At 35.6% G+C, this 258,061-nt stretch overlaps 2 protein-coding genes across 5 annotated transcripts; one reads left to right on the top strand and one right to left on the bottom strand.

The window, feature by feature from the left end:
• Nucleotides 1-39,182: 39,182 nt before the first annotated feature.
• On the bottom strand, nucleotides 39,183-185,991 carry LOC150102174 (p53 and DNA damage-regulated protein 1-like). 4 transcript variants are annotated; one of them, XM_090399248.1, is made up of 4 exons: nucleotides 185,860-185,991; nucleotides 69,045-69,190; nucleotides 49,414-49,529; nucleotides 39,183-39,521 (listed from the first exon to the last, which is right to left on the bottom strand). In XM_090399248.1, the coding sequence occupies exons 2-4, from the start codon at nucleotides 69,170-69,172 to the stop codon at nucleotides 39,355-39,357; spliced, it is 411 nt and encodes a 136-aa protein (XP_090255374.1). In that variant the 5' UTR covers nucleotides 69,173-69,190; nucleotides 185,860-185,991; the 3' UTR covers nucleotides 39,183-39,354. The 4 variants fall into 4 exon arrangements, with proteins under 4 accessions (XP_090255374.1, XP_090255376.1, XP_090255375.1 ...); XM_090399250.1 differs by lacking the exon at nucleotides 185,860-185,991 and adding an exon at nucleotides 160,725-160,771; XM_090399249.1 differs by lacking the exon at nucleotides 185,860-185,991 and adding an exon at nucleotides 139,973-140,090.
• A 21,950-nt stretch (nucleotides 185,992-207,941) lies between these two features.
• LOC150102175 (uncharacterized) lies at nucleotides 207,942-210,907 on the top strand. Its single transcript, XM_090398914.1, has 2 exons — nucleotides 207,942-208,039; nucleotides 208,420-210,907. The coding sequence occupies exons 1-2, from the start codon at nucleotides 207,986-207,988 to the stop codon at nucleotides 209,521-209,523; spliced, it is 1,158 nt and encodes a 385-aa protein (XP_090255040.1). The 5' UTR covers nucleotides 207,942-207,985; the 3' UTR covers nucleotides 209,524-210,907.
• Nucleotides 210,908-258,061: the final 47,154 nt, after the last annotated feature.

Genomic DNA, 258,061 nt, shown 5'->3' on the forward strand with positions numbered 1-258,061 from the left:
ATAGCTACTGTGTAAATTTGTAAATATAGTTGACATTCATCTTGTCATGTACAGATAAATCAGTAACAATATCCTACTATAAATTTCGTCCAGTTCGCCCTTTCCTGCAACCAACCAGCGTCGATGTTTCTACCCATTAATTGAATATTTATTGTGTGCTAGTATCAATAATAGAATAACGCTAGTAGGGAGGTTTAGAGAGAGAGATTTGACATTTGACCTTAACAACTTGATATTTAGATGATAAAAGTTAACATTCTTAGATGAAATTAGACAGAAGGAGCACATTGGTTACGTCAAAAACAACAGACAAGACATATCAGGCCTGTCATCTCATTTTTCTATAATTAGCCATGTCATTGAGCGAGATAAAAGCTGTTCCCCTTACATAGAAGAAGACTACCACTCCCGAATGTTTAAAGAAGCAGCTACAGTCGCTCGCTCTGTTGATAACCCTAACAGGAACCAGGATTTAATACTCCCAGAGATATGGAAAACCCTAATTAGATCTCTTAACACACAGGAAATGAATTTCAATGCAAACTACAGAACGTTCCTTAGCAACAAGTAGTTAATCATGTACACGCGATACGTGTATCACTCGTTCATTGCTATTTCAGTTTGTAACTATAATCGCTAGAATTTTACAGTTATTCATATTTGTGTAATGTTTTTTTAACCTACGTGCTTGTACCCTGAAGATGCCAACAACTAAAGTTTGGTGAAACTAGTAGGTTTAATAAATATTTATTAGTTAACATTTGATCTATTGTCCAAATAACTACTCTAGTTATGATCAAGAAAATAAACATTCATTATTGTTAGATGAATTTGAAGTAGTAGCAGAAACTTTTACAGGGATTAAATTGCACAGTTTTTTACAGTTGACAGTTGCGCCAAGATATAGGTTATTCATATAAAAAGGGAAAAAAAAACATTTGATCTCCATAGCGTTATTTATTTATTTATTTATTTTTATTTTTAAATAGCTAACCCACTTACTTTTAATAAGTTTGTTGGTTTCCAGTTTTTCATGGATGAGATTATCATAAAATGTGCAAGTTATAAGCGGGAACTGTTATAGCAGTCAGTTATATATATATATATATATATATATATATATATATATATATATATATATATATATATATATATATATATATATATATATATATATATATATATATATATAATATATATATAATACAACAACGTGAATGAAAACACGATAAAAGCATTTAAAAAACGATGGTTATCAGTAAAATTTGCAGAACGATAATGAATTCCATATATTCTGGTTTCAAAAAAAAAAAAAAAAAAAAGAATACTTAGTAGCTCTTGTTTGTTTTTATTTAGATTTTAGTCAATAAATTTTTTTTTTTTAAATTAATAAAAATAAAATAAAATAAAACATTTTATTCTTCCTTCAAGTTTCAAGAAGCTGTTTATTGCAGAGAAAGTCGGGGAGGGGGGACTTTTCTGTTTCTCTATTTATTGGACACCTCCAGTGGGTTTTAAAAGATTCTTTCTGAATTATATAGTAGATACCCCATAACCTACCTAAGGTGCTTATGCTAATATTGCTATATCTATTGCCAGTGGCGCACCCAGAGGGGGGAAAGGGGGCCCTGGTCCCCCAAAGAAAAAGGAATAAAAAAAAAAAAACACTAGAAAATTTTCCAAAAATCGTTTCCTAATTAAAATTATTATTATTTTTTTTATTTATGTTGTGTCGTCTTCTATTTCTATACTACTTATGAATTAGCGATCATTGCAGATGCTCAGCGATAGTAGTCTACTGCAGCGTTTCTCAACCTTTCTAAGGTCAAGGACCAGTAAAATGCTGAAAACAATTCTACGGACCACTAAGTTACACAGGCGTAGCTGGGAGGGGGGGGGGGACGATCTTCCCCGGGCGACACTTTTTTAGCGTTTAAGAAATCTTGCCATACTGTCTATAGAACAGCAACTGAGTGATGAAATAGACTTCGCCAATGTCATCGACGATTTTGCGAACAGAAAAGCAATAAAAATAACATTTTAGAATGTTGGAATTAAAGTTTTACTTCAAAAATAAACATAATGTTTTTAAGTATAGTTTCTGGGAAATTCCCATGCTACTCCTCTTAAACATTATTAATATAATTAACGGCTATTTTAGTCTGTTATTGTTTAGGAGTGTCCCTTATATTTAATACATTGGCTATTAGGGACACTCGTTGAAAGTTTATTTTTCACTTGGTTAGAATATAATAAATTTAGTTTAATCCTTTATCCAAGTGTGAGCAAACAAAGTTTGCGCCTGAAAGTATCTTCAGGACTGGGGTAAGGTAGCAACACCAGGGCGACTCCTTGCAAAGGTGGAGCAAGATACTAACACTCCTATCTCAGTATCTCCCATAATGCAAAACCCATCTCCTTTCGGATATGTCTAATGTTATGCATTAAGGGAAGGGCCACTACCCAGACTGGTTTCGACCTTTATTGAGGTCTCTTCAGTGGGAGCCAGGCCCAAGTGGAGATACCAGGCAGAAGCATTAGCAGGTCATCTCTACCTATAGGAATTGCCAAATGGTGTGCCACCCTTTTATAATAAATTACTCTGAATTTAGAGAAAGATGTTGAAAGTTTATTTTTCACTTGGTTAGAGTATAATAAATTTAGTTTAATCCTTTATCCAAGTGTGAGCAAACAAAGTTTGCGCCTGAAAGTATCTTCAGGACTGGGGTAAGGTAGTGCAACGCCAGGGAGACTCCTTGCAAAGGTGGAGCAAGCTAACATCACTCCTATCTCAGTATCTCCCATAATGCAAAACACATCTCCTTGCAGATATGTATAATGTTATGCATTAAGGGAAGGGCCACTATGCAGACTAGTTTCGACCTTTATTGATGTCTCTTCAGGGGGAGGAGTTGCCCTGGTGTTTCCCTACCTTACCCCAGTCCTGAAGATACTTTCAGGCGCAAACTTTGTTTGCTCACACTTGGATAAAGGATTAAACTAAATTTATTATAAGGGACACTCCTAAACAATAACAGGCTAAAATAGCCGTTAATTATATTAATAGTGTTTTTAATTTATTTCCCTATACGTCATTTTGACTTTTCGTAATTTTTTTAAAAACCTAAGTAGGAATTACCAACATTTCGGAAAAACTGTGCCATTTATAACATAATAAATCTAAAAGCATGTTTTTAATACGGAAACATAATTAAATTGGAAGTAAACGACTAAAAGTGTATCATCATCGAACAAAGTTTTAATTTTTATTAAACAAATAAATAAGATGATATAATTATGTTACTACTTAATTTTAATGGGATGGATGAGCTTCTCAGCCCTTGCAGAGTTGCTGGATATCTGGCTCAATATTGGTCAAATTCAGTCAAAGATCGGCACACACACGAAGACGATTTCTGTATTTTCTTTTTATCTGAAGGAGCGATGAAAATCCTTTCTCATGATGATTTTCAATGCTTCTTCAGATAATTCGGGAAATTCACTTCTCACTGAAGGGGAGATCCAAAATCGAGTCAAACCAAGATCACGGAATTGCATTTTAAGTCCACTGTCACTTGAAAGCTCAATTAACTGTTCTTTTTTCGATAACGAACCCCTCTTTTATTATTGTCATTCTGCTGCTACAAATTTAGCGGCAGAATGACGAATAATAAAAAGGGTGAAGCGAACAACAATACAGTTTTATTGCTTCCGCCTTTGAACATTCTGACGCTATTTGTCGTTTTTTTTAAGTCTCCATTTGATTTCGATAATTTTTACTTGCATATTCAATTTTAATTTGTTTCGATAATTAAAAAATATATATTTAATTAATTAATTTAAGTCTGCCTGCGGACCACCTGTCCCATCGTCCGCGAACCACAGGTTGAGAAACACTGGTCTACTGAACTTGCCCCCCCCCCCCCAAGATTAAATTCTGAGTGCTACTGTCTATTGCTATATATATATAATAGAGAAAAACGTCCTATTTTATGTTCGTTTGATTTAGAAAATAGTACTATCGTTTTGTTTTTAAGTGAATGCATAGGCAAGTATTGATAAAGAGTTCTAAATAACATTGGTAAGGAGTTCTTCATATGTCATCTGAGTCAACCATTTCTTCTGTAGTTGCTAGGGATGTCAATCCAGATTACTTAACATCTTTATCATCTTATGTGTCTATGGTATCACCTCTTGAATCTGATGTCAAGGTAGATTCATTTCACATCTTCTAATGTATCAACTGTTTTGCCTGTATTAATCGACTCGTACAAACACCGAAGTTTTAGTGTAGTATATGATGATACATCTGGTTTGTCTAATGTCCCAAGTTTAAGTGATCATCAAGACTTCCCAGTTAGGTGCCATCAGTCTCATAGGAAACATTCCTTTTTTATACAGCCATGTCCCAATGTAACCGATAGAAGCATGTGGAGTAAACTGTGTTGTGCAAGTTCTCCTGAGACAAAGGAACTGACATTTTTAAATGACTGTAGTATATTTTATGATTTTGATCTGACCAAATTGTATAGTCTATCTTTCAGCATTCCAATATGTTCCAATGTTTTTTATAGAATAGAAAGTATGAGGGGTTTAAGAATGACAAGGTATGAGAATGACAGATTATTAAGTAACGGATTAAGTGGGTGCGTGCATGGAATAAATAGTGCAGAAATACATATACAGAGATTGCTGAGCGATATACAAAAGAATGCGAGAGAAGATCAGGGACAAAAACAAGCATCAGTGGGAGTAAACGATGTCAAGATAAAAAGGAGCAGAAAAGATGTTGTGTTGTATGGGAATTCCATAATTAAGGGTGTGAAGGATGGTAGAGAAATTAAAGCTGTTATCCTGGGTCAAAGATTAAGGATATAACTGAGGCTGTGAAATTGCAGAAAGATAGAGCGAGTGAGATTATTGCAGTTATAGGGAAGAATGATCTAGGTAGCGAAAGATTTTCTATGAGACAGGATTGGAAGGATTTAATGATAACAATGAATACAAAGAGCAAGGGTGGAAAGATCATGAGTGTGCTCTTCTGTTAATTCATCACTATCAAATCTTGGTAGCACACTCATGATCTTTCCACCCTTGCTCTTTGTATTCATTGTTATCATTAAATCCTTCCAATCCTGTCTCATAGAAAATCTTTCGCTACCTAGATCATTCGTCCCTATAACTGCAATAATCTCACTCGCTAGTAATTGGAATGATGTCAAGATTGTGTAAAAGGTTTTGCAAAGAAATGAAACTGAATATTCATTTTATGAATGTCTGGGATGAGTTTGACAAAAGGAAGGAGTATTTTTAAGAGAGAGATGATTGGCACTTAAATGGATTGGGCGCTTGGCATTTAGAACATTTATTGATAATGGATAGAATAAATGGTCAAAAACAGGGAAATGGGATTTGCTAGGGAGGCAAGCGATAAAGTCAGCAGCCGTTAATAGTACTAAAGTCATTGATCGCTGTGAATTTGGGATTAATTGTTCTCAGAAAATTAACAGTATACAGATTGGGCTAATTCAAACACAGGGAGATTATGGGAGGAAGGCAGTATTGCAGTTTATGTAAGGAAAGCCAAAGCTAATTATGAGAGGAAGCTAGCTGATGAATCCAAAAGAATCCCTAAGGAGTTCTTTCGCTATGTGGCAAGTAAAAGAAAGAATAACCACATTACTTTAAAAAGTGTTGGTAGGGAAATTACAGAAGCAAATCAAATAGTTGAGTTGCTTAGCGATCATTTTGCAAAAGCGTACCATCTTGGTTGTGATAGTGCAGTGTCAAATGTGTCATTGGCTGATAAGATTCTAGAGATATACGAAATAGAGCTGCTTAATATATTACAGAACCTCATTGCTAACACTGCCATTGGGTTGTTATATCGGCCCATGTGTTACGAGAATGTGCAAGAGAATCAGTACCTCTTCTAACCAGGCTGTTTAGTTTAATCCTTGGTTTTGGTAAAGTTCCAATAGAGTGGAAAGAGGGAAAAATAATTCCACTGCACAAGGGAGGCTCCAAGACTGAAGTTGCAAATTATAAACCAATCAATATATCTGTAGTGGTGGTTAAGGTTATGGAGAAATTGGTAAAAATTAGAATTCAGGACTGGGTGGACAGCAATATGATACTTAATAAGGGGCAACATGGTTTTGTGAAGGGTAGGTCTTGCCTCAGTAACCTGCTTACTTTCTATAATAAAGTAACAGTAGAGTTGGATAAAGGAAATCTTTACTAAGTTACACTGCTGGACCTTGCAAAGGCATTTGACAAGATTTCACACGGAACTCTGTTGCATAAATTAGAGCAAATGGGTATGGATCCGAATCTGATGATTTGGATTAGAGGATGGCTGGTGGGTAGATATGAAAGAGTGGTTTACGGAGGAGCTGAGTCCAAGAGAATGCAAGTGACTAGTGGTGTACCTCAAGGCTCAGTGCTTGGTCCTCTATTGTTTAATTTGTACATCAATGATATTGGGAATACTTTGAAAGGAAATATACACTTGTTTGCTGATGATGCAAAATTAGGAAGAGCGATTGTCGATTGAGATGATGTAGATATCTTGCAGGATGACTTAAATAAGCTGACGGTATGGACTAAGGTAAATGGCTGTCAGTTTAACGTGGCTAAGTGTAAGGTGATGCACTTCGGGAGGATAAGATCACATGCTCTTTACTATATTAATGGAACTGAACTGCAAGAAGTTGACGAGGCAAGGGACTTGGGAGTTATTGTGAACAGAGAACTTTAGTTTAAAGAGCATATTGCAAAGACTGCAAAATATCACATCAAATTACATGGTTGTTGAAGAACACACTAACAAGCAGGGATAAGGAAATGATTGTTCCACTTTATAAGGCATTAATAAGATCGCATTTGGACTATTGTGCACAGATCTGGTCACCTGGATTTCTTGATGATGAAGAAATGGTGGAGAGGATTCAGAGGCGAGTTACAAAGATTGTTGCAAGTCTGTGGGATGTTCCCTACGAGGATAGATTGAAGATCTGTGGGCTCCAAAAATAAGCTGTTAGACGTAGGAGAAGAGATATGATAGAAGCATATAAATTATTAAAGGGATTTTACAGGATTGATACTGATGACATTTTTAAGACCAGTGCAGGAAGGCAGAGGATGAGGGCCATCCCTGGAGATTATGTAAGAGTGTGGTTAACAGGAATGTTAGGATTAGAATGAATGCGTTGCCAGAGGTGGTTGTGAATTCATTCACAGACGAAGCGTCTGTGAATGAATTTAAGGAGAAGCATGACTATTATTGTATAAATAATGGTTAGTGTGTCAATGTGGGGTCTCCCGCGATGAGTCTTTTGACTCCATGGAGACGCCGTTATAATAATAATAATAATAATAATAATAATAATAATAATAATAATAATAATAATAATAATAATAGTAATCTTATTCATTTATAAATCGAAAGGCTTTGCTATAATCTATGTTTTTTTTTATTTCACTATGCAGCAGGGCTAGCGACACCTGTGAATAATAACAATGATAGAAATAATAATAATTTTTGTTATATTCCTTTTCGTATTTTTTTATCGGTTTAATGGTTAAAGCAATTTAAAATAAAAATCATTTCAACTGCATATTTAAGTCATTTTTTAATGTTTTTCTTTTTAAAAAGTCTGTGAAATTTGCGCACATTTTTCGATTTAAAATAAACGAAGACCGCAACGCTACTTCCGATCAAAAGACGTACAAGATATTTATCGTAAAATACTGAAATAAAATTTCTTCAACACATCTTTTGGCGCTCGCGCGCGTATTCACACACAGATCCAAAGAACTATAATCGGCTAAAACTGCACCGTAAGTATTAGTTCGTATCATTTGACAGGCTGAATGTGTTTATTTATTTATTCTTAAAATCGGCGACTCCTATTCTTCGTTTATATCTTTAATCGAACAACCATCCCACAGATCCCCTTCATCAGGAATTCTTCTCGTGATTGTGACAAGGAGAAAATGATTAAACAGTGGCCGCTGACTTTTTTTTATCTCCAGTCACGTGAAATCGATTATGGAATCACTGGTCGTAGCACTCTGTGTTTCCATAATCTAGAATTCTAGATAATCAGCAAATTCTTTACGTTTTTACTTTTATATTAAGAGATAGTAGGTGTGTTCTGAAAGTGAAGCCTCCATTGTGATGGAAGTGAACTAAAAATAGACAACTGCTTGAAATTTCCACTTTGAGTTTATACATTATTTCTTGACAGACTCCCTTTCCCAATGCATTTCTGAGGGACCCAACTTTCAACTATTAAAAGCTGTCGTGTGTTCGTAACACAATTTTCTCACCACTCCTCTACTTTGGGATGACCATTTTCAAAATGCATATCGTTGAGATGTGTCTTCAATTTAAGAAATAGCCAGATGTGGTTGAGACAAGTTAATAATGCAGCGAGGATGATCCATAATTTCAAAACCAATCCTTACGAAGTCATCGAAGTGAACGGTTTGATGCGCCTCGTATTGTCCTGTTGCAAAAGTAATGGGTGCTCCTCAGCACAAATTACATTAATGATTAATTCTTTTTTTCAGGGTTATTGCGGCCTTCACACATCTTTTCGAAATTGTATCACTTTGCCATACATTCTTGGCGAGTGAACCCTTTTCCTTCCCAAAACACACTCAGTAGGCACTTTGGTGGATGCCTGGGTTTGAACTTTTAAACCGTTGCTGAGACAAGTTGGCCATATACTAGATGCTGAATTTTCATTTGAGGTTCATAATGATGGACCCAACTTTCAGCAGCAGTCATACATGTTAAAGCATAAAGAAGTGCAAAATTCACATGGAGAGAAGATATGAAATGTTTTTTTTTTAAAATTTTAATTATTATTATTATTATTATTATTATTATTATTATTACTTCAACTGGCAAACAATTAACGAAAATGAAAAGGAAATAACTGAAGAGGAATTAGAAATCAGCCTGAAAGAAACAAGAAACGGAAAATCACCTGGAGAAGATAAGCTAGGTTCAGAACTATATAAATACGCAGGAACAAGATTCAAAGGAAGACTCTTATTGTTTTTAAATAAAATTTACTCAACTGGTATTCCCCCAATAGAATGGAAAAAAGCAATTGTGATTCCTATCTTTAAGAAAGGTAATAGAGATGACCCTAAAAACTATAGAGGTATCAGTATACTAAATTCATGTTACAAAATATACAGCAGAATCTTAAATAACAAACTAATGAAATATTCCGAAAACTTTATTCTAGAGGTACAAAATGGATTTAGAAAAGGACGATCGTGTATAGACCCAGCCTTCTGCCTAAAATTAATAATAGAGAAAAGAAGAGAATATAATTTAGAAACACATATTGCATTTATTGACTTTGAAAAAGCATTTGACAAAGTTAAAAGAAACATATTATTTAACACATTAAAAGAAAGACAAATACCAAATAATATCCTAAAAGCTGTCACAAGTATATATGAAAATAATCAAATACAAATAAGATTAAATCATGAACTATCATATACAAAAGAGATAAACCAAGGGGTCCGACAGGGATGTCCTCTCTCAGCAACTCTTTTTAATATCTACTTAAATGAAATAATAATAAAATGGAGTAAAAATTTACATCAAGGAATTAAACTTTCACCTACAGTTAACTTAAACGCTCTCCTCTTTGCAGACGACCAAATAAAAATTACAAATTCTGAAGATAACTTACAGAAAGCCATTTTAGATCTAAATGAGATAGGCAAAGATTATGGTATGATAATATCAACAGAAAAATCAAAAACTATGGCCTTTAAAGGACAAGATCCAGCAAGAACTAAAATAGTAATAGATAACAAGATCTTAGAACAGGTGAATTCATTTAACTACCTAGGATGTATGATCACTTATGAAAATGAAAAAGATATAAACATAAAAATTGCAAAATATTTAAAAATAACAGGAGTAATTAACTCTATATTTAAACCAAACCTAGTTCAAAAACAAACCAGGCTAAAAGCATACAATACATTAGCCCTACCGGTCTTAATTTATGGAAGCGAAATCTGGACAATGAAACAAAAAGACAAACAAAGATTAACAACAGCAGAAATGAAGTTTATGAGAAAAACTGCAAAGTATACCCTATTTGATCACAAAAGAAACGAAGATATTATGAAAGAATTAAACCAAGAACCAGTAATTGAAAAAATTTAAAAATATAAACATAGATGGATGGAACACTTTCAAAGAACGAAAACAGAAAGATTACCAAAACAAGCCTTAAAGTACAAGCCAGTAGGAAAAAGAAAACCAGGACGTCCTCTTAAACAATTCAACGATGACTTCTAAGGCCGGAACAGGCCATACTAGGCCTAAATCCTTGATACGTATGATGATGATGATTATTATTATTATTACTTGATGCCTCCAAGGATTTCAAGGACTCATCGCGGGAGGGCACTGTACTCTGGTACTCCACTATGCACATCTCACCATCTCTCCTTGTACTTGATCCTCCAACTACACAGCTCACCGTCTCCGCCACTCAATTCTTCAACTACACACAATGCCTACCAACATCAGCAATAGTATTTTTGTCTGAAATTTGCTTGTGCTCTCATGATTGATATGCATGTGAAAGTTTTACAGTGGCCACACTATATATAATTCTGAGGGCCTGGTGAGAAGGTCGAATTCTAAATGATTGGTGTAGCTCTCATAGTTTTCATTTATGAAAAAGGAAAACAAAATTGAATGTGGGAATTAAGCAAGAATTTCCCAGTTGGATGATCCAGGAAAAATTTCTACAAGCATGCTCAAGAAGCGGTTAAGAAAATTATGGAAGAAAAAGTTGGAAAACACAAGCTGGGTCTAGGCCAAATAAAGGTGCTCAGGATCAGGCTTTCCTTTAAGATATTTAGTCGAAAAAACGTGAACCGCGCTGTTAGCCTAGTGGCTTTGCGCTTCGCAACCATATGCCTGGGGAAGGAGTGTCCCAGGTTCGATTCCCGTTGTAGACTTGAGGACTTTGAGGATCTTCCTCAGACATAGCCAAGTTAGCCGGTCTTGGGCGCGGTCAGTAGGGTTTTTCCCGCCAGTTTATCTGGCGTTTTTCATCCCGCAAACAGGCAAACCGGCCCCGTGAACATACGCCTCTACAGTCAAAAATATATCCCCCCCCCCAGCGGCAGACCAGGCGACGGGTCGGTTGGGAGTAGTACTAACAAGAAGTCGCATCTAAAAAGTAACACGCGGACCCTGCAAAGGAAGCGGGAATAACGCGTAGAAGAAGAAGTCGAAAAAACGTGAGAATTGAGTAAGTATCTGTACTTAAGTTTTGTAGATCTGAAAAAGAAAGACCAATGTACCAAGAAGATAAGAGCAATTCAGAATGCTACAATGGCATATAGTGTTATATCCAGCACTAGATGGTAGTGCATATTTGAGTCAAAAGTTAAAGCATTTAGAACTGAAAGAAGTACAGGAAGATATGATAGTTTGATATAAAAGAGTGTAACAAATGGCTTTACTCTTATCTATTATCTATACGTATCATATCATGCAGGGAAAGGGTAGCATTAAACTTGATATCACAACTGGAGATATCAAACTTATCTGTTTATTTTATGTGTATGATGTACGCCTAAACAAATCCAGTATACAAATATAATAGAGTGCTCCAGAATTGTTTTTATCTAAACTGAATAACAGTTGTTACACATTTGGCATGAAAATTAATAATAAAAAGACAAAAACTGTGAAAATTATGAGCCAGTTGAATGAATTTATATGGAATAAGAGAAGAATTAGATAAAACGCTAAATTAATTGTATACAAAACAGTGTTCAAATCGCTTTTAACTTATGGTTTGAGAGCTGAGTGAATAAAATACATGATCAAAGATTAAAAATAAAATTAAGTGAGTGAAGATAACGTAAAAACTGTGGTCAGGAAATTATCGATAACGTAAAATTAACCATGCTCAAATATTGTTATAGTACCCAATACATCCTTTACGTTACATATCAGGAAATTGATAATAATGTGAGTGAAGTCTCCTTATAGCGGCTTTAGTGCAGATTTGCTTTCTGGAAATATATCCTACGTAAGCTGGTGGATAAAGCAGTTAGCGTATACACTCCCTCTAATAGATTACAGAGAGGATTGTACACAACTGAAAGGATGTGTGTTTCGTATTATGGAATACTAAGGCAATTGATGTGAAGTCATTAGCCTCTATATACAAGGAACCCAGTGTGAAGTTACTTCACACACAAACTTTGTTTGCTTACATTTGGATAAAGGATGAAACCAAGAATATGATTTCTTGCCTAGTTTAATTTAATCCATCATGGATGTTTGTAATTGTCTTTAGGTAGGAAATGAACATCTTCTACATCTTTCACTAGCATGATACCACCTGCCTGCTTACAAGAGGTCTGAGGTGACGAAGAATTTCGATATTTGTTCTCTGAAACAGCGTTTTTGGATTACCTAAATCCCTTTTGGATTATCCGAGTACTATAATATTATTGGCGTGTCAAACGTAAACGTCTTGCACATGACGGATCTAACAGAACAATTCTGTTCAAATACTCGTCTTTTAATTCACAGGCTATTTTATTTTACTTGCGTTTTAAATAGAAAGTACTGATTTCTTTTAAAATATCAGTCACTTTCACTAACTTCCATATTTTTAAAATCTTAGAAAGATTGTCCAAATTTTAATGTTGGCATGACATTAAATTTCATAAATATGTATAAATCCTATCAATACAGTGATCGCAATATATCAACTATCATGGGAAAATAATAGAAATATTTGAATTATCTCATTCACAGTACCAATCAACTGATTGTATTTAGCAATTCCAGCAATACTTCAATTCTTTAGTGCATTTTTGGTTGACCCTTTAAAAACTGCATGCAGCTACCAACTCGTATTCATCTGTATATTATAACATCTTAAATGGTTTGCCAAAACAAGCATTGGACGATCGTGTGAAGCTATTTCGATGAATTGAATCTCAGAGGGGTATTCGAGAACGGTTCTATAGAAAACCTAATTGATGTTCTGGTGTGGATGAAAATTTTTCCGGTACTACTAGATCCTCCACCATGGGAAGCGATCTGCAACTCCTCGATATTTGATTATATTCGTTGCCAGGACTGAACATCAAAGAATTATCACATATCATAAATTCCGGTGGCCCTCGTACTAAGTGTACAACAGATCTTGAGAACTCTGGCTGGTCGTTGAACTCATTCCACAGAAGAGCAGAGATAAACGATCAGGAACCCTTCAAAGAAAGGTTTAGAAAAAGTCCCTGTGCTCGGCAGATACAATCGAGCTTAGAACGCTCTTTCTTTGGATAGCCTGGTGCTATGAATGCAAACTAATTCAATAGAACTGTTAAGCCTATCTGCACGGTCTTCTATGTCTTTAAATTACTTATGTTTTTATGGTTGGTTTATCTGTTTTGTGGATGGAATATCCAAGAGAACTTCGCCTTATGAGACTGGCTAATTCATACTCACCTTCAGAAGAAAAACCCGTATAACAGTTCGCGTTCTACAAGAAAATGTACTATCATCATCATCATCATCATCAAGAGAGTCAAGAACTCATCGCATATATATATATATACTAGGGGGCTCCTCCTCCTGATGCCTACGGTGCAAACACCCCTGTGTTCCTGACTGGGAGGCCGGTTCTCCTTGAATTCTGATGACTCGAATTTTGAAGACTCAACACTCAGGGTAGCCCCCTGAGTTTCAAAACGTTTCAAAAAACGTGACACAAAAACGTTACAAAAAAAGCTTATCATTTTATATTATAGGGTAGAAATATATGTTAAAGATACCAATACCAAGCTATTTTATATGTATATATAAATATAAACTTGGTTTTAATCCATTTTCCAAGTAAGCAAACAGACAAGTAAGTCAAGTTTGAGCCTGCAAGTAGTGCAAGTCTGGGTGACCCGGAAAGTAGTGCAAGTCTTAGGCAACTCGTGGTAAACGTGGAATAAGCTCTGATCACTATTCTTAGTATTTACCCTTAATGCAAAACACATCTCCTTGAGGATATGTGTGATGCTATGCATTAAAGGTAAAAAAACTTTATATATATATATATAAAGTATTTTACCTTGGGTATAATATACGTTAAATATACCAAGCTATTTTAAATAGGATAGAGTTATTTGTAGTATCACTCATTTTATATTAAATTAAATTTTATACATATATATATATTCATCTGATTTTTTTTTTTTTTTTTGACCGACTGAAACCGAGAAATAGATATCAAGTTAATTTAATGGAGCTCACAACATGTTTCGTCAAAAATGACTTCTTCAGGTGTGGTAACACTTAAAGCAAATTAAAAAACATAAAAAAAAAAACCATAAAAACACTGTGCTATTGTAATAACAGACTTGTGAACTGAAGTTAAGTTTGAATTTTCGTTCTAGTCCGTTCTGTAGTTTTATTGTTGTGCAAATGCGTGCGCATGCGATCACGCGTATGCCAGTACCTAATGGCAGAACTATGCGAGTCAGGTAGACTATAACTGAGATTGCTGTTGATATGAGACGAGTCTAGGGTAATTTCTTTGGACTCAACTATATGCCGTTCCACTTCATCGTGACAAATATAAACGTTCGATGTTGCATCCCAATCTACTTCGTGTTGGCGGCCTTCATCGTTTGTGTTCACTGAAAATAAAACGTGACTTGAGAGTGCCCTTGCTCTGATTCTGTTGTATGAAATGTCTCTCTGATGTTCCTCTAGCCGTAGGAGGATTGACTTCTCAGTCTGGCCATAATATGGCCTCCCACAATCATATATTACCTTGTATACACCGGGGAACCGAAGATGGTTATGAGCCTGTTTTGGGTGGCTTAGAACTGACCTTAGTTTTGGAAGAGTTGAAAAACACGTTTTAATATTAAATTTCTTCAAAGTTTCCGGAAGAGCGAACTTATGAAAGGTGAAGAATATAACCCTTGGGGTTGTTAGGGTGGTTAGGGTGTATTGTTTTGAGGGCGCTGGTATAGTTGCCTCTTAATGTTTTTGGAAGAGTATCCATTATTTAAGAAAGTTCTTTCTAAATATTTTAGTTCATTTTTAAGTCTTCTTCATCGGACAATACTGAGCGAGCACGGCGAGCCAATGTGGAAATGATACCTAACTTTTATGCGGGATGGTGATGTGAGGATGCATGTAGGTATCTATCCGTGTGTGTTGATTTCCTAAAGATTGAGATTTTTAAAGAATCAGACATCTTAGTAAGTTTCATGTCTAAAAATGAAAGGGAACCATTTTATTCAATCCCAATGGTAAATTTTATGTCTTGATGGAGGTTGTTTAAATGATTAAGGAAGATGTGAAGATTCTCTACACCATGTTCTAGGTTTTAATGTTTCTTTAGAGATGGCTTTTTCCTCGAAATTCTCGAAGAAAATGTTGGCCAGTATTGGAGACAGAGGGCTGCCCATAGCTAGTCCTTTGTTCTGTTTGTAAATTTTGTCTTCGAACTTAAAATACCGCGAATTAATACAGTGTGAGAGGAGAGCGAATATCTTTTTAGACATCTTGTTTTTTTAAATACTGATAACATCTTGCGTTGGAACATTTGTGAAAAGAGCCACAACATCAAAGCTAGCCATAATATCGGAATTCTTCAGCTTTATATCTTTAATTTTAGAAGCGAAGTCCGTCGAATTTTTAATATAAGAGGAAGATTTTCCTACTAGACCTTTTAAGGAGGATGCTAGATATTTTCACAAGTTAAATTAAATTGTTATCTATTTCTTGGTTTCAGTCAGTCAAAAAAAAAAAAAAAAGATGAACATATCCAATCACAGAGTCAATGTAACTACTGATTATATATATATATATACAGGGTGTTCGGGATAAATTTGACATATTTATAATTAATTATATTTTTCCGTAAGTTACATGTATTAACACACACTTCTCTTCATTTAAAAGTTTGGACCCTTCTTCATTCATATACAAGATGTCAGAAAGGATGGATAGCTGGAACCCACCTGAATCATGGAAGAGAATAACTTGTATCATGATGATTCGTGCCCGCCATCAAAATAAGGATATTACGACTGCTGCCCAATGCTCCCTGAATACAGTAAAAACAATCAGGCATGAACTAGAGACTTGCAATGGTGACTACGAGGATGTAGCAAGAAGAAAGATCCCTAGCAGACGATCTGATTGCGTTCGTACAGCAGAATTCCTCGCAAATCTGCAGGAACAGGTGTTGAAGAACCCTGGCATTGGAATTCGGGCTTTGTTCGTGGAGTTGCTAACTGTAGTCAAGCCCTGGATAACAAGGGTAGCCAATGGTAGGCCGTATGTATGGCAGCAGGATTCGGCCCCTTGCCACACCTCTGGGAAAAGTCAAAAATGGTTGTCTGAAAATTTCTACGACTTCACCAGTCCAAATGTTTGGCCTCCAAACTCCCCAGACCTTAAAACCATGGATTATTTTGTATGGGGCGCAGTTGAAAAAGACACCAATCGCACTTCCAGTAATACAAAAGCCCAGTTAATGGATAAAATTAAAACAGTTTTTGCGGCCCTTCCCAGGGAGACTGTAGCATCAGCTTGTTCGAGGTTCCGAAGCAGAATTGAAGCTGTGATCGATGCTAATGGTGGTTATTTTGAGTAAATCTTGTTGATAGTATTGTAATTAACTCTGCCTGTAATGTTTTTTTGTCAATTCATTAAATTTAATAGATACAAAGAAGGTTTTCTTTTTCCTTACGAAACTGTCAAATTTATCCCGAACACCCTGTATATAGATATATCACAGACAACTCCCAGTCTGATCCTTTCAAGGAAGTTATTGAATCAGCATTGTGCCCACTTTTGCGATCACAATAACTATGAGACCATTCTTTCTTTCTTCTCTCTTCCATCATCTATGTGGATTATGGAAGAGAGAAGAAAGAAAGAATGGTCTCATATTATGTAAGAAATGCAAACGTTTAGGTTTGCATTCCTTACATAACTTAAAAAATATTTACTTTTTTTGAACAATCTCAAATTGGGAAATCTAGTCAAAAAACACACTCTTCCCTGTATGCCAGAATAATTCTAAATACACTCAATCCTAATTACATATGCATTAAAAAAAAACAGAATTATGTTATATCCAAATCAACCAAAGAAAGGCTGTTTATCCCATAGTACATTTGTATGACAGATAGGCTGGTATAGTTCATTTTCTACGGTCAATTTTCTTCAATGTATGGGACGAAAAATCCTAGTTTCCGGGAAGTTCCCCCACAACAAACCTCACATACGACTGCTTTCAGAGATTGACCAACTCAGGAAGCACAGTCGCAGAAAGGCTTATGAAAAGTTCCTCTATTCGGCGACTAGAATAGAACAATTCTTTGGGTTGCCTAACATAGAGGAGTGCAAACGCCACTTCCACTGAGATGCACAGGCTCACCTTTCAATTTATATTATTATTAAAAATATACATAATCTCCAGGGAGCTCATATATCACTAACACCAGTTGTCACAACTTTTATTACTCATTGACACTAGATGCACTCACCACTTCAAAAGGCAAACTGTTCCACTCACTCACTGCTCTGAGAGAGAAAAATCTCTTATCCATTTCCTAGCCATGTATAAAATTATCCCCTATGTTCTTTCTCAATTTTCCATATAACAAAATTTCATCAGGCAATATCCCATAGCACCCATTCAGAAGTCATCTATCATATCAGTCCTCTTTCTTCAGTATCTTTGTTACTCTTCTTTGCAGCATTTCTAATTTCTGTGGCTTCTTTATCCCTAGAGAAGCCAGGAGACCAAAATCTGCACCAGGTGGTCCTGGTGTGGTCGTATCATGGCCTTGTAAAGACACAAAATGACTTCCATATCCTTACATGTCAATAGTGGTTTCAACATTGCCTTTATCCTCTGAGTTCTATTTTCAACTTATGTGATATGACATTTGAACTTCAATTTTCTATCTCCAATAACTCCTAGTTCTCTAGCCTCATTAGTTACTCTAAGCATAATCCCACCAATATATTATGCTGTTGGATATCGCATCACACCAAAATATGCTTTCTAACATATTAAAAGCCATTATCATTTGCCCACACTTCCAGCCTATTCAAATCACCATGCAAATTACTAGCATCTCTCATTGCCTTGTCTATATTTGCATCATCAACAAACAACTGAAAATCTCCTGTGAGCCCTTGCAATATTATTAATGTAGAGATTAAACAGGAATCGTACAATACTGATCCCTGTGGTATACCACTGTATGTCACGTTCAGATAGCTTACCCTCAACTATCCATTTGTCCAAGTGAGGGGTTTATATTCCTATCACGTCATATACTTTAGTTTATGCAACAGCCTTTCATGTGTATTCAACCACATGCCTTAGTAATTTCAACAGTATCATAGAGTATCCATTCCCTTCAGTATGAGCAATATGTCTGCGTGGTTAGCCTAGTGGCTTTGTGCTTCGCAACCATATGCCTGGGGAAGGAGTGTCCTAGGTTTGATTCCCGTCCGTGACGAGAGGAGCTTAAGGATCTTCCTCAGCCATAGCCAAGTTAGCCGGTCTTGGATGTGGACAGCTGGGTTTTTCATCCCGCAAACAGGCAAATCGGCCCCGTGAACACTCACGGATACAATCAAGAATACCTAAGATGATCCCTGCAGGTATAGATCTGAATTGTCAGCTATGCCAGTCCCAAGCCCGGATAAAAATAGAAGGGATTAAGGTGGTGCCATACCTCCCCATAAAAGGGGCTCACGGCCATTGAATCACCATACGAAATAAATAAATAAAGTATGAGCAGTTTGTTAACATAGGACTGCCATTTAGAAAATTCATGTTGTTGCTTGCCAAGGTGGTGTGTCAACCTATTTCTCTATGCAAGTTCTTTCTAACTTCTCTGAAATCTTCACGTTGGGTATTTTACCTTGGGTATAATAACTCCATTTCCCAAGTAAGCAAACAGACAAGCAAGTCAAGTTTGCGCCTGCAAGTGTTGCAAGTCTAGCTGATCCTGCATGTAGTGCAAGACCAAGGCAACTCATGGTAAAAGTAGAGTAAGCTCTGATCACTAATCTTAATATTTACCCTTAATGTAAAGCACATCTCCTGGAGATGTATGATGCTTGTATTTTTTAACATTTATTATACCCAAGGTAAAATACTTTTTACATTTACATCTCCTCCTGAGATTTTTATTTAATAAGATTAAAACACCTGATGGTAATTTGTTCTGGTAAAATACTTATAAGCTCTGTATTACTAAAATCTTGGTATTTCTAGCCTGGCTCCCACTGATGAAACCTCAATAAAGGTCGAAACCGGTCTGGGTAGTGGCCCCCTTGCCTTTAATACAAAGCATCACACATCTCCTCCAGGAGATGTGCTTTACATTAATGGTAAATATTAAGATTAGTGATCAGAGCTTATTCTACTTTTACCATGAGTTGCCTTGGTCTTGCACTACGTGCAGGATCAGCTAGACTTGCAACACTTGCAGGCGCAAACTTGACTTATTTGTCTGTTTGCTTACTTGGGAAATGGAGTAAAACCAGGTTTAAAATAGCTTGGTATTTTTAACATTTATTATACCCAAGGTAAAATACTTTTTACATTTATATCTCCTCCTGAGATTTTTATTTAATAAGATTAAAACACCTGATGGTAACTTGTTCTGGTAAAATACTTATAAGCTCTGTATTACTAAAATCTTGGTATTTCTAGCCTGGCTCCCACTGATGAAACCTCAATAAAGGTCGAAACAGGTCTGGGTAGTGGCTCCTTGCATTTAATACCAAGCATCATACATCTCCTCCAGCAGATGTGCTTTACATTAAGGGTAAATATTAAGATTAGTGTTCAGAGCTTATTCTACTTTTACCATGAGTTGTCTTGGTCTTGCACTACCTGCAGGATCAGCTAGACTTGCAACACTTGCAGGCGCAAACTTGACTTGTTTGTTTGTTTGCTTACTTGGGAAATGGAGTAAAACCAGGTTTAAAATAGCTTGGTATTTTTAACATATACTGTATATATATATATATGCCGGTTGATTATAAAATAACGTCAAGTGTTCAGAGTCCTCTAGCGAGTAACGTATTGGACGAAACACACCAATATTCGGTAGACGTACACAGTGGAACATGGGGATTCGATTTAATGAAAAAAAAAAAGTACCAAAAGTCGCCAACAGGGGAAATTTTTGCTCTTTTTACCTAGTGAAATGCATTAATTTGCATTATCGCGTTTCTTGTGAGCGATCGTGCAATAAAAGGAAAGCCTGTGAGATTTTTTATCATTCGTAGACGAATCAGCGGAACGATAATGCCAGTGCTTGTCTTCGTGATTTTCGGCGTATGAAAAATTTACGAAAAGGACCGATTAGCGTAACAATCTTACGAAAACTGATTCGGCGATTTGAAACTACTGGAACTCTAGCAGTGCAGGTAGACAGGGGATGCAAACCAATCAATCACCAACAAGTTGAACAAGTTGCAACTGCTATTGTGGAACAGGAGATGACGAATGTGTAGGGTACCAGCAGTGCACGAGCAATATCCCGGCAAACGGATATCGCATACAAAACGGTGTGGAAAATCCCACATCAGATGTTGAAGTTTTACCCCTATAAAATCAGTCATGTTCAAGAATTGCGCCGTGGTGATGCGACCACACGAATCGACTTATCTTTGAGATTCTTAGCGTGCATGGAAGTGGATGATGCACGGCCGTGGCAGATTTTATGGAGTGACGAAGCGCACTTTTATTTGAACGGCGATATTAACACACGCAACTGTCGCATTTGGGCTGCAACTAATCCGCACGTGTGTCTGCAGATGTCTATCCACATGACCAAAGTCACAGTGTGGTGCGGATCTATGGCATCTTTTATCATCGGTCCATACTTTTACGAGGAAAATCGCCAAAATGAACCAGTGACCTGTTCTGTCAGTGCTAACAGATATGCCAATATGCTACAGAACGTTGTGGTTCCACAACTGCAGCATGGAGGATTTCTCGATACGACCATCTTCATGCAGAATGGTGCACCACCCCACATCGGACTTCGGGCACAGCATGTTTTGTGACAACATTTCTCTGACAGAAGAATCATTAGTCGTGCATTTCTTACGCCATGGCCACCGAGATCGCCTGATCTCAATCCTTGTGACTTTTGGCTGTGGAGATTTCTTAAAAGCATTGTGTATCAAGGACATGTACCCGATATTCCAACATTGAAAGATCGAATAACGTTACACGTGAGACTAATCAATTCCGATATGTTGCGAGCCACTGTGGAAAATGTCGTGCACCGTATGCAGTTCCTGGAACATCAGAATGGTGGTCATATTGAACCTCATTTGTAATTAACAATAAACATAATGAAATTGATGTGTGCTGTCTCTCATTTGCCATTTAGTCATTCATTAGTCACACCTACTCAAATTAATTTGGCAGCGCCAAAATTTCCCCTGTTGGCGGCTTTTGTTAGTTGTTTTTTTTCGTTAAATCGAATCCCCATGTTCCACTGTGTATGAAACACACCGAATATTGGTGTGTTTCGTCCAATACATTACTCGCTAGAGGGCTCTGAACACTTAGCGTTATTTTATAACCACCCGGTATGTAGACAATTCTGCTGAACATTCCTTTATCATATCTGCTTATATTGTTATTATGCAACAGCTCACAACCCCGTTCTCATGAATTTGTATCTCTTCATCTAGTGTAATGGTAGCGGTGTGCATCATGTTACATCCGATTGATGTATCTTAATCAAGTGAGTATTCATTATTTAAACAATCTCCTCAGCTTCTGATAGGAGTACCCTCTGTATTCAATAAAGTTATTGTTTAATTCGTTCTTCATTTTACTTGCAACATAATAAAATTGTTTTGGATTTCTTTTCTTTAGCCCTCACAGCCAATTTCTTTTTTGAACTCCAATTTTGCTTTAAGCACAATACTCATAACATTTATGACCTATGCTCTTTCTCTTTCTCTCTCTCTCTCTCTATATATATATACATGTAATAATATAAGTGATGCCATAAGTATTGCTTATCCTCTCTCTCTCTCTCGTTTTATCGCAATTTTCCTCCCGCATCATCATCATCTTACGGATCTCTTGTTTAATGTTTGCACACCCCTTTCACTCCAGTCTAGTTGCCCTTCGAACTCTAGGGATAAGTTTCAGATATCGTTCAATTTAAGTACTTTTCAGATTCCCATGCATTTCTAGCTTTTCCATTCAGTAAATCATACCATAGGACCAAAGATTGTATTCTCCTGCGTTTAGCATCATTTTTAGCTTTGTAGCTAAGCATATTTAACCTGTCCTAATTAGAACATCAAGAGTGTTAACTACTTCCCAGGAAAGTACCACACGACCACCGTCACCACTGGAGGTATCAGAGGTAATGTAGTGACATTCTTAACTGATACCCCTTCAGATGTTATGATCAAAAGTTATAATCTTTGACCTCGAGTTCCTTCTTCTGCATGCTGCTTGAGGAAGCTGTCTTGCGACAATTCCAGAAATTCTCTTTCGTACTTATCAGGAATTTCCCTTTACAATCAGCATTTGGATAATTTAAATCACCCATAAAGATTAATCATTTAGTACCCATCAGGGTACTTTGCGATTCATTTCATCATCCCCACCAGCCGAACCATCAGATCTGTAGCAACATTAATCATACGTTTCATCTTGCAGCCTCTGGTTCACATACCATAAAATCTCATTCACTCAGCGATGGCACTTACCGCAATATGACTGAACGAGCGTCTTTATTAAGCCGCGCTGTGAGGCAGGCTGCTCTATGCTACATTCTGTAGATGGAACTGATGGTCACCAAGTTATGTAATTACATGCCTTGATTCTCACATTTTGTGAAATGTTATTATATAGCAGGGGTGGGCAAGTTCTTCGGTAATAAGAACCACATATAATATATTTTTGAATGTTCAAAAGCCTCAGAAAATATTATTTTAAAATTGTATTTAGAGTCTGTGTAGCTCAGTGGATGTGGCATTTGCACACCATGGGCTTAACCACATGAAAGAAGACTTCTTGGTTTCAATTTCTAGTCGTCAACTAGAAGAAACTTTTCTAAGCCTTTTTTCGACCGGTTCCCAAGTTAGTCGATCTCTGGCATGGGCAAGTGGGTTTTTCTCCCGGAAACTAGGGTTTTTTGTACTGTAAACACAAGAAAATCGACCGTAGAACCCACATTATTTCAGATATTAAATATGAGTGTTAGGGTTAGGGACCACGAGATGGCAGCACTTGCTGAGTCGTCTCTCTTCACTGCGTACCGCTTAATTAGTGATAGCCTTGGGCCAGCTATCTCTGATTGGGTACCTTGAACTGTCCACTCGGTCTCCAAAAGTTAGATAGGGCTAAAAATGGCCTCGCCTACTCCCTATATACGGAATAAAAAGGTGTTAGCTGATTTTTTTTTCTAAATAATAAAAAATACAACTATATAGAGTATATATAGTTGTATTACAACTATAAAATATACAACTATATTTAGAAGTTGAATTGCAGGATAGAGAAAAGAGCACATTTGAGGCCATTTGGTGTGAGATTGTGGCTAGCAGAACTAAATATACAATTGGGTGCTGCTATAGACCAGGTGATGGAAAAGATGGTGGTGACAGTATGCACAAGCAAATAGAAGAAACGGGTGGAAGGAGGGTGATTATTATGGGAGATTTCAACTATGGTCGCATTGATTGGAGTGAGGAGAGGACACACGGGAGGAAGGAACTGGATTTTATGCGGTTATTAAGGGATAACTATCTGCGACAGCATGTAATGGAAAATACTAGGGGTCAGAGAGTGCTTGACCTAATAATTACATCTGAGGATTTGGCTGTAACAAATATGACCACATTGCCACCAATCGGTGAGAGTGATCATAGGGTCTTAACTTGGGAGGTGGCTAAAGGTGTAGAATTTTCAATTAAGACTGGGTACATGTGGAATTATCGGGCTGAAAAGTATGACAAGCTTAGGAGATTGATTGGTTCAGTCCCATGGCATGTACAACTGCAAGGACTAGAAGTTGATAGTGCATGGGAGGTAGTTAAGAAGTGCTTGCATGAAGCAATGGCTGACTGTATACCTAGAGTCCGAATAATAAATCAAGTAGGGGTTAAATGAATGAATAACACCATTAAGCTTGAGTTGCAAAAAAAGAAACAACTATGGAGGGAATTTAAGGAGAAGGGTGACCGGCAGGCACATGAACGGTATAAAGTGCAGGCTAGAAGGGAGACGAGTGTGGTAAGAAAAGCAAAAAAGGATTACGAAAGAACATTGGCCATGCAGGCTAAAGAGAATCCTAAACAGTTTTTTAGATATGTAGCAAGTAAAAGGAAAAATGTACATGGCAGATTGATTTTAAAGAATGCCGATGGTAGGGAGGTAACTGAATCAGTTGAGATAGTTGAGTTACTGAGTGAGCACTTTGCAAAAGTATATCATCCAGGTGGTGACATTGCAGAAACGAATAAACCAGTAGATTATACGGGAATTGTGGTGAATGAAGTGGAGGTGAGTAGTCTATTGCATAACCTCAATGTCAATACATCTGTGGGATTGGATGGTATACCAGCTCGTGTTGTACGAGAAGCAGCGAAAGAATTGTCAGTACCCTTGACCATTTTGTTTAATTTGAGTCTCGGGTCTGGGTTAGTCCCGAGTGGGTGGAAAGAGGGAAAAATAGTTCCACTGCATAAAGGTGGTTCCAAGACTGCTGTTGTAAATTACCGACCGATTAGCATATCAGGAATCATTGTCAAGGTCTTAGAGAAAATAGTCAAGAGGAAAATACAAGATTGGATAGAAGAAAATGGGATATTGTATGGGGGACAACATGGTTTTGTGAAGGGTAGATCATGCCTCAGTAACTTGCTCACGTTTTATAACACAGTGACGGCTGAACTGGATAGGGGTAATGGGTTTACAGTGATACTACTGGACCTTGCCAAGGCCTTTGACAGGATTCCACATGGAATCCTAATCAGTAAATTGCAGCATATGGGAATGGACATAGGGTTGGTGAAATGGATAGGAGGGTGGTTGACGGAGAGATATCAGAGAGTGGTTTACTCGGGAGTAGAGTCCACAAGGCGGCCTGCGACTAGTGGTGTGCCACAAGGGTCTGTTCTTGGACCACTGCTGTTTAATTTGTTCATAAATGATATAGGAAATGATCTGAGAGGAACAGTTCATTTGTTTGCGGATGATGCGAAGTTGGGTAGGGCAATAGTGAATGCAGATGACGTCAAAATTTTGCAGGATGATTTGGATAGATTGGAGGTCTGGGCTAAGGAGAATGGATGTCAGTTTAATGTGGCAAAATGTAAGGTTATTCATTTTGGGGTGAAAAGTTTGGCGGCAGTTTACTGCATTGGTGGAACCCTGCTCCAGGAAATTGATGAGGCACAAGCTTTAGGAGTGTTGGTAGATAAGGAATTGAAATTTAGGGGACACATTGCAAAAGTGACCAAAACAGCTAATCAAATCACTTGGTTGCTGAAGAATACGTTGACAAGCAGAGACAAGCAGGTTATTGTTCCTCTCTATCGAGCCTTGATAAGACCCCATCTAGACTACTGTGCTCAGATTTGGTCACCTAGGTTTCTTCTTGATGGGGAGGAGGTGGAGAGGATCCAGAGGCGAGTGACCAAGATGATAGCAGGTCTGTGGAATGAACCGTATGAGAACAGGTTGAGGATTTGTGGGTTGCAAAAATTGGTTGATAGGCGGAGAAGGGGAGATATGATTGAGACATTCAAATTACTGAAGGGTTTCTATAAAATTAATTCAGAAGATATTTTTGAGAACAGGGCTGGTTGTGGGAGGACTAGGGGACATCCATGGAAACTGGGCAAAAGTGTGGTTAGTAAAGGTGTTAGAGCTGGGTTCTTTACTTTTAGAGTAGTGAATGAGTGGAATGCGCTCCCTGAGTCTGTGGTGGATGCTGTGACAGTGAATGAGTTTAAGGCGAGGTATGATAGATACTGTATGAATGTCAAATAGTTGTGATGAATATGATTTGGGGCCTCCCTCGATGAGTCTAATGACTCCCTGGAGTTGCCCGTAATAATAGTAATAGTAATAATAGTAAGTAGTCCTACTCAACAAAGAAGAATATGTTTAATCTCTACTCTTTGATGGTTTTGATTGATTCTTCATTTGTGCAGTTAATAGTTTAAAATATAGCTGGTAGGATGTCAAAACTGTTCTAAGAAGCTCGGTGAGGTGGTGGCTGTTAGTGAGGATAGCATGATGATTGGACTTGACAAATTTCATTACAGAGAAGAGAGATTCGCAGCAGTAAGTTGTCTCAAAAACAGAGAGTAGTTGGAACCCAGTTTTTTTGAAGATTGGGATACTTGGCTTCTGGCATGTTTCCAAAAGTCAGTTACAGATGAGCTTTTATGGACTAGCTTCAAACCCACATCTTCCTGCAGCTCGATAAGCTCTGTCTCTATTGAAGCAACATCCGCAGTAAAAGGTGCAACAATAGGATATCCATCATTGATGACATCAATCACAAAAGGATTCACAAGAAATTCAAAACATGGCTTTAACTTTTTTAGTTTCTCAAACCTATTTTCAAAATGATTCTAAAGTGTTTCTAAGTTTCCTTTGTATTGTTTCAGTTGTTCGTATTTCCGTTTTATACTCTTCTGTTGCTCAGTCATTTTAAACAAGGGTTTCATAACTTTCACTAAAATCAATCTTAATTATTTATTAATCAGAAAAGTACTTATCTACACTAAAATTCACTAGTTATGTTCCACTATCACCGCAAGCGCTTAACTTGTGTGTACTGCATGATGATGAAGTACTGCATGAAGAGAGTCCAGACAACAGAGGTGATGGCAGTGGTGTAGCTAGAGCTTTTGCCGCCCCTCTCAACACACACCAAAAATACTACAAAAACTCAAAACGACGTATAGGGAAATAAATTAAAACACTATGTTTATTTTTGAAGTAAAACTTTAATTTCAACATTCTAAAATGTTATTTTTCTTGCTTTTCTGTTAGCAAAATCATCGATGGCATTAGCGAAGTCTATTTCATAGTAATGTAGGTAATTCTTAATCAGTTTTATTTAGAAAAACTTCTTTCACCACTAGCAACACTTACAGCAATCGTGAGGAAAATTCGCAGCAGTATTACAATATTTGGAAATGAGTTCTGAGCCTGTATTTTAGAATTAACTGTAAAAGTTTAAAAAGGTTTAAAGTGCCACCCCTCTAGCTACGCCACTGGGTGGTGGGTAATGCAGTGATCATAGTAGCCACTTTTAGAACTAATTTTAGCAGGAGCGACACAGGCCATAAAAAGTCAAAACAAGTTTTACCAACCAAATACGATAATAAAGTCCACATTAACAATTCTTTTGATCGGTACCATTTAAAAGATAAAAATGTAAAGTTTCAAAATATCTGTTTTTTTTTTTACTTATCTTTAAAGCATTTATGAAATAAAGTAGTAAACCTGTGTAGCTCAGTGGAAGTGGCGCTTGTGTCCTCTGTGCTTGGTCGCTCGAAGTCAGACTTAAGATCAAGTCTAGTCGTTGACTGGAGGAACTTTTTCTAAGCCTTTCTTCAACCGATTCCTGAGTTAGTCGATCTCTGGCACAGGCAAGCGGGTTTTTCCTCCTGGAAACTCGAGTTTTTTATCCTGTCAACTCAAGAAAATCGACCGTAGTACACACATTATTACAGACAGTAACATATCTTGTTAGGGTTAGACAGCAAGAGATGGCAGCACTTGTTTGCCAGCCTCTTCATTGGTGGTAGTGATAGACATGGGCAAGCTATCTCTGATTGGCTACCGGTGGAGATTAAACTGCCCACTCAGTCTCTAAAAGCTAGATAGGGTATAAAGGCTTCGCCTGATCCCTATAAGGGAATAAAAGGCGTTAGCTTATTTTTTTATTTTTTATGAAATAAAATATTCTAATACTGGTACATACTATACTACAATAGACCATTAATATAAAAGTTTAGAAAAAATAGCAATGAAAACTAATATTGTCTCAGGAGCTACACAGAGTAACTTTGGGTGCCGCATGCGGCTCTCAAAGCTACTCTATGCAGCTTGCCCACCCATTATATAGTATATATAATCATAGTCCACAAAAGAAATCCATAGCGAAAATAACAAAACTAGTGAAATAGAGCGTTTTTTGGAATATCAGTAATTTCTTTCTATAAGCTGGTATAAATTTGTTTGGCGCGCGAGTCGAAAATCGTGAAATTTTGAATTCTCACTTGTTCGGAAATATTTACTGCATTGACGTTAGGGAGTTGGAGTGTTTTGAGCGAGAGTGATTTTCAACACAGCGGTTCTTTCAGTTACATTTTGTTCAAGGTAAGATTTTATCTCACTGAAATTTTCTCAGGCCCTCTCCTGTTCCCTGCCCAGTGCCAGGCAGTTGTCTTCTGCCTTAACTACCTTACCCATTATGGATCAAATACACATCCTCATATGCTTAGTATCCATCATATATTTCAATGTAATATCAATGGTGTTACAATTTTAATATGCACTTTGCATCCATGATAACTTGGACATATATATACGTCTTGGTTGGTAACATGGTTAAAAAGCGGATTTCCACTGTCGGTCTACACTCGGTGGTAGGAAGGGACAAAGCAGGTCCTGTTCCATGTGAAATTCCTTTCAAACTACAGATTAGGCTTAATCATGAATACCCCATATGATGATCTAAGGAACTCCTTTCAGTTTTCAAACATGTTGGATACCTCCTTAACCCCAAATGGCCTGGTAGGGTAGAGATACACCAGATTACTGAAGTCGAATCAGAGGACTACCAACCCCCTGATCCACTTTCCAGCACTTCTCAAGATAACACCAGGGAGATTATGTTGCTAGCTATCGGACAGACCCTAATGGACTCAGATGACTCTACAGATTATCAGGTGGTCAGTAGAAAAAGCGTAAGGAGTCTCAAGCTACAGAACCTGAAACAACTGTGGAAGCAGAGGCTCAGCCTAAAGATAGGATAGCACAGATGAACACATCTGTGCTGTGTAGTTCTTTCAACGGGCTTCAGGGAACACAGCTGCTCAGCCCAAAGAAAGAATTCCACCAGTGATTCTAGTGATCTAAAGACAAATGGTCAACAGTAGCAGAGGTGATGAAGAACACCAAAATCAAGTTCACCTCCGCTAAAAATTCAGATGAAGGTGCCCGCATTCAACCAGGAGCATCGGACTACTGTCAGCTTACTAAATTTATGGATGAGCTGAAAATTCCATATCACACATTCCAGCTAAAAAGCGAGAAAAACTTAAAGGTAGTAATTAGAGGTCTAGTGGAAACAATGTCAGAGAAGATAGCCGCTGACCTCAAGTCACAAGGATTCTTATTATTATTCAGGCCTCCATGGAGTCAAAAGACTCATCACAGGATTAAAAACTATAAAAGTCTCGCACATGTACCATGCAGACAAACGTTCCATGCCTCTGGTTTTAGTAGAAATTAGTAAAGACCAGAGAGAAATATATGACTTAAAAATTGTTTGCAACCAATTATGACAGGGCCTCTCAGAAGGAAAACATCTGCAGGTCAATGCCATCGCTGCCAGAAATATGGGCATGTGCAGAAGCTTTGTAGGGCAGAGTAGAATTGCATTAAATGTAGAGGCAATCATCCCTCTCATACATGTTCTAAACCACACACTACTCCAACTAAATGCACAAATTACAGTGGGCAGCACCCGGCGAACTACAAAGATTGCTCATCCCATCCACCTAATCTGTCTAAAGCTAGAGAAACAGAAGTCCCATCAACTAAGAAGCATGCTACACCAGAAAACCCTTTGCGAGCTTCTACAAGTAACAGATCGTATGCCTCAGTGGTTTCCTCACACTAAATCAGCAGAAACTATACCAAGCAGTCAAAACTCTGCTGCGATGCTTGCCACCATTTTAGGAAAAATGCTAACAAATATAAGCAAATCAAATCCAAACCAGGCAGACACAAACAGATTTCTTAAAAATACCCAAGTCATATTCTCAATCATTAATGGATAATTCGACCATCACAAAAAAATTCCATACAGGTCGCATTCTGGAATGCTAATGGACTAAACAGTAATCTTCTAGAATTGGAACAGTTTGCTGTGCATTATAGAGTTGACATCCTTTTAATCAACGAGACTGACCTCCGGCCATGTGATAACCCCAAACTAAGATGCTACACACTGCTCAGGAATGATAGGCTCAACGCCAGAGGGGATGGCACAGCTATCATAAAAAAAAAACATGATACAATGAGATCAAGAAAATAACGACCACAAAGCTAGAAGAAACTGGAATTGAGATACACACCAACAATACAGGTAGACTAAAACTATATTCTGTTTACAACCCTCCAAGCAAACCACCACTAGCTGCAGATTTCTCCCAGCTCCTCGATACAAATGAAGCAACGATAATGGCAGGAGACCTGAACGCTAAACATCCAGTGTGGAATAGTAGAAACACCAACAACAATGGCAGGAGCCTACACAAGTTTGCTATGACAAGAAACGTCACCACAGCAGGGCCTGCCGAACCAACACACTACAGACCGCTGGGCAAACCTGATGTGCTGGATATAGCCATCTTCAGGAACACCTCGTACCAATTCCAGTCAAAGGATGTTAACGATCAACTCCGACCAGAACCCAGTTCTACTAAGCCTAGGTGGGGAAACAGAAATTATTCCCAACCAGTCCTGCACAAATTTTAAAAAGCTCAATGCAACTCTCTGCAACATCATAGGCTCTGTCCCAACCATCTCCTCACCCAAAGAAGTAGACAGCAATCAATAAACTGGACAGCACAGTCCAAACTGGCCTTGCAACAGCCTTGACCGTTACCACTCCAGCTCAAGCTAACCTGCTCCCAGAAGAGATTCTAAAGCTTATCCGCAACAAAAACAGGATCAGACGTCGCTACCATGCAACTCTATCGCACCAGGATAAACACGAGTTAAACAGGGTGACAAACCTAGTCCGATATGCAATCAGAGACCATAAGAACTAGCTATGGGAGAGGAAACTATGATCACTAAATGCCAAAGACAAATCATTATGGAAAATGACTAAAGCCCTTCGCAGCGACTGCCCCAACATACACCCAATCCATGGAGAAAAAGGCATAGTCTACCGAGACAATGAGAAAGTAGAAGCCTTTGCAGATGCCCTGGAGCTGCAATTTCAACCAAACTACACTCATGCGGACATGCTTCATCGAAAAAATTCACAGGCAAGTACACTGTGCACTTCATCATCCCACCAGCCGTGACAACGCTAGCTATACTACGCCAAAGGAAATATAACAAATCATCAAGAACCTCAACAGGTCTTGATGATTTGGTTTCCCCAGGTCCTGAGCAGATTTCAAACAAAATTATAAAGGCACTCCCTCACAAAACAAAAACAATAATGCATCTAGTGGCTATCATCAACGCAATGCTAAGACTCTACTTCCCCACTCACTGGAAGCAGGCAGATATAATCCTCATCCTGATAGGTCTGTAATCCTGTTCCCCCAGAATTACAGACCTATCAGCCTCGTCAGGCCTGGGGAAAATAGCAGAAGTAATACTAAAACGCCTACAAAACGAAATGGACAATCTAGACCTAATCCCAAAAGAACAATTTGGTTTTCGAACAGGTCAATGCACAACTCAACAGGTTCACAGACTTATAATAACTACTGGATTTAATTGGAAACAACATATACAGGGTGTTCGGGATAAATTTGACATATTTATAATTAATTATATTTTTCCGTAAGTTACATGTATTAACACACACTTCTCTTCATTTAAAAGTTTGGACCCTTCTTCATTCATATACAAGATGTCAGAAAGGATGGATAGCTGGAACCCACCTGAATCATGGAAGAGAATAACTTGTATCATGATGATTCGTGCCCGCCATCAAAATAAGGATATTACGACTGCTGCCCAATGCTCCCTGAATACAGTAAAAACAATCAGGCATGAACTAGAGACTTGCAATGGTGACTACGAGGATGTAGCAAGAAGAAAGATCCCTAGCAGACGATCTGATTGCGTTCGTACAGCAGAATTCCTCGCAAATCTGCAGGAACAGGTGTTGAAGAACCCTGGCATTGGAATTCGGGCTTTGTTCGTGGAGTTGCTAACTGTAGTCAAGCCCTGGATAACAAGGGTAGCCAATGGTAGGCCGTATGTATGGCATATGGCAGCAGGATTCGGCCCCTTGCCACACCTCTGGGAAAAGTCAAAAATGGTTGTCTGAAAATTTCTACGACTTCACCAGTCCAAATGTTTGGCCTCCAAACTCCCCAGACCTTAACCCCATGGATTATTTTGTATGGGGCGCAGTTGAAAAAGACACCAATCGCACTTCCAGTAATACAAAAGCCCAGTTAATGGATAAAATTAAAACAGTTTTTGCGGCCCTTCCCAGGGACTGTAGCATCAGCTTGTTCGAGGTTCCGAAGCAGAATTGAAGCTGTGATCGATGCTAATGGTGGTTATTTTGAGTAAATCTTGTTGATAGTATTGTAATTAACTCTGCCTGTAATGTTTTTTTGTCAATTCATTAAATTTAATAGATACAAAGAATATTTTCTTTTTCCTTACGAAACTGTCAAATTTATCCCGAACACCCTGTAGGTGCAATCTTGCTGGACATGGCGAAAGCCTTCGATAAAGTGTGGCACAAAGGCTTGATCCACAAACTAATAACAGCAAAATACTCACTAAACCTCATCCAAATCTCCAAATCATACTCTAATCTGAAAGATCAAAAATTTCAAGTGAAACTGCGTAGCCTCAGATCCTCTGCAAGAAGAATCACAGCAGGTGTCCCGAAGGCTCCCTTCTTTCTATCGCCACTAATCTTCAATATTTACATCTCAGACGTACCAAACACTCCATCAACCATCATATCTTTTTATGCAGATGACATGGTGATACTAGCCAGATCACTCAGGCCACACCTAGCCACACGACTACAAAATGCAGCAAGAAATCTTGAAAAATGATTTCAAAAATTGAGAATAGACGTCAATGAAGATAAGAGCACAGCCATACTCTTTACAAGAAAGAAAACAAACCACCACGGAGCAGTCACAATGTTCAATACTAATATTCCACGGCAAAAAGAAGTAAAATACCTGGGAATCAAATTAGATAACCGACTCAACTACTCCCACATCTCTCATGCTTGCAACAAAGCTAACTCAGCAATAGCTCAACTGTACCCTCTACTCAACCGAAGAAGCAAAATCAGTCCAGAAAACATCTTAGAATACACATACAAAGCAATCGTCAGACCCACATTAACTTATGGTTCACCAGCGTGGAGCCACACCTTCCCTAGCAACATCAAAAGATTACAAATAATCCAAAATAAATGCCTCCGAATGATCTTCGATGCCCCATGGCTGGTAAGGAACACCATCCTCCACCAAGACGGAAACCTGCCAGATATACCTACGTTTCTCTTCCAGATAGTAGCCAAGTACTTTGCTCAGGCATCACTCCATCCCAACTAACTCATTCGTGAATCATCAGATTATGATGAAAATGACAGATGGGAACACAAACGCCCAAAGGGGGCTCTGATCACAGATTGAAATAATTCTACAGCCCTAATTAGGGCGATCCAGGCACTCAAAAATTTCTTTCATTAAATAATTAAAATGTATCGTTTACGGGATAAAAATCCAAGGAATTGATGTCCATCTTGCCATAGAAGTTAACAGAAATCCATAGCATGGATGTTGGTAAAAGGCAGGCATACACACACTGCCTTTCAGTTTCAGCAACAGGTGGAACATTTTTAATAGAATTAAAAACAGTCAAATTCAAAGTATGTGCAATAATTTGAATTTGACTGTCTTTGCTTTTCTAACTAATTACCAGCCTTCTGACAAGAAAAGTGTGTTCACTTGGATTTCCTTCAACTTATTTTTGTTTAATGATGTAGCAGCAGTAAGTTACCCAAATTTGTTACAATGTCATTTTGATATATTCTACTATTGAGCCTATGAAGTTTTTGAAGTCAGTAAATGGATTATTGGATTTAGCTTTGTAATAAGCTAAATTAAAAAGCATTTCATGTGTTCAAATATTTCAGAATTTACTTTTCTTTGGAAAGCAGATAGAGGTATGTTATATTACTGGCATGATTTCTGGCAGTCTATGTCACTGCCTTTTTTTGTGTGTGTGTGAAAATTGAATGCCATATGAAACATAAATGTCTCCACTTTAAAATGGTCTCAAAAATCTTGTAATCGAGAGTTTTTAATCAGTAACCGGCAGGATATTTTTTATGCATTACAAAATGCAACTTCTGTCTTGGTGGTACCCTCACTTGAATTCCTTGAGCCATTTGTCTTGGTAGCATGTCTTAATTACTTTTACTTGATGACACAACAAAACTATTTTCTCCAGTTTTTTTAATACTTTCTAGTCAATTATGTTCACCTTCTGTTTTGTGCTGTTTCACAAAACTAGGAAGTGTAATTTACATTTTCTTTTATTTGTTGTTCCATAATGAAGGGTGAATTTAAGGAAAGAGAATAAAGTTTACAAAAACCACAGAAAATGTTCAACACTAACAATCTTTTCATATAATATATTCTATCTTATCTATGACTTGTCTTTTCAAGAAATTAATGAGCCTTTTATCATGTAAAATGTTCAAGTATAAAATTACACTAGGCTAATTCACATTGTGATTGTAAAAACAAGTTTATTCCAATACTACATTACAATTGCCTAATTAAGGGTTAGAGAGGCTGTCAGGAAAATAAGAATATAAATTTGTCTTAATTTGTATTGAAAAAGGCAGTGAAAAAGGAAAATCGGTCTTTGTAAATTATTATTCTTATAATATAGAAATAGTGGATATTAAAGATCCAACATTATTTCAAAGTCAAATGTCAGTAGAAACTATGAAAGTTTTGTAATTTGACCACAGAGCTTATGACAATATAATCCTCAACAGAGTTGCCTTAGCTTGCACAACTTAAAAGAACATGAATGCTGTATAAGCGACCATATTAATTATTTTTTTGTTTAATGTTATCTCTGATTTTTTTAACAATGGTGATGATGTGGAATTTATGCAAAATAAAATGATAATTAAAGATGCTCAGAAATTATATTCTTGTTCAATCCTTTATCCTACTGTAAGCAAACAAAGTTTACATGTAAAGTATCTTCACAACTAGGCTACTTGCATATAAAAGGGCTAATGACTTCACATTAATTGCCTTAGTATTCCATAATGCAAAACATCCTTTTGAGTTTCATAGACCTATCACAATCTAGGTCACTCACATCTGGATTCTCTCTCTCTCACATTTCCTAAACTTCCCAGAAAACTAAGCAACTGTGCACAATAATCTAGATGTGGTCTTATTAAACTCTTATAAGAAGAATAGCCTCTCAATCCCTGCTTGTCATTATGTTCTTCGTTATCTGGGTAATACGATAAGCTACTTTGTCCACCTTTCCTCTAAATTTCGAATCCATGTCCAAAATCACCCCAAATCCCATAGACCTATTAATTTCCTGCAGTCCTGTTCCATCAACATAATGTAATACAGAGAATGCAATCATTTTATCCCAAATGCATGAACTTTTGCCACATTAAACTGACAGCAATTATATTTTATCCATACTGCCATGCCTATGTAAGTCATACTGTAGGATCTTTATCATCTTCATTGATCATCACTCTTCCTAGTTTTTCATCACTGGCAAACAACAGGATATTTCTTCTTAAATCATTTCCTACATTACTGAAATACAAATGAAATAACAGAAGTCCAAGTACGGAGCACTGGAGTATACCAATGGTCACTTGCTTTCTAGATTCAACCCCCCCCCATTATTCTACCCTCTGATATCTGTCCACTCACCCATTTTATCCATATTACCAGCTTCATATCCATCACCCATTTGTTCCAATTTATGTAACAGGGTTGTGTGGCATCCTATTGAATGCTTTCAAAAAGTCTAGCAATATCACTATATAGCCATTTCCTTTATTGTTACTTTATTACAAAAGAAAAAAAAAAAAGAAAAAAAAGAGCAATTACTCACCCTGCCAATTACCAAGGCAAAACCTAAACTTCATAAACCATGTTGTCTCTCAGAGTATCATATTTCTGTTCACTTATTTGTGAATAGAAATATGATACCAATTTCTTCAATTTCTCCTTTTACCAATTTCTCAAATTCCTTAGCCACCATTTCTGAGATACTGACTGATTTATATTTTCTACTTATGTCTTGAGGCCTTCTTCATGCAATGGAACTATTTTGTCCTCATTTCCTCCAATGTCACCTTCTCAGAGCTGTGACTTATACTAAACAGCTTGGTGAGAGAAGCCAACAATTCTTTTGCACATTCTCATAATAAGTGAGCTGATATACCATATAATCTCATAGCAATATTTGCATTAAATGTTCTGCAATATTGTAAGCACTTCCATTTCATATACTCTATTCTCATATCAGTTAATGTTGCATCTACAATTATAATATCTTTGCCTGGATGATACACCCTTACTAAATGATCACTCAGTAATTCAACTTTTTCGTTTGCATCTGTTAACTCCCTATCATTAGTACTTGCTAAAGTTATCCTTTCAAAATCATTCTTCCTCTTAATTGCCATACAGTGAAAGATTTTCAAATTTCTTTGTCCTACTCAGCTAGCTTCCTCAGTTATTTTGGTTTCCTTACTATACTGGTCACCTTTCTTGCTTGTACTCTATACTGCTCATGAACTTGCAGATCACATTTCTTTTTTATATATATCTGCTATAATTCTTCATTTTTCTGCATCTTTTGTTTAGTGGTACTACTCATATATGGTTTATAACCTACACCTGATTTATCCTCATGACTCTGGGTATACAGTCTGATACTGCTTTCTTCAAACATCCTTTGACTATTCGTGGTCTGGTTGGCTGAGTGGTTAGCGTATCCACTCCCCCACCCAAAAGGCTGTGGGTTCAAATCCTGCTGTGGGCATGGATGTTCGTGATTGTCTGTGAAGATACTAGTGTTGGTGGTCAGCAGCAGATGGCACTGATATAGATGATAAAGGTAGTTGCAGCTGATGGAGAGTTGTACAGTAGGTACCCTCCCTCGATGAGCCTTTGGACTCCCTGGAGGTGTTATGCAATAATAATAATTTCCTATGCACTGCTGAAAGCTAGCTCCTCAGTTTGTCATAATCCGCTGCTTTGTAAAATACATATATACTCCTTTCTTAATTGAAAATTCCAAGTGGCATTGATCATGCAACCAAGTAATCAAGAGTTAAGTCATTCATGCCTATTATTACATAAGCTTCACAAATGTTACTGGTTTGCAAAACCAGTGACATTTGTATGTTTGGACAAGTTGTCAAGAATAAAGAAGTAATTTATATTTTTTTGAACAACTGGAGGCTGTAGTCAATAGAGAAAACTGTGTTGGGAGGGTCGTTTCCAGAGCACAGCAATGGAAGGTGCAAAACAGGAGGATGAGAACATAGTTCAGTATGTCATCATCATCAAATTCCTGACATGACCCTCAAGGGGTGTACAGGATATGATAGTACTACATGAAAAATTACATCATCACTAATTTCCTATCTACAATTTTCCTCCAAATCAATCTGTTACCTGTCAAGACTCCAACATCATCAGATCTTATATTTTTATCTTCTAAGGCACTTTTTACAATATCAATCTATATCTTGGTCCTCTGGGTCTTTTTCCTGCCAGCCTGGCAGAGAACACTTGTTTTGCTGATCTTTCCTCTCCCATTCTGTTTAAGTGATCATACCACTTGAGATTAGCTCTGCTAACGCATTCCTGGATGCTGACAATGTCAAGCTTTTTCCTACTATTCTTGTTTTTAATATGATATTGCCATATGATATCATATGATATATGATATTTTAATATGATATAGTGTTAGGAGTGGTATAGGTGAGAAGTAATATCCTGAGTGGAAGAGGATTCTATACTTCTGAAGGTAGATCAAACTGTAGATGTGCTTATACCATGAGAGTCATTATCAATGTCGAGTAAAAAGTGAAGTATGATCTTTCTTGCATAGACATGACTGTGCTTTTGGTATCACTGAACTGATGAGCTTGCTCTTACCTCAATGAAAACTGGCAAGGAGATCAGTATTTAAGTCACTGACTATGAAAGACCTTGTAGCTTGGGATGTATGAGCACTGCAAGTTTCACGGTATGAAAAGAATAGTGTACTATCATTGGAGAAACTATGGATATGATCTGAGATTAGTGATTAAAAGTCATTTATGAATAGGAAAACGCACATAAGAATTAATTACAGAGCCCTGAAATAGTCCAGTATTGGTAAACCATTCACCATATCACAGTGAATAACCAGAGAGAAAATTGCAAAGGCTAAATCACTATTTGTCAAATGAATGATTTTTTTTTAAAAAGGAGTTTGAGTGATGATGGGAGTCTTAAGAAGCTTGAATAAATATTTAGTCCAGAGAAGGTAGATTGCGTATTAGATAATTATCAGTCTTATGTATTTTGGGCATACCACACAATCCAGAAGTGACAGGATGTCTTAAGTTGTTTTTTTAAGATATCTTCTGAGATATTGGTAAAACAACTAGCTAAGTACAGTAGATTGTTGCTCTAATTTAAAGAAACATTTGTCTGCAGGAAGTTATGATACCCGTATATAAGTCTGTGGTTGGAAAAATCTTGGATTATGGCTCTCAGCTTTGGTGGCAGATTTTCGATGAATACTAAAATAAATGAAGGTAATTGGAGGACGTTCAGTAAGCACACTGAATGTTATGAGTTTCCATCTTACAAATACGAAATTAACCTCAAAAACATTTAATTTTAGTTACATGGCCGTCAAGGTCCAAATATGAATCTGAGTAATTCGTAGAATTCATGCCATTGTCACCATTGGTGGACTTAAGTCTCCTGGTTAAAGGCTGGTAATAATAAGTGTAATGAATGATTTCATATTGTTAAAGTAAGCATCATCACTTTCGTGATATTTTAAATAGATTTCATTGAAATTTATTTATACACAAACTGAAAACATAATAAATACATCCAGCACTGCATAAATTCCTTATAACATAAAATGTGTTTATATAACATATTTGATATATAAAAATGGTTCTTTTGTGACATATAAAAATGGTTTTAACTTTTCATGTATATCCTTTCAAAACAATCAACTAGACTGGCATGAGCATACTTTCAAATGCTTTAAATTCTTCTCTTGTCAGGGAATCAATAGAAAAACCATGTGGTTCAGGTTTGCCTTCCATTTGATATAATTTAGATACTTTAGGTTTTAAGTTCTTGCGCAGATTCTTGATTTCATCATCAAGTTTTTTCTGATCTACATAAATATAAAATATATCTACAAACACTCCAATATTAAATACAACATATCCAATAATATGCAAGGCTAGACAAAGACATTTGACAAAAGGCAATAACTTATATATATTTCAATCTTCCTAAAGATGTCTCAAATAAGGCATCAGAAAATCAACATTTTTGGCCAGAAAAAAGACATTCTAAGTTTAATTCCAGTCCCTGACTAGAGGAACTTTTTTCTAACCCTTTTTTCAACTGGTTCCGAAGTTACTCAATGGCTGTATCAGTCATTGAGTAACTTCGGAACCAGTTGAAGAAAGGGTTAGAAAAAAAGTTCCTCTAGTCAGGGACTGGAATTAAACTTAGAATGTCTTTTTTCTGGCCAAAAATGTTGATTTTCTGATTTTCACCCAGAAAGTCAGTTTTTTTTTGACAAAAGGCAATAACTTATATATATTATAATGCAGTATATCATTGCTTGACTATAGAACCCACATTAGTTCACGTAATGATATACTGCATTAGGGACCATAAGATATCAGCGCTTATTGCTGTATTCTCTCATAGATGCCATTTAAAATTAGTGATAGTCATGGGCCAGCTATCTCCAAATAGCTAATGGTGGAGCCTCTTCAAATTAGATAGAGCTAAATGACTTCGTCTACTCCCTAATGGGAGTAAAGACAATTCATTTTTTTTTTGGGTGGGGGAATACTTTTCAAAGATGGAATTTTTTTTCATTTTTAAATTTCGGCATTACTTCAACCTTAGTATCACCTCTGGGTCTACCTCCCACTGATGAGACCTCAATAAAGGTCGAAACCAGTCTGGGTAGTGACCCTTCCCATAATGCATAGCATTATACATACCCACAAGGATATGTGCTTTGTATTATGGGATACTAAGGCAAGTGATGTGAAGTCATCAGCTTCTATATACGAGTTGTCCCAGTCCTGAAAATACTTCAGGCGAAAACTTTGTTTACTAACACTTGGATAAAGGATTAAACCAAGTATATAATTTCTTGATATCTTTAATTTATAGTATAACCAAATGGAATTTAATTTATAGTATAACCAATTTTTAAACTGCAAGAATCATCAATTCTTGCAGTGTAAAAATTCTTAAAGATTTTTAATTGTTTTTAGTAAATATGAAACTAAAATGTCCCTTCCTTAGGTATCGAGAGAGGCATGAGATAATTAACAGTGTTATATAAAACATTATGTTAATTGAATTTATATACTTGACTCTCACTACAAACACCATTGTAACAAACTTCCTTACTATAACCAAGTACTGAAAAGTCCAAACAAAATCCTATTAGGAAAATACTATTTTAAAGGCAATTCGTTATACCATTACAAACTATTTCCGTGATGCCTATGAGTTTTCTACACTGAGAGTCAAGTATGGGTAGTAGGACATTACTGACAGCATTCTCTGTGGTAGTTATTCATAAATGCTATATAATTAATATAATTAATAATTAATTATAATTAATAGAAATTTAAGTGGATGCTTAAGTTAAAATACCAGAGAAAATGCAAGTCAAAATCTGAAACCATAATTCTCAAGGTATCAACATTATCTACATCAGAAGAAATAGAAAAGAATCTGAACTAGCTGGAAATTCAAAAATATCATATTGACATGATATTTTTGAATAAAATATTATATTGACATAATTGGTGTCTCAAAGCTGAATAACTGAGAGGAGACCTCCACATAGCCTTTAAAAGAATGCAGAGAACCGACCAGGGCTTCTGACCTAATGTCCATTCCTCACCTTCTCGTGGTGCACCCTGTTGGGTATCTACCTGGATAATGAACAAATGAGGATGGGCTGGCAATTTGGGATTTAGCCGACCAAATTGTCTTCTAATTGGCTTAAGCCAAAATACAAAATGATGATACAACATGACAAAATTTCTTGCCGGCTGGGACATCGACCGGTTAAACAAGGCCCCTGTTGTTTTTGCCAGGGAACCAGGGCGAACAGCGAAAAGTCAGCTATTGAAACAAATCTAAAAACACACCCCAGCTCAACATCACAAAGTTAAAGATCGGTACTATCAACTTAAGAAGCCTGAATGGCCAAGAAATGGAGCTAGCTAAGGAATTAGATAAGTACCAGATCGACATAATAGGGGTGACTGAAACAAAAAAGACAAAAACTGGCGAGATCTTTCTGAGCAATAAATACAAAATGTTATATTCAAGCAATGACAATCAAGGGAAAGAAGGAGTAGCCATAGTATTCAACACAAAATATGAGGCTAATTTTTTTGAATGGCAGGCAGTCTCAAGTAGAGTGATGTGGGCAAATATCAGAATGGGGAACTGGACAATGAGACTTATTTGTGCCGATGGTCCCACAGAAGATTCTACTAAGATAGAAGTGGAGGAATTTTTTGAGGCTTTAGAGAAAGCAACTGACACAATGATAAAGGAAAAGTTGGTCCTTGTTGGGGATCTAAATAGCAGAGTAGGATATGATTGTCGGACATACAAAAATATTTTGGGAAAATTTGGAGAAAAGAGCAAAGCTAATAATAATGGCAAATACCTGTTGGATTTCTGCTCAGGACATGGACTGGTTATTACTAACACCATGTTCCAACATAAAAATGTGCAAAAATTCACATGGAGAGAAGAGGCAAGGAATAAGAAAAGTCTCATTGACTATGTTATTGTTGATAGTGATGTTTTCTCCCTGGTGCAGGACACCAGAGTGTACAGAGGATTTGAAATTGGAAGCGATCACTATTTAGTCTTGAGCAGGATAAAATTGAATTTCATATTGAAAAGAATAACATGTAAGAAAGTTTTAAAGCGAATAAAAGTTGAGCAGCTCTCAGATGTGAACTGTAGACTAAAATACAAAGATTATTGAAGAAAAAATGAAAGAGTTTGAGAACAGGGACCAAACATTGGAGATTCTGTGGCAAGCCTTGAAGAAAACCCTGATTGATTCAGTCAGAGAGGCATGTGGTGAGGTTGTCTGCAAGGATAGAAAAATCAGAACTCCATGGTGGACACAGGAAGTTAAAGAGGCAGTGAAGGAAAAGAAGAAATCATATCAAAAATTCCTGGTAAATAAGTCAGCTTTTGCTCTTAGAGAATACAGAGACAAATGTAAGAAAGCGAAACACTGTGTAAAACTAGCTAAACAAAAGTCATGGGAGGACTTTGGCAAGAACATAGAAAATAAATATCAAGAAGGTGGTAAGATATTCTGGAGTTTGTTGAAGAAGCTTAGAAATGGAGGAAAGAGTGCTGTAAAGGGAGTTAGAGATGACAAAGGTGATATGAAAACAGGAGAAAAAAGATATCTTGAAGTATGGAGTAATTACTTTGAAAAACTGCTAAATGAAACAAGCAGTGATGACAGCACAGTGATAAAAAACACTGACCAGACATGCAGTTATCAATACATATCCATACTTGAAGTAGAAAAAGCCATCAAAGGCTTGAAATGTGGAAAGGCTGCAGGAGTAGATGATGTTCGACCAGAAATGCTGAAGTATGGTGGTATAAAAGTCTTACAGTGGCTGCACTGCATAGTTCAGAAAGCCTGGACAAAGGGACGAATTCCCAATGATTGGAGTAGAGCTCTAATAGTACCCATATATAAAAAAGGGAAATAAAACTGAATGTGAGAATTACAGAGGTATTTCCCTACTGAGTGTTCCTGACAAGATTTATGCAAGTATACTTGAGAAACGGTTGAGAAGAATTGTGGAAGAAAAGCTTGGTGAAGAACAAGCTGGATTCAGGCCAAATAAAGGCTGTCAGGATCAGATCTTCACTTTACGACAAATAGTTGAGAAAGCATGGGAATATAACAAAGATCTGTATTTAAGTTTTGTCGATCTGGAAAAGGCATATGACAAGGTGCCAAGAGAGAAGCTATTCAATACACTACAGTTATATGGTGTCAATGGGGAATTATATCAAGCAATACTTAGTCTTTATTTGAGTTGTAAGTCAGCAGTTAGAATTGAAGGAAGTACAGGAAGATGGTTTAATGTTAAATCTGGTGTGAGACAAGGATGTACATTATCCCCTCTGTTATTCATTATCTATATGGATCACATTATGAAGGAATGTGGTATTAAACCTGATATCAAAATTGGAGATGTTAATGTCAGCTCTTTGTGCTTTTTGCAGATGATGTTATACTGCTAAATAAATCCGCTACAAGTCTGCAAGATTCCCTGACTAAATTGAATAACTGTTGTAATAGGTATGGTATGAAGGTCAGCAATAAAAAGACAAAGACAATGAAAATAGGCAGAAGCATTAAAAATGTCAACTGCATTTTGAATAAGAGAGAAATTAGTCGGAACACTAAATTAGCTGTATACAAGACAGTGTTCAAACCAGTTTTAACTTATGAATCTGAGAGCTGGGTCAGAAGTAAAACACTTGACCAAAGACTAAAGACTGCAGATATGAGAGTCCTGAGAAAGATTAGAGGCGTGAACAGATGGCATCAATGGCAATATCATATTTAAAACGAGGATATTAGGAAAGAACTTGACATTGTCAGCATCCAGGAATACGTTTGCAGAGATAATCTCAGGTGGTATGGTCACTTAAACAGAATGGGCGAGGAAAGATTAGCAAAACAAGTGTTCTCTGCCAGGTTGGCAGGAAAAACAACCAAGATATATGTGGATTGATACAGTACAAAGTGCCTCAGACGATAGAAATATAAGATCTGATAATGTTGATGTCTTGACAAGTAACAGACTGATTTGGAGGAAAATTGTAGATAGGAAGTTAGTAATGATGTAAGTCCTTCATGTAGTACTATCATATCCTGTATCACCCCTTGAGGGTACATGTCAGGAATTTGATGATGATGAAAGACTAAGTAGTTTATTAGACACACATATTCACAAGATTTTTTTTTTTTTCACTGTAAATATTATGACCAGAAACTAACTGGTCATCATCAGTGTATTAGCATAATCACAAGGTGAATAAAGTAGAATAAAGAATGTTAAATTCTATTTGCAGACCTGAGCCAAGTGTCAGAACACCATCTGCAAGATGGTTATAAAATAAAATAAGATTACAATAAAAAAATAAACTTAGAGATGAAAAAAAAAAGTGGCAGGGATGCACTATTGCTTGCCATTTATGAGGATGAGGCTCTCATAAATCTTGGAGAGGCAGTCATTTGAGCAGTGTACAGGAGCTTTAAATAACTGCTCAAACCTAAACCTGCACCAAAGTAAACGGCAAATATTAGGCCAGAGGATATTATGATCAGCATCTACTCCATTATGATCAGGGCCAGATTTTTCAGGTTTATTGTTGTTGATATAAGATTTGTTTCAAGTGTTCTTGTAATTGTTTTTCAATAGAAAGTCCTGTTTGTCCAAAGCATGAGAGGAGCAGTTTACCCCTTATGGATTGTAATCAAGAGGAGACTTTTTTTGTACAGAAAGGCTTAGATCTGTTTATTATCCATAATAGAGCTTAACAGTATACCTAACACCAAGAGGGAAAAATATGTTTATTAAACTCATTAATATTTTGCTGGTTTTCTACCCAGAATTATCATAGCACAATGAAACTGTGAAGGCACACAGCACTACACCAAGTAACTGGAGAAAAAAAATTAAATTGTAACTGGCAACAAATGTAAGGACATTTGTTGCCAGTTACAATTTAATGTCCTTACATTTGTTGCCAGTTACAAAATGGCATCCTCTATGGGTCAGATAACTAAAAAGTTAATTCAGAGAAGTAGGCTATTAGGTGATAGTCTCCCAGATCTTTGATAAATTAATGCAGCCAATACTTGTTGAGGTTGGGAGAGTGCTTCTTAGCTAATGCTGATTCTGTGAACAGCCTCTACACCTGTAACGACTTCTATGTAACAAAAATGTTTTTCTCCATCTGATCCTATGCAAAGGAGTATCCAGAGCATGGTCTGCCAATCCTGTTTTGCCATACAGATGATCTCAGATCTAATTTTTATGTCCTTCAAATTGTATTATTATTATTACCCAAGACCCCATGGATTCAAAGAGTCATCTGGGAGGTCCTTTTATCATACACACAGCTCATCAGTTTAACAATAGTACTCCAGGTGAGGTCCTATCAAGGCCTTGCAGAGATGAAAAATAACTTTCTTATCCATACATGCCAGTGTTTGTTTCAACATCGCAATTATTCTCTGAGTTGTATTTGCAATTTTTGTATACACTGAGAGAATACAGTTTTCTCTATATTCTCTCAGTGTATCTACCAGCTGATTTACTAATATTAAACTGTGAATGAAATTGTTTTGTATATATATATATTTTTTTTTTTCATTCACATTTAACATAATATACCATATACCAAGCAAGACTTGTGTAAATATTATTTAATGTAAACAACTTATTTTATAATTTAATATTCATATAACTACCTTAATTTTGTCTAATATTTAATTATTTAATCAAAGATATATGTATTAATAATGAAAAGACTGTATTAAATATTATTAAGCTATTTTAATTATTACTATGTTAATATTATAAGAACTTGTATTTGATAATTTAACTGCGCATTAATTGAAATGTTAATATTCTCTATTTATTCCTATTTGTAGAAATTTAATGTTATGTAATAGCTCAATTTTATTATGTTTTGTTTTGTTGTCATGGAGACAACAAAACAAAACATAATTAAGCAAGCGAGCGCGAGTTTTGGAACACCACGTGAGGAGACGGTTTATTGAAAAGAGTTTTAGAAAGAAATCACGAGAATAATTTAGGCGGGAAGGATGGATATAAAAAGGGAAGAACGCTGAAAATATGGGGAGAGATAGATTAGAGAGAAAAAGGAGAAGATTGGCATTAGGTCGGAATCGGAGCATTTGGCATTCGAGAATCACAGTGTGATAATAGCGAGTCGGCAAGTCACTCAAGCAGCTAATAAAGTCTACTAGTCGAGAGGCGTTTAGCTAATAAATTGTAGAATAATAATTATAGCTACGGAAGACAGCTGAGTGACTATTAAATAGACTAGCGATATTTGAGTTGAGATTCAATTTCAGGGCCGACCTTTCAAGGACATACAGAACCTTGAAGCAAAGCACAGAGTTATTAGCGAATAGTAGAGGCTGTAAAGTTGAAGTTTACTGTTAGCTGTGCTTAGAAATATATTGCCTAAAGAATTAAATGAATGCAGGAAGAATGAACAGCTGTGCATATAAAACCTCAAGTTAAGGAATTATTGTGTATTGCCTTAATTCATAAGTGATCAGTAGTATTTCATGCAAGAACGTTTGTTTATGTGTATAGTGACCGACGATTAATTCAGTTATTGCTTAGAAGATTTATTTAATGAGTGCCATATACTGTTTAAAGTGTTTACAGTTATAAAAAGTGTTTACGTATAAGTAGATGAAGAAAAAAGATTATCGGTAAGATTATTCCAACCATTAATATTTCTATGCAGAGAAGTGTGTGAGTTTCATCCTAGAATTTCCTTATATTAACAGTAACTATTGATGAGAATTAACTGAAGTGTAAAATTAAAAGTGTTTGTTTGTGAAGAGGTGTGTTACTGCAAATTTTATTGTATTTGGAACTTAAGGAACTGTGAGAAGACTGTATTAGAGATAACAGATTTACCATTGTCTGAGTTTGTATGACAGTATTATCAGAAAGGCTGAAGTGTTTATAATAATTTAATTAGTGATTTGATCTTAAGTGTAAAATTTGTGATTTTAAAATTAAATGTTTGTTTTTGTTAATCAAAAGTTGTATTTTGCCTGAATCTCTTTTACTGCACCATTCATAAAATATTCGAACCAAAGCGGGTAAATTAAGTAAATTAAATATACTCGGCCAGTATATATAATAGCAACATATAAAGGAAGGGTAGTTGAGAGTTGGTTTATCTTCAATTCTTGAACTAATTCAGATATAAAGTGCGCAGTCTTTAAATATAAATTTTCTTTATATTTGAATTAGAAATCAACTAACAACTTATCAATTAGTTAAGAACATCATAATAGTAATCATGTCGGATCCAAAGTATAGATTAAGACGAAGTAGGATCCAACACTAAGAACTCTCAAAATGATTTTTTTTCCAGAACTGTTCATTTTCTTGAGTACACCATGAAGTTAGGAATTTTCTATCTTTACAAATAACTTTACTACATATCTTCCTGTATGAATCAATATTCTCTTCAGAGTTTGCCACTGAAACTCTAAGGTTGGATTTTGTTTTCACTCATTTCTTCTTGAAAAATATATGGATGGTTGCGTCTACAATTCACTCGTGATAACTTTCTTAAACTTTTTTTTATGTGATATTCATCTTTATCCCGCTCGAAACTAAACAGCGATCCTTCCTATTTCAAATCCACTGTACTCTCTTGTATCCTGAACCAGTGTGAAACTGTATGAATGATTATGAACAGTCAAAATTTTTTTTTCTCTCTCTCCTTTTTTTTTCTTTTTCTCCATGTGAATTTGTGCACAGTTATTTTGGAACATGGTATTAGTAATGACTAGTCCATGTTATAAACAGAAATCCAGCCAGTACTCACCATTATTATTAATGTTGAACTTTTCTCTGAAATTTCTTCAAACATTATATGTTGTCTACGATTCATTTCCTACTCTGCTATTTACATCTACAACAGGATCCTTCCTGTCAGCAACTTGTCTAACGACTTGAAAAAATTTTCCACTTCTTTAGAACCATCTCAGGACCATAAGCATAAATAAGTTCCATTTTCTAATTTCTCATTTTGAAATTTGCCCACATCACTCTACCTAAAAGTGCCTGTCAATTAACAAGTTTATCTTCATGTTTAGTGTTCAATACATTCAATGAACAAAACACTAGAGATAGGGTTGATGGGAAGTTGACATCCCTTGTGCAGAGTAAAACGTACACAGAGATCTTGAAGTTATGGTGGATAGTAAGTTAAAGTTCAAAGGTCACATAACAAAAATTGTGATATTGAAACAAACACTGGCATGTAAGGATAAAGTTATTTTGCCTCTCTACAAGGCCTTGATAGGACCACACCTGGAGTACTATGCACCGATTTGATCTGCTTGGTTTCAAAGGGATAAATAAACTGTGAAAATGCTGCAAAGAAGAGTCACAAAGATGATACAGGGTTGACACTGGGGAGTTCTTTCGCTTGGTTGAACAGTGGGAAGGAGTCATGACAAGAGGCCATCCCTGGAAGTTACGAAAGGAAACTGTGAGAAAGAGGGTGAGGAATGGTTTCTTTGCATGGAGGGTGGTTGAACCATGGAATGCATTGCCTGATGGAGTGGTAAGAGCGAGAATGGTCAATGCATTTAAGGAGTGGTATGATAGACTTTGTGTTTCCTAGGAGGGACCTCCTTCAATGAGTCTTGATAGACTTGTGTTTCTTAGAAAGGACTTCTCACGATGAGTCTTTTGACTCCATGGAGGCCTGAATAATAATAATATCTTTTTATGTAGCATGTACATTACAAGAAAAGATTGCGAGTATGTAGATTTCTTCTGTCTACAGACATGGGTAGACAGAAGAAAGAGAGGTGATATGATAGAAGTCTACAAACTTTGGAGATGGCATTATAAGATATTGGTTGATTAAATTTTTCATTATAAAGAAGGCATTGAGAGGACAAGGGAGAATCTGTGGAAGTTAAGTTTGTATGCAGTTAAGAAAGAGGTAAGAGCTAGATTTTTCTCTCATAGAGCCATGAGTAAAGAACAGTTTGTCTGTTTAAGTAGTGAGTACATCTAATGTGAATGAGTTTAAGAAAAGGTATGAAAGCAGGTGTAGGTGATGTATGACATCACTTCATGGGTTGACTCCCTGGAGATCTAATAATAATAACTTCATATCTACATAAATAAAGTAATCATCATTTTTAAAATTACCTTGTTCTATCATATCTTTAACTTTTGTTCTTGGCATCTTTATGAACATATTACCAATACACACCCAGTCTTTTTTCCCTTTAACTGTTCCTTTGTCTGCCTCACGAGATATTACCCTGCAAGTGAAATGGTGCGAAATATTTTTTTTCTATTAAAAAAAATTAAAATGACAAATCTCCCATTAATTACAAAACTGATTTAAACTTAACTGAGTTTACTTTCTTTCACAATGAATTAAATAAAAGTCTACAAATTGTTGCTAACTGAATATCCAATAGCTTAATCAGGATTAGAGCAAAAAACTTACAAAAAATTAAGAGAAATTAAGTTAAATGATATAAATGGTTATATCATGAATGATTCTTATAAATAGTTAATATAGAAGATAAAGATCAATGCATTATGCACTTTTATAATAATCAATCTTTGCAGCTTCTTTAGTAATGACAATACACTCTGGTGGATGGAACAAAAGGCAAGTTGGAATCTCATCTAGAATCTAAATCTTTGTCAGGTCTTTTCAACTGAAGTTAAACTTAAAAAGTCTGAAACCATATTTCCAATCAAATATTTCATCTTAACAAAGTAAGATTATGCTGTCTGGATGAATGAATATTCTTGAAAGTGAGTCTGAAATTATGCAACTTTTGGCTTTAAGAATGTCAATAAACACCATGTTTAGAGTGATCAGATCCACATACTGAAAAATTATTTTTTTTTAATCCAATAAAATATCTAGACTTTTATTAGACAATGTATTTTAGCATTGGAGTCTAAAGGACTAAATCACAATTTGTTGATGACATTGTTCTTAACTCTGCAGAGGAAGTCCAACAAATGATCAATAAACTGAATGCAGAAAGTAAAAAGAAAGAATTAAATATAAACAAACAAAACAAAAATAATGTATAATAAATACATCAAAAAGCCAATACATATAGAACACCAGGAAATTGTTATAACTTCCTATTATTTATCTAGGACAGTGGTATCCGACCTTTTTCCACTTGTGTACCCCTTTTAAACCCATTTCTATAAATTGTACCCCTTGTTTTTAAATACTGACATTTATTGTTCCATAACTAACATTTTGCATTTTGTTTACTTTACTTGTTTTTCCGCCATTACTGATTAGCGTGTACCCCTGAATGGCCCAGCACGTATTCCTGGGGGTACACTTACCACCAGTTGGGAACCAATGATCTAGGGCAAAAGATCAGAGCAGAGTCGAAGGGATGTGAGGAAGAAATTATATGTAAAATTCAACTTGGTTTGGTAGCCTTTGAAAAACACCATGAAGCATTCAAAAGAGACATCCCAATCTACCTTAAAAGAAAAATATTCACCAGTTGTATACTTCCAGTCATGACATATGGAAGTGAAATGTAGACTTTGACTAAAAAATTGACTAACAAGTTGAGGACCGCCGAGAGGAAAATAGAAAGCTCACTGCTTGGTATTACCACTCAAGGTAGAAAGGACAATACTTGGGTTAGAGCTCAGACCAGGATGTGATATAGTGTAACAGTCATTAAAAGATCCAAATGGCATTGGGCAGGTCATACCGCAAGAAGTATGATCCAAAAATGGACAAAGTTGATATCTGAATGGTATTCCAGATGAATGGAAATAGCTACAGGAAAACCAAAGAGAAGGTGGAAGGATGAGATTAAAGAGATGCTGGAACTCAGTGGCACAGAACAGCTCATAATGAAGGACTTTGAGGGAGTCCATCCAGCAGCAGACAGAAAATGGTGACAATGAAGACAATATCATATGGCAAATGTGATGGCATGACACTGAATCGCAGTGATGATAGTGGTCTGGAAAACAGTACAGTAAAAACCTCAGGAGAAGCAGAGTGAAGAATACAGAAACAAAACAATATACAAAGATGAAAAAGGTCACTACTATAAATAGGTGGTCTCACCACCACAAACAGGTGCCCAACATGAAGGAGGGAGTTTGAGAAGATGAAGAATTGTAGAAGGGATCTGGAAAAGAGTGACTAAGGTAGCATTAGATCTCTGGAATATTCAGTATGTCATCTTTATATAGCATACCCACATTCCAGAGATGGCATTTCTATAGATGGTATTAATACCACCCATAGAGGCTAATGGATGGGAGGAGGGGGATAAGCAAACATGATGATACATTTAAGTTGGTGGCATAAATGTACCAGATTACCAGTGACACCAAGCTGAAGTAAGGAAATATGACTTCTGCATTCAACCTTGGTATCACTTCTGGGTATGGCTCCCACTGATGAGACCTCAATAAAGGCCAAAACTGGTCTGGGTAGTGGCCCTTCCCATAATGCATAGCATTATACATGTCTATAAGGATATGTGCTTTGCATTATGGGATACTAAGGCAAATGATGTGAAGTCATCAGCTTCTATATACAAGATGCCATTCCTGAAATTACTCAGGCACAAATTTTGTTTGCTTATACTTGGATAAAAGATTAAACCAAGAATATAATTTCTTAGTATTTTTTATTTGTAGTATAAAAAAGTGGAAAAACTTCCAACATCTGGTCATTCAGAATCATTCTTCTCCTTCTCATTTCACCACTATCATATCTGGACAATAAATTAACCACTTTCCTAATGACAATATTATCCTTCACCTCCTACAACAACTTCTTAAAATCCCTTTCCACATTCTTTGTCTCACTATCCAAGTTGTTTGTGCCCACCACCTCTGCCACTAATTCTAATGTGTGTTCCTTCCTTCTATGCAAAGCATCTGATATCATTTTATTGTACCACCTGTAAAACATGTCTTATGCACCTTATTTTTTACCACAACTTTAATGATTGAGTTACCATATAAAGAAACCGACCATCTTCAGATACTTGCTTCTTTGAAACTCTGAGTTGGGTTCGAGGTTATATCGTAGTGTGTAGCGTTCGTGCAAGCTCCTGAAAAGATAAGTATTATTTTCAGTTATCGTTGATAAAATTACTTAATATTGCATAATTTTGTTTGCCTTGCATATTTTAGTGCATCTGTTTGTGTGTTTTTGGTGTGTTATAACTCATAATTTGATAAAATACATTGCAAATAAGTATGGCTCCAGTACGAAGGAAAATGGCAGCTAGTAATGATGGTTCACCATCTTTATCAAAGAACGGTAGTATAAAAGAGATGAGTCAGTGTACTAGCTGCGAAATGTATGCTTTGCGGAGTGCGGTTAGATGATAATAAAGGAGTGAATGTGTGTAGAAAATGTAGGGAGAATGAGGAATTGAAGTGTATTTCAGATCGTGAGTGTGATATTTTTGTCAAACTTCAGAATGAAGAAAATAGGGATAAGACAAGAAACGGCAAGGTTGTACATGAGAATTGTGAGAGTGTGAATGTAGAAAGTGTGAATGATAGTATTAATGGTTTGACAGAGAATAAAAAAGATGAGATAGGTGAATTGAGTGAGATCGCGTTGTTGAATGGTGCGATACAAAGGGCAAAACAGCAGCTAGAGCGCATGAACAAAAGTCGACTAAATGAACCAGCCAATAATAAAAAGTATGACAAGAAAAATAGATGTATGAATGTGAATATGAACAAAATGAAGGATAGAGTGCTGTATGGAGACTCGTTAGTACGAGGTGTGTTAGTAGAGGAATTGACAAAATCGTACCAACCTGGTGCGACTATAAAGGATGTAAGTGAGTCTATTAGAGAGCAAAAGGAAAGGGTGAAAGAAATGATTGTTGTGGCAGGTACGAATGATTTGAAAGGAGATAAAATGGAAATGATAGAAGACCTGAATGAATTGTTTGAGGTAACAAAAGAAAAGAGTGAGAGAGTTAGAATGATTAGTCTTTTGCCACAGTATGACAGTGAAATGTTTAAAAGGAGGGCCATAACCCATGCATCATACATATGCATGGGTTATGTATGATGAGTGGTGTGGAATTTGTGGACGTGTGGAGTGAGTTCGATGGACGAAAGGATCTATATAAGATGGATGGCTTGCATTTGAATGGTTACGTTGTAAGAAGACTTGAGAAAGTGTTGCTGAATGTAGTGGATGTGCAAATTCAGGGAAACTAGATTTGTTAAGGGGGGGGGGGTTGATATACAGTCCTTAGGGAGGCAGTTGAAGGTAAGAATGAATATAATATGCCAGAGCAAATAAGGATAACAAATCAGAGTGGGATAGTTAATATAAGGCATCAAGGTAGGGTTAGGGCTAACGGGGGTCTTAAATTCATGTACACTAATGCTAGGAGTATTAGGAACAAGAAGGAAGAGTTTTTGGCCATGGTTAGCACTTCCAGACCACAGGTTATTGGTATTAGTGAAACATGGCTGACTGTAGATAATATAGCTAGTGAGATTGAATGTGATGGGTATAGTGTGTTCAGGAATGACAGGGAGAATAAAATGGGGGGAGGAGTATCGTTGATGATAGCTGATGAGCTAAAGACAATCTTAAACACTTTTTTAGATATGTAGCAAGTAAAAGGAAAAATGTACATGGCAGAATGATTTTAAAGAATGCCGATGGTAGGGAGGTAACTGAATCAGTTGATATAGTTGAGTTACTGAGTGAGCACTTTGCAAGAATATATCATCCAGGTGGTGACATTGCAGAAACAAATAAACCAGTAGATTATACGGGAAGTGTGGTGAATGAAGTGGAGGTGAGTAGTCTATTGCATAACCTCAATGTCAATACATCTGTGGGATTGGATGGTATACCAGCTCATGCTGTACGAGAAGCAGCTAAAGAATTGTCAGTACCCTTGACCATTTTGTTTAATTTGAGTCTCGGGTCTGGGTTAGTCCCGAGGGGGTGGAAAGAGGGGAAAATAGTTCCACTGCATAAAGGTGGTTCCAAGACTGTTGTTGTAAATTACCGAACGATTAGCATATCAGGAATCATTGTCAAGGTCTTAGAGAAATTAGTCAAGAAAAAGAATACAGGATTGGATAGATGAAAATGAGATATTGTATGGGGGACAACATGGTTTTGTGAAGGGTAGACCATGCCTCAGTAACTTGCTCACGTTTTATAACACAGTGACGGCTGAACTGGATAGGGGTAATGGGTTTACAGTGATATTACTGGACCTTGCCAAGGCCTTTGATAGGATACCACATGGAACCCTAATCAGTAAACTGGAGCAGATGGGGATAGATATATGGTTGGTAAGATGGATAGGAGGGTGGTTGAAGGAGAGATACCAGAGAGTGGTTTATTCAGGAGTGGAGTCTAAAAGACGGCTTGTGACTAGTGGAGTGCCGCAGGGCTCTGTTCTTGGACCACTGCTTTTCAATTTGTTCATCAATGATATAGGAAAGCATTTGAGAGGAAGTGTTCACTTGTTTGCTGATGATGCAAAGTTGGGTAAAGCAATTGTGAGTGCACAGGATGTCAAAATTTTACAGGATGATTTGGATAGTTTGGAGGACTGGGCTAGGAAAAATGGATGTCAATTTAATGTGGCAAAGTGTAAGGTTATGCACTTTGAGGTGAAAAGAATAGAGCAGCAGTATATCGCATTGGTGGAACCGTACTCCAGGAGATTGATGAGACCAGGGATATGGGAGTGTTGGTGGATAGCGAATTGAAGTTTAGGGGCACATTGCAAAAGTGACTAAAACAGCTCACCAAATCACTTGGTTTCTGAAAAATACTTTAACATGCAGAGACAAACAAGTTATTGTTCCTCTGTATCGAGCTTTGATAAGACCCCATCTGGACTACTGTGCCCAGTTATGGGCACCAGGGTTTCTTCGTGATGGGGAGGAAGTGGAGAGGGTCCAGAGACGAGTGACCAAGATGATAGTAGGTCTGTGGAATGAACCTTATGAGAATAGGTTGAAAATTTGTGGGTTGCAGAAATTGGACGATAGGCGAAGGAGGGGTGATATGATTGAGACATTCAAATTATTGAAGGGTTTCTATAAGATTGATCCAGAAGATATTTTTGAAAAGCGTAAGAGCTAGGTTTTTTACTTGAAGAGTGGTGAATGAGTGGAATAAGCTTCCAGAGTCTGTTATGGGTGCTATGACCATGAATGAGTTCAAGGCAAGGTATGATAGATACTGTGTGAATGTCCAATAGTTGTTCTTGACATGATGTTAAGGCCTCCCTCGATGAGTCTGTCGACTCCTTGGAGTTGCCCGGAACAACAATAATAATAATAATAATTGCTTCTTTTTATTAACCTCCTTGGCATTTACATCAGTCATTCTCTTCTTTAAATGTTTCAATTTCCTCCTCCATGCATTTAACCTGATTCTTCATTAACTCTTGACTAAGCTCTTCCACATCACTTCTATTATTACCGTCACAAGCACTTCCATTCATCTTCTGATTATTCCTGGTAACAGCATTCTCATTTTTGGAATGTCCTAACATTTCATCACACTTCTCACATACTATAATATGTTTCTTTTTATCATTCAATCTAACACTGCATAAATCTTTAACATTTTCAGAACACACATAAAACAATTGTTGCATCATATCTACTGCAAAAAGTCCACGGGAAAAATCAATCACCGAGTTGAGACCTTCCTCATTCCTGACATATTTCTTTACTGCAACTGCAGCCATTTTTGTAATGTTGAATTACTTTGAAATATTGCTAAATGAAACAAGCAGTGTCAGCACAGTGGCAGAAAACACACAACAGGCATTGCAATCAGGAATACACATCAATACTTGAAGTAGAAAAGCCATCATAAACCTGAAATGTGGAAAGGAAGCTGAAATAGATGGCTGCACTGAATAATTCAGAAGACCTGGTCAAGGGTCGAATTCTGGGTGATCAGAGTATAGATCTAATAGTACCCATCTATAAAAAGGGAAACAAAACTGAATGTGGGAATTACAGAGGTATTTCCCTACTTAGTGTTGTGGTAAGATCAATGCAAGTATACTTGAGAAATGGCTAAGAAAAACTGTGGAAGGGAGGTGTGGTGAACAACAAGCTAGATTCAGACCAAACAGACGTTATCAGGATGAATTTTCACTTTAAGACAAATAGCTGAGAAATCTTACGAATATAGCAAGGATTTGTATATAAGTTTCGTAGATCTGGAAGAGGCATACGGAAGATGCCAAGAGGAATGCTCTTCAGAATGCTAGAGTTATATAATGCAATATTTAGTCTTTATTTGAGTTGTAAGTTAGCAGTTAGAATTGAATGAGATACAGAAAGATGATCTGATGTTAAATCAGGTGTGTGACAACGGTGCACATTATCTCCATTGTTATTTATTATCTATATGGATCACATTATGAAAGAAAATGGTATTGAATCTAATATCAAAGCCAATGCTAATCTTAAATATTTACTTTATGCAGATGATGTTATACTCTTAAATAAATCCAGTACAAGTTTGCAGGATTCCCTGACCAAATTGAATAACTGTTGTAATAAATTTGGTATGAAAATCAGCAATAAAAAGACAAAGACAATGAAAATGGGAAGAAATGAAATAACGTCTTATCTTGAATGGAACACCCCTATAGAACAAGCAAAACATTCAAGTTATTTAGGCACAATTTTTACTGATGATGTCATATTAAATATGGAAATAGATGACAGAATTAGTAACGATGGTATGGTGGTAGGTCAGCTGAATAAATTGATATGGAATAAGAAAGAAATTCATCAAAACACTAAATTAACTGTATACAAGATGGTGTTCAAACCAATTTTAACTTATGGATTTGAGAGCCAAGTTAACAATAAAACATTTGATCAGACTGGAGACCACTGATATGAGAGTTCTGAGAAAGATTAGTGGAGTGAACGGAGCTAATCTCAGGTGGTATGGTCACTTAAACAGAATGGTGGAAAGATTACCAAAACAAGTTCTTTGCCGGGTTTTGGCAAGGAAAAAGACCCAGAGGAAGATCAAGATGTAGGTGGATTGACACAGTAAATAGTGCCTTAGAAGATAAATGTAAAGTCTGTAATGTTGGAACCTTGACAGATAACAGATTAAGTTAGTAACAGTGTAACTTTTTTCATGTAGTACTATCAATTATATGCCAGCCTGATTGGTCGAGTGGTTAGCATATCTGCTCTCCAGCCAAAAGGCTGAGGGCTTGAACCCCGCCGTGGGCATGGATGTTTGTGAGTGTCTGTGAAAATGCTAATGGCAGTGGTGTAGATGATGATGGTAGTTGAGGTTTGCTGTAATTGATGGACTAAGTGGCAGAGACAGAGAGTTGTCGAGGGAGGACATCCACTCCACAAAGATATCCTTGATGTATGGAGTAATTACTTTAAAAAATTGCTAAATGAAACAATCAGTGACAGCACAGTGGTAAAAACCACTGACCAGGCACGTCAGGAATATATATCCATAATTGAAGTAGAAAAAGCCATCGAAAGCCTGAAATGTGGAAAGGCAACTGGAGTAGATGATATTCGACCAGAAATGCTCAAGTATGGAGGTATACAAAAATCTTGCAGTGGCTGCACTGCATAGTTCAGAAGGCCTGGACAGAGGGACGAATTCCAAATGATTGGAGTAGAGCTCTCATAGTACCAATCAGGCCCGGCCAGTGGCGTGTGTGAAGTGTGCAATATACAAATATACACAAGCGTTGCAGAAGAAAAGGCACCTAAAAGATGTCAAAAAATATGAGATACGAGTTTAAATGAACAACGAATGGTACAGAATGGTACATATAATTATGAATACACGTCGTCTTCCATTCGGACCCCTTCAGATCTTCCTGGAAACGAACAAATAAATTCTGAATTTGTATCCTGGACCCGATTATATCACTGTAATTTTTGATTAAAATTTACAATTAAAATAGTTCTTTATTTTTCGATGTATCATAAATCAACTTATGATTAATTGTTGAGTTCCGTGTAAGGGCCGTATCCTAATTTTAATAGGATCGGATGCATGTGGTCCAGCCCTAAAAGTCAGCTTACTACTGATAACTCATTCTTCTCGACATTCAAGCCTGTTATATTAGCAGGCTGTTAGGGCGGCTTCAGTGACACAAAATAATCGGTGAACTCTCGAGTCCAATGCAAAACATTCTTGTAAAATTCTCTTATCTATTTTCATTGAATCTTCATGAGAGAACTAAGTAGGTTAGTATTCTGTAACATTTCCAACATGTTAGATTGAACAACTGTAGGTATAAAAGAAATATTGTTTTGTAAAAAAGACATAAAGGTAAGATATTTCATTTGCTTTAGAAGAAATGTACCTATGTAACTAGGTTAAAAAAGATTTGTAGAAATATGGGGTGAAGTGGAATTCCTGGGTTTTTTGAAATTTTCAAATATGAGTTAAAGGTCCAACCCTTAGGGTTGATGTTTTCATTAGAAGAATTTAAAAATTTTAAATATTATGAATTAATAGAAAATATAGGATAAATATTAGTGAGAACCTCCCAGAACTTTGCCAAAGCAATATTTCAAGGGACTTATCTTCCTTATGGAACTTCAAAAATAGTGCTTGGGTAAAGCTCTGGGAAGTTTTCACATTGTTTAATATTTAATAAACAATAAAGATTTTAATAAAACACCAATATAACATCTAGTACCAATCAATATTTTTCGTTTTTAAATTTTTAAAAGACAGTAATTTGATCTTCATTTTCAAATTTATGTTATTTTAATAAAAATATTTTTTGCATTTTTCATAATTTAATCAGTCTCTAATTTTTGTACCCATTTTTAAATTTTCCAAAAAACCCAGGAAATCCACTTCACCCGAAATATGGATCGAAAGAGAAAATTGTCTGGTTGGAAGAATAAACAAAATCGAGAAAAGAGGTTGAAGAATCAAAGCACGCTGCATAGTTTTCTGCAAGATGGGCGAGACAAGGATAATTCTGTTCACACTATCGAACCAATTGACACAAGTGAGCTTAAGCATGATGGTGGAATTGTAACCGTTGTGAGGCCTGGAGCTGACACTTGTGTTAAGATTGAATCATATACTGGTACAAGTGCAACTAAACAGGATGACGAGAACTCAAACGATGTAGTGTTTGAAATGTTCAAATAGTGATGTAGAAACGAGTGCTCTGGAGATGACTAGCTATTCTGATCTTGAAAACATAGTGGATTGGCCAGAAAACTTACAGAATTTTCAAATTGAAAAGATAGTACTGAAAGGGCAAATTTTTCGACATTTTGTTCACAACAGCAATTACTTCAATGAAGGAACGTTTTGGTTTATTTAGTAGCATTTTGGAACTCTTTGAATTTTTGTACAGCATTACAGAATATGATAACATGGAAGACCAACAATTGGAAGAAAAATGTTGTTCATTAGAAAAAGCATTAAGTGACAAAGAAAACAAGGACATTGAAACAGAAGAACTGCAAATAGAGCTGAAATTATTATGTAGAAAAATTGAAGAAAATAGTACACCAGAAATGGTTTTGAAGTGGATTTATAACAACAACCTTGAAGAACGCTTTGCAAATTCACTGATTGCATTGAGAATACTATTGACTTTGCCCGTTTCAATTGCTAAGGGAAAGAGAACATTTTCTAAATTACAATTAATAAAGAGCTACCTGCGATCAAGCATGAGTCAAGAAAAACTAAATGGTTTGGCACTAATTTCAATAGAAAATAATATTGCTCAGTCTATCAACATTGATGTACTGTGACAGGATTTCGCTAAAATGAAAGCCCGATGAGTCCCTTTTAGCAAAATTAATGTAAAGAATATTTGAATAAATCTCTTAACTTTATATTACTTTATAAATTATATTATATTATTTTGAAAATTTATATAACTTGAAAAAATTTGTATAAGCAGGACTAATCCATAGGTAACATTCTACTGTAAAGTAGTTTTCATTTGTTTTTCATTTCCTGTTCGTTTTATTCACACTTTATTCAAAAAAAAAACTTTTTTGGAAACGTACTGAACATTAATTGCCCACACAAGAAAAATACTATACACCAGTCCTGGTACCAATATATATTATATTATTATTATTATCTGAGACCTCCAGGGAGTCAAGGACTCATCGAGGGAGGCTGTAAATTACCCAACCCAGCTATCATACCTTCCCTTAAATTCATTTACACTAGATGGACTCATTACCCATACAGGAAAATTATTCCACTCAATCACTGCTCTCTGGTAGAAAAACCTAGCTCTTAACCCTTTCTTGAGTGAGAACAACCTTAACTTCCATGGATTCCCCCGTGTCTCTCCCCACCTTCGATATATATATTAACGATTAAACTTAAACGATTCAACGATGACTTCTAAGGCTGGAACAGGCCATGTTAGGCCTAAATCCTTGATACGCATTATGATGAATAAAACTAAATGTGAGAATTATAGATGTATTTCCCTACTCGAGTGTTCCTGGTAAGATTTATACAAGTATACTTGAGAAACGGTTGAGAAGGATTGTGGAAGGGAAGCTTGGTGAAGAATAAGCTGGATTCAGGCCAAATAGAGGCTATCAAGATCAGATTTTCACTTCACGACAAATAGTTGAGAAATTGTGGGAATACAATGATACGTTACGTATCATTATATTCCCACATATAAAGTTACGATAAAGTTACGTATAAAGTTATGAAAGGAAACTGTGAGCAAGAGGGTGAGGAGTGGTTTCTTTGCATGGAGGGTGGTTGAGCCGTGGAATGCATTGCCTGATAGAGTGGTGAGGGCGAGAACGGTCAATGAGTTTAAGGAGTGGTATGATAGACTTTGCGTTTCTTAGGGGAACCTCCCCTCGATGAGTCTTGACAGACTTTATGTTCTTAGGAAGGACCTCCCACGATGAGTCTTTTGACTCCATGGAGGCCTGAATAATAATAATAATAATAATAATAATAACAAAGATCTGTATTTAAGTTTTGTAGACCTGCAAAAGGCATATGACAAGGTGACCTGGATAAGAAGCCAGACTCATATCACTGACATCATTCTTCCCCACAAGCGACTAAAATGGAAATGGGCTGGACATCTAACCAGAAGTAAAGAACTATAGACCAATTAGTATTCTCTCTAATCTGTATAAAATTCTCACAAAAGTAATAACAAACAGGTTAATCCCTCTTCTAGACTCAAATCAACCTGCAGAACAAGCAGGATTCCATAAAGGCTTTAACACAATTGATCATAGTCATGCAGTAAAACAAATAATAGAAAAAGCATAAGAAAACATATTGCCTCTCTGTTTAGCCTTTATTGATTATGAAAAAGCATTTGATTCCATCAAAACTAATGCAATAATCAAAGTATACTCCAGAATCAGGGAGTTCCTGGAGAATATGTGGACCTCCTCCATGAAATATACCACACAACAATGGCAACAATCCAACTTCACACGAGTAGTAATAAAAATATCAATTGAAAAAGGTGTCTGACAAGCAGACTTTATCACCCAAAATCTTTACAGCAGTCCTTCAAGAAATATTTAATAATATAAACTAGGCAAACCTTGGTTTAAAAATTAAATATAAACAGAGAAAAAATTAAAAGCATGTTTAATCATTTTCTAACACCAAAAAACATAATTAATAGAAAACAATTTCTTGCAAAGAGTCTCTTCATATAGATAAGAGGGTGGTCTGAAACGTTATTGGCCTAACAATGAAAAAACAAATTTATAATTTCAAAATTATTTTTATTTTTCAACATAATCTCCCTTAAGACTAATACATTTATTCCAGTGATGCTCCAGTACCATTATCCTGCCCTGTAGTGGTTCTCAGTAATATCTGCAAAATACCCCTTACAGCTGCAATCACTTCTTGATTCGAAGAAACACGCTGGCCAGCGAGGAAGAGTTTTAATTTTGGAAAGAGACAGAAATTAGAGGGAGCCAAATCTGAGGAATAGGGTGGATGTTCCAATAATTCATAGTGCAGATCCTTTAATTTTCCCATTACCAAAACACCTTTGTGGGCAAGTGCATTATCCTGATGAAAGATGATTTTTTTTTTCTTTTGCAAACCGGGTCTTTTCTCACGAACTTTTTCGTTTAGTCTGGTTAAAAGATCGGAATAATATTCCCCAGTTATTATTTTACCCTTTTCAAGATAATTAATAAACAAAATGCCTTTAGCATCTGAAAACACCGATGCCATGACCCTTACTGCTGATGGAACCGACTTTGTCTTCTTTGGCACTGAACAACAGGCTTCTGTCCGCTGCTTTGACAGCTGTTTGGATTCTGGTGTGTAATGGTGAATACAAATCTCATCATAGTAATCAATTGATGCACAAAATCAGTTTCATTCTTGTTAAAATGCTCCAAGCACTGTTCAGAGATTTTCATGCGAGTGCATTTTTGATCTGCTGTGAGCAAGTGCAGCTATCATCTTGAGCAAAGCTTTTTCATTTGCAATTCTTCATGCAAAATATATCCTACACATTCCTTTTGAAATGCCTACACTCTCAGTAATTTCACGCACTTTGACTTGCCAGCCATCCAATACCATATCGTGCACTTGATCAATGATTTCTGGTGTTGTTACACTTTTTGGACGTTCTTCACGTGGATTATCTTCAAGGCTGGTATGGCCACGGTTAAACTCGGTAGCCCATTTCTTACTTGTCGAAAATGAAGGAGAAGAGTGCCAATAAACTTTTATGAACTTCGAATGAATTTGTTTTGCCGTTAAATCTTCTTTTACAAAGAATTTTATAACCACACGATACTCAATTTTATCCATTTCAAGGGATACAGACAACACTTTTGCTTCAGACAGCTGTATAAAACAAACGACTTGATAAAATGACTTACAATTTCACATGGATGCATATGACAGATGTACCAACTTAGAAAAAAAGTGTGTGGATAGTGTTGCCATCTATGGTCGAGGCCAAGATCTTTTCAGATCACCCTCGTATTTAGGTCATCTCATTGAGCTAAACTGTGGACTCCAAAAGGAAATAAATAGAAGAGTTCAACTTGACTGGAATGCATTCAGAAAACAGAAAAGCATTTTTTAAAACAATGATGTCCCACTCTGTTTAAAAAGGAAGACAATTAACAAGTGTATACTTCCAGTCATTACATATTTTTGTGAAACTTGGTCTCTAACAAAAGCACTGACAAAATAAACTAACAACAACTCAAAGAAAAATGGAGAGGCTGATACTAGGCATCACATTAAAAGATAAGAAGCAAAATACATGGATAAGAAGCCAGACTCATATCACTGACATCATTCTTCACCACAAGTGACTAAATGGAAATGGGCTGGACATCTATCCAGAAGAGAAGATGAGTGATGGACCACCATACTAACGAATTGGATTCCAAAAGAAGGGAAACGAGGCTGAGGATGTCCTAAAAGAAGGTGGAATGATGAATTGTCAAATTTTGTTGGGAAAAATTGGTCAACCATTGGCAAGAACAGAGAAAAGTGGAAGGAACTGGAGGAGGCCTTTGTCCAGCAGTAGACAGAAAATGGCTGAAAAGAAGAAGACCTACAAAAGACATATGACAAGGTGCTAAGAGAAAAGCTATTCAAAACACTACACTTATGTGGTGTCAATGGGGCATTATATCAAGCAATACTTAGTCCTTATTTGAGTTTTAAGTCAGCAGTTAGAATTGAAGGAAGTACAGGAAAATGATTTGATATTAAATATGATGTCAGATCCCTTCTGATCAGTGATTTTCAAATGGTGTGCCACAAGAGGTCTTCAGGTGTACCACGAGATTTATGAAAACAAATTAATTGAAAGAAATAATGTCGTAATTTGCGCATTTATTTATTAGTGTCTGGTCTTCCCTTTTCTTGTGTGTGTAAATCAATCAAAATTATGCCTATTTTTTTGCCAGATCATCAAAAAAATTAAAAGAATATATTTTTAGTGTGCTGCAGAATTTTAATAATTAGTCTAGGTGTGCCATATTATGGAAAAGGTTGAAAATCACTGATCTATATGGATCACATTATGAAGGAAAGCGGTATTAAACCTGATCTCAAAATTGGAGGTGTTAATCTCAACTCTTTACTTTATGCATATGATGTTATACTTTTAAATAAATCCAAGTACAAGTTTGCAGGATTCCCTGACCAAATTGAATTACTGTTGTGATAAATTTGGTATGAAAATCAGCAATAACAAGACAAAGAAAATGAAAGTAGGTAGAAACATTGAAAATATCAACTGCATTGTGAATGGAGAACCTATAGAACAAGAAAAACAATTCAGCTACTTAGGCGCGATTTTTGTGAAGGTTGTAAATTAAATATGGAAAGAGACAACAGAATCAACAAAACCAGTATGGTAGGAAGTCAACTAAATAAATTTATATTGAATAAGAGAGAAATTAGTCAAAACACTAAATTAGCTATATACAAGACAGTGTTCAAGCCAATTTTAACATATCGATCTGAGAGCTGGATTAGAAATAAAACACTGGACCATAAAACTAGAGACCACAGATATGAGAGTCCTGAGAAAGATTAGGTGTGTGAACAGATGGCATCAATGGAACTTAAATATCAGCTTATCATGTGGCACCCTGTCAAATGCCTTTGCAAAATCAAAAAAAAGCAGTATATGCCTTTCCCTCATCAACAGCTCTTGTCACTTTATTATAATCATATTACTAAAGCATGAGCGCCCCTTAACAAATTCATGTTGATTCTCACAGATAACATCACCCTCATCTGCCCAACGCTGTATATAGCCCCTCACTAATTTCTCCAAGACCTTAACGAATACTGATGACAAACAAATTGGCCTATAATTAGACACTTCCAATCTGCTACCGCCCTTGTGCAACAGTACTATCTTACCTTTCTTCCATTCCTTGAGTACTTTTCCCGCAGCCAGACTTTTATTGAAGAGCCAGGTCAATGGACCTGTCAGTTCTTTAGCACATTCTCTCAAAACCATCTAGTCCCACAGCTTTACTGACATCCAGAGTACACAGTATTTGGAACACACTCTCCTCTTGCACCTCTAAACCTGCCTTATCCCTCTAGTATTAAAATTTACTTCTTCAGGATGAAATACTCCAATAAAGTGTTCATTGAACAACCCACTAGGTCCTCTGCATCAGTCACTCTATTCCCAATTTTATACTGCAATGTCATTCTTCCACAATCATTTCTCCTCCTACTGGCCACATAGCTAAAAAATTCCCTAGTATTTTCTTTGGATCTTAGTGCCAATCTCTTCTCATATTCCAGTTTTGCCTTCCTCACTATACCAGTCACTCTCCTGGTCTGCATCTTATATCTTTGTGCATCTGCCCTCCATCCCTTATATCTCTTCCATAATCTCTTTTCAACTGCAGTTCCTGTTTGATATTGTTTGTCATCCACTTTACACCAAATTGTGTCTGCTTCTTCACTCGTGGAATACAGCTTACTATTGCTGCTAACAAATATTCCTTTACAATTTCCCAAGCACTAATGATATCCTGGCCTTCCAAATTCTGTCCTACATGGAACTGACCCTAGTTGATATCTAAGACTATTATAATCACCTGCCTTATAATTCCACATATTTTCCCTTTTCTTTGATACTCCTGCATGTCTATTCATCTTCCACGTCAAAACCATATGGTCACTCTCTCCAACTGGTGGGAGAGATGTCATCTCACTTATCAGCTCTTCTGATGCTATGACCAAATCAAAAACTCTTGAACCTCTTGTTCCCTCTATTACATCTATTCATGTCTATTCATCTTCCACGTCAAAACCATATGGTCACTCTCTCCAACTGGTGGGAGAGATGTCATCTCACTTATCAGCTCTTCTGATGCTATGACCAAATCAAAAACTCTTGAACCTCTTGTTCCCTCTATTACATGTTGTCAAAGACTTTTGTCCCTCAAGAATTCTAGAAATTCCATTCCCTTATTATTCCTCTTCCCAACTTAGACTGCTGTAGTTAAAATCTCCCATAACAATGATTCTTCTTGCACTTGCCAAACTCAACTGCCTAAACATCTCCTGCTCCCCACCCTCTGTGCTCCTTAGTTTGTAACAACATCCCATTAAATATCCTGTCTTAGCCACTTCCTCACACCATACACTTTCAAAACCATTAGTGTTACTGCCTTCCAAAGCCTCTGCTCTTAGAGGAATAAGTCATCAATTATCATAAGCAGTACTCCACCACCACATTTTCCTTTCCTATCCTGCCGAAAAATGCTGTACTCTGCTACTTCTATTCCTGTTATTATATCATCTTCCATCAATCACATCTCAAAGATCCCAATAATCTTTGGCCAGGTTGATGCAATCAATGCCACCAATTCATCTCCTTTATTCCAGATACTCCTGGCATTAGTATAAAGCAGAAAAATGTCACTGCTTCTATACCTATCATTATCCCCTCCAGACTCCACTGGGCTCAGTGTTACCTGATTTCGTCCTCCAAACACCCATTCCCACAAGAGGCCGCCCTGGGAATTCTAGTTTCCCTGATTGACGCACCGACTTGTTCAGAAAACAGCAATCTCTCCAGATGCCAATGTCCTTCCTCATTCAAATGCAAGGGGTCTCTCGCATACAGCTCTTCGATCCTCAAATGGCGTCCAAGCATCCACATATTCCAATCCTCTCTTCTGACACAATCTGGCTATAATGCTATTCATTATTACTGCTCTTCTGCTCAGCACGTCATTATTATACCTGGGTAACACACACACAAACTGTCTTTCGTCTCTGCGTTTTCATTTGTACAGCTTCAAGCATGAATCTCAGATCTCTCACCACCCGATTTACACTGCCTCTCAAGTCATTTGTGCCTACCATCACAATCATTTCATTCATCCATCATTTCACCCCTCTTAACTGCCATAGCCACACTTTCTATTGTCCCTCCAGGCAAATACTCCTCTGGCATCCTATCTTGCACACCACGGATCATCGAGTCTCCACACATCACACCTCTTACCACTCTGTTCCTTGATTGCTCACCTGCATTCAAGGAACAGAGTGGTAATCTAATCTATCTATCACTCTAACCCTTTCTCTCTGTGTTTCCCTACTTACCTGCTCTACTGGTATCACTCTATCCCTGGTTCCAGCACTCCCTCGCATGCTTCTCATTTCCTCTCTCTGACTGTTTCTGTTCTCCACTCTGCTATCATTCCCATAACTCTCTCTCTCATTGTCTCTCTTCTACTGTCTATTCTCTCCTCTTCTATCATTCACATACCTCTCTCTCATACCCTCTCCCCTGCTGTTTCTATTCTCCCCTCTTCTATCATTCCCATAACTCTCTCCTCCACTCCTACTCTGATTCGCCTTGCATTCATCTCTTCCATTCTCTAAATCTCATCTTTCATACTTCTCATCTCGTTCACGATACATTCCACCTCCTCTTTCAGCTCCTCTCTCTCTCTCTCTGCAAGTTAGTCACTCTTACTTGCCATTCATTCTCCAAATCAAGACCATCTCCAAAAACTTCACAGGCATTAAAGCCTTCCACACTCCTGACTCTTATTTTTTCATTCATATTTCGCTCGTCATTCTCTCCTATCACACTACTCGTCTCCCAACATTCATTTCCCATCCCTGACACAACTAGGTCGTTATCGAAATATCTAATTCATTTAATTCCTCCCATTGCCTACATTTTGCACATATATATGCACTCCCCCTTCTCTCACCTGCCACATATCCAACTCCCGGGACGCATGCATGTTTCGCAAGATAAAGTCCTTAAATGATGGAAGATTTGGTGACACCCCATTCTATTTTACAATATGTATTTCAACCAAGTCAATGAATCATCATACATACATACATGTGTGTATATATATATATATAAAAGCTAAATATATACACATATATAAATACAAATGCTATATTGAACTATACTAAATAGCAAAAAACTTATCTTCGTATATATGCGTTCGACTCTGATCTCGCCTTCTCAGTAACTCAAAACTAACACAATATATAACATATAACAACGAAACTCCAAAAGGCACCACTAAAGAACACTTGTGTTACTGAAAAAAAAACATTTGTGACATTATTTCAAGACTAGTTTTCAATTAATTTTTTCAAACTGATTTCTTATTTCTCTCATCTGACTGAGATCAACCCTTACATCTCAATTTTCTAAACACTCCTAACCGTATCAACCATTGTATATCTTGGTCATCCTCTTGATTTTTTTTCTGCCATTTTTACTTCAAATGCTTGTTTTGCTAATTTTTCATCTTCTGTTTTGATGCAGAAAAAGTGCTATAACTAAACCACTGATTCTAATTGTTTATTTTTCTCTAATGGTCCTTTATAATGAACAAATGCCATCAAAATAAGTTTCAAAGGCAAAATTATGTCTGTATATATTTTTGGCCTGGAAATGAAAAGGAAGTTGGAGTGAGAGGAATCCAAAATGTATAAAATAAAATAACAAATATTTAAGAGTGCTGCTATTTAGAATAAATTCAAAATAATTCATGTAAAGATAGTGTAATATGTTCAAACCCATTCTAAACAGATCTTGCTATTTTTATCACTTATGCAAGTCACTCTCAGCAGTAATTCGTATTAGACAAGCAAGTACAAGATACTGTTTAAAACCAGGTTTGTAACATTTTTTCTCAATAATCATTTGCAGTTGATGATCGCAATAAATCAACAATCTGAAACATAGAGACATCTTTTTTTTGGGGGGGGGGGGGTAACTGTAAGTAATTATTACCTTAAAGCTTCCCTATTTTGGTTTTGCTTTCTGTCTACATCTACTATTTGTGCTTTGTCTGCAAGAATCTCCTGAGCTACCTCCTCCACTTCTGTCAAATATTGCATGGCATGGCTCCACTCATCCATATTTAAGTTTTGTTAAATCTAGAGAATAAAACAAAGAACTGAATTCTAATGAGTACCATTCTTCCTGTGTGCAAAAGAAAGAAAGGAAACAGCATGGAATATCATAAACTCTGATCTTAAAGTATGATGCAAGTTTTTTAAATAAAAGCTACTGTTACAAAACAAATGCAAAGCTATATAATTTCCAATGCTTGTACTGTCAGCACTAGGTGAACAATATAAACAACAAACAGAACCTAACTTCGTATACTAAAGTACATGGTCACAGTTAAATGAAAGGACAGATATATTGCAATATTCACTTTATCTATATATATATTCCTGATCTTTCATATAATATTTAAAAATCTATCATTGGGTTTATCCACCAAATAGTATCCACAACATTTGCTTTGTTGTAGTAATGATCTAACACAAATTGCCTAATGATATCTAACCTAGATACTGGAAGACTGGATAATCTTCACCACACTCACAACATGATTTTTTTTTTTTTTTTTAAACTGGCTCTCCTTCCAAATATTGTATATAAATATCAGGCTTCTTTTAGTAGCACAGACATTCACTTCGCCCATTTCCTTTTCTATGAAACATTCTTCAATCAGTCATTAAACTTAGCGAGCCAACTCCCATTCCTCTACCTGTTTTTTTTTTAATAGCATTCTTACAGATTTTCCCAAGGAGAGATCTCCAGCTGTTCATGAAACAACAGTCCCACAGACTTGTTTATACATGATACTAGTGTGAAATAAGCTTCACACCTCTTGTGTACATGGGACTGAAGGGGAAGGAAGAGGAAGAAACATTTTCAAGCTTCCAATGTAAAAACAGTAAACATTTGCCTATCATTAAATCCACTCTAGCATGCAAGTATATTACATAAACTTTCATTCATAGCATTGTCATCAGTCAACTTATCCCTGTTTTATTGATTCCTGCAACTTGCTAAAGATTATCTCTATTCTAAATATCAGGCAATGTCAAGGATACAATAGGACTACTAAAGTCACAAATCAAGTCATGGATTTAAATTCTACTGTTGAATGGATGGTTGCAGATGTCATACAGTGATGGTAGATGATTTTTTTAATAATAATATTATTATTAATTAACATAACCTCCATGGAGTCAGAGACTCATTGTGGAAGGTACACACTATTGCACGTGCTCATCCAACCGTGTTTTAAAATGATTCAATGTGAATATATTCACAATACACCCATGCAATACATTCTGCTCATGAATCACTCTCCATTGCAAAGAACCTACTCCTCACTCCTCTGCTCACACCCTCCTTATACAGTTTCCAGCAATGTCCTCTTCTTCGTCTTCTCCCATTTTATGAAAAATCTCTTCCATGTCAATCTGATAATAACCCTTGACTAGCTTATATGTCTCAATCACATCCCTTCCCCAGGGGTGTAGTCCTAAAAGAAATAGTGCCAGGGCTCTACCTTGGAAACAAATATCCAGAGCACAAAGTGCATTATTATTATTATTATTGCAACGGCCATGTGGCAGAGAGATAGCCTTGTTTTCTGAAACGAAAATGACAAGAGCGGCAAGCTGCTATTTTTTGACTGAAAGCTGAAAATGCATTATAAGTATCATTATTATAATTCTTATATTTTATTATAATAAATTAAAAAATTTTGATAGTTTCAAAAAAGTACCAGGGCATCACCCTGGCCCAACTACACCCCTGCCCTTCCCCTCTTCAGGAGGCTTTGCAATTTACATTCTCTCAATCTGTTTCTCGTACCTCACATTCCAAAGACCACTGACAACCTTTGTGAATCTTTTTTGGACCCTTTCCAACATATCCTCCTCACCTTGAAAACACAGCGACCAGATCTGTGCACAATAATCCATATGAGGCCTGATCATGGCCTTATACAATGGCATGGCATCATAACCTCTATTTCTGAATGTCAGGTTCCTCCACATCATTGCAATTATCTGATGTCTTCGCAACTTGGGTAACGTGGCCCTTGAATTTCGGGTTCTTGTCCACCACAACTCCCAGATCTCTCATTTCCTCTACCTCCTTTAAAGTTTCCCCACCAAGTGTATACTATGCATCCCATCGTTGCTTACCAAGTTTCAAATCTTACATTTTGCAACACTGAAGTAATAGTTGAACTTACCTGCCCATTCATGCAATCTATTCAAGTACTTCTGCAAGGCCATAACATCTGCTTGACACTGCACTGCTCTACCCAATTTTGACAACTGCAAACAGCTGCATATAACTAGTTAAACCCAACCCAATATCATTATTAATATACAAATTGAAAAACAATGGTCACAAAACTGACCATTACAGTATCACCAGTGACCTTCCTGTTATGGGATACCACACCCCATATACTACTTTCTGATACCTATCTGAGAGCTAGTCACTGATCCAACTCAGAAGTCTGTTATCCAATCCCATCCGTTTCAATTCATTTAATAGTTTGTCATGTGGGAACCTATCAAAAGCTTTTGCAAAATCCAAGTACACTACTATATATGCATCTCCCCTGTACAAGGTATTTGTCACCTTGTTATAGTACATAAGTTAGTAAAACATGACCCCCCCCCTTAACCTATGCAGCTGATAACCACAAAGAATTTTGCTGTTTTCAATTCAATTCTGTATCCTACTTCTTTCCAATTTCTCTAGCACCTTCACCACAATTCCAGATATACAGATTGGCCTATAATTTGAAGCCAGAGAATTATCAACACCTTAATGCAGTGGAATAATTTTACCTCCTTTCCACTCCCTTGGAACCTGTGCTGTTGTAAGACTTTTATTAAACAAGCTCAATGATACTGCCAATTCTCTGGAATATAACCTTAAGATATGAGGTGATATGTCATCAAATCCTATTGTCTTATTAACATCAAGGTTATTTATTTCCTCAAATATCTCATGCTCACTCACAATTCAGCTATCCTCTCCTAGGTTCTCTATGCTTAAGTTGCTCATGATTCCACTCTGATGCAGATAAAATACCCTTATAAATTGATCACTGAATACCTCAACAATTACTTCTGCAGCAGTTACCATTCTACCATTTTCATCCATTAACATCATCTCACCATGATTATTCTTCCTTCTATTTGTCACATATCTGAAAAACTTTCTAGGATTTTTCTTCACCTGATTTGCCAATTTGTGCTCATAGTGCACTTCTGTGTTCCTTACTAACTGAGTCACTCTCCTGACTTGTTCTTTATACTCTTCATGAAACTGATTACTACCGTTATTCATCTTGTACTGCCTCCAAAGCACCTTCTTCCAGATTTCATGCTTAAGCCCCTCATTCATCCATTTTACACCTACCTTATTTAGCCTTTTGGCTTTCGGAATGCATTCACACATTGATGCTATTATGTATTTCTTTGTCAGTTGCCAAGTAGCATTTATTTCTTGATGCTATTATGTATTTCTTTGTCAGTTCCCAAGTAGCATTTATTTCCTTACAGCTCAACTCCTCATTCCATGCTATATCTCCAAGCAGTGCTTGTCATAATCACCAGCCTTAGAATTCCACATATATCCTTTCCTCACAGATGCTAGCCACAACCCAAGTGATTACTTCATGATCACTCTCACTAACTGGAGGAAAGTGTGAAACCCCACTCACAATTACATCCTCTGATAATATGATCAGATCTAAAACTCTTGATCCTTGCATGTCCTCCTTTACATGCTGCATGAGATGGTTATCGCTCAAGAATGCTATTTCTTCATCCCAATCTATACTGCCATAATAATTATCCTTCCTTTGTTCACTAATCCAAGTTGTTATACATTTCTTCATCATTCACCCCCCTCCACATTCCCTAGCCTATAGCAACATCCACTAAATATGTCTTCCTGTCAACTTACACATTACACTACACTGCCTCATAACCAGTGACACTATTTCTCTCTTTCATGTCTACCTTATGTAGACTTAATTCCCTTGCTATTATCAGCAGCACACATCCTCCCTTCTTGCCCTTTCTCTCCATGCAAAAAACACTGTATCCTTCCATTACTATTCCTGTTACGATATCGTCTTCATTTAACCATGTTTTACTTATTCTAATGATTTTGGGGTGAATAAACTCAATCACTGAAACCATTTCAACCCCCCTTATTTCTGAATACCTCTGGCATTCATAAAACAAACACAACGGTTCATATTTCGGTCTATAACCAGTCCTATCCAAGCCACTGGTTGGTCGTGGAGTGACTTAACACCCAAACTTTGTTTGTTTACACTTGGATAAAAGATTAAAACAAGAATATAATTTCTTGATATCTTTAATTTATAGTATAATCAAGTGGAAAAACTTTCAACATCTATCTGTAATCCAGAGTATTTAGGTAATAAGGTGTGACACCTTTTGCTACTTGTACATGGAAATATGACTTCTGCATTACTTCAATCTTGGTATCATTTCTGTGTCTGGCTCCCACTGATCAGACCTCAATAAAGGTCAGTAAGGATATGTGCTTTGCATTATGGGATATTAAGGCAAGCAATGTGAAGTCATTAGCCTCTCTCTCTATATATATATGAGTTGTCCAGTCGTGAAGTTACTTCACATGCAAACTTCGTATGCTTACACTTGGATAAAGGATTAAACTAAGAATATAATTTTTTGGTATCTTTAATTTATAGAAGCATTCTTATTGTTTAATAAGACCACCATCCTAATTACTAGAGGTCTGAAGAAAAAGCATTTGGTTGCTAAAACAGAATTTTCAAATTTCTAACCTTTTGCCTACCCATGGTACTACAGTTCAAGTTTACAACATTCTATAATGAAATTATCAGATAAAATTACACACACATACATTAAAATTCCTGTGTCCATTGTTCCAACCATATTCCCAGATGCAGTCTGTTTCGTTTGGTCTCTGAATAAGTCCCATATACAGCAATCCCTCGATTACTGTGCCTAATACGTTCTTTAAAACTGGCGCATTAATCGAAAACACACTAATCGAATATAATAACCTATGCGAAGATGTATAATTCGTTCCTCAGATTTTTTTTTTGACCCTTAATTTTTTTTTTATAAAAGAATTAGGGTATGTCTCAGGGCATAGTTAAAGGAAAACCATTAAGCTGAAAGAAAATAAAACATATTCAGAAAATAAATTTATTATTCTGCTTCTTAACACAGAATTGAGCTAACGTAGTTTGGCAGATTCTGCAAAATTTTACTGGTTCTCTGTTCACCAGGATACGTTTCTAAGCATTGCTGCTTAAAAACTTCGATTGGGCTTGTCAGTGATTAAATTTTCTTCATATTATTCAGGATCTTCCCCTGTGTATCTAAATTTAGCAGGTCGGAATCACTCAACTTCTCAGAATGAGATTTAATTAACTTAGATTCATTTGAAAAGCCTCTAAAATCATTTGCACAATGTCGAAGAATGTGCTTCCAAACGGCTCGCATATCACTAGCAGTAATTTCATTCGACTTTGCGACATTATAACCAAGCTGAGATTTCTCTGATTTGGCTAGAAAAGTCTTATTATTATTATTACTATGGGCAATTCCAAGGAGTTCATAGACTCATCGAGGGAGGCCCTAACATCATGTCAAGAACAACTATTCGACATTCATACAGTATCTATCATACTTTGCCTTGAACTCATTTACAGTTATGGCACCCACAACAGACTCTGGCAGCTTATTCCACTCATTCACCACTCTCCAAGTAAAAAACCTAGTTCTAACACCCTTGCTAACCACACTCTTGCCCAGCTTCCATGTATAGCCCCTAGTCCTCCCACCACCAGTCCTATTCTCAAAAATATCTTCTGAATTAATCTTATAGAAACCTTTCAGTAATTTGAATGTCTCAATCATATCACCCCTTTTCCACCTATCAACCAATTTCTGCAACCCACAAATCTTCAACCTGTTCTCATAAGGTTCATTCCACAGACCTGCTATCATCTTGGTCACTCGTCTCTGGATCCTCCCCATCAAGAAGAAACCCTAGCATCCCATATCTGGGCACATTAGTCTAGATGGGGTCTTAACAAGGCTTGATACAGAGGAACAATAACCTGTTTGTCTCTGCTTGTTAAAGTATTTTTCAGCAACCAAGTGATTTGATGAGCTGATTTAGCCACTTTTGCGATGTGCCCCCTAAACTTCAACTCCCTATCCACCAACACTCCCAAATCCCTGGCATCTTCAATCTCCTGGAGTACAGTTCCACCGATGTGATATACTGCTGCTAATCTTTTCACCCCAAAATGCATAACATTACATTTTGCCACATTAAATTGACATCCATTCTCCTTAGCCCAGTCCTCCAAACTATCCAAATCATCCTGCAAAATTTTGACATCCTGTGCACTCACTATTGCTCTACCCAACTTTGCATCATCTGCAAACAAATGAACAGTTCCTCTCAGATCCTTTCCTATATCGTTAATGAACAAATTGAACAGTAGTGGTCCAAGAACAGAACTGTGCGGCACATCGCTAGTCACAGGTCGTCTTTTGGACTTTACTCCTGAATAAACCACTTTCTGATATCTCTTCTTCAACCACTCTCCTATCCATCTCACCAACCCTATATCCATCCCCATATGCTGCAGTTTACTGATTAGAATTCCATGTGGTATCCTATCAAAGGCCTTAGCAAGATCCAGTAGAATCACTGTAAACCCATTAACCTTATCTAGCTCAGCTGTCACTGTGTTAAAAAACGTGAGCAAGTTACTGAGGCATGATCTATCCTTCACAAAACCATGCTGTCCCCCATACAGTATCCCATTTTCATCTATCCAATCCTGTATTTTCCTATTGACTATTTTCTCCAAGACCTTGACAATGATTCCTCATATGCTGATCGGTCGGTAATTTACAACAGCAGTCTTGGAACCTCCTTTATGCAGTGGAACTATTTTCCCCTCTTTCCACCCCATTGGGACTAACCCAGACACGAGACTCAAATTAAACAAAATGGTCAAGGGTACTGACAATTCTTTAGCTGCTATATGACACGAGCTGGTATACCATCCAATTCCACAGATGCATCGACATTGAGGTTTTGTAAAACTATTCACCTCCACTTCATTCACCACAATTCCCATATAAGCTGTTGGTTCTTTCATTCCTGCAATGTCATCACCTGGATGATATACTCTTGCAAAGTGCTCGCTCAGTAATTCCACTATATCAACTGATTTGGTTACCTCCCTACCATCGGCATTCTTCTGCAGTATACATGTTTTCTTTTACTTGCAATATATTGAAAAAATTGTTTGGGATTCTCTTTAGCCTGCATGGCTAATGTTCTTTCATAATCTGCTTTTGCTTTTCTTACCACACTCGTTACCCTTCTGACCTATGCTTTATACCATTCATGTGCCTGCCGGTCACCTTTCTTCTTAAATTCCCTCCACAGTTGTTTCTTTTTTTGCAGTTCAAGCTGAATGGTGTTATTCATCCATTTAACCCCTACCTGATTTATTATTTGGACTCTAGGTATACAGTCAGCCATTGCCTCCTGCAAACACTTCTTTACCACCTCCCATGCACTATCAACATCCAGCCCTTGCAGTTTTACATGCCATAGCACTGAGCCAATCAAACTCCTAAGCTTGTCATACTTACCAGCCCGACAATTCCACATGTACACTGTCTTAAATGCAAATTCCACACCTTTAGCCACCACCTCCCAAGTCAAGATCCTATGATCACTCTCACCAATTGGTGGCAACATGGTCATATTCGTTACAGCCAAATTCTCAGATGCAATTACTCGGTCAAGCACTCTCTGACCCCTAGTATTTTCCATTACATGCTGTTGCAGATAGTTATCCCTTAATAACCACATAAAATTCAATTCCTTCCTCCCATGTGTCCTCTCCTCCTTCCAATCCTGGTCTACAATTTTCCAGTATTGATTATTTCTGAAAAATTATAACAAAATTTGCACAATGTTTTTAGAAATTAAAATCATTGCTTTTGAAATAAATTAATATCGATAATAACATATCAATAAAAATAGTGTTTTCATATGGAATATACAGTAACTTTTTATGCATGAATGAATGGTGGTAGTCACTGATAGACATGCTATCAGTGTTCATTAAGCTCCATCCATATTCATTCAAAATAAATGTAAGTCAGAAGCCATACCAAGTTTTGCCAAAACAAATTCTGCATCAGTTAAAGTGAAATCATTCCTTTATGCAAATAATAGATAAACATGATGAGGAAAATATTTTGGACATGGAAAGGACAGTGTTTGGCTAAAACAGATTCAACAAAACAATTGTCCATTCAATGCAAATAGAAAGAAATACTTTCCTACAATTATCATTTTTCCATATTCATCGTTTTCATTTTTCTTCCCCTCCAAAAACAGTATATTGGTTTTGCTGTGTGTGTATACACCACTACAGTGCTAACTAATATATATGTATGCTGTGGTGAACTTGTTCTAACCAGATCTGGTTATAAATTTGTTTAGGTTAAATTTTAGAATTAGTTTACTTTGTATACTATAGGTCCACTAATTGTACAATTCAGTGTTATAAGCAATATGGCATATCACCATCTAAAAGGAGAAAAATGTCATTTACATGTTTAGGAATAAACATGGGGAAAGTAAGGCAAGATGAAACATGAAAGAGAGGTCACTTTAAAAGAGAAAGACTATTCTGGAATCTTCTTGTTGGAAGTTTTTCCACTTGGTTATACTATAAATTAAAGATGCCAAGAAATTACATACTTGGTTTAATCCTTTATCCAAACGTAAGCAAACAAAGTTTGCACCTGAAGTATTTTCAGGACTGGGGCAACTCGTATATACAAGCTAATGACTTCACATCACTTGCCTTGGTATCCCATAATGCAAAGCACATATCCTTGCAGATATGTATAATGCTATGCATTATGGGAAGGGTCACTATCCAGACCAGTTTCGACCTTTATTGAGGTCTTTTCAGTGGGGGCTAGACCCAGAGGTGATACCAAGTTTGAAGTAATGCAGAAGCCATATTTTCCTATATGAGTAACCAAAAGGTGTCACACCTTATTATTAAAATACTCTGGATTACAGATAGTTGTTGGAAGTTTTTCCACTTGGTTATACTATAAATTAAAGATACCAAGAAATTTCTTGATAATCTTCACGGGATATATTTGTGAATGAGGTATCAATAATGCCACCTGTTGGTGAATGTGATCATAAGGTATTGGTTTGGAAGTAGCGAAAGAGGAAAAAGTTATCAAGAAGCTCAGTTAGCATCAATACATTGGGTTGATGAAATCAAGTGAAATCAAGCAAGCAGTAAGTGTTACAAAAAAAGTTGTTATGGAAGAAGTACAAGGTAGTTTGCAATGAACAGACACATGAATATAAATTGCAGGCCAGAAAAGTGACAAGCATGGTTAAAAAACACAAAGTAGAATGGGTAAAAGTAGAAAGAGGAGAATGGCCAGTAAAGGTCAAAGCTAATCCAAGGGAATATTTTCAATATGTGGCAAGCAAGAGAAAAAATAATTATGGTAGGATGATGCTGGTGGATAGTTTTGGTAGCAGAGTAACCATAGTAAATGATATAGTGGAATTATTTAGTGAACCTTTCATCAGTGTATATTATTGTGGTGTGAATGATGTTGTGCAACATGTAGAAGAGAGGCAAGAATTAGGAGAATTAAAGGTGAAAGAAACAGATATATCAAGTGTTGCCTGAGTTAGATGTTAATAAGGCTATGGGAATGGATGACATATCACCACATATTTTTAAAGAATGTGCAAAAGAGTTAGCCATGCTCTTTGCCTGGTTATTTAATGAAAATCTTGTAGTGGGGAAGGTTCCTAAGGAGTGAAAAGAAGGCAAAATAATACCTCTCCATAAGCATGGTTCGAGAACAGACATTTCCAATTATAGACCAGTGTGTATATCTGCAGTTGAGTTCAAAATGTTGGAAAATTGGTTAAAAATAGAATACAGGATTGGGTTGATGAACATAAGATTTTCTATGATGGTCAGCAAGGGTATGTGAAGGGCAAGTCTTGCTTCATCAATCAGCTTACATTTTATGATAAGGTGACAAATGTGTTGGATAAGGGTGAATCATATACAGATATGATATTCTTGGACTTTGCAAAAGCATTTGATAGATCACCACATAAGCTGGTGTATATGCTGCAGAAGAGGATAAGATAGCAGATTGGTTAGACGGATTGAAGAGTGGCTTTCTGAAAGACAGCAGGTTGTATACGATCGAGCAGTCTCAGAAAAGGAAGGTAACAGTGGCATGCCTCACAGTTCTGTTCTTGGGCCTCTAATGTTTAACTTGTTTGTTAAATGATATTTCATGTGGATTGACTAGGGATCTTCAAATGTTTCACGATGATGCAGAGTTAGAATTATCAGCAGTGGTGCTGATGTTAATTATGTTAATTCTCTACAGGCAGATTCGAACATATTTTTAGCTTGGATAATTGAGTGGAGTCAGATGTTGTTTATTTTTTAATGGTATATATTAGAACACAGAAAAATAAGTAAATAATTAATTTATTGTTGATATTTCACTGGTGTTATAATCAGCATCTTCAGAGCACAAAAACACAGTTTGTCACAATACGCAAGACCCAAAAAAGTATTTTAGAGGCAGAGTAAGATATAAATATGATGTGCTCATTCAAGGAAAGATGGACAATAAATGTTAGTCAAGGAAAAGAGAGAGAGAGATCTGATCTTATTTTATGATTTCTGTAGTCTCTTACAGAATTTGTAAAGTTTTGTAGTGAGATTACAAAAATTCACTATAGCACACTATGCACTATAACAAACTATTCCTATGGTTAGTGTGTTATAGTAAATTTTTGTTAAAATTGCATTTTGTCTACGAGGCCCTGCCTCCAACAATAGCCAACAACATACGTTTAGATGTGGCCAACATCCTAATCAAGTCTAAACCTCCCAAAAATAATATCCCACATAAGGAAATCATTGCTGTAAAAGAGCTACAGAATAATAGCCAGATTATCATAACAAAAGCAGACAAAGGGAATGCAACCGTGGTGATGGACACAACAGAATATGAAAACAAAATGCACACACTGTTACAAGATCAGTCAACATACAAAATTATAGATAGCAATCCTACCAACACACAAAAGAATAAGGCACGTAAATTATTGAAAAGTCACTTCCTGGCCCCCAAAGACACAGTAAACAAACTCAAGCCCTTCCACGTTAAAACACCTAGGATTTATGGAGCACCAAAAATTCACAAACAAGAGATGTGGCCAACATCCTAATCAAGTCTAAACCTCCCAAAAATAATATCCCACATAAGGAAATCATTGCTGTAAAAGAGCTACAGAATAATAGCCAGATTATCATAACAAAAGCAGACAACGGGAATGCAACCGTGGTGATGGACACAACAGAATATGAAAACAAAATGCACACACTGTTACAAGATCAGTCAACATACAAAATTATAGATTGCAATCCTACCAACACACAAAAGAATAAGGCACGTAAATTATTGAAAAGTCACTTCCTGGCCCCCAAAGACACAGTAAACAAACTCAAGCCCTTCCACGTTAAAACACCTAGGATTTATGGAGCACCAAAAATTCACAAACAAGGTACACCCTTACACCCAATTGTGGACAGTATAAATAGTCCCACATACAAACTGGCTAGACATTTAGCTAAGCTACTAGCCACTCTCACAAACAATTCTCCCTCCTTTGTCAAAAATTCAGCCCACCTAAAAAGCATCTTAAAACACCATACCCTAAAAAGCTCAGACTTAATGGTAAGCTTTAATATCACCTCACTTTTCACAAATGTACCACTAATAGAAACCCTCAATCTACTGAAGTCACACTTCCCCCCGATATATTTGAACTATTCAAATTCACAATACATGCAGGATATTTCACATGGAAAGGGAAAATATACAAACAAATTGATGGGACAGCCATGGGCTCCCCCCTTCCCCCCCCAGCCAACTTTTACATAGAACACCTGGAAAAACTAGCAATCAATACAGCCACTTTCAAACCAACACTTTGGCTTCGGTATGTTGACGATGTGCTTGCTATTTGGCCACATGGCCCAGAGACATTGAAAACATTCTTAGCGCATTTAAATAGCCAACATCCAAAAATCCCCTTTACAACGGAACTGGAAGCTAATAACTGTCTGCTCTTCCTGGATACATATCACACGTCTTCCAGATGGTTCCTTATCATTTTCAGTTTTTAGAAAACCCACACATACAGGGAGATATTTACACAAACAATCACACCATCACCCTTCTCAACAATATGGCATTTTAAAAACACTAACCCACAGAGCGAGAGCAATCTGTTCGAATGACAATACTCTTGCTGCTGAACTGGCTTACTTACGCCACACCTTCTTGGCCAATGGCTATAATCCCCATAAGATAAACAAAATACTAAATGCTCCTAAGAAACCCTTCTCACTATCCACCACAGAGAACTACAATAAAACAGTCACCATCCCATACATTAAAGGCATATCCGAAAAGATTTCAAGAATTCTTAATAAACATGAACTACGCACCACATTCAGACCGTGGAGCAAATTAGCAACCCTTATCCGCTCACCCAAGAACAGCATTCCCCCTTTATCACATCCAGGAGTCTACGAAGTACACTGCTCATGTAATCAAGCCTACTACGGTCAAACAGGAAGAACTGTGAACATCCACATCAACGAACACAAAAGATACATCCGGCATTATCACTATGGCAAGTCGGGCCTAGCAGACCATACTCTGGATACCCCTGCGCACAGGATCAACTGGAAGAACACAAAAGTACTGCACAGAAGCTCTTACAGTCAGAGAGATTGTTCTTAGAGGCAACAGAAGCCCTGAAACACACTCCAAATCTCAACAAATATGGCTGTATAAATTTGCCTAAAATCTGGGAGACAGTCATCTTAAAAAAAAACTAGTACTGGTTTTTTTCTCTGTTTGGGACTCTAGTCTTATGTGATATCTGCAATTTTTTTTTTTTTTTCAGATAGAAGGCACCAAAATCAGGACTCTAGTCTTTGTGTTGCTGCTACAATTTTGTTTAACTAGTCCGTTGATTACACCATGTTGTTAGTCTCGCGTATTGTGACAAACTGTGTTTCTGTGCTCTGAAGATGCTGGTTATAACACCAGCGAAATATCAGCAATAAGTTAATAAATTAATCATTTACTTATTTTTCTATGTTCTAATATATACCGTTAAAAAATAAACAACATGTAAGACGAGCATGTAAGTCTGTCCACACGAGTGGAGTCAGAGTTTTAATATTAATAAATGCAAGGTGATACTTTGGGATATAAGACTACATACTATATTGGTAGAGCTGTATTTCAGGAAGCAGATGAGATTCATGATGTTGGAATGATGGTGAACAGTGGACTGAATTCCAAGGGCATATCACGCATTGCAAAGACTGCAATTGCTATGATAAAAAGTACATTGACGTGTAGGGATAAGGAAGTGGTGGTGCCTCTATATAAGGCATTAGTCAGACCACATATGGACTATTGTGCTCAGATTTGGTCACCTAGTTTTCATTGTGATGTGGAAACACTAGAGAGGATCAAAAGATGAATAACCAAAGTGATATCAAGACTGGAGTATTGGTTATGAAGAGTGTTTGAGAGAATGTGGATTACAGAGGTTGGTGGATAGGAGGAAATAGGATAGAGACCTTCAAGTTAGTTAAGGGATTCTATTTTTATTAGATTAATAGAGAAGAAATTATAAAAAGAGTGGATGTTAAGAAGGGAAGAACGAGAGGACATCCCTAGAAGTTGTATATAAAGATGTGAAGAAGGGTGTGAGGCATAATTTTTTACATGGAGAGTTGTGAGTGCAGGTAGTGTAAATAACTTCAAAGCTCATTATGATGGACATGTTGCTCGTTGAATAGGCCTCCCACAATGAGTCTGTTGATTCCATGGAGGTTACAAAATAATTTTTTTTCTTTTTTTTTTTTTGACAATGTTTATTATCATACAGGGTATTTACACACACACACACACACACACATATATATAATGAGACATTTTCTGTTAAGTACAACATACAAAGTACTTAATTCTTTATAAATATACATTTTTTTTAAACTACCTAAATATTTATTCATTGCATTTACACATGGATTGGCACAAATGTGCATACAATTCACTATACAATGCATCAATACAAAACACAGTTCAATAGTAATAATGGAATAATTTTATATTAATATACATAATTTTTCTGCATTTTGTGTTTTTCTTTCAATATTTTTGTATGCATTCTGTATTTAATACAGATATTTCTAATAATTTTTGTTTTATTTCTCTACAAAAATTCAGTATGCAAATTACTGAGTACATTTTCTGATATACTTGTTTATTTGGGTGGCATTTCTGCATTCTTCCTCGAAGCTTCTGCAGAGCTAATAGATAATAACAGAGATAATAGATGGCGATGTTTCTGGTTTTGTTTCAGTATCCGTCGTGAGACAGGTGTAGATTTAACTGTTTATATGTATGTACATGGAAACTTATATGCTTTTTTCCAATTAACGTGTAGAGGTGAGTACGCGTGCACACAGACTACCACTGCATGAGTGCAGTTTCACTTTTTTGAAAGTTGGATTTGGATAAAGCATGTTTGTATCCTTGTATGTGTGTGTATAATTTCCCTCTAATTTTCAGTCTCGCTATATCTATATATATAGCACCTGTTTAGGCCCTTTGTAGCTCCCTAGGTTTCTGTTGTAGAATGGCAGTTTGTTGATCATGTTAGGTATGCATAAGCTTCGGCTAGCTTTTCCACAGTGATCATTCCACTTATATGTTACGTAGGTTGGACTGAAGTAATGTTTTAGCATGACTGTGTAGTGGCATAAGTGTTTCACCTTAAATATTTTGTGTTCTGTCCTTACTGCCTGTATTAATGTGGGCTGATCTCTGTGTTTCCAGATTATCAGTTTTACCATTTTATTTTGCAACAATTGTAATCTGTTAAGTTTGTAGTCTACACAGAATGAGTAAGATGTACTCGTAATTGTGTATCTTAAAATCTTTTCACATAATGCTTTATAGATTAGTATTTTTGTGTGTTTTGGAGCAATTTCTTTTAATTGATATGGTTTGCTTGCAATTGTCCTGAGTTTGTTGAATAGATAATTTGTATGGCTATTACAACTTTGATCAACATGGAAGTCCGAGATAACGTCTTCACCTTTGTGATGGTTGTGATTTTAGGATCAGTGCTTTGTGCACAGGAGGATGGATGTCGGATAGTGAGATATTTTGCTTCTATGGGTAGGGTGGTCAGAGGGTTTTTGAATATCATTAGCTTTGTTTTTTTTATGGGTTTATAAATATGCCATTTTCAGTTAGCAAGTTAGTGATCAGACTGATGTCATGTTACATAATTGTGTAAGCTATGTTTGCATTGTTGTGAATGGATGCTATGGCCATGTCATAGTATCATGTCGTGCCATGCGTATTGGAAGATATTACTTTTTAAAGAAAGATAGCTAATATCATATATGGATAATATCAGAATGGGAGAAAGAACATCTCCTTGTGGTACTCCACAGGTTACCAGTGGCTCTGTGCTGATCTATATACATGTGATGTGCTTCCTGTATTTCATGTATGCTTTGAACCACTGGAGAAGATGACCTCCGATTCCAATATGTGTTAGTTTGTTCAACAAAGTTTTATGTAGCAGTGTGTCAAATGCTTTTGTTAGATCAATAAAACAACTAATACTACTATTCTATTATTATCTAATGGAGCATTTATTAGGTCTGAAAGGAGCGTTGGTGTTCTTTTATTTTTTTGAAAACTATATTGTTTTGGGATGATTTTGTTATGTCTTCTTTCTTCTTTGTCTTGTCTTTGAGTGTGGCGTCACTTTCTTGTTAATTTTCTATCTTAAATCCTTGTCATACCACCTAAGTCTGAAATCTCTAACCTATCTCTCTGTGACCGCTTCTCCATTCGGCACTCTGACAAAATTTATTTATTTTAGCTGCGCCAGCCAGAGTCCTAGTACAGAAGAGTTCTTGTACAAAGAGACCTTCCCAGAGTTTAAGTATTACCTAATCTTATTAAAGTATTAAGTGCCTATAGAAACTTCAACATTGCAGTCATGGCCTAAACTTTCTTTAATTCCCCCTTATTCACAGGTTCGAACTTTAGCGAGTGGTAATTTCAATCTCCTGCTCAGACAAACTCAGACTTACATAGAAAAAAACATGTTTATTAATTATCAAAATTTCACACAATAAACTTTTACATATCAAGGTATGTCATATCAGAATTCTAATTCATTAGCTGAGCTATAAGGAACACATTAATTATCAAAACACTCTAATTTTGCATCTCTAGATTAAGTAAGCACATATTTATCATGGAACAGTAATTCAGAATTCTAAGTGAAACTTGCTAACAAAGGTCAATTCACATTCAACTAAGTGTTGCATACTCTCAGGCTTTCAGACTACTAGTCCAATATGATTAGATTAACGTGTTACTGAGCACAAAAGTCACTTAAAAGTTCTCTTTCTTCTCAATCAGAAATCTGTTCTTCTCTCTTTGCCCCAATACTAATTGTTACAAGAATAAGGAATTTACTGTACTTTACCAGTGTCCTGAGAGGATATCGTGCTTCTTTTCGTCCGTCCTTTGTAGTCAGAGTCTTTCTGTTTATCGAGTCGCGTCCACGTGGAGGTTATGCTGATCAAAGCAAATCGCCATTCCTTGCACTTTGCCGTATGAACGCTCATCTACTGGATCGATATCGTCATCTCGTCTGTCCTTTTTGGGGAACTTATTCCGCTGTTTAGCATCGGTAAATTTTTACCGATGGCCCTAGTTGGTGTCTGCCGTCAGCTCACGTATAGCATGCCCGACTCATTCAGCTAGCAACCGGGAAGGAGATTACTTCCCGTGCTGTCGATCAGTCAGCACTCTGCTTGTCCACACGAGAAAACAGGAACAGAAAAATGGGGGAGTTCAAACCCGAGTGAACTCGCTTTTTATTCTTCTTTTTAGCACCCTCTTTTCATAATGGAGGATCTCTCACTGTGCTCTCCTATTCGCCCCTACGCGAGTTCAGCTCGCCTTCCACGAACGCTTCCGCTGCATCGTTACGTCATCGTAGGCAGCTAGCTAGCAACCTTTGAACCTTTGTTTGCACTTAGATTTACATTCTTACATAGTATAATTTAGACATCAATAATTTTAACAATATAATTCTATTTTGACATACAATTTTCTCCTCAACTTTACTTCTTTCTAAGGTAATTGTAACAGGTTTTCTTTTATATTTTTCTTACTTAACTAATAGTGCAAATATTTATAGCTCAGAATTGTGTTTTTTGTTAAATCTTGAATGAATGACTTTTGTTGAAAGAGTCCCCATTCAAGATCTAACAAAGGCCCCTCCTTCCTCTAAAAAATTTTTTCTTACTCTTCCCTCATTTCTCTGGGTCTGAACCTTCCATTTTATCCATCTAAAATTCAAATTTCTTTTGGGCCAGGATGCATTCCTTGAGTTTTCATAGATCACTTGACATATGCAAGCCAAGTTGCCCTGCTCATCCTGCCTTCCTAGAGATTGACAAATGTCACTTGTTGTCCTGCTGTGAGCTTTGTTACCATCGCTGATGTGGTTGCTTCCCACTGTCCCTGTTTGCATGGCACTCTGTCTCTCACTTGTGATCTCATTATCTTCTGATACTTTGACTTTATCATTACCTTCAGCAACAGGATTCTCCCCCTCCTTTGGTAGGACAGTCTCATTTGATTTTTGCTGAGAGCAAACCTCGTGTTTCTCCTCTTTCCTTTTCAACTCGGCATTCTTTATGCACCGATGCTTGTTGTTCAGAGGGACGTCTCTCCTTCCTTAGTCTCGATAGTTTTGGTTTGTCACAGCGATATTCCTTCTCCCATGGAAACGAATTTCTTCTGTAGAGTAGTCGCACGAGAAACCATATTGTTTCAGGAAATCCTCCCCCAGAATCAACCCAATTTGAGAGAGCGAGTTCTTGGGTAGGACCAAGAAGTTATGCCATGCATATAAGCCAAACTCTGGCAGTCCCACTCTCAGTCTTATTAATTTAGTGACATGAGTTGTGGAAGGGAATATTCCTAAAAGTCGGATGGGTTTTTTCAGCCTTTTCTTCCATTAACACAGGGCTCCAGTTCCTTGAGACACCTCTCAGATATAATGGAAGTTTGGGAACTGGTGTCAATGAGTGCCTTTAAATCCCTTCTGCAGATTCTTGCATTTACTGTCATTCCAGGGAAGTGATGCTTGCCCTGTTTTCCCCCTTTTTCAAATGGTCTAGCACACGTGCGACATTATTTCTGATTAATACCTTCCTCTTGAGTTTCTAGTTGTAATAAAACAGTCTCGGGCAAGGTGTCCCAATTTGTTACAATTGTAACATCTAGGAACTTCTCTGCAAAAAGCCCTTTTATCATCTCCATTCAAGGACAAAGGAGAGCTCGTCTGACACTTGGCAGACAGTTCTATCACTTTCTGCATTAGGGAATCCATTCTCTCCAGCACTGGTTGTTGTAATCTTTCAACCTCTCTATGAATTATACTAGTTATTTTATCTTCTGGAAAAGAAAGAGTCTCCTGATCCTTGGGAGGACCTAACGTCAACTGACTCATGACCGAGTCAAGCCGCTCTATAACTGGTTGTTGCAGCCTTTCCACCTCCTTCCTGACTAGGGAGTGAACTTCACTAAAAGGCCAGGCATCAACCGTAACACTACTAACTGACTCAGTTTTGTTTCCTTCATTACCTCTCTGCACTTTTTGTTTTTCCTTCCTTTCCAATCCCTGTTTTATAGGATTGGGATCCCCACCAGCATCTCTACTTTCTTTGATCACATTAACTGGTCCTACTGCAGCTGCAGGACAAATATCCCCAGGCAGCTGTTCTCTTTCCTTTACTGCTTCGTAACAACTCTTCAAAGAATTTACCCCTTTCCCAAAAGCTGTTTCCCTCAGTTCCTGCCTTAAGCCAATTCTGAAGTGTTGAAAAACAGCCCAATCAAAGTGATGTTTTTCCTCGTCGGCCACATTCATAGTACTAGCAAGGGTAAGCAACCTGTTATGAAAATCAGAGACGCTTTCCTTCTCTTTTTGTACCATCCTTTGACAGTTTCCAGAGGTTAGGTCCTACGTTCTTCGCCTTAGAAAATTGGGAAATTAGGATTTCCTTAAACCTCTGGTAGTCCAAAGTTTCTTTTAGGATTGGCGAAGAGTAAAAGAAGCTTTTCGCTCTTCCAACTAACTTGCTGCGGAGCAGGATAAGTAGCTGGAAGTCACTCCATCGCCCAATCTTTCTAAGCTCTTCTATATATTCAAAGAACGATCTCACATCATCTGGGTCTTCTCCAGAGAACTGAGGAAAAATCTGTTGAGGGTTTATTGTCCTAAAGAATTCCGAATCAGAAGCTGAATTGTTTGACTGGGAGCTCGAAGGAAGAGACATACCTGTACTATTAGTTTACACTGTCTTACAAGTTCAATTTTCAAAGTTCCCTTCCAAAATTTCCTGATTGCTGTGCATGAGACTAAAGATCATCTCACTGTGATAGGTCAATTTGTTAAAAAAAATTTTTTTTTCGGGACCTAATCACATCCTGCCGGCTGCTGCACCATTGTTATGTCTTCTTCTTTTTTCTTTGTCTTGTCTTTGCGTGTGGTGTCACTTTCTTGATAATTTTCTATCTTAAATCCTTGTCGTACCAACTAAGTCTGAAATCTCTAACCTATCTCTCTGGGGCCGCTTATCCATTCAGAACTCTGACAAAATTTATTTATTTTAGCTGCGCCAGCCAGAGTCCTAGTACAGAAGAGTTCTTGTACAAAGAAACCTTCCCAGAGTTTAAGTATTACCTAATCTTATTAAAGTATTAAGTGCCTATAGAAACTTCAATATTGTAGTCATGGCCTAAACTTTCTTTAATTCCCCCTTATTCACAGGTTCGAACTTTAGCGAGTGGTAATTTCAATCTCATGTTCAGACAAACTCAGACTTACATAGAAAAAAACATGTTTATTAATTATCAAAATTTCACACAATAAACTTTTACATATCAAGGTATGTCATATCAGAATTCTAATTCATTAGCTGAGCTATAAGGAACACATTAATTATCAAAACACTCTAATTTTGCATCTCTAGATTAAGTAAGCACATATTTATCATGAAACAGTAATTCAGAATTCTAAGTGAAACTTGCTAACAAAGGTCAATTCACATTCAACTAAGTGTTGCATACTCTCAGGCTTTCAGACTACTAGTCCAATATGATTAGATTAACGCATTACTGAGCACAAAAGTCACTTAAAAGTTTTCTTTCTTCTCAATCAGAAATCTGTTCTTCTCTCTTTGCCCCAATGCTAATTGTTACAAGAATAAGGAATTTACTGTACTTTACCAGTGTCCTGAGAGGATATCGTGCTTCTTTTCGTCCGTCCTTTGTAGTCAGATGTCTTTCTGCTTTATCGAGTCGCGTCCACGTGGAGGTTATGCTGATCGACACAAATCGCCATTCCTTGCACTTTGCCGTATAAACGCTCGTCTACTGGATCGATATAGTCATCTCGGCCGTCCTTTTTGGGGAACTTATTCCGCTGTTTCACATCGGTAAAATTTTACCGATGGCCCTAGTTGGTGTCTGCTGTCAGCTCACGTATAGCATGCCCGACTCATTCAGCTAGCAACTGGGAAGGAGATTACTTCCTGCGCTGTCGATCAGTCAGCACTCTGCTTGTCCACACGAGAAAACAGGAACAGAAAAACGGGGGGGTTCAAACCCGAGTGAACTCGCTTTTTATTCTTCTTTTTAGCACCCTCTTTTCGTAATGGAGGATCTCTCACTGTGCTCTCCTATTCGCCCCTACGCAATTGCATCACTCTGCTCCTTGAGGAGCGCTCATTTCGCCGAACGCGAGTTCAGCTAGCCTTCCACGAACGCTTCCGTTGCATCATTACGTCATCGTAGGCAGCTAGCTAGCAACCTTTGAACCTTTGTTTGCACTTAGATTTACATTCTTACACAGTATAATTTAGACATCAATAATTTTAACGATATAATTCTGTTTTGACAGACATTTTCTCAACTTTACTTCTTTCTAAGGTAATTGTAACAGGTTTTCTTTTATATTGTTCTTACTTAACTAATAGTACAAATATTTCTAGCTCAGAATTGTGTTTCTTGTTAAATCTTGAATGAATGACTTTTTGTTGAAAGAGTCCCCATTCAAGATCTAACAATTTGGATTTTTTTTTTACGTATGTGGAGAGTTTGTGATACAAAATGAGCTCCATGATTTGGTTGATTACAGTCAATGTGTCGATGGGTCTGTAATTACTCGTTTCTTTTTCCATGTTTATGTATGGAAGTGATTAATGCATCTTTAGTGTTTCAGGTATGTGCCCCATTTCGAAGATTTTAATTAACGGTTTTAGTATAACTGGACATAAGGTTAGTCGAGTGTTTTTTGATATCTTTTGTTCTGATTCAGTCTATTCTTGGTCCTTTCTTAGGGTTAATTTGATGAATTGCAAGTGCCAATTCTTTTGTTACTGTGGGGAACCACATTGACTGGGTAGCTCATGGATCTAGTGGAGAATATTTCTTTGTGAGAGGCAAGAATGTTTCCTGCAGTTTTTTGACAGTGTTCACAAAGTGTTGAAAAGTTGTTTGCTAACTGTTTGAGGAATTTGGTCTCACAAGCGAAGGTGTGTTTTGTTTCTGAGGCAGTGGTTTTGTGCGTATTGTCCAGCATTTCATTGATCAAGTGCCAGGTTTCCTTTATGTCTTTCTGAGCTGCTGTTAATTTCTTTCTGTAATGGTTTCTTTTTGCAGTTCTAATGTCTGTTGTTATTTGCATCCAATCTGTTTTTCTGATTTCATCATTTACTATAGTTTCATTTATGATGCTATTATACTGTTTTGTAGTCTCAATGAGTTTTAAGGCTTCTGGTTCAGTATGCAACTGTAGTGCAGTGACATAATGGTCTGCCAGTTTACATGTTATGACGTCTGCTGTATAGTTGTTTGAAGTGGCCTGTATATTTATGTCCTCAATACGGGATGAGCTGATTGTATTGTTGACTATCCCTTCTTGTGTATACAACTGTATGGATGGGGTTATGTTTTATGCTGATAGGAGGTAAAGGTATTGTGCTGCGTTATGTTCATAATGTTTATATTTACGTCACCTATTATTATCAGGTATTCTGAGGCACCTTTTTAGGTGGTAGAAAGCAGGGCCGGCTGGTGGCATGTGCGAAGTGTGCAATATACACAGCTGCCGCAGAAGAAAGGCACCTAAAAGATGTAAAAAAATATGAGATAAGAGTTTAAACGAACAACAAATGGTACACAATGGTACATATAATTATGAATGTACGTCGTCTTCTGTTCGAGCCCCTTCAGATCTTCCTGGAAACGAATAAATAAATTCTAAAATTGCATCCTGGACCCAATTATATCACTGTAATTTTTGATTAAATTTACGAAAATATACCTAAAATAGTTTTTATTTTTTGATGTATCATAAATCAACTTATCATTAATTGTTGAGTTCCGTGTAAAAAAAAAATTGTATGAGCAGGACTAATCCATAGGTAACATTATACTGTAAAGCGGTTTTCATTTGTTTTTCATTTCCTGTTCGTTTTATTCACACTTGATTAAAAAAAACTTTTTTTGGAAAGGCACCGAACATTAATCGCACACACAAGAAAAAGACTAGGCGCCGGCGCTGGTAGAAAGCCATCTATTTAATTCATCTAGAAATTGTCATGCTTAGATTGGGTGGCCTGTATATTGTATTTAATATCAAGGAATTCTCGTTTGATATTTTTAACTTCAATGTAAACATTTTCCATATATTCTTATAGTTTATTTCTATTACTTATGTTTGCTAAATGTTATTATACCACCACCTCATTTAGTTTGTCTGCACTGTTTGTGTTGTTGAAAGTTCGGCATCAGTGCCTCTTCATTTGTTGTGGATACTTCTGTTAGTACTAAAATATCTATGTTGTCTATATCTTCCTTCAGATAAGCTTGCAGGCTCCACCAGCAGGGCCAGTCTGAGAGTATTTGATGCCCCTAGGCAAAGATAATTTAGGTGCCCATATATATTGTCTCTCTATATATATTTTGTCATACTCACACAAACACACGTACACCTACATATGTGGATATTTATAAAAATAATAAAGAAAGAAATAGAGAAAGGCGAAAATAATGTAGGATCATCAGCGAGCACCAGGACAGCTTGACTTATTTCAGTTTTTTATTATTAATCAAGGTTTTACTAATTTTTTTCGAAGGTTGTAATTTTTCCACGAACTATGTAGCAAAATCTGGTGCCCCAAAGTCTTAGCGCTCCTAGGCAATTGCCTAGGTTTGCCTAATGATAAAACCGGCCCTGTCTACCAGTATTTTTGAATGCTCCTGATGTTGATATGAAGAATAGATAGTGCTTTTTTTGGAGGGGTTAGTCACTTGTTTCCATTCTGCTATTGAGTTTAGAATGTGACAACTGTCATGTTCCAGGGAGATTAGATCTGCTTGGTGGTCTGCACTCATGTAGGTTGGTATGTTGTTCCCTTCTTTAAGACTCAACAGTGTTCCTGTTAATGTGACAGCCTGTTGAGATCTTCTACATATTTTATTTGGATTTGCATCTTGTGTCTTTTTAAGGAATATTTTGCCGTCTCTTATCCATATAAACTAGTAGTTTTTTTTTCTGTTTTTACTTTCCTTGTATGGTAGGATAGCTCATGATAATACAATAATACGGTGTTAAATACTTGAACAGGTAGATTGGAGTATTGTCATGAGTTCCATTCAAATCCTTGGCCAATTATTTATTTATTTAATCCTGCTAGCTTTTATAAGGTTAACTTTGGTTGGGCTGTTAGTGAGTCACACTATGACAGCAGGGAGGTCAAATAATAATAATAATAAACATCATTTTATAAATTAGTTTTGTTTGGTGTTGTAATACCTATTAAAATAAATTATGAATGAAGAATAATAACTGTCATGTTTGGAATTACAGCCAACGTAACTAAGACTATTGGGGTGTTGTTCCTCTGCAGGATGAAAAACTTAATAATAATCCTCATCATGCTTTTCAAGGATTTAGGCCTAGAGTGCCCTGTTCTGGCTTCATAAGTCATCGTAGAATGTCTTTAGAGGACATGCAGGTTTTCTTTTTCCTAATGGTTTGTAATTTAAAACTTGGTTTGGTAATCTTTCTGTTTTCATTCTTTCAGCATGTTCCATCCATTTATGTTTTTATATATATATATATTTATTTTATTTTTATTTTTTTCTATTACTGATTCCTGGTTTAAGTCTTTCATTTCTTTCAGTAATAGTAACACCATTTTAAACAGAAAATTAAAATGACATGCATTTAGTTAAAATAATTTTAAGTGATTATTTTTAGTTATTTTTGTCCCAATTCTTTAAGTTTCTATCATTAAGCATTTATTATTTTTTTATAAAATCAACTGCACATATAATAATAATAAGTTGTGTGTATGTGGTCTTCAGAGACTAATGTCCACTGATATATTGCAATGCAGATATGCAGAAGTAAACAGTGATGACAGCATATGAGCATACTACTAAGTCTGGAACATTCTAAAAGAAAGTATTCAGAAATTTCAGAGGTTTCTACTCATTCAGTTTGAAGTAGTTAATCACTCAGGAAAGACATTTTATCAAATAACATTTTATTTATAAAATATCAAAAAGTTACATATCTACATTAAAAAACAAGAAAATAAATAAATGAAGTATTCAGTAAAATTAAGAAAATGCCAATATTTTATATATATATATATAATATATATATTCATTTTAATATAAACTGACTAAAAATCCGAGAATTATAACAAATTGAGATTTATTTGAAAATGCAACATGTTTCATCGGGATTGACTTCATCAGGCGTTAAGAACATAGAAAGCTATTAAAAGACACTGAAAAAAAAAATATATATACATATATATATATATATATATATAGCCATTTATTTGGAACAAATATTGAAGAACTGAAACAAATCGAGAATATAATCCAAATTTGCTTCATTTATTTGGGCCACCTTGCCACGTTATCAGAAGTTGCTGTAAATGGCACCCGTGTAGAGAGTGACAGCAACACTCTCTTGCATAGAGTGTTGCTGTCAGTCAGCGCTGGGATAGAGTAGAGAGGATGTGCATTTTGACAGTGTAACAATTTACTTTCAGCAACTGCTATGTAGCGTACTTTTGATTAAAACAAATGTGTTAATTTTTTTAGTAAAAAGTGTAACAAACAGTGTAGCAATTAAATTTTTTTTTATAAGATCCCTGTCAAGATGCCATGCCAAGGAAAGATCTAACATTAGCAGATAAAATTGCCTTGTGTGAGAAAATAAAAAGCCAACCATCTAACACCAGTCATCATCAGCTGGCAGAGGTAACCAGTGTTCCAAAATCTACAAATTGCAAAAAGAATGGGCATCGTGCATTGGACAACAGGGAAAATCCCAAAAATGGGATGAGAAGGAGAGTATCCAGATGTTGAGAAGGCTCTCAAATCAATGGTTCTCTATTGTAACTGGATGAGTCGTGCATGTTAATAGTCAAATGTTAAAAACCAAATCGGAAGAGAGCTAGAAAGCTGGGCCATGTGAGGTTTAATGAAACATGATTGGTTATCACAATGGAAACCAGACATCAAATAAAATTTAATACGGCACACTGTGAGAAGGACATTGCTAATACTGCAAGGGCTGAATTCAGGAGCAATTCAGGTGGTTTAGTGGAAATCAACTAAACCACCTGAATTGCTGCAGAAGTTTAGTTCTGGTGAAATCTATGATGCTGACAAAATAGGTCTGTTTTACCATGCCACACTGGACAGTTCCCTGAGCTATAAACTTGCAGCACTGTCAAGTTCAAAAAAAAAAAAAAAAAAAGCAATGGATCGCGTTACCATGTTGTGCTGCTGTAATGTATCGGGAAGTGACAAATGGAATCTGTGGGTTATTGGAAAAAGTGCCAAGCCTCGATGCTTTAAAGGGAGCTTAGAATGGACAGTTTGCCAGGTTGACTTCTGTTATTTTTCAGGAATGGCTAATAAGTTCGGATGCAGAATTGCAATGAAATTCAAGAAAAATTCTTCTGCTTCTGGACAACTGTGCAGCACACCATCAATTAGATTATTTGAAAACCATTCAACTTGAATTTTTTTCCTGCTAATACCATGTCCCTAGTACAGCCTCTGGACATGGGAATCAAAAAATTTGAAAATATTGTAACACAGAAGATTGGTACACAACATCCTTGAAACAATTGAAGAAAATCTACTAACGTCGTCTTCAACAGCCAAAGAAACCACACGAGGGTTACCATTTTACAGGCAGTACAATTTGTTGCAGATAGTTGTCGAGAAATAAGAGCAAAACAATTCAAAACTGCTCTGCTCATTGTGGCTTTAAGAATTCAGACCAGGAAATTCCAGATATGACTGATAATGAAAATGAAATCACTTTGGAACTGCAACAGATAAGAAACTACAAAGAGCTTTCATGAATTGACAATAGCCTTCAATGTTACAATGAAAATGAAGATTGTGAGGATGCAACTGTTGAATAAATTGCAACAAAACACCTAAATACTCTGGAAGACAAGGAAAGTAGTGAGGACGACAGACCTGAACATGAGCAAGTGATTAACCAGAAAAATTGTTGAATTATGACACTACTTTATGCAAGAAGGCAATCCTTTATCTGAATTAGATACTTGCGATTTTGTTTGGATGCAGTCTAGAAAGGGAACAGGTCAGAGTACACTTGATAAATTTTTCCAAAATAATTGTTATGGAAAATATGCTTCTTTGATAGATATCCACGTATAATTAAGGTATACTGACTGAAAGTGTTTATTTTTAAACATTTAACATTTTGTGATATTTTAGATTTTTCCATAAAATTTTGCATAATTGGGGCAGCCACTTAATTGGGACAAAGTGCTCTAGTCCCAAAATCCACTGTATGTATTTATTTACTTATATGAGAAAATGAAGAACAAAGGACAGACATCAAGCAGAAGCAACAACATACAACTAGGTAAGTCCCTTTGTGATCCTAGGATTACTGACAACTTAGATTCATTCAAACTCATGGTTAAAGACGTGCTTATAACTCACATGGAACAAATGAACAAAAAAAAAATTCCAGGAATACGAACATTACATAAAGTATAATAATGGCAGTATAGAAGTGCTTGGAACTGTGCAAGACAAAAACGAAAGTAACCATGGTAACAGAAGGCAAAAATGAAAAATTCCAGAAAGAGGTAAACACTCAAGTGCCAAATTGAGCATATACTACAAAAAATAACTTCAAATATGGGGAATACCAAAAGAAAAGACAAGATCTAAGCTCCATAGTCCAACTGATTGGCACCACCATCGGCATTCCGGTCCTAACCACAGGCATCACCTCTGTTAATCGAGGACCACAAAAAAAAAAAGCAAGACCACCACCAATCATTGTTCGTTTTACCCACAAAAATCTAACTATCTGCATTCTAGCAGCAAGCAAGAAAACACCTTCCAACTCTAATCTATATATCTGAACATGGGACCCTATACTTTAAAAATTTTCTATACCAGGCAAGGAAAACCAAAACAGGGAAAAAAAGTATTTGTGGACCAAGGATTCACATACATTTACAGACAGATGAAACACTTGAGTTTATATAATTTCAAAAGAATCCAACCTAATATTTCTAAAAACTATAGCATGAAGATCTCAAATCTGGGAGACCATATCCAGTCACAAAATATAAATATCAAGGTCTTTGACTCTTTTAAGAAGTGGAAGACAACACTTCCACAAATACTGACTTCATGATCATACACATAAACATAAGAAGTTACAGTGATAACTACACCTTGACACACATAGTCATACTAATCCTGGCAGAAGCTTATGCATACAACATTAATAACTACCAGTCCTGCACCCTATGAAGACCAAACAAAAGAGAAAGTGGCATCATGGATTTATTAAAGAAAAATACAGCGTGATTGGAAAAACAAACTCCTTTCGAACATGCGGAAACACTAATTTTGGAAATCACGAATAATGACAAACACAGTCTCAAATACATGATAAACATAATATACAGACCTCCTCACCCAGATAATCCAGCATGGCTAAGTGGCATTGAATCTCGTAAAACATATCAGCTCATCCTATTAACAAATACTCTTGACCATGATTCAACCACTAACACATACCTTAATATACTAAGTCAGTACAACATAAACCCTAGCATAAACTCCCCAACAAGAGAAGAAATACTCAACAATCTAATAACACAATCATGCATTGACCATATCAACATATGGGCTCCCATCAATTATATACCTCATTAGCAGGTCTGCCAAGAAAGGGTGAGTAAGTAAGATTCTTCGGGTCTGTAACTTCTAAGGGCCAAATTAGGTACTGTTAAATTGTGAATGAAGATATTTGAGAATTATAATACTTCATTCACGTTTAACATAATTTGCCATGACTCAAGCAACACTTGTAAATATTATTTGATGTTAATCACTTGCTTATAAATTATTATTCATATAGTTACTTTAAGTTTATTATTGTTTAATTATATAATTTTGGGATTTATATTAGTACTGAAAAGACTCAGTATTAAAGTGTCATTCAATTTATTTGTTCCTGTATAAATATTATAAGAAGCTGTGCATATGCATTATAAGAATTTGTATTTATCATATTTAAATGTATTTTATGTGAACTATGGATTATTACCTTATTTGTTATTTCTGAAAGAAAATGTATATATGTAGAATTCTGCTGATATGATTTTATGTAATTCTTTTGATTGAATTTAATTGGCTAGTAAAGGAGAAACAGAGTTGTTTTGAGTTAGCGCATGCTTAGAACATGAACAGCTAGGATATGGAGAGAAACCTGTAGATATAAGCTGGACTGGCTAGAACTGGATTTTGGCGGGAAGAATAAATGCAGTTAATTGGAAAACAAAAGTAAACAAAAAATGAGAATGAAAAAATGGCGGCTCGCGTGTAGGTGAAATATTTGCTACCGATGCTGGTAGATCAATTTGATCTACGGGATATTTATATATAGAGGTAAGCATTCTTCATTTTGTGAAATATTTGCTACCTATGCTGGTAGATCGATTTGATCTACGGGATATTTACATTGGGCTCTAGGACCCATTTCTCAAACTTTATTCTAATAGAGTTGTTGCCTTCTATCAGACATGACAAAACCTCTCAATGAAAGCATATTCGAAGAAGTTTACAGAGAATTCCTAAGATTAGGAAAACTATTGAGCGACAACTGGCCAGGGAAAGTAAAGCTGTTAGATACATTCCCCCCCCCTACAGCAGTTACAGAAGATAGGATGGATGATTTTAATGAAGGAAGTATGTTGACTGAACCAGAATTAAGTCATTCCACAAATATAGAGGATGCTGCATCTCTGGATAATACTCCACAGTTTTTGGAAACTGACACAGAATTCCAAACAGTCAAAAAGAAAAGGAAAATCTCCTCTACTGCAGATACACCCAAAACAGCGGAGATAAACCAGATAATGTAATTAAAGAAAGGGTACCCCCAGTCATCCTAAGGGCCAAGGAGCACTGGACTTCCGTTGCATCCACACTGAAATCTTCAGATATCACCTTCATTAAAGCCACAAACACAGAAGAAGGGATTCACATACAACCTAAAACATCATCAGACTACAGAAAAATGACCAAACTTCTAGACAACAACAATTTGCCATACCACACTTTTGCACTCAACAGTGAGAAAAATTTAAAAGTAGTGTTAAGGGGAGTAACTGAAACATTGCAAATAGAAGACCTCCAACTTAAGAGATTTAGCCCAATTAATGTATGCCGAATGCAGAGAGCTGATAAAACACCCTATCCCCTAATTCTGGTTGAAATAAGTAAAGACCAAAAACATATATACAATCTCCAAACCATCTGTGATCTAGTCATAAAAGTTGAGGCATTGAAACATAAATCAACTACAACCCAGTGCCATAGATGCCAGAAGATTGGGCATGCACAACGATGCTGCAAGGCTGAATTTCGTTGCATGAAATGTGGTGGCAAACATGCATCAAATGAATGCCATAAATCTCGTACACTTCCAGCAAAGTGTGCAAACTGCAGAGGACCACACCCTGCAAACTATAGGGGCTGTATAGCATTTCCCCAAAACCAAAAGATAGAACTAAAATTCAGTAAACTTCTTCAAGAACAGGCGTCCTCCCATCAAACCATAGTCTCCACAACAGATGGAAGATTGTATGCTGAAGTTACAAGATCAACCTTCCTAAAAGACCCAAAACCAAAGCAGTAACAGCAAAGCAACAAACCTATTCTACTGAACATAACAAGCCACTTAGGTGAAATGCTTGCTGAACTCCAACAAACCAACCCAACTCAAGAAGCCAAGGATATCATCTTAAGGCATACACAATCACTCTTTATGGAAATTCTTAATGGATAAGTCTAAAAGAAAACCGAAATCGTTACAAATTGTTTCATGGAGCGCAAATGGTTTATCTATCAAATTACAGGAGGTGCAGCAGGAGTTTGCAGCAGAAACCCAAGCAGACATCATCCTCATAAATGAAACACATCTTCGTCCAAGTGACAAAATCAGAATCAACGGTTATAGCACTTACCGTACAGACAGATGCTTTGCTAGAGGTGGAGGCACTGCCATCTTTGTGAAAATAAACATAAAACATAATTCAATAGCAGAACCCCAAACAGAACACATGGAAACTACAGGAATAGAAATACATATGGAAAACACAAGCAGCATTACGATATATGCAGCCTACAACCCCCCAAATAAAAAACTCCTTGAATCTGACTTAGACGTGATACTAAATACAGGAAGAGCAGTGATTATAGCTGGAGATTTTAATGCCAAACATTCAGTCTGGAACAGCAGAAACTCAAATATTAACGGAAGAATACTCAACTCTTACTTCAAGAAATATAACAGTAATAGGACCCACTGAACCCACATATTATGGAGCTACCGGACGTCCTGATGTACTAGATATAGCTATATTAAAATTAAAAAACATAACGCACAGCTATCAGATACAAGCAATCAACGACTTAAGTTCTGATCATAACTCCATCATATTACAACTAGGCACCATACAAGATTTAACAGAAAACACCACCACATTTATAAATTGGAAACAACTTCCCTCAGCCTTCCAGGAAAACCTTGGTCCAATACCGCATATAACATCTGCCGAAAATGTAGAAAAAGCAGTGAAGACTTGAAAAACAACTGCTGACAGCTATAACACAGGTAACAAATATAACCAAATGTACACCATCAAATAAACTTCCAGAGGATATAAAACGTCTTATCCAAGAGAAAAACAGATTAAGAAGACAATATCAGAGAACAATGGACCCAGCGGATAAACAAGCAGTGAACAGAGCAACAAACCAGTTCGATATGCCCTAAAGGACCACCGTAACCAACTCTGGAATAACAAAATTCTCCAATTAAACACAGAGGATCAATCAATATGGAAAATGATGAAATCACTCCGTTCAAAGCGTTTTACATTTCCTCCAATCCAAGGTGAATCTAATGTTGTCTACAACAACAAGGAAAAAGCTGAAGCATTTGCTGACAGTTTAGAAAAACAATGCAGCTCCAATTATATCAATACAGATATAAATTTCATAAGTAAAATTCACACCCAAGTGCGTAAAATAACTCAAAATGCCTCAATCCAATCCAATAACAAATCCGTGTCACCAACAGAAGTATATGAGATTTTAAGAAAACTAAATAACAAAAAGGCTCCGGGTCCAGATGGAATAACAAACAAGGTACTCAAGTTACTTCCCCGCAAAGGGGTTATGCATCTAGTAGCCATCATCCGGCTAAATTATTTCCCACAGCAACGGAAAATTGCCCACGTTTTCCTAATTCCCAAACCTGGAAAAAATACACAGTTTCCTGAAAATTACAGACCAATCAGCCTTCTTTCATGCATAGGTAAGATAGCTGAACATGCTATTCTCACACGGGTTCAAGAGGCAACAGATATCAACCATATAATTCAAGATGAACAATTCGGCTTTAGGAAATATCACTCCACAACGCTACAAATTTACAGAGTTATCGAACATATAACCCAAGGGTATGAATGACACCAACACTCTGGCGCAGTTTTCCTGGACATCACTCAGGCATTTGATAGAGTGTGGCATCATGGACTAATTTTTAAACTACACAAAGTTGGTATTCCATTGCCACTAGTTCTACTTATCAAATCATATCTAAATAACAGAAAATTTAAAATAAAACTCAACGGTATCAGATCCACAGAGAGGAGAATCACGGCCGGAGTCCTTCAAGGCTCTCTGCTATCTCCCCTACTCTTCTCCATATACATGACAGATCTCCCCAATCATTATAGCCAGATCCCTCCATCCACACTTGGCCACAATCAAGCTGCAGAGAGCAGCCAATGAATTGGAGGATTGGTACACCAAGTGGCGTATCGCAATTAATCCAAACAAAAGCTCCACAGTACTTTTCACCAGACGTAAAGTAGAACCGAATACAAGCATACAAATGTTTGGTAAAATCATCCCTTGGCGCAATTCTACCAAATATCTGGGAATTCATCTTGATAGACGTCTAAACTTCAAGTCACATATGGATAGTGTTGCCACTAAGGCAAGTAAGACTATAGCACAGCTATATCCACTTTTGAATAGGAACAGCTTCCTAAGCATAAGCAACAAAATCCTCCTTTTTAAATCGGTAATCAGACCGCAACTAACTTACGCCTCTCCAACCTGGGGTCACACAACTAAAAGCAACATCAACAGACTTCAGATAATACAGAATAAATGCCTAAGAATGGCATTTAATGCCCCATGGTTCATCAGAAACATCCAGTTACATCAAGAAGCCAATCTTCCAGATATTAAGACCTACATGACAAGCATTGCGGAGAAATTCTTCACAATCACGGATAATCACCCAAATCAGCTAGTTCGACAGGCAGCTGACAAGCCCTCAGATCGTTTCAAACATAAAAAAACCGAAATCCTCCATCGCAAGAGAAAGCTGATACAGCCTCAATGCTCACAATGAGCGGATAAATTACCCACAATAATCTCATCACCCACAATCTAAAATCCAGATGAAGGGATAAAGAGTCAAGGACTCAGTCCATCAACCAATTAAGTTCAAAGTTCAAAAGTAAACAGGGGGGAAAGCTTGGGGACAGCGAAGAGACTGGTTGTGTGTAACGTAAGGCGAGCGCTGAGATATCTGGAAAAATCGACAAGGAAAGGACTGGGAATAAAAAAGGCATTAAAAACTACCTCTATGGAATTCTGATATTACGATAGATTCCTAATGATTAGAGGAAGAATACTGCAGAGCTGAAGTCAATACAGAGTGGAAAATAAGGAATTAGTACATAATGTAAATCTAATGTGTCAAGACTTGCAAGGTGTTGTGTCCTGAATAAGCATTAAAAAGGTTTATATTAAAATATTCAGGTCACAACTTTCAATTCTACTCAGGCAGAGAACATGGAACGTTGGCAGTAGAAAAAATAAGTTGTTTGTGAATACAAGTCAAGATAAAGTTTAAGGAATTGTATAAAATTGTATAAAGAGTTTAAATATAATCTGTATTAAGTGTGGGCCTGATAATAGAAATCCATATAAGCTGGCAAAATCCATTTTGAAAGGACCAGCCTCTTGCACTGAAATAGTAAAACCTGTGAGTCAGGGTTCAAGGGTCACTGTTACCGTCCTGCATTATGAAAGTATTAAAAAGGGAAACCTAAGCGTCTTCCAGGAATAGGAGGCAGACACACGTGCGAAAAAAAAAAGGGAGCTAATGAGATTGACGTGGACACACGTGACTGAGTTGGCGCGTATTGCAAATATCGAGATTTACCGAGAGGAGAAAATTAGACAAAAAGGCCTTGCATGAAGACTCGAGATCTTTTTTCTTCCTGGATTCCTGATCTCTCGGAGTGGTCCTGCTCGTCGTAGGAGGGAAGTTCCTGGTCATTCACGGAAGGCACTTAGTTCGTCCGTCGTAGCGTTCGTATTGGGCCAAGCTATGTCCGTGTTCTAGGATAGCTGTGATGTTGTCGTACAACAGAGGGACTAAATTGAGCCGTCCATTCAAGGCGACGTTACCGCGCCACCTCCCATGCTTCCCACGGAGACTCTACTCGCACAGATCTACGGAAGATATCCTCCAAAGCAACTACATTTGAAGGCCTTGATGATTAGACAAGGCGGGAACAAGTTAATTCAAGGACAGAAATGGTAATGTAGACCTTTGAAATACTAATTCCAGTTATAAGAAGAGAGTGAGTTTCCTGTGTGAATGTTTAAATTGGACTGAACTTAAAGAACTGTAAGAGTAGCCTACAACTAGATACATGTCTGAAACGGTGTAAAGAATTGTTTGCCCACGAGGCCGAATAGATACAAGATTATGTTAACTAAAAGTGTAATTGTGCTGATGTGTTCACTGATGGCCACGTGTATCCGAATGGCTTAATGATAATCTATGAATTTTACTTTATGATTGTATTTAAGGTTATTAAGATTTAATATGTGTGATAAGTACAAGTTAATTAGAGCTTTTGATCTGAGTTGAGCGCAACCATATTATCCTGTTTGAAATGTATTATAGTGTATCACCTTAAAGCTCATTAAATTGTTTCATTCATGTACTTGCCTGATCTGCCTATGTTATATGAATTCAAAACTACCGCTCATAAAAATAACAACGAACCAAGTGTTATCCATGAGTACTAATGCAGTAAGTAAGCTGCGACTGTAAGAAAGAAAAGGACAAGCAGGGGGGAAATAAATTTATGCTTGATCAAATAATCATTAACTCTCTAAAGGGGTCACCCTGAACAAGAATCCTTTCTACCCAGGTATTAGCTGGCGCAGTATAAATATATATGTGTTAATACTTATAGGGTGAACTTCTTCAGATTGTTGTGTGATAAATTGATGTTTAGTACATAGAGAGGCCAATAGGACTGCAAAGCACTGAAGGAAAGAATATTTGAGTGTAGAGTTTAAATTATAAGGGATAAATAAGTAAAATTAAGGTACAGTGTTAGACGAGTTTTGAATTTAAGAAAGATAGAATACTGGATTAGTTAAGAAAGGGTAGATAAAAGGTAAACAACTAATTAAGTAAAGAAATAGCAAACAAGATAAGAAAAGGGCAATAACATAAATGGCGCAGTCGAGAGGATAGTAAAGATAAAAAACGAGAGAAAACGTCATAACAAAAGCTCTGTGTTTAATATTTCAGTTAACATAGTGAAGATTTTTTTGAATTGTGTTTCCTCACAGTAATTAGTTAACAGGAATTTTAAAGATGTGCCTAAGTGTATTCAATGTGCTGAAGCTGTAACCCAGTAAGACTTATCCTTTTTACATCTAGTGTGAAGCAAGTGAAAGTTAGCTCTGCCTAATATATCTTAACCCTAGCTGTGGCAGTTAACTATAAATAGTCGAAAGAAAGAAGCATTAAAGTATTTTCCCCTTGAATTTGATAACTGCCTTGTAATTCAATTAGGTGTTTATAGACTAGAAGTGAATTAGAGAAGCCAACTATAAAAATATTTATTGAGAATTCTGGAACTTTGAACTGTGAGATCTATTTTTTTATAAATCGACAGAATATAGAGAACTGAATGTTTGATACCTAGTGCATTATATCTATTCTGAGCACTAGAACTAAATCGATGAGTAGATGATATGAACTGTCTCATAGAATAGAGACAAGTTGTGATAGAAATACTTATCTCTTGAATAATAAGATCTAAGACTTTTGGCTTTAATCTTAAAACCTAACTGAATAGCTACCTGTATCTCAGAGATATTTTGGATTTGTTCAATTCCATTATCTTGTTTAGAAAGTTATACTTAGATGTACATGTTATATAACCCTGCATTAAATGTTTTGTTTTACTGAATTCAATTTGATGTTTGTCTGATTTTCTTTCATTGCACCACTCACAAAAATTTATCGGACCTTGCGGAAGCTTTAAAAGATAATATTAACCTCGGCCTGTAGAAAAGTGAGATTGCAAACGTTAGACGATGATTGATTCCTCTACAATATATAGACTAATCTGAATATAAGGTGGCGCAGGATAATGTAAATTTCTTTATATTCGGATCAGTATCAAATCAACATCTAACAAATAAAAAAAAACAGAATATCAAGAAATAAGAATAAGTTCAATTAACCAACATAAATGGATCAGTCAACAAAATAGGACAACACAACAGTACTAATATAATCTTTTAATATAGTATTGCTCACAGAAAACATTTGACTATTCTTAAAACAACTGACAATTTACCAAGGGAATTCAAAATATATAATTTTAAATACCTGGCAACATTTATGTAATTGTTTATTTTTAATGTGCTAAGGATCACACTAAATAGAATCCTTGGTTACCTGGCGAAATGCTTTCCCTACTTTCCCTGTTGCAATGAGTGCCTGGAGTTGTTCACAGTAAGGGCATATTTAGACTTTGGTCAGTGTATAGTCTGCTCATTTATAAGAGATTATCGATGTAAACAAATACATGAACAATGCACAATCATTAGACGAAGTTTATTATGTAAATGTCATTTTACTGCTAATTCTATTTCAGTATATTCTACTTTTTTTTATTTATTTTTCAGAAATTAAATTTTCCAGACTGTGGTACCATCACAAATCAGAAGCAACAAAACTGAAAGAAAAATTAGGGAAAGAACAAGAAAGAAAATAAGAATCAACTCTTGAGAACCTAAGATTTATAAAGAGTATAAGTACAACTACAGGATATGTACAATGTTTCTTCATCATCAAATTCCTGACATGTACCCTCAAGGGGTGTACAGGATAGTATGATAGTACATGAAAAGCTAACATCATTACTAACTTCCTTCCAACAATTTTCCTTCAAATCAATCTCTTATCTGCCAAGAGTCTAACATTATCAGATCTTATATTTCTGTCTTCTGAGGCACTCTTTACTGTATCAATCCACCTATATCTTGGTCTTCCTCTGGGTCTTTTTTCCTGCCAACCTTGCAGAGAACACTTGCTTTGCTATCCTTTCCTCTCCCTGGTGTTTAAGTGACAATATCACCTGAGATTAGCTTTGCTAACACATTCTTGGATGATAACAATGTCAAGTTGTTCTTTCCTAATATCCTCGTTTTTTTAATATGATATTGCTACGGATGTCATCTGTTCACACCCCTAAATGTTCTCAGGACTCTCAATATCTATAGTCTCTAGTCTTTGATCAATATTTTATTTCCAACCCAGCTCTTAGATTCATAAGTTAAAATTGGTTTGAACACCGTCTTTATACAGCTAATTTAGTGTTTTGACTAATTTCTCTCTTATTCCATATAAATTTATTCAGTTGACTTCCTACCATACCAGCTTTACTAATTCTGTTGTCTGTGTTCATATTTAATTGACCATCTTCACTAAAAATGTCCAAATTTGGACATTTTTTTGGCAAAATCACAACTTACTTCTACCAAAATTCAATTATAATGGATAGCACAAAAACACAGATGTTAATTATACAGAATCCAAGAATCATGTGCTCTGCAACCACAATTGCTATGCTACAGTGCTGCATTAAGCATAAAAATAGCTGCATATCCTGAAATCACACTTGTAACACATGCAAAATACCTTGGCCTTTACATTAGGGTTCGTATACGTCCCATATTTTACGGCATTGTCCCTTATTACGAGTTTGTGTTCTGGCGTCCTGATAAAACTCTTCGAGATGCAGAATTGTCCTGTAATTTGTGGATTTGTGTTTAACATTCCCATTCTTAAACATGAAAGATGTAATTGCCAAGAAATCGATATTAGTTATCGATCATAAAATTGTCTTATCAACTGACAATACTGACATGTTGCGAGAATAGTGTAACTAGCGGACGTTGTAATAACTAAGCACGGCTTATTTGATATAATACAGATTTGTTATGAAACGAAATTAGTTTTATTATTTTATATGCCTTTAAAATGCTGAAGAGAAAGTGTGTTCTCACAGAAAAGCTACGGACTGAATACCCTTTTATTATACCATGTAATTATGATGGCAAAGTCGATGAGAAAGTGAAATGTGCACAATATAATGCAACATTCGGTCTACAACACAGCGGTCGGTCAGACATCAAGCAGCACATCACTACGAAGAGACATAAATTAGCAGAAAATGCAAGTGTAAGTAGTAAAGTGTCAGATTATTTTTCTAGAAAAACAATCGGTGAAATGGTAAGAAATTCTGTAGCTGATGAAGCTAGATTTGCATATCATGTGTGCATGCACAACCAGAGTTTCAGTTCGATGGACTGCACGTCAAAAATATTCCAGAAACTATATGACAAAAAGTTCACTTGCGGTCAAAAGAAGACTCGGGCTACAATTGTGAGTGAATTAGCACCTTATGCAATGGCTGTTTTCAGAAATGAACTTGAGAAAGCTAATTATGTGTCAATAATGATAGACAGTTCTAATCACAGTGCTTTGAAAATAGTTCCAGTTCTAGTTCGATACTTCATACCAAAAGAAGCCATCAAAACTATAGTTCTAGAGTTTTTAGATTTACCGTGTGAAACTGCAGACCAACTTACAGAATATGTATGGCAACTAGTGACAAAGTGGAATATTGAAAAGAAAGTTGCCTTGTCAGCAGATAATACTAATACAAATTTTGGTGGAAGTTCCAGAAGAGGAAAGAACAATGTTTTTCATAAATTGAAATCAAAATTGAATTGTACATTGTTCATTCCATATCATAAATAATGCTATACAATGTGCAGCTTACCCATGGACCTTCAAGCTGTCATTGAAATATTATATCAGCATTTTTATATCTATACTGTAAGAGTGCATACACTCAAAGGTTTTTGTGACTTTTTAAATACTGAGTACAAGACAGTGTTAGGGCACTCAAAAATGTGATGGTTATCTCTGTACCCTGCTCTCAAAAGGATGAATGAGATGTACGAAATTCTCAAATCATGTTCTTTCACTTGATAAACCACCATTGCCTCTAAAAAATTTCTTTAGTAATCCAGTTTCAGAGCTAATAGCCACATTTCTAGAATGCAGATCTGAAATGTTTCATGCAACAATTTGTGCAATTGAAGGTGAGAAAGTCACTCTTGCTGAAGCAAAATCCATTATTGAAAGCCTCTTAGAGAAAATTAGAGAATGGTCAGCAGACAATTTTTAAATTGAAATGCTAATTCTCTTCAACCAAATTCAATATCTGAAAGTGCCATAACAATATTCACTATATATTTCCTAGCTTTAACATGTTTACGAATTATAACACTTTCTGTTGCTTTTTATTGTTGCTCTGCATTTGAGCTGGGAGGACAGACTCCCCCACATCTAGTTTTTAGTGTTTGCTAGTGCAGCATATGGATTTGCTTGCGGCTAAATAGCATAGTTTTTGGGGGGAGGGACATGCGGTTCATTAGTTAGTGCCATTTTTATCCCAGCTGTCTCTAATTGCACTATTTGTGATAGTGCAATTAGAGACAGCTGGGATAAATGACTAAGGTACATAAGGTACAAATTAGAGACAATTTGTACCTTATTCAGTGATACAATAAAACAACCTGCTTTTACTTGTGTCTGCAGACGTATTGGCTAGTATGGAGGGCGCGTGGTTTGCCACGGGAAGCGAGTCACTACTGCCATGAGGTGAACGTGATTAAACTTTTTTTTTCTGTGCAAGGTTTATGCAAAACTTTTCAATTTCTTTTTTTCGCAAAGTAAAATCAGGAGTGTGAGTTATACACAAGGACCAGTTATATTCCAGTAAATATGGTAAGTTCTTTTTAAAGTTATGTGAAATGTATTCTCAATATTCAGGATTATGAAGTGTTGTCTGCACGTGATTAGATCTCAACTACATTAATTTCAACTCAGTTAATGGTGATAGATAAGGGTGAAACTGATGTACTGAAGTAAACAAACGTAAAAAATAAACACATTCCTTGAGTATTTCTAAAATTTTGTAATATTGTAAAAAGTATGTATATATTTAATTTTTTTGTTAATTCATGGGATAAAAATATTTAATATTATTTACTTATTTAACAGGCAAAGCCTAACCCATAATGTCCATGCCAAGAAAGTATCCCTCTGGGTGTCAAAAAAGGAAATCAGCAGAAAAGCAAAATCTCAAAAAGTCACAAGTAGATTTGTTTTCATGGCTACAAAATAAATCTGACAACAAAATTGTTACGACTTCAGCAGTTGCGATTCAAACTTCAACTGAAGAAAACTCCAAACAAGCTACACAACTTTTCAACGAAAATGTAGAAACTGTGGGATTCGTCGAAAAAGACACGTCTGATTATACAAACATTTTGGATACAGCAAATAACAATGAAAACAATAATAAGATGGTGATCAAGTGAATATAAATGATCCAGGTTTATGGCCAAATATTATAACTGATAAATTTAGATTATTTTGTGTTAAAACCGGACCTAAACAACATCAAGACGCATTCGTTAAGAATGTTGAAGGTAGATCATTTTCTACATCGTACTATTTAAAAAAAATGCCAAATGGTGAAACTCAGCTTCGCAGCTGGTTAGTTTACTCAAAAGCTCAAAACTCAGTATTTTGCTTTTGTTGTGTATTATTTTCCAAAAGAAGAGGAAAAGATCAATCAACGCGATTTATATATGGTTTTAATAAATGGAGAAAACTGTCATCTGTAATTCAAGATCATGAGCTTTCTGTTGGTCACTTTAATTCTTTTATTGCTTGGCAAGAATTATTAAAAAGGATTAATTTACGTTTGACTGTTGACAGAGCAAATCAAATTAATATAAATAAAGAAACGGAACGTCTAAAATTACTATTCCAAAGAATTGTAGATGTAATTCTATTTTTAGCAAGTAATAATATGTCATTTCGAGGATCCCATGAAACAATAGGAACGCCGAATAATGGAAATTTTTTTAAGTTTAATAGAATTATTAAGTAAATATGATCCTTTGCTAATGGATCATGTAAACAGAATTAAAACTACGAAAAAAAGAATTCTGCATCATATGGCGCATAGATTTCAAGAGGAAATTATTGCTGCATTAGGTAATGAAGTCCTTAATAAAATTAAAGACGATATAAAAGCAGCCATATATTACAGTATCCAAATGGATTGTACTCCTGATATTTCTCACAAGGAACAAACTTCATTAATTATTAGATATGTAAATTTTGTAGACAAAAAATTAATTATAAATGAGTCATTTATAGGATTTATTGAAGTACAGTGGTATCTCGCTAATCCGAACCCTCTAGTAATCCGAACTGTGGTTTGAAAGAAAAAAAAGTTTCATTTATTACGTATTATTATTTTGTGGAAGATGTAGCATTGGACGTCTGCTTTTTGCAGATGACCTAGTTCTGCTTAGCTCTTCCACAGATGACCTCCAGCGGACCCTGGATAGGTTTGTAGCTGTTTGTGCAGACGCCGGAATGAAGATCAGTGTGGCCAAAACTGAAACATTTGTGGTCTCAAGACAACCATCCCAGTGCACTCTAAATGTAAGTGGAGTCCCAATGAGGCAGGTGGAGAAGTTTAAATACCTTGGGTCCATATTCACAAATGATGGAAAATGGGACATAGAGCTAGATACTCGAATTGGCTTAGCAAGCTCAATATTGCAGGAGCTTAGCTGTTCGGTAGTACTGAAGCGGGAGTTAAGCCAGAAGGCAAAGTTGGCTGTCTTCAATACAGTCTATGTCCCCATCCTCACCTATGGTCATGAGAGTTGGGTAATGACCGAAAGAATGCGGACACGAATCCAAGCGGCTGAAATGAGGTTCCTTCGAGGGGTTGCGGGCTGACAAGACTCGACAGAGTCAGAAGCTCTGCAATTTGGGAAACCCTCAATATTCAACCGCTGCTTCTCCGTGTTGAGAGATCACAGTTACGCTGGAACGGGCACCTGGTCAGAATGCCACAAGAGAGGCTCCGTCAGCAGGCCAGAGGATGGGAAGCCACGTGGAAGGCCAAGGACTCGCTGGATAGATTATATCCAAAACCTTGGGTGGACATGTTTGGGAATCCCACCAGAACACCTGAGCTTGGTGGCAGAGGATCGTGACCATTGGAAGTTCCTCTTGCAGCTGTTGCCCCCACAACCCAATTAGGAAAGGTAGGCCTTGAAGATGTATGTATGTATGTATTATTTTGTGTACTATTATTTTTTATTTAATAACTATTTTAACTATTATTATTACATATTATTATAAATGTAATTTCCTGCCATTATGACGTTACCACATCAATAAAAAATATAAATTTGAAGGACGTAGCATTCTCAGTTGCTGTTGCTTGGGAAGCTGTCAAACAAGCAGTTCGAACGTCATGGAAAAAACTGCGGCCTTCTAGAATTTACGAAGATAACTACGGTGATACACAAAAAGAGGAAATTCAAAACATGCATAATTTGATTAAAAATATAAATCCAGATGTTGAAATTTCACAAACAAATATTAAGGAATGGATCACAGGTAGAACCGAAAGTGAATTTGAAATCAAATCAGATTCTGAAATTATAAATATGACGCTACAGAACGAATTAGAAGACGATGATGACGATAAAGAACTCGAACAAAAAAAAAGTAAAACATGAAGAGGCAGTTGACAGTTTTAATATGTGTATAGAATGGGCTAAGCTGAATGATATGCCATTCCACAAAATTTTATTGCTAATGCAGTTCCGAGTAGAAGCATTGGAAAAACGTTTAGCTTTCAAGAATCAAAAGAAAATCAGCAGTGACTTTTTTTACAAAGAAAAAAAAAAAACTTTTTGTGTTATTTTGTGAAACTTTTTTGTGTGTTGTGTACAAGAAAGTGATATTTTTTTTTACGCAAATTAAGTTATGTACTGAACTATGCAATTTTATTAAATCAGAATCCTCAACAATACAGGTACATACACACTAAATTTTTTTACTAAAATAAACTTGTGTACTGTATTATTTTTTAAGTTTTACATTACAGTACAGTAGTTTTTTTTTCCCTATCAGTTACTTCATTTTTCTACAGAATTAAATTGATGTACCATTAGAATCTGATTATTTTTGTCTTAATCGCTAGGTATTGTTGTCTCTTAGAGGAAAATTCGCTAATCCGAACAAGTAGGTTTTTTATTAGTTCAGATTAGTGAGATACCACTGTAACTGATATGACTGGTGAAGGACTGGCAAATTCGCTTTTAAAAAGAATAGGTGAGCTTGATTTAGATATTATGAATTGTAGAGGGCAAGCATATGATAACAGTAGCAATATGAAGGGAACATATAAAGGCATACAATCTAGAATAATTAGTTTAAACCCTCATGCAATTTATGTACCTTGCTTATCACATTCTTTTAATTTGATAATTTGTGATGCTGCTTCCAGTAGTATATATTGTAAAAAAAATTTTCGGAATATTGCAACGTTTATACTGCATATTTTCTGCATCTACAAAAAAAGGTGGGAAATTATACAAAAGTATTTAAATATTACGCTTAAACCATTATGTGATACTCGAAGGGAAGCCATAGTAGACGCAGTCAAAGCAGTGTATACACAGTTTGAACAAACTTATAATGCCTTAAAAGAATTTATTGGTGCAATTAACGATAACACAGCAGTATCTGAAGCTAAAAGTCTACTAGATTCATTACAAGAAATGCCATTTATTTTAAGCTTATCAGTGTGGTTTACAATATTGTCAAAAATTAATAGTATCAGCAAACTATTTCAAGCAAAAACAATTGTTCTTGACTCTGCTTTTAATTTAGTGAACAAAATTAAAAATGAAATCCAAAATTTAAGATCAAAATATAACACATTTTTATATGACGCAAAAATGATAGCACGAAACTTGAATATTTCCGAAGACTTCCCTGAAAAAAGAATTTGAAAAAGAAAAAGATTATTTTCCGAACTAGTAGAAGATGAAGTTTTACTAAACCCGGTAGAGGAATTTAGATGTCACTTTTTCAACGTTGTGATTGATACTGTTATTTTACAAATAGATGAGAGATTTAAAAATATACCCGATGTTATTTCTTAAAAATATACCCAATGTTAATCACTGATATAAAAACATTAAAAAAAAAATGAACTAGAAAACCGCTCAAGGGATTTTGTAAAATATTATAGTAAAGATGTAAATGAAGATTTAATCCAGGAAATTGATTTGTTACGAGAATTGATCTTGGACCAAAAAAATGTAAATAGCACGCAAGACATATTGCAATATATATTAAATAATAGTTATAATGAACTATTTCCAAATGTGCTAACTGTACTGAAAATTTTCTTTACGTTACTAGTTCCTATAGCAAGTGCAAGCGTTCTTTTAGCAAATTAAAATTGATAAAGAATTATCTTTGGTCAAGTATGTGTGAAGAACGATTAAATGCACTTGCTATATTAAGCATTGAAAAGGAAATTGCCAAAAAATGGATTTTTTTGGAAATGATTAATGACAAAGAAAAAAAAATCGCATATTTAAATAAATACATATTAAGCAATATACATGTTAGTAAAACTAGGCCCCTAAATAGTAAACCTATTTATTTTTTTATGTGCTTAGATTAATTTTTTTTATTACTTTAAACAATAATTAATTGTAAATAGTTTTTGTGCGCTAGTTGATGAGCCAGGTTACTTTTGTTTGTGTTAAATATTTATTTATTTTAATTATTTAATACTTTTGTGTTCAGTAAACGTTATGTTAACCTGTTATATTTCAAATGTGTTTTTTTTTTTTTTGTTTTCCTGTGCCAAAATCATTTGCAGGTAAGAGGTTTTACAATACATTTATTTCGAATCCTTTAATTTTTACCTTTGAAAAATATTTTAGGGCTCCAAAAGGTTTCTTGCACCCGGGCCCCTTTATAGAGAAGGCCAGCCCTGACTGGATGGTATTTCACCACAGTTTTGAGAGAATGTGCTAAAGAACTGACAGCTCCGTTAACCTGGCTTTCCAATGAAAGTCTGGTTATGCGAAAGGAATGGAAGGAATGTAAGATAGTGCCATTGCATAAGGGCGGTAGCAGACTGGAAGTATCTAATTATATGCCAGTTTGTGTGTCATCAGTAGTTGTTAAGATCTTGGAGAAATTAATGAGGGACCATTGGGCAGATAAGGAGTAATGTTATTTGTGAGAGTCAACATGAATTTCTTAAGGGGCACTCTTGCTTTAGTAATATGATTGCCTTTTATAATAAAGTGACAAGAGCAGTAGATGAGGGAAAGGCATATACTGCCATTTTTTTGGATTTTGCAAAAGCATTTGACAGGGTGCCACATGATAAGCTGATATTTAAGTTACAGCACATGAGTTTAAATGTCGGGTTAGTCAACTGGATTCAGGATAGATAAGTACGACAGGTATCTGACAGTTGTGTATGGTGGGGCAATATCAAGGAAGCAGAAGGTTACAAGTGGGGTTCCACATGGCTCAGTACTAGGGTCTGTATTGTTCAACCTTTATATCGATGACATTGTGAACGGATTGTAAGGGAACATTCATTTGTTTGCAGATGATGTGAAGCTGAGAAGGGTTTTCAATAATAGTGCAGATATGGCAGCCCTGCAAGAGGATTTGAATAAACTAGACAGATGGGCAAATGAATGAGGGTTGTTGGTTTAATGCAGCAAAATGTAAGGTCTTGAGGTTTGGGACAGATCAATGGGACACTTCATACTCTATTGGAGTCGTTGTACTGGAGGAACTAGGGGAGACAAGAGATCTGGAGTTGATGATTGATAGAAACCTGAAAATCAGGGGACATATTGCAAAGGTGGTGAAGGTATCAAAGAGGATTGCTGCAATACTGAGAAGAATGCTGATCCAGAGATAAAAGAGTTATCATTCCATTATGTAAGACCCTGATCAGACCACATTTAGCCTACTGTTCTCAAATTTGGTCCCCAGGATTTGAAGGGGATAAATTAACTGTGGAAAGGGTACAGAAGTGGATAACAAAGATGGTTTCAGGACTGTACAATGTTAGTTATGAGAATAGGCTGAGGGAATGTGGACTGCAGAGTTTAGTAGATAGAAGAAGAGGTAATATAATTGAGACTTTTAAAATGTTGAGAGGTAGTTACAGGGTTGACACTGTGGAGTTCTTTCGCTTGGTGGAGCAGGATAGTGGGAAGGAGCAATGACAAGTGGCCATCCCTGGAAGTTGTAAAAAGAAGCTGAAACCAACATTAGGACCAATAACGAGCAATGACTGGTGAAATTTTGAATCTGATTGCTAAAAGAAGAGAAATGAAACTAAAAATCAAAAGAAAAAAAGGAATACCTACAGTTTAATTAAAAAGGAAATAATTTAAAATGTAAAAACAAAAAGAATACCTTGAAGAAAAAGCCAAACAATGTGAGGAAGCCAATAAAAAAACATGATTTAAAGACTATTTTCAGAACAATAGAGGCAATATCTAAAACGTATGAAATATCTAAAACAATCGCACTAATAGATCAAAATGCTTTAAAGGCTCAACTTTAGTGAGTACAGGAGCAGCAAACCCAAGGTACCTGATGCTGGACTGTGCCTTACTTCATGTAATATACATCTGTATATTATCTGTAGACTGGTCTCTACTCTTCTTCTTTTCTTTGTTCCTCTTGCTCCTACACCCAGTGCTATTAGAGAAATTGAGGGCTATGGGTGAATTTTTCCTATTATACTATTTTCTTTCATCCTATGCAGTGAGAGTCTGCTCTCCCTCCCAGAAGCAGGTTCAGAGGACTTAAAGTTGCAAAATTACCTGCAAAATTATCAAAATTACCCTGCAAAAGGTTGGTAGCTTATCCAGGGGAAATTTCCAATTACTCACAAAGAGCAATTTGTAATTTATAATTTCATAATTGTAAATTGCAAAAAAAAATTGGAAATGACCCGGCTAATGAATAGGGACTTCTCTTTGAAAAATTAAAAATAGCTACTTACAATGTCCATGGAATCACACACAAAATTGATGAGCTAAACAGAGAACTAAAAAATAGAAACACTGATATAGCAGCAATAACTGAGACAAAAAAGGGATCCAAAATTCTGGAAGATTATGTCATGATCTTCTCTGGAGTTCCAGAAGACAAATGGGCTTTGTCTGGGGTTTCAATCTCAATTAATAAAAAATTGAAAAACAAAATTTCAGATTATAATTGGATATCAGACAGAATAATCAAAGTTAGAATGAAAATTATGAATCAAACATTTGATATTTTTGGAATTTATGCACCAGTAGTTGGAAAAGAGGAAGAGACAGAAGTATTTTATGGAAAACTTCAGGAATGTATTAATGAAATAAATAAAAATGAAGTGACAATCTTCACTACTCAAGAAGCTCAGCCGAAGCCCCTTTATACCAAAGAAATCTTCACCTGTCGACTCAAATCATATAGCTGCTCGCATTGTTTCGCTTTCTAGAACCCCTATAGACAAAGAACATACTAGAGAGGTAAAACATCAATTAAAGGCTATGAAGGCTGTAGTTCAAAAGAACAACCTACAATTCACCTTGCTTTTTTTTTTTTTGAGGAAATATCTTTGGCGCTTCAAAACATCAAAACAAGGAAGGCTCCTGGATTTGATAATATTCATAATGAATTCCTGATACATTGTGGACCTTATACTAGATTGTGGTTGGCCAAATTCTTTAGCGACATACTTGAAAGTGGTTGCATCCCAAGGGAATTTAAAAGGACAAAAATCATTGCTGCGCCAAAACCTGGTAAACCAGCAGACAGAAGTGAAAGCTATCGCCCCATAGCCCTTTTAAGTGCAACCTAAAAACTGCTGGAAAGACTGATTCTGAATAGGATCAGTGGGAAAATTCTGGAATGTGTTCCAATAGAACAAGTGGGGTTTTAGAAGAGATTGTAGCTGCACAGATCAGGTCCTTAGCTTAACAACTTACATTGAAGCAGGGTTTCAAAGATGCCTTGAAGACTACTGTAGTCTTTGTTGACTTGACAGCAGCCTACGATACTGTCTGGAGGGAGGGACTCGTATACAAATTCCTTAAGATCATCCCATGTAAAATGCTGGGGCACCTCATAAACAAATTATTATGTGATCGATATTTCAGAGTGGTAAATGGTGGAAGTATCAGTAAACAGAGAGTGCTTAAAAATGAGCTACCACAGGGCTCGGTGCTAGTACCACTGCTTTCAGTCTTTACATCGCACACATCCCTGAAACAGTTAGTAGAAAGTTTGCTTATGCAGATGATTTAGCTTTGGTAATCAGTGATAAATCTATAGAAAGAACTGAAGAAATATTGATAAATGATATGTCGGCCTTATGGCAGTTCTATAAAAAATGGAGATTAACACCAAATCCTGGTAAAACTGAATGTTCCTGTTTTCACCTTAATAACAGACTTGCAAATCAAAAACCAGTGATATATGTTGATGGGATATTTTAATCCAACACATAAATACTTGGGGATAGACTCTGTCATATAAACAACATATGATTAATATCGCTGCTAAAGTACGTACTAGATAGTTCTGAAGTTGTGCAGTACTACATGGGGCTCAAGTGCCACAACTCTATGGTGCACCGCTTTGGGACTGGTCTACAGTGCAGCTGAGTATGGTGCCCCTGTCTGGCTTAATAGCCACCACATCAACAAATTAGATGTTCAACTTAATCTCACTATGCGCTTAATAACAGGCTGTATTAGAAGCACACCATTACAATGGCTCCCCATTCTGAGCCATATTTCTCCTCTAGAATTGTGATGACAGGAAACTCTGCTTCATGAATATAAAAGAATCTCAACTAAAATCTCCCAATACATGAGTTTATTCCAGATTCTTTATCTGATAGCTTAAAATCTAGAAGACCTACCATTAAAACCACCTGTAATCTTCTCAGTCAGAATGCCAGCTTGATGAATAAGTGGGATGAACTGTAGACTCGAGCAGTATCACCTGAAGTTCGTAGCTACATAAATATTCTTCAAAAACCATCTGGATTTGACTTGCCCAAGAATATATGGAAGACTGCTAACAGGATCCATACAGGTCATGGTGTATGCGGAGACTTACTATCAAAATGGGGAAAGACACTGAATCCCCACTGCCCTTGTGCAGCCAAGACCCAAACCATTCGTCATATAGTTCAGGAATGTGAGTTAACAGTATATCCAGGTGAACTAAAGGACATTTTGACCTATCCCCAGAGGCTATCAATTAGATTAAAAATATAAATGAAAAAATATGACTAAATTTTTTGCTTACTGCTCGTCATATATTTAATACCTATATTTTATCTGCTTGTTTATGTTTTACTTCTTATTTATAATTTTATATATTGTATCTTATCTATATTCATATGTATTTTATTTCCTTATAACCATGTATATATGCCATATGATAAATAACCATCTTGATGGGAGATTTCAATGCTAGAGTGGGAAATAACCCAATAACAGGATGCATTGGATCAGAGGGAGAACCAGTAATCAATAACAATGGAATTTTATTAAGAGGCTTCTGCATATTTAACAATCTAAAAATCAGCAATACTTTCTTTGGGCATAAAAACATACACAAGTACACATGGGAGCAAGAGAAACTAAATCAATAATAGATTACATTATTATTAAAAACAAACTAAAGAATAATATCAAGGATACAGGGTTTTTAGAGGGAGCAAAATTGATAGTGATCACATGTTAGTTTAAAGCAGATTTGAATTCATAAAAAGAACCACATACTTAAAAAGAAAAAAAAGATAACCAACATTTAATAAACAGTTTAAAATTCACCTCCTAGAACAGGAGTGTTAGAAACTTATATAAAAGCAGAATAAGAGAAAATAAAACCAACCACAAACAATACTGAAACCGACTGGAATAATATAAAGGAAACCATGCTAAAAGCAGCAGAAGAAAGTTTAGGCTACAAATCAAGGAAAAACAAAAAAATCTAAGAACTTGGAATGATCACTTAAAGGAATTAATCGAAAGGAAAAAACAGGCTTTTAAAATATGTCTGCAGAATAAAAACACTGCCAACTATAGATAGGAAACTATGGGCTGAAGCCAGAAAGCTTTCCAGAAGTATATGCAGAGAAGATTGGAGTAAGTATGTCAAATCACTAGAGCAGGATATCACTGGACTACAAAGAGCAGATTTTAAAATTTTCAGGCAACTCCAAACAAAGAAAATGACCAATTAAGAAATAATCTAATTTCTAAAGGATTGGATAGAACACTATAAAATATTGTGGAATGAAATAGAAAACAATGATAAAAACTCACAGAACTGAAGAACAGGAAAGTACAGAAGAAATAGTAATGGCAGAATTAGAAAAAGAATTTTTAAAAAAATCAATATCTGGAAAATATCAAAAGATTCCAAAAGAATGGGAAACTGGAATAGTAATAAATATTCACAAAAAAAGTCCAAAGGACAAATGTGGAAATTACAGAGGCATTACTCTCTTAATAACAGCATCTAAACTATATGCAAATATCTTAAAAGAACAGACTAATTAAATATACAGAAAATTATTTAAAAGAAGAACAGTGTGGTTTTAGAAGAGGGAGAGGATGCACAGATGCCTCTTTCACAACACAACAGATTATAGGGGGAAAAAAATTAACCTGCCCACCTTCCTTCTATTTATTGACTATGAAAAAGCCTATGACAACCTGAACAGAAATGTACTCAGGAAAATATTACAAGATGATAAAATACTTTCCACAATTAATTAAAGCAATTAAGTCTATACAGAGAAACAAAAATTTGCATCAAATTTTTGATGCAAATTTTGATTCTGATGGAACATTATCAGAATGTAAAGAAAATTTAACCTGCCCACCTTCCTTATTATTCCCCTTTATAAAGCGTTGATACCTCCACATTTGGATTACTGTGCTCAGGTCTGGTCACCTGGATTCCTTGGAGATGAGGAGGCTGTGGAGAGGGTTCAGAGAAGAGTGACTAAGTTGGTAAGTGATGTAAAAAATGCTCCCTACATTGATAGATTGAGAGCTTGTGGATTACAGAGGTTGGTTGATAGGCGGAGAAGAGGGAATATGATAGAAACATTTAAATTATTAAAAGGTTTTTATAAGATTGATGCAGGGGAAATGTTTCAGCTGTGTGATAGTGATGGAAGAACAAGAGGTCATCCCTGGAAATTAAAGAAGAGTGTGGTTAACAAAGGTGTGAGAACAAGGTTTTTTGCCTGGAGGGTGGTGAATGAGTGGAATTCATTGCCTGACTTAATTGTGAGCTCTTCATCTATAAATGAATTCAAGAAGAGAGATGACAGATATTGTTTTGCTAGTTTGGGTCTCCCGCGATGAGTCTACTGACTCCATGGAGATATCTGTAATAATAATAATATTGACTACAAAAAAGCCTATGATAACCTGAACAGAAATGTACTCTGGAAAATATTACAAGACGATAAAATACTTCCTCAATTAATTAATATCACTCTCTACTTAATTTTTGATTCTGATGGAACATTATCAGAACCTATAACTATAAATAAAGGAGTAAGACAAGGCTATGACTTATACCCAATTCTATTCAATATTTATATAAACAGAATCCAATCTGAGAGTGTTTTCCAATCTTAAAAGAAAGGAAAATACTGTCAAAGATGGAATTAAACTAACAAATAATATACAGATACAATACTTGATGCAGATGATCAAGTACTAATTTTAAATTCAGAAGATAAACTCCGAATTGCAACTAACCATCTAAATGAAAAAAATTTTAAATGAAAATCTTTGAAACAAAACAAAAGCCATGGTAATGTGTGGAAACACCATTAAAAAAGTCAAAATTATGCTTAAAAATAAAATAATAGGACAAGTTACAGAATACAATTACCTAGGAAATATAATTTCACAATACAATACTGATTCAGAATTGGAAGCAAGACTACAAATTTACAATAGAATGAATGGTATCATAAAAGAAATTTTGAAAAATACATGACTAAAGAAACGATTAAGATTACATAATATGACCTCCAAAATATCTCTGAAATTTGAACGTGAAACTTGGATTCTAAAACAAAGAAACAGACAAAGACTGGAAGCAGCACAAATGAAGTTTCTAAGGCCTCTCCTGGGACTCATTAGATTAGATAAAAAGAAAAACACAGAAATAAGAGAACGATTAGATACAAAAAACATCATACAAGAAATAGAAGAATACCAGCAAAATTGGCTATACCACATAGAAAGAATGAATAACAATAGGATTCCTAAACTAGCACCAGAATATAAACCCACAGGAAGAAGAGATCGTGGACATCCAAGATGGAAAGATCAACTTCATCTGCAGAGCAGGAACAGGACATAAAAAGCTTGTACCAATTTGTTCAGGCGACAAGATCAAAATGGAAAAATTGCAGGAAACTAAGACGAAATGAAAAAAAAATAAGGTACCACTATTCCATTGCAAACTTTGGAAACAATAACACAAACCATGTACCAGAACTTCACTCAAATTCCACAGAACCACCAAAAATTCTTGATGAAGAAATACATAAAACACTCAACAAATTGAAAGGTGAAAAAGCTACTGGTTTTGATAATATTCCAAAAGAATTATGGAAAGGCAGAGGAAGAGTTATAAATTAACTAAGAGCTATTTAACAAAATAATTATTGAAGAGAAATTTCCTAAGATTGGAAGATATCAAAAATAATTCCATTGCATAAAAAGGGTGATAAAAGATTATGCTAACTATAGGCCTGTCTCTCTACTTAATCATGTTTACAAGATTTTCATCTGTATTATACAAAATCGAATTAAATCTATCTATGAAGAAATCTTAGAAGAGGAACAATTTTTGTAATATGGAGACTAGCAGATCTTACAATAGAAAACAATTCTATTCTTTATTGCTGTTTCATTGATTATAAACAGGCTTTCGATATAATAGATAGAAAATACATGATCAAATTACTTGAGAAAACTAACATTGATAATAAATATATTGAACAAGTAACTCACAGTTTAACTATTTAGGATCACTTATCACTGAAGATCTAAATTATATGAAAACAATAAATCATAAAATAGGTTTAGGTTGGTCTGTAATAGGAAAACTAAATAAAGTTTGGAATAGTAATAAAATAAGTAAAGAGATGAAACTAAAAATATACAACTCAATGGTATTGCCTGTGGTCCTCTACGGATCTGAAATTTGGATAACAAAGAGAAAAGAAGAAATAAAATTACAAGCGTTTGAATCCAAATGCTTACAAAAAATAAACCAAACTAAATGGAACTGAGAAAAAGCTAAGAAATAGTGAGGAATGAACTAAATTATAAAGAACTAATATTAGAGACAAACTAAATAAAAAGAGGTTAAAATGGTATGGACATGTAAAGAGAATGAATCAATAGAGATTATCTTATATCACCTTACAGGGATGGAAAACCACCAAATGGACAAGGGGCAGATCAAGGATAAGGTGGATCACTAATATCAAGAAAGACTTTCTTGATATTATTAAGGGAAGAGTGGAGAAGATGTACTCATGAAGCATTGATTGATTCCCTTCTGTCAACCCATCTTGATGGAAGAGAATCAATCATCCGTTAGACAACCAATAATTTAAGTTCAAATTCATTATCTGACTCTTATTAAAGAAAACTATATCAGCAAAAAAGTAAATAATTACAGCAACTACTCTCAGATAAATCTATTAATGAAGAATGAAATCATCTCTACAATATTTTAGGAGATTCAGCCTGAGAAATATTAACAATGAAAAAACAATGGAAAAGAAAAAAAGTTTTACCTAACTGGGACCCAAATCTCAGGAAAATCATAGATGAATAAAAAAGGAAGGTCTAAAAAATGTAAGCACAAACAAAATATAGATGAAATTGAATATAAACACAAAAGAGCAACAGCAAAAGAGAAATATTATAAGAGAATGGAGGGAAACAACCAGTTTTGGCATTCAAATAAATGATTACACCAACATCGATACAATTGTATTCACTGATGATCAGGTTCTGACTGAAGATAACGAAGATTCACTACAGTGAGCAGCCTTTTTATTAAGTGAAATAGCAAAAACATTCAATATGAAAATCTCCACTTTCAAAAACCAAAGTCATGGCATTTAAAGGCCAAGATCCAATTAAAAGCAAAATTTGCATCAATGTTATAGAACAGGTCAATACATTCAAATATCTAAGCTACCACTTATCTCATGAAAGAGAGAAAGACATGCAACATAAAATAATTATGTAGGAATAACAAAAACTATTAATCAGATATTCAATCCAAATTTAATAAACAAGAATAAGAACCCATAACTAAATGATCTATCCTAAAATATGGTTCAGAAGCCTGGACCATAACTCAAGCAGATAGAAAAAGACTCAAACTCAGAAATGAGATTTCTGCATAAAAAACAGCTGGATATAATAGATATGACTTCAAAAGAAATAGATATCATAAAGGAACTTGAGGTGATATCTGTCTTAGACTATATCAATCCTTATTGTGAGAGAGAGAGAGAGAAAGAGAGATGGAGACAACATACAGAAAGAATGAGTGACGGAAGATTCCACAGAGAGGAGAGATATAGACCTCAAGGGAGAAGGAATAGAGGATGGCCTTCGAAAAGATGGGAAGAGAACATAAGAGGCCGCTAGGCCTATTACTGGAAAGGAAGAATTTTATATTAAACAGAATATAAGATGCATTAATTGTACATCGTCTGTATGATCCTATTTTGTCATACTGAAAAAAAAAATTAAACTTTAATATGCAATCATATTTCCTTATGTAACTGTGAACTACAATAGTAAATTATTATTGTATTATTAGTATGAATGCTATATTATTACTAATAATACAGATGTCACTTCGCTCCACTGTGAACAGATGTGGAATTTTTGTGTTCTATATTAATTTGCTTCTAGAGCATGTATCTTGGGGCAGAGCTGACTGCTACCAGGCAGGACCCAAGGTGGCAGAAATCCTCACAGAGACAATATCATACACAAGACACGACAATTCGGTAAGTGGAAGTTAAAATTGGCATGGCAACTGAACGGGTTAGCCTTCTTAAAGAAGTGCCAAGACACCAAATTAATACCAAACTGTGTCAAAATCAAAAACAAGTTTTGCTCGGCCAAAGCCCAGCACATTTACAAACGAGCAAGTTTAGCACTGCTACACAAACAGATTAATGCTACTTGCATGGAGCTGTCAAAAATAAATTCAATTATCAATGCTCTACGTGACAAACTATGTGATATTTTAAACACGAAACTGTGAGATATCCTTGACAATATCTCCGATGCAACAGCTAATAAAGAATTTGTCAAAGTTAAAAACCAGCACCAGAAAAATTTGAAATTCCCCAACAACATAGTGTAAGAAATGACCACAATTACAAGATCACGTCGCTGTGAATTTATCATCAATAACCTTACCCAATGAAGCTACCAGTGCGTTAAGTCAAGGACACAATTTTGCCGTTACTCCCAGGCAAATTCCAAAAGCCAAAATAATGGCTTCTGTTGAATGGGGAATATATGATCTACCTCCAGCAACAACCAATAACATTCATTCAGATGTGGCCAACATCCTAATCCATTCCAAGCCTCCCCTAAACAATATCCCACATAAGGAAATCATTACTTTAAAAGAGCTACACAGTAAAACCACATTATTATAACTAAAGCAGACAAAGGGAATGCAACTGTGGTGATAAATTCAACAGAATATGAAAGCAAAATGCACACACTTCTACAAGATCAGTCAACATACAAAATTACAGATCAATATCCCACTAACTCATTAAAGAATAAAGTGTGCAAATTATTGAAAAAAGTCACTTCCTGGCCTAAAGAAACAGTTAACAAACTCAAGCTCTTCCATGTTAAAACATCCAGAATATGTGGAGCACCTAAAATTCACAAACAAGGTACAGCCTATACCCTACTGTGGAGAGTATAAATAATCCTACATACAAACTTGCTAAACATTTAGCTAAACTACTAACCATTCTCACAATCAATTCTCCTTCCTTCGTTAAAAATTCTGTCCACCTAAAAAGTATTTTAGAAAACCAAACCTTAAAAAGTTTAGAAATAATGGTGAATTCATGTGCTATCACTTCACTATTCATAAATGTACTGTTAACTGAAACCCTTGAATTACTAAAATCATGCTTTCCCCGATATATTTGAATTATTTAAATTCATAGTACATGCAAGTTATTTTACATGGAAAGGGAGAATATACGAACATTTAGCTGAGACAGCAATCAGCTTCCCCCCCCCCCCAAGCCAATTTTTGCATAGAACACTTGGAAAAGCTAGCTATCAATAACAGCCAGATCCGGCTTAACACGGTAAGCAGGCAATGCGTAGTCGCATCAGGACACCTTCAAAGGGTGCTGAAGTGAGCAGAAAAATAAAATAAAAACATATTTTAATATTAACATTTATTAAATGTGGATATGCACTAAATATATTGTAATACTGCGACTTTCACATTTAGCAAAAATTGCAAGTTGTTTTTTGCTGTGCGTAATATAGAGCTGGCGAAAAGACTAGACAAGCCAGGCGTTCACCCTGAGCATCGCGTTATGGGAAGGGCTCTTACACTAGCAACTCTTTTTTTTTTTTACATGCAGCGTGCATTCGCCAGGTAGGACGTGAGGCGTGCACGTGTACCTGGCTTAAACTCTATGTTTGTAAATCATCGAATTGTTGGTTGCTAAACACACAGTGAATGTGTAGTTAATTCGCACTGAGGTAAGTAGATTCAAAATTTAACCTATGGCTTCACAAATCATAAAATTTATGCATTTCTTTAATTATTTATTTTTATTTACATTTATTTTTTATGTCTTACCAAATTTTTTGTTCAATAGATTTTTTATTTCAGAATGGAACTCCTGGAACTGAATTGTAAATAACTACTGTATTTAATTTTCTACTGGTCTGAAAGTTTTCACTGATGGTATTCAATATCTATTACTTAATTTTACTGCTTGATAAAAGAAGTAAGACAATAATATTGTTCTATCCACTGAAGTAAATACTTGTAATTCCATGCTATTTCTTTGCACTCTACAATCATTTGTTCAGCTGTCTGTTGATAGTATTCTAAGTTTTAGAAATTCTATTCTATATTTTCACCATATAAAAACCATTTACATGTATGCAACAAAAAAAGAAAGTTCAGTAGAGTTATTTTTTTTCTTAAAAAATCCCAAATGATGACGACGTTTACTGCTGCTGGAAATAACTTTTGTCTTAACAAGAATCTCAGCTGGAGGTAAAGACTAAAAGCTTAGATTGCTCTCAATGGTACTACTTTGTCACTTGTTGCCTCATTGGAGGAGTCTGTGTTTGGTGGTCAGAACATCAGGCAAAATCTTCAGAGTCAGAAGAAAACGCTTTCTCAACATAAAACTAGTGGATCTTGTTATGCAGGTGAAAAGTTATCACTACAGCCCAGCCACAGATTCTAGTATTGATTCCTTTGACAGATCTGCAGCAAGGAATAACACCTTGCGAGGAAAACTTGCACGAGAACAAGTGCGGTTCTCTTAGTAAGAAAAGGAAGGTAAACCAAAAAAGAAATACCTTGATGGTAAAAAGAAGAGGACTCCAGGTCTAGGGATGCTATTTTAGATGTAGGTAAGATTGATTGTGCACAAGGAATTACAGAGTCAACGTCTAGGAAAAAAGAAAAACCTTGATGGTAACAAGATGACCTCCAGGTCTAGGGATGCTAATTTTAGATGTTGGTAAAACTGATTGTGCACAAGGAATTAAAGAGCCAATGTCTAGCAATAGGACTTTAGCGAATGTAAGCAAAATTTGACAGTTGGAGAACTGGTAGTGAAATCTCTTTTTTCTCGTCCACCAGTACTCAAGGATACTGGTGTTTAGAAACAACGTTAAATGTTATGTTTGTTTAATATATGCCTCAAGCTTTCATAAAAACATGTGATATGAAGTTAAGGAGGATTTATATATGTGAAAAATGTAAATTAATTGAAGAAATGATATTGAAAATGCAAGCCAGAATGTGCATGTAAATGTGAATGATTTTGAGATGAGTGAAAAACGGAAGTGCGGTAATGAGATTTTAGGGAGATTTAGGGTGCTCTGGTCTCACCGCAGACAGCACAGAGTGAGATTGGGGATTTGAATTAGAGAATGGAAAGGATGAATTTGGTAGAGATGGGGGTGGGAAAGAGGATCCACCTATTCATCCTGCTGATGTTTAAAATAATTTATTTTCAAAAGTGTTCACAAAACAATTGTTACAAACATAAATCACTTGGGGAGCATACTCATACATTTTAGTGTAAAACTGTAGTAAAAGTATATCTATTCTACCACCTATCTAAACTAGTGGTAAATGTCTTTTCCAAATAAGCGGCGATTTCTTCTTTTTACTAAAAGAAGATGACAGATAATGATGATAAGAATAATAATAAGAAGAAAATATGCTGGTTTTTTTTTTTTTTTTTCCATTGAGTGGAGATTTCAGAAATAAGTGTGATTAATAATGTACTTTCTTTGTGTGTTTTTTGAAAAGAAAGTGCATGTGATTATTTTCTTGTTATTTTTGTCAACTGAACATCAGAAATAATGAGAATGACTGTAGTGGATTTGTAATGTGCATGACCTCTTGACTTAGAAGGGTGAACCTGTGTTAATTGTACTTTCTTCCATTAGGAAATTCCAAGTCAACATTTTGGTTGTTTCCAAGATATACGCATATGTATATATATATTCAATTTGGAAGATGTGTTACAGAAAATATGTAGACATTAATTTTGTGCTAATTTCTGAGCTTGTGTTAAACAATTGTTTTAAAATATTCTGGAAAAAATATGCTATCAAGCAAAATTTATTGCAATAAATAAGGTTTGAATATTCCTTTTAATTTTACCTTGTACTACTGCAATGTATGGAAATATGCATGTCACGTTGTTATGCTTACAGATTTAGATATACTGCTGCTGTTTGAGGGGTGTTTAAGGGTCAAAGCTATATAACTGAGAAGAGACCTCCACATAGCCTTTAAAGGAATGCGAACCGACCAGGGCTTCTGACCTAATGTCCAATCCTCACCTTCTCGTAGCGCACCCTGTTGGGTATCTACCTGGATACTGACCAAATGAGGATAGGCTGGCAATTTGGGATTTAGCCGACCAAATTGTATTTTTATTGGCTTAAACCAAAATACAAATTGATGGTACAACATGACAAAATTTCATGCCAGCTGGGGTGTCGCCCAGTTAAACGAGGCCCCCGTTGTTTTTACCAGGGCGAACAACGAAAAGTCAGCTACTCGAACAAATCTGAAAGCACACCCCAACTCAACATCACCAGAGTTAAAGATCGGTACTATCAACATAAGAAGCCTGAATGGCAAAGAAATGGAGCTAGCTGAGGAATTAGATAAGTACCAGATCGACATAATAGAGGTGACTGAAACAAAAAAGACAAAAACTGGTGAGATCTTTCTGAGCAATAAATACAAAATGTTATATTCAGGCAATGACAATCAAGGAAAAGAAGGAGTAGCCATAGTATTCAACACAAAATACGAGGCTAATCTTGAATGGCAGACAGTCTCAAGTAGAGTGATGCAGGCAAATATGAGAATGGGGAACTGGACAATGAGACTTATTTGTGCCTATGGTCCCACAGAAGGTTCTACTAAGGTAGAAGTGGAAGAATTTTTTGAGGCTTTAGAGAAAGCAACTGACACAATGATAAAGGAAAAGTTGGTCCTTGTTGGAGATCTAAATAGCAGAGTAGGAAATGATTGTCAGACATAAAAAAATATTTTGGGAAAATTTGGAGAAAAGAGCAAAGCTAATAATAATGGCAAATACCTGTTGGATTTCTGCTTAGGACATGGACTGGTTATTACTAACACCACGTTCCAACATAAAAATGTGTACAAATTCACATGGGGAGAAGAGGCAAGGAATAAGAAAAGTTACTTGGTTAGACTATAAATTATATCTTTAGTTTAATCCTTTATCCAAGTGTAAGCAAACAAAGTTTGCAACTATCTTCAGGACTGGAGAAGCTCGTGGCAAAGATTGACTGACTTCACATCACTTGCCTTAGTATCTCATAATGCAAAGCACATCTCCTTGCAGATATGTATAACACTATGCATTATGAGAAGGGTCACTACCCAGACCAGTTTTGACTCACCTCTGGGTCTGGCTCCCAATGAAGAAACCTCAATAAAGGTCAAAATCGGTCTGGGTAGTAACCCTTCCCATAATGCATAGCGTTATATATATCCTTGCAGACATGTATAACGCTATGCATTTGTCACATTTATTAACTGCCCATATTAGAAAATCCAGATCATTCATCAAGAATTCCACACATTTTCTTGAGAAAATAGAGGTATTCAAATACAAGAGTCGGATTTCTTAGTCAGCTTTGACATTGTTTCCCTCTTTACCAATATTCCATTATCTGACACTGTTAATTTACTATATAATGATTACCCTCCTGATATTGCAAAGATTTTTGAATTTGTTATATATTTTTGATATAGGATTCTGTTGATGTTATTTTTATTATTTAATAAGTTTGCAAGATGCTCGGCCAAAAGGTAAGTTGGGGATGACCTTCCATCAACGATTGGATGAAGAGGTATATCCTTTTTATGTATTTTAGGTGTCCCATATAGTCTGGGAGTGATGGGATGTGAGGATTTTAGTGTTCTCTTCACTTCTTCTGGCCAAATGTTACAATATCTGATTAGTTGGTTTGTTTCATTATGATTTTTTATGGTGGGGTCTCTGCCTAGGATCTGATAGGTAGAGTTGTCTGATAGTAATACGTTTAACTTATCATGATAATCTTTAGAGTTAAGGATAACTGTTGAATTTCCCTTATCAGCCTTGGTAATGATGATATCTTGGTTTTTCTTCAAGTTGAGGATTGCTTTTCTATCATAAGGAGACGTGTTGAGAATAGGTTGTTTGGCTTTGGCTAGGATTATGGTACTTTTGAATCTAATAGTGTTGGCTACGTTTTGCGGTAGTGGATATAGGCCTTTTTAAATTCCACACATGAAATCCATTTTAGGAATGTGTTTGGGCGTAATCGCAAAGTTAAAATCTTTTTTGAGAATGTCGGATTCATTTTTTGTGAGACTATGATTCGACAAATTAAAGATCACTTTGTTACTTTAAAGATCAATTAAAGGTCTACTGTAGTGATCTCTTTCATCAGGTCAATTTCTTATCAAATAGCCAGAATACTAAGAACCTACAACATCAGAGTGGTCTTCAAACCAACCACCAGCATCAGACAGGTTTTAGGATCCCCAAAAGATAAGGTGCCATTCTTCAAATATCCAGGAGTATATTACATTCCTTGCCTACATCGGACAAACTTCACGGAGATTAGAGATCAGACAAAAAGAACATGTTGGTAACGTAAACCACAACAGAAGTATTTCTTCCGGCTTAGCACATCGTTTCTGTACATCTAACCACACAATAGAGTGGCAAAACAGCTCCATGCCATATTTGGATGAAGACTACAGACATCATTTATTCAAGGAAGTCACAATAGTGTTAATAACCAGCAGAAACCTCAACAGAAATCAGGGTACTATTCTGAACAGTTTGTGGAAAAACCTGATCCTCTCTCTAAATCCATCTGAACTACAGCTAGCCAGTAATCACATTATGCGTTTACAACAAACATGCACACGTGCTAATGAATAAGAACAATAAGTCCTCTCAGTCTCTGTCATGCGAACGTGTAACCTTAGCCTAGATTGTTTACAACGTTTTTATGTTCCTTTCAATTTGCATTTACTAATTTTTTATGCTTTTCCATCAACGCTTTTCCATCTTTTCCCACTAGTTTGCTAGCGAAACTAGCAGGCAAAGAATGTAAGATGTTTGTACGCATTACAATATGCTCAGTATTAAAACAATAAGTTTGTATGTTTAAATAGAATGTTACTGTAAAAGTACATATACATTGACTGTATGTAAAGCTGTAAGTAGGGATTATGCCAGATTAGCGATGATCAACTGAAGGTTGCAAGGTCAACCATGTTGACTGAAGAGGCAGCAATGACGTCATCGCTAAAGGCTAATCCCAAAAAGGCAGCATAGAGAATAAAGAGCAAGATTTTGCATAAAAAGAGTTGGTGACCCTTGGCTCAGGGCTTTTTACCTTCTGCTGTCACAGGTTTTCTACTCGTTGAGCTCTGTTGGATCTTCGTCTCCAGATTGCAGCAGGCTGTTTTCCTCGTCGATAGCTCTCAAGGCTTAGTCTCCAGATAGAGAGCAGTTATGTAATTCTCACGGTAACTATGGCTGATTCCATATCGAAAGTTCCACAAAAGACTGCCTGTGATGTCTAAGCAGTTTTAATATAGGGAACAGTGCTATTGAGAAGTTGTATGCATCTAGGCTATTATTAAGTCACAGTCTGTGAGGGAAGGATTTTGCTAACTTGTTTATGTAGCAAGCATGTGCATGGTTTATGTTTACCAAGTTAACCCAGTAATTGTGTGCACTGTGAGTAAAAGGGCTGAGTGTGATAATTGCACAATATCTCATATGTGTGTTGTACTTCTTGTGTAGTGAAAATAAATGTCTTTGTTTTATATTTATAACTACCTGGCCTGTTCATTAGCTAATGCACTATCTCCAAAAAAAAAAAAAAAAAGCGAACCTGAGGGCACATTTCAGTACGAATAGTCACGATTTGCATATAGAGAATTTGGATATATTTAGTGATTAATTAATGTTTTTCCTCACCCTAACTTTCAAACATCTTAACTTAGTGAAATTTAACAAAGTAAAGTAAAGTCAAGACAAAGTTAAGTTAATATTTTACAAAGCAGCAGCAGACATTAAATTAATTTAAATAATTAAAGTTATTTAACAGTATCATCTCATCCCATATATTTTCCTATCAACAAAATTTCTCATCTGTTGCCATCTACAAAATACAAACTGTCACCTCCATTATTAGCTGGCATTTACTAGATACCTTGTGAATGTAATCTAAATACTTTGGGCAGACAGGCTGTTCTGTGGAAAAAAGTTCTATGTTGACACTGTGTTTAGTGTCAACATAGCATTGACACTAAACACAGTATCCAGTGGGATGAAGCTTGTCTTTTCCATAGAAGCAGGTTTAAATATGAACCTTTTCAAAGAAAGTTACAAAGCCCTTTTACATCGACCAAATCTGAATCAGAATGATTCTCTCTCTCCCCACCTCCCAAAAGGTTGGGAGATTCTTATTTTATGTAACCATCAAAAATAATTTTTAATAATACTATTTATTAATATTAATTTCTAGCATGCAGCAACAGTTTTTAATTGGTAAACCACCGACTGCTGTATATACCTTGTATTCCTGTTTCTTTGATTTGCTTGTTTTTATGCACTGATGATGTACTGTTATTTTCAGTATGAAATATCTGTACTTCAATTGCATTAGAATTAATTACTGTGGTTATCGTGCAATTTATTGTTTACCTTAAAAATGTTGTATAGCAATGGTTCCCAAAGTGTGCGCCACGGCTTCCTCACAGCGGCACTGCGATTACAAAATTTTCATAATTTTATTTCCATTTTCAATTCAATGTAATAAGCATTGTGAGAGAGAAAATAAAGAGGGCACACCATCAAATAGTGGCAAGAGTGTGAAGAAGCGTAAATATCGAAAATATGATGACAGTTATTTGGACTTTGGTTTTACGTTGACAGAAGTCGATGGTAAAGGGAGGCCATAGTGTGTACTGTGTATGACAGTACACACTATGGCCACCCATCGCCATTCACTTTCATCTTACTTGCATGCTACCAAGTAAGATGAAACGCCATTTAGAAACCAATCATCCCAGCATGGTTAGTACATCTCGTGACTACTTTACCAGAAAGTTAAAAGAGTTAAATCAACAAAAAGGTAGTTTTTATAAGCAGGTGCCAATACTAAGCAATGCTTTGCTAGCATCTTGCAAGGTGGCACATAGAATTGCAAAAATATAACAAACCTCATACCATCGCAGAAGAATTCATTCTACCGGCTGCTGTAGATATGGTGAACATTATGATCGGTGAGTCTGCTGGGAAGCTGCCTTCAAAAGTGCCTTTGTCCAATAATACCATCCGTAGCAGAATACAGTACATAACAAAGGACCTCAATGATCAATTAATTGAAAAAATAAAAGGGATGGAATTTGGGTTGCAGCTGGATGAGGCCACAGATAATAATAATGATGCTCACTTGATTTGCTATGTACGGTTTATAGATGGTAATAACATTGTAGAAAACCTTCTCTTTTCTTTTCCATAGCCTTAGCACCAGCAGTGATAAGGCTCAAGACTTGTTTGAGATCCTTGATACTTTTATATCCGAAAATAATTTGAAGTGGCTAAGAGCACTGATGTCTGTACCGATGGTGCTCGTTCTATGTCCCACTGTTATGGAGGATTGCAGGCACTTATTCGAAGTAAAGCCCCTGACGCACTGTGGACCCACTGCATTATTCACAGGGAAGCATTCGCGTCAAAATATCTGAGTCCTACATTGAACCAGGTCTTAGAATATGTAGTGAATGTAGTAAACTTTATAAAAACTCGGCCATTGAAGGCAAGGTTTTTCAAAAAATTATGTGAGGATATGGGATCCGAGCACGTCTTTGTTGTACTACAGCACTTCACGATGGCTCTCTCGTGGTAATGTTTTGTCTCGTATGTTTGAAATGCGACAGGAAATTTATATTTTTCTTAAAGAGGAAGACCATAAATATACCGAAAATTTTGTGAATGAAGATTTTTTGGTAAAACTAGCATGCTTATGTGATATTGCTGAAAAGATTAATGCTCTGAATCTCTTCCTGCAGGGATGCAACAAGCACCTTTTAAAGTCGATTGAGAATATTTCAGCTTTTATAAAAAAACTAAAACTATGGAAAAGAAAAATGAATGAAGACGGAGGCAAAGAATGTTTCCCCTTGTTGCAACAGTTTTTGACCTCCAATGGAGTTGATTTCTCTCGATGTATGAAATCCATTTTTGAAAAACGCTTCTCACCTGGTTTGAGAAATATTTTCAAAACAATAATATTGATAAATTTGCATGGATTCAATATCCATTTAATGCCAGTGCTCCATCTGAATTTACTGCTGCAGAAGAAGAGAATCTTATTGAGTTGTCTTGCGACAATATGTTGAAAACAAAATTTAGCAGCATGAATTAACTGAATTTTGGATATCAGTAAAAGATGAATACCCCCTTCTGAGTGAAAAAGCTCAGAGAATTTTAATTCCATTTGCGACTTCTTATTTGTGCGAAGTTGGATTTTCAGCGGTCGCTGTGATAAAAACTAAGTATCGCGTGCACGAAAATCAATGTGGAGAAGGAAATGAGGGTGGCTGTGTCCAGTTTGATTCCAAGATTTGAGAAAATGTGTGGTGATCGACAGGCTCATCCATCCCACTAATGACAATTAGTTGAATTTGTTCAATTACTTTTTTTTGTGATCTTAAATACGTGTTTTATTTATTTTTACCTGACCCTTTAATTAAAAAAAATTATTCACTATTTGGCAAAGTGTACTTGTTAGCATTTGACATAGGGCGCCTTGGGAAAACCTGGATTCAGCAAGGGTGCCGAGAATCGAAAAAGTTGGGGAACTACTGTTATATAGGGATAAAAATATTGCTATTACTAAAGCAATATTTATGATATGATAACTGTTGCATTACCGCTAATGGTAATGCAACAGTTATCATGGATCAAAAGGATTATAACAAAAAAATGCAAGATCTCCTATTTGACAGTTCTACTTACCAAATTATAGATCGGGGCCCCACTAATCTCTCAAAGGAAAAAAAAGTCTGCAAATTATTGAAAAAAGTGACTTCTTGACACAAAGAAATCATCAACAAAATAAAACCTGTTCATGTTAAACCACCCTGCATTTATTGAGTACCAAAAATCCACAAATCTAATATTCCCCTATGCCCTATAGTTGATAACATATAATCCTACTTATAAACTTGCCAGCATTTAGCCTCTTACTCCACTCTCCCCACACACAGACAACTCCTCTACTTTTGTAAAAAAATTCATTTCATTTCAAATCATATTCTTAAAAATTCAGGCATATTAGTTTTGATGTCATTTATTTATTTACTAATGTACCGCTAATAGACACTCTTGATTTGATAGTCTAAATTTCCCCCTGATATCTTTGAATTATTCAAATTTACTATGTGTGCAGTTTACTTTACATGGGGAGGAAAAATCTACAAACAGATTAATGGTACTGCTATAGGTTCCCTCCTCCAGCAAACATTTGCATGGAACATTTGAAAACAAAATATTATATTGACCAGAACTACATACAAGTTCCTAGTGTGGTTACACTTTGTTGATGACGTGTCTGCCATTAGGCCCATGAACAAGACACTTTGGATGCTTTTGTCACCTACCTAAATAGCCAACACCCCAAAATTCACTTCACAATAGAAGAATCTAATAATTATCTACCTTTTCTTGACACATTAGTCACCTGCCTTAGAAATGGATCACTATTTTTTTGCATTTAGAGAAATGCCAACACACAGAGGAAGATATCTGCATAAACAATCACATCATCATCATCATCCAGCATAACAGGATGTATTTTAAAAACACAGAGCCATTTGTTCCAATGATACAGCCTTTTCCACAGAACTTCTCAGCCATACTTTCTTGGCCAATGGCTACAAGTCCCACAAAATAGATAAAATATTACATAGCCCCCCATTATTTCTCCCTTCTCTAATACACATGAACAAAACTTTACTATTCCTATTCCCTATGCCAAAGACATATCAGAAAAGATATCCAAAGTACTAATAAAATATGGCCTTTGCACCACATTCAAACCTCATGTTAAATAAAGGGTGCATAAGGATTAAAGCTGTATAACTGAAAGGAGACCTCCAAAAAGTCTTTAAAGGAATGCAAAGAACCGACGAGGGCTTCTGACCTAATTTCCAATCCTCAACTTCTCATGGTGCATCCTGTTAGGTATCTACCTGGATACTGAATGAACGAGGATGGGCTGGCAATTTGGGATTTAGCCAACTTAACTGTATTCTTATTGGCTTAAACCACAATATAAAATGATGGTACAACATGACTGAATTTCATACCAGCTGGACAGCATCACCTGGTCAAACAAGGCCCCCTGTTGTTTTCGCCAGGGAACCAGTGCAAACAGCAAAAAGTCAGCTACTGGAACGAATCCTAAAACACACCACAACTCAACATCACCACAGTTCAAGATCGGTACAATCAACATAAGAAGCCTGAATGGCAAAGAAATGGAGCTAGCTGAGAAAAGAAGGAGTAGATACAACAATAAATACAAGGCTAATCTTGAATGGCAGGCAATATCAAGTAGAGTGATGTGGGCAAATATCAGAATGGGGAGCTGGACAATGATACTTATTTGTATCTATCCCACAGAACCTTCTGTGGGACAATAGGTAGAAATGGAGAAATTTTTTTAAGGCTTTAGAGCACATATGGGCAACCCCTGGCCCTCTACTTCTTTTGATCCGGCCCTAATCTATTTCAGTGAAGTTTGTCTGATTCATGGTGGGAGAAAACATGGTGTGTTCTACTAATTCACATTAAGCTGATGTCATATGACTTGCACAAAACACACTATGTTTTCTCCAACCAAAGTCTCTTTCTCCCTTTGACTAGCGGCGTGTGTGAACGTGTTACAACGTGTCAGTTCGGTACTTGCATTGATGTTGTGCTTCGTTCAGTACCTGCGTTGATGTTGTGCTCTGTTCAGTGCCTGCAGTGTAGAAGACAGTTTTGTTTGACAGTTCTGAATATCGCTTATAAATCTGGGACAATGTCAGGGGTTATTGCAAAAAAAAGAAAAGTAGATGCAGAGAATAGTCAATTTCAAGACAACTGGATGGAGGATTATTATTTTATTCTGAATAAAGGTTTGCCTGTATGATTGCTGTGAAATGAATCCATATCCGTCAACAAAGAATACAACTTGAAGAGACACTTTACTTCGAGACATGCGGATCAAAAATTGATGGACAACTACGAAAAGATACAGAAGTTATTATTATTATTATTCCACGACCTCATGGAGTCAAAGACTCATCTGGGAGGTCCTTTTATCACACACACAGCTCATCATACCGTGTCTTAAACACACTCAAACTCCTCGCAGACACCACACTCTCAGGCACGGCATTCCAATCATTCACAACTCTGCACGAAAAAAACCTGCCTCTCACTCCCCTACTCACACCCTCTTTATACAGTTTCCAGGGATGACCTATGGTTCTCCCCTGATCTCCCACTATTCTCTGTAGAACTTCTCCAGCACTGATCCTATAACAACCCCTTACCAACTTGTCGGTCTCTATCATATCTCCCCTCTTCCTCCTCTCCACCAGACTCTGCAAATTACATCTTCTCAATCTCTCCTCATACTCCACATTCCAGAGGTCAGAAACTCCCTTAGTCAGTCGCCTTTAGACCCTTTCCAACATCCTTCTGAAAACCCGGTGACCAAATCTGGGCACAATAGTCCATGTGTGGCCTAATCAAAGCCTTATACAATGGAACAAGAATCTCCCTACTTCTACATGTCAGTGTCTTCCACATCATTCCCAGAAACTTCTGTGTTGTCTTCACAATTTTGGCGATGTGTCCCCTAAATTTTAGATCCTTATCCACTATCACCCCCAGATCTCTTATTTCCTCTACCTCCAACAATATATTCTCACCAAGCATAAATTCTGCATCCCATATCCAAGTTGAAGAACTTGGATACCCAGCAGCAAATGTTCAACAAGCAAAGAACGCAGCACCACAGCATTGTCAAAGCCAGCTTTGCGGTAAGTGAAAAAAATCATTAAGCATTCTAAGTCAATTGGTGAAGGAGAATTTATCAAAGAATGTCTGCTGGATGTTGCAAGTATAATATGTCCTGAAAAGAAAAGACTTTGCGAATATTCGTTTGTTGAGACGTACTGTTGTCCGACAGATAAAAATTATGGCTGATGATATCAAAAAAAAGTTTAAAAGAGAAGACTGCTAGATTGGAAGCATTTTCAATTGCTTTGGATGACAGCACCGATGCCTCCGATACTGCACAACTAGCAATATTTATTCGAGGATTTGATGCGGATTTCAACATCACAGAAGAATTATTGCCGCTTTGGCCGTTAAAAGGAACAGCTACAGGTGAAGATATATTTGAAACAGTCAACACAGTTTTCGAGAGATTTGGGCTTAAATGGAGTTCACTATCTGGCATATGCACTGGAGCCCCTGCAATAGTTGGTGCACAGAAGGGATTTACTGGAATAGTTCATGAAAGAGCAATAGAATTACAGATCCATCCGGAAAATTTAACAGATTTTCACTGCATTATCCACCAACAAAATCTGTGTGCAAAATCGATTAAATTCACAAATGTTATGGAAGTTATAGTAGCCAGTATTAACTTTATTAAGTCACGTGCACTTAATCACCGTCAATTTAAGGAGTGTTTGGCAGACCTATTTTCGGATTATGAAGATGTGTCTTATTATTGTGAAGTGAGGTGGTTGAGTAAAGGTAAAATGCTAAAATGATTTTATGATCTGAGACAAGACATTGCAGATTTTATGGACATAAAAGGAAACACAATTAACCAAGTAAAAGATGATGAGTGGGTGTGTGATTTAGCATTCCTTGTAGATGTCACTGAATACCTAAACAAACTGAATCTTAAATTGCAAAAACAAGGACAATTGGTTCATGAACTGCATGGACATGTCAAAGCTTTTTGTAATAAACTAAGATTGTTGGAAAGTCAGATAAGAGCTAAAAATTGTTATCGTTTTCCTACTCTAGCAACTCATAAAAATATCCCTTATAATTATTATGGAGATGAACTGAAGGCACTAATAGAGCAATTTGATACAAGGTTTGCCGACTTCAAAAACAAGGACTCCACATTCACTATATTTGCTCGTCCGATGGATGCTGATGTAAATAATGTGCCAGAAAACTTACAGATGGAACTTATTGAGCTTCAGGTAGATTTAGAGCTAAAATCACAATTTAACAACATTGCTTTTATAAATTTTATTTGGTGGAAGAAAAATAGAAATTTACACGCCTTTTCAAGAAAAATCATTTGTCTTTTCGGCAGCACATATATGTGAACAGTTTTTTTTTCGAGGATGAAATAGAATAAATCAAAAATTCGGTCAAGAATAATGGACAAAAACCTCGAAAAGTCTATGCGATTATCCTTAAGTAATATTAACGTCAATATTGATAGTCTCGTAGTTGAAGTACAAGGCCAATCATCACATTAAATTGTTATGTCGTTCATTATATTATAAAATTTACGTAGCGCTTTATACCAAAGCATTAGATTATAAATAAATGAAATAGCAACTTGTTTTAATTTATTTAATACTTTGGTCCAGCCCTTGACTCAGAGACGGAATGATTATTTGGCTCCAGAACTAGGAAAGGTTGCCCATGCCTGCTTTAGAGCAGGGGTGTCAAACTGGTGGCCCATGAAGCAATTTCTTGTGGCCTGTGATGCCTTAAGGAAAGATACAAAAAATAGGATGGTTGCTTTTTATAATAAAACAGGAATATCGATTTAAACATTCAATTTATTCGTTTTCATACAACATGGATGCAACAACCTGCTATAATATACCTAAATTAAGTTACTTAAGTATAAAGAGCTAATAAGCTTCATTTCGGCAATGAAAACATTACTAAAATTAAGGGGATATTAAATCCCACATAGTTTTAAATAGTTTTAAAACCGAATAAGAAACTCAAAGATAGGAATCAGAGAGTTTCTTGCCGAATATAGTAAACTATAAAGTATCGGCGAACACTAGCGTTAGCCAATGCAAGTGATCCTAGTACGTAGTACAATCTCGGGCAACTCGTTGCGAAGGTGAGTAAAGTTCAGATCGCTGTTCTTAGGTATTTTCCATAATGTAAAAACACATTTCCTAGGAAATGTATGCTGTTATTACATTATGGAGGGAGGTCACTACCCAGACCGGTTTCAGCCTTTTTTGAGGCTTCATCAGTGAGCAGCTAGACCTAATACCGAAGTGTATAGCGAAAAGAACTTATATACTCTGCGAACGAGTTTTCCAAGTAGGTGCAACCATTAAGTTACTTAAGTATAAAGAGCTAATAAGCTTCATTTCGGCAATGAAAACATTACTAAAATTAAGGGGATATTAAATCCCACATAGTCATTGCCGAAATGAAGCTTATTAGCTCTTTATACTTAAGTAACTTAATGGTTGCACCTACTTGGAAAACTCGTTCGCAGAGTATATAAGTTCTTTTCGCTATACACTTCGGTATTAGGTCTAGCTGCTCACTGATGAAGCCTCAAAAAAGGCTGAAACCGGTCTGGGTAGTGACCTCCCTCCATAATGTAATAACAGCATACATTTCCTAGGAAATGTGTTTTTACATTATGGAAAATACCTAGGAACAGCGATCTGAACTTTACTCATCTTCGCAACGAGTTGCCTGAGATTGTACTACGTACTAGGATCACTTGCATTGGCTAACGCTAGTGTTCGCCGATACTTTATACTTTATAGTTTACTATATTCGGCAAGAAACTCTCTGATTCCTATCTTTGAGTTTCTTATTCGGTTTTAAAACTATGTGGGATTTAATATCCCCTTAATTTTAGTACCTAAATTAATAAAAATTTATATTAATTTCAATGTTAGATCCGATCCTGATCAATCATAAACTATATTAATGCTTTCATTGTTAATTTATAGCACGCTGCGGGTAGCATGCTGAAAAAATTGAATTCTTATTGGCTAGCAGTTGTTCACGTGAAGCACACATGTGAATTCAGGCTAAGCGAGTTTATAATTGTCTGCTACAGGCAATCAGCGATCTCAGAAGCACATGTCAGTGCACTGAACATGAATAAATTATTATTATTATTATTATTATTACATAACACCTCCAGGGAGTCCAAAGATTCATCAATGGAGGGCACCTACACCACAACTTTCCATTTCCACCAACTACTTTCATCATCTATACCAGGGGTTGCCAACCTATGGTGCATGCACCAAAAGTGGCGCATTGCATGATTAGAAATGACAAACTGAACCCCAGAGAAAAATTTTAAAAAATTTTGTATACGATTTATATATATATATATATATATATATATATAAACACAATTAACCTACCACTGAATTCTAGAGTGCGCACTTATACTTGTTTGATCTTGAAGCAACAGGCACTGGCAAATACTGATGTGCATCACCAGTTACTCAATCAGTTTACAGCTGACTCTCGTGTCATAACATTCGATGAACTTCTGATTCGATGTGAGTGAATAATTCTGTGTTTTCGAACTTATATGTTTTTATTAACAGTTCTTTAAGTTTAAGATAAGATTTCTGTTTTCATGAAGGCTTAATATAGTTCTGTAAATTTAAAAATAATTTTTTTCATTTTGGGCGCGTATGTCAAGTTCTTACCCGCTCCCCTAATTTACTGATTACTGAAACCTGCAATTATTCAGTGTATTTGTATGTGTGTGTTTTTATGTTTTTTTTATACAATATCTTTCCGTTTTATTTATGCATAGTAGGTTTATTCCTAAAATTTAACTGATCATCAGCAAAGCTTTCGTAATGAGGATGTCTGGCCTGTGTGTGTGTGATTGCCAGCTGATTGACTGTTTTATGGCAGGAAATGATTGTATTTCATTGGACATAATATATTACGAGAGAGAGATGAAAACTCTCTATGAAAAAAAAATATATATGATTTTTAAACTTATAGAACTGTATTAAGCATTCATGAAAACAGGAATCTTATCTTAAACTTGTAGAACTGTTTTTGAATGTTCATAATGTTTAAAACGATAAAATAATTGAAATAAATTATTTAATAATAAGCTTTACTTTTTAAAATAATTTTTTTTTAGTCAGTTACCCATTACTTTGCAAAAGAAAATGAGCAGAAGAAAATCAGAAGGTAATAGCAAGCGCCAGTTTAATGAACTGTGGGAAAATGAGTTGTTATTTATTGCGGGTCCTTCAGGAAAACCGTTGTGCATTGTTTGTGAAAGCACTCTCTCAGATAATAGAAGACATGATCTTAACAGACACTATAGAAAACATTAAACTGAATTAGAAGAAAAACTGAAGTTAGTTCCTGGGTCTGAGTTGCGGAAAGAATATGCGGTTAAGAAAAAGGAAGAAATAAAAAAGAGACAAAATATATTTGTGAAACGAAGTTGTGAAAGTGTGGCAATGCTGGAGGCGTCTTATGAAATTGCCTTTGTGTTGGCTAAAAAACACAAGCCTTTTTCTGATGGAGAGGAAGTTGTTAAGCCCTGTCTCGAAAAATTTGCAAAATGTCTTGGTGATAAGAATGTTGAAAGAAAAGTAAACCAAATTGCTCTGTCCAAGCAAACAATTACAAGACACATTGAAGAACTTTCCCATGATGTTACTGAGCAATTGAAAAACCATGTTCATGCTTGTTCTTTCTTTTCTTTAGCCTTGGACAACTCCGCTGACATATGTGATGTAGCCCAATTAAGCATTTTTATAAGAGGAATTGATGGTAATTTTAAGGTGTTTGAAGAACACTCTTTGAAGAACTTACCGGTCTTGAGTAACTTCATGGGAAAAACCAGAGGATCAGACATATTTGACAAAGTAAAGTCATGTCTAGAAAATCAACAACTAGATTCTAGTAACCTCATCAGTGTTTGCACTGATGGAGCACCGTCAATGGTAGGTAGAGTTTCTAGGACTGTAACTTTACTTGAAAGGTTTTTAGGTCGTTCTCTACTAAAGTATCACTGTATTATACATGAAGAATCTCTGTGTGGAAAAACTCTAAATTTGAAGCATGTTATGATTACAGTTGTAAAGTGTGTAATAAAATTAGAGCAAGAGGGTTAAACAGAAGATAATTGTGAACTGCTAGATAATCAGAGAATATTGTGAACTGCTAGATATGCTAGATAATCAGAGAATATTGTGAACTGCTAGATATGGAATATGGTGATCTCATCCTTCATTGTGAGGTGCGCTGGCTTTCTAAAGGACAAGTTCTCAGCAGATTTTGGAAGCTGAAAGAAAGTGTTTGTAATTTTCTGGAAGAGAAGGATAAACTGCAGGAGGAAAAAGCCCTGTTGTGTGATGAGAAATGGCTATTTGATTTAGCATTTTTAGTTGATGTTACCAGCCACCTCAATGATCTAAATTTGAAACTGCAGGGCAAGAACAAATTGTTTCCTAGCTTAGTCAATGACATCAGTGCATTCAAAATGAAATTAAAACTGTTCATCTCCCAGTTAGAAAACGAGGATTTAAGTCAATTTCCACATTTAAAAGAACATAGTGAATCTGTTGAAGATAATGGCAACTTTACAGAATATACTGAGCAACTCAGATTATTGCAAGAGTCCTTTAACAGTCGTTTTAGCGATTTTGCCGAAGAAGACTACATACTTGCACGAATAAATCTCTTTTCACTTACTGAACAAAAAATCTTGACGATGCCTAGTAACATACAAATGGAACTTATTGATCTCAAAACCAATTCTTTATTGAAAATGAAATTTAATGAACTTCCATCAGTCCCAGATGCTTCTGATATAATTAATTTCTGGCGATCATTTCCCTGTGAACGTTTTTCCAGAACTGAGAAAATTTGCTTAGAGTTATATCTGTTGTTTTGGAACTACATACAGATGCGAACAAGCATTTTCATCAATGAAAATGATTAAGAACAAACTACGGTCGCGACTGACTGATTCAAATTTGAAAAACTGTTTGATGCTTTCTGTAACTGATTTAGCTCCAAAAATTACAAGCTTAGCAAAAGCAAAGCAATTTCAAAAGTCTCAATAAAAGAATTAATGTTTATCTTCATATGAAATCCTTTTATTTAAAACTGCTATAAGTGTCTATATTACCATATATATAATAAATCATTTTATGCATAACTGTTAAATATATCCATATTACCATATTTTAAAGGGCTGAAAAGTGGTATAAGTTTGTATGGCGCATCTTAACTAAAAAATGAAAAAATTAACGCATGAACTATAAAAGGTTGGCCACCCCTAATCTATACCAACGCCATCTACCACCAATCACCACCACTAGTATTTTCACAGACAATCACAAACATCCATGGCGGGAGAATTTGAACCCGCAGCCTTTTGGCTGGAGAGCAGATACACTAACCACTTGGCCAACCAGCAATTATATCAATACATTTTTTATAAAAATTGTTATTATTAATATATTTATTCACCCAGACAATGTCGCTTTCTAAGACAACAAGAAAAAAGAAAATTGCTGATGAGGGGAGAAAATTTCAGATTTCTTGAAAATGCCCAAGAAAAATGGGAATTGAATTAGTTCTGTGCTGAAACAAAGGACAAACTTGTGTGCATTATTTGTAACGAAACAATTTGTGTCACCAAAGAACAAAGAATAATATTCACACTTTGAGGATAAACAGAGAAGAAAAATTAAAAGTATGAACAATTCACTTCAAAGTCAACAAGTATTTTTAAAAATTATGAAAGACAATGCATCAGCAGTGAGAGCCAGTTATGAAATCAGCTATTTATTGGCAAAACATTCGAAACCTTTTAGTGATGATTCCTTGGTTAAGGAATGCATGATAAAAAGCAGCCGAAAACATCTGTCCCAAAAATGAGCAAGTATTTTGCAATATTTCTTTGTCCAGAAATACTGTGATCGAAAGAATAACCAAATGGCAGATAATCTGAGTGACCGGTTGCAAGAAATATCCACAAACATACAGTGCTTTTCAGTTGCACTTTACGAAAGTTTCGATATTCATGACGCGGCTCAAGTTACTCTGTTTCTTCAGGCTTGCGACAACATTATGAATATTACTGAAGAGTTCTTGGAAATGATTCCCATCCGTGGAACCACTACAGGGGAAGACATGATGCCGTGTGGAGCATTTTGGAAAAATACCAACTTTCTCTGAACAGGCTCATAGCTGTGACAACCGATGGCAATCCAGCAATGATAAACAAAATTAAAGGTTTTATACCAAGACTTGCAGCAAAATTAAAGGAAATGTATCCTGTGACAAATACTGTGAACTTCATCCGATCCAGAGGCCTCAATCACCGTGCAGAGACTTGGAGAGACTTTTAAAGACTTGGAGAGTGAATTTGAAGGGCTACCTTATTACACAGAGATTCGTTGGTTATCTTATCATAAGGTTCTAAAAAGCTTTTTTTAAGGTTGTAAAAAGCTTTTTTCTACTTTTAAAAAGATAAAATTGTTCCTAGAAATGAAAAATCATGATGTATTTCTTTATGATTAGACATGGGTACAAGATCTAGCATTCTTAGTTGATTACAGGACATTTGAATGATTAAATTGTCAAACTTCAGGGGAAAGATCAGTTAATAACACATGTATGCATTTATGATGCACTGGCAAGTTTTAGATGCAAATTGGTTTTGTTTCAAAATCATTTAAAAGAGAATATTCTAAATTTCTTTCCTATATGTCAGGGGTGGCCAAGATGTCGACTGCGGGGCACTGAATGTAGCAAATTATTCGTTTCTTAACGAATGTAGCAAATTAAACGAATAGATAAATGATAATCAAAATTATTAATTGATAAAAAAATTGCCAAACATGTCAAACTAATTTATTTCTAATCTGATGTAAAGTTTATAATTTAGCAGTTAACAATGAAGTCATCGCTTTACAGCAGTCACGTGATTCACTTCATCCAGAAACATTCGCTTGATGGTTCTGATTGCGCCAAATGGTAACACGTTTGATGACGTGTACACTGGCAGTTGACAGTCCATCTGTGTATTGTTCTTGATCGAGAGTCTTGCAGCCAAAGTGTCCCAATTATCCAGTATTTTAGTACCACGTAATCCCATGAAATCGTTTTCCATTTATCGATCTTTAGTGTGAAATTAGTACTGTCAAAACAATTAAGGATAACAATGAGTGAGCCAAGAACAAGTGTGTAAAAAATAAAAACTTATCACTATCATAAAGAATGGGAAGATTTTTTCTTTATGATGAAAGACAAATACGTACAAGTGTATAATTTGCAATGCGAATGTGGCTTTACTGAAAAAAGCACACGTTGAAAGACACTATCGAACTGTTCATAAAAACTACGAAGAAGATTATCCATGGGGCACTGCCTTAAGAAAAGCAAAGGTACATCAAATGAAGACACTACTGACAGCACAACAAAATATTTTCATCAAGTACAATACAGGCGCAAAGGCTGCTACAATTGCATCATTTGAAGTTGCTGAAACTTTAAACGTAATAAGCAGTTTCAAGATGGAGAATTATGAAAAATTAAGGAAGCCTTCATCAAAGCTGGTGAAATATTATTTCAAAATTTTAAGAATAAATCAGAAATAATAACTGCTATTAACGATATGTCATTATCACGAAACACAATCATGCGTAGAGTAGAAGAAACCAGCCGGAAGAACCTTGAAGAGATTCTGCATGAAAACATAAACAAGTGCAATTTTTTGTCACTACAGTTTGATGAATCTACTGATTACGCTGGTACTGCACAATTATGTATTTTTATTCGAATGGTTTTTGAGGATATGTTGGCCACAGAAGAATTATTAACCATTATTCCAATTCAAGGACGAACAAGAGGCCAAGATATCTATGATTTATTTAAGAATTACATTGTACGTACAAGCTTTCCAATTCATAAGTTAGTGTCAATAACTACACATGGAGCGCCTGCAATGGTAGGTAATAAAATCGGTTTCGTCACTCTTTGTAAAAACGATGAAGATATACCAAGTTTTATGGACTATCATTGCATCATCCATCAGCAGGCCTTGTGTTAAAATGTACTGAAATTCAATCATGTTATGAATGTTGCTTTCAAAATTGTTAATTCAATAAGATCAAATAGCTTGCTGCATCATCAATTTCGTGCTTTGCTAAAAGAATGCGAGAGTGAGCATAGTGAATTATTGTTACATACTGATGTAAGATAGTTAAGCCATGCCACATTTTTAGCAAGATTCAGAGAACTTCTTCCACAAATAAATTTGTTTTTGAAAAACAGATGATTCACATCCAGAATTAAATGATAAAGAATGGCTACTTGACCTCACCTTTTTCTGTGACATTACAGAAAAACTAAATAACATAAACTTAGAATTATAAGGAAAAAATAAAACAATCATTGATATGATAAGCTCCTTAATATCATCCAAGAAAAAATTAAACATACTTGAAATAAAATTAAAGCGGTGCGAATTGAAACATTTTAAAAATCTGGCCAACCAGTCAAGGGATATACAAAACATCGTCTTTAATAAACACGCTGAAAGTAAGACTTTTAATGAATTTGAGGTAAGATTTGTAGGAATCAGTAAGCTCAATATCACTACTTTTTTATCATATTCTTTCAATGAAAATATTAATGTTGAGAATACAGCTTCAAAATTGAACGAATTTCTCGACACAAATAGAGTAGATTTGGAAGAAAAATTATAAATATGAAATGCGATATCCACCTCAAATCAACTGCTTCAAATAATAGTTTTTGGAAGTTGATCCACAAAAGTAAATATCCAAATATTTGGAGAATCGCCGCTTATTTTAACGCATTTTTTGGATCGACTTATTTGTGCGAATCAGCATTCTCATGTATGAATGCCATTAAGACAAAGCATAGATTGCAGCTAAGTGATCAATATCTGAAATCATGTTTAAGAATTTCTTTAAGTTTGTACAATCCAGATTGCAATGTCAGGTATCGTCAAATTAAATTAAAATATTCAATTTTGTTTGTATAATTTTATTTAGTTTTTTGTATTTTTTATTGTTATTATTTTTTAATAAAGAGATGAACAATAAATTTTATTTTTTTGTGTTATCTTTATTGCCTTATAAAGTTTTAAAAATCTCGAAAATATTCCACAATTTTCGATCGCATCTATAGTCGCCGGCAGAGATGTTTTCACTAGATAAGTAGCTCCCAACATCTAAAAGTGTGGCAACCCGTGCTATATGTGAACAGTTGAACAATAGGAAATCAAAGTTTTACCTTTTCTCAGGATTGTCCCCAAACTGAAAAGATTAAAGAAGAATTTGATAGACGATTTAAAAAATTTATGGAGAAAATGAAGCTTTTTCACTTTTTACAGGTCCTTTTTCTCTAAATTTCGAAAAAGCTCCTATTTGTATTCAAATGGAAATTATTGATTTCCAAAATGATTCTATTCTAAAAGAGAAATACCAGGAAGTTGGTGTTCCAAAAATGTAGACATTTAGGTCAAAATTATCCAGAAATAAAAAAGTTTGCAGCAAATATTCTATGTTATTTTGGAACCACTTATTTATGTGAACAATTATTCTCATGTATAAAAGGTAACAAAACAGTCCACAGATTAAGACTAACTGACGTCGATCTTTCTGCTATAATGAAGGTCGTATGCTCTCAATCTTTGAGTCCAAATTTTGGCAAGCTGGTTAACAATAAATGTTGTCAAGTGTCGGGGAAAAAAATAAAATACTACAATTATATTATGCAAATATATATTTTTTTATCCCAAAATATTATCATTGACATTTAAAAAACTCCCCAAAATATAGACATTTCATCCCCAAAATGGAAGTATTTTATTTCGATACAAACACAAAAAAAATTCAAACAGGAGGCTCTGTAAATTTTGGTAATGGTTATTAGTGAGACCTTATACTTTATATAAATATTTGATTTGTTCAAATAAATTTAATTTTGGTTTAATTTGGTTTAAATGCTATATATATTGTAAATATTAATATAATAAAAAATATACTTTATTTTTTATTTATAAGTTGTCATAATCATTATACTATTATTTTATGTCTTGTAATCACTTAGAATAAATAAAATCTTCATTATTGATTTTCTAGTTTATTTATACTCATTCTTTCACTTCTCTTCGATTCTAATTAGTGCAGCTTTTTTAGTCGAAAATTTTTTTGCTATCCACTTGAGATGCACTTTTATGGCAAATGGCTTGCAGTCCAATTGAGTTTGACATACTTGCTTTAGAGAAAACAACTGACACAATGAAAAATTGATCCTTGGGGATCTAAATAGCAGAGTAGGAAATGATTGTCAGACATACAAAAATATTTTGGGAAAATTTGGAGAAATGAGAAAAAGCTAATAATAATGGCAAATACCTGCTGGATTTCTGCTCAGGACATGGACTGGTTATTACTAACTTAATGTTCCAACATACAAATATGCACAAATTTACATGGAGAGAAGAGGCAAGGAATAAGAAAAGTCTCAGCGACTATGTTATTGTTGATACTGATGTTTTCTCTCTGGTGCAGGACACTAGCATGCACAGAGGATTCAAAATTGGAAGTGATCACTATTTAGTCTTGAGAAGGATAAATTTGAATTTCATATTGAAAAGAAGAAGATGTAAGAAAGATTTATTAAAGCAAATAAAAGTTGAGCAGCTCTCAGATGTGAACTGTAGACTTAAATACACAAACATTACGCAAGAAAAAAATTAAAGAGTTTGAGAACAGGAACCAAACCTTGTAGATTCAGTGGCAAGCTCTTAAGAACACATTGATTGATTCAACCAGAAAGGCATGTCGTGAGGTTGTCTACAAGGATAGAAAAATCAGAACTCTGTGGTGAACATGGGAAATTAAAGAGGCAGTGAAGGAAAAGAAAAAAGCATATCAAAAGTTCCTGGCAAATAAGTCAGCTTGTGCTCTTAGAGAATACAGAGACAAATGTAAGAAAGTTAAACACTGTGTAAAACTAGATAAACAAAAGTCATGGGAAGACTTTGGTAAGAAAATAGAAAATAAATATCAAGAAGGTGGCAAAATATTTTGGAGGTTGTTGAAGAAGCTTAAGAATGGAGGAAAGAGTGCTGTAAAAGTTATCAGAGATGATAAAGGTGACATGAAAATGGGAGAAAAAGATATCCTTGAAGTATGGAGTAATTAATTCGAAAAATTGCTAAATGAAATAAGCAGCGACAGCACAATGCTAAAACACAATCAGGAATACTTATTCATACTTGAAGTAGAAAAAGCCATCAAAAGCCTGAAATGTAGAAAGGCAGCTGGAGTAGATGATATTCGACCAGAAATACTCAAGTATGCAGGTATAAAAGTCTTACAGTGGCTGAACTGCATAGTTCAGAAGGCCTGGACAGAGGGACAAATTCCAGATGATTGGAGCTCTCATAGACCCATATATAAAAAGGGAAATAAAACTGAATGTGAGAATTATAGAGAAATTTCTCTATAGAATGTTCCTGATAAGATTTATGTCAGTATACTTGATAAACAGTTGAAAAGGATTATGGAAGAGAAGCTCGGTGAAGAACAAGCTGGATTGAGGCCAATTAGTGGCTATCATGATCAGATTTTCACTTTACAACAATAGTTGAGAAATCATGGGAATATAACAAAATCTGTATTTAAGTTTTGTAGATCTGAAAAAGGCATATGACAAGGTACCATAAGAGAAGCTATTCAAAATGCTACAGTAGTATGGTGTCAATGGGACATTATATCAAGCAATACTTAGTCTGTATTTGAGTTGTTAGTGAACAGTTAGAATTGAAGGAAGTACAGGAAGATGGTTTAACATCTTCATACAGGAAGAAAATGAAGGAAAGTGTATTAAACCTGATATCAAAATTGGAGATGTTAATCTTTGCTTTATGCGGATGATGTTATACTTCTAAATAAATCTGCTACAAGTCTGCAAGATTTCCTGACTAAATCAAATAACTGTTGTAATAGATATGGTATGAAGGACAATAACAAGACAAAGACAATGAAAATAGGCAGAAGCATTGAAAATATCAACTGCATTGTGAATGGAGAACCTATAGAACAAATAAAACATTTCAGTTACTTAGGCATGATTTTTAGTGAAGATGGTAAATTAAATATGGAAATGGACAACAGAATCAACAAAGCTGGTATAGTAGGAAGTGAATTGAATAAATTCATATGGAATAAGAGAGAAATTAGTCGGAACACTAAATTAGCTGTATACAAGACAGTGTTCAAACCAATTTTAACTTATGAATCTGAGAGCTGGGTGTTGGAAATAAAACACTTGATCAATGACTAAAGACGACAGATATTGAGAGTCCTGAGAAAGTTTAGGGGTGTGAACAGATGACATCGGTGGCAATATCATATTAAAAAACGAGGATATTAGGAAAGAACAACTTGACATTGTTAGCATCCAGGAATGTGTTAGCAAAGCTAATCTCAGGTGATATGGTCACTTAAACAGAATGGGAGAGAAAAGATTAGTAAATCAAGTGTTCTCTGCAAGGTTAGCAGGAAAATGACCAAGCGGAAGACCAAGATATAGGTGGATTGATACAGTACAAAGTGCCTTGGAAGATAGAAATATAAGATCTGATAATGTTGGAGTCTTGACAGGTAACAGATTGATTTGGAGGAAAATTGTAGATTGGAAGTTAGTAACGATGTAAGTTTTTCATGTAGTACTATCACATCCTGTATACCCCTTGAGGGTACATGTCAGGAATTTGATGATGACAGCCAAAGCTATTTGTTCCAATGATACAACTCTTTCCACAGAACTTAAATATCTGAACCATACTTTCTTGGCCAATGGCTAAAATTCCTAAAAATAGATAAAATACTACATAGCCCCATTACTTCTCCCTACTCTAATACACATGAAATAAAACTTTATCATTCCTATTCCCCTATGTTAGAGATATATCAGAAAAGATATCCAAAGTACTAATAAAATATGGCCTTTGCACCACATTCAAACCTCATGTTAAATTAACAACACCTGATCTGTTCTCCTAAGGATAAACTTCACCCTCCAGCATATCCTGGAGTGTATGAAGTTCCTTGTGACTGTGCCTTGGCCTACTATGGGCAGACAGGAAAATCTGTTAACATTTGCCTTGGAGAACATAAAAAATATATTCGCTACCATTATTATGGCAAGTCAGGACTGGCAGACCACACTTTGGACACCCCTTCACACAGGATTAGATGGAAGAAAACTAATTTGCTACTTAGAAGTCTTACAGATCGGAAAGATTATTTTTAGAGTCAGCCATGGCTATGAAGAATTCTCCTAACCTGAACAAATACGGTTGCATTATCCTATCCCTCTCGTCTGTCCATCCTAGGACGGGGTTGAGTCTCCTCCTAATGAGGGGTTACTGGTGTATTAATGCAGCTGGTTCGCCACTCCTATGATGCATCCCCTAAGGGCAATATTCATGACTGTAATCCGTGTGTGTTCACGGGGCCAGTTTGCCTGCTTGTGGAATGAAAAATCCCAGATAAACTGTGGAGAAAAACCCTGCTGTCCACGCCCAAGACCGGCTAACATGGCTATGGCTAAGGAAGATCCTTGAGCTCCTCATGTCATCAACGAGAATCAAACCTAGGACACTCCTTCTCTGGGAATATGGTTGCGAAGCGCATAGCCACTAGGCTAACTGTGCAGACTTGGTTTATTATTAAACTTTATCATTCCTATTCCCCATGTCAGAGATATATCAGAAAAGATATCCAAAGTACTAATAATATATGGCCTTTGCACCACATTCAAACCAAAAATTTGGAAGACTTATCTTAAAATCGACACCCATGTGGCTGCAATACTACTTTTTTCTTTTTTTTTTTTTACATTGCAGGGCACCAAATTAGGACTTGAGATCTTTCGCCCATTACTTGAATTGTTTCACTTAATCACTGTCAAGGGAGACATGCTACATGTGCTCTGAAGAAGCTGATTTGAAATTCAGAAAAGTATACACAAATTAATAAATATCTTTTTTGCTATAAGAAAGGCATAACTAGATACTCGAATATGATTAGAGAAAAAAAAAGTCATTACATGACAACTTAAAGCAAAAGGAAAGTGAAGGATCTAAAGCTGGAGAATTTAATGCCAGCAAAGGATGGTTTGAAAATTTTAGAAGTTTAGCTTAAAATGTCAAGGTAACAGGAGAAGCAGCTTCTGCTGACCTAGTACATGAGTTTCCAGATGCCATTAAGAAAATCATTGAGGAGAAAGGATATCTGCCTGAACAAGTTTTTCATGCAGATGAAAGTGCCCTATTCTGGAGAAAAAAAATGCCACAAAGGACACTTATTTGTAAGGAAGAGAAGCGAGCACTAGGATTTAAGACAGGGAGGGATAGACTAACTACTGTTTTGTGCAAATGCAGTCAGGTTTATGATGGACTGCTCTTATCTATAAAGCTGCTAAACCCTGAGCCTTGTAGGGAAAAGATAAACACCAGCTGCCAGTCTTTTGGTTGTACAAAAAGAACCCTTTTTCTGGATTGATTCCATCAATCAATGCTTTGTCCCTGAAGTCAGGAAGTACCTTGCCAGTGAGGGCCTGCTTTTAAAGTTCTTTTGATATTGGACAATGCCCTTGGCCACCCAGAACCCCATGATTTCAACACCGAAGGAGTCAAAGTGGCCTACTGCCCCCAAACACGTCTCTGGACCAGGGGGTCATAAAGACCTTTAAGGCTCATTACACACAATACTCTAGGAAAGGATTGTCAATGCTAAGGAAGAGAACCCCCGATAGAGAGAACACCATGAATGTCTGGAAGGATTACACCATTCAAGATGCCATCATTATTATAGAAAAAGCCATGAAAGCCATTACACTCAAAATAATAAATTCCTGCTGGAGAAAACTGTGTCCAGATGTTGTGCATGACTTCACAGGATTTAAGACAGAGACAAATGAGGAAATCATGAAAGAGATTGTGGATATGGCAAAAAAGGTGGGGAAGGGTGAAGGGTTTCAAGATCTTGGAGAAATTCAAGAGCTAATAGACACTATGGGAGAGGAATTAACAGAAGACAACTTGATAGCACTGATACTAAAGCAAATGGTGGAAGAAAGATTGGTATCGCATAGAAACATTTTTAGGGAAATGAAAAAGCAAAAAAGTTGGCTGTAACTTTACAGAAATACGACATATTTCTGTAAAGTTACAACCAAGTGTACCTGCCTCTCCTGTTCCCCTTCCACCTTCTTCTGCTTCTGACACCCCTGAAACAGCAAGACCAACCCCTTCTTCTGCCTCAGACTACTCAACATGAAAACAACGAAGATGAAGACCTTAATGATGATCTACTTCTATTTAAAGTATAGTAAATAATCATCATGCCATACAATTAATAAATTTATCTGTTGTGTATGTGTGCGAGTGGCTTCATGTGAAAATCTAATAACTGTACGGCAAGAACTGTATGAGACATTTGTTTTTGTGTCATCATCATCATTCATCGCATAGACAATGTGTGCAAGACTTGTATGGAAGTGGATAGCCTATCCCTACATAGGCATAAGGTGAGTGATATTTAATATAAAATTAGTGTTAGTTTTTTTTTTACTGTTTTATAACTGCTTTCAAAGAGTATGTACCATACAGTATGCCTATCTCTCTCTCTCTCTCTCTCTCTCTCGTAATTGGAGAAAACTGTATCAGCCTATCATCACAGGTAAGGGTTTTTTTAAAAAATGCTAGGCTACCATGAAACAATCGTATAGATTACACTAAGGTACCATAAAACAATCATATTGCTGCTTCTTTGTTATCAATGCATGAATCATTATACCAATTCACATTATCTTTTCATTTTTGATGTCTAGTGTTAGTAATATGTATAACATGTACAGTGTTTTGTATCATTATAAGACAATACAGATTTGGAACTGATAGACAATTCATCTTGTAAATACACAACGTAGACTTACGATATTAATAAATACGGTACAGATATCCCTCGATTAACGCAGTTAATTAATCCCTCGATGTTACTTTCTGATATGGGTCTCATTGGGATCCAAGATATTAAGTTGGTAGGCTATAGAGTAGAGTAGTATCTGTTATTTTACAGTGCTATTAAAGTCCTATAGGCCTCAAACCCCGGACTGGGGTAAGGATAAACATTATTATTTTTCAGAAGTGTCTTGTGATTTCCACATAGCACCGGTTCCAGCCCAACTGAAACCTATCTTCCCCCTCTGTACGAAATGTGCATGAGATACATATAGCCGGCAGGCTCCACCTGCTATGAGGACCAGTGGTGGTTTTTATGGTATTAATTATAGGGAGATAGGAAGTAAAATTGAAACCAAGTGGGAACACTGCACAGCCCCCCCCCCCTAAACAATTCTTGTGTCTTTTCTCGACTAATGTGATAACGTAGTGCCTGTTCAGAACTACTGCCTCATATAAAGTAGTGTCTGTGTGGCTAAAATTTTAAGTAGTATCTGTTCTTGCAAAGTTTGATCATTTTAGAACTGCTGTCTTATAAAGCAGTGAATGCTCAGAGCTACTAAGACTTTTAGATAGTATCTGTTCATGCCATCTTATTATCTCTCACTATATAGATGCTCATATTAACAACTGATACCACGTGTCAAAACATGGCAAGTAGTAAACTTGCCAGAGACCTAACTGTAAGATACACCTTTAAGAAACCTCTGCAACCAGACGACATAGCTGATGCCCTGGTTGATGTAGTAATAGTGGATAACATTAAAAATATTAACTGCTAGAATTTCCAGAAAGGTCTATATGAGGTTACCACCTGTAATTATAGTTCAAGAGACAAGTTAATTGAAAAAGCAATTGTTTTAGAAGATGAAAAGTTTTTTTCCCATCCCTATTGGCGATGGTGGTATTAAATTTATATACTTGAGAAAACTCCATGAAGAAGTTGATGATCAAACCTTGAAGTCAACATTCCAACAGTATGGCTTGATTCTAGCAGTGGTGCAAAGCCATTTTAACAAGTATCGCACGATTGAACAAGGGGATAAGATCTACAGCAAAATAAAAATGACCAAAACTATCCCAAATTTTATAACCATCAAAGGTTACACTATAATGGTGAACTATCAGGGCATGACAAGACTTTGCAGTAGATGCCAGAAAGATGGGCACTTTGCAAAAGACTGTCCTTTAAATAGATGCGGCAACTTTATATAATAGGTCATTCACAACTAAGCTGCATTGAACCGCGCAACCAATGTGGAAATTCTTCTCACAGAAGATTCCAATGTCCAAAGCCTAAAACATCGATAGTGTCTTTAGAGGAGTTCCTCCCTCTACTTACTGCAAAAAGAGATATTACTAGTCAGGCTAAACCGAAATGTACTCCCTCTACAACAGATAAGAAGGTTTCTGGTGTTGAAGAGAAAGAACAAGCTTTATATACTGTAGAAGAGGAACAAAGTTTTCTTTCTTCAACTGTGTCCATTGTTGAAGTTCTACAAAAGCTACTATAATAGAAGAAACCCAAAAGTCAAGTAATGTTATAGATTCAAACCTATTTAAAAAAGATTGTGAAACATTAAGTTCAATGTTAGAAGACATATTTACTAACTACAACCCTGAAACTGACAATGACATTGATGTGCTTGTATGCAGTGCTTGATCAGTTATTGGAAAAGTCAATGAATATTATAACATGTTGACTGAACAAGAAATTCCAAAACTAAATAATAGGAAAGTTAATTAATCCCTCGATGTTACCGCATATATTAAAATTGCGCTAATCAAATCTAATAATCAATGGTAAAAATTACAATTCGTCCATGATCGATTACTGTATTAATAATTCGTTTTATATGGTACTCTTTTAGGAAAGATAAAAAATGAATGCAAAGTAAATGTTTAATAAATACTTGTACCCACATTATTTACTGCAATTTTTTTTTATCAAAATAAGTTATCAAGAGTCGTTTGAACAGTTTTAGTTTTTTCTTATCGGCATAAATTCTACTGTAACAAGCAAAATGACTCTCCATACCTCAGCAAACAAGCAATAAAACATAAAGAAAAAACACTGCAAACATAATACATGATGGTACAAATTAAGTGGATATTGAATCCAACATTATTTCATAACTGAATATAGAAACTACAAGAGTTTCGTGCAGAATATATAGAAACTAAAAGTTTCGGTGGATGCAAGCATAAGCAACTGGGCAACTCGTAGTAAAGGTGGAGTAAGCTCCAGATCACTTTTCTTAGTATTTTCCATAATGTAAATTATGGAATAAAGCACATCTCCTAGAGAACATGTATGATAAATAAGCCTTTGGCTCTCTATTTCAGTAATACATGATGGTTTATTTATTTTCAGTTACAATCTAGAAATTATTGAACAAAGAATTAAAAAAAAAAAAAAAACTAAACCATACTGACATCGGCGGTCACGGTATATATCTCTCAGATATAATTTACTGTCAAATATCACAAACCTTTACCTAACGTGTTAAACCAAACTGACAGCAAAAACAACGCAGAATATCACTCGTAACATATGAATGCACAGCTACTCTAACCTCCAAGCTATACACTGAATTGTGCAAGAATATTATTAAACATTTTGCATGTTATCTGTCAGATCAGCTGCGAGCTCCGTAGGGTTAAAGGCGCGTTTAACTCTTGCCGTAATTAATAATTTACATTTACAGTACTGTACAGTACTGTAAATGTATTTTCTCTTCCTTATGATTTTCTTTTCTCACTTACTTTATTGTAAAGAATACAGAATATAATACATATAACATACAAAATATGTGTTAATCGACTGTTTATGTTATTGGTAAAGCTTCCGGTCAACAGTAGGCTATTAGTAGTTAAGTTTTGGGGAAGTCAAAAGTTATATGCAGATTTTTAAATGATGCATGGGGGAAGGGGGGGGGGTCGGCATCCCTAACCCCCACGTTGTTTAAGGGTAACTGCATATATGAGTGGCATCACATACCCATTTCGGTTGAGTGTGGTGATGTGGCTTACGAAACTCGTGCTACAAATTCACATCAGTTTGACTATATGGTTGCATTTTTATTGATGTATAAAAGTTTTAAGATTGTATAGCCCATCAGTGCTCATCTTAATTGGTCTAATGCAATTAATTGTAGGATAACTTTGAATAGGGTTAGCTAATGGGTTAGTGATAGCACAAGATAAAGCCTCTCCTAACCAAATATCAACCCCCACCTCCACATGGTGCAACCTGGATTCTAACAGACAGGGCTCTGACGTCCGAGTATTGGAGGAATAACCATAATATCAGGAACTAAGGAAATGCAGTTCCAACAAGCCAGTCCAGAGATTTAAAAGTAGCAGCCCTACCACTGGACTTAACTACACTTTGGCCAGCAACCAATTTGTAAGACATCCTACTTTGCTTTCAAGTCTCATACAGGAAGAAAATTTAGACAGCCTAAATTGGATTCTCACCTGCATCTACCAAGGATAAGAATTGGAAAAAGGAAAACATTTTTAAAATGGCAATTTGGAACATACAGGGAATTGGACACAAGGATAGTCAATTGGACAAAATACTACCACAAAAAAAAAAAAAGGATAAAAATTGAAGTTATAACAGAAACTAAGAGAAAGCAAAAAAGGAACCAAACTTACGTTAAACCACATTCAAATCTACGGTGTTCTTTCCTAGAGAAGAAAGAGCCCACTGTGGAATAATGCTTATGCTCCATAATTCCTTAAAAAATAGTATAGAAAACTATATATATCACAATGAAAGAATATTAGAGGCTCGATACAGTTAAATCAAAAACATCTAACAATAATAGCAGTTTATGGCCCTATTGAAGGCACTGAGAAAGAAAGTGATGAATTCTACAATACGCTACAAGATGTCTGGAACAAAGTAGATAAAAATGATTACATATCTGTTCTTGGAGACCTTAATGCCAGAATTGGAGACATCCCTATTTCTGATTGTGTAGGAAACTATGGAAAACATATGCAATAACAATGGAAAAAAATTAATTGATTTTTCAGTATTTAAAATTAAAAAATTACAAATTCATTCTTTAAGCATAAAGACTGCCATAAATATACTTTGTCAGCATGTGGTTCGCAGGCAATTATATATTATGTAACAGCTAATAAAAAATTTGCAAAATTCGTTCTAGATACAAGAGTATACTGAGGTTGTGAATTAGAAATGGACCCCTTTCTTCTTGTTTAAGATTCCCACTACAATGGTTAATGATAAAAGCCCATTCATCTGAACAGGAAACCTTTTTGGCATTTTAAATGACCCTAACATTAAATGGCTCTTAAAAAAAAAAAAAAAAAAATAGAACATATAAAAACTGTCGAGGAGGAATGGAATAACATGAAAACAATTATAACAGACATGACCAATGAATCACTGATAAAGAAGAGGAAATGGTAGAGAAGAAAAGGAATTAGAAGATGGCATGATCAGATCAGATTGCCCAAATTATTGAAGACAAATGGAATGCTTTTAAAAATATTTAGCAACAAAATCTCAAGATGACTTTATAGAATACAAGAGAGAAAGAACAATTGCTAAAGAAGCTGTAAGAAAAACACAGAATCCTGGGACAACTTTGTCTCTGAACTTGAAACATATATTATATGCTCATAGTCCAAAACTTTTAGAATATTAAATAATTTAAATAGAGAAAATGTACACCTTTCACCCATTGAGCAGAATATCTGGCTAAGCTATTATAAAAACTTTGGACTCGTAATAAAGATTTTGAAACAATAAATTTCGATAATGATATACTCTTGGATCCTATATCAATAGATAGTTAGAAACTAATTCTAAAAAGCTGTAAATACCATAAAAACACCAGGTGGAAATGGATTAAATACTGAATTAATCAAATATGCAGGCCCAAATCTCAAAATTCAGTTCCTTAAACTAATAAATAAAATATGGAAAGGTGAATCACCACCAAAAGACTGGCAAAGGCAACAGTTATTCCTATACACAAGAAGGGAGATATTAATAACTGAAAATTATAGAGGAATTAGTCACCTAAACTATGGATATAAAATCTATAGTAAAATTCTGAAAAATAGACTGTCCCAATTCTATGAAGATAGGAAAAGAGCAGAATGGATTCAGGAGAGGCTGCTCTTGTGCAGATGGGTACTTTACTTTAAAAATTTTATTGGAAAAGCATAAAGAATACAATGTGGAAACCCATATTGCTTTTATTGGTTATTCTAAGGCATTTGACAGAGTTAACTGCAATAAACTTTTTGAGATATTAATAAATGATAGAGTTCCTCATACCTAATTAAAGCGATCCATGATACATATACAGACAACATGATTGCAGTAAAAGTTAATGGAACAATCGCTGACTGTGAGCCTACAAACAGGGGAGTAAGGAAAGGCTAATTAACAAATGCACTAGACACAATATTGTTTGCAGATGATTGAGCTATACTTGCAACCTCTGAAACTGATCTGCAATAATCTATCCATCATCTTAATCTAATAGTAAAAAAATTTAATACGAAATTTCATAAGAGAAGACAAAGGTACTTGCCTTAAAAGGTAAGAGAACCAATAAGAAGTTAAATCTGTTTAGACAATACAATTATTGAACAAGTCAACTCTTTAAAATACCTTGGATATCACCTAACCTACAGAGAAGAAAAAGACACAGAAATTAAAATTACGAATTTTAATAAGGCTTCAAATATTATAAATCAAGTTTTTAAACCCTCGATGGTACAAAAACATACTCGGATTAGAGCTAATAAAACATTGGCAAGACCAGTGCTAACTTGTTAGATCATAAAAGAAATAAAGAAATCATGAATGAACAGCCAATAATAGAATATATCCACAGTTATAGAGGGAAATGGAAACAGCACATTGAAAGAATGACCAATAGTAGAATCACCAAACAAATCCTTGAATACAAACTTGTGGGGAAGAGATCAGTTGGAAAACAATATAAAAGATGGAATGAGGCCATTACAGGACCTGAGGCCTAATACAAGATGGGAAGATGATGATGATAACTCTGAATACTTTACCAATTAACTGTAACTCAATCTGTGCAGAGTGGGTGACAATGTGTTTGTTTTAAGATATTGTATATTAGAAAACAATAAGGGGGTGCTTAAGGGTCAAAGCTGTATAACTGAGAGGAGACCTCCACATAGCCTTTAAAGGAATGCGGAGAACCGACCAGGGCTTCTGACCTAATGTCCAATCCTCACCTTCTCGTGGTGCACCCTGTTGGGTATCTACTTTGATACTGAACAAACGAGGATGGGCTGGCAATTTGGGATTTAGCCGACCAAATTGTATTCTTATTGGTTAAACCAAAAATAAAAAATGATGGTACAACATGACAAAATTTCATGCCGGCTGGGGCGTCGCCCGGTTAAACAAGGCCCCCGTTGTTTTCGCCAGGGAACCAGGGCGAACAGCGAAAAGTCAGCTACTGGAACAAATCTGAAAACAAACCCCAACTCAACATCACCAGAGTTAAAGATCGGTACTATCAACGTAAGAAGCCTGAATGGCAAAGAAATGGAGCTAGCTGAGGAATTAGATAAGTACCAGATCGACATAATAGGGGTGACTGAAACAAAAAAGACCAAAACTGGTGAGATCTTTCTGAGCAATAAATACAAAATATTATATTCAGGCAATGACAATCAAGGAAAAGAAGGAGTAGCCATAGTATTCAACACAAAATACGAGGCTAATCTTCTTGAATGGCAGCCAGTCTCAAGTAGAGTAATGTGGGCAAATATGAGAATGGGGAACTGGACAATGAGACTTATTTGTGCCTATGGTCCCACAGAAGGTTCTACTAAGGTAGAAGTGGAGGAATTTTTTGAGGCTTTAGAAAAAGCAACTGACACAATGAAAAAGGAAAAGTTGGTCCTTGTTGGGGATCTAAATAGTAGAGTAGGAAATGATTGTGAGACATACAAAAATATTTTGGGAAAATTTGGAGAAAAGAGCAAAGCTAATAATAATGGCAAATATCTGTTGGATTTCTGCTCAGGACATGGACTGGTTATTACTAACACCATGTTCCAACATAAAAATGTGCACAAATTCACATGGAGAGAAGAGGCTAGGAATAAGAAAAGTCTCATTGACTATGTTATTGTTGATAGTGATGTTTTCTCCCTGGTGCAGGACACCAGAGTGTACAGAGGATTTGAAATTGGAAGTGATCACTATTTAGTCTTGAGCAGGATAAAATTGAATTTCATACTGAAAAGAATAACATGTAAGAAAGTTTTAAAGCGAATAAAAGTTGAGCAGCTCTCAGATGTGAACTGTAGACTAAAATACAGAAATATTATTGAAAAGAAAATGAAAGAGTTTGCGAACAGGAATCAAACCTTGGAGATTCAGTGGCAAACTCTGAAGGAAACATTGATTGATTCTGCCAGAGAGGCATGTGGTGAGGTTGTGTGCAAGGATAAAAAAATTAGAACTCCCTGGTGGACACAGGAAGTTAAAGAGGCAGTGAAGGAAAAGAAGAAAGCATATCAAAAGTTCCTGGCAAATAAGTCAACTTTTACTCTTACAGAATACAGAGACAAATGTAAGAAAGCTAAACAGTGTGTAAAACTAGCTAAACAAAAGTCATGGGAGGACTTTGGCAAGAATATAGAAAATAAATATCAAGAAGGTGGCAAAATATTCTGGAGGTTGTTGAAGAAGCTTAGGAATGGAGTAAAGAGTGCTGTAAAAGGAATTAGAGATGATAAAGGTGAAATGAAAACAGGAGAAAAAGATATCCTTGAAGTATGGAGTAATTACTTTGAAAAACTGCTAAATGAAACAAGCAGTGATGACAGCACAATGATAAAAAACACTGACCAGGCATGCAGTCAGGAATACATATCCATACTTGAAGTAGAAAAAGCCATTAAAGGCTTGAAATGTGGAAAGGCAGCAGGAGTAGATGATATTCAACCAGAAATGCTGAAGTATGGTGGTATAAGAGTCTTACAGTGGCTGCACTGCATAGTTCAGAAAGCCTGGACAGAGGGACGAATTCCCGATGATTGGAGTAGAGCTCTCATAGTACCCATATATAAAAAGGGAAATAAAACTGAATGTGAGAATTACAGAGGTATTTCCCTACTGAGTGTTCCTGGAAAGATCTATGCAAGTATACTTGAGAAACGGTTGAGAAGAATTGTGGAAGAAAAGCTTGGTGAAGAACAAGCTGGATTCAGGCCAAATAGAGGCTGTCAGGATCAGATCTTCACTTTACGACAAATAGTCGAGAAAGCATGGGAATATAACAAAGATCTGTATTTAAGTTTTGTCGATTTGGAAAAGGCATATGACAAGGTGCCAAGAGAGAAGCTATTCAATACGCTGCAGTTATATGGTGTCAATGGGGCATTATATCAAGCAATACTTAGTCTTTATTTGAGTTGTGAGTCAGCAGTTAGAATTGAAGGAAGTACAGGAAGATGGTTTAATGTTAAATCTGGTGTGAGACAAGGATGTACATTATCCCCTCTGTTATTCATTATCTATATGGATCACATTATGAAGGAATGTGGTATTAAACCTGATATCAAAATTGGAGATGTTAATGTCAGCTCTTTGCTTTATGCGGATGATGTTATACTTCTAAATAAATCCGCTACAAGTCTGCAAGATTCTCTGACTAAATTGAATAGCTGTTGTAATAGATATGGTATGAAGGTCAGCAATAAAAAGACAAAGACAATGAAAATAGGCAGAATCGTTGAAAATGTCAACTGTGTTGTGAATGGAGAACCTGTGGAACAAGTAAAACATTTCAGCTACTTAGGCACAATTTTTACTGAAGATGGTAAACTAAATATAGAAATAGACAACAGAATCAGCAAAGCTGGTATCGTGGGAAGTCAATTGAATAAATTCATATGGAATAAGAAAGAAATTAGTCGGAACACTAAATTAGCTGTATACAAGACTGTGTTCAAACCAATTTTAACTTATGGATCTGAGTGCTGGGTCAGAAGTAAAACACTTGACCAAAGACTAGAGACCGCAGATATGAGAGTCCTGAGAAAGATTATAGGCGTGAACAGATGGCATCAATGGCAATATCATATTAAAAATGAGGATATTAGGAATGAACTTGACATTGTCAGAATCCAGGAATGCGTTAGCAGAGCTAATCTCAGATGGTATGGTCACTTAAATAGAATGGGAGAGGAAAGATTAGCAAAACAAGTGTTCTCTTCCAGGTTGGCAGGAAAACGACCGAGAGGAAGACCAAGATATAGGTGGATTGATACGGTACAAAGTGCCTTAGACGATAGAAATATAAGATCTGATAATGTTGGAGTCTTGACAAGTAACAGAGTGATTTGGAGGAAAATTGTAGATAGGAAGTTAGTAATGATGTAATTTTTTCATGTAGTACTGTCATATCCTGTACACCCCTTGAGGGTACATGGCAGGAATTTGATGATGATGATGATGAAAACAATAATGAAGGAGAATGCTATATTTGGTTGGTATATTTGAATTACTCAAAGGTGTAAAATTTGGAAGAGGAGGATGAGACCTGCCTCCTTCAACTACAATACCGTTTCCCATTGTAAATATGGGCAAAAAAGCTATAAATTTATTGAAAATAAATTACATATTAAAAACTTGTCTATATTATTTAAAAACTTGCCTACCACATCAGTTCACACTTCACCCATGCAAAACAGATGAAACTCAGAAAACAAGGGGTTACTTAACCTATAATACACTAGTACTCTAGAAAATAGAAGAGTAAAAGAAACTTGTTAACATCGGATTTGAAAACTTGCAAATAAGAATTACATAAGATGGATGTTCAAAAGGTCAGCAGATGAATAATTGAAAAAAGAATCAGAAAAATTTGAAATTTAAAATTGAACTGCAAAGATGCAAACAAAAGATGTGTGTGTGTCGTCAGAGATGAGAGGGAATTACCAATGCCAAGTCTGATAAATACTACCATATTTCTATGGAAATATCCATAGAAAATACAGGTGTCATTCTAAACTGATTGTGTAACCCAGTAAAATAGCAAGAGACTTACTTTCCAACTCTATGCAAAATTTTTAGAATAGAGGGAGAGAATGGGAAGCAAAGGATGAAAGGATTAAGATGAAACTCAATACTGGTAATTAGCCAATTAAGAGAAATTTGTTAGGAAAGAAGACAAATCCTCTCTTGCTTCTAAAACAGCATGCCTACACAGCTGTAGGTACAGCACTTTATACCAAAATTTAAATCAAGTTTACAATTTTAAAATATTTCTGAAAATTGTTATACACCATGTGTTAAAAAAATTGTAAAAAATTACAATAATTGATAATCTAGAGTTAATGAAATTATAGCTAAGCGATAATAAAGCTAAATAATTTTCTTGTTCACAATTTCAACCTTTTTTCTAACTATATGCATGTATCAATAGATATTTTGTAATTACCTACCATATAAATATACTTCTTCAAATGAAAGGGATTTTTATGGGATAAATTAGCTTTACATCTTAAGAATATACATCTTCTGAAAATAATATATAACAAACACTACAAGCATCTATAAAGATACTCATAAATCCTTCATATGCTAATTTTTTCAAGAAAGACTGGATGCTTCTTCTAGTCTGCATACATTATAAAAACTTCTGTCAGTAGAATTCTCTTCTGAAAGCAATTTCCTTTTGCTTATTCTTCCTTTCTTGTATTTTCTTTTGCTGCTTATTTAAGACTTTCTGACGAACAACAGGTTTATTAACCCACTTATTATTTGTTACTGCAGTAGTGTCAAAGGGACCAAAGTGAGTAACTTTTGGTTTACATTTGACTGTATTTCCAAGGCACAATTTGTCATGTTTGAGTATGGTTTTCACAGGAAATTTGAGTCCTGAACCTGTTGGACCTAATCCACAATTCTTGTCCCATCCCTCTTTTAACATAAGCTGAAAGCCAATATTATGTTCTGGAATATGATAAACAGTTGATGTTTTCTCAGGCTTCATGTTCAGTAAATGAACTATTGAACTTTCATGCTTATTTATAGATTCTGTGAATTCTGCTTTACATAAACTACAGTAAAATTTCTGATACTTTTGTTTACTACTTGGTATTTTCTTTTCATCAACAACTGGAAAGCCCAGAAGAAACTGCATTACTTTAACATGTCCATTTTTCTGTGCATAGTCCAATGCAGTTTTTCCTGTCTTATCTGCAATATTTACATCAGCTCCTTTTTGCAGCAACATCTTTACTGCTGATAGTGCCCCACTGTAAGATGCACAAATTAATGATGTCCATCCATATGTATCTCTTGCATTTACATCATAACCATGATTTAAACACTTTTCTATTCCAGTAATATCACCTTCTTGAGCATACTTGAAAATTGCATATTCACTTAACGATTTTTTGGTGTCTTTTCTAGACAACTTTTTGCAATGTATTTTTTTAAGATGTTCATCACATGTGTTCACAGTTTTTGCTGAAGCAGGTGGGCCTTCAACCAACTTCTTGTAAAACTGGCCAATCTCTCTTCCATCTAGCAATAAGTGATCTGAATCATTTAAGCCTTTATCAGTATTCACCAATGATAACTGTGAAGAACTAACAAAAGAAACGGGCAAAAAGGGCAAATCCGCAGGTCTTGAGATGGAACTATCATCAAACAACATATTGCTGAAAAGCAAAGAAGTGTGATGTAATAATTACAATAATACATAACTCTCAAACATATCTTCACTTCATAAATTACTAGAGAAAAAAAAAATATATATATATATATAAGTCAATAACAAGAACTACCAATTTATAAAATTTGCAACTTAATTAAACTGCAGAAACCAATAAAAACTTTATTTCCACAACACAAAATTGCAATGTAAAAACTTATATACATTTTTATATAAACTTATGAAAAAATAGCTAACATACTAAATAAAAACTTTTACACCACTGTTAATGACACAAACTAACAACCTATTTTTCCAAAGAACAAACTCCATCCTCGAACACAATGTGTGCATAAAGTACCTTGTGTCGTAAGAGTTGGTGCTCCAAAGATGCTGGTTTGAAAACATTATCATAGTACCCTCCCCCCAGTCATTCAAGGTTTATTCAGCAAACACATATGCTGAATCATAACCCTCATCTACAGCATTCAGAACACATTCCTGCAATGAAATCCACTCAACCTCCCATTCTTTGTATAAGAAATTACTCCTAGTTCTCGCAAACTCATTTTTCCTCTCTCACCTATGTTCTATGTATAATTTCTTTTGCATTCCTCTTCTTCCTTATTTTGCTGAATTTCTAAGGTTCTTTGCTGTAAGTACCAACTTCAATTATTTTCTGTCTTGAGCTCTTTCAGTCTAGTTGCAGATTTCCATCTAAGCTAAATCTTTTTGGATGTTATTCTCCCAGCACTGCCACAGTCTTCTCCTAGGTTGTTTTCCACCTGGTCTCAGCAGGAATGCTTGTTTAGCCATTTTCTCCTCACACATTCTTTCCACATGTCCATGCCATTTAATCTGCAGGCCTCTGATTTCATCAGATAGAAGTGGAGATCTATAGAGTTCATATAGTTCTTGATTATGTCTTCTACATTCACCAGTTGTGTTCTATTGTATTATACGAACATGTGCTTTGCATTATGGGATATTAAGAACAGTGATGTGAAATCATTAGCTTCTATATACGAGTTGCTCCAGTCCTGAAAATACTTCAGGTGCAAACTTTGTTTGCTTGCACTTGGATAAAGGATTAAACCAAGTATATAATTTCTTGGTATCTTTAATTTAAAAAATAAGGATCCCCATCAATCTATACAAAATACCAGTAGCAAGTTAAATAGAGTATACCATCATTTTATTTGTGTTACTCTACAGATAACATTGATTTAGAGGAAAATTGTTGATAGGAAGTTAGTAATGATGTAAATTCTTCATGTAGTACTATCATTCATGTATGTACACCCCCCCATGAGGATACATGTCAGGAATTTGATGAGTTAAATAGAGTACCAAGAACAGAGCCCAATAGCACACAACTGGTTAATAATAATTATTAACCAGCTGTGTACTAATTACTCCACTCCACTTCTTACTCCACTGGTATATATCCCAAAGTCTGGAAATTGGCCTATATTCAACCCATTCCCAAAAAGGAACACAAATCGCTGCCATCTAACTACTGCCCTATCTCACTCACCTCAATCCTATCCAAAGTGATGGATAAAACCATCAATTCTCAACTACTACTCTACCTTGAGGGTACCCAGCTATTAAGCAACCACCAGTACGGATTCCACCGATGCCGATCAACAGGTGACTTGCTCTCATATATCACCCATCTGTGGACATATGCCATGGAAAAATTTGGCGAATCCCAAGTAGTTGCACTAGATATCTCTAAAGCCTTTGACCGGGTCTGGCACAAAGGCTTACTAAGCAAACTTCCATCATTTGGACTAGCTCAGGACTTCTGCAGATGGATTACCAGCTTCCTGTCTGGAAGCACATTATGTGTAATGGTAGATGGCTCCCTATCCTCCCACTATCCAACTAATGCTGAGGTCCCACAAGGTTCGGTTCTCTCACCAACCCTCTTCCTTCTATACATCAATGACCTACTTCAGTCGACCTCCAACCCAATACACAGTTTTGCAGATGACAGCACATTGCACTCCTCCCTTTCATTTGAAAAACCTTACCCTACACAACTCACTTCAACCCACAGAACATCAACCATAATTTCCCTTAACGCAGACCTCCAAAACATCCTCCGATGGGGCTCAAATAACCTCGTCAACTTCAACACTAGTAAAACCCAGTTCTGTCTTATTTCCTACAAAAAAAGAACAATTTTCCCCATATTATTTTTCATAACACTCAAATCCCCAGACAAGATGAAATTTCTCTTCTCGGAATTACCATGACATGAGGCTTCTCCTGGCATAAACACATCACAACCAATGCATCCTCAGCTTCCAAAAAACTAGGCTTTCTCTTTCACTCAAGACGTTACTTCACTTCAAAACAGCTGTTAACCTTATACAAATTGCAATTCTGCCCAGCTTTCGAATACTGTTCCCACATTTGGAGTGGGGCTCCTAAAAGCTCCCTCAAAATCCTTGACTCAATACAGAGGAGAGCAATTAGACTGATAAATGATCCATATCTTACCAACTCACTCCTCCCACTTTCACATGGATGTTTAGTCTCTGCAATTTGTATATTCTACAAATATTTTCATGGAAAATGCTCATCTGAAACAATATCAATAATTCCCCCACTCTGTACTAAACCCATTGGAACACGTACAGCCACCTCCCAACTTCACAGTACACCTTTAAACCCATAGAACAAGTTTCTTTTCTTCCTCTTTCATCCCTGTTACTGCTGTACTGTGGAACAGTCTTCCCCCTGAGGTATTTCCCAAGGAATACAATATACAGTCTTTCAAATTGAATGTCAACAAGTTCCTCCTTTACCCAACCCATTACCCATATACCGTACTAAAGTACTATAGGTTGACTAGCCAACCTCTAGTATATGGGCCCAAAATTATTTAAAAAAATAAATAAATAAAAAAATTAAAAATTAAAGATTATAATCTTTTCTGGGACACTGTCTCCCCCATATACAACCTGTGGTATGATTCAGGTAACAAATCTGCTATCCATCCCTACCTTCCCCACATTATACACTGTTATATTTTTTGGTCGTTGTTATATTGTTGTTTCTCTCTAATTTCATATTTTATATACTTCATTAGCGTCTATTATCTTTTTTTGTGTGTAGCCTAACTAGATTCCACCTAGGGATATTTCCTTTTCAGATACTGGCAAATTTATATTTATACTGCGCCAGCCAGTATCCTATAACAGGAATTTTATTCAAGTTCAGAGAAATATTCCTAGATTCACTGGCATACACTCTAACACACACTTAAACAGATATCGGTACTGCAGTCGTGACCAATGATCTATTACTTAAACATAGATATCTATAATTTCTCCCGCTATGGTTCTAATTTTATAAGTGGTAATTGATATCTCGAATTCAGGCATGACTCAGGCATATGCAATAAAACATGTCTATTGGAACTAAATGACAATTACAACTAAATTGAATCAAATTACTAAAACTTCTAAATCTCTTGCTAAGTTAAATCTCATGCTAAGATAATTAAACAATTCTAAATTAATTAAGTTCACCTAGACAGATCAAACTGTTAATCACACAGAACAATAGAAAGCAATGACAATATTATACTAAATTAAGATTCTCTCATGCATGCTATTCATAGAGTACATACTATACAACTTGTTGCTTTCTCAGTTAAGGTTATCTACTAAATAAAATACACTTATTACTTCAGTCACATACAATTAGATTCGTTCCTGACAATTCTTTGTCCAACAGAATTTTACTGTCTCAAATACAAAATCTTATCCAAGTTCTCTAAAGGATTGTTCATTTTACTTAATCAAACATAAATTTCAATCTTCTATCACTTCCGTAACATATAACAAAGATCTCTACATTACCCAGTTCTTTCCGAAGGTCTATTAACTACCACGTGTTGTTCTGGTCATCCTTTGATCGGCTATCTCAGCACCTGGCCTTTGGCTACATCATCCTTTCTACTGCTGCCAGATTCGAACTATTTTCTTCCGTGACTGAGGGCTATCTCCACTCCTTTCCGATGGGACAACCAGCGATTGGCACACTTTCTGCATAGGCTGATGATTCGCGTACGGCTATGTGTGGAATCTTGTTCAGCATAATCTGGAAAACAGCCCGCTGTCCAACATCATTGAACCCTGGCTCGTCCTTTCTCCGACCACCGGTCAAGAATCCTCAAGATGAAATCCGGAAAAAAAAAGCCTTGCAATATGGCATGCATTGCCTTATATTCCATGTTCTGGCGCCCTCTTTTTGTTGTATCCTTTTTTTCCACACAACCCTTAGTTTTAATGCCCTTAAGATGATCCCTACTCTCCCTATTGCTGTTAGGTGCTGTCTTTAAGGAAAGAGCGCTTACATTATTTTCCGCGTATGCTGTAGCCTCCGGCGTTATGACCGATACGTGCGTTTCAGACACGACCTTTGCACTGTTACTCATGACCTGTCTGTCGACTTACGTCATTTGAGACAGATTAATAGGACACAAATTTAACCTAATATTTCTTTTACATCATTAATTTGTACACATTTCTCTAGTTTAGTTTTCCGTTTTTGACTACAAATGTTTCTAATACAATTCACATATTAATACGCATTCTCTTATACAAACAAACAAGGTCTTATTACTTTCTGCTGGTGGGCAGGTATTATTTTAAATTAGTTAAAATTTTCATGTTAGATTCTGAATGAACAAGTTCTTAGAAAATTCTCCATTCAGGATCTAACAACACTAACTTGTCATATGGCAATTATCAAAGGCCAAAAATATCACTGTATGTGAGTGTCTCCCTTATCTACATTTGTCACCATCATAAAATTCAAGTACTTCAAAAACATGTCTTTATTTTTTGTGCAGGCACTATTTTGCCTTCATTTTTTTAGACCTGATATAGCCATTGTTCTGTGAAGTTTGCCGTTTTTAAATTTTGGCATATATACTTCGTTTCGCTGCTAGTGTTTGAAATTTCAAAAATGTCCATAGTCATACAAGAAAAGTTAATTCCAAGGTCAAGTTTTATAGTCAAATTTTCCTAAGTAGATACTCTCCAAAAAGTAAGCATAAAAAAGGCTTAAATGTTTGGTGTTATTCATAACAGTGCTTCATAGTATAAACACGACCAAAGAATTGTAATTGAAAAGGAATGAATGCCTTAACAAGGCACCCTTTAGGGGGAAGAGATAAAAATGCAGTTAATTCAGAAAAGTCAGGATAAATGGGGTCACATATGAGTCTCCCACATTTTTGACAAATTAACCCCCCCAACTGGCTGAGGTGGATGAAATAGCCAGACCTCACTAGCTTTTTTCATGGATCAAGACTTCATCAGCATTCTACCTTTTATCATGCCGTTACCTTCCTCCGCCATTAATCCTGTTACGGCTATCGGGGAGCCATTAGTGGATTAACTGTTGGTGAGTGACCTTTGTGTCACCTGTCTTTACATCTATTGTGTTACTTGGAATTTCCTTTTCTGTCCTAAGATATTTAACCTTTTTTGACTCTAAAATGATTTACTGTGTCTCTTCCCAAAAATCGAAACGAATTTCACATGTGCAAAAATACTCAATCCTGAAATGACCAACGAAATGCCTTTGCAATGAATCTATTTAGGAATAGTAAATTTAATGTATTTTATTCTTCAAATCAGTGCACCGGAAGAGTTGCACTGATTATTCTTTCAACTTTACTTATAATATAGAAACAATTTTTTTTTGCGAATTTTCAAAGGTTTGCTTTGAAAATATTATGTCAAATATTTATATTTTTAAATAATATTTAGTAAAATAAATATGACCTTTTGCTTTCTTTCCTAGCAAAATACCATTATATGGAATCACCACATTTCAGTTTTAGAAACAATTTTTTTTTGTTTTGTCTTTATGAACAACAAATGTTAAATTGCATTACTTGGTTTCGATTGCAAGTCTTTTTGGTATCAAAAATTTATATCTAATGATATAAATTTTTGATATTTTAGCAATGATTCTTCGGCATAGTTTTTTTTTTTTTTTTTTTGTATTATGAACATTATGATAATATCCAGTGCATATCCTCGTAGATATGTTAAAAATATAATATAAAAGATATCATATACAAAATGATTCAAAATTTTTACTCGTTTTGAAGATTTTTTAATGCTTATCCCCCCACCCCTTATCCTCTCCTGAAACTCAATTGCATAACTACTCTAAATTTCTACAGGTTTGAAAGCTTTTCTAGACGTATTCAAAATCTATTACTTCATTTTACCGTTTTGACAAAAGCAATACGGCAATAAGATTGTTGTACCATGAAGCTTCTAATTCTGAACTATTTCTTTGCAAGCTAAAATCAGCTATTCTACTGTCTGCTGAAATTAATTGAAATTTTAGAAATAATATGCTATATTTTCACCATGCAAAATTGTTCAGTAATAGTATTTTATAAGAAAGTTCAGTAGTAGTATTTTTGTTTGTTTTTCTTAAAAAAATCTAAATATTACTACTTCTACTGCTGGTTGCTATTTCTGAAATAATCTACATCTTAGAAGTACTTGATAATATCCTCTTAGCTGGAGGAAAAGCTAAAGGCTTATTACTCTCACTGCTATTGAGAAAGAAAAGAGAGAACATTAAAGTCACACTAAAGTGCCTCAAGCTGTAATGCAGAATACATCAAGAATGTCTTGTTTCCTTTTCAATTGTTGATTAGCAGATATCCTAACAGAAATACTGACATTTCTTTAACATGCTGATACATTATGCCAAAATAATTTCTTAATTTATAATGATCAGTTTCACTTTTATTATCGAAAAATTATAAATTATTTGATACAATTATCTTGAAAAGAGGATTTGAATTATTTTAAAAGAAAATGAGGCATATTCGTTTCATAATCTTTTTTTTGGGAGGGGGGGGTATAAACTTAGTCAATCTGCAGATATTTCAGAGAATTTATTTTATAAATCATTCGCAAAACAACTGTTACAAACATAAATCACTTGGGGAACATACCCGTTCATTTTAGTGTAAAATAGTAGCAAAGATTTAGCTACTTCAGGAATGTCACGTATCTCACCGAGAAGAAAATGTCGTTATGTCTGCTAATATTAGAACTCTTACATACTGTAAATAATTTTTTCTGACATGATTTCTCTATTAGTTATAATGTAATCAATTTATAGATTTTTGCCTTCTTGCTTTCTCCCATGCTATATGCAGTGATGTCTTCTTTGTACTACAAGAAAAAAGAAATCAGATAACAGAAGAAAAATATGTAATATCTGCTTTCTCATTGGCTGAATTCACAATGTTCTTTCTTTGTGTTTTGAAAAGAAAGTGCAAATGATTTTTTCTTACTATTTTTGCCATTATAACATCTGATATAATTATGATTTGGTTCTGCAATAAAGCTCACAAGGCCATCACTCAGTTTGCTAGAGGCTTGAAAAAAACATACTTAGTCTCATCTCTGATATTAATTTCCCTACATATGGTAATAACGTGATATTGATACCAAAGTCTTGCAGTTGTTGACATGAAAAAGTTTGCACAGAGAAGGCATGAGATATTCCCAATAGTTATCCCTATTTTTATTTTATTTCTTCGAAAATGTACTATAAGCCACTTCAAAAAGGATTAATATGTCATTCTGTGTGTTATAAAAACAACTTAAAAATTCGTCTTGAAGAGGAACTGGAAAGAGTGTTCCAGTTCCTCTTATATTTTATTCCTTCAAAAATATACTATTAGACATTTCGAAAGAACAATATATCATTCTGTTAAAGATACCAAGCAATTTTATAAGCTAGGTTTTAATCCTTTTTCCTAAGTAAGCAAACAGACGAGTAAGTCAAGTTTGCACCTGAACATAGTTCAAGTCTGAGGCAACTCGTTGTAAAGGTGGAGCAAGCTTCGATCACTTTCCTTAGTATTTTCCCCTAATGCAAAACAGATCTCCTTGCGGAGATGTATGATGCTATGCATTAAAGGCAAGGGCAACTACCCAGACCAGTTTCGACCTTTATTGAAGTCTTGTCAGTGGGAGCCAGACCCAAAAATGCCAAGGTTGAAGTAATGCACTTGTCTGTTTGCTTACTTGGGAAAAAGGATTAAAACCTAGCTTATAAAATTGCTTGGTATCTTTAACATAGTATATACCCAAGGTAAAAAAAACTTTCTAAATATATCATTCTGTTTATAAAAACAACTTAAAAAATTCGCCTTCAAGATGAACTGGAAACAGTACCAGTCAGGTAATATTCCTTTCTGCCCAGTAATCAACTATAAGCTAACAGAGATTACTAATCCCCACTGAGAAACAGAACAATAGAACATGACCAGTAAGGCAGCACACTAAAGAGCCTCAAGCAATATCTGAATATTTTACAGGCAGAAATTTCTTGTTTGGTTTCTCCATCTTTCTTTATTCTGATATTGCATTTGTAGGATGACAGTGATTTTAAATATTAATTTCCCCTATTATCCAATATCACATAATTTCCTGATTTATAATAATCAGGAAATAACTGATTTATAATTTGCTAATTTATAATAATCACCACCTAGTTTCTGTATTGAAAAATTAAAGTTATGTAGAACAATTACTAGAGAAAAATAACGAATTAAATAAAAACTGCACCTATGTTTCATAACTGTTTTCGAGTGCGTGATAGTGATGCAGCAAAGGGGGGGGATGTTAAACTATCAAAGGCGAAATAAAGTTCAATTCAATTGTAAAAATATGGAAATGAAATTTCACTGATGCATGTGCATATATAGATTTTGAATGATAGAATATAAGCAAAAGTATCGCTTACTTTAAAAATTGGAGCATAATATCTGAATTATGCAGAAAATATATAAATATCAATTTAAATCATAACTGTTGATTTCATTTTGTAATGACCAATTATACAGGGAAACCAAGAAAGTGAAAGTGAAAAGAACAGTAGATTATTATATATAAAAAAAAATTTAGTGATATGATTAAAGAATTTCATGTTATTCTCTATAAAGCAAAGTCAATCAAGTGCATCCTTCAGGAAATCTGTGAAGTATTATTCGATGATTTTGAACAAAAATAAAGATAATATAATCTGGAATGTCGGTAGCCAGTTTTCTTTTCTTCTTTTTAAATAATATTTCAAATAATTATCGTGAATTAATTTCTTCGAGAACAAAGAAAATGTTTTGTCGAGTAAGCGATTAGAAAAAAATTAGCACAAAAAATTAAAGAGAAATTGGTTCTCCAAGGTAAGGCAATATTTAAGTGAAGAAACTATGCAAGGATCTTTATTTTGTCCAGGCATTAAAACTGTATTGTACAATAAAAAAACAAAAATATAAATAATTTCTATATTTTTAATCTATCAAATATAACTAAGATCCAGTTACCAGCACAGAACAAGGAACTGTATTTCTTGTTCTATGCTGGGCCAAATTACACTTCTTATTCACATTCTTTCAACAGGTGGGCTGAATTATATCCAGATTTAGCTGGACGTTTATAGATATCCTAGCCGTTTGGGAGGTTAGTCATACTTATTGAGGTTAAGGAAGGAGTACTTCATAGCTAATGCTGATTTAGCTCTATGACCTATAATAATTTGCAGCACTGCTGCTTTCTTCCATTTAATAAAGTATGAAGGTACAGTATGTCCAGAGCATAGTTTGCCATATAGATGATTTCCCATGGTTATACTGTTACTATATGCATCCATAATGCAATTAGAATGATGGGCCACTGCATCCTTCAACAGAAAAAATGAATTCTGTTCACATTGCAACAAGAGAAATCTTTATAAGGACTATTTCATAGTCTTCAGGTTTTCAGAATCCCATATTATGGCACCAAGAGAAAACGTGCATATCCGTGTGTTAAAGCTTAAGTGTTGTGAGAGACTCATGTTAGAAGCTTACTAGAGTGAAACAGCACTGAGAAAGGATTAAAATATTAATTCTTCCAATATTTTGTCTCAGTCACTGAGACATCAGGGTGTACAATATGAGATTTGTAACAAACACACAGGCAACACAAAACTAAGTGAAACATGTGTACAAAAGACTCGAGTCCTAACTAGGTGAGGAGTGCTCTTGGGCACCTGTTGAAAGTCTAGGATGTAAACCGGGATCTCAAAGTATGAGTGTTTCCCATATTTTGGGAAGTTTTATGCAACCATATTTATTTAAATTAGGCTGATTTCTGAGAGCTGCTGGAAATCCCAAAAATAGTCTCTCTTCTATGGATACTGTGGTGTTCTTTTTCTAACTGATTCTATGAGTCATGTTTAAAGCATGGTCCACGAGGCCCTATTGACCAATAGTCACAACAGCAGATATGGTCAATCAGGGCTTGTCGACCATGCTTTAGACACGGTTCAGAGAATCAGTTGGAAAAAGCCCACCATGCTTCATCACAATAAATTTAGAAGAGGGAAACTATTTTTGGCATTTCCAGCAGCTCTCAAAAATCAGCCTAATTTAAATAAATATGGTTGCATAAAACTTCCCAAAATACAGGAAACACCCATACTTTGAGATCCTAGTTTACATCTTAGGCTGCCAATAGGTGTCTACAGAGACGTACGTCTTTCGTCCACGTTTCACTTAGTTTTGTGTTACAAGTCTCATATTGTACTCCCTGACAATGTCTCAGTGACAGACAAAATACTAGGAGGATCAAATAATATTTTAAACCTTTCTTAGTGCTGTTTCTTTCACTCCATTAAGTTTCTAACATGGGAAAACACAATTTACAGACAAAAAAAAAAAAAACTATTTGTGGACAGTAATAGCATTATAAATAAACAATATAGTGATATTGTGTGGTGACCAGGATTGAGTAATGTAGATGGCCTATGTGGAGTATAGTGCCCTGCCATAATGAGTCCTTGCACATTTCACATAATAATAACCATCTACCAGTCAACCTTCCATAATTATTATTATTAAAGATTGAATGGTTCTTCTTCTTGCTTATCACATAGCAGACAAATTCTTTCTTTAGATTTAGCCAGCCTCCTAGTTGGCCAAGTGGTCAGCATATCCACTCTCCAGCCAAAAGGCTGTGGGTTCAAATCCTGCCATGGGCATCATCATCAACAACCGTGGGTCCAATGCCCATAGGTGTCTGATGCAATCTTGATATGATTCTTCCATTGCCGTGGGCAACGATGTTTGTAATTATCTGTGACAGTGGTGGTAGTGGTGGACTACCACCACTTGTGATGGCAGTGGTGTTGGTGTAGTTGCAGTTTGTTGTAGTTGATGGATTGAGTGGTGGAGACAGAGTTGTAGAGTAGGTGCTCTTCCTCGATGAGTCTTTGGACTCCCTGGTGGTGTCATGTAATAATAATATTCGAGTTTGTTGGCCTGACTGGTTAATTTCCTCTCCTTTCCTTTTTACTTTACCATACTTGCCACTTTTCTCACCTACATTGTACATATAATCAAATACCATTCCTCAATAACTTTTTCCATACTGCTTGATAAGATTAAGCTGTTCATCCATTTCACTCCAACTTTATTTACTCACCAAACTCTTGGTACATCACACTGCACCACTCACATTTATCCTAACCAATTCCCATGCTTTGTTTGCCCCTTTTCCCCACATCATCTCTTCATACTGATTATAGAGCTTCCCTTAGCAGATATGATGGGAATGTTCCCCTGATTTAACATCTCCCAAACCAGCACTTCATCATCTTGCTAACTTGCAGCAGTGTATTAATAGCTAAGTAAATTTTCATTTATTTTGTTCTTGTGGCATTACTTTCTTATCCTCTTTGTGCCCTAAAGTCCTTTTCTTCCAGATACCTCTGTCCTGGACCACCAGTTCAGCTCTTCTAGCCAGCTAGCCATTCTTTCCTTTTCTGTCATTCTCTGCCAAGTTAGTTGAGGTCTTCCTCTTTCTGTTTTTCTTCTAAGATCCATGTCAAAAACACTCTAGGAATCTCTCTGCTGTCCATGCTTAGAATATGTTCAATCCATTTCCATCTGCATTTAATTTCATCAGTAATACTTTTTTGCACAGTTAGTTTATATAAGTCATTGTTTGTTAAACATTGGGACCAAAATATTTTTAATATTTTATGCAGATTTTGTTTGAAAACTAATTTAGCTTCCTGTTTTTGGTCAGCTTCCATGTCTCTGATCCATATAATAATACTGCTTTAGCAATGAAATTGAAGATCTTTATTTTTGTTTTTCTTGTGGTATTACCAAGTGAATAAAGCTAAAATGTAATATTAATAAATATTTCAATCTCATAAATGCCAGTATAATCACATTTATTAACACAGTAACAAAACTATAACTTCTATAGAAAGGATTATAACTTACACAATAAAAATTTTTTATCCAGCTGCTACAAAAGCATATTATATATATATATAAACTGTCCATTTAGGAATTACAAGGGTGAAAAGGGGAAAAATAAAAAAACTATATACAAACTGAAACTCTTGATGTATACCCCAACACAAATAGGCACACGTACCTTAGGACAACCGTTAACTACCTTGCCCAAAGTAGTTTAGTCAAGATTACAGCATAAAATATAATATTGTAAACGGCATTAGAGTGTATTACAATAAACATATTTGTAATACAAATCCCATCCACAAACGCTTTTAAAAATATAGTAGATCAATACTAGTATGTAGTACTAAATGTTTAGCAAGCTTGTATGTGGACTGTTTATACTATCCACAATAGGGCGTAGGGATATACCTTGTTTGTGGGTTTTAGGTGCTCCATATATTCTGAGTGTTTTAACATGAAAAGGCTTGAGTTCCTTAACTGTTTCTTTTTGGCCAGGAAGTGACTTTTTTCAATAATTTGAAAACCTAATTCTTTTGATAGTTAGTTGGATCATGATTTATAATTTCATATATAGACTGGTCTTGTAAAAGTATGTGCATTTTGCTTTCTTATTCAGCTAAATTCATCACCATAGTTGCATTATCTTTGTCTGCTTTAGTTATAATAATGTGGTATTAATGTATTATTATAATTTATATTATATATTATAATAATGCAAAATGAAAGCTTAGGAAAGACCAAAAAATTCAATAAAAAGAAAAAACTGAAGATCTGGGATGATACAATCAAAGCAATAATCAAAAAGAAAAAAAGAAGCCTATCACAAATGGTTAAGCAGTAAAAGATTAAAGATGAAATAGAATATAAAAGAATAAGAGTCATAGCTAAAAGAGAAGTCAGAAAAAGGCAGAGAATCATGGAACAAATTTGTTTCTAATATAGAACATGATTTATATAAAATAAGACCTAATGTATATAAGATTTTGAAACAGTTAAATGCAGATACCAAAGAAAACATAAAATTAAACACCGAATTGAAATTAGAAGAATTTCTAAATTACTACACAGAATTGTGGACAGACAAATATTTTAAAAAAAAACAACTGGCAAACAATTAACAAAAATGAAAAGGAAATAACTAAAGAAGAATTAGAAATCAGCCTGAAAGAAACAAGAAATGGAAAATCACCTGGAGAAGATAAGCTAGGTTCAGAACTATATAAATACGCAGGAACAAGATTCAAAGAAAGACTCAAATTATTTTTAAATAAAATTTATTCAACTGGTATCCCCCCGCCCCCAACAGAATGGAAAAAAGCACTTGTGATTCCTATCTTTAAAAAAGGTAATAGAGATGACCCTAAAAACTATAGAGGTATCAGTATACTAAATTCCTATAACAAAATATATAGCAGAATCTTAAATAGCAAACTAATGAAATATTCTGAAAACTTTATTTTAGAAGTACAGAATGGATTTAGAAAAGGACGATCATGTATAGACCTGGACTTTTGCCTAAAATTAATAATAGAGAAAAGAAGAGAATACAATTTAGAAACACATATTGAATTTATTGACTTTGAAAAAGCATTTGACAAAGTTAAAAGAAACATTATTTAACATATTAAAAGAAAGACAAATACCAAATAATATCCTAAAAGCTATCACAAGTATATATGAAAATAATCAAATACAAATAAGATTAAATCACGAGCTATCATATACGAGAGAGATAAACCAAGGGCTCCGACAGGGATGTCCCCTCTCAGCAACTCTTTTTTAATATTTACTTAAATGAAATAATAATAATAAAATGGAATAAAAATATACATCAAGGAATTAAACTTTCTCCTACAGTGAACTTAAACACCCTCCTTTTTGTCGACGACCACATAATAATTACAAATTCTGAAGATAACTTACAGAAAGCCATTTTAGATCTAAATGAGATATCCAAAGATTATGGTATGATAATATCAACAGAAAAATCAAAAACTATGGCCTTTAAAGGACAAGATCCAGCAAGAACTAAAATAGTAATAGATAACAAGATCTTAGAACAGGGGAATTCATTTAACTACCTAGGATGTATGATCACATATGAAAATGAAAAAGATATAAAAGTAAAAATTGCAAAATATTTAAAAATAACAGGTGTAATTAACTCTATATTTAAACCAAACCTAGTTCAAAAACAAACCAGACTAAAAGTATACAATACATTAGCCCTACCAATCTTAATGTATGGAAGCAAAATCTGGACAATAAAACAAAAAGACAAACAAAGATTAATAACAGCAGAAATGAAGTTTATGTGAAAAACTGCAGAGTATACCCTATTTAATCACAAAAGAAACGAAGAAATTCTTTCAAAATTTCTTCGTTTCTTTTGTGATCAAATAGGGTATACTTTGCAGTTTTTTAAACCAAGAATGTAATAGAAAAAATTAAAAAATATAAACATAAATGGATGGAACACATTCAAAGAATGAAAACAGAAAGATTACCAAAACAAGCCTTAAAGTACAAGCCATTAGGAAAAAGAAAACCAGCCGTCCTCTTAAACAATTCAACGATGACTTCTAAGGCCGGAACAGGCCATGCTAGGCCTAAATCCTTGATACACGTGATGATGATGATGATAATGCAATGGATGCATTATGAAAATTGCTATATGTATGCACTGAAAAATGTGAAAGAATTGTGGACTGTTTGGATAAGAAGGAAAGCATTACTGTATGTGAAAAGTGTCCTGATAGATTACAGCGATTAGAAATGGGAACAAGCATCAGGACCCACAGTAGAAGAGTTAGGCAAGAGTTAGTGAAAATGAAAAGTGAAATGAAACATCTGGAAGAGGATATTAAACATTTAAAGGAGATGGTGGCTGATGATAATAAGAAGAAGGAAATTAGTATTACGAAGAGAGTCAAAGGATAGTTGTATATCGTTGTATGGGGACTATCATTAGAAGTGTGATGACGAATAAAGTGCACAAAACATGCTTTCCTAGTGGAATAATGAAGCAAATAACTGATGCAATACAGGAAAGGAAAGACTAGGCATCAAAATTAGTGGTAGTCATTTCCCCAACAAATGACTTAGTTGGGGAAAAAAAGATAGACAAAATGTTGATAAAGACTTGAGGAAGTTGTTGTAGCAGATAAAGAATAGTGTTGTTGGAAAAGTCATAGGCATGTTGCCTAGATATGAAAACAGTTAATCAGGTAGAAGAGCAGAGATAATGAATAGTAAGAAGACTGAGTTATATCTTAAGAGTGAGGCAAAGGAGATTCAATTTGTAAATCTGTGGAGTGAAGTTGAAGGATGGGAACGGTCACCACTCAGACTGGTTTCAACCTTTATTAAGGTCACATCATTGGAGCGAGACCCAGAAATGATACCAAGGATGAAGTAATGCAGAAGTCATATTTCCATATACAAATAGTCAAAAGGTGTCACACCTTATTACTAAAATTTTAGTAGTCTGATATCAAGAATATAATTTATAGCACAACCAAGAGGAAAAAAATTTCAACATCTATCTCTAATCCACAGTATTTTAGTAATAAGGTGTGACACCTTTTGCTTACTTGTATATGGAAATATGACTTCTGCATTACTTAAACATTGGTATCACTTCTTAGTCTTGCTCCCACTGATAAGACCTCAATAAAGGTCGAAACTGGTCTGGGTAGTGGCCCTTCCCATAATACTATCTTCTGGGATACTAAGGCAATTGATGTGGAGTCATCAGTCTCTATATATAAGTAGTCCATTTTGAAGTTATTTCAAACTTTGTTTGCTTACATTTAAATAAAGGATGAAACTAAGAATATAATTTATTCAACAATGAAAACATGTAAACTACATATACATGATATAATGACAAAGTAGCCATTTTGACTTCAAATGGAGATCATTCATTGTTATCCTGGGAGGTGTCAGTCATATTGAATCCTAAGGAAGGAAAAAAAAAAAGGTTAAAGTTAAAAGGATCAAGTAGTCATCAAGCATGAGAAAAAAAAAGAACCTGTTGCAGAGGGAACATAAGGTGAAGTATGACTATCAAGTTCATGAACAGTACAAGACATAGGCAAGAAAGGTAACTGGTGTTGCACAAAAGGAAAAATCACATTCAGATGAAATTAGCTGAGCATGCTAAAGGGAATTCCAAAAAGTTTCTTTCACTATGTAGTGAGTTAAAAAAGAAAAATGATTATGGAAAGATATCTCTGATTTCTGCTGGTACGATGGTAACAGAACCTGAAGAAATGACTGAATTAAGGAATGATTATTTTATGAAAATTTATCAGGATGAAATTAAATTAAGTGGCTGATGAAACATGCAATGATGCAATCTTTGTGGTTGATGGATTGGAGGTACTTGGAATACTGCAAAATATCAATGTGAAATCTTCCATGGGATTAGATGAGATTTCAGCACATGTGTTGCATGAACAGTGCATGGAACTTGCAGGAGGATGGAAGGAAGGTATGATTGTTCCATTAACCTGCTACCGGCCAGGACGTATATATACGTCCAAGTTACCATGAATGCGAAGTGTATATTAAAATTGTAATACCAATGATATTACATTGAAATATATGATGGATACAAAGCGCATGAGGATGCGTATTTGATCCATAATGGCCAGTAAGGGTGGTTAAATAAAGGCAGATTTAAAAGTTCAAAAATGGGTGGATAATAAGAATTTCATCCTTTTTTAAGAGACAATACATCTTTGTTAAAAGGATGGCTTGCTTCAGCAAGTTCCTTGGTTTCTATAATAAAATAATGATGCCAGAGATGGATAAAAGTAATGCATATACTGTGATATTGATGGACTATGAAAAAGCATTTGATGGGATACTAACAAGAATCTGTTAAGTAAGCTGCAGTGAATAAAGGATACTGGGTTGGTGAGATGGGTAAGTGAGTGGTTGTCAGATTCATAGATCAGAAGAGTGATAGTGTACCACAAGGGTATGTTTTTTGGTCCACTGATGATGATGCCAAGCTGAGAAGAGCAATAGTAAATGAAAGTGATGTAGCAATCCTGCAAGATGGTTCAAATAACTAACATTATGGGCAAAAGATAATGGTTTTTCTTTTAATGTCGCAAATATCAAGTCATGCACTCTGATTTCATAAAGTGTCACTGTGTGTATTCTATTGATGGGATTTCACAGCTGGAAATTGATGAGGATAGGGATCTGAGAGTTTCAGAGGCCATATTGGAAAAATTGGTAAAAGAGCAGATCACTTGAATGCAAAAAATAAACTGCCTAATATGGAAAAGGAAGTCATTATTCCTCTTTATAAGATTGATATGTCTTCATCTTGAGTTTTATGCTCAGTTTTGCTTGACTTGGTTTCTTGGGGATGTTGAGAGGAATCAAAAATCAGTAATCAAAGTAATTGGTAATTCAGACTATGGAAATGTTCCAAATGAAAATAGATTGAAGACATGTGGGTTACAAAAATTGGCAGATGGACAAAAAAAGAGGGAGGAGATATGATAGAAATATACAAGCTGTTAAAAAGATTTTATTGAATAGAGGTGGGTCAAGTTTTATGTATATAGCAGGTGAGAAAAGAACAAGAGGCCATCACTGGAAGCTGAGTAAAGCTGCAATTTGCATGGATATGCGGTTTAGATTTTGCTATGAAGGTGGTTGTCAGTGCTTTGTTGGTGAATCAGTTTGAGAAATGATAGGTATTGTGCTTATTTTGTGCTTCCCATGGTGAGATTTTGATCGCATTGTGCAGGTGTGAGAGGTATATTGTGAATGTCTGTAGGCCTCCCACAATGCGTCTTTGGACTCCATGAAGATACCCGTTTAATAATAATAATCGCACCTCCATAGAATCTAAACTCATTGCAGGCAGTCCCACTCTCAAACACAGCTCCTCACATCGTGACTTAAATGTCATCATCATCATACGTATCAAGGATTTAGGCCTAGCAAGGCCTGTTCCGGCCTAGCAAGGCCTGTTCCGGCCTTAGAATTCATCGTTGAATCGTTTAAGAGGACGTCCTGGTTTTCTTTTTCCTAGTGGCTTGTACTTTAAGGCTTGTTTTGGTAATCTTTCTGTTTTCATTCTTTGGACATGTTCCATCCATTTATGTTTATATTTTTTAATTTTTTCTTAAATGACTTAAATGTATAATAGTAATATATCACTCATTCATACGGGAAAAAAAAAATTATCCACAGCATAACGAATTCGTCTACGGATGACTGCGTACAACTTTCATTCCTATTCAATCGCGGTAAAATAATAATAATAATTCATTCATAATTCTTGGAAGTTTCCGTATACCCTGTTTCGACTAAACTCCCGTCAAAAAAGTTTGCATCGTCTTGTTAATGACAAATGATATTGAAATACCCAAGCATGCATCTATCATACTCACCAGTGTTAAAAATCTGATAATAGTCCACTATTCTATGCGAAAATAACTCATTCTATGTTACACAACTTGAAATTTTCATTAATTCGACTAATACCTACAAAATAAAATAATTCAACTTGCAAATCTCATTAGAACTTACCCCAAGCGGCGAAAATATAAATTGATCTCTAACTAAGAAATAAATAAATAGAAGCATATCCCAGTTGTGTCTGTGTTACACCAATAGATGTATCGTAATAATAATAATTATTATTATTATTATTATTACGATAATAATAATAATTATTATTATTATTATTATTATTATCAAGAATTGCGGAAAGAAGTAAACACACTCAAGTATCAAATGGAACACATGCTACAAAAAGAAAGGGGAAAAAAAACTTCAAATTGAGGGAATAACCAAAGAAAATACAGAAGACTTAACCAACATAATGCAACTGATCGGCAGCAAAATTGGAATTCAAATCGCAACCACAGATATCACCTATATCAACCGAGGCCCACAAAAAAATAAAGAGAGACCGCCACGAATCATCGCTCGTTTTACCAACAGAAATCTGAGAGACTCCATTCTTACAGCAAGCAAGAAAACAAGGCCGACAACAACGATCCTAACTGATAAGAAACTCCCAACACCAATCTATATAACGGAACACTGGACTCCATACTTCAAAAATCTTCTATACCAGGCAAGGAAGACAAAAACAGAGAAAAACTACAAGTTCTTGTGGACAAAGAATTATCAGATATTTTTGAGAAAGAATGAAAACACTCGAGTATACATAATTACAAGTGAATCCGACTTACACAGCCTACCAATAAAAAACACTAACTTTTCACATCCTTAAGAATAAGATTAGAACTCATTTAAAAACTATATAATGGAGATCTCAAACATAGGCGAACATATCCAGTCAGACAACATAAACTTCAAGGTCTTTGACTCTTTGAAGAAATGGTCAGACAACATTTCCACCAACACCAACTTCACTATCATACAAACATAAGAAGTATAAAAAAACACTGGCTTACATTGATAACACAGCTCAATTATACCATGATGAACATAGATGCGCTAATACTGACCGAAGTTGCAATAAACGACACAGAAATTTACGCATACAACATAAATAATTATCAAACCTACAACTTATGCAGACCAAAAAAAAGAGGAGGTGGCATTTATCAAAGAAAAATACAATGTAACAGAAAAACAAACTCACTTCGAACATGCGGAAACACTAATTTTAGAACTCGCAAATAGCCACAATAGTATCAAATACACAATATACAGACCCCCAGATAATAATCCACTCAGTTTTCTTCACGAGTTAGAAACATGGCTAAGCGGCATCGAACCGCGTACAGCACACAGGCTCATCCTAATAGGAGACATTAACATAAATACTCTTGACCACGCTTCTTCAACCACTAACACATATCTTGATATACTAAGTCAGTACAACATAAACCCTACCATTAACTCCCCAACAAGAGAAGAAATACTCAATAATTCACTAACACAATCATGCATTGATCATATCAATATACGGGCTCCCATCCATACATATACATCATCAGTAATTAACGTAAAAATTGCCGATCACTACTATGTCTCAACTTCGTTTTATTACGTTTCCTATCCCCCCTCTCACCACCACAAGTCGACAAAACTCGATCATACTAAAGAGCATTGTCGATAACCAAGTAAAAAATACAGATTGGAATTCCCTACTTAAAATAAACGATCCTGTAACATTATACGAGAATGTTCAACTAAAGTTCACAGACATATACAAAAAAGCAACAAAACCTAAACAACCGAGGCGACAAACAGACAACAATCCATGGATAAATGACGACATACTAAATACTATTACTGAAAAAGAAAATCTATGGAAAAAACTTAAAAAGTCACCCAGTAACACACATTCACAAACCTTATACAAAAACACAAGAAATAAACTAACAACAAAAATTCGTAGGACAAAACGACACTACTACTTCCAAAAATTCATGGAATATAACGTAATATAACATGGAATATAAACATGGGCTACACTCAAAGAATTAGTAACCCGAAAAAAGAAAACTTCAACACAAGATTTTATTGCAAAAAGCTTCGGTCAGGACACAAACCAAGAGGAATTAGCAGACTCATTCAACCATGCTTTCACAAACAACATCACACAACTCAAAAAAGACAAACTACCAACGATCAACAAAAAACTACCAACACAAAGTCAACAACAAACGATGTATTTTCCACCCATAACAAAACAGGAACTGAAAGAAGCACTCCTAAAACTAAAACCAAAGACCACTCCAGGAATAGACAAAATAAGACTCACAGACCTTATAACACACTTTGAACAAATAAATCCAATACTTTTGAAACTCGTGAACATAATATTCGAGGCATTATTCCACAACAACTAAAAACTGCAGTAATTACGCCAATATACAAACACGGCAAAAGAAACGATACTCAGAACTACAGACCAATAGCTACACTACCAGTCATCTCAAAAATTTTAGAAAAAATAACACACACCAGACTACAGAACTATTTACAGAAGTACAACATCATCTCACAAAACCAATACGGCTTTCAGAAAACAAAAAGCACCATTACTTTATTAGAAGACATCGCCGACACAATAAACAAAGCTCTCGACAAAAACAAGTACACCATCCTTATACTGCTGGACCTAACCAAAGCATTTGACAAGCTTGAACATGACATACTACTCACCAAACTATACTCAATAGGTATAAGAGGAACACTGCATACATGGTTCAAGAACTACATCTCAAACAGAACATAAGTAACAAAAATAGGTACATGTCACAGTCGGAGTATACAAGTAAAACACGGTGTACCTCAAGGTACCATATTATCACCCACTCTATTCAACATATACATTAACGATGTTCATAACATATCCATAAGAAGTCAAATATTTCAATAGGCAGATGACACTGCATTACTAGCAATCCACACAGACATTAACACAGCTCTCTGCAAAGCACAACAAGACCTAAACGAAATCACAACATACTTCCACCAAAACGCAATTCTAATCAACGGCACCAAAACACAGATGTTGAAAATACACAACCCAAGAATCATACGCCCCGCATCACTATCGATACATTGTCACACATACCGCTGCATTAACAACAAAAATACCTGCCAGTGTTCAGAAATCAAACCTGTAACACACGCAAAATACCTCGGTCTCTATATAGATTCCCACCTTAAATGGACAAAACATATAGAATACTTCACACCAAACTGCGGATCATCGCAGCAAAACTCTTCCAAGTTAAAAACATTATTCCACCCAACACAAAAAAACTTCTATATCACGGTATCTGCGAATCCCTCCTCAGATACGGAATAACAGTCTATACAAATACATCAAACAGCCACCTAACAAAATTAGAAACACTACACAGGAAAATCGTGTCAACAGTGATCTGGACACCTTACACGCAACAACCAATATCCGACAAGCACATGGCGATATACAGAATTGCATTAAAAACCTGAAACACTACATGACATTAACAAGGAATTATTTCAACATCATCTATCGAAACAACAGAGATACATATAACACGACCTACAACAACTCTCTACATCCCTACACCCTTCAACAACTCATACGGTTCTTTTGTGAGATCACATCAGATACCCACGGAACTCAACAACCTACCAAGAAAGTTAAAACACGTAGATAACTACAGAACATTAAAAAACGAACTCTGGAAAATATACCAACAAAGTTAAGAAACCATTAACACTAATATACACATCACAAATCACTAGCATCCAATGCCTACATCCCATACATAAACTAGCAACAACACAAATAGTGAAGGCTAAATCTCACTCTCTTCATAAAAGCTAACCCAAGCTTCGAAGTAGGTGGGATTAACTAGCCTCACTCATCTACCAGTAATCTTTATAAGCAAATGCAGAAATTTGTATGTATAATCATTCTTTCTCAAACTTAAAAAAAATAAAAATAAAAATTTTTAAAAATAAAAAAAATAAAAAATTATACAAAAAATTCTGTATAATCTTCATTGTTAATATTAGGAGAACATGCGTTGTAGATACATAATATAAAGGCAAAAAAAGTATTATTAAAAATTTTAATTGAAATCCAATGTAGGAATTGCAGCACTTAGTGCTGAACTCTGTAAAATTATGAGATGCAATGTCACACATGATGTTTATTGTATGTATAAATATTTTAGCAATCAATAAATTATTATTATTATTATTAAAAAAAAAATACGGGCATCTCCATGGAGTGAGAAGACTCATTGCGGGAAACCCAAATTATCCACACAATATCTATCTAACATTAAGGCTCCTTAAGGATATTGACAGAAGAAATATTTTGGTTACATTGAAAGGATGGAAATAGGACTTCTTAGAACAGTAATAGAAGGTAAAATTCCGAAAAAGAGAAAGGGCCAGACCGTCCATGAGATGGATGGATGGATGGATGGGGTGTTTGGAGTGACTGATCTTCAGAGAGTTGAAGCCTCCAGAAAAGCATACAACAGGACTACATTACGAGGCTTGGTGTGGCACATCACCAAGCATCTGAGTGACCATACAGGATCTCTGAATGCCCAGTGAACAGATGATGATGATGATGTCTATCGTACTTCCTCTTGAACTCATTGACAGACGAAGTACTCACAGTTCAGTCAGACAACGTGTTCCATTCACTCACCACTCTACAAGCGAAAAATCTAGTCCTCACACCATTATTAACCCCACTCTTACTTAATTTCCATCACTGCCCCACTGCTAAAATATTTCCCCTGCATCAGTCTTATAAAAACGTTTTAGTAACTTAAATATTTCTATAATAATAATAATAGTAGTAGCAATAATAATCGCATATTTCAAAGTACAATAGTCTACTTTGAAATAGAACACTGTTCCAAAATAAACATGCTTGCTACTAGCACAACAAATGTTTACATATTTCATAATAAATTTCTTTGTCATACAAGGACATCATCTAAGAGTAACTATAGGCCCAAGGGGGTTTTAAAATGCATGTACACGAATGCCTGAAGTATATCAGAAATAAAGGAGAGGAGTTTTTAGCATTGTCAGCTCAACTTGGCCAAAAGTTATTGGCATCAACAAGACCTGGTTGTCAGATGATGATGTAGTTACAGGGATAGAATGTAATGGATATTGTATTTTCTGAGAAGATAGAGGAAATAGGGTAGGAGGATGGGTATTATTAATGACAACTGAAGAACTTCAATCAAGATAAATAGAAGTAAGGTAAAATTGTAGATCTGATGGAAAATATCTGGTGTGTGAAAGAGAAGCCAATAGGATAAAATATATTGTTGCTGCTATAGACCTCGGGGAGGGGGGGTCGGAAGAAAATGTGGGCAACATGCATCAACAGATTAGCCCAATGAGTGCAAACCGAGCAATTGCCATAGGAGACTTCAATTATGGTGATATAAAATGGAAGGAAGAAAATGCACATGGCAAAATGGAAACAGAATTTATTGAGTTCCTAAGGGTAATTATCTGAAACAGCAAGTGATGGAAAGGACCAAGGGATTGAGAGTGTTGGATATGGTAATAGCATCAGAAGATCTATCTGTAACTGCAGTAGCAGCTCTACCTCCGATCGTTGAAAGTGACCATGTAGACCATGCAGTGATGACATTCATGTAGACCATGAATGTCATCACTGCATGGAAAGTGGTCAAGGGTTGTTTAAGTGTCCGAGTGCAAAACGAGGGTCAGGAATATAAACCTTGGAGGGATTGAGTGATAGCAATATAAAGCAGGAGCGGCAAAAGAAAGCATTGTGGAAGGAATATAAACAAAGTGAGTTAGCCGATCTCATACGCGGAGAGGTTTTTTCCTCCTAAAAACTCGAGTTTTTCATCTCGCATGCAGGTAAATCGGCTTTCAGAACACACGCAATTAACAGATAAAAATACTGGTGGTGGTGGTGGTGGTGATGATGGGCAGTAGATGGCGTTGATGGTCGTTGTGTGTAGTATTATTGGATAAGTAAGTAGTAGGGGAGATGATTAGATGTATGGAGCGCCATGTAATAATAATAATATTGTAATGACGATTAATGTTTTTTATGAATCATTCATAAAGTACTTTTCCAACAACTTTCAGTTCCGCCTGTCAGCAGAATAATGAAAATAATTAATATCGCTTCTTCACATGCCACACGAAGCCGAAATCGCTCCGTGTCATTTGCCTGTATTTACACGATTCCATACTGCACTTGCAGCACACTAAACCTTACGTATTAATACATCACGGAAAATCTCGTAAGCGTATCTTAAATTTTAATAACTTCCCTGTTTTTATTTCAAATTCTTGTTTATAGACATTTTTATGACTAACTTTATTCTAGAGAGGACAAAACAGTATGCTGTATTTCTTACGTGGGGGGGGGGGAACTATCGTAGGTCTCTGAAAGTTGGGAAAAAATTTATTGCCAGTGGTAGGTAGTGTAAAAAATGACGGAGTACGAACAGCGCCTACAATCTGCCCGTAATATTTGGTGTATGGTGTTTAACAGGAGTAACATGAAGGTAGGCGATTTTTCACGTGTTTTAATTATATTGACATAGTTCTGTTTCAATTTCTTAATATTGTCCAACTTTAAATATGGTAATATTATAGATTTGAGTTATCCTTCTAGCTGAACTGCAAGTTCTGTTAGTGCCAGTTCTCGAACTTTCTAATATTGAATGTCGACCTATTCATGACGGCATATTAAATGCTCGTGGATGTCTTCGGCCCTAAAATGAACGTGCCGTAGTAAAATACTGTAGCGATATGTTGTACTTGACTAATGGTGTGTGTGAAGTGCTGATATTCCAGTTGTGTCGATTCAGTCTTTACTTCACTTACAAAAATATCAGAATGCAATTTATTTCGAATTTTTTACATGCATTTCTAAGTTTGCTGATCATCGATAACCTTACGTATAAATGAGTTTGGCTGTGACTCGATTAACAAGTTCAAAAAAAGAAAACTAGCTGATGAGTTACTGTATGTTGAATAACATTTTTTTTAATTTCTTAACTCAATTTTTTATAAAAAGTAAAAATAACTGCTAGTCGGCCATTGTTGCTCGCTGGTATTTGAAGAAGAACCACGTGACAGCTGGCACGTGGTTCTTCTCCAAATACCAGCAAGTGCTAGTTCTCCACACCCTTAAAATAGTAGAGTAATAATATTTCAGAGCTATGCAAGTTATAATACGCACCTTTTTCGACATTTGCAAATAATGCTATCAATTGGTGGGACTGTCACGCCGTTTTGTTTTATGGAGTGAAATTGTGTATTTTTTTACACTTTTTTTTTTTTCAAAACAAACGAGGCAGTTATGCCTTCTTCCCATGATTTATAAAACAGCTGAGTAGGGGAGAGGGAGAAATAATGAATTGGCTGTAACTTTTGAGCTGTTTACTTTAATTACACATAAAGATTTGAGGCCTTCAGAAATAATAATAATAAAATAAACTTCATTTAATCGATGACATTCGGGTTATTAGTCTAAGAATATTTTCAGGTGATAGCACCTGAACGGGCATAAAAGAACAATTGACTTGTGTGTGTGTGTATTAAAGCGATATCTGACCGGCTCTGTCGCTGACTTCTTAGTAACAAGAGAAGGACGGCTGTCTTCACTATATATTTCTGGATCTGCTTTTATTTGTAATTGCATTGCATTTCGCCACGATTCCAATTCGATACATGGACAGTGTATCAGGTTCGGCACCGATGGAAGAGGCGACACTTGCAGATCCGATCTTCAATAAGCTAGGATCCCAATAAAATATAAGAAATACACATTTCCTCCAGGTATGTGCATGGTGAATATTGATACGCTTTTTCTATATGTGATGAGTTAAACAAATAACAATAAAAAGTTATTTTCACATGAGGCAATTATTTCAAAATATTCTAGCTTTGGGTAATAGATGGCAGCACGAGTCCCCATGCGCAATTTCACTCTGGTTAAAGCAGTGATTTTTTTTTTTTTTTTTTTTTTTTCGGTTGCCGTTTTGTCACAGAATTTTGGTCTCAGACATTTCGATTTTTTTTTTTTTTTTTTTTTTTTTAACGTTCATTATAGGAAAGCATGTTAACCATCCAGATAATATTAATGAACAGCTTTTTTTTCTTTCCATGTCCTGCTTCGTAGATAAAATGTTATGACTATCTCTTATAAAGCTCTCTTTTTCATGGGTTGATAGCGTCCTGGACCCAAATTTAATCTTTTACCGAAAATCATGAAATATGTTTATATCCGTGTTGTTCCACTAAGAGGCTTTCGTTAATAGAAAACATGTTATTTAAGTGATGACATTCCATACTGCAAGTCAACTTTTTTTTTTCTGCCATTGTTTTATTGGGACTTTGCCAAAAGAATACTAGATATCTGATTGAACGTAATATGAATGAAAACTAAGCTTACTGTTGCTTGTAAACAGCAATACGATATGTTTGCGTTAATGAGCTGCTTGACCTTTTTTGGGCGGCGTTTTTATGTACAACTTTTGCCGTATTACCTTGCGCAGGACTGCTTGGAATGGTTTGGCGTATCTCAGGTAAATGAAAGAAAGCAAACATTCCAGTGTCTGACAAGTTCATTATTTTTAATGTCCTGTTTTGTCTGTTCTTTCTTTTTGATTTACTACAGTTAGGAATCGTGCTTTAGAGCAAATTTCGGTGGGAACCATGTCCCCATAGTCATAAATTTCTACGTTTGTGGGAATGCTGTTCCCATTGCTCAAAACTTAGATGAACTTGCTGGTAATTGTGAAACTTTTATTAATCTAAGCAGGTAATTCAGCGAATGAAAACAAGGCAATAGGGTTCATAAATGGAATACAAAAAAAAAAAAAAAAAAATTGAGAAAGCATTCCGGGTTTTATTATTTTTAACTTTATCTAGAGGTTAAAAATATCGTACTACAATCTCCGTAATAGTCACTATTAATAAGTCCTGGAGACAAACTGGCTGTTTACTAGGTTAATTACCGATCTCACAGATAGTGGCAGTCATTCGCTTAGCATTAGAATCTGACTGCATAAATACCGAATTCAGTACACAAAAAAAAAGTTTTCAGCGGCTGAAATTAAAATACAGTAATTTCCATGAGTGACGTGCATGACTAAATTCGCTGACTTTATGAGCAATTTAGTTAACAAGCAATTAATACCATCTGCAGAAATGTCGCCGAATTAAAATTTATAAGGAAGGTTTTCATTAATACCCAGGACCAGATCGAATCGAGATAAGATTTTAAGCTTTATTCTAGATTCTGAGCTCCGCCTCTTGGAATAAAAACTCCCATCGAAAGACAAAGATAAATAAGGAAACTAAAGCGTTGTTTGCTCTCTATGCAAAGGTGAAAGCAAAATAAATAGGGAGTGTATTACTTTATTGGAAATAACGCTGTTCCTTTCTCGCAAGTCCTTAAGCCCGAATAAAATCTCGCCGATATGCCAAATAATAAACAGAAGAAACCACAGGTAATAATATTTTAATAAAGAATTTTATCGAACGCTTTTTCCTGATGGTTGGTATTTCCATATTTTTATCGTTTATCACGCCTCCATTATCACAGACTGCATAATGACGAACACGTGACAAAAGTAAACAAATAGACTGAAATAGTCCATAATGTAAAGCGCGCAGAAGATGACGTTAAAAAAAATAAATCAATAAAAATAGTCGGCATCTATTTTAGGTCGTGCAATTTGATAGCAAAATTCTGAATGAAATATCTGCTGCCAAATTTTCAGTTAAGAAAAATAATGTAAAAATGATTTGCTTTTAAAGAAATATATGATTAGCTCGGTTCGTATAGGCTGAAAAATTAAGAATAAAATGAGTAAACGAAAAAAAAAAAGGTTAACCATATAATTTTATGATGGGTATAAAATTTAATGTAAAAAATCTTTACATTAAAATGAGAACTTGTAAATTGCATAAATCGCCGATTTAAAACTCATAAAACTGTTCGTATTCCCTGACTCCGTAAGTTCTTCGCAGCTGCTTGGGTGTAGTTCTTCACACTGCACTTTTTCTCACAGATAAATTCTTAGGCACACCCAAGGGGAGGCAACGTGGAACGGTTTTACAGAAGGGCGTTCCAAGTGGTCGCTCAGGGCCTCCGCATTTCAAGGGTCTCAAACGCAGTGAAAATTTATATGCATATTGTAAAACAAAAGTCAAATTAATATTCTACCTTTTTTCTTTTTTTTTTTAACTGTAGATGTATTAGCAAAGTATTTTATTTGTTAATTGAGGAAAATATAGTAGGAAGCTTAACCTCGTATTTTCAACTTTCCTTTCATTCAAACGCTGAGCTATCATATTTTCAACATGATTTCGTGGACTTGATTCCTAGAGGATACTTGTCTTTATTTGGGGCATTAACGTTTTTATTCATTTAAATTTATGATTAATCATAAACTGTGATAAGCATGATTATAGCTTGGAGCCAATACGTTGGAATAGAACAGTGCATTGACAGTAGTTAGCTTAGTAATTTCGGATATCTTGAATCAAAATATTATTCGAATGTTCATTGAAATATAAAGTCGTTTTGCTCCAAATATTTGCCATATTATTAATTTTCAGCATCAACAAGCAATTAAAGTCAATATTGAGAACACTAACGTTTAAGAATAAAGATATTATTCTCTGCCCTTTGCGAGGACGTAAGGTGAATAAGGAATTATAGGTTCGAAGTTTTATAGACAGACGCATAAGGGAACATACAACTTGGTAAGAGGATTATATTCTCAATTCATATCAGATGGAAGGAGAAAACATTGGATTACTCCTGGAAACCATCGTACTACCGGCAACTCGGTTATTTGGGTAGAAGAAAACGCAATTAAGACATAATCCTCATAGCCTTAGTTTCGTCTTCCATGATCCAAATAGCCAACTCCTGGAAGCTGATAGGATATAGTTCTCATAACCTGTGGCGAGTGAGTTGGATAACTTTGCTAGTTGGATTTGTTTTTTAAGAGAAGAATTAGTTTAGTTCTATAAACGGAAAGTAGATTTGCTAAGAATCAGATAATTCTGTAGTCCTATTCTTGAGACCAAACATGTCACTTTTACAAGCCACTGCAGGCCATCAGAAAGCAGATTGGTTGTCTTACACCGGGCAGTGAAATTCATCTTCCAGTGGAACATTCACAAAAATTCGAACCCGTAGGTTAGAAAGCGGCCACTCTAGCTGTTTGGACAACCGCGTCGACATTTAGGAATTCTGTGAAGTGAGGCGTATATTTTAATAATAAAAACAAATGGCGCACAATATATTAGCTTTTTTGTCACCCTACTGAAGGTTTTTTTCGTAATAATTTAAGTGATTATTTGATGAGTTTAATACTATAAAATATTACAAGAGATCTCCAGAGAGTCAGGGATTTAGAGAAAAATCTAAATCTTACCTCTTTCTCGACCGAATTCATTTTTAACTTGCATGGATGTCTTTTCCCACCCTCCGTAAAACAAAGTCCATCTACCGGTGATATCGTGTATGACACTTTCAGAAGTTTTTCTATCAAATCACCCCCCCCCCTCTTGTTTTTCTAGCGTCTGCAGTCCACAAATTCTCAATCTCTGCTCATAATCTGCATTGCACAGTCCAGATCGCATATGTTCGAACCCTTTCAATTATATCACCTCGGAAACTAGGCTACCAGATCTGCGCACAATAGTCCAAATGAGGTAGTATCAAAACCTTGTCAAGAGCCAAAAACGATTTCCTTAATCTTCTAAGGAAATTAAATATTGTAAATAAAATTTTAGCAGTAAAAATACACGAATAAATATCAGTGCTAAACTGGTGGCCTCGTCATACTTCGCCTTCTGACATTGAGTGCCGAAATTAGTTTTGTCCATACCAGATCCAACCTCCAACTAAACCTTAAAACAGTAACATACATTGAGAGCTAATTAGCTAATTTATGCGCTAAAATACCAATATTATTATACACTGGTAATCTTTTGCGATATTGCCTAGCTACATCCATGACACAAATGATCATAGCAAATTACTTAAAAAGATGTTTTAATACAGCAACTACTTCAACTATATTTTTAATTCAGGATATTTCAACCAAAATAAATGAACACTTATGTATGAATCATAAAACGGAATGTTAATGAAAGTTGGTAATTTACTTATAAATCTCCACTAACATTAAAAGCAAGGAAGTTCTTTTATTCTACAATAGATGTCGCAAGCATTGAATCGCTACTCATTACTATCAAGGTCATTTGACGGCCTAACAAGTAGCTAGCTCATGCATGTTGCTTTTCCACCAGCTTTCTTGCGTATTATGTATATGAAATTTCACGCATACTAAAATGTATGGTGATTAATGACTTGCATTTTGCTATTTAAATAGCTCACATTAATTGAAGAGTTCAAAACCTAGCTAAGAGTAAAATATTATCTATCATAATATCTTTTGGATTCCATAGAAACGTTCTTTTTTTTTTGAAGGAAAGCAATATTTATTATGAAGCAGTAATATTTTATTAATATGAATTTATAATAAAATCTTATTTGTATTTTACTACGCATTACTTAATATTGTTTCATAATATTAAAAAATATTGTGGACTATTTCGTTATAGAGGTGTCATGTATTTACTGCTATAAACTAACGAAATTACTTACGTAAGCGATTGAGGTACACCGTAACAATGACGATATCAAAGTGCACTCATTTGATTCAGAGATAATTACTATTTCATTAACGTTTTGCGGAAGAAGCAAACTTGAAACGTTATGGCAGTTATTTCAGATAATAAAGTAACATGCAGACGTTACTGTAAAAAAACCAACTGATTTGACTACAAATAAACAGACATACATCACGTGATTTGTCAGTTCAGTTGTCGACTCGATATTTTTCTTTCAGGTATAATGTAATCAAATAAATCCCTTAGTGTTTTACTTTTTTTAAAAAAAAGTCCTTTTAATATTAACTTTTGCTGAAGTTGCAATCAAACTAAAATTAAAATGAAGTAGTACTATACTGTAGCCGTTAGGTGGTGTTAAAAATAAACGAGATAAATTTATAATTTATAAATAAATAAAATGGTATTGGCCGATGCTCCGTGATGAAGCTTCAATTGTAATATTTTTGGGTGCATGAGATATGGTGGCGTTGCGTATTAATTTTAAGCTTATTTACAGTAAGAATAAAGGCTTTGTTATTGTAAATGTGAAACCATCTACACGCATCTGCTGCGAGTTGAACAGCCGAGGACCAGTTGTATTTATAATTTTGTTGACTTTAACCATTCTTAATATCGGAGCATCAGCCAATACTATTTTATTTATTTATAAATTATAATTTATCTCGTTTGTTTTTAACATCACCTAAAACGGCTACAGTATAGTACTACTTCATCTTAATTTTTTTGGGGATTAAAATTAAAATTTTGGGATTCAAATATTTAATTCCAAACCAATCTTATGTCAAAATGTCTCTATTATATTAACTCTGAGATCGGAATTTTAAAATTAAAAGAGAAAGACACTAATTCCTTGATGCACGACCTACAAAATAGCTTTTACAGTTCCTCTTATATATTTGTAATGTTATATATTTGTAATGCACATCTCATTTCTGTCGTCAAATGCGAAACATGCAAATACAGTAAAACAAATTTATTACAGTAACATTTTGTCATGTGATTTACACACTTTAGGGAATCTCTCGTTAGTCCTAGCATTGTGGAGAGGACTGAGAATAGGTACTAAAGTATGAATTATTATTGTTCGCCAATCCCTAAGGGATGAGTAAAAGCAAGGTTGTTGCGCCACCTATGGAATTCTGCTTATATGTTACTTCTTGCTCAACTAGCTAGACTACAGGTCGCTCCTGGTTAGTATGATATTGATTTATGTGACAATGGCATGTTCTTGTAATTCAAACAGAACTATGAAACAGTATCAAAAGCTTGAAATTACGAGGATTATGTTTCTGTTTTCGATAATGTAACACGAGTGATTGCTGCCTGTACAAGTATTAAAGTGAAATGCCCAAAATTTAGTGAACCACTTACGATAACTTGTAAGTCTGTAGTGAATTTTTTCTTTTTTTTTTTACACACTGGAATTGGACTCACAAATGACATTTAACTTATGCTATCACTTTCATAAGTAGTACGCACATTTTTATTCGTGAATGAGAGATCAAAATGAATTTTCAAGAATGTACTATTTTGAAATGTTATTTGTGACGGTAGATGGCGCTATATGCAGTTGATGGATTCTAGCGTGTGTAAATGAAGGTTTCAAGCAGTGTAGACGGTGGATTCCCTTGCACGTTTTATAGAATATTAATAGCGGATGGGCCGAAGATCAAACATGACATTTTTTAAAGCCGTTAACAATATGGTAATCTCACATCGGGAGACTGTTCGAAAGCAGAGAAGTCAACCAGGCCAGCAAGGTATCGTTGCAATACGCAATCATGTTGATACTCAATCTGGTCGTTTCCAGTGACTCGCTATTGCGTAGCAACACATTGTCAATCCAAATTTTGATGAAATTCACTGATAAATTTGAGGTGGAGGAAATCCAAGTCTCTGTTGTGTGAAATCTGTATTACAGCATGCAATCCTGAAATTTTGATGAACAATCAAAATTTTAGGATTGCATACTGTTCCGCGTTTGGTCCCTAGAACTAGATTTCCAGATTATATAAAAATATTAAAAATAATAAATGAAATTTTAAGCTCGGTTACATTTCGTAGGAGGAAGTCGCTTAAATATGGATATTTCTTACTTGCCAAATGCTCATAATAGAGAATTAATGAGAAAAATGTCCACTGATTACTTAAATATAAAGAGCCAATAGGCTTCATTTCGGCGACATAAACATTATTTAAATTAAGGGGATATTAAATCCTACATTGTTTTAAAACCGAATAAGAAACTCAAAGATTGGAATCAGAGTTTCATGCCGAATATAGTATAATAAACATAATACCAAGAATAGCGATCAGAACTTTACCACCTTTGCTGCGAGTTGCCCGAGGTTGTACTACGTACTAGGACTACTTGCATTAGCTCACGCTAGTAATCGCCGATACCTTTATAGTTTATTATACTATATTCGGCATGAAACTCTCTGATTCCAATCTTTGAGTTTCTTATTCGGTTTTAAAACGGTGTGGGATTTAATATCCCCTTAATTTAAATAATGTCCACTGATATTCTTTAGACCAAAGCATCAGTGAATTCCAGGTCTACAAGACCTGGAATTCACTGATATTTAATTCACTATAAATTAAAAAATAAGAATGCAAACGAAGACAAGGTAGATTTAAAAACTTTTAGAATACCGAAAACCTTTAATTTCGAGGTCGTAGGAACTAGTTAAAGATAAGCGCTTCGTGTAGTAATGGTATTTTTAAATGGCAAAATCCAATACACTGAACTCCTTCCATTGGGTTTTACGTGAGAACACGAACAAAATATTCTTGATCCCCTTAATAGTATTAGTAGTTGTGGTGGTCGGCGGTAGATGGCATTGGTGTAGTCGAGGTCAGTTGGTGGATTGAGTGGTGTAGACAGAGTAGGTGCCCTCCCTCGATGAGTCTTTGGACTTCCTGGAGGTGTGAAATAATAATAAAATGTACCAAAGCAATAAAAAAAATTGTCAGAAAAAAAAGTATTGCTTCCGAGTAAATAAAATTTCCATTCCCAATAAAATTACCAACCAAGAGAATGCTACTTATATTATTATTGTATGACACCTCCAGGGAGTCATACACCTACTCTACAACTCTGTCTCCACCAACTCCATCTACTGCCTACCACCACCACTGGTATTTTCACAGACAATCACAAACACCCATGCCCAACGGGAATCGAACCCACAGCCTTTTGGCTGGAGAGCGGATACGCTAACCACTCGGCCAACCAGGCCGGTAATACTATAAATGGGTTGTTCAAGATGATTTAAAAAAATGAAATTCGCTTCTGATATTTCAATAATTAATATTTAGTAAAGTTTATATCCAATTAAGTCGGATGGGCATTTCGTTTATATAATGCATTCAAGTTGTATTTTTTTTCCCCCTCACATAACTACCGAATTCAAATTGTTTTTCAGTTTCCAGACAAAAGTTATGTCACATTCCACCATCTGGTTCGCGTTGTATAAAGAAATAGGCAAAATCTTCACATAAGTCAAGGACCGTACTTGTGCACGAGGCTATAGCTGGGGGGTTCCGAAAAATTAGATCCAATTTAAGAGCCCCAAACAATGAGGGAGGGGGCCGCGGACCATTCTTGCGCCTCGGAAAAAGTGCAAGTACGGCCCTGCATAAGTCTATATTTTTCCCCATAACAATTACAAGAAGATATCTATAAATAGAATAGTGTCATATCTGGCAGAAGACACTTCGATATCTTTTTTGTGGATGTACTTGTATTTTAGATTTGTTCTGTGACGTTTATATTTAATGACTATTATATATTTTTTAAAATAAATACAATAAGTACATCTTTGCATATTTTGATTTTTCTAATTTAATTGCTGTTTTATTTATTGAATTTCTTGAATTGACGAAAAGCGTTCTGTTTATTTTCAATATTTATTTATTAATAAATCTTAATAGTGATAATTCTTATTTCGAAGTAATCTACAAAAACAAAAGTAACAAAACAAATTCAATAAAAATGAACTGTTCTTTCTTTCGTCTGTCAACAAAAACAAAACAGCGTCAAGTGAATCAAAGTAATTTTAAGTTAAATCTTAGGTTTCAGCAAAAGATGTCGAAATAAACTAACTCTGGTATTATAATAAACGATTAGAGAAAGACCTACTTCGATGAATTAATTTTTATTAATAATTATTGCCATAAAAGATAATATGAATTTTCGGACCATTTTTTAAAAACAAATAGGGTTCGTAAAGAGAGAAAAAAGAAATTGCATTTTTTAGAAAATGTAGTGAGTGAATTAAAGCACTTGAAACCCAGGGAACTGAGAAACCATATATTGAAACACTAAAACATATTTACAATAATGTAACTTCTTATTAAATTATATAAAAACAGTGAAAAGTTCCCAATACAAAAAAGGCATCCGGCAAGGTGACACCATATCTCCCAAATTATTTACAGCTGCACTAGAGGAAGTCTTTAGAAGCCTTGATAGGGAAACAAAAGGAATAAACATAAATGGAGAAAGGCCGCATCATCTGAAATTTGCAGATGATATTGTCCTAATAGCAAATAATCTTGAAGATCTGAAAGAGAGGCTAAATCAGCTAAATGAAGCCTCCAGAGTAATTGGATTAAAAATAATAGAGAAAAAACAAAAATATTGATGAATAAATACATAAACCATAGAACTGTCAAAGTTGAAAACCATGAAATAGAACAAGTTACTTCATATATATATATTTCGGCCAATTGTTATCCTTTGAGGAGTGCCAAAGAAAAGATTGAACGAAGAATTCACTTTGGATGGATGGCTTATGGGAAAATGAGAGACATCCCTATGAGTCTAAAAAGGAAAGCTTTTGACCAGTGCATACTTTGTCCTAACATATGAAGGAGAAACATGGACTTTAACAGAAGCCCTAAACAAAAAGCTGAGAACAACACAACATCGCATGGAAAGAAGTATGCTAAAAATAACATTAAGAGATAGGAAGACAAATATCTGGATAAGATCTCAAACAGGTGTCATGGATATTGTAAAATACATTAAACAGGCTAAGTGGAGATGGTTTGGCCATGTTGCCAGATGCAGTGATGGGAGATGGACTAGAAAAACAACAGAGTGGAGACCAATGGATGGAGTAAGACAAACGTTGGAGTTAGACCCAGAAGAAGGTGGAGAGATGAACTGGAACAAATTGCAGGAGTGAGATGGATGGGAGAGGCAGAAAACAGAGTGATCTGGAAAATCATGGGGGATACCTTCGTCCAGCAGTGGACAGAATCAGAAGGTTGAAGAAGAAGAATGAGTGAATTATTATAACCAGGCTTTGCTAGATATTTACTGATTGATATATTGGTGTAATTACGAACACGTAACTATTTGTGAATAGCTCAGCTGTCCCCCCCCCTTTTTTTTAGAGAACTTAATTAAAGGTATACTAAAATTATTCACATCAACTAACGCTTTTTCCAGGTTTATTATACGAACAATTTTTTTATATTTGACTATTATTCTACAAATACCTTATGCATATACATGAGCCTATAATGATTCTCTTGTTTTGGGGAAGGGAAGAGCATTTTAAAATCCCGACACTACAAAGTTAGGAAGACAACTATGTACAGTATACAAGAGAAGAGTAAAAAGTTAATTTTATTTTTTATTTTTATTTTTAAAATCTGTAAATAAACTTAAAACCCAATGATCATTCTTTAGTTAGAGGTTTAATTGGCTTTCCCTGGACTCAAAACTATTATGACATTGGGGATGAAGATAATGAAAAATCATGCATACAGCCTACGACATTAGCTTTGATATACAGTCTCGATTTAACTGAGCCTCTGACTTGGTTGTTTGCTAACGATTCAGAAGATGGGATGTAGCGCCAATATATGAAGAAGATTCCAAGGCAAAAGTACTTAATTACTGGCTAATCTGTTTCTGGAGTGATAGTGAAAGGTTTGGAAAAGTTGGTTCATCTTATCCTATTACTGAACCACGCAAATGCAAAACAGCCAACAAATCCAAATGTGATCATTAAAATCCCTTATCCGAATGCCAGTTGTGCCTTATGGTCTCTTGCAAAGGCCATTGGCCATAACTTCTGCTTCTCTCTCACACACACACATCCACGGCGTAGTACCTAAGCATAAAGCTGGCCTGCATTGGAAGTAGTCAGCGTTGGTTCACTAAATGTTTTGATGACATCCGATCCAGCAAATCACCTCCTACCATAACAAACAGTGCATCGCATGCTTCCTGCAATTCTTTAGCTAAAACATCTTAAGTGACAAAGATGCTAAAGTCTTTTAATCCTAATGCTATTTCCCCAGTTCTTGTGCTATCTTTATCCAAATACATGGAAGCAAGCATATATTCCCATTCCAAAAATGGCAGATGATCTTGCTGCCGATTGATCGCCTTTTTTTCCGTCCTCTCCAGAATAATGGAAGTCAACTTCTTCACTATCTACAGATCTACCAGTTAATTACTAATCATCCATGTGGATTCTGCTACCATAGACCTATAGTGAATCTCTTAGCCTATATCACCCACCACTGGAGACGCACATGCCACGAAAGGTTTGGAGAAACGTGCTGTTAGTCGTGATATTTCCAGAACATCTGATCGAGTCTGGAATCCAGCCCTAATCGGTTAATTGCCATCCCTCGGTCTACCTTCTGCCCTTTGTAATTGGATAGCCAACCTTGTAATGGATCACTGCGTATAATCGTGGATGGCTTCTTTGAGCATCTTCACCAGTACAGGAGTATTTTATGGCTAGTCTGTCGCCTACTCTCTTTCTCCTGTACGTTTTCCATCCACAGTTTTGTTAATATCACGAGAGTACACTGTTCTTCCTTCATTTGACCAACTTTTAGTACTGTTTGGAATTATGATCGAAGCAGTTAACGTTATGAGACTGGCGTATTATATCGTCTAAATTGAGTGTGATCTTTTGGCTGATTTCTTGTTTTGCCGAGAAAAATCGTATGAGACGGCTAACTCACCTTTATTCGAAAAGCCCTTGTCTTGAAGTGCATAAACATCAGAAGCCTCAAGCTTTTCTACGACTAAGATATCATAGTCGTCTTCAATCCTACCAAAATGCAGTCATAGCATCTTTATCGGGGAGGGGAAATCTGCATTCATCTTCCTTACCTTCAGTCATGCACAAATTCTCAATTCCACCATCATGAATTGAAATTCACATCAATATTTTCCTCAACCTAAAACAGAGGCGTCCTTTTCCGCTCAAGACTACTTCGCCCTCCCCTCCAATACTATGTGTACAAATCTGCCCAACTTTAGAATTTTATTCACATGCTTGGTGGTACCAAAAATGATCTCCCCTCAATGATGACCCACTTCACCCATTATCTTAGATGCAGTTTTTCAGTTCTGAAAAGTTGCATTGGTTCTGTTAAAACAAGAATAGACTGCCCAACACTCCTTTACAGTCCAACTGCAAATATGCCAAACAAGGCACTTCCCATCCTCTTTTACTCCATCTGTTCTCTGGATATATATATATATATATATATATGTATGTGTGTATACAATATATATACTGTATAATTATTCTCACAGTTGAGAGAACCTTAGCTGGCACAGTGCCAAGAAGTCAATTCGTGTTGAAGGGGAGGAAGGAATAAGGCGATATACGTATTCGTCACCAACACGCGAAATCACGTGCCTTATTATTACGTCACACCTCCAGGGAGTCCAAAGTCTCATCGAGGAAAGGCATCTACTCTACTTCTCCACCACTCCAAAAACCGCAACTATCTTCATCAACACCAACGCCATCTACCGCTGACCACTAGTACTTTCCCAGACAATCACAAACATCTATGCCCACGGCGGAATTCGAACCCACAGCCTTTTGGGTGGAGAGCGGATACGCTAACCACTCGGCCAACCAGGCCGGCATACCAATAATTTTTCCAACTGTTATACAAGAAAAATAGTTGCCACTCTAAAAACTACAATGTTCATTTAAAAAAAAAAAAAAAACTAATTTTCCGACGTGTAATAATAAACAACTCAATCCACAAGACGGATTGTTCACCCTATTATCGTAATGGATTCTCCTTCTTTTGCCATGCGCAGAAGTGTCGAGAGATCACGCATCTGTGGTCGAACAGTGTATATATATAAATTTTATTTGACAGATATATGAAAGACTAAAAATGTCGGGAATATTAGTTATTCAAGTAGATTTAATTTCGTAATTATAAAAAAAAAAAAAAAGTATTATTTCTGGGAAAATTCCCATGTTACTCCTCTAAAATAAACAAACTAAAATAAACTTAAAAAAAAAAAAAGCTTTACCTTCTGTTTCATAAATAAAACGCTGGTAAAGGTAGGAAGAAAATATTTTCTTGTTTCAGAGAGGAAACGTATTTCCTACCTGGCATTTAATTTTAATGAACTTTTCTACGTAAAGGAATTTACCTCTTTCATCATTCATTAATCCATACTAGTGAATCCAGTAAAAGTTCAGAAAATCCAGAGTCGTTGAGAAATCGTAGTTGTCCCACTGAATAGGAAACATTTTTCCCGTGGAAAAAATGTTTCTGTTGGCTAGACTTTCTAAGCATGGAAGGGCGAAATGCGTTCGTCGAGGTTTATAAATACTATATAACTTATAAATGACTAAATTCGATACAAATTGTAATGTATTTTTATAGCGTAAATCGAATTGCGACTTGTTTATCTGATGCTTCAATGTTGTAAAAGCTAGTATCGTCAGTTCTTACGATACGAACACTTCCGCAAAATAAAATATATCATTTCACTGATTGTTAAGAAAAATAAATTAGACCATTTGTAATTAGTATTTATTTTTGTTTTCAAGTTTGTTTCGAGGATTTAAAAAAAAATCTGTCCATTTCTTTTGGTTAAAATATCTTATACAAGTTTTGTTAATATCGTTACATTTATTGATCTACAATAAAAACGAGGTAAAGGCACAAATTCTGTTTACTTGTTACAAGGATTAGAAAAAGATCTTTCACGATACTAACTGTTTGCCATAACCATCATCTCCCTTACTTATCTTTATTCTATTCCATGGCCAAAGTTCTCTACTAATATCGGTTGTCAAGCGGCAAACAGTTTAGAACTTTCCGGAGGGTTTATTTACTAGCAAATGCATTTTGCCACTTGAAGCATCATAAGTGGTACGCATCCGTTTCTTTCTATTGGTCAACATAAGCCTTAAGCACCGCCTCCAATTTGTACGTCACGAGCGATGAAATTGCTCCGAGAAACTAGAAAAGTTGGTTGTTCACGAAGCTAGCAAGCATTTAACGTTATTGCTGAGAAGCTGGCTAGTTGTGCACATCGGGATGTCAACCGCGGTAGTTTCGCCATTTCGCGAATTTGGAGATTTTGCTTACAAGGTAAGGAGATAAATATAATAATTGAAATTCGGTTTTTATTGTGTGATGAATGTTATGTGTCATCATTTTAAACAAAGACCTGTTAGACGGCATAAAATAGGTCACGGAGTTAGGCTAGTGTGCCTGTGCCGCCGGCGAAACGGCCTCGCCATTCAACAAGTGGGGAGCCTAGTATGTAGAAGTTTCCGAAAGGCGTATTTGCAATTTTGTTATTCTTCGCTAGGGTTCTTCAAAGGTTGGGTAGCTTTACTTATATAAGTCTGTGTACGGATGATATATTTTAAGTATTTTTGTTGTCGCTTACTAATTTTATAAATCTTATATCGATATCCGTAATGTATTTCGCTAACATTATACTTTTATTCTGTTTTGTCTTTTAGCCAAGTTCTTCAAACTTCGTCACCCACAGATCATATAGTATTGATAGGGATATCACCAACTCTAATATTAGTCTACAGGGATCACGTCGAATTCTTCCAGCCGTCCAAATACAAACCTCTCCGCCAAAATTAATATCGCTGACTACATCAAATATGACCGTGTCCAATACGACTGTGAATGCCGTAACTCCTGCATCCAACTCCAAGGAACATCGGAAACTCGACAGAAGTTTCAGCGAGCCGGTGGAACGAAATAATGCCCAGCAGCCAAGGCCGAATCAGCCGAATTCTAGCCGCTATAAGACAGAACTGTGCCGTCCGTTTGAAGAAAATGGTACGTGCAAATATGGCGACAAGTGTCAGTTTGCGCATGGTATGCACGAGCTTCGTACGTTAGCCCGTCATCCTAAATACAAGACTGAACTGTGTCGCACTTTTCATAGTACAGGTTTTTGTCCATACGGTCCAAGGTGTCACTTTATTCACAACAGCGAGGAAACCAAGAAAAGTCTTTTGAATACCTTACAAGCAGGGCTCAAACCCCGTAGTGTGTCAGGACCCCAAGTCATTACTGCAGCTCGACCGAAGGATCTCGCTCTTGGAAGTTTCAGCCTGGGTTCAGCGGGGGAGCTGTCGCCACCGTCCAGTCTCAGTGCCAGCCCGACATCGGGAAATAGTTTCTTTGTGGATGATCCATACGTTACCTTTTCTCCTGCACCTCATACGGCACCACCTACAACAAATTCATTTTTCTTCAGCCAGGATTATGTGTCTGTGAAACCGCAAATTCCTCAGTCAGGGAGTATCCCTGCGCCTTCTAGTGTTAGGAGTTCTGCCGTTGTGTCCTTCCTCTCTGCCGGCGGCGAGTTGGTAGAACAACGTGACCCTATGCTCAAACTACCAGTAATGGATAATACACAGTCTCCCGTGGAATCACTAAGCCCAGAATTGGATAGGCTGAAGCTTGTCGAAAACCGAGTGTCTCCTCCCCCCGTGGTTCCCACCACTCCTAGCAAAACCACCTGCAGTTCTCCACTCGATATCAGCCGTGGTCTTCCTCGTTTACCTATTTTCAGTCTCCTTTCAAATTACAAGTCCGACTAATTAACAGTAAGGCCTACCAGTGGTCAAACTGTGCCTTTTTGATCTAAGTACAGTGCCTTACAGTGTTATTTTTTTTCTTTATTGTTTTATGTCTGGGTGAGAGCTATTTATAATACGTTTTTTTTTTTTGTTTTTTTAAGTCGTGGGACTAAAAGCACATTCTCAACTTCAACCTAGTTAATATCAAAACGCCAAAAGCACTAAGTCTGCCATTTTGAGTTGAAGGATGTTGCTCTGTAAACTATGTATAATTATTTTGTACGTGTTGTGCACATAGCCAGTTTGTGCTTAATTTAAGTTGTTACACTGTGCATTTTTACAAGATTAATGTTTATTTATATCCATTGTAAAGTATGTCATACAATCAACATTCTAATTTGTAGAGACAAGTTCAGTGTTGAAGCCCATCCAGAGTTTTTTTAAGTTACTTTTCTTCTTTATTATAGGTGTGATTTAATCTAATATTTCGTTTCTGGTGCTTTACACGTTTTTGTATTGTATATTATATTAGTCGTAGCCATGGAGCTTATCCTAAATTTTCTGTAGTCAGTGCAAAGCTTGCCTACTAATTGTTGGAGTGAACAAGTTTTTTTTTTTTTTTCGTGTATATTTATGTAACTTATTTATTTTAAACCAATGTCTTAGGTAAACCAATGGAGTCTAAATGCTCATATTTAACTTTAATGTGAATAAGAATTTTTATTTTAATACTTTTTTAAATTATAACACAAAATGATGAAACCACCAAAGATGAACCTGGGCATAGGTGGTAGATCATAAGCCAGTAGTCAAAGTATTGGGAAGTTGTACCCACTAGTTAGTCCTGAAGATGAGGATTAATGGAAAATTCATCAAAAAATACATGGACAACTGTAATCCCAATCAGTATTACATTATTTTGGCTGAAATTTTACTTTTCTTGTAATTGTTTATAAAGAATAACTTCACATGTTCATATCATGAGCGATGCCTGTGAAATTATTGAAAGTTTATAAAAGAAAAGTTAAAATTTCATGAAGTATGCTTGTTTTTGTAATGTCAAATCGCACAAATGGAAACGTTCCAGCAGCAACAAGTGGACTTTCACCATAAGGTGTAGTATTTTGTGCCTTAATTTCCTAAATTATTGTAAAAGTTTGTTGGTTGAAGTGGACCAAAATATTACTTTTAATCTCTTGCAGATTATAGTTAGTTCATATAATGGTTAAAAGAAAATCATTCCTTTTTTATATATATTATATAATCCTTGAATTTTAATACTGGTCCAGATGTTTAATGTTTGGTCTGGTTTATGTACAGTATATTCGTGAAAGATCTAAATTTAGACTTTTTTTTTTGTATTAAAAATTACGATGGAAGGAGAAATACAGAATGTTATGTTCTAGATCGTTGTTTTGTTTTACTATATTTAGAGAATAACTCAGCACCCAAATCTTATTGATTGAATTGTTTACAATATTTTAATTGGCGCAAGTGTCTCACTTAATGCTTATTAAAGCCTGGGGGGGGGGGGGGAAGCCTTCATATTAGAGAAAGGCTTGTTTATTTACGTAAGTTGAGAAACATAACCGTACTTAATATTGAATGTTGATCTCGCTGAACTCTACTTGGAATTAGGGAAACTGTGGATACCCACCCCCGCGTGAAAACGAATACGCGGTTTTAATTTTACTTGAAATAGTATTTAAATTTGATCGGGAGATTTTTCGTAAAACAGTATATACACCACCAACTTGAAATAAAATTTGAGTCATTTTATAACATTGTTTTTTCTTTCCGTAAAAATTTTATTTCTTTCACCTAAAAACTTCAAGTCATGTTTGAAGATGAATTACTGAACGTATATAGGCTACTAAATCGTTACAAAACTGTTATTTCGAGGTTTATATTTCCCATGCCCTCTCGTTTCGAAATTAACTATGTGGCGTATCGACAGGTTTATTCATTTTATCTGTAGTTTATGCATGAAGAAATCTGTAAGGGAAAAATAACAAGCCGATTGGGTTGTAAAGGAACCGGTCCTACTTGTTGGATAGGTTGTTCTCACTCGTCTGTAGGGATGTGCAACGGATTTTTAACCTTGAATTTCGAAGCTAAGCGGTAAATGTCCAGCACAGTAACTTGTGCTACTTCCAAGATTTCCTGTACGTTTTTGCCAGTTGCAATAACAATAAAGCTAGGACTGGCGGGAGATGGGGGGGAGGGAGCAAGGCAAGAGAAAGGATACCCAAGTTTTATACTGCTACAGTGAAACGCCACGAAAGCGGAAAAGTGCGTTAACTAGTTTTCTAGTTTGAATAACGAACTGAGCTTAAGAAAACGAAATATGTAAATGATTTGCGCCGTTTTACACTGATACTAGACATGCCATACTTCATTCTATTTTTTTTTGTATATGAAAAAATGTCAGTGATGAATACCAAATATTAATCTCGTGGGAGAACGATACGAGATATAGTTGCCAAGGTAGTAATGAAAAATATTTAAACCTGTTGCAACATGTCATTTAAATTAAAATTACTATAGAAGATGCTGTAATTTAGCTTTATTAATGAAGTCTTAAGTTGATCTCCCATAAGAGGAAAAAAAGTAGTAACATTTATTAATAATAGCCAACATGTCCATGGGTCAGTTTGAGCATGAAACTTATATACATACAAAGCAATTCACAATATTATTACATGGAGCCTCAGAACACCTTGCAGACATGCAGCAGTAAATCTTCAATCCTGTAACTAGTTTTATGTACAAAAATACATCTTGGACAGTAGCGTTGTGTGGGGAAGAAATGAAATTTCATTAAGCATTCCAGGAAACGATCATGCTATTCTTGATTATTTTTATCCATCAAGGGCCACTGATGAATTAGGCTAACCTTTTGTGTAATGCCAAGCAATGAACATCAGTTAGTTATATAAATATAACTCAATTGATATTAAGACTCTTCCCTTTCCAAATTTTTCCCCCTGCATTCTTTTCTCTTATATATGGCAGTTTCTATGTGATGATGTTTAATATAGCAGTGTACATGGTTTGTTATTCAGCCTCAAAAATTGCAACTAAAATATGTGAAGAATATTTGTAAATCGCATTAAAATCCTCATAGACCATTTGAACTGATTTTTTATTTTTATTTTTTTCTGTGAAAAGCTCCTTTAGCATTTTTCATCCTTGCTAAGATTTCATGAAGTAAATAGACAGATGTCATCTTTCCATCTACCAAGTGTCCTCAGTGTGAATTTCTCATAGAAGATATTTCAATGTCTTTTAGTTTGGTTTAACAGACACACAACTAATTTACATCCAAACTTTTGTGAAATTCAAAACTGTTTTGGGAATTATTTGTGAACTCCATTTGGAAAGAATATTTTAGTTTTTTGGTCACATGTGAAATAGTTCAAGTAATTTGGGGTTTCCTGAAAAGCATGTTTTTCACAGAGTAGGTCCATTATATTTCGATATTATGGAACTGCACCACCTTCCCGCCTCTTATCAAGAGGCGGGAAGGTGGTGCAATTCTTGCATAAAGCTGTTTGTGGGGGTAACAAGGTGATACAAATAGAGCCAATACAATACAAAGAGTGCCAATAGGGTAGTGAAAGGATCTAAACTTATATAACAACCAATTTCATTTTTAGAAATAAAAACTGGCTTTCTTTGTAATCTGATTGTTATATGATTTAATAATAAGTATAACATGAATAAATTTAAATATGGACCAATGAATTTCACTGATACTGGGTCCTGACTTCTGATAATATTCAGAATACACACATGCCTGTTTATTCTGAATATTATCAGAAGTCAGGACCCCTCTAAATTTTAAAGATAGTCTTAAAATTTAGTAATGAAACAGTATTTTTTTTTTTTCCCACTAAAAAGCTGTGTGATCTGAGCTCATCTTCCTCCCCTTTCAAACGAAAAAAATTAGTAATTATTACTCATGAGGAAATGCAGATATAATATGACACCCACAACTATGAGAATGAACTTTGGGCACCTGCTGAATTGTGATAAAGTTGATGCTATCATTTCAGCACACTATTAAATAAATTTCATTTTATAGTATGTCATTAAATAATATTACTTTTCTTGCAACATTCAAGAATAGCTCATTATCAAAGACTGAAATATATACACCAGATTATTTTCTATACATCTTGCTACTTAATGACAGGAACTCACTGACAGGATGGACCAAATGACACCACACCAGAAATTTGCCTATATAAAAATTCAGAGATAATAAGCACTGTGGCTGAATACTGTAATTTTTTTTATTATTATTACAACCTCCAAGGATTCATCTTACATGTATAGTTTATTTGTGTGATAACTGATCTGATTATCACCTTTTTTTTTTTTTTTTTTTTGCAAGATATTGTTGGCATTTCGTTTTGTTTAAGCCATAATTGATAAATGTGGAATAGTCCCATGTTACTTTCATTATTCACTTTTATACCCTTTTTGAGTTGGTGCCTAAGTTTAATCATATTAAACTTAGGCAAAAAAAAGATACATAACGCTTGTAATTATTTTCAGTTGTTAAGAAGACTTAACACAACTTATTTGAACCTACAAGTGATGTTAGACATTTGATATTTATTAATTATATAATTATTTATTAAAACTTAGACAGGTCAATATATATATATATATATAATATTTCTTTTAGTCAGCAATGCTAAAATATACTTAATAGGAAGTCTGACTCCTGGAAATGAGGTGATTGTCTTAGTTATAATCAAGCTGAAAATTAGAAAGTGACCTCATAATGATATTTGAAATAAATGAGAGGACTCTTTTATTTGGGTCATCTGTTTGTACATTTAAGCAAGATGCTGTTCATTTGGTGAGTATATGACCCAGTTTAGTTGAGCTTGAAAATAAGATGAAGCAAGTAAGGTGTTTTGAAATTCCTCTTGCTATATAAGATAACTTTGTTACAATATTGTAATAAATAACTGAAGATATTTTTGGATACATACAAAGGAACGGATAGTATAAAATCCACTGGAAATGACAGCCATGTACCATGTTGCAGTGGTGTTAGCAGAAGAAGACTAACTTGGTTGATTTGGAAGTGCAGGATATTTAAGGGTTTTAAACAAGTGGTGGGAAACAGCTCTACTTAAAATCTTTTGTTCCTCCCACATACAAAGAGGTATATAGATAGCATTAATGTGCCATGTTTGAGTAGAGGTTAAGATAAGGAACTTATCAGTGTTCTTTATTGAATAGCTATAGGATGTGATGGGAATACTTAGTGAAGAAGACTCCAGAGAATGAAAGAAGTGGATTTGGAATTTACATTTGGAATGACTGGATGCTGAGGCTAAGGATTCAGCTTCAGACTTTGCAGGAAAAGATGACAGTTTAGAATAGCATCACTGAACTATCTGTGGGATGGGGGAGGGTCATAAACTAGCTGAATTGCCCTTTTAGTTATAGTGACTTCTAAGAATTTTTGTATACCACCCTATTTCCAAGGGTGGTACACAAAAATATTCTCACTAATGTGAGAACACTCAAGATTGGGTAGATTGGTACACAGACAGGTGAGAAATCTCATGTGGAAAAGAATAATTTTTTGGAATATTGTAAGAAATGTAATGAATGCAATGCTTGTGCTTTGAAAAGCTAAGGGTATGTATTCATTCCCAAGAAGACACATTACTAATGTGGGATTAATATACAACTAAATTTTTAAAAAATGGTGTTGAAGGGAAGGTCGCCCAGAATTATATTTGTGGGAAAAAAGACAGACCTGTTTTGGTAGTAAAGTTGATTGTCTTAGTTATAATCAAGCTGAAAATTGACCAGAGATAGCCATTGTTCCTTTCAAGAATGGCATAGGGATCAGTTTAAGCCATTGTTTTTCATATATCTAATCTCATATGTGAAAGGTTGTAGAATCACTAGCATACTAGTGTTGTGTAAGCAAGGACACTAGGTGTTGGGAGCACTTTTGAAAGGCTCTTCTAGAGAACAGAAGCTAATATGCAAGAGGATAAGCAGGTTTGCACTTGCTGAAAAAGGATGGGCAGCTGCTGGTCATGTTTTAATAGATTAGTTGTAGATTTGAAGCTGGGAATGTTTGAGCACTGCCAAAGTGTATTGTGGTCAGTGAGAAAAGATTATTTATATAAATTTAAATTAAGGGGATATTAAATCCCACATTGTTTCAAAACCGAATAAGAAACTCAAAGATCGGAATCAAAGAGTTTCATGCCGAATATAGTGAACTATAAAAGTATCGGCGGATACTAGCGTAACCCAAAGCACCTAGTACAAACTAGGGCAACTCATAGCAAAGGTGGGTAAAGATCTGATCACTATTTTTAGTATATATTTATAGAAAAGATATGAAAGAGCCAAGCCTCTAGGAACTCTTGCATCAGTAAAAAAATCTTAGAGAACGGCGTCCACCATCCCACAAAAGGAAACGAACTACCAGTTACAAAAAAGTAGAAAGCAAACCATGGACTATAAATCTGATGAATATAAATTTCTAGGGAATTTGAACAGGTAAAGGTAAGAACCCAGATGGGAGGTCCTAACCAGATGTAAATTCTATTTACAATATAATTAATTTACTGAGTTTAATGAAATTTCAGAATTTGGAATATATATTATTATACATCTTATCCCCAGAAATCATTTGGGAATTTTTGTACATGTTTAACTAAAAATGTAACAGAGAAAATATTTGTGAAACCTCTCTATAGAATAGATTCATCTTGAAGATATAACCATCATAAATCTTTGTCTTTTCTATCTTGTTTTACAATACTTCTATTATTTTTATTTCTTATCTAATTAAATTAATATTCCCTATCAAACTATTCACCATTCAATTCCAAATAAAATTTGTCCTTTTTAAAAAAACTCTTATTAAATGTTAACTTTTCCTTATTTCCAAGTTACATGAATCTATGTATGCTTCTCCGTTAATTTGCAACGTTAAGTTATTCTACAGTTCAAAAGAATTCTGTTCCTTGCCCTATCATTTAACCTTCACACTCAAATAACTTTTTCTGTTTCTTAATGTAAAAAAAAAAACCTGTGATTTCTGACTTCTGCTTTACTTTCACCACTTTCAGAACATATTTTTCAACAAAGTTAAAAATTTGTTACTAATTTTCAACAAAATTAGTAACAAAGCCTCTGTAGCTCTGTCAGTGATTTTTCCAATGTCTTTTGGTTAGCAATATCTGGCTTTGAATCCTCTCTAGGACACAGCCTTTTATAAGGATTTTTGGCTGTCACCTTAAGAAATCAGAATACATACAACTGCAGGCTGTGGAAATGGATTAAATGCCATGTCATAAGATTCATTATGTTTCTGTAAAGCTAAGTAACTTGCCCATAGAAAGGACTGGCTGGCTGCTTTTTGATGTGACATGTTTGTACTGATTCCTTTAAATGCATATGTGAAATGCTGACATTTGTTTGCTGGTATATCATTCTACAGTTAGTCTAATATTTGCTGTATAATAATTTACTCCTATTCATGAAACTATCAACCAAAAATAAATCTGTCTGATCTTCAGATAAATTGACATTGTAGTTAACCCTGCGGAGGTTGCAGTCGAAAAAATTGCAGCGTAGGTCATGTGTATCTGAAAGATATATTCATTTCTAGTATGTGCTAAAATGGGAAAGAACTTAAAAAAAAAATACTGCAAATATAATACATGATGGTTTATTTATTTTCAGTTACAATCTAGAAATTATTGAACAAAGAAAAAACAACTAAACCAAATACTATACTGACATCGGAGTTCGCAGTATCTCTCAGATAGAATTTACTATCAAATATCACTTTTACATTCGACTATCATTCTCATCATTAGACTCGAGTAACATTCGCTGAATCTCTTCAACATCTGATGGATTATCCAATCGATATATTTTTCCAGCCATTTTCAATGGTAAATAAAAAAATAAATAAATAAATAAAAAACTAAACTAATTCTCTCTCTCTCTCTCTCTATATATATATATATATACTGATATTGGAGGTAGCGGTATCTCTCTGATACAATTTATTATGAAATATCACACACCTTTACATAGCACATGTTAAACCAAAACTGACCACATAAACAGTGTAGAATATCACTCGTAACATATGCATGCGCAGCTAGTCATGACCTCCAAGCTATATACTGAATACGTGTAAGAATATTTATATTAAACAATTTGTTTGTATCTCTCAGATCAGCCGCGACCTCCGCAGGGTTAAGTTATGGACAGTTTTTATAAACAAATGATCTTTGTCTAGAAGCAAGTGACAAAGTATGCATAGTTTAACCAACTGTTTTTTATGAAGAGTGTGTGTGTGTGTGTGTGTGTGTGTGTGTGGCAGGTGCATGCCTATGCTAATTTATGGACTAACTTGTTTTATCTGAGGTTTAATTCCAGAAATAGTTGAACGGTTTATCTTTTCAAACTTATACTCTAGAAAATTTCATCAAATTTGATCTATAATCTGAAGTTACTTTTATAACTTCTAATAATGCTGTTTTGGAGAAGCTTTCTTGAGCCTGTTTTAAATGACTGTCAGGTTAATCTCTCTTTTTTAAATAGCTTTTAAAAAAATTATTACTAATTTTAGAAGTATACAATTTTGAAACCTCTACTTGTAAAGTGCTTTGATTATCTTAATACTGGAGTATTCCTTCTACCTCTTCTGTATTTTAATGTGGCTTGGATAAACGCTTCAACTCGCAGAAAGTTAATGGCATATGTTGCCCTTTCTATCATTTTTATATGGGAAATTCTCATCAATCATTAGTCACATAACACCTGTTGTATCTCTCTTTAAACTCATTCTCTGCTTTCTAAGCAAAACACTTCACCATCTTATTAACCACAGTATTTAAATTTCTGGGATGACCTTCCCCTTGTTCTTTTCTGACCTGTCATTAATTGGAACATTTCAGCATCTGCTCTCTAAAACCTTCTTACAATCCAGTTCCACTGATGTAATACACAGCTTGGCACGTCAAGATCAAAAGATCAAAATCTTTTGATCTTGATGTGCATAATTTCACACTATGCCATGTTAAACATGCAGCTACTATCCTGAAGTTCTGTCCTTGCTGTTAACTGACAGCTATTATTATTATTAGACACCTCCAGGATGTCCAAAGAATCGTCTATTTAAGTGCTTAATTTTGCATCTGCAAACAATGTTCCTACTCAAATCTATTAATACAAATTAGATAGAAATGTCCTACAGAGTTCTGTGGCACATATCTGGTCACCTACTTGGATTCTACTTGACCATACATATATACTACTATTTGCCCATTAGTCATTCTTTTATCCATGCCATCACTTTCATATCCATTCACTTGTTCCAATTTCATAATAATTCTGTGTGGTATCCCAAATGTTTTTTGTGATGTCAACAGTGTCATTGTTTAGCCATTCTCTTCATCTAACTCATTTGTCTATTTATTTATTTATTGAAAGTGCATAAATTACTTTGGCAAGATATTTTCACACAACTATGCTATCCCTGTTTGGTATATTATATTATATTCCTATCCATCCAATTCTGTCATACCAACTTTAATGATACCTTTATGACTACTCTTTAAACACTGTAGTTTACTGACCTTTAACCATGATGATAATATGATTCTGGTGTTTTAAACCATTTTCTTTTAATGTGACTACATATCGTTGCACCAATCTGGAGGACATCCAAAGTCCCAAAAGGTCTAATTTCATTTCAAACCATGTCGCAACAGCATATCTTATCAGAGATGAGACCAAAATTAAACACCCTGGTGAACTGCCAATTTCTTGCACCTTCTTGTAACATACTTGTCAATATCCCAACTAATCTTATGCAAATATTCACACTTCGATTTTGTAATAATATCATAAATACCCCCATTCATCCACTTCTATTCTCGCATCTCTTTCCACTGTAATGTAATATATCTACCTAGATGATACACCCTTGTAATCACTAAGTAATTCAACTATTGCTTCCTTACCATCGGCATTCATTAGCATACAACAGATATTCTTCCTTTTTACTTACCGTGTAGGGGAAAGAAAAAAAAACAACTAAAATTTCCTTTGGCCTCCTTGACTAATTTTCTCTCATCTGACAATTACAATGCATCATCCTATGAAGTAAATCACCCTTTTGGCCTAGAGCTTGCTAATCATTTCTCATTTCAAGCCACTTCGGGCCTCTAATAAGCAAGGCAGTGGTCTCACATTGGCAATGAAATTCATCTTTCACCTAAGATAACATATTACCATGTACAAAAAAGAGTTAACTGCGCTCTTGCCTGGCTATTTAATGACAATCTTGCAATCGATAGATCACTCAAAAAAAGTTCCAACTGAAAACAACCGTTTTAAAACAAGTTTTAAAAGAGGTAAACCGTGAGTAGACATATCGATACAAAATAAATAACGGAAAAAAAACTCGCGTAGAAAGATTATTTAATAGTATAATTTTCGCCTGTGTGTCACAGGCATCTTCATCATCTTGGTGCTTTTTGGAATTGTCAGTTAGTGTTAATTTTGAGCTTAATGTACTGAAGATGCCTGTGATACACAGGCGAAAATTATACTATTAAATAATCTTTCTACGCGAGTTTTTTTCCGTTATTTATTTTGTTTTAAAACAGTTGTTTTCAGTTGGAGAGATTGCATAGGAATAAAATACAGCACTAGACTGATGCATTGAATTCTCTATGCCAGTCAGCAGAGCATAGAGAAGTCAATGTCAAGGGTAGGTTTTGCTTTAGTAATTTACTTGCATTTTATGAAAGAGTGATGTAAGCTGTTGGGGAGGGGCTCATGTGAAAGCATTGGACAGAATACCACAAAACAAGTTAGGATATAAGCTGGGTGGATATTATTTTTAATATACAAGTCTCATTCACAAAAAAGTTAAGCCTATAAAGTTAAGTATGGAAATTCTGTTCTAGAAACCAAACAATGAAATCTTGAGAACACTTCAGACTCGACTAAATAAAGTGATGGTCCCACACTAAGCAATGGCATTCACCCAGCATCTCCCTTTGAGTTGGAAAGACTTTGGATCAAATCCTATTTAGGATGTCAGCAGCAAGGAAGAAATGCTTTTAGTGATTTATTTATTTTATGTGGAGATTTTTTGCAATCTATTGTATGCAAAACATTACAGTCTTGCATGCATATATTAATCCATGTGGGCCTGCATTTAAAATTATGGAATGTTTATATTGTCATTTTCTTATTCATTATTCAGCATGTAATGGCAATAATGAAAAACCTGCTAGAAAAGTTATTGTGACACCTTTAAGGACTCTGTAAGAGAGCACTCATTTCCTTCCATCTACCTCCCCCCCCCCCATGCAATTTAATTCTCCATCTGCACACCACTACTATCCAGCTACTCACAATGCCATCTAATTCTCACTAATAGTGCATGTTCCTATAAGTAAAACTGGTATTCAGTTGTTATACATAAACTGGATTTTTTTCCCACCATAGACATAGATACTACTCCATGGGGGGAAAAAAAGGTGGATTTGTACAGATGTAACATGTATTGTCAATAGGATAACCTACAATGAGGGGTTTGACTTCCAAAGTTCAGTCGCATTTGAGCTGTGGAATTTCAAAGCAAAACGATTGCTTGGAAAACTTCATAAAGAAAAGTGCATTTCCTAGTAATTTGGTTCGAATGTTAAAACTGTATGGTAAGGATTAGTTACCTTCTCTGTGTGCAGTGTGCAAGAATAAAAGCATCCAAAGTTTCCTTCTGAACTGACCATTTGTTGAAACTACAAGCTACTAATTGTTATTTGAGGAATTGCTAAACTTTTAATGCTTAATAAATGCATTATAAAAATGTGAATTCTGCTCGATGAGTAAAGGCTACTCAATCTAAAGTCCATGGAGGCACTCAAAAAAAACTTCCAAATATCCTTGATTATCTAACTATATAAACTCTACCTAAGCATCTGCACACAACACCTCTAAAGAATCTTAATATCAGCTAGTTTAAGATTAGCTCTGCTAGATATGAAAAAGTTATGCCAACATGTTTAATCTTGAAGTAAGAATTTCCATCATGATTACAACTTGCTTTTTTTTTTTTTAATGAGATCTATGCTTGAGATAGTTATCATCTGGATACCTACTGTATTTTCTTTCAAAATTTGTGTGTTAGGTTCAGTGACTTGTAATGGACAAGAACCCTGGCTTTGAAACCCAATAAATAAATGCTTGGATAAGACAGTTAATCCTATCCATAGTGTATATTCGCAGGGCTTTGTTATGGCTGTCAATTGCATGTGTTCTTTTGGCTGGTCTACCTGATTTGAGGGATGAAAAACCCTTCCACCTCTGCACAAGACTGTGAACTTGCCTTCAGCTGGAAAGCCTTGATAAAGGTTTTTCACATCCTTAATGGGGTTTGAACCTAGGTCATCCCAACAAAGGGCACTATTGAAACTTACTAAGGTATGGATGTACACAAAAAAAAAAAGTATTAAAATAAACAATTTCACAATTATCTAATCACATTGATCACATTGATAATCATTTTACTGATCAGTTAATTGAGGGGTATGGTTAAAAGTTATGTTGTATTCTTTTTAAAAATCAGATTGCATGCTAACCTATTCCAGGATTGGAATTTTTAGTATGTTATAATAGGTTAGCAAAACAAATATTTTGGTTGTGTGATAATTGAAAGATCACGGCATATTAATGAGCTATAAGCTTGGTGGTTTTGTTGTACATCACTTACTTGGAAGAAGTGAGTTGGGTTCAAATAAAATGATCTCTATAATGCAGGAATATTATCTAGTCTGGTTTGACAGGGATTTATCTAGCCTTAAATAGAAGAACAATTGCAAGAATTTTTTTCTCATTAATTACAATACTTTTTTTTTTATTTTATATAGTGTGAAATGGGCTTCTGAAACTATCACAAGATGTTTTGTTTGATCTTTTGCCATGAAAAATCCTCCTTCCAAATAATACTAAATGAAAACATCCATATTATATTATGCAATTAATCACACATGGCAAGCAGCAGCTGTAAATAAGTAACAATAGTACATGACACTGATGGAGTATTTCAATTAACACTGTAAATAAATAAAGAATAATGATTATGAGCAAAGTCAAGTGAGAGTGCTTTGTATGTTCTGAGAGAATGTCAAAAATATATAAAAAGTGTGAATGATATAGGGGAAAAGGTGATTCAAATGAAGGTAGATGAGAAAGCTGATGAAAGAAATAAAATACAAGTTGCAATCATTCTGGGTAAAGTGTGAGCTCCAGTGAATTGAGAAACGTCTCGTAAGTAATGCAACAGAGAAGATTAAAGATGGGTGGATGTTAAATGCAAAGAGAGAGAAAGTGAAAGTTTTTTTGGAAAGCAATGGGGGTGCAAGTTGATGCCAAGATTTTTGGAGGATGAGAGGGCTACAAATATGTTTTTGTGGCTGGATGTGCAAGTCATCCTGACATGAAAAATCTAATCTTTCTTAGTAATCTAAATATTAAGTTAGAAGTGAAGTGTGTCTTTCTTACAAGAAATAATTAAAATTAATTTTTTTATAAGATATATTTCGGTGATTACACGTTTTTTTTATTATTATTCAGTTATATAAAACAGAAATAATAGTTCCCGACAAGTTTCGTAAATCATAGGATTTACATCTTCAGGGGTAAACAAGAGAATTAAGAAATACAAATCATAACCGTCTGGCTATTCATAAAACTCGAATAACAGAATGCAGATATATAACGTTATTGACGTTGAACAATACTGGACGATGTCACGTGTTCTCGTTCATACAGTCAGAGCTCAGATTGAGGTAGATTTTTTATAAGAGCTGACCACACTTGATGGAGAATTAAACCTTGATTTTTATTGCATTGGGTTGGGTTTTTTAGCATATTAGCAGCTTCTTTAAATTTTCTTATAAAACTGTTGTTTTCTGTGTATGACATCGTCGTTTTTTGCCAGAGTACATCGTGTCTAGTGGAAGTGGTATGGAAAGCAAGACCCGTTTTTTGTTCTCTTTTGTATTGTACATCTTTTTGGTGTTCAGCCATGCGTATTTCTCCAGATCTTCCTGTCTGTCCTACGTAGCAAATCCCGCAAGAACAATGGGTTTTGTAGACTCCTGATTTTTTAAGAGGATGATGAGGTGGTTTTGGTGGATGTAGGAATCTTGAGATTTTTTCCATAGGAAGGAAGGCTACTTTTATGTTGTGTTTGTTCATCAAACACAACATAAAAAAAAAAAAAAAAGATTAATTAAAACTCTTCGAGACAGAGCATACAATACCTCCAGCACACAAGAAAGATGTAATGAAGAACTAAAATACTTAACACAAATCCTCCAACAGAATGGATATGAAACAAAAACCATCAAGAGAATCCTTAAAATGCCTCCAGCTAACACAATAAAACAGGATTACAAAAACGCAATTCGCTTCCTTATATCAAAAATGTTACAGATAAGCTAGCCAAATTGATGAACAGACACAACATAAAAGTAGCCTTCCTTCCTATGGAAAAAATCTCAAGATTCCTACATCCACCAAAACCACCTCATCATTCTCTTAAAAACCAGGAGTCTACAAAATCCATTGTTCTTGCGGGATTTACGTAGGACAGACAGGAAGATCTGGAGAAATACGCATGGCTGAACACCAAAAAGACGTACAATACAAAAGAGAACAAAAAACGGGTCTTGCTTTCCATACCACTTCCACTGGACACGATGTGCTCTGGCAAAAAACGACGATGTCATACATAGAAAACAACAGTTATATAAGAAAATTTAAAGAAGCTGCTAATATGCTAAAAAACCCAACCCAATGCAATAAAAATCAAGGTTTAATTCTCCATCAAGTGTGGTCAGCTCTTATAAAAAATCTACCTCAATCTGAGCTCGGACTGTATGAACGAGAATAAGAACACGTGACATCGTCCAGTATTGTTCAACGTCAATAACGTTATATCTGCATTCTGTTATTTGAGTTTTATGAATAGCCAGACGGCTATGATTTGTATTTCTTAATTCTTTGTTTAAACTTTAAGTTATATTTAACCCCTGAAGATGTAAATCCTACGATTTACGAAACTTGTTGGGAACTATTATTTCAGTGTTTTATATAACTGAATAATATAAAAAAAAAAATAAATAAAAATGTGGTGTAATCACCGAAATATATCTTTTGAACCAATTAGCCACAGAAGTCTACTCCTGTAATTTTTTTATGTCAACCTTATGCATAAGAAAATAAAAGGTAAGCCACATATGAGCACTGCCATCTTAAGATTTCTTGTGCTTAAAGTTGACAAAAGAAAAGAAAAAATTCAAAACAAGATTTTTCATTTCAGATTCAGATATAATTCTGTAGGTATATTCACACTTGCAGTTTACTCTCCTTCTCACAACAGGTTTTTGTACACCTCTAGTCCATTTATACCATGAGGGCTAAATTTTCACTTTTTTTCCCTACACAGGATTTATATGTAACAGCAACATGCTCAGCAGTACTAAACTGAATATAATTATACATCAATTAAAGTTAATTAACCTACCATTCACTCATAACTGATCTAATTCTTTCTCAGAGTTACCTGAGATCACTGTTTCTGCAACCTAACCAATTGCTGGGAGCCATTCGATATCTTCAAACCAAATGGCAAACAACTTATCTAAGTGTCAGTGCTTCCCAAACTTTTGGATGTAAAAAGTCCGGCTTGGAAAAATTTAAATATTTCACGGCCCCCCATGAAAAAAAATATATATTTATTATATTCAATACAAAACATAACAGCAAATATTGCAAAAATCAAATGCAAATATTGCATTTTTGGCATCTTACATACACATTTGACATGGTATACTTAGTCTTAAAACATTTTAAATTTGTTTTCCTTATTTCATGGCCCCTTCAACAAAACTAATGGCCCCCAAGGGGGCTGTGGCTCACAGTTTGGGAAGCATTGATCTAAGTGATCAAAGTGTCATAAATAAAGGTGTCACAATAAATTTTTGAAATTTATGAACAGCAATTTGTCATCCTGAGTGATTAGCATATCCACTTTCCAATCAACAAGCTGTGGATTTGAATTCTACCATGGATGTTTTGTAAAGACAAACTTTAACATGCAGAGAGCATGACCATTGCTGATTTGCTTAACAGAGGCCTAAAGCGACTTGCAAAAGTTCAGTGTTGGTCTCTCGAACAGGGTTTTTGAATTATGTAACCCAGAGCCTATTCACAGTACTAATGTGATATAAAAGTTGAATTTTTGGCCATTTTTGGCTTATGCACCATTGCAGTTTGTTATTTGTAACATACAATTTTGTTTTGAATTGAGAGATAAATATTGAAAAAAAAAGGGGGGCGAATTTCAAGTTTTTCATTCCCAAGCATTGATAGTTGAGGTGACCAGTGGTTGCTGTGGCCTGTCACTGCTATATATATAGAGAGAGAGAGCAAGCCAAGGTAAGTTGTCTCACATGGTTCTCAAATCACCTTATTATGAACGGTTGCCAAAATTGGCATCGGTGTACATGACTCCAAGCATTATAACTAACAAAAGTCTTCTCCTTGCCAAGTTTCACTGTGTATGCAATCCAAGCATTTTGTGGACTTCTTACACACCCTTTTCAAATATCATTTGGAATGCAGCATGCTTCTCCTCAGCTGGTTCTGCAAGTTGGCCTACATTTGTGAGGCTGCTGCATTATCAAATCCCTTTCTTTCTTATTTCTTATATATATTATATATATATATATATATATATATATATATATTATATATATATAAATATAAAGCATCTTTCAAGTTATTAGCTCCTATGTGACTTTTACAAGAGTAGCCATACTATTTTATATCATGAGCAGTTTGCTGTCCTGATTAGTTTTAGTTTTTTTTTTTTTCCTTTCATTTATATTTCTTCCAAATTCCTCAGATTTCTTTATCTGATGTAAAAAAATCATATTTTTAAAGTTAAATTCTATGCAATATTATATTATATTAAACATCAGTACCTGAAATAATCCTTTGTTTTTATGGTGAAACATTTACGTTACCATGACTACTCATGTGGGTTATCGGTACTTTGGACGTGGAGACGCTGAAAAGTTTTGTTTTTATTATTTATTTATATTTTTTTGTATGGGCTTTAATGTTTCATCTATCAGTTTTCGGGACAGTTTTTAAATGAGTTTAATATTAAAAATGATTAAATTGACTAATTTTAAAACGAATGATTTTTCTAAGTAGTAGTAAAATGTATTTAAATTATCACTATTAAAAAATAAGAACAACTGGCATATATACTTAGTATAAAAATTCAAAAGTTCCCAACTTGCAAATATTGGTGCTTATAAAAAAAACTCATATGCAGATTTAGCGGTAATTCCTATGAGGTGGGGGGGGGACGTTTAATGGAATGAATATGAGATTAAGGAAATTATCGCATCAATTTTTTTATACAAAAAAAAATAGGCTCTATTCCGTTTTGCAGAGCCTTGGGAGGAGATAGTGCTTAAATTTGAATATATATTTATTTTTACGAAAGTGTGCCATGTAATACGCAACACGTGTGTGCTTCTAGAAAATGTGCTCAGATCATAACCAAGCATGCAAGATATTCTTTTCACAATTTATAGTTGGCAATTCATGGCGTAAACAAGCGCTGTTTGTAATGAACGCAAACTTTAACCTCGCCAAATGGGCACTTAAGCATGACCACTTTTAGCAGCTCTAAAAGTAGAAGTGCTAAATTCGAACTAAGCCTTGGCCATGACTTTGGAGAATTAAAAGAAGAAAGTGAGTTCATCGGCAGCTCTACGTATGGTATGGCGCTTGACTGTGTAGTATTTATTGTGTAGTATTCTTTCATTAGCAGTATTTAGCAGAACGCTATTTCGATATCTTCGGCAACAGTAGTGAACAAAAATAAAATACAGTACTGATAAATTCAGTTTTAACTTCATGTAAAGATATATCTTTATATGAAGTTTATATATATATCATCATCTGAATAGATAATTACATCTAACTACAATATCTTTATATGAAGTTTATATATGTATATATATATATATATATATATCATCATCCGAATAGATAATTACATCTAACTATAAAGGTAGCCAAAAGTTATGAAATAAATAAACGTTTGAAAGTGAAGTGAAGCCATGCAGAGTACGCTGTGATCACATGAACTGATGCCATCTATAATCTTGTTTGGTCAATTAAGTTGGCATGGTATATTTTAGGAAACTTAGTGATTAGTTTGTACGTGTTTCGATCCCATGATAAGAGAGATTTCATTCTGTTGTATTCAGCAAAATTCATGACAGCAGAACGATACTGTTTTGATGGGTGAAGCATAAATGCTTTTCATATTCTCCTCCATGTGAAAAGGAAAGTTCTTTGGGTGGTGAATTATTGAGCTTTAAACTCGCCCTGAAAGGGCATGAGATTAGCTGTGTTCAGCTGCGCATAGAATTGATTTGGGTCTCTTGTATTTGCAGAAATCTGCTTCATTATAGTCTGAAGCTTTGATCAGTGGGTTCGAATGATTAATTGTCTTGATGAAGAACTTTTCAGCTAGGTCGTGAAGGAGAGATGTGATGTAGGGAATGTTGACGTCTTTGTGAATTTGGGAGTTTCTGATAAACCACGGAGCATCCAAACTCATTCTCAATTATTTGTTCTGTATTCTCTGCAGCTTTTGAATATTTGTTTTCGAAGTATGACTCCACGCAGGAGATGCGTACGTGATGACTGGGCGTATTACCATCTTGTATATGAGCAGTTTGTTCTGAGTATCGAATTTACTTTTTCTGTTGATCATGGGGTAGAGCTGCGCTATTACTTTGGATGTCTTTGAACTTATGTGTTCTATATGATTGGTGAATTGTAGTTTTTTATCGAGAATTACTCCGAGATATTTGACTGTATTCTGCCATGGGATTTTAACACCTAGTAAATGTATATCTTCCTTGATTTGAGGCTTTTTTCTAGTGAACAGTATGGCTGAACTCTTCTGTGGATTGGATTCTCCAGTCCATCAACCATTTCTCTAATGTGTGGATACTGTTTTGGAGTCTTTTGACAGCTAGTTTGGGGCTGAGAGATCTTGCTACTAATGCAGTGATTGTTGAGCTTGGGTTTTGAGGGATATCAGCAATATAGATAGAAAACAGCAAGGGGGCCAAGAGTGAGCCCTGCGGCACTCCTGCCAGAACCTTGCATCTGGTTGATAGTTTCATTTATTTTGATTTGCATGTATCTGTCTCTGAGGTAAGAGTGAATTATTTTAACTAGATTAGTAGGCATATTGAATGTGATGAGTTTGTAGAGGAGAACCTGATGCCACACCTTATCAAAAGCCTTTGCAGCATCTATAAAGACTGCAGCTGTATGAAGGTTCCGGTTGAAGCCTTCGGAGATATATTCGATCAGCCTATGGATCTTCTGAACGGTGGAGTGATTTTTTCTAAATCCAAATTGCTCATTTGGGATTATATGTAGTTGGTCCGTTTGTGATTGAAGCCTAGTAAGGACTACTTTTTCTGCGATCTTTCCAAGGTTAGACAGAAGACTAATAGGTCTGTAGCTTTCAGGGAGTTGGGCATTTTTTCCAATCTTTTTGATTGGTGTGACATCTGCTATTTTTTATGTTAAAGGGAAATACTTGAATATGAGGATGGTATTAATTATGTTGACTGGATGTAGAATGGCTTTTCTGGGGAGTAGTTTAATTATTTTGTTTGTAATTCCATCTGAACCTGGAGTTTTATTGTTGTTCAGGTGGGTTATAATGTTTATAACTTCTGTTGGAGAAGTGGGTGTGAGAGGTTCTAGGTCATCTTTTTGTTGTGTTATGGCCTGCCTAACTCGGTGGTGAATCTTGTAGATGAGATTGATGCTCAAAATTTCATATGAGGGGTTGCATTGAGTTTCCAAGCTGTCGTCCAGAGCCTCTGCCTTTTCCTTGTCAGTACGAGTTATTCCTTTCGTGGTCTGAATTGGGGGTAAAAGTTGTCTTTTAGTACGGAAGGTTCTCAGAAAATTCCAAATAGAGTTGTCTTCTGGGTTTAATTTTGTTAGCTTAGATTCCCATTCTTGGTTTCGATGTTTTTGGAGGACTTCACGGACTTGTCTGTTTAATTTAATCAAATTTCTTTTATCTTGAGGGGCTCTTGTGTTATGATACCTCTTTCTGATTTTGTTTTTCAGTCTAATTAAATCCATGATTTCCTCAGGGATCCAACCACTTGGGTGAAAGACTGTAGTTTAGGTGATTGACTTTATTGCATTTTTGATTTGACTGGTAAGGTTGTTTGCAGCCAATTCTATCTCCTCTTTAGTGTGAATAGTAGGGACTGGGCCAATGTGATCAGGTAGGATTCTGGAGAGTTTGTCCCAAGATATGAAAGAGTGGGGAGGGGAGAATTGTTCTTATGTGCCAAGTTGAAGCAGAACAGGGTTGTGATCGGACGAAAGTTCATTTATTGTTTCCAGCTGATATCGGTATCTGATGTTTTTGAGGACGACTATGTCTAGTACATCTGAACTTCCAGTTGAGCTGTGATGGGTAGGCTCTGTGGGTCCTGTTACAACAATAGAATGATGTGTTGAGTAATGGTTTAGAGTTCGACCTTTGTCGTTGATTGTGGAGCTATGCCAGGCTGTATGTTTCGCGTTAAAGTCACCAGCCATGATGATGGAGTCTGTGAAGCCAAGAATGGAGTCCAAGTCAGATACCAGCAATGGAATGCTGGGTGAATTATATACAGCACAGATTTTGATATTGCCAGCATTGTTGGTATGAACTTCAATACCTGTTATCTCTAGGTTCTTGGTTTGGGGATTGATCAGAACATTGTGGCTTAGGTAGTTTTTAATGTATATAGCTGTTCCTCCTGTGCTGCTGATGAGTCTATCTGTTTTGTACATAATATAGTTTCGTAATTTGGGATTATTAGCTGGCCTGTGATGAGTTTCATTTGTCAGGATTGTGTCTGTGAGAGAACTCTTGCAGCTCCAAAATTTTGTTATTGAGTCGGTTGGCATTCCATGCAGTGATCATGAGAGATTTGGGATGGAATTTTCTTTTATTCATTATTGAGGGCTGTCAGAATTGAGTGGGTACCCTGTACGAATCTTTTCGTGGAGGACTGCGAAGGATTCGTCAAACTGAATTCTTGTAACATTCATGACAGTTGCTGTCCTTTGTATTTATACATAGTCGTAAATGGGTTATGATTCACTAGACACGTGTCAGAATGTTACTGACTTGATGGGTGAAGCATAAATGCTTTTCATATTCCCATTTGTCTGAGAAGGAAGTTCTTTGAGTGAAGAGTTATCGAGCTTTAAGCTCGCCCTGGAAGGGCAGTGAGATTATCTGTGTTCAGCTGAGCACAGAATTGACTTGGGTCTTTTGTATTTGTAGAATTCTGATTCATTGCAATCTGAAGCTTGCTTGATCGGTGGGTTTGGATGATTGCTTGTCTTGGTGAAGAACTTTTCTGTTAGATCGTGAAGGAGTGATGTGATGTAGAGAATGTTACCTTCTCTGTGAATCTGAGAGTTTCTAATGAATCATGGGGCGTCCAGAATCATTCTCATGCATTTATTCTGTATCCACTACAGCCTTTGAATATTTGTATCTGAGGTATGGATACAAAATAGAGTTGCGCGATTACTTTGGATGTCTTCGACTTTATGTGACTGGTGAATTGAAGTTTTTTGTCAAGCAACACACCGAGATATTTGATTCAGTCTGCCATGAAATCTTAACTCCTAGCAAGTGTATGTCCTCCTTGGTCTGGACCTTCTTTCTGGAGAACAGTATGGCTGAGGTGTTCTGGGGGTTTGCTTGGATCCATCAGCCACTTCTCCAGTATATATGAATACTGGTTTGGAGTTGTCTGATAGCCAGTTTGGGGCTGAGAGATCTTGCTAGTAAAGCAGTATCATCTGCATATAACATATAATGTGATTGTTGGGCTTGGGTTTTGAGGGATATCGGCTATGTAGATAGAAAACAGCAAGGGGGACAGAAGTTAGCCCTGGGCACACCTGCCAGGATCTTGCATCTGACCGATATAGTTTCATTAATTTCGACCTGCATGTATCTGTCTTTGAAGTATGTGTCAATTATTTTTACTAGATTAATTGGTATATTGAATTTGATGAGTTTGTAGAGAAGACCCTGATGCCACACCTTATCAAAAGCTTTCACATCATCTATAAAAACCGCAGCTCCATGGAGGTTCCAGCTGAAACCTTGTGTGATATGCTCGATCAGTCAGTGTATTTGTTGTGCAGTGCTATTGTTTTTTCTGAATCCGAACTGCTCGTCCGGAATAATTCGTAGCTTATCCGTTGCTGTCTGAAGCCTTGTAAGGATGACTTTTTTCGCCACCTTTCCAAGGCTGGATAGAAGACTGATAGGTCTCTAGCTTTCGGGGAGTTGAGAGTTCTTTCCAATCTTTTTCATTAGCGTGATATCTGCCATTTTCCAACTTATGGGAAAATGCTTGAATCTGAGAATGGCATTGATTTTGTTGACTAGATGCACAATGGCTTTTCTGGGGAGTACTTTGATTATTCTGTTTGTGATTCCATCTGGGCCTAGAGTCTTGTTGTTCAAATGGGTTATGGTGGTTACAACTTTTGCCAGAGAAGTGGGTGTGATAAGTTCTGAGTTATCCTTTTGTTGTTTTAAGACCTGCTTGACTCGGCTGTGAATCTTGTACATAAGATTGATATTCAGGTTTTCATAAGAGGGGTTGCATTGAGTTTTCAAGCTGTCAGCTAAAGCTTCTGCTTTTTCTTTGTCAGTGTGGGCTACTCCCTTCTTGATCTAAATTGGGAGTATAAGTTGTCTTAAACCCAGATGGAGTTGTCCTCTGGGTTTAAGTTTGCCAGCTTGGTTCCCAATCTTGCTTTCGATGCTTTTGCAGAGCTTCACGGACTTGTCTATTTAGATTGTTCAAAGTGTTTTATCTTGTGGGACTCCGGTATTATGGTACCTTTTTCTTGCTTTGTTTTTTGATCTGATTAGATTGAACCGATGTGCTCTGGGAGAATTCTAGAGAGTGTCCGAAGATATGAATGAGTGGTGGAGTGAGTTGCTCGACCGTACCGAGCTGAAGCAGGATGCGGTTGTGGTCGGAAGACAGTTCATTTAGTGTTTCCAGCTGATATTGGTATCTAATGTTTCTGTGGATGACAATGTCAAGTACATCTGAGCTTCCAGTTGGGCTGTGATGAGTGGGCTCTGTAGGTCCGGCTGTGATTATTGAGTTTTGGGTTGAATAATAATATAGAGTACGACCTTTATCATTGATTGTGGAGCTGAATCAAGCTTTAAAGTCTCCAGCCATAATAATGGAGTCCAAATCAGATGCTGGGTGGGTTGTATGCAGGGTAGATTTTGATGCTGCCTGTATTGTTATGAACGTCAATATCAACAATTTAATAAAATTTAAGTCTTTCGGTTTTATACATCGTAGGACCTGCTTGACTCGGCGGTAAATCTTATAGATAGATAAGATTGATATTCAGGTTTTCATAAGAGGGTTTTGGGCTGTTATCTGGCCTAAGGTGCGATTTGTTAACTAGGACTATATCAGGATTTTATTATTATTATTCGTTACACCTCCAAGGAGTCCGAAGACTCATCGCGTGAGGACACCTACTGTACAATTCTCTGTCTCCACCACTAACGAACTTACTACCAATCAACTACACCAGCGCCGCCCACCACCACAAGTATTTTTTTGTCTGTAAATTGCGTGTGTTCTGAAGGACCGATTTGTCTGTATGCGGGATGAAAAACGCGAGTTTCCTGGAGAAAAAGCTCTGCTACCTCCGTGTGAGATCGGCTAGCTCACCTTCAATTGAAAAAGTCCATATAAAGATTCCTCCCGTCACGACGGAAATCGAACTCAAGCCTTTTTTAATCGAAGGGCGCAATGTACCGTCGTTCTTCCAATTGCGCTATGGAGGTGCAGTATCTGTATCTGTGAGTAAACTCTTGCAGTTCAAGGATTTTGTTTATCAGGCCATTAGCATTCCATGCTATTATCGTGAGTGAGTTAGGTTTGAGTTTTTTATACATTGTATAGTGCTGTCAGTATGGATTGGGTTTCTAGATAAAATCTCTTTCTTGAAGATGGTGAGGAGCTAGCTTTGCTGAATTCCTGCAGCATGGTGGCAAGAGACGCAGTTAGAACCGATGTTAGGTTGACGTTTGCTTGCTCATGCGATGAAGGAATCTGTGTTTGAGCCGCTTCCGCATATGTCTTCGTCGTGGATGAAGATCGTGTGCCTTCCTGTGCTGTTGAAGTTGAGGTATTTAGAACAGGAGGTCAATCTGCTTGGTTACTTGTTGTGTTATTGTGTGGAGGAACAGTGTTCACTCTTGGTGACCCACGATTTTTTGGATGGAAAAGGCACCCCTTGTAGTTTGTGGGATGAGTTCCTCTACAATTGGCACAACAGGCAGGTGTAGTCCTTGGCTTGGTGCAGGAGCTGGTATGGTGTCCTTCACCACATTTTAGACATTTGTACACTGCTCTTTACAAATTTTGGGTGTGCCTAAATTTTTGCCATCTATGGCATTAGATGACAAAAATTTTGTCTTCTAATGCCATTTTTCATCTATACCTTTTCCTTAGATGCTCAGTAGTAATTTTGAGCCTGCAGATGTCTGTCACTTCATACATCCTTTTCTCGCTGTTGCTGACTTCTACTAATACTAAAGGCACTGGCCTTTTGTCAGATCTCGGCATTCTGTTGACTTTGATTGGGGTAAGTCCTTGACTGATTAGGTGGGCAGTGACCTCTTCTGTTGTGATGCCCTCGGAAACCTCTCTGAGGACCACTTTTAGATTTTTCTCGCTTGCGAGTGCAAAGGTGTGGAAGGGCAATTTGGAATGTCTAGCATTTTGTCATTCTGTGATAGTCTGAGACAGTAATGGGATGAACTTAACTCCCTCGTCTGTGTTTTTGGCCTTGGAGAAGTTGATGTTTTGTTCACCAAGGCTTCTTGAAACCGATGTCCACTTTGCTTTGTCCCACAGAATAACATGAGTGGAACTTGTTTAAGTTAAGGGATATTACATCCCATATTGTTTCTTAGCCGAATAAGAAACTCAAAGAGTTTCATGCCGAATATAGTAGAAACTATATAAAGTTCGGCGATTCCAAGCGTAAGCAAATACCTGGATACTGCAGCAACTGACCCTTAAGGTAGTGCAAGCTGAGGCAACTCATGTCAAAGGTGGAGCAAGCTCCGATCACTATTCTTGATATTTACCCATAATGTGAACTTAGCTCCTAGAAGCTGTATTACTCTTCAACATTATGAGAGGTCGCTACCCAGACCGGTTTCAGCCTTTATTGAGGTCTCATCAGTGAGTAGGTAGACCTAGTTAATATCAGGTTTGTAGCGAACAGAACTTACAACCCTTCTATGAGTATTGCCGAGAGGTGTCCTAATAAATTATTAGATATTGAAGGCTTCAATTCGGCGACATAAGACTTGTTGAAGTCTTTGGGTCTTCATATATCTAATAATATATCTAATGAGTGGGAATTTCTTTTTTGTCTTCAAAGGCTTGTGGTGTTAGATCTTTCATAAGATCTTCAGAAGTCCTGTGCCTTTTGGTTGCCTGTGCACCCTGGGAATCGACCTGTCGAGGGTTCTTGGGCGATGGGACCGTTGTGAATTCGCCCTCTGTTTCGTCATCCTCTCCTTGATCATTGACCTGGGCGTATATGTTTATAAATCCCAGAAAATCTGTATCAAAGCTCTTTAGTATCTTCTTGAACAGGTCAAGCAACTGGTCTTTGCTAAAGGCTTGAACAATATCATCCGTGATGTACATAGCCGGATAAAAAACGCTTTGGTAGATATACCTCTTGTTCAGTTATGCCTGTTTTGGCAATCCTGTAGGCTTGTAGCCTACTATTAGATCCTGTAGATTCACGCGGAAGTCTACTAACAAGTTTGTAATGTCCTACTAAAAGGGGAAACGGGTGTCAAGAACTCACTTGGCCACAGAGTGAAACCCTCTTTAAAATACCATAAATCCACCACTGGTCCTTGTTTCCGGTGGGACCTACATGGCCATCAGACCTCGTGCATATTTCATGCAGATGGGGAGACAGTAGGAATCAAACTGTATCAGCGCCAGTGCAATGTGAGATTCCTGAAAAACCTTGTATGCAATCTAATCAGGCTCAATCTAAAGTAATACGTCTGTTCTCGTCAAAAGTCAAAAGCAGAATTATTCCCTTCATTCCCTCCCTCATTACTAGACGTGCCAAAATTTGCAGTACAAACTTATAGCATTTCTCTCCTTTCTTCCTATATAAGCAGAGTCGTCGTCAGATTAGATCGTGCCCTGAGGCAAACAGTTAAATATCACCCCTGAAGAATTATAAGACAAAAATACAAGAAAATCTCCAATTGCTATTTTGTTTTTATTACAAGAGAAACATTAATGCAAAATGATTACATAATAATATTAATTACTCCATAACAGTTACATCCCTGAACAATAGCTAATCCTACCAAGATTCTCGTGTTCAAAGCCGTGACCAAGATTAAGAAATCTCGATAGTAATATACATAGGTGTCTAAAAGCTAAGGATTAACTATATTTTTACCTGTATGTGAAAAAAAAAAAACGTATTATATTATTAGTATTATGCACATTTGTATAATACTAATAAATTATATTATACAAAAAATGTGTTATAAATTTCGTGCAAATTAAATTGTAATAATTTTTTTATTATTACAATTTTAATAATACATTACAATTTTAATAAATATAAATTTAATAATAATAGTAATAATAATTTTTTTATATAAGAATATAAAATATAAGAATATAAGAATAAGACCCATAGCTAAAAGAAAAGTCAGAAAAAGACATAGAGAATCATGGAATAAATTTGTTTCTAATTTAGAACACGATTTATATAAAATAAGACCCAATGTATATAAGATTTTCAAACACCTAAATGCAGATACCAAAGAAAACATAAAATTAAACACTGAATTGAAATTAGAAGAATTTCTAAATTACTACACAGAATTGTGGACAGACAAATATTTTAAAAAAGACAACTGGCAAACAATTAACGAAATAACTGAAGAAGAATTAGAAATCAGCCTGAAAGAAACAAGAAACGGAAAATCACCTGGAGAAGATAAGCTAGGTTCAGAACTATATAAATACGCAGGAACAAGATTCAAAGGAAGACTCTTATTATTTTTAAATAAAATTTACTCAACTGGTATCCCCCCAATAGAATGGAAAAAAGCAATTGTGATTCCTATCTTTAAGAAAGGTAATAGAGATGACCCTAAAAACTATAGAGGTATCAGTATACTAAATTCATGCTACAAAATATACAGCAGAATCTTAAATAACAAACTAATGAAATATTCCGAAAACTTTATTCTAGAGGTACAAAATGGATTTAGAAAAGGACGATCATGTATAGACCCAGCCTTCTGGCTAAAATTAATAATAGAGAAAAGAAGAGAATATAATTTAGAAACACATATTGCGTTTATTGACTTTGAAAAAGTATTTGACAAAGTTAAAAGAAACATATTATTTAACATATTAAAAGAAAGACAAATACCAAATAATATCCTAAAAGCTATCACAAGTATATATGAAAATAATCAAATACAAATAAGATTAAATCATGAGCTATCATTTACAAGAGAGATAAACCAAGGGGTCCGACAGGGATGTCCCCTCTCAGCAACTCTTTTTAATATCTACTTAAATGAAATAACAATAAAATGGAGTAAAAATTTACATCAAGGAATTAAACTTTCACCTACAGTTAACTTAAACACTCTCCTCTTTGCAGACGACCAAATAATAATTACAAATTCTGAAGATAACTTACAGAAAGCTATTTTAAATCTAAACGATATATCCAAAGATTATGGTATGATAATATCAACGGAAAAATCAAAAACTATGGCCTTTAAAGGACAAGATCCAGCAAGAACTAAAATAGTAATAGATTACAAGATCTTAGAACAGGGGAATTCATTTAACTACCTAGGATGTATGATCACATATGAAAATGAAAAAGATATAAAAGTAAAAATTGCAAAATATTTAAAAATAACAGGTGTAATTAACTCTATATTTAAACCAAACCTAGTTCAAAAACAAACCAGGCTAAAAGTATACAATACATTAGCCCTACCGGTCTTAATGTATGGAAGCGAAATCTGGACAATAAAACAAAAAGACAAACAAAGATTAACAACAGCAGAAATGAAGTTTATGAGAAAAACTGCAAAGTATGCCCTATTTGATCACAAAAGAAACGAAGATATTATGAAAGAATTAAACCAAGAACCAGTAATTGAAAAAATTAAAAAATATAAACATAGATGGATGGAACACGTTCAAAGAATGAAAACAGAAAGATTACCAAAACAAGCCTTAAAGTACAAGCCATTAGGAAAAAGAAAACCAGGACGTCCTCTTAAACGGAACAGGCCATACTGGACCTAAATCCTTGATACGTATGATGATGATAATGATTAAATTGTAATAATTTTTCGGCAAAAGTTACAAATTTCCAAGGGTCGTAGTTAAGGAATTAATGTACATACAGTGCTTACAGAAAACTATGCGGAGAGACATTTCAGTATGGAATATGTCCACCCCGAACTGCGATGCAATTCTCACAACGTCGTACCATGCTTAGCACCAATTTATTCAGCACTTGAGGCAAACTAGCCCACTTCTTCAAAGCAGGGACAAGGCCGTGTTTGTTTTCTGGAGGGGAATTTCGAGCAGCAATGCGACTTCCTATTGCGTCCCAAACGTGTTCTATGAGGTTGAGATCTGGAGAACATGCTAGCCATTCGATTCGATCAATATCCTCGGTCTCCAGAAAATATCTGCATTGTTTGTGTACGATGTGGTGTGGCACTGTCATCCATAAACGTGAATTCTTCGCGTACAGCGCCACGGAACAATTGAACATGACGTTGATGAACTTCGGTCTTCGTTGAAGAAATTAAGCATAATGCCTCCCAACATCATGACTCCAGCAACGCCTTATCTATCCCTTTCAATAACATTCTCACGATGGTAACCAATACCATTTTCATGCGATATCAATTTTCATGCGGTATATTGGCTTTTATCTCATCCAGTTTGCAGGATGCCTACTTTGCATCCTGCAAAGTAGGCAAACTGGCCTTGAGAACTCAACACTACAGGCCATAGGATACACCAGGGCATAAGGCTGACCACCTTATCCTGTAAACGGAGTGAGGTCCGATGATCAATGGACCCTCGACACCGCAAGGTGATGATGATATAATATAATAAGGAAGATGATGATGATATATATATAATGAATGTTATTGCAGTTTCACATATGGAATTCGGTTGAAGAGAGAGTTAGCATTTCAACTCAATTGTCAGCTATGCTTTTATCTTTCGGTTGCGCGATCTTTTGTTAATACCGCACCAATCATATGCACGTTTTAATAACCTGCCTTTGCTGTCTGTTTCGCGTTAGGCTTAAATTACCTTAAAGGGAGAAAAGTCACAAAAGAGAAAAATGTTCCTGGTCCGGGGATTCCCTTATTCAGGTAATATTCACTAATTTCATGTTATTAGCCTGTGGTGGTGGTGTGCCAGTATCGGTAAGTGGTGATATTATTTGATCTATTCTACATTAAAAAATTTAACCCTGAGATGGATAAGTGGCTGAAAATAAAAAAAAAATCCCACGAACAATCAGAAGAAGCAGAAACAGAATCAAAAAAAAAAAAAAAAAGGAGAGTATTTCATATTTTACCAGAACAGCCCGCATCGTCTTCAGAACCAAACGGTAAGAGGCAAAAAATGTAATGTATGCATTTGATTTTTGCAATATTCGCTGTGTATGTTTTGTATTGAATATAAATACAATAAATATTATAATAATATATCTCTCTATTACGATTTTTTTTCGAGGGGGGGCGTGAAATATTTTAATTTTTGCAAAGGGGGCCTTGACATCCAGAAGTTTGGGAAGCACTGCATTATAGGGCCAACTTACCATTTTATTTCTTTTATCTTATAATTTCTAACAGTAATTTAGTACCTGTATACTGTGACCAATTTGTTGTACTCTGAAGATGCTTACAGTCCAGAGAAACATCAGCTATTTAAAAATATCTTATATATGTCCTCTTAGGGTTCCTGAATAACGTTCAACATCATGAATAATTTTAAATATAATTAAAAAGTCTTTCAAACAAATAAATCTCAAAACGCTAAAGTTGGATACAAAGCTGGAAAGTGTTCTGAAACGTACTCGAAGTACTAAGATTTCAAAAATATTTCAAGTACATCTTTTCCTAAAGTTAAGTAGGCATTAATAATAATAATAATAATAATAATAATAATAATAATAATAATAATAATAATAATAATAATAACAAATATATATATATATATTTTAAAGAGGGAGATTTTCTTGAAGGCAAATCTTCCAATGAAGCGGTTCGTTAACTGTAAACAATATATCTAGTTGAGAAACAAATTCAGAACGAACAGATAAGGTTAAGTGGAGCAAGACATTCCAGTATTTAGGAAATACAGACACATTCTGTTGATAAAACAATTCCTCGTAATGCTTTGTTGTTCTTGAATTTTTGTATATTAAGGTTTAATTACTGTATAGATAGCTTCCTTTGAAGTATTTCCGGAATAGGTCAAGGGTATTGCTGCGTTCCTTTCAGAACTTCGTCCCTTCATATATCTTTTCTTCGCCAAAATTAACGAACACAATTAATTTCTGTTTCTTTTAAAAATCATAAAATATTACTACCAGAATTACTTGTGTTTAATTTAAATGTCTTTATTTGTAAACTTTTCAGCTAAGTTTCATAGCCATTATCAATACAATTATAGGAATTATTAATTTTTAGCAATTATTAACTAAATTATTTTCTTGTAATTTATTTTGAATATCTATTAATGCAGGTGGAGCTATTCTCCTGCAGCCGATAGTGCACGTAATATGATGCTTACAATTGAAATTGTTGTTCCCTTTTTGTGTTTTTCCTGTAATTATATTTTCAGTGGCTATGAAACTTAGCCGAAAATTTTACAAATGAAGACATTTAAATTAAACGTAAGTAATTGTGGTAATAATATTTTATGATGAACAATTAATTTCTGTTTCATTACTGAGTTTATTGCAAATTAGTGACATCCTCTTAATAGCACAAAACAATAGCACTGTATTAGTCAGATGATCTCGTTAATTCTGTAACACACACACACACACACACACACACACACACACACACACACACACACACACACACACACACAAAAAGCACATATAAGAAGTTTTGCATTACGGCTTACAAGTAGAGAAAACTGAGTATTGGGAACAGGATACAGTATAAGGAATACGGTGAGTCACTGCTTGGTTCGTGAAATATAGACACCTGAACAAAATATTACCACAAGGTTCGTTCCAAAATCCTTTTTCTTTTCCCTTCCTAACACTTGTTGTACCAATCTTTTCAGTGTCATTTCCGTGAAAGCTCGTGATTAATTCTGATTGACACCACAGTCCGGATATGCGTTCAGATTTCTGAGTACTGAACAACGTGCGCGTAGCTTTAGAATTGTGTTCGAATGAATCATCAATTGCGGTAGCCGAAAGCCTTTGCAGGTGAGTAACTTCGGGAGAAGCCAATAGAAAACTTTGAATTTTGATTCATTTGATGACCATTTGAAAACTATTACGCTACTTCCAGAGGAAAGGAGTGTGTGTTGGGGAGGGGGGGGGATTCACATTCTCGATTCTTGGTATAGCGAAAAGCAGAAAATCTGCTTTTATTGCAATATACGGTAATATATTTTGATTCCATGAATACACTAAATTATTCTGAAAATTTGCATAATTTTGATGTTATCATTTTAGCTGAATGGGTCTAAATTACTAATATTTATTAATTACTGCTCATCGCTAAAATATGAAGAACTGCTCCAGACTGTCGACTTAGTACTGAATCAGCAAATTTGAATCATACATTGACTCTTCGTTGTACAGAATGCAATTCAAATTCTTAGATAGATAAATAGCTGGGAAATGGATAGCGGTTGTTGATAATGTTTATGGTTAGTCTTAGAGAAATTTGCCTCTTCTACAAGCATAAATGTGTTCATATAAATCTTAGGTGTAAAATGCTTTCTTCTGAGAGTTTGTTTTAATTTTTTTTTTTTTTTTTGGTTGCTGTTCTCCGTGTGTGTGTTGGTGGGGGGTAATTAAGGAGTCATTGTTGCAGGCTCTTTAAGATGTCTTGCCACCTCTGATTGTAAGCCTCTACTAGGCGTGACTTTGGCAAACTGAAGTGACCTGTCCCTCCAGTGTTAAGTTATCATGATATTCACATTAACTTCATCTGAAAGTTAATGTAAAGGTCGCAAGAATCCTGCTCACTCACTCGGAATGGTAATATTGTTTGATTGAAGACAGATATATAATGGCCTGTCAAATTAAGGAAGATCGGTCTCATACGGATGTGGCAGTGTTTTTATTCCTGAAAATTTGACTTTCTCAAGACAAACAAACCAGCCAGAAAATAGTGAACAATCGCGACAGAATCAACCATCATATTAGAGTGTTAATTAAGTTTTTACAATATGAGGCCAAGTAACTTAGTCGTGACAGGCCCATGAGCTGAACTGCAAATTAAAAAAAAAAAGTTAAAAAGCATGGCCAATTTTTGTCCTTTATTCCTGGGTGATTTTTTTTTTTTTTTTGTCGCGCTTTTTTATGAACAGATAAAGCTCTAAGGTTCATTTTCCCATTTCCAAGTTCATATCTGTGCGAAGTTGGATTTTCGGCCCTTGTAGATGTTAAGACGACGAAGAAGAAGAATCGCATCTGAGATTGAAATTAACTACTGTAGAGCCAAATTTTGCTGAAATTTTATCCCACAGTAAGCAATTTCACTTCTCTCATTGATGATAAATTATTTAAATTAAGTAAAAATTTATATTATCTTTATAAATTTTGTTCTGTTAAAAATAAATCATATTTTTTGTTTACATATACATCTAAGTTCAAATAATATAGACATTTACAATGAAATATACTTATTTATTTATTATTATTTTGATAAGGAGATACTTGATAATATTGAAAATTTCAGCAGGGTACACGGATATCTGAAGTGTGAGAAACACTGATTTATAACAATTGTCAGCATCAAGTTCTTGATATTCACAAGGGATTACATGATACTGTCTGTATATTATCTATACATACCGGCCACCGAATTAGAAATTTATTTTACATATAGTCACGCGACTGCCAATACCGATCATCTTCGATTCCCTGCGCATAGTTCGGTGAGATATGGGTCAGGAACAGCCTTCATTAAATGCTTGTATTTGTCCGTGCAAGCTTTCTCCTGGCAGACTCAGGACCATGTCGCCTATTAGACATGCAATGTGGGTTTTTTCCACTGATTAAACACCCGATATTCTCACCTTTTGATAAGGAGATACTTGATAATAATGATTTTGAGAGATACTTGATAATAAAGGCTGATGATTTTGAGAAACCACTCAGCAAAGCTCAGTGGTTTCTCAAAATCATCAGCCAGACGGGCACCTACAATAAGCCCTTAATCGAACTCCGAAAGATCCTTTGTTTTTTCCATTATGATGAACATTATTGATCATCATAATGGAAAATTTGACATTAATGTTTTGACATTAATGGCTTTAGGGGTGAGGCAAGGTGCTTTTCATATTCCCCGCTATCTGTTACCGGCTACAGTGAGGGAAAAAATTTGTGAGCTGTTTGCTCGCCCTGAATGGGCATGTAGATTATGTATATTTACAGGAAATTAAAATGGTTTTTGATCTTTTATGTCTAAATATATCCGTTCCATCGTAGGCTACAGCTTGCTGAACTAGATCGTTCGGGTGTATGTACGTTTTTAGGAAAAACTTTGTTGCTAAAGATTGCAGGAAAGAGAAAATATATGGAATATTTGTATCTCGATGAAGTTGCTTGGTTCTGACGAACCATGGGGCGTTTAGAATCATTCGTAAGCACTTATTTTGTACACTTTGCAGTTTGAGGATATTAGTGTTGTAGGTATGGCTCCAGGTTGGAGAAGCGTAAGTGACTATGGGACGAATCGTCAGCTGGTATAAAAGCAATTTGATTCTGATGTTTAGCTTGCTGTTCCTGTTGATTAGGGGTAGATCTGGGCAATGGCTTTAGATGCCTTTGCACACCTAGTCTTTATGTGCTGGTTAAAAGTTAATTTTTTTGTCGAGCACAACACCAAGGTATTTTGTTTCTGTCTGCCAATGGATTTTAGTATTGAATAGTAAGACGTCTCCTGCAGGAGATATCGATCTTTTCGTGAAGAGAATGACTGAGCTCTTTTGGAGATTTACTTGTAGTCTCCATTTGGAGAACTATTTCTCTAACTTTAGAAGGTTTTCTTGAAGCTTTTTAGTAACAAGGTGTGGCCGAAGAGATCTGGCTAATAATGCTGTATCGTCCGCATATAGGGCCATGATGGATGACAATGGGTTGTCCGGAATGTTTAGCGCTGGGATGAGGTAGTACCATTTATCTTGACTTGCATGCTTCTATTCTGTAGATATGATCTAACTAGGTGTACCATTTTCAGTGAGATACCGGTTGAGATAAGTTTATGTAGCAATTCGAAGTGCCATATTTTGTGAAATGCTTTGGATAAATCAAGAAACACAGCTCCATTGTATTGACGCCAGTTGTAGCTGGTGGTAATATATTCAACTATTCTCAGGATTTGCTGGGTAGTACTATGGTGTTGCCGAAAACCAAATTGTTCTTTAGGAAGGATGTTTCAGAAACAAAGGCAGTTCATTTACTGAAGCTTGAAGTCATGAGAGGATGACCCTCTCTGCAACCTTATCCAGGTTGAAGATGAGACTGATTGGACGATAATTTTGAGGCAAGTGTGAGTCCTTGCCTGGCGTATGTATAGGGATTACATCAGCCAGTTTCCAAGTGGTAGGAAAATAGTGAAACCTCAAGATTGCATTTATGATTATGGTCAGGTGCACTGCAGCTTGATCAGTTTATTTGTGATGCCATCTGGACCAGGAGCTTTCTTGTTCTTTAAATTTGTTATAATATCATATATTTCAGCAGGTGATGTGGGTACAATATGGTCAGCACCGGTATCAGGGGGTTTTAATGAGTGTCTGACCTGTCTGTGAATTTTATACAAGTGATTGGGAAGGTTTGCACTCCTCTTCTAAATTTTTTGCTATGGCTTCTGCCTTTTCTACGTCTGTGTGAACAAGGCCCTGGTTAGATAGTATAGGGGAAGGGATCTGCCTTTGTTTCTGATACTCCTCAGTAGTCCCCAGATAGTGTGATCAGTAGGTAAAATAGAGACTAAGTTTTCTTCCCATAGTTGATCTCTGTAAGCTTTGAGTGTATCTCTCGCTGCCCCCATTTAGTCTGTTGAGAACTGTTTTGTCTTGTGGTGCGTGGGTATTGTGAAATCTTTTTCTTGCTCTATTTTTTCCCTGATCAAGTTCGTAATGTCTTCAGGCAGACGACCAGGCTTGGGGAAGATTTGTAGGAGGTGGCTGCCATTATAGCGAAGTTAATTTGTTGGGTGAGGCTTGTGACTGCGGTTTCAACATCTTTTGAATATATGAGGAACAGGTCCAATGTAATCCCGGAGTACTTTTGACAATTTTTCCCACGATATAAATGAGTGAGAGGGAGGAGACAGGTATTCTTGTTTTCTCAGCTGTATTTAATATTCCTGAAGAGAGGCTGGAATTGGTTTGTTTCTATTCATCTATAAGTGCTGTGAGGATGGCCTGTGTTTCGCGTAGGAATCTTCTAGTGGAGGTTGCTGAAGGGTTTGACATGCTGAAGTCTTGTAGCATGTTTGCTAGAGAGGCTGTAATAACGACGGTTAGGTTTGTAGGTGCTGTTTGCTGATTCTGTTCTGGTGTTGACATGTTTGAACGGGCCACATCTGCATAACTTCTTGTTTGCCTTTGGTATACTCTATTCTTGAAGGCCTCTGATTGTGGCCGTTGAGCCTCCGGCTATGGTGCAGGGGCCTCTGGTACTCGTGTTCTAGAGGAGGAAGACTGTTTAGCTGTCTTCAACCGGCTGTTCTTCGGGTGTTGAATACATCCCTTATAATTGGCTGGATGAGGGCCACCGCAGTTGGCACATTTAGCCGGGGTGGTTTTCGGCTTTGTACAGATATTGGTTGGGTGGCTATCCCCATATTTCAGACATTTAAACTCAGCTTTATACAGTTTCTGGGCGTGGCCAAACTTTAGCACCTGTGGCATTGCTCAGAAGATGCCCTTTTCCGGAGTCGCTCTGGTGTGATGATGAGCCCGCAGATTGATTTTAAGTTGTAAATATTTTTGTATATTTATTATCCACAACATATACAAAAATTCTTATTTTTGTATATGTTGTGGATCTCTATAAGGACTAACGGCATAGGAGTCTTGTCAGATCTATACATTCTGCTGACCTTTATAGGAAGCAGATCCTGTAAGTTAAGATCAGCAGCTATCTCTTCTGGACAGGGTCGTTGCCAGATTAGATCGCGCCCTGAGGCAAACAATTAAATATCGCTCCTGATGGAGTATAAGACAAAAATATAAGAAAATCTTGAATTGCTATTTTGTTTTTATTACTAGAGAAACATTAATGCAAAACGATTATATAATAATATTAATTATTAAATGTTTGGTCTACGGGGATACCGCAAAATAAAACTGTTTATAACCTCTTCTAAATTTAAATTTAGAATGCCTCTATCTATGTAGTTGCTACACCAACCAATCTTTCTTGGGTCATTGCTGTTCGCAAATAATTTTTCATCAGTTTAAGCTTGGAAAAACTTCTTTCCGCACTTGCTACCCTAACAGGAATTGTTAGCGTAGCTACGGCGCCTACCGCAATATGGCCGAACGAAAACCCTTATTAAGCCGCGCCGTGAGGCAGGCTGCCTCTATGCTACACCCTGTCGACGGTACTGCTTCTGGACCAATGTCTTCAGAAACATCACGGAGGACCACTTTAAAATTTTTTTTCTGAACTGAGTGAGAAGGTATGGGTCTGAATACCTCTGACGTCCATTTCCTTTGTTAATTTTCTATAATTTTTCACCGTGGCGGGTTGTATCTTGATACCCTCATCCACGTTTTTGGCCTTTGCGTAATCAATTTGTAAACAGGACATCTTAGAACTGACCATCGGTGTTTTGCTCTTCGTATGATCGGAGGCACCTTTACTTTGGGAGAAGCAGTGGAGTCCGAAACTAAACCGTCTTGTTCCATATCTTTATCTTTGGATGGTTCTACTGTTGTTTTGCGCTTCTTGTGTGCGAGGACGTCTTCGAAATCTGAGGGAGTAGAGATCACCGAGTCCAACTGTTCCTCCATTTTATCGGTGTCATCACCTGTGACCCTTGTGGGGGAAACTTATCGTGCAGTTTCACCTTTCTTGGCCAGTTGTTATTAAGCAGCTCGCCTAGTCTGATAAATTCACGATATACTTCCTCAAATATCGTCTCATCTATTTGTTTTTCCATGTCTGTCAATGTGAAATATCAGAAGATTTACCGTGCAGTTGTAGTTTTTTTAGGATAAAACCACTAACATAAAATGGTGAGATCTTCGAAACTCATCTGCAACAAGTATTACGTACAAAACTAAAATCACAACTCATCGTCGACTACCCACTTTTTCTGAAATTTGCGGTATTTACTGAAAACAGAGGATTGAAAATACGCTCCATCCTATTGAATTACCGACCAGCGGCATTCTTAAATAATTGCTTAGAACACGTGGTGATGCACGTGACCAAGTATTTTACATATGCGTAAGTGACGTTTACGTACATCTGCATAAAAATTTCTAATTCAGTGGTCGGTATGTGTATAGTACACGATTAAGTTTGCATCATTACTAATATCCTGTCGAAAATTTACCTTCAGATTTTTGCAGAACTCCAATATTGCCAGATCTTATATTTCGGTCTTGTAAGGCACTTCTAACTACATCAATCAATCCACCAAGATCCTGCCCTGGTCTTCCTCTGAGTCTTTTTTCCTAACATCAAACGCCCGGTATTCTTTCCTCTTCCATTCTGCTAAAATGACCATAATAGATCCGCTCTGCTCATACGTGATGCTGCCTTCCTACCAACTATTCACTGCCTCAATTTTTCCGACTACTCTCATATTTATAGTCCTTGATGAAATGGTTAGTTCTAACCCAACACAGTTCCAAAGTTAAAAATATAACTAATTTCTCTCTTACTCCTTATAAATATATTCAACTGACTCCCCACCCGACCGTCTTTTCTGATTACTACAACTCGTTAATTACTCATCGTCGCTAAAAATTGTAATTAAGTAGCTGGAATGTTTTACTTGCTTTATAGGTTTCCATTCAGAATTCAGTTGATGTTCCTGCCTATTTTCATAATCCTTGTTGTTTTATTGCTAATGTCTCATGTTTGTTACATCAGTCGTTTCATTTAGTTAAAGACCCCCCCCCCTGCAGACTTATATACTGGATTTATTTGAGTATAACATCGGCATAAAGCACAGAGCTGAGATTTACGTCTCCAATTTTGATATCAGGTTTAATGCCACTTTCCCTCATAATGTCATATACGTAGATAATGAATAAGAGTGGAACAGTGTGTAACCTTATCTTATAACTCATGTATAGACTACGCATCGCACGATATAACGTTCCTTTTTACGGTATACCATATAATTGCAGTGTTTTGAACAGCTGTCATCTTAGTATTTTGCTTTTTCCAGATATACAAAACAAAACGACAGCCCCTTGTTATATTCTCATGATTTCTCAACTATTTGGTCTCAAAGTGAAAATCTGATCTCTCAACCTCTATTTGGCCTGGACCGTGTTTGTTCTTCAAGTTTCTCTTCCACGATTTTTCTTAACCCTCTTCTCAAGTATCTTTGCATAAATCTTTTTTGGAACACTTAGTAGAGAAATTCCTCTGTAATTCTGATATTTCAGTTTTCTTTCTCTTTTTTATAGATGTGTACCAAGATAGCTCTACTCCAGCGGAATTCGACCTTTCGACATGCCTTCCAGATTATGTACTGCAGCCATGCCAAATTTTTATATTTGAGCATTTCTAGTCGAATTTGAATCCATCTGGTGTGAGGTGGAATCTAACAAGATCAGTTACATCGTGGAGTGTTGTTACAGACCCGGTGGATCGGTTGCTAGTGATGAAGAAATGGAGACGATGGGCGCGAAAAGAGTAATCATAATGGGAGACTTTATCCAAATATTGATTGGCTAGCAGTAAAATCTCATGTGACAGAAGGAACTAGAGGGCAAAGAGTGTTAGATTTGATTATAGTATCAGAGGACGTTTCAGTTAAAGTCGTGACTATTCTGTTGTTGGTGACAGTGATCATGCGGTACTCACTTGGGAAGTGACTAAGTTTATGAATATCCCAATCAGAAAATGTTACATGCTGGACTACAAATGCCAGTAATTGTAAAGTAATGTACTTTGGCGTGATTAGATAACCAATGTCGTACTGTATTGGTAGAATTATGCTAGAAGAAACTGATCAGGCTAAGGATCTTGGAGTGTTAGTAGATAGGAAGTTGAAGTTCAGGGGACCATGTAGCAAAGATTGCAAATACAACTCAAAAGATAATTGCAATGCTGAAACGAACTTTCACAATTAAAGATAAGTATGTCATTTTGCCTTTTTACAAGGCCTTGACAGGACCTCACTTATTGTGCTCAGGTCTGGTCTCGTGGTTTCTGTTGTGATTCTGATAGAGTCCAAATGAGTGTTAAAAATGATATCAGGATTGTTGAATACTGATTATGAAGACAGATTGAGAATTTGTAGACTGCAGACACTAGCAAACAGGAGGAAGAGGGGGTGATATGATTGAGACTTACAAACTTCTGAAACGGTCACACAAGATTTCAGTTGATGGAATTTTTCATTTTATGGAGGGTGGGGAAAGAACAAGAGAGCATCCTTGGAAGCTGAGAATGAATGCTCTAAGGGGTGAGGGCTAGATTTTTTCTCTCAGAGGGTAGTGCGTGATTGGAATGGATTGCCATTGTCTGCTGTGTGTGTGCGTGCGTGTGTGTGTGTGCGTGCGTGCGTGTGTGTGTGTGTGTGTGTGTGTGTGTGTGCGTGCGTGCAAGCGGTGTGAATGAATGGAAGAATAAGTATGATAGCTGGTATGTGTAGTATGTGGACTTCCTCGATGAGTTCCTGACTCCCCTGGAGGTCTCTCTTAATAATAATAATAATTTCATCTACTCTAGCTGCCTTTCTACATTTCAAGGAGTACATATCCATTACTACCTCAAGTAATGGATATGAACTCCTGATTTTATTGCTGATGAATATTTTCTACTAATCATATGTCACTTATTTCGTTTAATAATATTTTAAAGTAATTACTCCGAATAGTGTTTGTCATTTCTGATTTCTATTACAGTGTCATTTCTGAGCTTTCTCAATAGCCTCCGTAATATTTTGCCACCTCCCTGATATTTGTACCAAATCTTCCCATGACTTTTTGTTTACTGCTTTTATACACAGCTTAGCTCTCTTACATTTTCCTCCGTATTCTCTGAGAACACACGCTAACTTACTTGCTAAGACTTTTCAACATTTTTTTCCACGACCGTCTTTTTGAATTTCGCGGACCACCATGGCGTTCTGATTTTCTCTCTTTGCAGACTACTTCACCACATACCTCCTTAGTTGAATCAATCAATCAATGTTTTCTTCGAGTTTACTACGGAGACTCCAAGGTTCGAAGCTTGTTTTCAAACTTTCATTTTTTCAACATTTCTTGTTTTTTTTCCATATGAATGATTGATGACTATTCCATGTCCTGAAAATAAATCCAAAAGGTACTTATCGTTATTATTAGATTTGCTCTTTCCCCGAACCAAACTTTCCTAAAAGATTTCTGTATGCAGAAATGTTTGAAATGTCTAAGTGACTTGAACACCCCTTCCTTAAGGAGTGTCCAAGTCACTTGGGGCGTATCCTGCACATGATCAGTAATTCTTGTAGACTGTGCCCATTGCATAAGTAACGGTAAATTGTAAGGGAGCTTCATGAAAGAAGACAGAAAAAAATCTTAGTTATAAGGGAGAAAAAAAAAAAGAAAAGAAAGAGGACAAAGAGATTGGGACTTCTTATTACTCTTGTGGTTAAATGAATGAACAATTTATTCATCAATAGCAATTATTATTATAATTATTGTGTCTCCATGGAGTAATTTGTTGACATCTCTACTGACAGAGACTGTGCAGATAAAAAAGAATTCACGTGCGATTACAACCTTAAAGTTCGCTTGGAAAATCCTTTCATGCAGCTATTAAGGAAATTAGACTGGAAATTGTTTAAAATAATTCAGAGTAATTTTTGTATATCTTGAACAACGTGATAGACAACCAAATATCACGTAAATGAAAAATGAAACGAAAAATCAAAGAGAAATGTTGAGAATTTTTTTTCATTGATGCGTTCTCAAATAGGATGACTTTCGCCGGCCTGAATGTTCAGTAGATAGCCACCAACCTGCAGGCTACGGCATCGAATTGCAAATTTACCACCCATTCGAATAGATGCTAGATTTCTATCGCTTTATATGAGCCCACTACTCTCTGATAGAGGCTTGAACAACGCTCTCTTTTGGGCTGTGGACAAGAGATTCTGGATTATCTACAGTACCAATGTCCTATAGGTTTATAATCTTTCGTGGTTGGGACTGTCATTAAAATAAAAATAAATATGAAGCGGATTCTTTTATATCATATGCAGATATACAAATGCAGAATGCAGTGGTCTGCATCTTGATATATCGATACAAATTGGAATCATTGAAGCATTATAAGCCACTTTAAAATTCCTATTGGAGAGTGTGGCCAACTACACAAAAAGAGAAAGAGCATTTAGACTACTCTTTGTATACCGAATAATAGAAGTTGACCAACCACTCTTATAAATAAAGCGTTCTGGAAGGAAGCATGAAATCAAGATATTTGTGTATCCTGAAAATTATACACATAGCAGTTAGAATGGTATATGCTGACGGAAAAGGTGGATCAAAATAACAGAAATTTTATCACTCATGGGGTTAGAACCTCATACTTTTAATTGTTTTAAGTGTGAATAGGAGACAGACTATGTGATTTTCAGGGTGAGCAATCTCAAAATGTTTGACCAGCAAGAAATCGTACATCATATCTACAGTTTATGGTGTTCTGGTTGGCCTCCCGAACTCCATGCAGATGCACACACAGCTTTGTTGATGATGACTGCAACGACGTCTCCAAGAACTCGTTATTTTTCCATGAACCAGTGACTTTTGTTCTCATTTTGGAATTACATTAAAAGCAATTAAGGCTATCACACAAGTATCTTGCCTGTTTCTCAGGAGAAAAATCATACCAATTCCATATGGGGACTGACTAATTCACTCAGTTGAAAAATGAACCACTGGCAAAACTCTCACTGGTTCATGGAAATCTCGAAATGCAGAAGTGGGTCAGAGTGGGAGGATACAATTAAAGTTCACATGACTTTTTTTTTTTTTTTTTTTTTTTTTTTACGAGAGAACAATCATACACTGGTATCCAAAACCTAAGGACAAACACTATTTCTGAAGATTACAACCTTACAAGATTCAGACGAATCAACTTAAGACAATTTGTATGACTTGTTTGCATGCGAACTTGGATGTCTTGTAATGTCTCAAAGACATCAGATGATTTCACGCAGGGAAAAATTATTGAAAAGCTTGAAGAAAGCCACAGGATTAATTACATTGCCAGAAAGTTTGGAATCTCACATAGCGTTGTATCCAGGCTCTGGGCAGAGTTTCAAACCAATGAAATGCGTCCAGACCTTCGCTAAGAGGTCTGCCCTCGCTCTACCATGGAGCATGAAGACAGATTTTTGTTTATAACAGCAAAAGTAATTGACGCACCATGGTAGATCAGCTAGCAAGTCAGCTCCATTCAGCTACAGGTACATGGTATCGACAAACTTTTGTAAGACTTCTGCCACAAGTAGGTCTATATGCCTCTAGTCTGCATCCCTTTACCCGCAGCTCATCGTAGAACACGTTTTCAGTGGTGTTATATCCATAAAAATTGGACAAGACACCAATGGACTAATGTCTCTCTCTCTCTCTCTCTCTGCAGGTGAGTGTCGTTTTGGTCTTTCCTCTGATTCTAGGGGACGATCTGGCGTGAAAGTGGTACTGCTTACCATCGCGGGAATGTTCTTGTAAGGCACAGATACTGCGCTGTTGGGGTCATGATGTGGAATGGCATTATGCTTAATGGATGCACCAAGCTACATATGCTGGAAAAAGGAACTATGACTGGTGAGCGATATTGCAACAAACTCTTCAACATCGTGTTCGGTTGCTCCGTGGTGCTGTAGGTGAAAAATTCAATTTTATGGATGTTAATACTACACCACATCATACTAAGCAGTGGAGATAGTTCTGGAAAACGATAACATTGAGTGGCCAACACGCTCCCCATATTTTAACCCGATAGAACATTTGGGACGCAACAGGGAGATGCATTACTGCACGAAATTCCCTTCCAGAAAACAAGCAAGGCCCTTATCCTTGCTCTGAAGGAGTGGGTCAGAGCAAGGATAAGGCACAGATACTGTACGACGTACCATGCTAGCACCATGGTACGACGTTGTTAGAGCTGCATCGCAGTTCGAGGTGGACATATTCCATACTGAAATGTCTCTGTAAAGTTTTCTGTAAACACTGTACATTAATTCCTTAACTACGTCCGTAGGAAATTTGTAACTTTTGCTAAAAATGTATTGCAATTTAATTTGTACGAAATTTTTAACACATTTTTTGTGTAATATAATTTATTACTATGCTGACAATAAATTTGTCCACATTTGGCTGTAGTCATAAAGATGTTTTCATATACTGGTAAAAATGTAGTTTGTCCTTAGCTTTTTGGACACCAGTATAGTTCCACAATTTGCAGTACTGCAATGTATTATTAGGATTCATAATATCATGCTTTTAGTGTACTACAGTATCCTCTAATACCATCAAGGTTTCTGGCAATTGAAAATCTTATCGAGGAATATAGCTTTTTATTTTTTTAATTAATTAATTTTTTTCCAGCTGATTGTGAGTCATCTGGATTTTTAATGCAAACAACCAAACTCCCAAAAAGACAGGTGCAATTAACAAATATAGTACATCTGCCCCACGATTGTTTCAGCCGTAATTCTAAAATAACCTTAATCCTAATATCAAGATTTTGAAAACAGTACTGGGCACTAAAAACATCAAAAGTCATTGGACTCTTTGCAACATTAATTAAAGCAAAGAAAATTCTATCGGTTGAGTCCATACATGCCCAGAATTCGATTCAGGAATAAATGCTACGGCATTATTGTAGATATAATAATATAACGTGTATATTGATACATGTACATATTACGCATGCGTATACGGTTTGTGTATCGCGAAAATATTGAAATTTTATCACATGAATGCGTTTGTATCTATTGATAGGTTTTATCGATATCTTTTAGTTGTTTTGGAACTGTCCCACATACAAAGTATTCAGTTCTGGTTCTATTCTCAACAGGAAGGAAATTTCCATCGCACGCATGAATATGTTATCATTCATTGCAGGATTATTCAGTCTCGAACTATTCTAAAAATCCAAATCTTTCCCACAGAGATGTGTGCCTAATTTTCTTTTTTTAAGCCTGACTCTTCGAATATATTGTTATCTGTATTCACTTGGGCTACTGATGGGTTAGATAAAGTATCAAATACTAGGTTTGTGTATTCCGTAGGATCAAAGGCGTCACGCACGACTAGCAGCGCTTACCGATAGCTGTTCAGTTCATCCGAGGAATTAGGTGACCTTGTTACTTACATAGCTCACTAGAGGGCATTTTGAAGGATACGCTACATGTGACGTCATTAACCATGACCTTGAAAAATGAGCTTACAACGTCATTGAAAGATATACGTTGATTACAGCAGAGAAAGAAGAAGGTATAAAAAATACTAATGGCAGAATCATTACCATATCATATGTTATATGATTATTTAAATAAGCATATTGAGCCAAGTATTACATTTATGGAAACAGCACGGCATTCAGTTGTGAGAAAGGCAAGTAAACATCCGGTCTACAGTCCATATCATTCCGTAATTCACATTATCGTACACTTACATGCATGAAGAATCTTCCCTCCTTGTCACGTGCTCATATGGTAATATCAGCGCGTTATTTATAAACACAATTTGAATAACTTACGAAACGAAGCTTTACAATTATAAATAATTTATCTGCTTCATGCGCGAAGCCCGACTCTTGTTGGGTAGCAAAGAAGCAAAGGTAGGAGTTAGTTTATTTATGAAAACAACTTTTAATTAAGGTAAGAATTTCCGCAAATGTAAACAGTCTCTAAAATAAGTTACTTAAGCGATGTGGCGTGAGGTTTGTTTATAATCTCGTTCTTTTCACAATATATATATATATATATATACTTATTTCACATTTAATACTGACTAAGAATTAAAGATCCGCTCAAGAGATGAATATGGAACTTATTTGAAGTTATTATAGGCCTTGATAAACGGCTGGTTGGCTCACACCGGGAAGGAAGAAGGGAAAGAAAAAGTCTCCCCAAGGACTCTCGCGAATATCTGTTCTGCAGCCTGCTGATGGGAAAAAGAGGTGTTATCCCCAGTTGGCTAAGATAATCACTTGGCAGTAGGTCATCTTCCCACGCATTCACTGATTCAGATTTCCTTAATATCAAACGAGATTTGGTATTTTTCGACTGAACAGGTCCCGGTCCCTAAGATGTGCGCTCGCAACATGATCACATTAAATTTTCTGATTAAAAAATAAATAAATTCATATTTAAGTGGAAAGTTATGTATTTTTATCACTACCATTTTGGCAGTGTATCCATAAATATTATCAGATTGAATGACTTGAAACTATGTCGAACTAAACTGCTTTAGTTATGATACTGTAGTGTTTTTCCCCTGCCCTTTTTATTATTTTATTCTGTTCTCATTTTATTTGTTTATGTTATTATTATTTTATGTATTTATTTTAATTTTATGTTATTGTTTAAAATTTAATTTATTTATATTTATTTTATTTAATTTATTTTTTATTTATTTTGTTTTTTTAATTTTATATTATTGTTTAGAATTTATTTATTGATATGTCACGTATTTTATTTATTATTTATTTTATTTTTATTTTTACTTATTTATTATCATTTTTTAATGAGAGGACAGCCAGTTCATTTGCTTAATTAATGTACCGCACGGGAAACATTTAGGACTTTTCAGTTTCCAATACAGGAATAAGCATTGGGAATCTTAGAATTTCCACCACCAAAACAGAAAAAGCTGGTCAGAGAACGCATTCAATTGAGAGGCATCAGTAGCCTACACTACAGCGAATTAATCATAATCGCCCTATCTTAAGAAAAATCTATACACAGTATAATATTCTGTAGACCGTTCCTGTTAGGTATCATCACCTAACGAAAGTGCTGACGAAGATACTTCGACCACCCATTTTAAAGCCTGAGTTCTCAGCTGTAGAAGGGGGGGGAGGAAGATTAATGTAAATTCTGGAATTGCATAAAAATAATAATAATGATAATGCATTATTCAGTAACTGGACTGTGACATAATGAAACCTACGAAGGCAAACTTACCACTCTGGGAGCAGTATTTGGAAATAGTTATCTGTATCTGACAAATAGCACTTGCAGACAGTGAATTTGGAACCAGTAACTCCCATTTCAACCCACAGCATAAACATGGTGGAGTATATAGCAGTGTAACAAGCACACATAAAATCACGGCTTTATTAATCATGTTACTCTACTACTACTAATATATTTATAATTCTAACTCTAATATTTCATAATTTTGGGTAGGCATTCAAGTAGATCCCAATAGCTTGTAGTCAACAATTAGATGATCAACCAACCGTCTGTTCCGCAAAAGCAAAATGTTAATTCAAGAATATGGAATCTTTGAAACGAATGTCTAATTTTTCCATGTCCCGTACTGGCATGGTTACGTCTGCTTTCATCTGGAATCTGCTTAATAGATGTAAAAATTATCCTTCTGTTAATTCGTTTCTAGACTTTCTCGATTCTTTCCACAAAGTTAGATTTAATTCTTCTGCATGTCTTTTCATGGCTGAGTTTGAAAACTTTTCATAACTTATTTCGAACTGTTCAATCAATCAGTTGATCTGTTTGAGAGAGGGAAGGGAGAATTTCCAACTACTGTATTTCAGTATAACCCAAAAGATCTCGATTATCCATCTCTCTAGCGCAAGATGTCTTGTTTATTCAATTAATGCTAGGCGGCTGGTTTAGATTTTATGCCGTCATATAGTGATCGTGCTGTCACTATAAATTGTTGAGTCTTGTTGAGACGTGTTCAGCTCCATTCCCAGGAGATAGTAAATAGACAATGGCAAGCAGTTCTCCCTGATTATTTGAACAGAGGAGATATAATTCAAAATCTCATTCTGTTATAATGGGTTGTGTCGCGATAGAGTATAAACATCGTACCCTTCCTTTATTTTGCTCCTGTTGCTGTAGATGTTATACTTTTCTTTGCTTTCAGAGGTTACCTTCTTCTTCCTCTTAAAATGTATTTTTAATTAGCTGTAGATCAATGCTATAATTTCCATCGTATCATCCTGAAGTGACTTCATATTTATACCAGAATTCTTTGCGTTAAACAGATAAACAGATGTTAAACCGATAATAAGATAAGCTGCCTCGAAATATATTGTCCTGTGTCTGCTGATTACACGTATGGGTATAAGCCATTGGACTCTGTTAGGCCTTGTTAACTGTCCTTTATCTGACGCCTTCAAAGCAGTGCCACGTACATCATCAGAAGTTAATTGATTCCTGTGTATATTGACTTCAATACGAGCTCTAATCCCCCAGTTAATCATTGCTGATTTCGCTAGAATATCGATTACTCGCAAGCTTTTGTCAGAAAATGTGCGCGTTAAATTTAAATTTGCTATCAGTAATTATTCCCAAGTATTTAATCTTACTGATTACCTCTAGAATTTCATCATATAACTATAATCAGTGTGTGTGATCTGCAGGTGGCTAATGAGACCAAATCCAGGAACAATAGGGATCACACTAAAAAACGCCGATGAGTAGAATTAGGAAAACTGTTCCTTTTCATAAGACCTTGACGTAACATCTGGATTATGTTATCATGTTTGATCACTAGATTTCAAGGGAATTGGGAAGAGATTAAGAGAATGTGGGCGAAAAATTTTAAAGAACAGA

The sequence above is a fragment of the Typopeltis vanoorti genome, chromosome 10 (genome assembly GCF_054136105.1).
Source record: "Typopeltis vanoorti isolate ZY-2024b chromosome 10, IOZ_Tvanoo_1.0, whole genome shotgun sequence".
Taxonomy (NCBI): Eukaryota; Metazoa; Arthropoda; class Arachnida; order Uropygi; family Thelyphonidae; genus Typopeltis; species Typopeltis vanoorti.

Coding starts and splice junctions, on each gene's coding strand:
- LOC150102174 (XM_090399246.1), bottom strand. CDS start 167,115: ATGTTGTTTGATGATAGTTCCATCTCAAGACCTGCGGATTTGCCCTTT.
- LOC150102175 (XM_090398914.1), top strand. CDS start 207,986: ATGTCAACCGCGGTAGTTTCGCCATTTCGCGAATTTGGAGATTTTGCT. Junction 208,040..208,419: donor TTGGAGATTTTGCTTACAAG/GTAAGGAGATAA, acceptor TTTGTCTTTTAG/CCAAGTTCTTCAAACTTCGT.